Source organism: Eleginops maclovinus, chromosome 13, assembly GCF_036324505.1.
Source record: "Eleginops maclovinus isolate JMC-PN-2008 ecotype Puerto Natales chromosome 13, JC_Emac_rtc_rv5, whole genome shotgun sequence".
In the NCBI taxonomy this organism is placed as follows: Eukaryota; Metazoa; Chordata; class Actinopteri; order Perciformes; family Eleginopidae; genus Eleginops; species Eleginops maclovinus.
The window spans coordinates 13,904,352-14,112,341 of record NC_086361.1 but is presented as its reverse complement, the minus strand read 5'-3'; the positions used below and the strand labels follow the sequence as shown (position 1 = coordinate 14,112,341).

At 41.2% G+C, this 207,990-nt stretch overlaps 7 protein-coding genes across 15 annotated transcripts; 4 read left to right on the top strand and 3 right to left on the bottom strand.

Moving 5' to 3' along the window:
- Positions 1 to 4,859: 4,859 nt before the first annotated feature.
- On the bottom strand, positions 4,860 to 24,762 carry zbtb10 (zinc finger and BTB domain containing 10). 2 transcript variants are annotated; one of them, XM_063899379.1, is made up of 5 exons: positions 23,816 to 24,762; positions 16,379 to 17,405; positions 11,062 to 11,127; positions 9,080 to 9,255; positions 4,860 to 7,949 (listed from the first exon to the last, which is right to left on the bottom strand). In XM_063899379.1, exons 1-5 carry the CDS (start codon positions 24,491 to 24,493, stop codon positions 7,659 to 7,661), a joined length of 2,238 nt encoding a protein of 745 aa, XP_063755449.1. In that variant the 5' UTR covers positions 24,494 to 24,762; the 3' UTR covers positions 4,860 to 7,658. The 2 variants fall into 2 exon arrangements, with proteins under 2 accessions (XP_063755449.1, XP_063755450.1); XM_063899380.1 differs by lacking the exon at positions 11,062 to 11,127.
- A 1,688-nt stretch (positions 24,763 to 26,450) lies between these two features.
- tpd52 (tumor protein D52) lies at positions 26,451 to 40,866 on the top strand. 3 transcript variants are annotated; one of them, XM_063899443.1, is made up of 7 exons: positions 26,451 to 26,592; positions 36,013 to 36,134; positions 36,786 to 36,934; positions 37,448 to 37,549; positions 38,446 to 38,487; positions 39,648 to 39,696; positions 39,994 to 40,866. In XM_063899443.1, the coding sequence occupies exons 1-7, from the start codon at positions 26,574 to 26,576 to the stop codon at positions 40,108 to 40,110; spliced, it is 600 nt and encodes a 199-aa protein (XP_063755513.1). In that variant the 5' UTR covers positions 26,451 to 26,573; the 3' UTR covers positions 40,111 to 40,866. The 3 variants fall into 3 exon arrangements, with proteins under 3 accessions (XP_063755513.1, XP_063755511.1, XP_063755512.1); XM_063899441.1 differs by lacking the exon at positions 26,451 to 26,592 and adding an exon at positions 33,044 to 33,767; XM_063899442.1 differs by lacking the exons at positions 26,451 to 26,592; positions 38,446 to 38,487 and adding an exon at positions 33,048 to 33,767.
- A 9,022-nt stretch (positions 40,867 to 49,888) lies between these two features.
- On the bottom strand, positions 49,889 to 106,214 carry znf704 (zinc finger protein 704). Of its 3 annotated transcripts, XM_063899316.1 has the most exons (10): positions 106,057 to 106,214; positions 105,633 to 105,909; positions 100,759 to 100,946; positions 74,578 to 74,681; positions 71,836 to 72,113; positions 58,655 to 58,755; positions 57,729 to 58,023; positions 56,693 to 56,827; positions 56,497 to 56,588; positions 49,889 to 55,834 (listed from the first exon to the last, which is right to left on the bottom strand). In XM_063899316.1, exons 2-10 carry the CDS (start codon positions 105,891 to 105,893, stop codon positions 55,720 to 55,722), a joined length of 1,569 nt encoding a protein of 522 aa, XP_063755386.1. In that variant the 5' UTR covers positions 105,894 to 105,909; positions 106,057 to 106,214; the 3' UTR covers positions 49,889 to 55,719. The 3 variants fall into 3 exon arrangements, with proteins under 3 accessions (XP_063755386.1, XP_063755385.1, XP_063755387.1); XM_063899315.1 differs by having other exon boundaries at positions 105,633 to 106,214; XM_063899317.1 differs by having other exon boundaries at positions 71,836 to 72,110; positions 105,633 to 106,214.
- Positions 106,215 to 110,626: 4,412 nt separating this feature from the next.
- pag1 (phosphoprotein membrane anchor with glycosphingolipid microdomains 1) lies at positions 110,627 to 157,379 on the bottom strand. 4 transcript variants are annotated; one of them, XM_063898700.1, is made up of 9 exons: positions 157,121 to 157,379; positions 125,887 to 125,922; positions 124,243 to 124,474; positions 123,185 to 123,242; positions 120,321 to 120,417; positions 119,713 to 119,882; positions 118,701 to 119,132; positions 113,864 to 113,923; positions 110,627 to 113,556 (listed from the first exon to the last, which is right to left on the bottom strand). In XM_063898700.1, the coding sequence occupies exons 3-9, from the start codon at positions 124,428 to 124,430 to the stop codon at positions 113,206 to 113,208; spliced, it is 1,356 nt and encodes a 451-aa protein (XP_063754770.1). In that variant the 5' UTR covers positions 124,431 to 124,474; positions 125,887 to 125,922; positions 157,121 to 157,379; the 3' UTR covers positions 110,627 to 113,205. The 4 variants fall into 4 exon arrangements, with proteins under 4 accessions (XP_063754770.1, XP_063754773.1, XP_063754772.1 ...); XM_063898703.1 differs by having other exon boundaries at positions 120,327 to 120,417; XM_063898702.1 differs by lacking the exon at positions 157,121 to 157,379 and adding an exon at positions 152,214 to 154,673.
- mrpl53 (mitochondrial ribosomal protein L53) lies at positions 157,222 to 163,474 on the top strand. Its single transcript, XM_063898705.1, has 4 exons — positions 157,222 to 157,431; positions 160,694 to 160,845; positions 161,917 to 162,029; positions 163,245 to 163,474. Exons 1-4 carry the CDS (start codon positions 157,237 to 157,239, stop codon positions 163,364 to 163,366), a joined length of 582 nt encoding a protein of 193 aa, XP_063754775.1. The 5' UTR covers positions 157,222 to 157,236; the 3' UTR covers positions 163,367 to 163,474.
- Positions 163,475 to 164,638: 1,164 nt separating this feature from the next.
- On the top strand, positions 164,639 to 166,299 carry fabp4a (fatty acid binding protein 4a). The gene is made up of 4 exons (XM_063898706.1): positions 164,639 to 164,893; positions 165,087 to 165,262; positions 165,357 to 165,458; positions 166,029 to 166,299. The coding sequence occupies exons 1-4, from the start codon at positions 164,821 to 164,823 to the stop codon at positions 166,080 to 166,082; spliced, it is 405 nt and encodes a 134-aa protein (XP_063754776.1). The 5' UTR covers positions 164,639 to 164,820; the 3' UTR covers positions 166,083 to 166,299.
- Positions 166,300 to 178,044: 11,745 nt separating this feature from the next.
- Positions 178,045 to 181,624, top strand: fam8a1a (family with sequence similarity 8 member A1a). The gene is made up of 5 exons (XM_063898417.1): positions 178,045 to 178,691; positions 178,941 to 179,061; positions 179,221 to 179,344; positions 180,136 to 180,275; positions 180,369 to 181,624. The coding sequence occupies exons 1-5, from the start codon at positions 178,283 to 178,285 to the stop codon at positions 180,508 to 180,510; spliced, it is 936 nt and encodes a 311-aa protein (XP_063754487.1). The 5' UTR covers positions 178,045 to 178,282; the 3' UTR covers positions 180,511 to 181,624.
- Positions 181,625 to 207,990: the final 26,366 nt, after the last annotated feature.

Below are 207,990 nucleotides of genomic sequence, written 5' to 3'. Positions count from 1 at the left end.
GCGCTGGGACACACGCTGAGATGATGCAGTATGTGTATACATTCTCACACACACACACACTTCTTATAAACAAACAAACGGTCATGAACAGATGCAGGAAAATGCTCAGAAAGACACACACACACAATTATGACATCAAAGAAAAAAATCCCACAATTAAAAAGCAAGTTTGAACACGGCATAATAGAGTGTGTTTGTGTGTGTGGCTGGATTAACAGACATACTCATAAACACCGATACTCTTGTGTAAACAGAACACACACACTCACATTTGTGTCACCCGTTGACACCAGAGTGAGGGAAGCCTGAGGCCTCAAGTTAATATCTGGCACAAACATGTGTGTGTGTGTGTGTGTGTGTGTGTGTGTGTGTGTGTGTGTGTGTGTGTGTGTGTGTGTGTGTGTGTGTGTGTGTGTGTGTGTGTGTGTGTGTGTGTGTGTATTGAACGTGTTGGCCTTGACTTGGGGATGGTGGCCCTAAATAACGCGAGACTGAAAAGAAAAACGACAGAAGAGAGGCCACCACACCGAAAGCCAGTAAACTCTCCACATCTTAATTGCCCTTCCGTTTTCACATGGTAATGCCTTTTCCTTATATGTGTGAGTGTGTGTCTGTGTGTGTGTCTGTGTCTGTGTGTGAGTGTGTTTATCTGTGTGCCCCTGCCAGGTTCACACAGCGAAGCCCGCCAGTGTGCCATAAACACACACTCTGTGCCCCTGGCTCCATTGTACACACAGCCGGATGGAGGGATGGATGGAGCGTTTCCACCCCCACAAACACCCGTTTTGTTTCATCAACCGACGTTTCCCATCACCCCCTTCCTGATCTGCCACTGCTCTGTAGAGTGCTCTGACATTTTAGACCTCTCCGAATCACTCATTTCTCTTGCTTCACATGCAGCCGTTCCTAAGAACTTACAAACAGTCTGAGTATGTGATGTTTTAACAACCTGAAAGGAATGAGAGCGAAGCTTGGACTTTCCCTTTTGTGCTTTTGCTGGGTCAGGTTAGTGTCAAGACATTTATATTCACACTAAGCATACAGTACACAGAACAGCCAGAACACCGTCAGAGAAATCCATGCAGTATACAACGTAATTAAAACTAGCTGTGCCTTTTCCAGCTTTGATAAACACATTAATACATCAGTAATTATAATCATAAGATACTGTATGTATTATTCTGAAATGGGCCAATCTGCTAATACGTTTGTACTTTCACTTGATTAACATTTTGTTTGCAGGACTTTTACTTGGTGGTACTTACTTCTTCCACCTCTACAGAAATCTTTACCTTTTATCTTTTATTTTTATAATGGAAAAAATGTTTGGGATACACTGGTCCATTACTCAACTTTGTGTTTTATTACCCCCAACAAGTGTTTCTGTATTCCAAGTATGCATGTATAGAAGAAAGAATAAATGCACACACTCTTATAATTCCAGTTTACAGTGCAGGTTTTCTGATGAACAGGAGACATTATGCAACAGTTTTTGATCACCATTACAAAAAATGTAACCTTTACAACATGTGTAAAAATCAATGTAGTGCCCCTTCAAAGGCGGAACACTGATGAAAGATAACTCCATCCATAGCTGTGTCACATCAAAGTGAACTGTCACTGAAGCTGCCGCGTAAATGCAGGCCATGTCAGGAGTAGTATCAAGCCGCCTCGCGAGAACACTTTGCGGTTGGGATCTAGATTTGTCTTAACACACCAGTGCAGGTCACAGCAGGTCCCAGAGGAGATAATCATGATCAGAGAATAATCTTCTCCATTAATGTGTGCTCTCCCTTTGACCTCTGACCTCTGAGGGTGCTTGCTGCGAAGCACTGATATGATGTGAAGGTCAAAATCACACACACACACACACACACACACACACACACACACACACACACACACACACACACACACACACACACACACAATGGAGCACAATTGGGTTCCCCTGTAGACAAATGCAGCTGTGACCACATGATTACCTGTTTTTCCAGCTTAGGTTTTTTAATGTCTAACACACTCACACTCACTGACTCGCACGGGTGCGGGCCCACACACATAAATTACCCCCCCAGAACTTCCCCTTACAACCACCTACACACACACTTGCACTGTGCCGCCATCCGTTTAGCCCCGTCCCCGTGGGCGAGAGCTCCAGGAGCACCAGGGGAGTGAAAGGGGATTGCAAACAAACTCTCCCCAGGTCCGGGGCTCCGGTTTCAGCCTTCCGTCCGCCGTGGTTGGGGGGCCATGGGAACACGAAGCGCCAGGGGCCCTGTGTCAATAAGGAGCAGTGGTTCAACACAATGGGGGCCTGCCTGCAGACAACACCGCTGACAGACACCCACACAAAATGGCCTGTGAATGGGAAGGAGGCTCATGCACACACAGACATGCACGTGAACACACACACACACAAACACAAGAAAGAATACAGCAGTGTGTGGTTGCCCACAAGGCCAGTGTTTGATGACTGGTTCTGTGTGTATATACACTCCAACACACATGCCCACGCAGACATAAACACTCTGTGATAAACCTGCAGGCCTCGAGTCTGTACAAGGGTTAGGCTTACAGCACAGTGTGTACCATAGAGAAACGGTGTGACAAACAAACATCAGAAGATCTTACTTTTACTGCATTCTTGGCATTGGTTCTATGGAATTTGTTGCGTTCAGTCGCTCTGATAACATTAGATAAATTGCCAAAGAAAAATGTACCATCAGATATCGGACTGTGTAAAGCAGTGTTTGCTCCTGACTGGAGTTTTTATTCTGCTCCTTGTGCATGCTTTGAAACACGAATACCTTATCTGATATCATGCCATAAATGTGTTTGCATGACTACTTTGCACAAAGGCCTCTAATGCCTAACCAAAATGGGATGACAAAAAAAAAAACTGAAATCATTTCAGAGAAACGAAAACACAAGTTGTATTGCCTTATGATTTGTGTTATATGTGCTGTCTTGTTCTTCTAGCTTATTGTACTCCACCATGCACCAACCAGAACCATTTTAATTTGTAATCTAAGCAAGGATCAAATCACTTCTTGCAATTGATGATTAACACGTTTAAAACAAATCACAAAAGAATTGCTACAAAATATGTGCAGAGGAATCATTTAAACCGTGCAACCCCAGTGATAGCAGGCCTGTACTTCATCATTGCATCGATCAGTTCTTCCATCATTCAATAACTGAGGCAGTGCAGGAGCTGTGTGGACTGTGAAGGATGCAAAGAGAAGTGCTGCCCCCTGCTGTTGGCCCAGACATAAAGTGAAAAGGTGTTTTAATGCTGAGTCGGAACAGCAGGTGGCAGCAAATGTAATCCAGAAGTAAACAGATTTCACATTCCTTGCAAGGAGGAACAAGAAAAACTCAGAATGCATGTGAATCAGTAAGGATAGGATACTAAAACATATTTTTAGTTGCATGTAAATGAAACAGTGCAGCTGTCAGTAAATCTCTGAAAACGCCTCATCGTCAGCAGAGACTCCCTCTGGCTGTGTGCTGTGTGTCACCCTGTTGTTATCCTTTAACCACAGGTGTGTCAGAAAGAACTGTGCAAACCGTCAGTTTACAGTACAGGCAGTGAGGGACACAGTTACAATTAACTTTGTTAAAGGGGGGTTTTTCTAAATCTGGCAGAGATTGTGTTACAGCTGCAGAATTTGGCACCCCCTCTGTAACTTTGGAACAAAATGGACATAATCTCACCTAAATCATATTGGTTAGAGCTATTCCATTTTACTTAAGGCAAACAAAAGGATTTTAGTATGGGTTCATGGTGTATAAAATGCCAGGGGGTCTCCTAAATCTTGCAGAGCTGGTGTTTATGGCTTCAGGATTAGGCATCCCCCCTGTAACGTAATTTACTCTCGGCCTATCAGGTGAAATAATGTTGCTAGCCCAACCTCCCATCATAAAGTACATTTGAAAAAGTCTCTATAGCAGTGCACTTACACAGCAAATCCATGATATTTTGAGATTCTTACATTATTTAGTCCATCTCATGTCTGGTATTTGCTATAACTGGGACCAAAATCCCATAGATGTCCATGCTGGGATACATAAGATAATTGTTATTTGGTTTTGCCTGTCCAGGGACTGCTAATGATATGTTTGTAGCTCACTCTGAGACAGTGAATGACAAATAAAAGTACAATTTTCTTCTGCACAAGCAGCTGCTGTGCCTCTCTGATGTTTATCCTTTCGTATATTCACTAGCTTTAAAACTAAATGGTTAGTATGCAAGATTGTTGAGTGTGTGCAGTTGTTTTTAACATTTAGATTTAAAGGAAGTGGAATATTTTTCTGACCAAATTATATCACTGAAACGTTTTTTTGAAAGGCTTTGACACTTAAGTCACAACTTTATGAGCATGAGGTCATTGATGCAAAACCACTATGATACATGACATCGGCTTCACACCGGATACAAATCAACTGAAAATAGATCAACTTGGTGATCAGTCCATGTGAATCACCAAGATTATCACAATAAGATATTAGGCAACCTGTAGATTGTGTCTGAGCAAATAAAAACACTGGTTCATTGACATTAAAGAATAGTCTCCTGAGCATGGTCAGACATCCACAGGGCTATTATAGCAATAACAAAATAATTATTTTGGATGACGTGAAATACTGGCATGTTTTAGGCTTCCTGGTTCCACCTTGAACTGGTTTGGTGAGTAAGGGTCTAAATATGAATAATGTAATGTTATCAAACTGGTTCATAGTCTGAAATGCATCTCTTTGGTAGTTTTTGGAAAGAGAATGTGTGCTGCTCTGGGTCTTACATGGAGAAAGAGGTGTGTTCAGACCATCATGGTAAAATAATTGCACAAAAAAAGTTAAAGCAATATCAAAGTTTTATTCTTAAAATGTAGTATAGAGAGGAACAGTAGTACAATTCAGACAGAAAAAAGGAGAATGTAGTTCCATCTTTGAAAACCTTTGATAAAAACGTAAAAAGAGTAACCTGAATTTGCCGTGTTCGGAGGGCACTGAGGCGCGGCCCGAGTTTTGCATCACTGTTAAAGTTCGAGAGAAATTGAAAAATACAACCTTTTGCAACTGCGTAAAAAAATACAGCTGGGGAAAAAAAACCTCTGCTTTACATCTGTAGTGTTTTTGCTTTGTTTTCATGTCTTCTTTTTTTTTTTTTGTCCATATAACAAATACAGCATAAAATCTAAGATGATTCATCATGAGTTTCATTCGTTACAGTAAAATCAGTAGAATGGTAAATAGTATCAAAAGAACAAACAAGACAACAGGTTGGTGTGATGAGCAAGCACACAGCGTGAACAGAGAGAGAGCGAGCGACGGAGAAAAGGTTCACGGAAATAAACCGCCACGCCGGGAGGTTTGGAGCTGACCATGTGTTCCATTAAGTAAATCCACTAGTTAAATAATATATTCTTCATATATATATATATTTATTTATCTCATATAATCTCCACATATAGATATATATATATATCCGCAATATAACCCAACCCACAGTGATTTGAAGGTAAAAGTGACACAAAGAGGATGGATATCTCTAGGACTTAAAATATATCTTCTTGCACTGAGTAAAGGGAAGTTACACATCTTCTGTATCATTAGCACATCAGTACATGTTGTAAAATCCACTGCATATGAACAGATACTGCTGTTCCAAGGTTTTAACCCGCAAACAATCCATGATTCTTTAGAAAATATGTGCTTAATGAAACAACAAAAGAGGAAAGGAAACATCTGTGGAAAATTAAACAAAATATGCATCTAGGGTAAAGTGAATGATTCTGTAGCATAAACACATTTAAAAAATCTCAACAATTACAGACACAAGCAAGGAGTTTCTACACTAAGCAAGTTTTCACCTGGCTTTTCTCATACATTATAGAATTCAACAATAATTAAAAACAATTTTGGTTGGACAAATAGAAATTAACAGTCTTGATTGCATTTTGGAGTCAATATATATATAATATTAAATAACAAAAAAGAAAAAAAATATCGAATAAAAAAAAACGTTGCTCATTGGAAGAAAGACACAACCGTTTATATAGTTCCATTCAGACCCGCTTTTTGGGAAGCGAAGAAACATAAAAAGAAAATTATATTCATGAACACAAAATAAGTGCATGTCTATGAGGCGCCATAGAGCGTCACTTTTTGTGGAACAAAGTGTTTTTCTACCTGGCAGACCTAAAGAAATAAAAACAAACTAACATCAAATTAAACCCATGACAAATTTGTATACCTTTAACACATGGAAAATGGAGTTCTTTCAGACATCACACATCATGATTTTCTACACACGTCTTTCCGCTCACAACCAACGTTCAAGTGATTCATTTATATATATATATAAACTGTATTTACTTTATAACTCAGTACCAAATATAAACAAACGTATACAGGTATTGATGTTGACTTAGGTCCTCGATTACAAGTTCTGCCGGTAGTTCTACAAAATGGTATGTGTGTGTCTCTTTGTGTGTGCATTAAATAAAAGCTTAAAAACATGGCAAAGCATACCTGATAGTCGCCGTAGCACAACAGTGTTCTATAGATTAAGCTGATTACATATATGTATAACTGAGTCAGTTTAAGCTTTATGATTATAAACATCATATATAGCCAGTAGGTCCAGTATTCTGCGACAAGCATTACAGCACCAAACGTTTCATCATTTGGCAAAATTCAAGCTTTAAGTGAAAGTCAAATGCTTTTGTTTAGTAATAAAGTGTTACTGTGACGCTGTGATTTGTATAAAGCTAGCAATAACATTTCCCCTTGTACTTTCACTATTCATCTTTCCCCCCCGCTTACCAAAAAACCTCACGTTGTCTTTTCTCTTTCTTTTAAATTTTTTTTTTAAGCGTATTCAGTAGTTTTTGCGTCCTGCTTAATCTTGGTGTGCGGTCTGTTTGGCACAATATCACAGCCCTCTTAAATTAATTATAAATATGGCTGTAATACATTAGAGTCACAAAACAGATTTTTTGGTTCCAAGATTTTTGCAGGGAAAGAAAATAAAGATTTAAAAGAATAATATAATAATATTTAGCGCTTCTAAACAAGATCTACAGAGCAAGTTAAAAATCTTCCTGTGGACAATAATGCTCTTCTTCTGTCTACAAGCACCGAGAAACATACTTTCAGATTGTGCAGAAAGCAGCAGCCATTACTGCGCCTCTGCTCGCAGACAAAAACAGAAATAAAAAATTATTGATAAGACCATAATATCCTCTCTTCATAAATTAAATAATTAACATTTCGCTTTTTTAAATGATTGGCCTATCCCAACTCAAAACTACATCATCACCCTGCCCAAGTCCCCCCCTACCCAAAACAGGAAATAAAAATACATCACCAAAAACCTGATTTATCATATTATTCGTCGATAGAATCTTTCTCTTGTGGGCTCTGGGCCCAGAGTTGGACACAATTTAACAATAATAAAATCTGTACATCTTGGAGTTCCGAGTCTACGAAAGCTTTTTTCTTTTTTTTAAATCCATCTCTTTGTCGTATACTTGCACAATTAAGTTACCTCAAGGTTTGATAGCACTTTGGAGTTGATTGTTTACCAGCTAGTTTACATATATATTATAAACATCAACTTTATTTTAGTTTTGTTTCTCAAGCTTAAATTCTTAGTCCTCATCCGGGGCAGCAGCAGCGTTGCCCTCACCCCAATTTGATTGGTCATTGTCGGTGGGTTCCTCCCCATCCAGGTCCTCTCCTTCCTCGCCTTCGAAGTCTTCATCGCGAGGAAACTCCATGCCCTCCATGGCCTCCAGCCCCTCCTGCGTGGCCTGGTGCGAGTCAGCGCAGTCGGCACAGACGCCGTAGCGGCGCGAGCCGTGGCGGATACCGACGCTGGCAGCAAGCATGAAGATCTTCTTGCACACCATGCACTTGTACTTTTTGTCCTTCTTGTGCACCTGTAGGAGAGATGGGGGTGAGAGGGTTGAGCAAAGGAGGTGAATAATTTAAGAACTTTTTAAGCACTTTAAAGAAAGGTACCTAAATAAAAAAAGCTTACATAATTCCTTTTGACCCACAACAATAACAGTATTAATATATCAGTTTAGAGATCTATTCACAATAACATTGCTAGTATTTCTGGATCATAATTACTTGATGTTTAATTACCTCCACTTCGCTTTAGTTTTAGACAAATATGACAACAGGATGGTTCCATTTAAAATACTAAAATATGTTTGGTTTACGGACACTTTTCGGAAAGAAAGCCAATAAAAACTTTACCGAAACGGTAATAAATGTGGAGCATGATGACAGTTGCAAGTTTGATATTTTTCTACACAGAGAAAGCGTTTTGAATTGAAGTTTTTTTAACATTAAACAAATGACGTTATTATTTTACACAGGCACCTGCTGCCAGATTGATAACTGGCCTCCTGATTTATAAACACGTAATGTCATACAGGGTTTTAAATATAGTACGAGGGCGCAGACATCACTTCTGGTCAAAATATTGGCCCCGGCCACTTTCCTGCAAACATAATGCATAAGAGCGAAGCGCAAAATAATGTTTCTTCAAGTCGTAAAGCTGATCAGAGTTACGGATCCTTTACTTCCTCTATAGAAAAAAAAGGACAGTAAATGAAATGATCCAATTCAGAAATCAGTGCCACCTGCCACCCTGCTGTTTATGCCGTCTGACCGTCTATGTGACACGATTTTCATATTCTTGGAGTAATTATACCGTTTTGGACGAACAGAAATATGGTTTTCTGGCATCACTTCAACTGTTCACGTGGAAAATCGGCATATTGGTATGAGGGCGCACCCCTTTTACCCTGTAGACAAAACCCTGTCAAATGCTCTCACATATCCATTTGTTGGAAAACATTTTGTGAGAGGCTCTAAGATACTCCCTGCTTCAGAAAAATGATATCATTGAATTAAATGTCTCACTCCCTGGAGCGAAAAGCTGCCCGACACAAAGATGCGAGGGTGGCCAAAGCGCTGTAGCGTTTGGCAGAAGATGGTGGCTGCGCCTCACATGGTGCTGTAAAAGAGAGGGGTCTTTTTGCATATGTGGACTCACCAGGGAATGTCTCTTTACGTGCTCACGGCGGGTGAACAGCTTGCCACAGATGTCACAGCTGAAGGAGCGCACGCCCGAATGGATGATCAGGTGCCTCTTGAGCGTGCGCCGGTGCTTGGCGATGTAGCTACAGTGGGGGCACTTGAGCTTATTGAGGGCTAGGTGTGAGGACTCGCCTGCGTAGAGAGAGAAACACAAACATTCAGACAAAGTGATTCAGAGACATAACTTTGAAGGATTTTTGATTTACTGTACATCTTAAAAACGCACAATATCTCCCCACTTTGCTCCTCACAGTAGACCATCGTATCGATACCACCATGTCTACTCTCGACTCACACGTCTTTCTTTACTAAACATACGTAAATATAAGAAACTCGGTGAGTGTTTGCTCTTTGAGTTGGTCTAATCTGACCGGCAGAACAAACCGGAGATGGAAGAAGACAATTACCACAAAAGCTACATCTGCATCTATAGATCTTCTAATGAGGGAGGGGTGTGTCAGGAACCAATATCCTGTTTATCAAATCAGGGAGTTCGGATGCGGTAACCATTACGGAGAATAGGACACCACAAACTGATGCAACACAAAAAGCGTCTTTAGGGAAAGTTTGCTAAACTGCAGATTAAATGTAATATGGAGGCAGCCATGTAAGCTCTGTCACTGTTGCTAAGCAACTGTATATAGCGATGATGGAGGTGTCACTATGGCAGTCAGAAAAGATGCAGACACAGATTAGCAGCGAATGTAAAGCAGGTCTGTCACTCTACATGGATGTAATAATGCAGTTTACAAGATATTAAAGAAATCCTCATCACAAAGCAGTGGTTTTGATGGCAACGGTTTTAAAAACAGGTACAACTCATAAGGTATTGCCTCGTTATATTAGGAAACTGTCTGTTGGTGGCTATTTAATATTATCCATAATGATTATGTGGTGCACAACTATGGAAGTTCAGCAATATGGAGAAGCAACCATCATTTCAACCACAGTAAAATACAACAGCTTTATGGATCAACCATCAAGATCAGCTTCATTAAGGTTTAGAGACGAGAGAAAAAAGGTTTCACGAGTTTATTTTTTCCCCCGTGCAAACGAGAGACATCGATTTGTCCTCCCATACACACAAATGTTTATGCTAAACAAACTACTGAGGACAGCTGGGCTCACAAATAAATAAGCAACCTATTGATTTTGAAGAGCCTCCTAAAACAGTGCTAGTGCTTCAGTGTTGAGAGAGAGAGTTGGGGGGGGGGGGGGGGGGGGGAGCTTTGTTTAAGCCAGGGTGAACACAACAGAGACGTTGTCAGGGGAGGTTGCTAGGGAGAGGAAGGCGGAGGAGGGTTGATGAGAAGCAGGTCACCTGAGTATTTTCCGTGCATGTGTGTTTGTTGTGACCTTCTGGATAGAGCTATATACAATACAAATAATAATAACGCACCGTGGCTTACAGTTTTGGTATTTCAAAGTACATTTGATTTTTTTGGGGCTGTTTTTATATTTAAAAATCTCTTGGGTTTTTTAACATCATTTTTAGATACATCTTGTTGCCTGAATGTGTTATGTATTAATAAAACTGCCTCACCTTACGTAACCTTAAGAGGTGAAGAAAAATTGAATTTCCATAATTGTATTTTCATTTTTACCCTCATTCTTAACACACTGCATACACACTTAGGACTAGGCTGCATAGCTTTGTGAACTTTAGACAACGGCCGGATACTCTACCACCAGTTTGAGAGTAAATAGTATTTTGTGACCTAAATGAATGAAATTGAATTGACCCAGTACAGTTTGTAACGAGACTGACATGAGGATAGCATGCCAACACAAATCATTAAATAAAATGAGGGTGTGAATGCTTTCGTACTGATGGGAGTCATGGTGAATGGACTGCCCACACTCACTAAGGAAGATGAGTTCAAGTTGCGTTTTATTTCTTATTTTTTTAGTGGTAGTCTAGCGAGTGCGGCGTCTTACCATTCTCCCAGGACTCCCCTTGCTGTAAGTCCTGGATGATGCTATACTGGATCTGATTGGCCAGCTCTGGGAAAGGAGGAGGGGGGGGGAGGGGACAAGAGAAGTGAGGGAGAAAGAGAGATGAGAGGAGGTTGAGAGCCTGGATGGGGGTTGCACACCTCACACAGCCTTGTGTACACAACTAACCACCCCCCCCCCCCCCACCCCACGTGAACAAAGGTGGTTTCACTTAACAAAGGCACACACACACACACACACACACACACACACACACACACACACACACACACACACACACACACACACACACACACACACACACACACACACACACACACACACACACACACACACACACACACACACACACACACACACACACACACACACACACACACACACACACACACACACACACACACACACACACACACACACACACACACACACACACACACACACACACACACACACACACACACACACACACACACACACACACACACACACACACACACACACACACACACACACACACACACACACACACACACACACACACACACACACACACACACACACACACACACACACACACACACACACACAAAACAGGGTGCTCCCCAGGCCAGAAAACAAACTGATGGTGTAAGCAGGGCTTCAGCAGGGAGGGGGTTAATGAGAGTCGGGCCCTCATACAGGCTCAACTTACACCCAGCTTTTGCGAGCACCTGTGTGTGTCCGGTTCCTCCAGCTTCAGCGCTTAGAGCCTATTAAAGACACGCCCCTGTGTGTGTGAGAGGGAGTGTGTGTGTGTGTGTGTGTGTGTGTGTGTGTGTGTGTGTCCATTCTCCCCGGGTCAATATTTGGAATAGTGAGGACAGCCCCAGCGCATTAGAGTGGATTAGGGAGGGTGGGGACTGCCCCTGGTAGCTTTGCACCTCGTAGGGATTTCGGAAGTATTGTGCGTTTGTGTGTGCGCGCTTCTACAGCAACTAGTGTGTATGCAAATGTATTTCACCTGCTCTGTGTGCCGCACGCACACTTTAAACAATCCAACAGTGTTGTTTGGAGAAGACCCAATAATTTATTGGCCATGAGCTGCGAGGCTCAGCGTAGAGCAGACAGCGATGGCAAAGCACTTATATCCTTAAAACCAGCCTTCACTTTCAGCTGCTATTTTCCACACAGCTCTGGCCTTCCTGTCAGTCTGTGAACGATCTACCTCACATCGTTTCACGCAGTTTTCCAGCCAAAAGCTATGCATTTCATGGTTAAAGTCTCTTAAACGTGATGTATTTCTGCTTTTCTCCATCTTCTATAGCTCTTACCTGAATATGTTTGGGGCTATGACAGCAGTTGGGTTAGCCCACACTTGGACTGTAGAGGATTTAACAATTGAATGTATTTTTGCCATTTGCCAAGACTATATCCAAATAAGAAAGAGCCACTTTATAAAAGATAAAAAGAAGAAATTATTTAAAGGGAAGATACGCAACAGCAGAAAGATTACCACCATTTGGCCGACTGCGTTTCCATTCTTGGCGCATGACCACACAGATCAAACTGAGGCAAAATGAAACCCAAATGGGTTACATCACTGAGGCAAACTGGGACAGCTAATATTGGTGGATGACTGCTCATAGGCTCAAACAAATATATTCAAGCCAGCCAGCCAAAACTAAACGCACTAGAGGGCTGTCTGGTTTTAGATCGAGCAGTTCCCAACCAGAAAGTGATGTTTTGGTATTTAATCATGTCCGCACGCAAAACAGTAAACCCTCGAGTCACTTCTGCATCCCTGCGTTAGGGAATAATCCAATACCCCGCAGCAGATAAGGCTAATAGTTGGACACGTACTCATTTTTTACTTTGTAAGGCAATATTTCAGTAAAGCGTCCATAATATCTTAGACATCATGTGACATAAATATCTAGAGCGAGTCACATCTAATGAGCGCTGTACAAAACACAAGAACAATCAAGCCTGGACAGCACAGCGAGGCTGTGGGAACAGAATGAGAGATTTAGCAAATTCATTTCTCTCCAAAAAATGGTACTTCTTGTGTGCGTTCCAGGAGATGTGGAGTCAAAAATTGCATTACTATAGTTGGCTGCCCTGACGCTACACACGACGTTTACTCCACGATATAGCAGCTTTTCCAGAAGTACTACAAAACAAATGGAGAATTTATTTCACACAACTGGATCCCTCTTATTCTTACAAAATCACAGAAGCTGGAAGGCTTTTAAAAATACAACTACATTATTGAAATATTCATGAATAATTAGTTGAATAAGCAGCTTCCACGTCACACATGGTCACTTAACCTCTAAATAAAAAACGGTCAACTTAAAAGCTTGACTAAATGGTGTTATGAGTCCTAAAACTTAGATAGAAAAAGAAATGAAATAGGTCAGCATTTAAGATTGAGTCAATAAGATCTCATCCTTTTCTTACATTTCATTTCTGATTGTTCCCTCCGTCTCACCTTTCTTAACAAAAAGTGTTAAAGAATTATCTTTAAAAAAGCCAGTCAGTCAAAACTTTGGACAAAAAATGGCAAAAAAAACTGAAAAGAAACTTTTGCAAACACTCCTTTAAACCCTCTATATATAATAGTAGAGGTTACTGAAATAATGTACTTCTTCGTTCTAGTGGCTTCAACAAAATGGGGCTCCTCTCCCCCTGACACTAAACTGCATCAGCATAATGTGTTTCTGCCTCAAATCCTGGATTTTAAGCCCTTATAGAGACTAAATATGCGCAGATCTATTTATAAACTCTTAACATACTGAATGAATGAATGGATTGCTGAGCACAAAACTATCATTTAAGGGTAAACAGTTTCCTTGAAACCTTTTACTGTGACTAACAGAGCCTACTTGAAGTCCCAACCATATCTTTATTTGGAAACATAGTATACATTAAGTAGAGACGGGGAGCTAAACAGCGAAGACACACGAGGAGGAGAAGGTACGCAGTCTTTAAGTGAGCGTCTCTTAAGGCTATTACGACACCCCGGCTCACTCTGCGCACACATTAAAAACAACCATAGGAGGAGTTGGAGGCACTAACAGCCTTCAAGTGCATTTAGGGAGGCCTGGTGGGGGGAGAAATGTTTCCCCAGCTTTCTTTATTTCCCTGCATTAGGGAGGGCTTCTCTCTCTCTATCAAACACACAAAATGTAGATCTCTCTCACGCTTTCTACACACACTCTGCTCCTCACACATCCCCCTCTCCTCTCCCCGATGCATACCACTTCACTTAATATGTGATATCATTATGGTTACGTCGAGCGCCATGCTTAATGGAGCCAACAGAAGGCAGCAGCTATGAGAAGAGATTACTCGGGGCGCTACGCTGCATGTGGACAGCGATGCGTAGATTAAGGGGAAAAACGAGGGTCAACGGAGAGGGGGGGGGATGAACGGGTGCAAAAGTTTTATCAACAAAGGTATTGGGTTTAATGTTATTCCCAACCACATCGTCTAGGGTGGTATTTTGAGGATATCCATCTCCTAATCACGTTAAATATTTTATAGAGAAACACTTCTGAAACAATACTTTGCTTCACTGAATTGAACTTAATCTTATAAAGTCTCATCTTTGGCTTCTCAGCAGCGATGTGCCAACACACCTCTGTGCTGAGACAAAGCACTCCAGGTGGGCGTGACGTTGCTAAGCCCCCTGCTCTGGGCTGATTAAAGGATCATGGTGGGAGTTACTCAAGTCTTGGCTCGGCACAGCAGGTTAAAAGCTAGAGAAGCACCTATCCTGTGGGCTGTCACAGCAGGGAATTGATGGAAGGGTGAAAATCTATACCTCTGGTGTTGTGATCAATGGTTTGATCATGAAAACGAGTGATCAGGCCTGTGTTACCGACTGTGGGGGGCCACAGATTAGCTTTGAGCAAAAAGACAAAACCCATCTGCCTCAATGACTACTGCCCTGTTGCACTCACCTCCATCATCATGAAGTGCTTTGAGCAAGTTAGTCAAACCTTTTATCAACTCCTCCATCCCTGACTCACTGGACCCCCTGCAGTTTGCCTACAGGGCAAACAGGTCCACGGATGATGCCATCTCCCTCACTTTCCCTCACACATCAAACCAGGGTCATATCCAAGACGGCTCGACAGCGGCTCTTCTTCCTTCAACATGACTCCAGGATACTCTGCAACTTCTACAGGTGCACCATCGAGTGTATCCTAACTGGCTGCATCACGGCCTGGTATGGCAGTTGCACCGCCCTCAACCGTAAGACTCTTCAGAGGGAGGTGAAAACTGCTCAGCACATCACCTGGACGGAGCTGCCATCCATGGAGGACCTCTACACCCAGTGGTGTAGGAAGAAGGCCGGTAGGATATTAAAGGAAGACGGTACCGCAGCATCCGGACCAAGACCACCCGACTCAGGGACAGTTTTATACCACAGGCTTTAAGGCTGCTGAACTCCTGAGCTCTGTGAATGTCTACTCACATCTGTATATAGTACACATATCTATATATTATACATTTGATTCTTGTCTAATTTTTGCATTATTTTATTTATCTTATTTGCACCGTGTATGGTTGAGTTGTTGGAGGAGCATGGGATATAAGATTTTCATTGCCAACATATACGCTCCATCTGCTGTGCATATGACCAATAAAACCTCTGAACCTTTGAAATCGGTCAACATCGTGTGGGACATGTGCACATACGTCACTAAATGGTGATAGATCTTTCATATTAGTGAGGCAATGCAGACACAAAGATATAAAAAGGTGTGATGTTTAAGAGCTGTATTAATGCTAAGTTTTCCAGGCTTGCAAATAGCAAAAAGAGGATCAAATACTAAAGACATATGAACTTCAGGGTTTCCCCTTTGGCCCTACTCCAACCAGCTTATTTTGGTTAATTCCTGCTTTTTAGCCATAGTGTTAGCGGAGTATTTATATCATTTATCGCTCACAACTTTGTTTTATTTGTTTAGTGTTCCCATAGCAATTGTCATAAATTGAATTATTGTAGACCCTCTAAACAATGTCCAAACACAATGAATAGCAAATAAAACAGAAAGGGAAGCATTACGTATGAAACTTTGAAGTTCTTAGTACAGCCGAACAAATGATAATGTCCCATTCCGCATGCTCCCCGCCCCTACCTATAAAGGGAGGGTGTTCCTCTACCCTACAGTGAGTATAGAGAGTGACTGACAGAAATAAGAAATTCATGAGATAATGGTGAAAGCTAATTATAGATCATAGGGGAAAGGACTGGGCGTTGTGAGGATATGAAGTGTGTGCTTTGAGGTACAAATGTGTGTCATACCAGCATTTTCGGAGAGGGAGGAGAAGTCCTCTCTCGGGAAGGAGGCCGAAGGCTGGACGAACATCCCCTCATCAAATCCCTCTTCAGGCTCTGGAGGAAAGTTGTACACAAAACGGCGTGTGGTGGTCTGTTTTTTCCTCCGCCCGCTTCCTGCCGCTGCATCCGCTGCTTCTCGTTTTATTGAAGCGGGGGCTCCTGCAGCACCACCGGTGGCCGGCTCGTTCCAGATGAATACCGGGCCTCTGGCCGACCGCGTGTCATTGGTCTCTGCTGAATCACACGAGTTGTCGTTGTGGTGGCTCCAGTTACCGGAGGCCCCGGGGGTCACCAGGGCACAGCCCTCACTCCCCACCACTGTCACCTCTATGTCACTGGACTCCTCCTTTACCCTGCCACCTGCGTCTTCTTCCTCCATCGAATCCTTTCCTTGATTGTTGCTGGCTTTGATCGACAGCTTTGACAGGATGCTTGTGGCCCAGAAGTTGGTTGGCTTCCGGTCCAGGCCTCTCTGTCCGTCTTTGGACACCGTCTGCCTCTTGTTATAGTCCACCACCACTGAATCAGGAGCCTCCTGTTTGATGCTGATATTCAGGGCGTCCTTTATGAAAGCCCTGCATGAATGTACGACCTCTGTCATCTGGAGGTAACTGGCGACAGACATCACCTCGATGGCATTTTGGCTTGTGAGAAGCAGATTCCCCGAGTATAGAAAGTCGAGGATGACGGAGAAGCCCTGCACAGCAGCAACATCCAGGTGCGTGACCGTGGCCTGGTCCTGGGCCTCGCTCTTGGTCAGACAGAAGAGGGTTTTGAAGTATCGGCTGCCCGCAACCAGGATGTTCTTATGTGCGCGGAACACCTGGCCTGAAACCATTATGTTTACGTCGCAGAGGATGCCACTTTTGCGTTGCTTGTCCAGCTCCTGGAGCAGCTGGTAACAGTAGGAGTTCTCGTTGGTCTTGCTGCGGTAGTCTTCCTCTGAGCAGTTATTGGAGGGGCTGCCGTTGTCTGAGGGCCTCATTGTCTCCTATTAACATGAAAGAGAAGGAAAAAAAGGAGAGAAACATATTGAATATGTGTTCCCACAAATGAGCAAAAGCATGCACAAACAACTTGCAAAAAATATTTGCCCTTCCTGTAATTCTGTCTGTACTATAAACAAGCACAGACAAACACCCTCGAGGCTCGTGGTGTGGCACCTGCGCAGTGGGAGAAACAGGTTTGACAGGCTCTTGTCACGGGGGAGGTGGGAAAGAGGCAATGAAAGGTGTGTTGCCTTTTGGCTGGGTAGTATTACCCAGCCCTATAAGCTATTTAATCTCAAGTCCTAACCAAAACAATTATGCAATGCCTGATAATATATTAATAAACACTGAAAGGGAAAATTAGTTTCCTTTTGTAGAAAAACAGGAGAAATCAAATGCAAATTTTTATAGAATGACATTTTATTATACTGCAACGTTGAGTACCATAACTGTCCAACAAGGTGGTTCATCTATTTACCTTTTCACTAATGATTTCCTATGTTTCCAAAAAGCATATCGACAGCCCAATATGTTCAAAAAGCAGAGAGATGGTAAAAATATAGAGTAAAACCAATGTTTCAAACAACAGTGAAAACTACTCAAAGACAACATATTTCCTGGTTGAAGTTTTAGGAAATTGGATTTTTTTTCCATTAAATTCCATGTATGCTTTAATAAAAACACTTCAACAGATAGCACTTTTGCACCTGCTTTTGTATAGCAGTCCAAGGCAAAACTAAAATGACATCACCAAGCAAAGTGGAGACATCATCGTTCATACATCGTGAAGATAACTATCCAGTAGAATTCCCCTCTTAAGAGTTGAAAATCGACTTTTGATTACAGTGAGGAGTTTTACCATTTATCTTTTACATTTGTAGTAACACAAGACTAAAAACAGATGTTTGTTTTGTCACGATAAATGAACACTTATCCACTCCAGTAGATGTGTAAGAAGACTTTACACACATTTACTTTCTGTATCTTTCTCTTCAATTGGGAAGATGGAAAACAGGCCATTATTAGGAAGGGCCGCCGAGTGTGTAAAGCAGAACACGACGTGGCTGTAGGATGGGTGGGGAACTGGCACAAGCATAGAACTACCCTGTAACAGCCCCCCTCCCCCCTCCTTAACAGGGCAAAGGGCCAGACTGGTACGGAGCAGAGAAGAGGGGAGTATTTACATGTGCATGCATACTCGTACATATGCAGATAGAAATAATAAACAGCCAAAATATATGCAAACAAAAATCCATACACACCATCATGTGTAAACTCTACATTACAGTTTCACACTTAAAAACACACACGCAGCAGCATACATCTACGACTCATTTTAGAATTGCACAGCAGATGTCCTAATCCAGAATAATTCACATCGCTCGAGCCTTGCATTTTTACCCCCGCCTACCACCATCTCTGCTGCGCACACATGCATGTACACCCACACACACACACACACACACAACTACACAGAAACCAAGCTGCCTACACATACACACAGCTGGGGTTTCAGCTCGAGTAATTCAGATTAAATCCATTTCTCTGAGGTCCCCACCCAGCCCCCACCCCTACTCCCTCCACACTGCAGTGCTTGTCCAGGGCAGCCTGGGCACACAGGATAGTATAGGGGGGCTTATCATCCTCTGCCACAGCTGGAGGGGAGAGATGAAGAGATAGGATGGAATAAAATCAGAGGCAGAATGAGGGAGGGATTGGGGGGGGGGGGGGGGGGGGGTACTTTGCAGGATGGAAGAAATGAAAAGGACAGAAATAATAAAAAGGGACAAGAGAGGAGAATTGTAGGATTCTGGCAATCAGAGTTGATAGAAGTGTGAAAAGAAAATGAGAAATGGTTGAAACATAAAAGAAAAAGAGCCTGATAAGACGCACAAAGCCAGTGAGAGCATGAGGCCGAGATTGAGAGAGCAAGACCTTGAGCCTCGAGAAAAAAGGGCGGAGGAGAAAATGTGGAGCAGAGGGGGACGGAAAAACCAGCGCGCTAGAGAGAAGGAGTTGGGTCACCCCATTTTAGCCTTCACAATAGCCCGTGTTCTCCCCGAGGCTCATTGTCCACTCACTGTAGGCCTTTGTGAAAGGTTTCGGCACTCACTCTCTTATTACACAGCAGCTCCCACTCGCAGGCATAGAAAGGAGCCAGAGTGCGTGTGGGTGAGGCGAAGAGGATGGGGAGAGAGGAGAAAAATTATTCCATGATATACACATCAAAGCCTCCGGAGAGACATGGTCATCATGCTGAGTACTGTGGTAGAATAGATTGGTGTGGGGAGTGCTATCACAACAAGAGGTGTTGGATGAGCTTCCAATTTAGAATTCATTTCGTTGTTCCTGCTTGGTTTTCATCCATTGCTTTTTACTTTTCATTCGTTCAAACCAAAAGAGTTTTCAACTTGCTGAGCTAACCGGCAAAGGAATTCAGGAGATGGGGAGGGTTGAATAGAAAAAAAAGAGACTATACGTTAGATGCAGTAAATAAAAAAGCACTTCTCAGACTCAAGAGTACCTAGGAATTTACAGAAGTGTTTTATCTTTTCGACTTACTGGCCATCCCATCCCCGAACCCCATGATTCCCCACAGCTTTTATCCATTACACATAACAAGGCATTGGGCCAGAGAGGTAAGACTCTGCCTGGCAGTTCTGATAGGAGTTGTATGTGTGTGTTGGAGTTAGGCTAGGACAGCCTGGTACTGGATAAGTTGCTCCATACTGGCCTCATCAGCAGCAGCAGCATCATCATCCTTTCTCCAGATGTGCCACGTGTGAGCGGGGAGCTTAGAGAACCAGCAGACCGACCCTGCACAGCAGATGCTGGAGGCAAAACCCTCCTGAGCCAAGAGAGAATGTGGGGGCAATATCAACCTCCCCCCGTTGTGACGTGGCTTTTATTTGAGCCAGAATTGGTAGCAGTGGAACAATGAGAGTGCAAAAAGAATCCAAGGGGGCTCTGGGAAAGAAAAATCCTTTGATCTAGATACATGAACGCTTTCAAATCTACCGTGAACGGCCAATAATAACTGATTTACAGGTGGATTAAACATACCAAGATGGTCAAAAAGTCAAGGTTATTGAGGGGCTTGCCTCAGCCAGACACACGATAAACAGATCATGTGATACAGCACTGTGCTCATTCAATATAATGAACCTCTGGAGCCAGTTTTTGTTTACCTTACATGTTTTCCTCCATCCCCTGGTTTGTCCACCCCCAATCACCATCAATCCAGTCCCATGACCAGCCCAGCCCTGAGGCCATCTCCATCGGTCCTTCCCTAACTCCCCTACTGTATCCTTCCCTAACCCCAAAACCAACCCCTCCTCACCAAAACCCGTCTGTCCCAAGATGGTAGAACAATACCACAGTGTGTGTTTGGCCCAAGGTGTGGGAGGGCTGCTCTGCGTGTCTCCCGGCCTGCTAACAATGCTCTGACAGAAGAGGCAGAGATAGGGGGGGGAGAAAACGAGGGGAGGGTAGAGTCACTGACGGTTTCAACATGAAGAATTCTCCCTCTGGCTCCACCCCACCCCATTCCCCTGACCTGTGGCCCCCAATAAACATCCCATCTATCTGGCAAACCAAAGACTGCAAAGGGTGGGTCCCCTTTCCCATTGGGGGTGACTCACTCTTAACAATGAGTCTGGTGTTATCTCAGCTAAAGTGAGAGGGTGAAATGACTTGTGTAGACCCTTTAGAATTTCAGCCCCGGGGGATCAACAGTTACCTTATCTTACACCTCATTTAGACCAACACAGTGATGCAGGTAAATCATTTGTTTGGCCGTCAAACTGAATGAGGCTACGCTGACCCATTGAAATGGCTTAGGGGCCTCATCCAGGTCTGGGTTGACTGTAAGGGTATAGATGACAAACGTCTTAAAAGTTGGAAATTGAAGTTGTTATCGACCTTCAAAGAAAGAGCGATAAAGGGAGACAAGAAAGCAAGATTTGATTAAGCAACAAAGAGGGGGTTTATAGAAAGGCTGTGTGTGGAGAGAACTCCACGAGAAAATATGATTGTAGATTATGGTCTGTGTGGTGGCGACAGGGGATTACACTGTGACAACCAATGACGGTTTAACACACGCACACACACCCTTTCACGAATTTTTTAATAAAAAGAACATACAGTTATGAGAGATTAAATGTAACTCGTTAAAAAGGTCCCAGATCTGTGATCTCATGTTTGATTTAGGGGGGAAATGCATTACTATTGGCTAGTCTTAACCTTTCACCAGTGAGCATAGGGAACAATCTGAGCACAAGACAGTCTAGAGAATTAAGGACAACAGACCCCTTTTACAAGGACACCCACATTTACCACAGCTGCCCTGGTGTGCTAGGGTAATCGAGTTAGGTTTAACGAATGCAGCAGAGGCCTGACTAACGTCAGGAATGGGTGAATAGAACAAAACGTTGCCTTATAACACCATAATTCCTCTTTAATGTACTGCCTCACAATGCTACCATATTAAACATACACAGCTGGTAATTTTGTCAACAGTACTGTATATGAAGAGGAGTATGGTTTTACTCAAAAGTCAGTCATAAGAAGAAAAAATCAAATCTGAGGAACCCTAAAATATAATTCAATAAAAATCAGAATCAAATTATCTCCAATAATGTGGCCTGGGGACTGCATCATCCCAGCTCTATTCTACTTGAATAAATGACCTGGATAACCTCTCAGTGCAGTGTCAGGGGTCCTTGTTGCTAGGGAAACGCCACACCAAGCCCCTAATCCACACGTACTGCCCTCCTTACCAATTAGAGATTTGTACAAGTTAGTGGATCACTTTAAGTCATTCTGATTAGTGATTGCGTGTGCAAAGCAAGGAACTAAATGTAGTAACGCAATCCTCTCCGCTCACAAATCAGAGTCAAACAGCACCCCGCTCTAAATTCCCCTGACAGCACAAACCATAGTCAGGACAGGCAATCGTATGTGGAAATATAGAAGCAACTGAAAGTGATAGTATGTTAGGTTTTTTTGATTTCAGAATAAGGATTGATGGGAGAAATGCCCTTTGACACCGCATTGTTCGGGCAAATACGCACTCCCAGTTTTTATGAGGTCTCTTAAGGAGTACCATAGAAATGTTGCCTACACTGCAATAAAAATAATTAACCAATACAAAGACGTCATGCACCTCAATAAAGACAGTTCACCAAAACAGTGCAGTTGATTTTGATTATAAGAAAACAAATACTGTCACAAAATGTATACCTCCCTGAAGCTTAGGGTAACCATGTGGTCTTTATATGCCAATTAAATAAAGAGGGGCAATTTTCAAATAAAGTCTTACGCATATGTGATGTTGTCTCAATCATAAAATATGCCCCAAAGGTATAACACTAGTGCCCATTAACTCACAAATACTGGATGACAGGGTCAGGTGATGCCATGTCATTCTATTTACTGACATCTATTTTACCCATTCATGTCTATTCATAAAGGGCCAGGCAAGCTGTCAGGCTCCAGGCTACATGATTTACTCCCCTGCTCTTGTCCAGCCCAGCAAGTGACACCATCTATGGATTTTGGGGGGTCATTCTAGCACAATGCCTCTAATTTAGCTCCCCAAAGGGAGGAGGAGGAGGAGGAGGAGGAGGTGGAGGAGGAAGAAGAAATGCGCCAGAGGTCACCCGGGACTGCGAGCCAGCACAACTGCTTGATGAGAGGAGAAGAGGAGGGGGGTTGGGTAGGGGTGCGGTTCCCCAAAGGCTGCTAGGGTCGAGCCCTTGCCATTGTGTGACCTTTAGCAAGCTAGCAATCAAGGCAGCTGCTGATGAAACAAAAGGGTTTGCTGTACAGTGTGTATAACAAAGATATAAGAGTATAATACAAATAACACTCTCCAATAGCTGTTGGTTATTCTTTACCTGATTTCGAAATGACTTAAAGTTGTTGTTGTTGTTGTTGTTGTTGTTGTTGTTGTATGACATGTTATTAATTCTCCATTCTAAAGAAACAGCCTCCAGTGGAGCAGGTGTCACTGGAGCAGGTTTGTGCGTGTCACTTGACTGATGAGTGGGCAGACACCGACATCCGTGTCACGCTAAAATGTGTTTGTGTGTTTCGCTATTCATTAGTGTTTGATATCAACTTGTCCAGGGGCTTTCCACTGCCGTCTCTGCCCACCTACCTACGGCTGCAGAGCAAAGCTTCAAGCGGCTAACCGGCTAGGCTAGTGGTTAGCTTTGGTTAGCAGACTGACGCTAGCTAATCAGCCGGGAGAAGGGATTGTGAAGCTTAAGTATTTTTCCCCTTCGTTTTGTTTAAGAAGTTGTGGAAACTCACGCTACTACTGACAAACAATACTTTAAATTACAAATGTTATGAACAATGTGTGACAGGTAGTTATTATCACGCTAAATCGTCACGGAGCTAACGTTACCTGTTTGGTGGGGTCATTCCTGCCGTGCTCAGAAGACAGGTGATGTCTCAGCAGCAAGGCCCGCTTGTAGTTGCGACTGCCTTTCACAAGCTCGTCGCTGTTTTTAGTGGCAATGTTGTGACACCAAGAACAAGACATGACTCCTGTCTCCTGACAAAATTTTAGCCATGGAAATTCTTGCAACCACGAAGCATGGAATAGCGAGTGTTTCTGAAGCAACGTCTGCGGTCTCATCTCTACTCCTGATTTCCTGGAGCCCGGTTCGCCCCCCTTCGCACCGTTTCCCGACTCCTTGCCTTCGTCGGTGTCGTTGTTAACGGGACCGTTTGCCTCTGTCGAGCTGTTCCCCCCCCTGGACCCGTCCTCCGCTTCCACGGAGCCGACACGATCGTCCCCGGCTGCCCAGCTGCCCTCTTCCGGGTCCTCTTCTTCCTCCGCCTCGGGTTCCGTGCTATCGCTGACAGACCCAGCGCCCTCCACTGTCTTCTGCGATGATCCTTTAGCCCCGAGATCCCTGTCCTCCTCTTGATCCGGCCTATTCCCGTTAAAATGTCGGTCTTGACAGGCCGGGGCCTCCCAGCTGTTACAGTTCCCCCCACCGATACCGCTGGAAGCCGTTAACCCAGCTAATCCACCTCCTCGGAAAGCCAGCGACCTGCGGTTTCTCTCACCGGACATTTTTCTTAATTTATATTACAATCTTCCCTTTCTCAACAGTATCCCCCTTACGCAAAATAATGTACTTGTAAACGATGTATTTCCCGAAAGAGATGGACCGTCGTCGTTTATTTTCCCCGCTTTGGCCCTCCCGGTGAGAGTATGTAGGTTATGCGGAAATAAATAAAGGTTTTAAACGCATAATGAATTTCAGGGTTCTCGCTGCGTCCGCGCAGGCCCCGCAGAGGTCGAATGGCAACGACTTTCCTCCCCACAATGCACCTCGACCAGGGAAAGGGGGGCTGGCAGAGGAAGGGGGCGGCTTTTAAAGGAAGATGGGGATCTGTTGATCAGCAAGGGGTCTTTGTGTTTAAAGGCTGCACCCATTTCCCGCATGCTTTTAATCTTTTGACTTTGCTTGTCTTCTCAGCCCATGAATGCTGACTTGTGCTCCACTTTACTGCTATGCTTAACGGGGTTACCATGATATTCCTATGGGAATACTACAAGAACTTGTGGTGTGTCTATTTCTACTTTGTTGATTTTTTACTGCAATTATAAAATCAAGTTTAAAATAAATATATATCAATAAAGTAGTCATTGCATATGTGCGAATTTATTGTGATATTTAGTTATTACTAATAAAAATGCTTATTAATGTCACATTACATGTAACAATACAACTGTCAAGAACACTACTAAGTGTATGTCACCATGATATCATAATTTAAAAAACTGATTAAACTATGATAAGTTTGTTAAGTAATTAATAAATAGACAGTCATAAATATATATTGAAAACATATGACTGTAATAAAGTCATGTGATGTGTGAGAATAGATGATGAGGAGAAACCTCCAAAGAGCAGTTAGAGTACATTTTGTCATATCAACATGTATCTCAAGTTTCTGTTCCCTGTCATCGGGATCAGGTCCAGCAGGTGGCACTCTTTCATGTGAACACCTCTGTGTGTGTGTGTGTGTGTGTGTGTGTGTGTGTGTGTGTGTGTGTGTGTGTGTGTGTGTGTGTGTGTGTGTGTGTGTGTGTGTGTGTGTGTGTGTGTGTGTGTGCAATTCTTGACATAGTTGAGTGTCTAGTTTCAATGCTGTCCAATTAAGGGCTTTACACACAGTGTGTGAACAAGAGTTGGATTTAACCAGGGTTTTGATTACAAAAAGGTGGGGGTTGCAGCCCACTGTAATGGGTAAATTCCCAAGAGTGTGATAAGGCATGTCATGTACAATTAGTATATTTATTTCTTGCTCCAGCTCATACAAGTATTAGCCATTAACTTGACGTAAGCACAGGGATGAATTTGACAAATTGAACTTCCATCCTCTGAATGCAACATTGTGTCAAACTATTCTCATTTGAAACAAACGAGTAAGCCTTCGATGAATCTGTGATTGAGATTATATTATAGTTTGCTTAATCATGGTGATGTGCTCAATTTTAGGAACAAACCTAATCGTCCAGTTCCGTGTAATCGCACGGAAGACACTTTTAAAAATAAATGTTGGATTGACATAGTCAAGTTTCACATCTACCCAGTGTCATGTTCTGTCATAAAAATAATTATTAATACATTTGGATTTTAAGGATGGAAAAGTGGCCTTAACAAAAATATATCCAATAATAGTAACAAAACAAAAAAAGAATATATGAATATGCAAAAAAAAACCCTTTAATTTATAATGTAAATATGTAAGCACGGTATTGTGACATGCATTTTGTATCTTAGATTGTTTTGCATGATAAATTGTAATTCGAAAACTATAACCATTCTATATTTAACATCATTTAACTTCGGTATGACAGGAATGCACGTTTAAATTTGAGTAATTCTGTAAAGTCAATATTTATAAAACGAAATAATGACGTGTTGCTGTCATACAGCTCTGCCTTGTTGATGGTGTAAAACTTGATCCACGTGCTCGCCTCTGTTTACACTGCTGCGTGATGACGTCACACGGAACCCCACCCCGCTCACGGAGAGCTGCCTGGCAACATGAGAGAGAGAGCAGGAAGGTTTGCAGCCGACAAGTGAACAACCTGCACACTCTGGACTCAAAAACTACCAGAAAGCACTCCCAGCCGTACAATGGAGGATGCAGAGAAAGGTAATACCTTTTCTAAAATATGTCTCATGTTGTCACCGGAACATTATATTAGTAAACCTTTGTCTGATGAAAGTTAGCAAACTAGCAAACTTTGTGCAGTGACAGTTTGTGCGCTGAGAACATATGTTAGTTTTCAAACTCAAGTAAAAATGCATTTTCGTGACAATGTTTGGACTTATTTAAGAAAATGAATATTTTGGATATATCAATAGAATGACAACGCTAACCAGGAAATCACGGAAGTAGAATATTACACAGCATTTCTGTAGGTTTCTTCAGTGAAATACACGAGGAAGTTGTTATTGCCATTAAGGTAAACCCTTTTTGGGCCTACTTTCCATGCACTAAAAGGTGATACCATAAAAAGTGTTTCTATGAGAATTGTTCTTAGAGTTGATCAAAATTAAAGAACTTAAACGTAGCTTACACCCATTTGACATCTTATTGAATGTTTTCTAAATCTCCCCAACATGGTTATACCAGTTCTAGTAATCAAGCCACACTGCATTTTCGATCTCTTTTGAAAATAGCAATGAGGACATGTAGTTATTTGAAGGTAGCATATTCCAGTCAGTCAATGTTGGAAGACTGTGAGGTTTGATAGTGAGGTCAACCAGGCCTAAGCACACGTGTTGGACTGCCAAGCATTTTTTAATAAAAAATAAAAAGTTGAAGGGAGTGCATGATTCAGAGATATGCTGTGATTGCATTGGATCATTCCTACTCCCCTTCCTCTCCAACACCTACTGGGACATTTCCAACCCTGCTAGGCAGCCATCTGCTCAGTCATACCTCGGCCAAACACTTACCCATCCTCCAGGTTTGTCTACTTGCATATGATACACTGTAGTTCAAGAAAATTGGCCATTATTATCAAATAGAGCTTGGATAGGATTCAGTTAATATGATTAAAATCCATCTTCTTCTGTATTTAATTTGCTCATACTTTGACCTTGTTGTTATTGTGGAAAGAAGGGAGTGACGGCGGTCTATTTGTTCATCTCAAGGGGATGCCAGGTAAACAAGGCATAGCCTTGACCTCATTTCCCTTCAGCAGAAACATTCTTTAACCCCCTGGAGATATCTAATTTCCTGATGTCTGCATGCTGTATTTGTGTTGTTCTTTTTTACCTCAAAGGGAAGAATATTGTATGCTTGAAGGAAAGGCTCAGCATATTTGAGATATTGACAGATGTTATCCACTGCTGGTGGATGATGAAGTGCTTTTTAAGATCAGACTGATGAGATTTATGTTAGTCTGTGAATGAGCTAGTTATGAAGATGGTAATAGAAATACTTTGCATTACCATTTCCCTGAAGCAGCTCATAATGTTTGCTTTGTTTTATTTGGTTTAAAGGTGTTTCCATCCATGTATTTTGAAGAAAAATTGTTTGTGATTCACCTCAGGATAAGAGGTTCTTGTTTGGCAACTTGTCTTGTGACCACGGTTCCTCTTTTGTTAGTGTGTGTTTCCTCTGCTCTTCATATGCATACAAGGTTTTCCCTCAACACATTACACTATTTTCCATGGTGTGTGTGCATCTTTTCTTTTTGTTTCTCTTAAAGTTGGCATATGTGGCAGTTTTGGCTGTCTGTCATGTAGCAGAAGTACATTTTCCTCCTTCCTTTTTGTCATTGTATTCCTTTTAAAATATAATCATAGGAACTGATTAAGTTCTGCTTTTTATAGTCAGACTCTCATGGCAACAGGAGGTGAAGTTCACTTTATTGTGACACAGTATGCGGGTCTCTATGCTAGCTGGCACCATCTGCACCTGCGTCCTTATAAATGTTTTTCCCTGTCACTGTGACCGGATAGAAATTCAACCTGCTCAGCTACCAGTAGGAAAACGGCACCTCAATGCAGTGTATTCAATCAGTGTATTGCACTCGGTGTTAAGGGGTTCTTGTCACAAGCATTTGTCAATATTTCAAACGATAACAACAGATGATAAGGATGAAAAGCAGCTAGGTCAGCAAGTTTTAGAAGAAAGGAGGTCAGTGCGGGTACTGAGTTTGTCTGACTCGTTCTGTCAGGGTAGTCTGCTCTCTTCTGACGGTGTCACCTCTTTCTTTTCCCTGCAATTGAATGGATTTTTGTAGTCATAACTTTAGATCATATAGGTACATTTTTTGAGCTTGAGTTGGAATTTCTCTGCTTAAAGTTGTAGCTGTATAGCACAGTTGAATTTTAGGTTGTCTTTGGAGCAGGTAGGGTGTCTATAATACTTTATTCCTCATATAGTGTAATCAACTATGTTAATTCTGAGGACTTCATGCCAGTGTTTTTGAAATTCTAGTTAAGTTTTGAACTCCTTCAATTTCACTGGAATACCTCACGCTATACTATTGTCAAGAAAGTCATATGTGATCTGTTCGATGTTGGCTGTAGCCTGTGTCTGGTATTTCCTGCGTGGCTCCTTGGTAGAAGCATTTGCTCTTTGCTGAAATTGGATGTCCAAAATGCAGACAGTCAGGCTTACCAATCTGTCTTGTTTTGCAAAATTTGTAGTCTAATGAGATTGATCCTGAGCAGTGGCCAACATTTTTGCCTTATTAGATTTCAGTGAGGCACGAATGGATGCTTTCAGTTGTGAGGAAGTCTGTCATGGATAATATTCCTCCAGCCATGTAGGAACAGCTGACTCATTTGTGTTAAAAATGAGTTTCGCTTGAAGAAAATCATATTTTCCTAAATGTCTTGAGTATTTAGTCACAAAACTGATCCTAAAAATCATGTTAAATGGATGTTTATCCTCTATCTTGTTTTAGGCCTAATTTGAAAATTCTAAAAAGTGCTTTTACACGATAGAACATGTCGAAACATAATATCTGTAGTAATGAAATAATATTCATAAAATAAATACTGTTCATGTCAACATTATAGATCAAATAGAACTCAGCAGCTATCTTCCTATTAAATGTTCCGTTGTGGCCCATCTTTGAACGGAAACACTCAGCTCTCGGCCTAACCAGAAAACCTACAAGTTGTGTCAGCAGATTTTCACATTTCATGTCAAAGATAAAAGTGAAATCCCCTTAAAACTCTGATCTTTTGGGTGATTGTTCCATGAATGAGAGTTGAGTTGAACATGGTATATAATTAAATGTTCTCTAAAATGAGATATTTATATCCCCCTTTAAAACTTCTGTGCTATGATCAGCTTAGTACTGAGAGAGAGGCTACATGTCATATTAGTGTTAATTGTTTCATGCAATACCATCAAACAGCTTGAAGAAAAAGCTATAGAAATGGTTAACTCCTATAAAGCAGTAGCCATTACATTCCTTTTATTTAACTTCTTTTTATGGGGAATGTTTCATTAACATGTGAGGTTTGGCCGGACAGAGGTCTCGCCTGTCTGGTAGCTCTGGAATCAGACGCAGTATCTTCCAACATGACCCTGTACGGAGCGTAGTGGGTGTAGATTATACATTAACAACTACAAATACTTTAACAGAACATTTTATTGTAATTTGGTCCCTTTTTTTAAACACTATTTCTTTACAGGGAGGAACTTGATATTTTTAAACAAGACTTTCAAATAAAAATCCCTGTAATGTTGTCTGTAAACCACCACAGTTTCCAGGGATTCTCTTTCTTCTATTTTCTTAATAACTCTGTTTTTTAAGGGAATATTTTTTAAACAAAGCATAGCATTTATTTCCTCTTTTGATTGTATTAATAGCTTGAGAAAGTGTCAGGATGAGACAAATAATTCTCTATTATAAATTCCATCTAATCCCTCCAATGTTCGTGTAGCTATGGTTGGACTAAGCACATATTATATGAATAGGCCTAACGCTTTTTACTAAGGTGTTTCTTTCAATATGTTAGATGTCTATATAAAGATCCTGACTTATTCATTTCTGATGACCTTGTTTTCAGCAAAACGTTATCCTTTTTAGAGATAAACTTGCTAACTTTCTAGCCAAGATTTAGAAGAGGAGAGTCGATATGAAGTTACAGCTAGCAGCCGGCTAGCTTAGTTTAGCTTGTTGACGTAGTGTCAGTGTTAAACCGTCTTCTTTGGCAGTACAGCTGTGTAGTGTGTGTGTATGTTCCCTCTGTGGTGTAGATACTCTTTTCCCCTCCTAATGTTTTCCCATGATGCACATGTCATGTGAACTTTGTGGGCTCTCTCCCCGTATCCTCAGTGAGCCACGTCTCATGATTCTTGTTTTAGGCGAATCATGTGACAGTGTATGCCATGAATAGTGAGGTAATAGATCTCATGCTGTGCTTCATTAACCAATTGCTGTTTGTGCCTGCTTACAGTCCGGGTGGGTGGATACCAATGTGTTGTTTTTGATGCTATTTACTTGTTTGGTTTCTTAATCAAATATATTAAACAATCCGTTCTAAGAACTAGCTTGAGTTGGATTTTACGTCAAAGATTATTTTGAATTTGTGCTTGAGAAAGTATTTTTATTGATATGTTTTCATAAATGCAATTCAAGCATACCAGAAATGTTTCTTTTTAACAATGTCACATGAGTCCAGTGAAGAACAAGTGTAAGCACTGTTTAGGAGGGCTAAAGTTTGGAATTAATGTTAAGTGTTGATTAAGTATTTAACTTGATATAAAACATGTATTTTAACATTAATAAAAACATGGTTTAAAAAAATAAATAACTAGCACCAATCCTGATTGATGTTACCTTGAGTGTATACAGATAATAATTATAATAAAACCTGTCAACACTATCAAAGTAAAAATGATAGATATTCCACACAAAGAAAACAAATGTTGAAGCTGTAATATGTTCTATCTGAATAACGCAAATTTAAGATGTGGAAAAAAAAATTTTGTGAAAAGAGGGCCTATGGATGATGTAGGAGGGAAAGACTCGATGGTATGTAAATGCTCTCCTGGTTGTGCTGTACATGTCCGTGTGAGACCATCTGAGAAACAATGAGAGGGAAGATGCTGGGAATATTCATCGTCCTTGGTGCGTTTGAGTGCGTGCGTGCATGTTGATACTTGATCGCTTGCTGTGAGCGACTATGTGTGTCACTTCCTGGGCTGACCTTGCTGAATGGACGCAATGAAGCCTGACTCTGCAGATCACGGCTCAGCACAGTTACAGTACATTAGTTAGCCTTGCATGACCCACATGATCTGGAATATACACGAAGAACATATATTTTTTTGATTCATTCATGCCTTCTAGAAACTTCACTATCACCTTCAGGGTATGCTCAGAACGAGTCCCTATCTCCCTCCTAACCTCAAGCTGTAATACAGTCTTGATAACATTTACATAGTCATAAAGTTGGTGCTGGAATGTCACCAGGCTGCTTTTCCACTTCTCTGCAGCCTTTAGGGTACCAGCAGGTGCATGCTGGCTTTGGACACTCCCTGAATGTCTTTGAGTGAAACGAAGCATGACCTATTTGTGCATATTTCCTATCTTCGTGCAGAATGGATTCCTCCCACAGTTCTCTCTCCTTTTGACACATATAAGTATGACATGGCACGTTCAGCTGGGCAAAAATGTGATTTAATGTATTATGTAGTTTGCTGGTATAACCTGTGTTGTTTAGGTAAGAAATAAGGATGCTAAACTTCGTTTGAAGAGGTGAAGAGCGTTGGTTTATAAGATAAGAATTACTTTATTAATCCCAGAATGGAACATTTTTCTGTTGCAGCAGCATAATACAATACAAGTCATTGCAAATAGCAAAATAAGAAATAAACAATTCTAAAGTATGAACATAAAAGAAGAAATAAAAATAAACCAGTATTTTATATATATATATATACTGTTGGACTATGAACATAAATATTCAGTTAACTGTCTAACAAGTAAACACTATTGGAGTTAACAAAATCTAAAGCAGGATATTATATACATAGTAGTGCAGTGAATGGAATATTAAATAAAATAAATAAATGTAAAGTGTCAAGTGAGAATGTTATGTTCCAGTTAAACAATTAGTGAAATAATTATGAGCAACAGTATTTTGATAATCCAAAAACTGGTTTCAGCTTCTCAAATGTTCAAGATGTTATTCCATGTTATTTTTTTATTGGCCAAAAGATAGTTTGAAAATATCCCCATGTTGATTTACAAATTGTGATGGAAAAATATTTGAAGTGTTCATGACAATAATCAGAAAGATAATCAGCTTGATAATGTAAATAATCGTAGTTGCTGACCTAATATCTCCACACATATAAAGCCACATATACATGTTCTCTTTAGTCCACATAGAACACTCTTTCCCAAGGAGCGTACACACAATAGCGAGTGCAGCCTCTGGCAGGCTCTCCCCTCCATTAGCGCTGACTAGCATTACTGCTGCTCCAAGCCGGGCCGGCCACCCTGGATTAGCGCGTTGCCTGTAATCTGGGACACTGCAGATTATGCTTTTCATCTAATGCCCACCGCACATCATGTGACCAGCCCACACAAATGGGACCTCTGTTATTCCCTCCTTGGATGACAGGCTGAAAGGGAGAGAGGGAGGGAATCGTCAGAGAGACCTGAGAATATTGAAACCCCAGAGTGACAATATCTCCGCCGCTCCACTAACAGTGGCTATCATCTGAAAACCATGCTGATTGTGCAAATGGATGTTTGAAGGATGGATTGAGAATCGACCTTTGGGATTACGGTGCAGAGGGTGTGTGTGGAGAGAGAGAAAGAGAGAGAGAGCGAGAGAGAGTGTGTAACAGCTGCTTGAAGACACAGGTAACTTATTAACAGCACGAAAGGAGCAGAGAGTTCACACCGCCTTGGCCTGCTGCAGAAACTGAAAATGGAAACCCAGCTTCACTGTGCTCCCACCACCTGAAAGCCAATAAAAAACCTCACACACCTGGATATTGCGTCCCTGTGTCACACTCACCACAAGAGTGCAGAAGGCTGTGAACAGGGAGAGCGAGCACGCGCTGGGATCACATGCAGGCAATCAGCGCTCTGCTGGCTCTGCTGTGGTAGAGGTGGCGGTGGCGGTCAGGAGGTGCGACTCACTCCGACCAACAAACACACTACAGGCTGTAGATGGAGCCCCTGGAGGAGTACCACTCGCCGTTTGACTTTGAACAAGGAGTCAACGCCAGCTACCTCTACCTCTCCCCGGCCTACAGCGACACGCCGCCCAGCTCGCCAGCTGTCCAAACCAGAGATAACCGCAAGGAGATGGAGAGGCCGGCGGGCAGAGGATGTGAGGACTGTGTTTGTGTGTGTGTGTGTGTGTGTGTGTGTGTGTGTGTGTGTGTGTGTGTGTGTGTGTGTGTGTGTGTGTGTGTGTGTGTGTGTGTGTGTGTGTGTGTGTGTGTGTGTGTGTGTGTGTGTGTGTGTGTGTGTGTGCTGGACAAATAGACAAAACATTGGTTTGGAAAAACTTTGGGGAACAGAAAGCTGTGTGTGTGACTTATTACATGTTTGTGAAAGCTAGAATCAAGGATCCTTTAATGTCATTAGAGTTTATCTGTAACATCTTTATAACAGGATGTGCCATTTAGTTTGAAGTGTCCTTGCCACAATACATCAGGAAAACATGAATATATATATATTTTCGTATTGACTATAAAGATGAAATGTAGGAGATCTGATCATGGACTTGTTTATATTTTTGATTTTACTAACATTTCATCCTTAATTTGAAAATTAAGACTGTATTAGACTACTTTCATTTCACAGAAAAACAGCATGTAAGCAAGGGTAAATAATTCTACATTTCTTTTAGCTTCTTATTAGTGTCAAAAGTCACTTAATCACAATTACAAACTATGAATTATGATTAGACCCAAGAGTTTGCTTTTGTGTTTTTTTCAGACATGTTTCAGCTTTATAGCTTTACAGTTTTAGTTGTTATGCATCTGATATCTCCAGAGAATTAGATGGTCAGAGCATGTTAGAGTAAGAGGAAATGAGCGAAAGCTGAGGGGGAGGGCAGCATGTGTTTGGGTCTGCAGTTTGTTAAAGAGAGCCAAACCTCTGCCTTCACCCACATACAAACTCCTCTCTCATTGTGTGTCTGTTTTCAGTCTGTCGGCACTCACTGATGGAAACACACCTACCAGGCTACTTCTACACTTGCACATGCAGATCTGAGAAAAGTGTCAGCCTATAAAACCGGTTCTTTTTGAGTAAAATAGGACTGAGGGAAAGGGCAAAACATAACTCAGTCACTGTGAGCATCTGTACATTAGCTGTGTTAAGGCTCTGCTGTATCACAGTAATGGGGAGAGAGGGCAAATGTAAGACGTGAGAAAGAGATACGAGGGCTTGAGGGCAGATGATGTGTAACGCTTCAGAGGAACAGTGGGGGAGGGCGGGGTTCAGGGCTGAAACTGAAAATACATTTCCCCTCTGTTAATTAAACAGCAATGCCATCTCTATTTCCTATGTCCGGTCCCAGCATGTTTTAATGTGTAGATGTTTTCACTTGAGACATATTCAATCATCACCTCCCATTCCCACGCTATTAATTAACGTCAGAGCGAGTAATGGCACAGACCAGTCCTAAACTCATGTCACTGTATTCTTTGTGGGAATATAGTTTAGCTTCTGGTATTTCTGTCTCAGTTATAATATTAAGTAATTGGGTGTTTTGTTGAGTGATATAAAACAGAGAAAGCGTGTATCCAATGAGGAGTGAGATGGAGGGAGATTATATTGGGTTATGTGGGGGGGGGGGGGTGATGAATAAAAAGTCAACTGTTACTCGACTCTTTAAATGACATTAACAAGGTCATGGGTTTAATGAAATGTACTTTAAGTCTATTTTCATAGCATAATCCCAGTTATTTTCTCTAGCAGTTCCTTGTTTCTAATTCGCCCCCACAATGATTTATTCAACTCTAGGGTTTCCCCTTTATTTATACACCTTACCATTTCTGTCTTAGTTTCTGTATTTTTACTTGAAAAGTGAATATTGAAACAGGAAGAAAGAGCAGACAATAAGAAAACATAAAATCTCTGATCCATTATATCCTCCCCTGCCTTTAGACGGACAGATCTGTACCGTCTCTGTTCTCTCACGCTGTCTGATCCCTGGAGGTCTCCATCTAAATTCTTTGTATTATTAATGCAAAGCGGCTCCTACTGGGCATCAAAATGTGGAGTGATCTTATGACAGTGTGAGAGGAAGGAGGGGTAGCAGTACAGTACAAATGAAATCGGTTCCCTCTTGGCTACCCATCGTCAAACAGCATCTTTAGCATCCTTTATTTCCTACTCTGATAGCTTCTCTTATTTCCTCCTCGTCCTCCAGGGGAACAGCATGTCGGCTGAGCAGGGTTTGACACCCAACATCAGCCTCCCCTCCCCCTCACGCCCCCCACCACCTGTTCACTGTCATGCTGCGAACATGTCAACATGTCTTTTTAAATAAAGACAAGCCTCTGAAAAGGCTCTATCGCAAGGTAGGGAAGGATCTAATATGTTCTTATTTCTCCTCCCAGGTTCCCAGCTGCATCCGGCCCCTGAGGTGGGAGAAGATGCCGTGACGTCTGTCGGCCCCTCTTCCCCTCCCCCCACCATGACAGAGGAGGAGCAGCAGGAGCTACAAGAAGAGTTGGTCAAGGTCAGAAGGGATCAGGGATTAAAGAAGTCTTGGTTCAGGGAGTCAAGATCAGGTGTTGGACCCGATCCATAGAGTGGAGAGGAGTTTTAAAAGCAGGCTCCATTATTTCCACCACAGCCTCCCATAGCAACAAGTACTCAAACCACTTAGCTTGCCTTAGATGATGGATGTGTAATTCCCATGACAGCCGATATTTCCAGCAGCTCTTTTGTAATGGGGGCATGTTGTTGTTGAGGATGTTAAATTCACTTCAATTAAAGAGCCAGAGCTGCCAGGTGAAGTGAGTTTTCTAAAACCTGCCACAATTTGAGCAGCTTTACTTTACTAGGAAACTAGGTTATTCCTGACCAATCGATCAATTATTTAATCAATGACATCTTAACCGATAACCAAATGACATCTTACAATCTCCAAATCCAAAGAATGTACAACAATAAACAAAAGAAAGCAGAACAAATACAAATTGAGGAAGCTGGACTCAGAATAAGTTGTATCCAAATAGCTTGATTTGGAAATCAATATTTCACCTTTTACTCTCCTTATTTTGGTTCTTTTCAGTTAAATAAATATAGACAACATACTGTATACATTTAAACCTACATACAGTATACTTTTGTGTGTGTGTGTGTGTGTGTGTGTGTGTGAGAGCAGGTTGAGGATGAGATCCAGACTCTGTCTCAGGTGCTGGCAGCCAAGGAGAAGCAGCTGGCGGACATAAAGAGGCAGCTGGGCCTCACACCTCTCAATGAGCTGAAACAGAACTTCACCAAAACCTGGCAGGAAGTCACCACCTCCACCGCGTGAGTGCTCACCTCCCGCAGTGTGCCACCGTCTGACCTCAGAGCTCACTTTATTTCACTAGATACATTTCACAAGCGTGTGTAGCAAGCTTTCCCTTTATATTACACGCTCTCATGAGAGAGCTCTGCTAGTAGTTTGTCGTCTGACCTGGTGACACAGCTCTGTTATAGAGCAGCATATACATCTGCTGCAGCTTTGATGACGTTTTCTTCATTTCTGCTCTGAATGCCTTGAATACAGCACTGTCAGCACTGTTGAGAGGACGCTCCTTCTCCTCTGAACAATAATGAAAACCATGTCAGTGCTTTAGACAAGCTGTCTGTAGCACATGAAACCGTTTGACGGGTTTCAAAGGACATGAAACGGGCAGCCATTGTGATGCTTTCAGCCTTTTTAAATGAAGAAGACGTTGAAGTGTAGTTCATATTTTTTATGCTTTTTTTCAGCCTTTGATCTCGGTGTCTCTTCTAATCACTTGCATATCTTCTCCTCTCGTCTCCTCTCTCGCTCAGCTATAGGAGGACCTCTGAAACCCTCTCTCAGGCGGGTCTGAAGGCCACGGCGGCGTTCTCCAATGTGGGCTCAGCCATCACCCGGAAGCTTGAGGATGTCAGGTGAGTCAGACAGGACACTTCAGTGGGATTATATCTTGTAAAGCACCATACTCACGGACAGCAGTATCCATAATGAGTTATTTCCCATGGATCTCAGAATGCTGGTTAGATGGACTGGGATAATCAGCCTGAATATTAGCAATGTCTTCTTTACTTACTTTCCTTTAGTCCAATTCATTTTGCATGAACACAGTCTTTTTCAGCATGTCATTTACCAAACTCTACTGCCTAACCTGAAATATCTACGCATACATGTAGGGGTTATTAGTTGTCTTCGTAGCCAATGTTTGCGGATAGATAATAAAGATCCATTTTCTGTCCTTAAACTGCCTTCTCCAATATCTACCAATATTTTCTGGTGAAACAAGGCCTAAAGAACAGCAACAGATTGTTCCCTTGGAGATACAGCTCCAGATATAGCCCTCACCCCCCGATCCTAATCCGTCTTCTCCCCTGTCATCCTCCTTCTCTGGGGATTACTGGGCTGCAAATGAGATTATTACCCCCTCAGAGCAGCAGCGTGCGGAGAAATGCAGCCTCACGGATCAGCCTCCACACAGAGACCGTTTTGGGGGGTGGGGTAGTGAGGATCGACCTGACAGGGGTCAAAGAGGCGGGATGTGTGCAAGCGAGAGAGTGTGTGTGGGTTTTTCATCAAGATATCCCCCCATAATACACAGGATTAGCACACACCCACTGTGTTAATACACAATCAATCTTAATGGGATAAAGCCAGATTTCAAGGATTAATGCACTTAGAATACTCTCTGATTGAACATATAGAAGATGAGTGTTCTGTGTGTTGGGTTTGAACATGAGTGCTTGTCTTTCATTCTTTGTGCTATTCTAAAATGACCACTAACGCCCCCTTTCTTCTCCATTATGCTGTCGGATAGCATGCGCTCATTACAACACTCGGCTAGCATGCCTGTCATGAGGTAAGAAGAAGTGTGTGTTGGTGTGACAGGCACACAGTGGAGCCCTCTGAACTGTACATACTGAATAAAATATGATCGGGGGAAAGGCGGCACTGTGTGTTTGTGCAGGACTACAGGAAAGAGACACTTGTTTGGCTTTGGAACAGTGTTTCCATTTTATAAAAAAAGGTCCTAAGTTGAGTCAAAGACGACCAACGCTAATATCTACCTGGAGCTATCTGCAGCTGCAGCTTTTCTAATCACGACCAGACAGACCTCTCTTTGGGCCAGTTGACAGTGACCTAGCGAAAATGTTATCAAAATATGGAGATAAAAGGTATCTTTGAAACCCAAGGCAGCATCCATTAGCTGCGTGTTTAGATGTACGCATTCAGGAAGACCAGTGTACTATATTTCCTTTCTAACTACATTTTGAACTCCATATTCTAGATCTTAGTGAATTTCATGAAGTGAAAGTCTAGATGTGTCAGATAAGAGAGTCAATCTTTGATGGATTAGTACCAGAACAATTGATTAAATAATGAACTGTTAAGTCTATAAAATGTATTTACAACACTTTTCTTCAAACTGTTTGTTTTGTCTGATCAACAATCCAACAAATACATTTGGTTTTCTGTCAAAGACTAAACATGTTAATATTGGAGAGGTTATAAACCCTGAATCTACTCAGATATCTATAGAGTAGCTTGTTGTCTATCAATAGGCTAATGTAAATTTCATTTCAGCACTATGCAAGAGTTAAAAAAAGTAATGCATCATGCAAACAATTCTGACCACTATGAAACAAAATGTCACACAACATTAGCATCCGTCATGTTTCTGCAGCTCTCTGAGGTTGTATACTACAAATTGATATTTATGTTGACTGTTAGCTAACATCCTGTTGATTCTTTACTCTCGTGCATGGAAATCAACACCTCTTAAAATCCCTCTGTAGAACAGAATGAAGCAGAATTTGGTCTCTTTAAAAACCCCACATTGTCTGTGTGGAGTATCAGATGACATGATCTCTAAAGGTGTGTTATCTTGCTCCTTCCTTCTGAAGAGGCTACTTGTTCATATTTTCCCCAAATTGTATTGTTTGAGTGTAGCTTGTCAGATGTATTCAAATACTGTAGGTTGGTCAGTGATTTTGTGGTTTTATGTCTTTTATTTTACAGGAATGCACCAACCTTCAAGTCATTTGAGGAGAAAGTGGAGACTTTGAAGGTAACATTGGCAGAATTCCTCATCTATTACATGTCACAATCGTAATTTCTAAGTGGCCGAGATCTCACTTTAAATTGTTTAATTTATAGGCTAAGACAAGTTTTTTAATATGATGCTTTATTGTTATTTTTCAAATTTAAATTGATGAATTTTTAATTTTAGGCCCTGGATAAGTGACCCTATTTTTTTGAAGAATTTTAAATAGTTTTTATGTGTGTATAGATCAAATTTCTTTGAGTTACTGGCATCAGTAACACAGTAAGATTCTTCCTCGTCTTTTCTCCCCCCCTTCTTCAGACTAAGATCAGTCCACCACCCTCCACCAGTTCCCCAGGCGAGCAGGACGGCCCCTCCAACGAGTCTTTGCTCACTGTGCCTGAAGACTCGCCCACCCAGGAGACGCCAATGAACTGAGACCCGCCTGACCACCCGGCCAACCCTCCTCACTTGACCCCCTAACCCCTGGACCGTCAACACTCGCCCCCTAAACTCTTTGTGTGCCAGTCTCCCTTTATTGGAAACAAGTGACTTACCACAGCCTGTGATCTAATTGTCTGGTCTTTTTGTTTGACACGTGCGCTCTCTGGTTATCTTGTGTGGAAACTGAAAGCATGGGATGGGTGCAGGCATGGGGTCTCGTGTCGACCGTACATATGTGAGTGTAATCTGGCTAGCTGTGGGAGGCTTAATCCCTGCTGTAGGACTTCTCCTTGTCTCCTGCATTCCCTGCCTTTATCTAATCAGCAACACTCCGATGCCAAACATGCTCCTAGTTTATTTTTCTTTATCAAATTCACCATGTTTAACATGTTTTGAGTGTAAAAAAAAAAGACAAATATTACAAAATTGACAAGAGAAGATTTATACCAGAACAATAATTATTATAAGCACTTGTTTTGTCTAACTCCATTTTGGGGCTGTTTTTGGTTTACCATGGGTTACCATTTTGGGGCCTAGCTCATTTCTGTTTTCTTTGTTGTATTAAATTTAGCATAATCATAAATAAGTCTAACACTGTTCAGATTATGAATGTATGTCTTTTGTGTCATATAGGTACACTTTGTTTAACGCACAGTACTGAGCCAATGATACTGTGTGTCACGACTGCAGCCACCAACTACAAAGCTGGTATTTTCAAAACACTTCTGAATAAAAACCTTTCCTTTTTTCCATTGTTCCAAGAGTCCATCAGAAAATGGTCTCCACGCTCAGATAGTTACAGGAAAACAGCCAAGATCAGCAAAACAGCAGCAGAGCAAACACAGTCAAGGTTCAGCCATGACCCGAGGTGAGAGTGAAATAAATGTCTCTTCCAGGGCCAGAGTCAATATTTAAACACTAGTCCATTGTTTCTGCCTGGGAGGCAACACCTAGTCTCTCCCCTTTCTGTCATACTGATAAGCAAGGCAAGAGACTCCACTGGCTGTTTTATTATTTACTTTTGTAGAATTATTGAACTAAATGTACCTTAGTGTTCAAGTTTGACATTGTTTTTATGGCCATGGTAGCAGCATGGCTCTATAAATGGTAATGCAAGTTGTTTGGTTGCTCCAACATTCTGGTCCGGACTGAAATATCTTAACGATTCGAGGAATTGTCATAAAAACGTTTACTAACATTCTTGCCCTTTCGGGGATCCTTTAACTTTTAATACTTGCATCATCACTATGTCTTCATTTCTCCAATTCATGACAATAATGGAACAGTCCCATTAGCCTTATCTTCACTCGTTTTGTGCTATTTAGCATATTTTAGCATGCAAACAAGCCAAAGTCATTGTATGCAAGTCAGCAAGCTAATGTTACTATTTAGCAGGGTTTTCTTTTTTTAATTTGCACAACATTCTCAAAATCTGCTTCTTCTTTCAGAGTCTGGGAAAACCATAAAGGATAAAACAGTATTCTTTGAAAATACTGCTTTCAAACAGACCAGAAAAGCCTTTTCTAATTGTTTAAATATGGTCACATCAGCAGTATCCTTAATCACACAACTGTTTTCTTGAGTTGGCTTTAAATCTCATGCTGCTTTACATGATGAAATATAATCTCTTTCACTAAATAGTTTCTCTCAACATAGTTCTCTAATATGTACAAGGCTTTTGATGAAGGTAAAATAACACTTGAAAGGCTAACAGAGCCGCTCTGAACACAGCCAAGGTTTCCTCTGATATACAGATGGAGGACACAAACACATTTCTAACAGTTCTCCCGTTACAGTCGCGCAGGACCAGCCTGGTACAAGTCTTCCCCTGCTGGTGTTCAATCACAAAACATGAATGTGAATCAACACCCATTTAATCATTGGTGAAGCAGGTGGCATTAGAAATCAGTGTCCCAAATATGGCAAATACATGCAGAGGGATTTCTGCTGTTAAGATCTTGTTTTCACCAACCACCACACAACTGTGTTTGCTACTCTTAGTTGACAGGAATGGATTTTTAACAGTACAGTATCCCATGTCCTCATGTAACATCACTTTCTATCCATGACCTGGTTCACTGAGAGATTTTGTTACAGCCTTTTATCTCAGGTGTGAGGGTATTATTTGCATTTAGTCATACAAACAGTGACACACTTGTTTGTTCTTTAATTGGAACCATGGAGTAAAAACACAAACTCTAATTAAAAATACCTTTTGAAGTAACCTTGTTCTGAGTCTTTGTAACAGTAAGGGTGAAAATGAGGATGTATTTACATGCAAGGTAAGTGCCACAACTACATTTTTTAACAAATCAATTTGTCTCATATCGGGAAACAGATCTGAGTTAATCCACAGAAGGTCCAAACATGTGACTATATGCCTTTGAGGTCAAAACAAGACCTCTACAGCTGCAGCGCCTCATTTGAACACAAGAGGGCAGCCGAAAACAAAGGCAACACCAGATGGCTTTATTTTTCTCCTTCCAAAACCACAGCAGATTGAATCCCTGCTGCTGAACTGACTCATGTATTTATAATAACTGGTCAATATTATATTTAGTAGATATTTGATCAACTTTACCTTTGGTTGTTGCTTATTTAGTCGTTAATCTAGGGTGACCAGATTTGAGGTAGCGAAAAAGAGGGCACTTGCGATTGTTGGGGGGGAAGTCTAACTACAGTAGACTTCTGTGCAAAGCGCCATTCAATTTAAGTACACGCTTAATGGTCCCATGAAAAACTGTGAAAACCGGACGTTTTCATGAATTTATAAAACCCCCTCGGACGCTCCGGACAGGACATAAAAAGAGGACATGTCCGGGCAAAAGAGGACGTCTGGTCACCCTAGTTAATCAACATATTTCAGTGGCTTCTTATATTAGGGGATTTTAAAGAAAAGTGAGCAAAGTCTGCAGGGAAATGCTAAGGTCCTCTTCAAAGTGGATTATGTTTGGCAGAGAATAGTCAATTACTGGTTGTCCAGTAGGTTGCTGAAGTATGTCCTTCTTCAACAATTAATGTTGAAAAAAATATTCATCCGTCAAGTAAACAATTATAAAAGACCCCATATCCAGGTTATAGGGGGCAGGTGGACCCAAACGCATAATCAACAGGAAGTGAGGAAAATTATAATTGATGTACTACACTCAGATAAAGGCAGAATATTTACGGCTAAACATGAAGAAGAACACTTTGACCATGAAATGAAACAGAGGAAACACACCTGCTAAATATAGTGGGACAGGAGGGTGATAAAGAGGGGCAGGTGACAGCTGGGCTGATGAGGACCAGGTGAAACTCATCAGGCAGGGGCACCCAATCACATAGGTGGGAGAAAGGTAAAAAGGCAGGAGGTAAAACAAGCCCTGACATATAAGAAGAGAAAAAAATAAAACATGAACCAATTTGCACAAAACAATTTACCCTTTATCATTTTCTTTTTAATTTACCTCAAGTTTCAATATTATGAAATGTCTCCCTTTTCATCAAGGACTACATTTAGACATTACTTACATGTTTCTATTATTTTAAAAGCACAGACAAAGGGTAAATCACAAGGAATCAGATATTCTATTTTAAAAGTAATATTGCAGAAGTAGTTTTTACTTTTGAGAGCATTTTTCACATTTATGTTAAGGAGCAAAGCGCTCTTTGAACCCAGCAGAGAAAAGACACTGTGACACTGGCTAACAAACAGCTGCCAAAAAATCTTTATTCAGTTACAACCAGATCCCTCCAGAGCCTTCCAGTCACACAGAGGTAACTCTGGAGAAGGTCTTAACTGTACACAGAGTCAAAAACAACAACAGCACCAACGCAATTAGTCATAAAACACGATTAATAACAAGAGCAATGGCAGTTTCTATACACACACACAGATCGGATAAGAAAAAAATAACTGGTACGGGAGGTAACAGTCAGTGTTCCGAGAAAAAAAATCTCATAGAATCCATTTCAATATATTGTGGAAAAGAATATAAGAAAACATCAGTGGTGCAATAGAGTATATTTGTGATATAACAGAAATATTGCAAGTGCTTGTGTGGTGAGTAAACAATACAGAGTCCCATGAATGTGTGACAACTGTCTGTGTGTGTAGTATGATGGAGCAGGCCTTGTTTTGAATGTGCAGAGAGAGAACATTCAGTTCAAACATGGCTAAGTTGGTGTTTGAATTTAGAAGGCAAAACAACTTCAGAAAATGATCCTGAAAGACTTCCCAACATCCCTGGCATTGAGGGTGTATCACTCTTAAGTCTGCTTGTTTAATATGAAGCTACAACTAGTGCACAGCTAGCTTAGCTTAGCACAAATACTTGACTCAAGGGAAACAGCTAACCTAGCCTTTTCTAACCAGACCCTACAGAGCTCACAAATGAATACATTATATCTCACTAAATGTGAGTGTTGGGTTAAGTGTCTGACTTTCGCATGCCTAGGAATGTTTAACTTCCAGTGGTAGCGTCATATTCAGAACAATAGACAAGAAACACACTTCAGCTTAAATGATCAGATTTTTTACAGACAAAGCCAGACTAGCTGTTACAATTTCAAATCTTAATGCTAACCAGAATGTAGCTTCATATTTTACACAGCAATATAAATAGACTTAAACTATAAAGTTTTAGAAGTGCTGGCAAGCCATTTTTTGTTACCTTCAGACAAAGCCAGGCTAGCTGTGTTCCCCGGTTTCCATTCTGTATGCTAGGCTTAGCTCATAAAGCTATAGCCTACGTACACATGAGAGCAGAATAAAGGTTTTAGTTTTAACTCTCTGCAAGAAAGCAAGTAACCATGATATCTCCTAAATTAAACAATACTTCTGAAGTTCAAGCGCCGCCTGTATTATCACTACATAAATCTCTCTTTATCTTGTTTTTCCAGATCAAAAACACTATATTACTTGATTAAAACAGGCCCATAAGGGACTGTTTTTATCTCTGTACCCTCCACCTTTCTTTGAACCCCCTGCGCCCTCAAAGCAAAGGGAAGCTATTCATTTCATGGACAGTAACGATTCTTATCAACTGAGGTCTGAGGTCACAGATGGAGCATTCGTACATGTGCTGTTTTTCATCGCCCTCATCAATTATTCAATGTCTTGGACACAGACGGACACATAAACAGCTCCCTGCGCCCCACTGAACGTCCTCTATGAGCTTGACTCACAGATGCCTTGGCTCTTCTGCACCTCAACCTGCTGCTTGAATGCCTCAACAGAGCAGACAGACAAAGTTACTAATGCCTGGACACACATCTCTACAATAACTGCATCACGTGAAATGTCAGTGAACTCAAACCAGATGCAATTTGAATCCATGTTTCGCATCATAAACTCCTTACATTTAATTTTGATCATCTGATGGAGGGCAAAGCTCTGCAGACGCCAGCGTTTATGATAATGAAGCACACACACTTTGACTGGTCTGAAAAAAGCAGCATGGGGAGGTTTTATTATGTCAATGAACTAGTTGATAATGCATGAGGTATGACATCTTGCACATTGAAACAAGCATTTATGGCCGCAGGAATGGCTTGATCTCAGAGTAAAGGTGAACACACACATGCATAGTGAGCTTCTATTCCCACGCGCGCGCGCGCGCACACACGCACACACACGCACACACACACACACACACACACACACACACACACACACACACACACACACACACACACACACACACACACACACACACACACACACACACAAACGCACAAACAGGGGAGGTGTGAATGCTACATTGAGCAGATGGGACATTCCTCGGGCGGTCATGTGAAACACACACTTCATCATCTCTTGCTGTACACACACACACACACACACACACACATTTGATGGCGTGAGTTTGACCCAGCAGCCTCTCACCAGTGAGTTCTTCACATCATCACAGGATTAGACCTAAAGCTACAGGGACATATGTTGAGCAACAGGAGCACATATTGCCCGAATGACATGATCTAACACAGTTGGCTTTCACACCACTTTCACTCATATTGTGTATCTGTATGTGTGTGCGTGTGTGTGTGTGTGTGTGTGTGCGTGTGGGGAGGTGCCTTGGTTGTGTGATTTTAGCTTACGCATGAGTGCAGCAACAGAAGTTCTGCCCAAAAGGTATTTATGAAAAATAAAAACGTAGGCAACAAATGTTTGAAGCTGACATATTTAGTTTAGCTTGCTTTATAAATTCCACCTGAAGAAATGATGCAGAGTGACATTAATGTTGCAGTTTCTTGGAAGGTGGATTAGAAAGGAAAGATATTTTATAAAAACATCCGGCATCTTCAACCTTTTTTAGTGCAGAATGATACATGTTGTCTCATTCATCCTGCAGCCACGAAGCCAAACTGTTACTCCTCATGGCCCAGAGGAAATACACTTTTGTAGCTCACCTCGTAGTTTTACATTTTCTCCACATAAATATAAAACAAGCACAGTGGTGAGGAAGGGCTTTGAGAGACAAGTAATTCCCTTTTAGACACCGTTTGAAGTATCAGAGCACTGTAGTGTCATTAATAATTCTGCAGTCTTCAACTAAATGCAATTTTGCAACAGGCTTTTTTTTTTAAGGATGAGATGTTCGAGGTAATTGATACTAATCGGAGAAGACAAATTCAGGGAGATCAGGCTAGAAAATGTTGCCTTTGTTGTGTATGAAAGAGTAGGCTGTCACATCTGCAAACAGTTTAAAATACTTTCTGTTCTTGTCCTTCACTGACGGTCCAACCGGGCCCCACAAAATTGCTAACCATTATAAGAATCATCAACATTTTGCGAAACATGTTATTTTGCTATCTTGCTGAGAGTTTGGCTATTGTTTGGCTCAGACCATTGACACCATCCCCGAGCTAAGAATTATTCTGCACAAATCCCTGAACATAAAAGAAAATGTAGTTTTTACAGTTGCTTTTTTGTATGGATTACCTAAACAAGATAGTTTGTGTGAATAACTGACATATATTATGTGGAGTTTCCCTATTTCCCTAGTCTTTATGCTAAGCTACCCGGCTGATGGCTGTGGTTTTCCATCTTCTCATCTATCTCTCAGCAAGTCGCGTGCTACAAATTAGCCTATAAGCATATATTGAAATATTCCTTGACATTCCCTCAATGCTTTGAATGCACCAAAAGCTGATACTGCCTATGAAAGGACATCCTGAGCTTCACCTCAGCACAGAAATAGTAGGCTACCCATCAAACAACCCTACATCTTCCCAGTTTATGTCTGATAATGTAGTGTGAACATTTGACAACCAACTGTGACCAAATGTGCTGTCCATGAACAGATCTGGAGAATGTGTTGCATCTACAATTTGTGTGTACAGTCTGGAAACATATATAAAACATTTACATTTAGAGGCTTCAAGAGGATATAAAATGCAACATATTGTGCCGGCCACATCAGGGAGGAGAGCAGCCTCAAGTCTTGAACAAGCCTTTGGTTACCTCAAGGCGGGGATAGGCCACAACAAGGTTAACATATTATACGACATGTGGTATAAGAAATACACTTCTTATGTATTACTGTATAAATACCACATGGATTTGGCCTCATCGGATTAGACACAGATGGAAAATATGATCTTTTTAAAGCCCCCTGTGTGTTTTCACCAGAGGGTTTGGGATGCAGCTGGAGGAAGAACCACTGAGACTTCACACTTCAGACCTCTTCATAAATCCAGCTGGCTCTGTTCCCCTCACTGCGAGGCTTTAGAGCACAGCCTCCTCTAGTGATCCGTTTTCCACAAGCATCCGCTTCTACTCTCCCGGGGCCGGCTAACTGTTAATACACACACACAAGGATGAAGAGACCTTGACGGTGACAGTAGTAAACTGGTCCGTGCCAGCAGCGAGTCACAGGTACTTCCGAACCCTCTTGTATAAATGACAAAAACTTGAGACGTTTCTCTCTGTATACTATACGTTTGTAAAAGCTAAATCTAGTGTGCCGTTGAAATGAAATAAAAGAACATTGAGGCAACCCCGGCTGCTCCCAACCCGCCATGTACGCCAAAGCACAACTAGAGCACATTTATATAAAGTCATGTATATATAGTCATAATTTCCTCATTTGCATGCACATGCAGTATTAAAAATACAGTTAGACCAGAGCATGTAGTATATATCCTGTGTAAAAAAAGAGCGTAAAAATCCAGTGCGACAGTCATTGAGTTCTTGAGGTCTACATGATTGTAAAGTCAAAAACAGCCAATGAGATGATGCAGTTTAAAGAGGGTCTCTGTGTTGCATATTTAAGTTAAAACTGAAAGAGCTGTAACATATTTTTAAATGTTGAAAGCAGGTTACTTTGGGAATCCCTTAAAATGGATCTTCTCACTGACTGTTTCACAAGCTGTTTGCTAAGCGAGGCGTCCTGGATTTCCCAAACATTTCTACATTGCACCAAGACAGCATCACATCGACATACATTAACCTACAAGCCCTTGTCAGTAAGGGAGAGAGAAGGTCATGTTTCGGGAAAACAGAGAGAAGTAACAACAAGTGAAAAAAACACACATTGAAACAGCATCATCATACATTTGGATCAAAAAATACAAGTAACAGCAAAGAGTAGAAAACTTACTTTCTAGATCTGAGGCCAAAGGGGCCTCTAAACGCAACTCACAGGACACTTCTTTGTATCACAAATCTTTGAATTATAGGTATAGAAAGCAGAACTCAAATCAGCCAGCACCAGAAACATCCATCACCGTCGCTGTGGCCTTAGACACTTCAAAATCACCCCTCCACACAGTTTCTAAACACCTGGAGGATCCACTCTAGAAACTCTACGCTCATCAAGGCACATTCAGGACTCCTATATTCCTCCACAGATGACCGTAACGGGGTCAAAGCAGCTCCTGGAAACACAACCCAAGGACTTATTATTCATGTTTGAGGGGAAGCCCCAAAAAACTGCCCCAGAGTGTTTGCAGAAGCATCCGCTGTTCAACCCTCCTCCTTGTTCACATTCCTGAATGAAGGAAGGAGGGTCCCTCCTCTTTTTATTCACAACACTACCACCCTGCACGTTAGCATGGGTCCCATGGAAACTAACAGTTGCTGGGATCTGTGATTTCACACTGCTACTTCATCCATACTCAGGGTCATGCAAGGCAACGCTTTGACTACTCACGTAAACTCCACTGTGCACATTTCTCTTTTAAAAAAGAACAATTAAAACAAATCCAGTCATTTCCACATTTTGTCTGACTCCACAGAGTGCCACCTGCTGCAGACTACTGTTGAGATTCTGCAGAACACAGGAGGGTCTGTGTGCAGGCGCTGCAGGCCAACAGGGCAGATAACAACTCTGTGGGAATCTACTGTCGTGTTTTATCGGCGGCTACAAGTGCATGGCCGTCTAATCTGCAACCGCAGAGCTGAGGGGGAATGAAGGGAAACCTGTCACTCTAATTTCAACGTCCGGAGCAAATCAAAATAGAAATGAGAAGATGTTTTAGTATTAAATGTAGAGCTGTCACATCAATATACTGATACACACTGATACTATAGCTTGGATATACTTATTAATCTGTATATATTGTAGCTTATATTGAGCTATACTTGGATGATATAAGGTGTAATAAGTGTCAGCCTCCTGTCACAAACAAGTCTTGTCATGTATGAAATATTGATCTCAGTAAGGATCAGGTGCATAAATCATGAACGCTTATAAAGCTGTCAACATATGAACTGCTGTTAAAGCCATCACTGCTCAGAAGCTACGCTGGACAATAACATGGACATATTGTGTGTGTGTGTGTGTGTGTGTGTGTGTGTGTGTGTGTGTGTGTGTGTGTGTGTGTGTGTGTGTGTGTGTGTGTGTGTGTGTGTGTGTGAGGACATAAACATTGAGGGTCCCTCGTAACTCACAAGAGTTGATTTTTATATCGTCCGTAAGCAGAATAATGCTATCTTGTTTTATTCAGTCTATAAATCATGAACGCTCAGCCCTGTATTAGGCGTCAGAGGAGGGGGGTAAACACAGCAGAGAACAAAAGCCAGAGCAGCGGCTCGATATGAAGGGAGACACAAAAGAAGGCCTCATAAGTATTCATATCACTCGCACTAGAGCAACAAGACCGCCTATTGTGGCTCTTTGATGCCACAGTTTTAATTCTGCTGTGCGAACACATGTTTATATAATGTTTGTGTTTGGATGCTCACTCCCCCAGGTTCCTACTGTAAAGTGAATAAGTTAGCTGATCAGACCAGGAGCATGACGCCATATGGCCTGTTTGGCATACTTAGGGTAAAATATAAGAGTCATTATCCTACTTCGTTTAACACAATAGGAAGTAAATGATCCAATACCCAAAACATCTCACAACATGTTCATCTGTCTGGTACAAATGGACTCTGTGATGTCAGTTATAGTGATCATTTCCTGCTTTTCTGAGCAACGACGGGTGAGTTTGTGTTGCTTGCTATATTGCCATGTTTAATGTCTGTGGGAAGTTGAGTTTGTATATCAGCTGATGAAAATATTTCAAATTTGGGCCTATCAACACTATTTCTGAAGCCTACGAGTGTCAGATGGTCTTCAACACTAGATTGTATGCTTAGTTCTTATAAAATCAAATAATAATGTAAAATGTAAAGAATTCATTGACAAATGATGCCACGAATGAGGACTGTGTAATATGGGTGAAACCTAGGTTGACCTTAGGCTGATGTTTGTTCTTTGGGGAATAGTAATGTAATACAATAAATTCCCATTTTCATGTTCTATAAAATCCATGTTTTGCTCTTACCTACATGACTGAGGTCAACAAGTGGGGAAAGATCAATGAGCACTGGTCACCAAATAAAAGCATAAACACTAATGAGGAAGCAGGTGAGAAAGAACAGAGGGTTCGGGGCGACCCCCTCACTGACTGGTGTCGGGACACTTTGTACGCTTGAGGCATGGTGTTTTTATTTTCATGTTGTACAGCATAACATCGTGTACAAAAAAAATGGAGTTAAAATGACCAGAGAACAACATGGGAGAAACAGAATGAAATATAGCACCTCAATTTCTCCACGTCCGTGTCCACAGCACCAAAATGCTAAAAGTATGCAAAGACAGACCTGGGCTGAGAGTCTCTGAAAGCCCCTCAACGTGGAGGCCATCTTTGAGCCATTGGTGATGAATGGACCCAAAGATGTTCTCAGAACAATAACGCAGGCCAGGTCACAGTCCACAAACAGATCCCAGAGTTTCAACAGAGATGGTAAGCTTTGAGAACTATGGCAGTAACTCTTTGTTGGAGCATTTGGATTGGCTCCAAACGAGGGTGAGATTAGCTTATTTTGGCCCAATTTTACTACAAGCCATAGATGGTCACAGTGGCTCAGAGCCTCTTTTAAAGTGAGCTGCCTAGAGATGCTGCCATTCAAAATATCCAACCTCTGAATTACTGCTGTAAGGACTTGTTCCTGGACAGAATCTGATTGGCTGCCAGATTTTTCCACACATCAATGGAGGAGCCGGTCCTAACACAAACATGAGGCACCCCCATGATGGAGAAAGGGCAGTGGGAAGTGTGCATGGAGGTAAACAAAAAATAACATCAGAACCATCCAGCTAGCGACGTCCGAACCAACCAAATACACTGTTAACTCATAAGTGTTGGTTTGTCAGCTGACAGGGAAACGCCACAGGCCGTTTGACAAAGGTGTGGAGCTCCTTGGGAGAAGCGAGAGTAACGCTGTAAGGGGGGTGGGGGGGAGGCAGAGCACCGTGCTCCAGTGGCAGCTACTTTGCCTGGGGCTCCTTCACATCCATACACAGAAGTGTTTGACTGCACACTTGAGTGCAAACACACACGACATGTCAATCAAACTAATTGCAAGTGGGCCTGCATGGCAGCCAGAGAGGAGAATTGGAAATAAGATAAAGGTTTTAATCAACTGTGGATTTCGACCGTTTAGCAGCAGCGGCGGGGAGCGTGACGTGAAGGAGCAGCAGGCGGGGGCACGCTAGAGATGCGCGGATAGGCTATTACTTTATCCAAAACCGCATCACACAAATCATCATCATTCCGCCATCCATCCGAACCAACGTTTTTTGACCAATTTTCAAAACGGCACCCGCTGGTTGTTTTGAGGTCTATGCATTTATTTTTGGCAAAAAGAAAAAAAGACCGAATATAATAACAAGTCGTTCACACTATAGGCGAATTAACTCTGCGCACTAAATAACTGTCATGTCAGGGTAACATCCAGGACGAGCCTGTTCTGAAGACGTTAATTTTGACTACATGGGAAGAGAGCGCATCTTTTTTTCAGGCAGACAGTGCAATTCATTTTATACCAGCAGGCCTAACAATCATACAAGAAACAAACTATGGAGCCACGATATTAAAGAATACTCTGTTCATTCCGCAATTTGCTTAAAGTCCACCGCACAACAGTGCATGTTCACATTTTTAATTGTCCATATCAACCCCAAAACTTGCTTGTCTTGCCTGCGCTGGTGTCATCCTGATTCACCACTTCATAAAAGTTATTCCAGGCAGCACTTTTCCGACCTTCTTTTCCCTTGGTTTTTAGTTCTCCCTTTTTGAGTTTGTCGTGTACCACCTCCGCCGCCGTTGCCATCTCTGATAATAAACAAAGCAGCATGCATAGACGCAACTAGGCCAAATTACTGCCTGATGAAAATTTGACTATTTCAAACTGTGCTAGTTTTTTTCGGATGTAGGTAACAATATTTAACAATGTTTTTTTTTCTTCATTTGATTGGTTGAAAATATTATTTTTCGTCACGTCTTCCGCCCGATCCGCCAACCGCGTATCTCTAGGCACGCATGTCACCCTGCCTGGAAAGAGCATAACAGGCTTTGCTTGTAGGGAGAATTGTGGGCTCCTCCTCACCAGAAAAACTTTAGCAGAACATGAAAACAAAATTCAACAGTATATGTAATCATTTATATATATATATATATATATGGGCAAAAATATAAAACAAACAGCCAAATCAAAGTCGTTTTTTGCTTTTGAATTTAAAGGTCAACATGTTTTTCTTTATGTATATATATATAGATTTGTCTTTTCTTAAACAATAATACGTTCACATAATACAATGGAAAACCAGTTTGGACATAATCTAAATATTTCTTACTGAAACATCAATGTAATAACATAGAAGAAGCACAATGATTTTTTCAAGAGTGACTTAAGGCTATCCCTATATTCAAAACAACAGTAGTCCGACGGGTCGAACGGTACATTATCTCCTCTCACAATGTCTTATCTGAACCTGTCTTCTGTTCATAAGGTGGCAAATGTAATGACCGCGGTAACGGGTCATAAACATGGAGCCTAGAGAAAATACAAGAATGACACACCTACAAAAAGAAATAGAAACAGCTGAGCAAACATAACAGAGATACCACTTTACATCAGGTTGGGGGGGCTGCACTGTGAAATGGGCAAGTGAGCGAGTTTATAGCTGGTGTTGGTTTCTAATAATCCTGGGGTAAAATAATTCTGTGTGACAGGAATTCCAATAAAGATTTGAGCACGGGCCCCGGCCGTGGCGCAACTGGCTGGGGCACCTGCACCGTACGCCGGCGACCCGGGTTCGATTCCCGACCCGTGGTCCTTTCCGGATCCCACCCCGACTCTCTCTCCCACTTTCCTGTCACTCTCCACTGTCCTATCCGAATGTCTAAAAAAAACCAAAAAACATTTGAGCATGCATTTGAGAAAATATTCAATAATAAAGAGAGTAAATGCAGAATCGGTATCACATTGTGTCTGTTGGTAGAAACATTTTGAAAGAACTTTCAATACATTTCAGTACAGTAATAAAGTAGAGAGCAGCCCCAGGAGAAAAAGAGTTGGTCCATTATCACTACAGAGTGAACATCTGTAAACTTTTTGGCTTTTGTTTCCTGCCTTTGAGCCAACAAGGAGGCGGGAATTGAAATGAACACATTCAAATGACAAATCAGATATTTTTACCTTTCCCACTCTCCTCTTCTCAGTAACCATGTTACGTGGCGAAGGACTCTAACGGCTCGAGTCAAAGCTTTGCTTGCATGTTGCCAAGTGAATAAAGTGTGCGGTGCACATTGAACAACAAGGAGTGACCCAATCAAGTGCTTATAAACAATTTGTCCAAAACTCTTAGAGCAAATAATGGTTCAAAATGGGAGTAACCATATTCTGTGTGATCAAATGTTTGCTTTTTTTTGCTCGTATTTTCTTTTAGACTCCGTAAAGTTGTAAATGAAAAGGCCTAGTGGAAGATAGCAACATTTTCACCTCAATAGCACCAAGTGCCCCCACACACATACAGTGCAAGTGCCTCGCGTTTGGTTTTCGGCCCTCCCCTGTTGGTTAACAGATGACCAAGATGCACCTCTGCGGCGTCCGTAAACACAAAGATATTTTGTTTCCTTTAGGAAGGTGTAAAGGTTGGCTAAGGAGGAGGGCAATCTGTCTCTCTGTGTGTGGTGAAAGGTGTTTATCTGTTCATGGCCTCGCACGCCGCTGACTCCACGCTTCCAGTGCTGTCAGGAAGCTTCTCTAACACACTTTCTTTAGCATGTGGTAGGTAAACAGTCTTGGTTTTCGCCAAAACAGATAAAAAAAAAATACATCAACAACAGTAAACATGGTGAACACCTCAACAAAAACAAAGAATAGAGATTAAGATAAAGGAGTTTTTGGTTGCAAAGTGAAAGAGAAGCTATTGAGAGTGTGTTCTGTATGACTCCATGTGTCAGCTGCTGGTTGTTGCTTTCTTTAGAATCACATCCCTGATAAAGCAAAGGAAATGAATCAACTGGATAAAAAGTGACATAGAAAACTGATTATGTGTGAATACCTGTGTTTGTTTGTGTGTGTGAACGCATGGTCCATCTGCTTTCCCTGACTGTAAATCGTATCTTTTTTTTGCATTGCTCATTCACCACGTGTGTCTCTCTTCCTCACCTCCCCTCCACATGTCCTGCCCTTTTCGGCTCAGCCGTACATTCCTAGCGGCTGTCAGGAGTGAAGAGCAGGTGAGGAACTGGTAAAGAGGCTGGGATGTCGCTGATAAAAGATCACCCGAAAGGTCCAGAAATAAAACAAGACACGAACAAGTCGAAAGAAGAACAAAAACTGCGACCTTTACCTGCCATGCTTTCACGTTCTTCAAAAATGGCAGCAAAGAGTCCCAATCTTCTTTTGGATAAAAAAGTGAGGATTTGTTTTCTTTTAACAAATCACACTCCTTCTTCGACTAGACTTTAAAAACCAGAGCTTTACAAAACATAGAAAGATGCAACACTGAACCCAACATAAAAAACAGGAAAAATCTTTAGATCTATATTTTCTTTCACTGTTTAGCTGCACTGGGGTTTCCCAAAACTGGGAATGGTGGGAATGGCGAGGACGGCAATGTGAAAGGTGACCCCGCTTTGGTCCCTCCCACAGCTGGAGTTCAGTGTAGCTGAGGGGGGGGGGGGGGTCACAGGGGCAGATCCAGAGCTTGACGGACAGTTGCGATTTGAAGAGCTGTAGAAAACCAAATGCATGCAAAACGAGGCCCCTCCCCCTTTTTCTCTGGCCAAAGGCAGCCGTGCACGTTGGCATGGCGCTGTGAAGTTGGTGAGGAACGTTCAGTCGGTGAATCTCTGGCAGGCCTTTTTCCAGCGGCAGGCGGTGCACCACATGTCGCGGTTCTCCATCCCGTACACCTTGCGGCACTTCTTCCCCTCACCGCGCACCTTCCGACTGATAGGGAGAAGTGGATACATTATAAATCATCATCTGTTTTAACGATCAAGAGCACTATCAATCAAAAACATGTGGTTAGACATGGTATACCAAAGCAGAGGTAAAAAAACATCATACTGAATAAACAAATACAATTGTTTCCCATTAGATAGACACCGTGAATAAACTGTGCTTTCTTGTTTGGAGCTACATGAGATGATTGTACAGAGCCATGCTAACTGTTTCCCTCTGTTTTAAGTCTTTATGCTAAGCTAAGCTAACCAACTGCTTGCTGTATGAGAGTTGTGATCAGACTTCTCATGAACTTCTCAAAATGTCAAACTACTCTCCTATGTATTGCCTTTTCTAATTGCAGCTAACAAGGTTGTGTTGCGTGAAAATAGGAAACAACAAATATATCATACAATCTCAAGTGGATTTGGCAGATCAGAGGCTGTACCGAGCTGATTTATCAAGACTCCTTTTAATTAAGAGTTACTGAGCTGGTTTTAGGGTAAATGTGTTATTTTTCACTCAGTAAGGTTCAATTAAAAAGAAAATTGGCTTAGGTATGCGTTTCCATGGTAATATTTATTATGAGCTTTCAGATCGTTTGGCTTTAATTAAAGCTGAAAAGGGAAATGTCAGGTGAGACTTAGCGAGCGGGGAGGATCGGGTACCTGAGGGCGGTGGTGGCTCTGGGTGGGGACGAGAGGACGGCGATGGTTTGGGAGCGCTGTTCACCGAAGCCCTGGCTTTTACTGGGGGACACCTGAAGGGGGCAGTAAAAGTGAGGTATTATAAGAGACACAATGTAACCATGTACGTGGCTGAAAAGAAATGTTAAATCTTGTATGGGCATTTAAGATTCCTCACTGTGGCGCCGGTGAAAGTGACGGGCGGTGACTGCCAGGAGATGCTGAAGTTGGAGCTGTTGCTGGGGGTGAAGCTGGTGCAGGCCGACCCGCTGGAGTTACTGCTGCTGGATGGGATGGACACTGGAGCTGTGGCCTGAGGGGGGAGGACAAAGATGGAAATGGTGAGATATTCTACCCAAAAGGAATCATTTACATTAAATAGCAGTATTTTCTATGGCCTTTGTCATTCTCAAAAACCCTGTCATGATCAATGGTCCAGCAGTGGCTCAGTCAGTAGGGGCTTGGACTTGGAATCGTAGGGTCGCCGGTTCAAGTCCTCGAACAGACTTGAAATATGGAAAGTGGACTGCTACTTGGAGAGGTCCCAGTTCACCTCCTAGGCCCTGCTGTGGTGGCCTTGAGCAAGGCACCGGACACCTCCAATCCCCCCTCCCCATTGCTCCCCGGGCGCTGCACGATAGCTGCCCACTGCTCCTAGTACTAGGATGGGTTAAATGCAGAGGACTAATTTCACTGTGTGTGCTCTGCTGTGTGCATGTATGTGACTAATAAAGAGGGTTTCATCCTCCGACTCTAACTTCATCTCTTTTATTTTGAAAAGTCTTCACTCCCTGTGTTATGTCGGTTTTTACTTCCTGTCTCTGTGTTTTCCCTCCTGTTTGATTACCTGATTCTGTTCACCTGGTGCCCCTGCGTGTTTCCCACCCTGCCCAGCTGTGTCTGCATGTAAGTGATGTTTTTCTGTCAGTATCAGATCCTTGTTTGTTGTGCGGCTTTTGTGGAGAGTTGTGTTCTGTTTTTGACTATTGAAGGGATTAGTTACTTTTAGTTTGCCTAACCCTTCGCTGTTCTGCCAGATTGATTTATATCAAGCTCTTGGGTCCCCCCTGCTCTGCTCTCAACCATGATAAACCCTAAATTCTAAATCTTGTTGTGCCCTTTCATGTTCATCTAATTGTGAGTCTTTTAAGCAGGATCCTAAATCCTATATCGTCACATCCCTTGGTGTGATACTCTCTCTGCCCTCCGCTCACCTGGTAGGCGTGGTCCGTGTGGATGAGGTAGAGCGCGCTGGGCGCCGAGCGGCTGAGCGGGGTGGTGCCTCCGGCGTGAGGCTCCTTGACGTCAGAGGACTGCGGAGGTCTGTGGGAATCCGACAGCTGGTTGAATGACGGGAGAGGAGAGGGGGGAGGAGGGCCAGGAGAGAGGATGGATGGGGACACCGGGGACAGGCTGCTCAGCCCATCGGCCACCAAGTCTGTGTGGAGCTTGATCTCCGAGTAGTAGAAGTCCTCCTCGCCGTCACTGCAGTCCGAGTCACAGTTACGCCTGCAAACAGAGAGAGTGAGGGGGGGTGGAGAGAGGAAATTAAATATAATGATAGAAATAAAAAGGCAAAAACTATTTTATTTTATTTGATAAGCATGTTAAATTCAGGGTGCACCAACTAATCAAATACAAAAAGAAAAACTAAGTAAATGAAACAGATAGATCTATATTATATAGAACAAAATAAGACTAATTTAAAGCTTTTGAAAACAATGAGCTTTCCAAAATAAAATTAAAGCAATAATATCCTCGGAATGCTAATAACTGCTAATGTACAACAACTTGTCAAAGCAACACACGATCTCTGCGTCCTCTTCAACTTTAATTTCAGTTTTCAAAAAACACCATCATCTGTAGTTAATGAGTGTAGGTGCTCAGTGTAATTGAATGTCAGTGTAGATGTGTGAATCACCCGATATCTTTGTTCTCCACCTCCACCCTCACTCCCAGAGCTCAAAGTGTTACCGTGGTGATAATCCATCAGCCATTAATCTGCTGTTTTGACAATGAAGCTGGCTGGAGTAGTTGATTGTAGTTTAGTTTAGTGTGTGTGTGTGTGTGTGTGTGTGTGTGTGTGTGTGTGTGTGTGTGTGTGTGTGCGTGCGTGCGTGCGTGCGTGCGTGTGGCTTACCCCAGGTGGATGGTGCGGATGTGTCTCTGGATGCCTGCGGCGGTACTCAGCACTTTGCCACAGTTCTTCCACAGGCACTTGAACATCACCTTCATTGAGTTCTGCAGGAAACAGGAAACAGTGACAATGAGAAACACAGCAGCTCATAAAGAAACATGTGGTGTGTAGAGCAACGTTTGCTGTCGTCTCGTTGTAACTTACACAGTATAACATCTGGGTTTATATGTCGCTCTATTATTGACTTTATAACAACATTCCTAACCAGGAATCAAACGTGTGCATATTGACTCCTTGAGGATATTTTCTCCTCCTGATATATGCATAAAACTCACTCAATCATTTAATTAAATCTATGTCACAGGAAGTGTGATAGAGCTGGTATTTTCCGCCAGGGTTGGTCGACCACCCATAAGTACATTTACATACGTTTTATTTCCTCATTATCGGGCAGATAGGAGAATGTCAAAAGCTTCTCAAGTGACTGCATAACAGCTCATTGATACATTTTTTCACCTACTGGAGGTTATTAGCAGTCAGTTCAGGACTTTTATTTATTTCTATCTTTATTATTTAAAATCTTTAGAAGCAGCCCGACTGGTCTTCCACCTCCCCGAGTTATACTTCACTACATCTCCTTCGCTCCCCTCACTGGCTGCCAGAGACACTTGTACTGGCCTACCATGCTGTAAGGGGATCTGCTCCACCCTACATCCAAGACATCGTCAAACCATACACTCCGACATGTGCACTTTGCTCTGCATATGCCTATCAGCTTACTACACACCTTTTAGCTATCCTGGTTCCAAATTGGTGGAACGAGTTTCCCACTGATATCAGGACAGTGGAGAATCTACATATAGATCATATACAGTGGGGCAAAAAAGTATTTAGTCAGCCACCAATTGTGCAAGTTCTCCCATTTAAAAAGATGAGGGGCCTGTAATTTTTATCATAGGTATACCTCAACTATGAGAGACAGAATGAGAAAAAAAAATCCAGGAAATCACATTGTAGGATTTTTAAAGAATTTATTTCAAATGATTGTGGAAAATAAGTATTTGGTCAATAACAAAAGTTCATCTCAATACTTTGTTATATACCCTTTGTTGGCAATGACAGAGGTCAAACGTTTTCTGTAAGTCTTCACAAGGTTTTCACACACTGTTGCTGGTATTTTGGCCCATTCCTCCATGCAGATCTCCTCTAAAGCAGTGATGTTTTGGGGCTGTCGCTGGGCAACATGGACTTTCAACTCCCTCCAAAGATTTTCTATGGGGTTGAGATCTGGAGACTGGCTAGGCCACTCCAGGACCTTGAAATGCTTCTTACGAAGCCACTCCTTCGTTGCCCTGGCGGTGTGTTTGGGATCATTGTCATGCTGAAAGACCCAGCCACACTTCATCTTCAGTGCCCTTGCTGATGGAAGGAGGTTTTCACTCAAAATCTCACGATACATGGCCCCATTCATTCTTTCCTTTACACGGATCAGTCGTCCTGGTCCCTTTGCAGAAAAACAGCCCCAAAGCATGATGTTTCCACCCCCATGCTTCACAGTAGGTATGGTGTTCTTTGGAAGCAACTCTGCATTCTTTCTCCTCCAAACACGACGAGTTGAGTTTTTACCAAAAAGTTCTATTTTGGTTTCATCTGACCATATGACATTCTCCCAATCCTCTTCTGGATCATCCAAATGCCCTCTAGCAAACTTCAGACGGGCCTGGACATGTACTGGCTTAAGCAGGGGGACACGTCTGGAACTGCAGGATTTAAGTCCCTGGCGGCGTAGTGTGTTACTGATGGTAGCCTCTGTTACTTTGGTCCCAGCTCTCTGCAGATCATTCACTAGGTCCCCCCGTGTGGTTCTGGGATTTTTGCTCACCGTTCTTGTGATCATTTTGACCCCACGGGGTGAGATCTTGCGTTGAGCCCCAGGTGGAGGGAGATTAGCAGTGGTCTTGTATGTCTTCCATTTTCTAATAATTGCTCCCACAGTTGATTTCTTCACACCAAGCTGCTTACCTATTGCAGATTTGGTTTTCCCAGCCTGGTGCAGGTCTACAATTTTGTCTCTGCTCCAAGAGACATTATCAATATAAACACAACAAATATTCCTCAAACCACAATGTGAAATGCTTTTGCAATAGGTTTCTGTAGGAGCAGGAGTTTGTTATTGTTTTCTCCAAACATGTTTCCTTATATTGGTGGGGAAAGGTTTTATTTAATCTCTGACGTGTTACACAGCATACAGTGTCTGTAGAGCAGAAGCTATGTTAGTGGTTAGGCCATCAGAGTCCAAGGTGACATCATCAAATGTCTTAAACCCCAAACAAATTCAGTTTATTATCATAGAAATAATATAACTATAAAGTATTCACATTGAGAAGCTGGAACCAGAGATTTTTTGGTAGCTTTGGTTACGAAATAACTCAAACAATTCATCTATTATCAGGTGCTGATTAATTTTCTGTCAGTCGACTGATTAAATGACAAGTAATTTCTGCTCTACATTCAGGAATAACTGTCTAATATTAAGCCAACTACCTTTTCGGTACAGAAACTTTCAGTTCAAGTAACTTAATTGTATTGCGATGAACTGAAACTAGTGGCTCCCAGGAAGGTGGGAAAAGGCCGGTTGTCTGATTTGTTTTAGCAGTACACTAATACCTTATGATTTTTCCTCTCAAATATGTAATTACACTGTTCAATTGCATAATATTCACCGGCTGTAGCAAGTTAAAGGGGTTTCTGTCTAGAAAATGTTTTGCCTCTTCGCCCAGCTCTGTTATGCACTTTTTAATACTGGTGTTATAAAGCTGTAGCTATGTGTTGAGACTGTTATGCATATTTGCATAATAATTTGTTGCACTACTATATGCACTTTGTTGAAAACTTGTTCAAGGGTTACGTTGTATTTTTTGAAGTGGTGTCATATACTTATCCATAGTCAGTGTATTACCTACAGTAATGGAGTTTGGAAAAGTAGACAGGAATACCAGCACAGGAGTAAAGCAATGTACTGCTGTGGACGGGGGCAGCAGCATAACCTATTTTACCTTGCAGAACAGGTGAGTTGCTGGTCTGACAGTTCACATCCGAACTAACCCTTTAGTCACACAATAACACTAACTAACCGATCGAGGCAGCGGTAGAACAGCGACTTCCGTGTTCTGCAAGGTAAAATTACTGTCTGTAGCAGGAGTCTGGTGGCTTTGAAGAGAGCATAGATAACAGCTTCAGTTCCCCGCCAGAAAGGGAAGGTGAGGTGGCGTGGTTATGACACCGACCTAAGCACACGTGTTTTTGTGAGCTCCTGGCGATATTCTTGTAAAATCCTGTAAATGTTCCTTTAACTGCATGAACAGTGATAACTATCATTTGCGGCGACTTATTTTTGTACACCCGCGACAATATGCCGACAAAGAAAGCACAAAACAAACTTAGAGCACACTTTTCTCCGAGTGAAGAAGAGGAGGTCTCAGATGCTAACAGCCTAGCTAACTCAACAGGTGAAGCTAGCCACTTGTGTCACGGAGACGTGGATGCTGGAGGGGCCCACAACATGGACATTATTCAGATACTCGATGGGATTAGAAATGACTTTTCCACAAAGACTGATATGGTCCTGAAAGCAATCCAAGACGTTAAGAGGGACGTGCAGGACTTCTCGGCTCGCATGGATGAAGCAGAAGTGCGCATCAGCAGCGTAGAGGACACAGTTAACTCAGAGAAAGGCAAGACTGATGCGCTGGTTAAACAATTTACTTTCCTTACGAACAAACTCGACGAGCTTGAAAACCGCTCTCGCCTATCCAACCTGCGACTAGTTAACGTACCGGAGAAGATGGAAGGAAATGATGCGGTGGCTTACCTTGAGAAGTGGCACCCCGAAGCGCTGGGACCAGAGGCATTCCCAATGTAACATTAGTATTGTTATGTAGTGTTTGTTTCAACACGGACTTGTTAGAGTGTGACACCTATAAACGGTAGCTGGACAGAGTTTGTTATACTAGGTTGTGAACCAGTGACGGATTTAAATAAACAGTGTAAGCAAACTGGAACATGCTTTAATCGTACATTCTGTGTCGGGTAGAGACGGGGCAGAATGAAACACCCAAGACAACCTCTCATCGAAAGAGCACACAGGTTGCCCGGCCGGACGCAACCTAATCGATCGACCAGACCGAGAGTCCTCATCGTGAAGTTCTTAAACTTCCAGGATAAAGTTCGGGTGATGAGAGCAGCCAGGGCCAAAGGCAAAGTCATCTGCGGCGGTCAGGAGATCATGTTCTTCCCGGATCTTTCTACGGAGCTCCACCGACGTAGGAGGGGTTTCGACCGGGTAAAACAACAACTGTTATCAATGAACATACGGTGCGGAATAATTTACCCAGCTAAGCTACGAGTGACATCTGATGGTCAATCACGTGAGTTTGAAACCCCTGCAGATGCTGAAAGATTCATCCAAGGTTTACAAAACACAAAGGACTCGTAGAGTAATTAGAATGATCTGCTGTATCCTTCAGGATCCGCTTATCTATAGTTTGATGGTGCGGGCTTTAAGAGCCAGTAACACACGTGTGAAATGGTAATGCCTATTTTTGTCTCTGTTGTTTTGAGAGAACTTCTGTTTTGTGTATATCATTTGTATATCATCTATATCATTCTTCAGTCCCCTCAGACATAATGGGTTCTTCATTTACTTTATCTAGAGACTGCCATGCGCCCTGTTTAAGCAGGCTTTCATTTGTTTATTAGAGGAGTGTGTATTCACTATACTGTCGGCTTGATGAGAGCTAAACTGCAAGAAGATCTATGATGAACAATCTGTTTGTGTAGATTATATACTTTTGCCAGGAACACAAATGTCTTGTTAGTTTTGTTTAATTCTGTCATGAACGTTAGGTTTGGATTAGCTGCTCCCTTGGTTACACTGGAACAGTGTGTGCCCTTAACTGCACCCCAAGGTCAGGGGGAGGGTGGGGAGGGCGAGGGGCTGTTCTGTTCAGGTTGACAGCTAAGGGGATTGTTGTAAGGCAGATTTTGAGTTTTATGTTGTTTTTTTTTGTGTTTTTTTTGTGTATTGTTTACAACATGTTGCACTTTGCTGGCACACTCCCAATACAACACAGAGATATCCAACAGGTTTGCCAACAACTAAAAGATGATGCTATGCTGCACAAACTAGTGTATTATTAAGATTAGATGACTTCGAATAAGAACTTTAAATTTACTTCTTGGGACGTTAGAGGGATGGTAAAATTGACCAAATTAAAACAGGTTATTACCAGACTTAAACAACTTAAGTCTTCAATAGTGTTTATTCAGGAGACTCATGTACTCAAAGAGGACTTGGTGAAAATACGTAGGAGATGGCCAGGCAAAGTGCTAGCATCCTGTTTCCCTTCTCATTCGAGAGGGGTTATGGTGTTAATTCATAACTCAGTGCGTTTCCAGGTAAACAACACTATTTATGATAAAGCTGGTAGATTTTTGGTGGTTCAAGGAACTCTCCTGAGAGAAAATATAAATTTGATTAATGTTTATGGCCCCAATGATGATAACCCATCATTTTTTGAAAATGTATTTCTGTTGATGGCCACCCTCCCTGGTAAAATAATATTGGCTGGTGACTTAAATTGTGCTCTAGAACCGGAGCTGGATCGCTCGTCAGGGATGGATACATCCCGTTCACGATCTAGAAAAAAAATTCAACAATATATGAAAGACCTGAATCTCTGATCCGTGGAGGATTCAAAACCCCAACAAAAGGGAATTCTCATGCTACTCAGCAGTATATAAAACCCACTCCCGAATAGATTATTTTTAATTTCCTCTTCCCTGCTACCCAGTATAACTAATTGTACATATGATAGTATTGTTTTGTCAGATCATGCCCCAACCTCACTATTTTACAACGATGAACACCCTAAATGGCTACACCACCCTGACTTTATAAAATTTGTAGGAGAACACATTGATCTCTACTTCTCAATAAATACGAATCAAACAACTGCAACCATTAGGTGGGAAGCTTTTAAAGCATATATTAGAGGGCAAATGATAAGCTTCACCAGCTCTAAACTTAACAAATTCAAACAGACAATGAATGAATTAGATTCTAAAATTAAAGAATTAGAGAATGAGGCTATCATAGATGATTCGACAAAAAAAAAAACAGGAATTACTGACCCTCAAAGCAGAATACGAGGAGCTCTCTCTGCTTAAGGCTGAAGATGGTCTAATAAGACTGAAACAAACTTTTTATGATCAGGGTGAAAAGCCGGGGAAATTGCTAGCTTGGCAGATAAAGAAACTTGAGTCCGACAGAGCCATCAATAATTAGGAACGAACGAGGAGAATTATCTACAGATCCCACAGAAATGAATAACACCTTTGTTTCATATTATAAAACCCTTTATAAGTCTGAATGCCCACTAGACCTGGTAAACCAAAACAGTTTCCTGGATGGATTAGCCATTCCCTGTATTTCTGAGAGTACAAAAATTGATTTGGAGAGGGAATTAAATTTGAATGATGTCTCTAACGCCATTACAAACATGAGAGGTGGTAAGGCTTCGGGTCCAGACGGGCTTCCGATAGATATAAATTATTTACAGCCCCATTATTAGATGTTTATTTGGAATCCTTTAAAACAGGTGGCCTCCCCGCTTCATTACGTAGCGCTTTGATCACTCTTATTTTAAAACCAGGCAAAGCGGCAACAGAAAGCGGTACTTACAGGCCCATATCACTTTTAAATTCTGATGCAAAGATTCTAGCTAAGGCTTTAGCTATGAGACTAGAGAGGGTTCTACCAGCCATTATACACGGAGACCAGAATGGGTTTGTACAAAATCGTCAGGGGTTCCACAATGTGAGGAGAGTTCCTAATATAATCCACGAGTGTGAAGAGTCTCCTGACACCGCAGTACTATCACTCGACGCGGAAAAGGCGTTCGACCGAGTCGAATAGGCCCTATCTCCTCGAGGTGCTTAGGCGTTTTGGATTTGGTGATTACTTTCGTAGATGGGTCGAAATTGTATTTGTTGATTCTTCTGCAATGGTATCTACTAATAATCTCACCTCTCAACCTTTTGAGCTATTCCGAGGCACAAGGCAAGGGTCACCACTTTCGCCTCTACTTTTTGTAATGGCCATGGAACCATTAGCTATTGCGATTAGATCTCACCCCTCAATCCATGGTATTAAGATTGGGGACATGGAACACTAAACAGCAATGTACGCTGATGATACCATTGTATTTTTGTCACATCTTACAGAATCGATACCATCTCTCTTGGAGTTGTTTATTCAGTTTGGTACTATTTCTGGATTCAAAGTGAACAAAGAAAAGTCATCTATTATGTTCTTAAATGTAAGGGAAAGGAAGAAACCTGTAGTATCCCACCCATTTGTGAACGCCACAGAGGGATTTAAATACTTGGGCATCAGAATAACCCCAAAGATAAGTAATCTTAGTTCAGTCAATTATGAGCCCATGGTAGCAGAGGTGTCGGAAGAGATCACTAGGTGGACAACACTACCGCTTTCTTTACTGGGAAGAATAAACATTGTAAAGATGACTATACTACCTACATTTGTATATGTTTTTCAGTCAATCCCGCTTGCCCCGCCTCCTTCTTTCTTTCCTAGGACCAGAAAGCTCCTTTCTAATTTCATCTGGAATAATAGGAAGCCAAGACTCAGACTCTCTCTATTATATTTACCGTATGATAGGGGAGGGCTACAGTTGCCAATTCTGAATGGTATTATTGGGCTGCGCAGTTGAGAGCCACAATGTTTCGGTTTTCTAATGATGTTTTCATGCCCTGGATAGAAATTGAAAAACTATCTTCAAAAGGTTTGTCATTGAATAGCTATCTATACTCAGCATCCTATAAAACATTAAAGAAGAGTACTACTAATCCTTTTGTAAAAAACACTATTGTTGTTTGGCATGTAGTTCAAAAACTGTTAGGGGACACCCCAGGGTTGTCCTGTTTCTCCCCAATATATAAAAAGAACGACATGGGTTTTAAAGCATGGCTGAACAAGGGCATAGTAAAACTACAGGATGTATATGAGGACAATACTCTAATGTCATTCAGTGAGATAAAGGCAAAGTTTGATGTACCGCAAAAAACACTTCTTTAAGTATCTACAACTTAGAAGTTTTATTCTGGCACACTTAAACAATTCAGTGCAACGACCTCCATTCTCCATCTTAGAAACACATGTTACAGAAAACTGTTTGGGTAAAAGATTGGTATCCCGGTTTTATAAGATGTTGGTTGAAAACCATAAGGAAAACTCTGATAGTAAGAGACAGCAATGGATACGAGACCTACAAGAAGATATTACTCTCATTGAATGGAGTGAAATATGTTTAAAAATACACACTCAAACCATCAACACTCGATTGAGAATGATACAATTTAATACATTTGATCCTAATATACTTGATCTTTGTTATAAGTGCATCAATCACCAGGGTACATTATATCACTGTTTATGGAAATGTGAAGAGATTCAAACATTTTGGAGCTCAGTGTTAAAGTATATCTCTCGGATCACGACTTCCCCTACACCTTTATGCCCTAAGCCTTAGGGCCTAAGGTATGTATTTTAGGTATTTATCCAGATGACTGTTCTTTATCTTGCAAGGAAAGAAAAATGGTTGACCTTTGTTTATTGCAGGCCAAACGCTGTATTGCATTATGTTGGAAGAATGCTGGTCGCCCCTCTTTTATCCACTGGTTAGGTAACTTAACATCGAGTTTGGCTCTTGAGAAACTGACCTATATTGTTAGAAAGAGGGCTTCTGAATTTGACGATATTTGGAGGATGTTTCTGGAGCTGTTGAGGGAGGGGGATATGGAGGAGGCAATGGGGGAGTGAGATAATGAAAATTATTTAATGTGTTGTTGGGAGTGCAAGCTGTAACCTACATTTTGAAGACTTTTTTATTTATTATTATTTTTATTGTATTCATCATTTAATTACTATTTTCTTTACTGCCACATATTTTGGATGTTCAAATTGTTGGATGTTGTTGTATTAACATGAAAAAAACAATACATATATGTTTAAAAAAGAAAGGTGAGGCGGGTGTCTACCAAGCAAAAGGCAAGATACACAAGAACTTAAACTGAAAACAATACATTTCTATGGAGGGCAGAACAATCAATGTTAACAAAACCGAGGCAATGGACATTAATAGGCTTATTCCAAAACAAATTAAGGACAATTGTGAATTTCGTTGGCCAGTTGAGGGTATTAAATACCTTGGCATTGTAATAACACCAACACAAGATAAGCTGTACAATGCAAACTATGATCAAATCATTCATCAAATCAAGCAAGACCTAGCCCGATGGTCATCTCTTCCCCTATCCTTGCTGGGCCGAATAGAATCCATTCGCATGAATGTTCTTCCGCGATTACTGTACCCATTTGAGATGCTTCCTATCCCTGTACCGATGTCGATTTTTAATATGTTGGATTGTCTGATATCCGGATTTCTATGGCAAGGTCGGACGCCCAGAGTACGACTCAAAACTCTACAGCTTCCTAAATCCAAAGGAGGGCTTGCTTTGCCATGCTTAAAATGATACTTTTGGGCTGCACAACTAAAGCCCATGGTTGCGTGGATTACAAATGATGCTTCTACCAGGTGGTTAGATATAGAAATATCACATTGTGAATATACAATACAACAGATAGTATTCTCAAACTTATCTCTGAAATCCTTTAGGGTAAACATATGGACAAAAAACACAGCTCAAATTTGGAGAGAAGTACAGAAAAAACACAAGTTGGCAAACTCCATATCATGCTTAGCTATGATTAAATTTACTCCTGATTTTAAACCATTACAATTAGATACAGGTTTCAAAAACTGGGCGAGATACGGCCTTACCTATCTCCACCAGTTAATTCAGCCAAATGGTGTGAAGCCATTTTCTCAGATCAAAGAAGAGTTTGGACTTCCAAGTACAGATTTTTTTAGATTTCTACAAATTAGACAGTTTCTTAATAAACATGAAAACACCGAGAGGGTTCTTTCACCATCTGCAATAGAACATTATTTTATTGGGGTTCAGCTTGGTGTGTTTGGAAGAAGGACTATTTCTTGTCTCTATAATAGCCTCCAGGGTATGGAATCATTTGATACTTTGTATATCAAATCAAAATGGGAAATAGAGCTTAAACAAGATATTTCTCCAGAAACCTGGGTAGAAATCTGTACTGAAGCACATAGGTGACTTCTTCCAATAGTTGGAGGGAATTCAGATGGAAAATGATAGTTAGATATTTTAGGACTCCACACATAACAGGAAAGTATGGAACATCAACCACCAGCAGTTGCTGGAGGGAGTGTGGGGAGACCGATTCAAACTTTGTTCACACCTTTTGGTCTTGCAAGAAGCTTAAGAAATACTGGGATGACATCTACTCAGTGCTGGTTGTTAACTTAAGAATAGATATCCCTAAAGAGCCCTTGTTTACTCTGTTAGGAGTTGCCCCTCAGGGCTTTGAGCATAGAGACAGTATGTACCTTCTACAAATCCTTCTAGCAGCAGCTATGAAGGGCATCACGGTTAACTGGTTGACACCAACTGTCCCATCATTTCAGGCTTGGAAGGATAGGGTATGGGAACTCTATAGGATGGAACAGATAACTCACAACCTAAGGCTCCAGAGGGAGAAACTCCTGAGGAGATGGACCCCTGTGTTGCTCTTGATGTTTTGATTACGGAGCGGATTTCATTTGGACAAGATGTTTTTTTTTCTTTTCTTTAATTTTCCTCCTCTTTTCAGAAACACACGCATAACAACCATCATCTGTCCCCCCCCACCCTGTGCATTAATTTGTCTCTGGGTAACAAAAGCTTGTTATTGTGTGGTGGTGAGTGTTAAAGAAGCATTTCACAGTTAATTAAATAGTGAGCTCCAAATGTGTTGTCTTGCCAAGAGAGAAGCGCGAGCACAAGAGGAGCGTGTTGATAGTTTAATGTGAAACCTTGGCATCGCACACAGAGCATGTGTGTGTGTGTGTGTGTTTATGTAAGTCACTGACATGTTATCCAATTATTAAAAAATCAGTTTTTTGTCTATTTCTCATTCCTGTTATTCCCCCTTTACTTCTTCATGTACAACCTTTCTTTGGTTCTGATTTTCTCTCCTTTCCACTTTTAAATGTCTCTCTTTCTCCCTCCCATTGGTCATCTTTGTGATAAGTCCCCAATTAATATAATACGATGTTGAGCTCCCCCCCGGGGTCTACATTGATTATGAGACAAGACGTGAGGACAGCAGGATCTTTATGTTTGCTGTGGCGGGTATTAAAATCATTACTGCAGTTGCGGAGCGGCTGCACATGAAGGCTAAGAAGTAATTATGAAGGGCAAATGTCCAGGGAGGACACACACTGACAGAACGAGGGGAGAGGGGGGTCGAAAACATAGACGAGAGCAGGAGAGGATTGGGGAAGAGAGATGGAATGAGGGAGAGATGGAATGAGGGATAGATGGATGATACTGAGAGCGAACGACCAACCGGCAAGTAGGAGTGCTGATAAGCAGAGAGAGCAGAGCAATATACATCTGAAAAAATAATAAGTGACACTGAGCTGTCAGTTGTGGGTAAAATGAGAGGAGGCAATATGATGAGTGAGGAAAAAAACAACTTGTGTGTGTGTGTGTGTGTGTGTTGTGTTTATAACATCAGGGCAACAAAGATGAAACCACCACTGGAGCACAAGGGCTGCGTGTCCTTTCCTGTCCCATTTTCATCTCTGCCAATCAGTCAGAGAGTGTAACCTCGGAGGTTATTATCAGTGTGAAGAAGGAGGGAATCAAGCAGCTTGTGTACATCTGACAGCTTCTTATTTAGAGATCTGCCTGTTATCAGGAGGGCTGCTGCCTTAAACCTCTTAATATGTGACTGTGACAGCTCCGCTCTGAAAGAAAAAGAAATTCTTGCAGAGCTGTTGGGACTTTCTTTTAAGCCTTCTAGGGCGCATAAGGTCATGATCACAGAGCAATTTTGTATTTCCTAGAAACTATGAGGGCTAAGGAATTTACTGGGCAATTTAATTGGAGCTTGCAGCCTGGGAGAAAATGGCTTTTCAAAATAACTCTTTGAAAAGCCTCTTAGACCTTATCCATAACAAGATGGCTTTATCTTAAAATGCATCTTCTCTCCACTTTGGCCTCTCTTCCACAATAAGCTATTTCTCACACTGAACTTTTCAAACCCCAGAATAAATAATAAAGAAATACTAGTTTTGGTGTGAACAGGGGAACAGAGCTTATATGCTTGACATAGGATGGGGCTGTTATGAAGTTATGAAGACAAATGTTGTTGCATTTAACTCACTCAGATCCTTTGCTACATCAACAAAGCTGATCAATCTGTGACTGTTTGTTTGTTTAGTGAATACTTGTTCAATTGTAAGCTTGAAATAGTTTTACAACTCACTGCTTCCTTGCCTGATGTGCAATAACACTGTCTGAAAATATAACATTTTGTGCAATAGTGTATACATTCAAGTGTAACATACCCTCCTCTTGCTGCTTTTTTTTGGTACCATGGCGTACATATCTGCTATTTTGTTTGAGTATTTGTACTTATTGTTGTATTACTTATTGTCTTATTGTTATTAATAACGCTTACATACTTTTAATTATTTATTCTGCTGAATTTCCCCATTGCGGGACAAATAAAGAATTTTACAGGATTAATAGGTGTCCTTTCAACTGATTTCAGTAATTATTTTCTTCAGACTAAAGTATCACACACCGGAAACTAAAACAAAATGTAAATAAGCTAAACTAAATCCAGAGTTTGTTTTAAAATATATTACAAACGACGAGAGGGAGCAGTAGGGGACAAAGAGTTTTAACCAGCTGAGTTTTGGGGGAGAAAGCTGTTCCACCTTATACCAGACATATAAGCCATCATGAACACTTCTGACATTTGTCAAAGAAAAGCAGAATTGTACATGTTTTTTTGATGTCTGGTATTTCCAATGTTCTTAAATTTGAACAATAAATGAATTTCTTCTGTTTTTCCCTATTTGTTTTTTTAAAGTAAACATGCCATCAACTATTTGTCGACTGAGATTGTTGGCCTTTTCCTTCCAGCCTTTAACTTAGATGTTGTCTTCAGTATTCACCTTGCGTTTGCGAGGGATGGGCTCATCAAATAGCAGGCTGCTACCGTCCTGCTCATCCAGGCTGGGGTCTTCAGGCCCTGAGGGGCCGTTCCCCACACCACCCATGCTGGGAACACGGAAAGGCTTGAAGCTGTCGGCGGAGAGTGGTGGTGAAGGAGTAGAGGGGTTGGACTGGTCACTGGGGGCAGACCAGCTCCAGTAGCCCCCGGAGGAGCTGTTACTGGAGGGAGTGAAGGGGCCAGCGGAGCCGTTGTCTTTCCACGAACCACTCAGACCTTCTAACGAGAGGGAGGGGGAAAGGAAGAAAGGTAAACCATGCAACCCATTCTCACACATACACGTGTAATAGCTACATTGGTCCACAGGGCAAGACATAGTCATTTAACAAATAACCCTCCCAAGACGTGACATGGATACTTAGTTTTTTCCTATAGATTTCTAATGGCCAGTTCCTATGTCACGTGATCGTCAATAATATAATAATACAATATATCAGTCATAAACTAAACCGGAAACAGCAGTGTATTTTTTGTCATTGAACCTATTTATAACTTACAATACCATACAAAAAGCTTGACAAATAACGTCAAGTTATCATCATCATATGTGCAAAAATAACTATGAATTCACATCAAAGACAAGAAACATAATTTACACATCCAAAAAGCTCCAGGAGGATCCAAAAAAAAGACACAAAATAATTAAAGAGGCATTAAGGAGCGTACTGGCTACTGCCATATTTGCAAAATGTCTCTCTGAACCTTGATATGTGCATGTTTCAAGCTTATCAATTGACAACAGGAGGGGTCAGAGGCATAGGACCAGCCATGTGGGTATATGAATAGTGTCCAATATTGACACAAGCAATTTTCACCCATTTATCAATTATATATTTTTTATTTGATAACACCAATCCTATTGTATTAAATGGCCTATGTTGAACCTTCAATATCTGATTTGGTTCATTTAATAATTATTTTTAGGAAATGCCATATACACTGCTGGTAATGGAGAGGCAGCAAGCCATCCTTTCCTTGTTTTATTAATGAATTCAAATCTTTTTTTTCTGTCTCTTGAAAAAATAGTCCTGGAAAATTGCAAAAAAGTTTCATAGTGATATTTCTAAACTTCTATTATTTTAAGTACGCTCCTTAATGCCTCTTTAATTATTTTGTGTCTTTTTTTTAATCCCCCTGGAGCTTTTTGGATGTGTAATTTATGTTTCTTGTGTTTGATGTGAATTCATAGTTATTTTTGCACATATGATGATGATAACTTGACTTTATTTGTATCCTCATCAAGCTTTTTGTATTGTATTGTAAGTTCTAAATAGGTTCAATTACAAAAAGATACACTGCTGTTTCCGGTTTAGTTTATGACTGATATAGTTTATTACAACATGACCACGTTGTCTAGTTAATAAACAAAAATAATAACGAACACAATATAAATTGCACCGCTACCAACGTAGCTATTACACGTTCATGTGTTGAAACCATGAGATGAAATCAAAAAGAAATCCTACTGCTTTATTCATGTTTTAGAAGATGCATTCACAGAACGTGTGTCAGACAGACTGGCAGTGATGGGAGATCAAGAAATTCAATTAAGTTCAGACAGCTTTATTTGCACTTCACACAAAAGAGCCTCCCAGCACTCCTGTTGTGAGCGACACAAAGAAAACATAAAAGTTACTTTCTTGTTCTTCGGTTCCGCTAAGACACTTCCAAGGTCTTGTTTTTTCAGATCAAAGAAACGTTTGTTTTGAATCAGCAGCAAAAGACATTTCACTTTGTAAAGGTTGAGGCTGGGGGAAAATTTAAAGTGTGTACTTTAGTGTGTATGAGAAAGTATGTGTGTGTTTAGAGGGATGTTAGTCAGAGAACATAAGAGTAAGAGTATACAGTATAGTTTGATAGGCTTGGTGAAGTTGCTTCTTATTCCAAGACAAAAATGCTTCTCCGATCTGCTCTTTTTAAAATGTTCTTATTTTTAAATAAGAAAAACCTCTTTTAAATGAGAGTTAAAAGGCAATTGAACATTCATACTGTATGGCGGATTATGGGTGAACGATACATGAGTGCTAACTGTGTGTACCGATGTTAATGCACATTGTATGATCTCCAGTGCACATTGGTGTGACGTGTATAAAACTGTTCAGTTGGTATTTAAAATCCCCTTTGTGCATGTGCGCATGATGTATGTGATGTGCATTTCACATCTGACCGTGTGTATGTACAGTATGTGTGTGTGACTGTGATAACATGTGCATGGTGGTTGGAGGGTTGGCTGCATGGTTGAATGTTCGGTGGTTGCACAGACTAACTGAGCGGTTGCATGTGATTGCAGTCAAGGGGCGCTTTGGATTCCCGCCACCGTGTAGGGTGGCAGAGATCCAGATTCTTTGTGCTTTTTTCGTACATTTGTACAACTCATTGATGAGAGAATCCAAAGGCACAGCAGGTGGCAGTCATTTATCAATCTGAGCGTCCACATGCATTCACAAGATCCCAGCTGCGAGGGAATGAGAAGTCAGCATCGGCAGAACAAGTAAAAGACTTTAGCGGCGCTTCTTTTTCATGGGGTCATTATTCATATAAATCCGGTTCGAAGGAAATGACACATCAAAGCCAAAGACTAATTTGAATCTGCGAAGTTTAAAGCATATTCTATTTGTCAAACCCCAGAGTGTCAAAAGGATGTCTCCCACTTATTGGCCGGTCTGATAGCTGAGAAACTCACCGTTGACTTTGACAGGCGGACTCCTGACCAGCGGGCTGGTGGAGAGACTGGTCAACACCATGGCAGCCGTCACCTTGTCCATGTCCGCCTCCTCCTCCGACCGCCTGTGAACACAAGAGAAAAAGAGTCATGAGCATCTCCTGCCCCCAATTACTACATGATCATATCATGACCAATTCTTTCTGTTGCAGGCAAACCGACCTGAGAGGAGTGTGTAGAGGTGCCCTTGTGAAGTCAGCTGAAGCAAGTTGGCTTCGTATTACTGCCCGATAACTAGCAGCTATTTTTTCATTATCGCACCAATACATAACAACCATAACCCATTTTATTGTGCATGCCTGATATAAATTATGTAGCTAAAGAACACAGTGTGTGTCTTCATTTCCCTCCAGATGTTTTCAGACAAAATCAGGCCACTTCGTTTTGCAGTTGGCTGTGATTACTGTCTAAGCTGCGAATTACATTTACCTTTTTTTTGTTCTTTTAAGTTCTTTGAGGGAGACTGATGCAATTGGCCAGACACTATTGGTAAAATCTACCGCCCACATCCGAAGCGCTGCTGTATAAAAACAAAATGTTTAAACTAATCTGGACTGATTTGGGTCTTACTTTCAAACCCTAAAGCCTGTGCATTTAACACAAGTGCAATGCTGTACAGTACACACACCAGTCAATCCATACGACAGGCTAATCACACACTGCACACGTATTTGACTAATTGGCAAGAGGCAAAGCTGCAGTAGGAGCAGGTGTCTTTATCCTCCCGCATGTATTCCTCAGAGAATACCTTTGGTACATGTTCACCATTAACAGAATAAGCACTGTGTGTGTGTGTGTGTGTGTGTGTGTGTGTGTGTGTGTGTGTGTGTGTGTGTGTGTGTGTGTGTGTGTGTGTGTGTGTGTGTGTGTGTGTGTGTGTGTGTTTTCCTGAGTAAGTAAGACTTTGATAGTGTGTGAAGCCAAATGATCAAACTCAAGTATGTTACGATGATGAAATCTCCTGCTACCTTGGAAAAACATGACATCAGCCATCACTAAGTTATCAGAGTTATTCTGCATCTGAATAGGTATAAAATATATATATATATATAAATATTGAAATAAACAACACCTGCCAAACCAAAATAAAAGCACATTAAGGAGTGATGGATTAAAGGATTTTACAAGTTACGTGAAATATGTGCGATGATGCAACAGTTACTCTCCTCCATCAGCACTTGTGTCTGTACAGTACAGGGCACACCGTTCATATTAAAGCACTTTCTCTCCTTTACACTTGTATGTAAAAACAAATAATAATAATAATCCTTGCATCCTTGAAGTTCAGTCGAAAAATCTAAATGACATATGTTCTCTTTTACATGTAGGGCTTTTTATCAGTCTAGATTGTTTTGGTGTTAGTTACTAACTGCGGTAAATATAGCCTAGCTTCTCTCTATATATTGGCATTACATGGATATTGACGGATGAATAGCATTATAGGTAAAAGATAAAACCTGTATTTTCTTTTTGAAGTTAACTCTCCCTTGAAATGTTACTAAATTAAAAGTTATACAATTATATAAAAACTATAGGGGCCAGAAAAGTAACCACGGTGATAAGGACCACAGGGTTTGTCCCAACAGGGTGATCACTATACTCACTGCATCGGTATTGTAATGCAGAAAAAACTACATATGACATCATGCTAAAGACTTCATAGTCATGTTGCAGTTTAATTTCTCTTCAAACATCACATGGTCAACATTTCACACCCTCACAGGATGTGACCAAAAGCATACGGTACAACCGAAAGCTAGGGGAGAGGTTGAACAACGACAAGAGTGTTAAACATGCTGAGAGGCCCAGGCGAGAGCCCCCATGTTTATTTTTAGAACGGCTTTAAGGCGCAGATGCTCCCCGTCCAAGATGACCGAGGTTAAGCAAATCTAAGGAGAGGGAAAGAAAATCCCCAAATCCAAACATGTGACGCTAAAATAACACAGATGTGTTTAAGATGGCTTTAGATGAGTCAAAGCTGACAAGCGTTATTACACAAACCAGTGACTGATGAGGCCTTCCTGACTCTAAGAGGACACGTGATTACATGTTCTGTGGAGATGCAGATAAAACTTACTGAAAATATACTGGAGTATTTTTTATTAAACATGTGTTGTCTAAAAGAAACTGAATTTAGCTTCACGCCTGAGAGAAACGAAAAAAAGCTAAAGGACAGATTTTGTTAACATTGTGAACAGATGTTTTTTTTCTCCTTCTTTTAACCGCTTCTTGGCACAAGCTGACACCCCTTTAATATTCTGATATACTTAGTTGTTATTTCCACCCCATTTTTTCTTATTGTGAAAATGCTCATTATTTGTTTTTTAATGAGTATCTTGCTGAGCTGAAATGTTGAAAGTAACTGCCAAACAGCCAGTCGCCTTCAATTAAATGGAGAGACTGTTTGTGAGAGGAGACAATATTTATTACGAATTGGTTGGACATTTGAACTAACCCAGTTACTGTGCAGCTCAATAAAGCAGTTAGTTTAGTGGTGCAGAGGAGCACTGTAACTTTGAAGTGTAACGACGGACTCATAGTTAGCATTAGTAAATAATGTGAAAGCTTTTAAAAGTGTATTAACTTAGCAGGATGGAGAGGAATGTTTTCCCCATGGTTTTGAGAAGAGAGCTAACAAAGAAAGACCCCCCCCCCCCCCCCCCCGCCCCCCGTTAGCTGATGTGTTATTTATTACCCTTTCCTCTCTTGAATATGATGTCATTACGGCCCCGACATAAATCAAGAAACGAAGCTGCGCACAAAACTGCCACTTTCACACATAACCCCCCACCATACGTCGCCGTAAGAAAAACACTTCCTGGTCACCTTGGAAGGCCTTCATGTGACTGTAGATATGATCTCCATGGTAACAGTGACTGACAATAATAACTGGGTGCTTTGTCTGTCTGGAAATATGATATAGTAAATCTTAGAAGAACACAATAGGAGGAATAGTAATTAAGGTGTGATGTATGAGAGGGAGAGAGAGAGAGAGAGTGGGAGGGGGGATTTCCCCAAATCACATTTCCCATTACTGGTCTTCTTATCAAAGTTAGTTTGGGCCAAGTGCTTATTAGAGCTAATTACCACACACCAAAAGCAGGTGTGTGTATGTGTGTGTGTGTGTGTGTGTGTGTGTGTGTGTGTGTGTGTGTGTGTGTGTGTGTGTGTGTGTGTGTGTGTGTGTGTGTGTGTGTGTGTGTAAAAGAGACACATGATAAGAGGCATGATGCACAGGGGAAGTAGTGGGACTAATGGATGGGTAAGTGAATTCTGATAAATGAGTTTCATATGCTGGCTTGTTTGTGTGTCGCTGTGTGTGTTTTAATATTCTTACTTCACTAACTTGCAATAAAACATCTTCCAATATCTGACCCCCCGAGGCTTGGTAAATGCAGCATGATCATGTTTGTATACTGTAGCTCCTTCAGGAGAAAGCCAGCGAGCAAAGGAAAGAGCTTGTTTGCTAATGTGCATTGCCTGAAAAAGATCCATGCCGTTTTATCTTGCTGCTGGCTATTCATAAATGGATAATTAGTTTACCTTCAAAGGCCAAACTAAAATGTTATTGCAGATGCTGTTTATGGTGGTGCTGTGAAATATTGACATTTTGAAATCACGTGAAAAGGTCAAGGACTTTTCTTATTTTTTTGTCACGTATTTTGTTCAATCATCAACAATTTTCTCATGGCATTCAAAGAGCATTTAAATGATATCAACGTTTTCATTAAATATAGCAGTAATGTATCATATACACTTTTATGGAGGTACATGGTGGAAAATAGGTTTTTAATTACAAACGTTACAAATATTAAAAGGTAAGGCAATTATAGCTGCAATTGATATAACTTTCCCTGTTGTTTAATCAGCAGATTATTTCTTCCTTTAATTGATTAATTGTTTAGACTTAGATATGAAACTAATGCAAGCAAAGGAGGGACTGAGCAAGTAGACAAGGGCTTTTCTTACATAGTAGCTACTGCTTAGACCTTGTACTGATGAACACATGTTGAACACAGAAATAAAAGAAACTACCGGAGTTAAAATTAGATTCATGAATAGGGATTCATTCATGAGGGGGAATATGAGGATACAAGTAAAACAACAGCTCCCTCTTCAGGGGTTCTGATGAGCTTAGTGGGAGATACGGATGTTTGCCAACCTGCCAACAAGAGTGTGAGTGTGCGTGTGTGCGTGTGTGCGTGTGTGTGTGTGTGTGTGTGTGTGTGTGTGTGTGTGTGTGTGTGTGTGTGTGTGTGTGTGTTGAGAGGGGGAGGCAGATGTGCTCCTTATTTAGGTGCCACAAGTGAATTTAACAAAAAAAAGAGCCTGCATTGGATCGAGAAAGACGGATGGACGGCAGGGTGTGTATGTGTGTGTGTGTGTGTGTGTGTGTGTGTGTGTGTGTGTGTGTGTGTGTGTGTGTGTGTGTGGTAAAGTCTTCACCACCATTATAGAGGACAGCCAGTGTCCAGTTTCAAACTAAACACTGGGCAGGCAGTGAGACAATAACAGGGGTTCAAGTTACTGTGGCCATGTTGGTTTGACAGGTAGATGTGAGCCAATGAAATGTAAGACTGCTTTTTATTTTTCTTTACATTTTAACTTCAGTTAGAAAAATAAACAACGTGAAATTATAACTTCTGTAAAGAAAGAAAATGGAAACCTTGGATGGTATGTACATGCATAAGTTCCGTCTCTGTTTCCAAGACATGAGAGGCACCAACTCATAAGCATAACCTTAACACACCCAGGAATACAACACTTAAAGTCCCCCGTTGACTATATTTCCAATTTAAAATGCTTAAAAAAAGAATTTAAAGATTCCCTCGACTAAAGTGAAGTGAAACCACAGCACGTATCTTGCCAGTACAATAACTTGAAACTACTTTCCTGGAAAAACCTTTGGCTGGAGACACCTTTCATCATACCTCCGCTTAAAGCAAACAAGCTAAAACTCCCAAGTTTAGATACAGTTGATGTTTCACTTGGAGCCAGACACAATGCAATAAACTGTTTTAATTGTGTACTCTTTCTAGCAAACTCCTGCTCAAAAATTGGATGGGCCAAGGTTAAACTTCATGCACACACACATATACACAACACCCTTGCAGCAATAGTTTGTCACCCAAAAAAGTATCAATGAGTTTTAATGAAGGCAGCAGAAAGGTGTGGGGCAGGACATTTTCCTGAAACCAATATCCAGCGCCGCCCAGCACGCCTCTCTCTCCCACACTCTTCAGTCTGTACTCCGTCCTATTGCTCCTGTTCCTCCCTTCAGGCCTGCTGGACTGACTTTAAACTTTCTCTGACTCTCTCCCCCTTGCTCACTTGCCCTCCCACACTTTGAGCTTCTTCCACTTTAGCTGCAGCAGAATCACAGTGTGAGCAAAGTGAGCATGAACGACAGAAACAGGGAGTATTTTCGTGTGTGCGTGTGTGTGTGTGTGCGTGCGTGCGTTTGTTTGGACTGGCCTGTCTCTTTGACGCTGAGCGGTGCAGGGAGGGCTACTCATTTATTACAGCCACTGGACTATGATGCGTATTTCGTCCTCAGTAAGCTTCTATAAATCAGAAATCTCCTCCTGTACCAAGTGCTTATCTGATCTCTTCCTCTCTCCCATATACTCAAACACACTGAAACACACACACACGCCACGAAAGGCATCTGCATATGACACGGGGCGAACATGCATGAAGGGCACAGCTTTTGATTGGCAGATGTGGAAGAGGGGACACAGGAATATTCTCTGACATGCTTGTGTGCATCACTCCGGCTCCAGAGATGTTACAGATAACAGCCCCTTTGTTGGAAACATACGTCTTAAAAAACAGCCTTTCTATAAAACTGGAGAAATACACAAAAGGCATATTAAAGCTTTTTAATTTCCTGTGAATTGTGAATGTGTGAAGTCCAGGCCTACACCTATGACCGATTGAGAATGTGTAAGGTTTGCACAGGTGCTGATGACAGCTTCAGGCTTTGAGTTTGAATCATTGTAAAGTCAGGCTCATGGGTTATAAGAAAGATACATTTTATCTTAACATTAGAAGACTATATATTTAAAATACATAATCCTGCTTTGGTGCGCTGGTGCCGATAGCCAAATCCTTATGTTCAAACTAAAAATGAAAGCACAAACTGGCGGCTGTTGGTACAAACTGGAAATATAGCAGGGAACACCGCTGGGAAATGCAGTGCCTTTATCTGTGGTGCAAGTTTTAGCCACAATAGCACCAGAATCAGTAGCACAACTGTTTATAAAATGCTAAAAGGTGTTGTATTGCCTAGAGGTAATAAAAAAAAAAAAGGTGATCCCCTGACTTTTCTCCTAGCGACACCAAGAGGACGCTATAAGCTCCACTAAGATGGGGAACATGGTTAACCTTATACCTGCTAAACAGCAGATAGCAAGCCGCTAGCATGTAGGTCAACGCACCTCTTTGAAGTAGGGCTGAACATTTTGGAAAAAATCTAACTGAGGACATTTTAGTCATTGCAATTTGATTTCTATCATTCTATTAAAATGACGACGGTGTCATATTTGGTGAGGAATATACCAGCTGTTAAATGTGAAACATCCCTGTAGCACCATAACACTTACTTCAGAAAGTAATCCTCCCTTTTGCTTTCAACTAATATGGCTCCTCCTGTAATTTTGTTATCTTACTTGTCCATGTTGCGATAGAACATTTCCGGTTAATTGTTAAGCCCCACTGCTGGCATGGCTGTTCCTCAACTGCACATCTGCTCTAGAAGCCACACACACAGACACACACATGCAGAGACGTAATCAAAGGACCAAGTCTTCTTCCTAGCCATAACAACATACAGTATGCACTGGCCCTGCAGCCAGTTCTGTAAAAAAAAATGAGCCTAAGTGCCAAACCTCTATCTGATTCACTGCAACTTGAGCTTTACAATGAACTACAGCCTGGATTAGTTTCCCCAACAGCTGACAAATCACCCCCTTTTCCAAGAAATGTCCCTCATTTACCAAACACACACACAACACAAAGTCAAACAAGATAACAAAGATATTCCCTGCATGGAGAATCTGTTTGACAATGCTGGGTGTTTGTCGGACATCATTGGAGCAGGATCAGATCTTTTAGTGTGAAATCTCACTTTTATAAACCTCATTCATTATTTACTAAAAGTTTTCTCATGTTGGACACATAGATGGTCATGGTTGTTGCGGACACTGATACAGACATGAAGCAGTTGACTGTTGGAGAAAAGTATCTGACATATTTCCAAAACAGTTTGAAATACAGTAACTATCAAGATGGAAGATCATTTGCTTTCTTGATTTGCCTACATTTCTTCACCCTTTAAAATGATGGCAAATGCAAAGGTTTAACAGATTATCATCTCAATGTAAACAATTGGGGTTCACACAATATTAACTACTGAAACAAGATGAAACAAGCTGCCTTCTACTCTTTTTAGAAATTACAAAAAAGAAGAAGGAAAATCCACAGATTTCACTTGTGAAGTAAGGGCAATGAAGACATCATCATTAGTGGTTGCATAATCTTAAAGCTTCAACATCAAAGGACTAAACACGACGGTTCTTTGTTCAATTAATATGAATCAGACCCAGAGAACACAGACCACTGTGCCGACAGTATAAGAAACAAGGCATTGGTAAAATGTTTTTAATGAACTGACAAGAGGAAGAGCAAAGGGTGTTTTGTTTTCATTTTAGGGATCATGAAATATCTAAAGTTATTTTCCCATCCTGCTATTGTTCTTCTAAAGTATAAAATAAGTTGCCAACAAACCAACATGTGAACCACTCACAAATTAAAATAACCAAGAACATCCTGTGCATGATCCACTTTTGTTAGCAGTACAGAGATTATGTATAAATTCATACAGTATAGAATAGAGAAGATGATGAAGACAGCAATAACTGCTGAGAGCCTAACTGTGTCGAATCATCGGCATTTGCTCCAAGCTAATTAGCCGATTACCCATTAGCATGTTTTAGCTGTCTGTCTACAAACACACACCAACACACAGTCACAAACAGCTATTTACAGTATAAGTGACAGTACGTGCAGAGGGAAACAGACACAGTGTCCTCTAGTTCCCTTTTTTAAAGCGGTAAACAGACTCTCAGACAGGCACCCCATTCTTAGAGAACGCCCTCTGGTAAGAGAACAGCAGGGCGTGGCGTACATTTGCCAGGCATGGAGCCAGGGACCCTATGTGTGGCGCATGTGTGTTTTACTTCTTGTGTCTGCAGACGGACAGACACAGCTGTACAGTCGACACACTGAATTATTAGCAGCCTGGCAGTATCTGCACATATATCCACGTTTCTCCCATCCTTTGTCCTGATCTGAATCTGATGAGTGGAGGAGATACGCTGTCGACTCTTGACCTTCTGACACACGAAGACTCTCTCTCACTTACGATTTTCTCAGCTCTCATTCATCTACCATGTGTGTTTTTCAGTCTCTCTCTCTTTTTTTCTTTCTTAGAGTAACATAGATCTCCAATATCAGTCTCCCTTAGTGTTGCTCTTTAGCCTAGTTTCCCTGTACACACCAAACAGCTGACACACACACACACACACACACACACACACACACACACACACACACACACACACACACACAGAAAGCGCTACTCACGCAACATTGGAAATTGGCTCGTACATGTAAACAGAGACACATGCACAGGGGAGAAACAAATACTTCCTCTTAGATTAACAATTAGCTAAACCAATGCCCATATACAGCCTGTAGGTTAAGTTCCCTCCCCCATTTGAGATTCAAATGTAATGTGTTAACCATCATATGAACCATAAAATCTGTAAACTGCACTGAAATACTCACAGGCAAAGTCACCAAGTCCTTGGGGATACTGAATGGTATTTATTTTTTTTAAAACCTTAGGGGTTCTGCATAAACATGTATGTTGTTGATCGCAAAATTCTTTCATAAAGGATGCTACACAAGAACCTATATTCATTATTTATTTTAATTGATACAAATGATAAACATCAGCGAGGGTCTGTTTGACAGAATGGACTCCTAGCTTACTAACCTTCCACAAAATGTAAATATTGCATCAGTTTCTACCTTTTCTCTCAAAAAACACCATGAAAAGATGCGTAACTGATTTGTTTATGACACTGTGTCCACGTAAGAATGCATATCCTTTGATGTAGGTCATAAACAAATGTGAGCCAGGCTGCGTAGTGACATGTCTATTGTCTGGATGCAGGGCTGGTTAAGTGAATGAGAGATCATGTATGTGTTTGTATGGAGAAAGAGCTGCGGGGTGAGGAAGCAGGTCCTCAGTGAGTGTGTGTGGGTGTCTGTCAGGTTGATGTCTATAAGCCCTGATGCCTTCTCATTTTACACCCGTACAGACAGTTAACCCCTAGAGCGCCAGAGATGAAGGAAAATGATCATCCGCTCTTTCCGCTGCACTTTACCTTTTAATGTGGCTTCTGATTGACACACACATCGGCACGCTTCATCGGGGTGCCCTGGTTTTGCAATATAGGTTGGGGGTCCTATATACAGTCTTTGGGCTTGGGGGTGCACACGCACGCGCACACACACACACTTGGTGGTTATGCCCTAGATTGGTGCTATAGGTTGGAGATCCCGTTTATGTAGCCACAAGGCCACACACACACTCGTACAGTAAGTTCACACAGCACTGACAGGGTTTCCCTTCCTCCAACAGGTGAGGTGAGTGAACAAATTCAAATTGCACATTCGTCAACTTCAGTCCCAAACCGACACATGTAATTGTTCGGGTGCACGATACTTGGTCTTGTATTTCAACAAAATGTAGTTTTATGCCTCTTGTGTATTATTGCTGCGTTATATTTGAACAACGCCTTACAAATCCCTTTTTAGTTAAGATACATGCCTATTGTTTGAGCACTGTGATGTTTTGATGTCATTATTTACCTTTTGTTTCTGTACTGAACTAGTCCCCTGTGACTATCGCTGCATCTCTGAATCCCATGAATCAAATAAGTTTTCAACAAACCAGTTTTAAGATAACAAAAACCTGAATAACAAATACAATGTTGTCTTCTCTTTAGAGGCAAAGCTGCATTCAATAAGTGTACGTCAGCAGCTTTAAAAAGCAGCAATTTTGATGTTTACTACTTGAACTTTTGCACTCTGCCTCTGTGCAGGACAATATAAAACAACTCTATGGGATGTCCTGATAGCTCCGGGGATTTAGGAGGATAATTTTCAGGCTTTTTGCTGCAAAATCCATTCTCATAAAGTAGAAAAGTCCACAACAAAACCAGCACAAATGTGTCAACAATGTCACAAAAATGAGATGATACTGTTTACGCCCTGAGGCAGCGCCCCGAAGATAAACGTTCTAAAGATCCAACAATAGGAGTAATAGGTGTAATGATGGAGACACATTTAAAATGCAAAGCGTGATGATGAGGGAGATGGAAAAAAGAAGAGGAGTAGAAGGTTGGTGCAGGGAGAAACACACACACACACTGATGGGCTTTCCCTGAATTGATGTTGCTGTATGCCGTAATGAGCAGAGGGAATACACAGGAGCTCATTGCTCCAAGCTACTCATTTGGCCTCATGTGTGCATTTGTGTGTGTGTGTGTGTGTGTGTGTGTGTGTGTGTGTGTGTGTGTGTGTGTGTGTGTGTGTCACGTTCTGGGAGATGTTTATGGTTCTGCATGCAAGTACCTGCGTGTAGAGATGCCTGAATGTCTGCAAACGGCTGTATGTGAATGTGAGATAGAGCGAGTCAGCATGGGCGGGGGGGGGGGGGGTCGCCCTCCGATGCGTACAAAGGCAGCAACTACGAGAGTCATGGCGACCTTTAGAGCGTCCCACTGTTAAAGCTTCCCCCCCGACCTCCTTTGCATCCCTCTTTCCTCCGTCTCTTTTGCTCCCCTGTCCCTCTGCCGCCTCCTCTCTTTGACCTGTTTTCACCCCTACCTCCATTCCTCTCTCCATCAACAATGTTCATCAATATGATATAGTGGAGAAGGAAACAAAAGGAAGTGGACAGGAATGAAGAATCAGAGCTCTGTGTCAGAAATGGAGTGAATTGAGTGCCCAAAAGAACGTCTCTTATGCTCTTTTTCCTGGAACTTATTGAAATCACTTAAATAAATCCTGAGAGCTGTGATGGGTTTTAAATGCCGTATGAAAAACAAAAGGAATAAATAATTTATAAAAACAAGTCTCATACATGCCACAAAATACTTGTTGAACCATTTAAGGAGAATACATAACCAGATAACACAACTTGTATTAGCTATATACACAGGTTGGATGGTGATATCCCGCCTACAGCCTACGCCGACAGCACTCAGGTCCCAATACATAATAACTACAAAAATGACATTCATGAAACAAAAGAAAATAGACGTAGGCTTCAGGTTGCAGTTACTTGCAGTTTAAAATATCGGCTTTGTGCAGCCGGTGAATTTTCAAAATAAAAGCGTATCGGCCCCTTCTAATGCTCGAGAAAATAGCAGCATCAGTGTTTTTGATTCTCTCAACAGATAATCATAGCTATTTCACATTATGATTCTTCATGTATGCTTGTATGTGTCACTGAATATACTAAGTTAAAACAGATTAACAGAAGGAAATGATGATGATGCAACTCAATGCAGGTTCATGAAATGCCCACTGGGCCTGAGTTCGAGCGATGTTTTCTTTCAGAGATCTCCTAAACCCATCTCCACTTTTCCCCACCATCCTTTCAGGATTGGGGGAAGCTGCTCCTCCAGCTACCTCTCACCTCATCAGCGTGTGTGTGTTTGTGTGTTCATTAGTGTTTAGTAGCAAGTGTAGAGGTGATAATGGGGGTCGTAAGAGCAGCACGAGTTAGCTCTTTCTCTCCACCTGCCCTCTGGACACACACACACACACACACACACACACACACACACACACACACACACACACACACACACACACACACACACACACACACACACACACACACACACACACACACACACACACACACACACACACACACACACACACACACACACACACACACACACACACACACAACCTGCCATAAAGCACAAAGACATAAACACAAGCAACCTTTTATCACTGCTTGATTATAAACACCGTGGCTGTGACCACAGACCGACACACACCCGCACTTCCATACATACCTCCAGCCGCCCAGCTCCCAAGAGAGGGATACACAGTGGAGGAAGGGGCCTCTTTTCCAATTACACCTCGAAGGGGGTGGGGAAGGGGTAAATGTGTGTCAGTGTGCATGTGTGTGTGTGTGTGTGTGTGTTTGCTGAAGGTGCTCATAAAAGCCCCGGAGATTGAGCTGATGGAGGGCATTATAAAAGGCCTATCAGCTGGTCCAATCGCCCCACACAGCCGCAGGCAGGACAAAGGATCTGCTCGCCACTTCAACATTTACCTAAAGGCCTTTTACTCACTCACCCCTCCCCCTTCACTCTTACCCCTTCTCCTTCTTCCTTTATCCTCTTCCTCCCATTTGTGCGACTGTTAACCTCAACTTGACCAGGGAAAGTTAACTGAGATGTCGTTTGACAGCGATGCTCTTCTTCCCAGGTGAGAGTTAGACATATTCACACCCTCTGTACATCTGCACTTATCAAAGATTGTAGCCACACTGCAGAAGCACCCTTTAATCCCACTGGAACCTTCATATTTTTTTGATAAAAAGGACAGCGAATTACTCATGAGTGGTCTGAAAATCAATACAAGTCACACATGTGTTTTGGTTGACCTTTATGTTGAGTCTTTCTTAGGTGATGGAAATTGTTTTGGAGAAAAAATAATGAATAACAGAGAGAGAAAAGGTGGAGTGACAGAGAGAGAGGGAGGAAGGGAGAGAAAGGGTGTTTGGGGGAAGGTCTCCATCAGGCGGGTTTAATCTCTGATTAATTTACTGCGGTGTGGTATGAGGATGTGACACCAAGCATGAAGACACAACCATGATAAAAAAAATATCTAGAGAGGAAACAGCCCCATCCTTACTCCCCCTCCACCATGTCAACAAGTCACACAAAGAGTCCTCCGCTCCGATATCCTACATCATACCGAGGCATCCATACAAGCCAAATAGTCAAATGATTTTGTTTTTTTAAATCACTATGTTGTATTAAGAGCACTGTCTAAGCTTTTGCTTATGCAAATCTGGCATCAGTTTTGAGACTCTTTTGAAGAGAGTGTGTGAAATGGATAGTTAAGGCTGCAGCCTGACAATAAGTACTTCATTTAATGAGGGAAGGAAAAATGCTTTAGCTGCTGCAAGTGCACAGTAACAGCCAAAGGAAGCTTAGAGTGCGTTACCGTGCACTTACGGTAGGTAGGTTACTCAGAGAACCAAGGTTACGCTGGTAATGGGAGACCGTGTTAGGTTGCACTTTGGTAACCTGCTTACTGTAAATCCACGTAAATATGCAGCAGGTTAGAAGCCAGACCCTCCCACCCCCTCACCCTGAGCTTATTGTGGAAGCCTGCTTGCTAATTTTAACTTTATTAGAGATAGGTGTTTGTGAGTGTCAGTGTGTGTGTAAAGAGGCAGGATTAACAAATGTGTATCGATCAACAAGGACCTATTTTAGACTTTCGGAGGCTACTTTGTGTTAGTTTCAGTCTTATAAAGTATTTGAAATATGAGTCTGCAGAGCTTTATGTAGTATCGCCAGTCAGCCAAATTGTATTGAACAGTAATAACAAAATAACACAACACAAACATGTGCAAAACAAAACCTGTGTATGTGTCAGCTGCACATGTGCTAACGCTTCACGCTTACACAGGTGAGACGAGGGATTGGTGTACGGTTTCAGCCAGCTTTCACTTGGGATTTAGACAATGCTGCATTCAAAAACAAAACAAACTTGGACTGTAATAAATATGAAACACAAGTGAATCGAGGGTGCATCTTTGCTGTTTGCGTGAGATATCATAATCATTCGTAAATGTGTGATTGCCCATCCACCATTAATCATTAACCCTTCCTGTGGGGTTAACGGCTAATGATTGGCATATTTGCAAACGTAATTGGAAATGCCAACGCTTGGGTGTCTTATGTGGGTAAACTATAGATTGTGTATGCATGTTCAGTAAACTGCATGTCAATTTCAGTTTGTATTATTAATTACAGCTCATTTCTAAACAGCTGGATTTCCCGTGTGAAAACAGCCAACTGTAAGCAATTAGAGAGAAGTGAAATCTGTGGCGTGTGAAGGTAGATTTCAGATATTTTGTGGATGCTTTAGAACCAAGATTGGACACAGTGTTTGTCAGAGAAAGCTCGGATAAACATCTTGTACTCGCCTCACTGTGGATGTAGCTACTGATTTCATATGCTAGTGTAAATTAACTACACTGCCTATTCTACAGCGCCAGATCAGCAGCGGGCAAACATCTCTCTCCTGTCAGTCAGAGGAAAAAACACAGCCACACACACACACACACACACACACACACACACACACACACACACACACACACACACACACACACACACACACACACACACACACACACACACACACACACACACACACACACACACACACACACACACACACACACACACACACACACACACACACACACACACACACAGAAGAGAGAGGAGACAAAGGAAGAGAGGGAGGGCTCGACTCGAGTGTGGGAGGGTGGAAGAGACACATCATGGGGGAATGAAGGGGGGAAATGAGCGGGAATGCAGAGATGGAGAGAGCAAGAGAGAATACAGCCAGCCAGGGGAGGTGAGCGAAAGAGGGAGAGAAAGAGAGAAAAAGGAGCGCAAATCAAAATGCAACATTGGGAAAAGATCTGACATCTGGGGAAATGGGGCGATGGGAAGAATAAAAGAGAAAGAAAAGACGGCGGGCAGGGAGAGAGAATAATGTTCTGTATGTGAGGGAGACAAAAATAAAAGGTGGAGGAAAAAAAATGGGAGAAAAGGAGAAAAAGGAGGCGGTTTTGGGGTTTGTTAACCCTGAAGATCAGTGAGACATGATCTACCAAAGATACACTCTAAAATGGGGCTTTAACTAGCATGCAACATGTCACAAGTCAGCAGAGGATTTAAAAACAATGCCTTCCTTGAATAGGTCATTACTGAATGAAAGTGTGTGGATGGAGTGGAGTAAAGGAGTATTTTACTCAACCAACCCTTCCAGAAAAAAACCTACTACAGAGTAGCTGAGGGAAGCCAATGTTTACATAGATGTCAATGTGAGGTCATGAATTATGCATGCGGTATGGAGCGGTACGGCTGTGTAACATGGTTAATGTGTGTGTGAGTGTCTGGGCATTTAATGTTTGCAGGCCTAAACTCCAGAAAATGCTTTTCGGTGAGTGTGTGTGTAATGGGGGTGTTATGTTTCCCCTCCATCAAAGCTGTGAGCCTGCAAGAGAGAAAATAAGGGGGAGAGAGAGAGAGAGAGAGGGGGAGAGAAGCCCCTGGTAAAAACATCTATTCACTGCTAATAGTGAGGTTATGCTGCCAATGCTACCTCAGTAAACACATGTGTAAAACAAAGTACACACAAAGTTCTGCAGGCCTTGTGTTTGGCAGAACATCTGAGTCTCACTCGACCCAAACCCCTGAAATTATCCCATGCGCGCATGCACACGCACACGGACACGGACACACAGACACAGGAGTCAATTTCAGTGCATGGAACCAAAATCAAAACAATAACAACCTCAGCGTCTGCAGATTCTGCGGGCTCACGTGACCAAAGCCACCGGCTCCCATTGTTTAGAGTGAGGAAGGGGAGAGAGAAGGGGGGGGGGGCGCTGTAGGTGACAAATCTGTAGTTCAGGCAAACTGCTGCCTTGTTGATATTAAGGTTCTCTGATGGTGGGGGTTGTGTGTGTGTGTGTGTGTGTGTGTGTGTGTGTGTGTGTGTGTGTGTGTGTGTGTGTGTGTGTGTGTGTGTGAAAACAGGAGATGGCCTGAACAACCTCTCCAAAATGGGGGTTGAGGGGGTCCAACTGTACCAGCTGTCTTCTGAATTCCCGTGTGTACACACACACACACACACACACACACACACACACACACACACACACACACACAGACACACATACACACACACACACAAAGTTCCACTGCAGACTGTTTTCATCCCCTCACAAGCTGTTCTGTTCAGCAACAAGGGACAACCTGATAAGATGATAAGACGACAACTGAAAACAAACATTTACAGTTAGACCTTTGTGTGTGTGTATGTGTGTAGTAAGTGACCATGCCACTGGTAGCCAGTTTGCAGGTAAAGCTAGCTGATGACAAATGTCTTTGAAGAACAAAGGACAGCAGAGAGAGAGAGAGAGAGAGAGAGAAAGAGAGAAAGAGAGAGAGAGAGAGAGAGAGAGAGACAAAGAAAAAGGGAAAAAGAGTATTACACAAACCCCCTACAGAGAAGAGATGCAACAACCAAAGCTTTATCTCGTATAAAAGGTTGGGCAGTGCGTGGCAAGAGAGAGTGTTATGATTTGGTACATTTATGAAGCAGCTCGCGTCGGACCATTTTAAGTTTAAGCACAAAAAAGGGAGGTTTATGCAGCCCAAGGATTTTAAATGTCATAATGATGATGAAGGGAAGTTACAAGAGCAAGAGCAGCAATAATGATAAACAGAAAGGCAGAGAACAGCCAACATCAGGGATCACATGATTGGCTAAGATTGAGAGTGAGTATGTGGTTCACTTCAATTCAGCTGAAGCCAAGCCATGTGCAGCAAACTTTGGAGAAGAAGTCAAGATGGGAGAGGCTATCTCTGTTTTTTAACTGTATTGGTGTGTGTGTGTGTGTGTGTTATCTGGAAACTCAACAGATGATGGATACACTTTTTATTGTGCCTCTTATGTACATTTCTAGTCTCCGGTCTAGCTTCAGCTTTAGATCTTATGGGAGACACCAAAGACCGCAGAGCCCCTTATTGGATTAGGAAGTAAAAGGATATTTTACTGTTGTCCTATTCAGTAACAATTTATGCAGATCGGTTCCAGCAGATGGGTTTTAGATGTCAGGCTTACAAATGGCTAACTTTCAATTAACTTTATCGCTCCCTCCTCACAACATAAGGCCTTTTTGTTGGGGAAGACATCTGTGAGATAGTTTTCAGTAATTGTCAGGCTTTGTACATCGGATTCAACAGTGTGCAGCAGAACTCAGAGGACGCCAACTGTTGAGATGCCGCGGATCAAATAGCTCTCTTGTAAGCTAGATGTTATTCGGGTCATTAAACGAGTTTCTGGCCAACAAAAATGAAGAGTGGAGTAAGCAGATCTGTGCCGAGAGGACCTTTGATCATCACTTTAAGTTTGTATGATTGCCGCTAGTGGGAAAATGATCTTCTCTCTTGGAGGTGAAATTACATGCCTCCGCGGTAAACACATTATAGCTTCTCCCGCCGTGTAAATGTCTTTTATACATCTGTTAGTCCAGAAGGTGGATGCATACCCAATCTGGGAATTAGCAGTAGTGCCGGGCCTGTGATTTATGCAAGTCAGGATCATATGAAGACCCAGTTTACTCTTTAAATTTCTGAGGTTAAGACTGCATGTACATCAATATGCTTTTATAGAATACCTGTAATGCTTCCAATAAACACCAGACAGCAATTTCTTCCAAGGTGTTCTTTGAAAACGTTGAAGGGCGGATTCAAGATCCATGGTCAGCTCTCCAGCAGGGTGACATTTTCCGCACTGATAATTGGCAGGTAATTGGTGTCCTTTAAGTATTAATGACTCGACTGTCATTACACCAGTAGACACTATTGACAGGCGGTCAAAACATTTCTTGAGGGAAGACGTAAGATACTTCTGGGACACCTGGGATCTAACCTGAAAGGACTCATGCAGGCTCTCAGCATGTGAGACGGATTTAATGCCACACTGGTAGAGCTGAAGTATGAGATCACAACTGTAATAACCTGTGTATGTTCATGTCACTGCAAATACATATAGGGGAAAAATATGCATACAAAAACTCTGGTAAGCAGGTGTACTGAACGAGCCACGCTAGACTATTTGACAGTCCCAGAGCTTTATAGCATTTTTCCATTTTTCGTTCCAAGTCCTTCACTCACATCTGGAGCATCCTTTGGGAGGAATCACATTGTTTTTCTTTTAAAATGTTATGAGACAAGCTACTGAAGCACACAAAACTGGCTTTTTAGAGCACCTCTTTGGATCCAGCGTTTTGATTAAACGTACATTAAGTGGCCCCACATCGCTTATACTGTATGAGGCATGAAGATTAAGAGAGGAACTGGTATGTTCTGTTGTTGGATGGCCTGTCTTTAAATTTAATTTCCCATTTATCTTCTAGGATTATCACAAAGAATAATTAATGTTCTCATGCAAATGGTCATGAACAGAGAAAGCAAGTCATTAAAACATCTGGTCTTTAAAGCAAGCGGTGCCGACAATCTTGAAATGGCATGGTTGGAGTGGTTTAAAATGATGGCTAGCACATATGTATTCAAACATACATACAAACGTGCACGCATATCACAGGAGGGCACCTTTCCGTACCTTCGCCCCCCTCCCTCCGGTGACGTGGAGCTCACTCTGCTAAACCGCGATTAAATTGATGAGGGACACTCAAATTAAAACGGGCCTACAATTATGACACCCTCATGCCGTGCTCTTAATTAGTACATCTCCATTTTAATTAATAAAGCCTGTCAGCCTGACAGATATCAATAATTCAAAGCAGACAGGTCAATGGAGCTTTACAATTGATGGGCGTAATTAGAAATAATGTGGGGAGGAGGTAGTTCGGCAGGGCTGGGTTTGTTTTTTAATAGGTTACACTTGAGAAGCGTGTCACAACGTCTTTGCCCCAAACTAAAACTTTGCTATGTTGTTCGAGGTAAAATGAACACTGAATTATGGCAGGAGCAGGCTGACTATTAATCAATTTGCTATCGTTATGCTGTACGTTCTGTACTCAAGATTTATGCTTTTAATGTTCATTTTTGTGTTTTTCTACTTTGCTGTTAGAACAAGCACAACAATGTTATTTTCCTTTGGCTATAGGTATAAAACATGAAAAAATAGCTTGAAAACAAAGGGCCAATTAGCCAGTGCTTTATATAGTAACAAGTGAATTGACTTTATTTATATAGAGAAGCACCCCAGTCACTAATCTATATTAAATATGTAACATATTATCTATATTACAGGAGTGTAAGCGTTTTTAAAGCACTGTATTGCATATTTAAATGTGATAATACATTGCCTCATTATTTCAAGAGCTGAATCCAACCCAGTATCTGCTGATTAAGCTGCCTGGTTCAGGTTTAACTCTCGTTGTATACTGAGGAGAATGGATGTTCGCTTCACTAATTCCCTTCCTAATTAGTGTTTCTGGTCGGACACGATGTGTGACACTTGACACTGCCGCCAATTAGCACCAACTTGTATATACTGTGGATGACCATAATGCACATTGGTCGATAGAATCAATTAGAGCTTTTTTGTTTTCCTGCAGCACTCTGTGCCATCAGTCCATTAAAGCAGGGGACTATGGATTAGTCCGCAGCAGCAGAGGGCCACAGAGCCCACTACCACATAAACAATGACTTTGAGGCCTTCAAAGAAGCATTATAGGTAGCAGGCGGGAAATGAGTGAAAACACAACAACTACAGATAGTACAAAGAACATATCTGCGTATTAGTGTCATTTTCTGTGAGGATTAAGATTGACTCTTCAGTTAATGTATGCCATCGGTCCCGTCAGGCTGACACATTTTGTCACACTCCCTTGACAGCAATAAAGAGTGTTCAAACTCCTGAGAAGCAGCGTTATGTTTATTTACGACATCGATAACTGCAAATAGATTTTGGCTGATGGCTTCAAATTAGTGTTACACATGATACTGATGAGTCAATTTCCCTGCTAGTTTAAAAAATATCAGCATACAACTTCTAGGGTGTACATTACGTCATTTGGATAAACTTTAAACTGCAAGCTTTTTCTTTCTTTCACTTCTTGATGCTGTAATTAGCATGCCGCATGTACACCAATGAGTAGCTCCGGAGTCTTTTGCTGTTAAATTGAAAGTAAATCCTGGATTGAGATCACAACAATGCCCACACTGCTCGTCCCGGTCCAGTGATTTGGCAAAAGATTGCAGTGCATTGAGGCTGACCGTGTACTAATCCATAGTTAAGCATTCCCCCACACACACACTCACTAATAATCAACACGCTTAATTAAAGAACCAATTTGCATATAAATGTAAACACACAATTCCACCCCTGCAGCATCACAGGTGGTCGTTTTCTCAGGAGCCAGAACCCGTCTGATGAACAGGGGCAGAACTCGATGTGGCTCTCAGCAGTGTGCAGGGGATATTGACTAAAAAAGAGGGCTTTGTCTTTGATTAGTGTATGTGCAATACATCTGAAAGCTGAGTTAGCAGCAGGGTGGGTTGGGTTCATGAATAATCAACACTTTAGATTAGAAGTTCAGTACAATCAACCAAGTTTTTAAGCCGTGAACAAAGCAAACACCAGTGAATCCTGGTAAACAGTGCTAGAAGAGATAGAGAGAGCCAATAAAACTGAGAGGATTTTAAAATAATTCACAGAGGTTTCTGTTTAATAAGATGCTCCATCAAAAATATCATTCATGTTAAGAGTCGAGATGACAATCCAAGGTGCTTTTTATCTCATTTGCTTTACTCCTGTGCATCTCAAGATCTCATTTTGTCACATTATACTGGAACACTAAAGATGGGAAGTGGGGGGGTTAGAGAATGGATCTGATATTAAAATGGTGCTTATGATAACCCTTGCTACAGCGAGATCATATAACTCTAATTTTAGCATGTTTTCACAATTGATTTTAAGATTTAGCCGATCCCTTATAAAAACACGAACGCACCTGGTACCAAGATACGATCACAGACACTTAAAGCTCCGATGAGCCAGGCTCACGACTCCAGGCCGGTCCCCACTGGCTGTGTTTAAGCCGAGATTAAAAACAACATCAGGCTTTTCCCATCACGGCTCGCAGACAATGAAACAACCTGTTGTGATGTGCGTGTGCTGGCTAAATCTGTACATTCATTTAAATCCCTTCCAATTTCATCTTGATCCAGGTTGAGGGTTTCTCTGTTGACCTTATCGACCACTTTGCAAAGTGCTTTGAATAGATTGTTTACGAGGAAACTGAACAAAGAAAACCGTGTTGGAGGGACCGATGACACATGTCAACGAGGCACCCTGGTAACACACACTGAAACCACTTGTGGTGTTTCTATTTGTCTCAAAACCACTTGTTTGGAATTCTTCTTGATTGAATGCATCATAATCAAAGTTGTGACAAATCCCACTAGGTTTGGATTTTTTGGTAACCCGTAGTGGCTAGAAAAACAAGAACCCTCTATTACACGTGTTGAGCAATATCCTCTGTATATAAATACAAGCACATTTCGGGTTGATATTTTTAACTGTGTGGAGTTAGGCCAAACTCAGTCTTAGAGGATATTGGACGGAACACATTTGGTTTGGTCAAGTAAATTATAGCAGGAAAAACCTCAATGTTCAATCAGATAATCGTACATAAGAGTTTGGGAGAGCGAGACAGTGAATGAGAGGGAGAAAGTGAGATCAAGAGAGCCGTCTTTTCAGATGGAAATCGCATGGTTTCTGAACTCCCCTGGCATCCAAACAAGAAAACTGTTTTCTTTGGCAAAGGCTCGGCATCTCTCTCACTCTGTCTCTCCCTCTCTGCAGAACCCACACTCCTCTCATGCACACGCCCCATGCTCCCCTCCCTTCTCTAATTTCAAAACTCCTTCCTTTAACCACAAACACAAACACACTGTGCAAAAGGAGTAATATCCGTAAGTGTTCCCTTAATGTAAGAATGACCACAACATACACTGAGCAGAAGAAAAACCGGACGGATGATGAAGCCATGTTGCTTTATCCAAAGAAAAACAATAATTTGAGAGTGGCTTCGGGCCTCTTTTTGCTCAGGATGGGAAGTCTTTGGGACTGTTCCATGTCTGAGTTGGCTGAAGCACGCGGCACCGAGTGTGGAGCACATGGTTGGCTCTGTGAACTGCATGCTCTGCAAACACACTGATAAACAATAAAACTGAACACCAATAACAACCAGTTATGTTTTGGCAGCAAATTAGGTCTTGAAGTCAGCCACAGGCTTTAATTTCCTGATTTTTTAAAATAGTAACCATAAATTAGAATAAAATTATTCATGGTAAAGGTTTCAGACATGTGAGTAACATAGCTTCTTGCTAGAAAGGGATGGCTCACTGCTGGCGGTCTGAAGAGGAGATTTGAATCCTCAGATCTGTAGTTTTGAGGTTTATAAGCAGAGCACTCTCTTGATTTCCCCTTCAACTTCGGTCGTACTTCACTTCCCCTGCTAGCAATTAGTCTCCAGAATGCTATTTGTCAAAAGCCAAGTCATTCGTTACAACTGGTCTGCCCCCTCCAGCTCTAGTTACAATTGACTGTTTCCTGTAGAGAGAAGGAGCAGGGCCAGCAGCTGGATACAACCAGGCAATGAGTATAGAGGTCCAAAAAGAAAGAATAAGGCAATAACTATGGCCTAAACAAATCATAAATCTGTCACGGGATCAATTCCTGCCTCATTATCTCACGACACAGCACATTTTGAAACATTGCAGAAAGGAAACCATTTGTTTTGGACGATTGGGAGTTGGGGCAATGCAGAAAATCGGTCAATCATAGAACGACAGCTATTGATTTTCAGAGAAAGATCTGACGAAATGTGGGTGAAGTAAAAGTGCTGTAAACAAATACAATGGAGGGGGTTACTCGATAAAGTAATGGGAGGCTGTCAGAACCATAAAATGTAGCTTCACAAAATCCGCCCGAGGTTTAACATCTATATGGAACATTGTCATTATTCCTGTATTTTCCCAATTATTGCAGACGAGACACCGGGTACTTCAGTGACTCCCAGTGAGGTAGGGACCTTTTGTATCTGGGTTGCAAGGGACCTGGAGAGCCGTCAAACAGCCAGACGTTTTCTTGGTAAATCACCAGCGGAGAGGGAACTTCTGAGAGTGCAATTAACAACCTCAAGGTCAGACCTCTCTGGAGAGCTGGAAACAAATCATCAGGTTCTTTCTCTTTCTTCCCTCTCTTGGTGTTATCCTCAGCGCTATACACTCATACACATGTTGTCTCCATCTTTACCCTTTTTACCTCCTCTCTTTTCGCCGTTACTCCTTCGACCAGCCCTCCAAGCCTCCTCCCTCTCCCTTTCACCCTCCTTTACGGATAAACGTTACTCTGTGGTTCGGGGGCAACACCATTTCTTCCCCCGTGCCAGAGATGGGATGAAAACCGGGTGCAGGTGTGCAGAGGATGAGAGCTATGGATCTCAATCTGAAGGCCGTAATGGCAGTGAGAAGGTCACTGTAGGGATATTTGAGAAAGGAGCTCGGGTCTTGCTCTTAAAACGTAGCGAGAATGAACTTTTCTAACTTTACAACTTGGGCTGAAATAGTTTTTTTTTTGAGGAAGTCTTGTTTTGCAAGGGGTTTGATTTAGTACTTGACAAAGCTCAAAAGATCATTGGATTTTGAGTACCAGGCTTTGAAGTGCTACACAAAATAATTAGATGTCAAGCCCAGGCTGTTCGCTAGAAATAGGACTTTTTATTTAAAAAAAAAGGCTAGGACTTTAAGAAGAGATGAAGTGGCTGAACTTTTACTAGATATGAATATATTTGAAAGAATGTCACATGTAATAGAGTTATGTTGAGCTCTTAATGTCTAGAGACACCTGAAGACATTTTTTATTCTTACACTGAAACTAAAAAAGGGGCACGCTTACAAACTCTGTATTTTGATCATAAAACAGATAGTGCCATCCAAGAGGTTTTTATTTCAAATGTAATGTTACACAACATATGTACCTAATCTTTCTTACCTGTCAAGAGATGACTCAATGCCTCAGGTAGACCAACAAAGGAGAAGGTGTGCGTCAGCAGAGCAACAGAAAAATGAAACACACTGCTTCTCAGCTCGTATGCCACCCTATTAACAAAAAAGCCTTGGCTGTTTTCTCATAATGCTGTTAGTTCAGGTACAGGATAACAATCCAAAATGGAATTAATTAAACCTTTTTTCCTTTTCCTTGTGTTGGGGGTTTGGTTGGCAATCCTCACACTAATGACACTTAATAAAAGTATAACAACAACAATTAAACTGGCACTCTGCTGTTCGGATTTAAGCAAGGGGGAACAGTTAGGTGTTTCTGGAATTTTGTTTGTGTGCATACATTAATAAGTGGAAATATGTGAAGCGTTTTAAAGGTTGTTTGTCCTATGCTGCATTCAATCGGATTCAGGCAGATGGTAGACACCGGACGCTGTTCTAGTGAGATGGAAAATTATGAGAGACCCAGCAGAGAATACCGTCACCTTTGACAGTAAAATAGAAATGTTTAACTTTGTGCCTCGACAGATTTTACAACCAGGCGTTACGTCGCTCCCTCACACAATGAGAACATTTGGGAGCAGCAACATCCTTATGATATGATCAGCGCTTAAAATCCAACCGAGCTATTACAAGTAGCTACACGCACTGCTCCAAACATTACATTACAAAGAAACATGAAATTAAATCCTTTTATTGAATATATTTTATTCCATTCTTTAAAACAAATATTTTATCACCATAGCAACATGTCGTTAGGCATGTTGCATCTTCTGACGTGATTTGTAAGACTTTCCCCGTGGCTTCCTTGGTGTCAGGTGGTCTCATTAGGAGGATAAATAGGAACATGGTTTATAAAGTGATCGGCCCTGAGCCGAGGCAACGGGCTGAACTCGTGCAAGGGCAGAGAAATGATCAATAAGCCATTCTACAATAACCATATCAATATCAATATCATGGCAATCCCCATGCAAGGATCTAATTAGAATGGGACTGGTGTAAAACTTCTGTCGAATCCATGTGATGGATTCAATTTAAAAAGAGATTCTTTACTCTTACTGGGCACCAAGAGTGGACCAAATCAATGATTCATAAGCAAATAACTATTAGATCTGGAGCAGGGCTCAGGGTGCGGTGATAAAGCTGCTCAAATGGGTGAATTTTACTGTACTTTTCAGCAAGCAGACATCGATTAGACTCCTCCAGCCGCTTCGGGATAAGTAATAGGGAGTGATGTTCGATAACAGCACAGAGCTTTACAAGGTATCAGTGTTCCTCATTTAATAGGGAAACATGTTGTGTCTTTATGAGATGGCTCTTTGCTGCCTTGGACTGCTTCCTATTAATGTTTAATTGCCCCATGTGGACGAGCTTCAGTGGTGTATTATGCTGACCAGTTTATAATAATATTTGTGTGTGCCTTTGTGTCTGTGTGAGTGTGTGTGTGTGTGTTGCTTATCATGTGAGAATATACTGTAGCTCATGCATCACAACATAATAACTGTTTGTTTTGGGCCCTGTCTTACATGAAAGCGATAGCTGTTCTCCCACACACATATCAAGCATAATTCTTTGTGTGTCTTTTTTGGCTACAGGGCTATAGTTTGTCTCACTGTTTTTGTTACAGAGCAGGAAAGACATGCTAGGGGCTAGCAAGGCAATTTGCTATGTTGGTTGATTCTCATGGCCTTGAGTTTACAAATTAAGAAACCACCAGAGGCATGCCATTTAAATAACCATAACCATAATTGCCTCAGCAAGCAAAGGAAACAGCAAATGATTCCTCCAGAAATGTACAATATCTTCAATATTTAGGACAGGGAAACGATTTTAGACCTACTACATTTTGGAATAACCATATATCCATTCCAACATACAGCCATCACTGATGTGCAAATGTACAATGGCATATGATTAAATATGTATAGTATGGAATAAAAGTGGCCTCCTGTCAAGTTACATTGCATTCGGTGGTCTGATAAAAATGGCTTTGAGATCACACAAAAAGATGGGATGTCAGACCACATAAACTCTGTTCTATTTACAAGACACATCTATGTCGTAAACCTTCAGTGAACTTTACATGTGTGATCCCCAGCCAAACTCCCTCAAAGACAGACTCTCCCTGTCAAAGGACTGGCATGCTTGTTAATGCACACACACAAAAGCACACACACACACACACCTGGCATGAGGGACATCGATGCTGGAGGACACGACTTTGCGTTTCTGCTCCAGCAGGGACACTGATCGGGTGTCGGGGTCCCGGCCAATGCGCTTTCCGTCCGCCATCCGCTGCTCATCCACCGCCTCTGGGCTGAGGGAGCCACCTTCACCCTTGTGACTCTCTGGAGCTCCGTTACTGAAGCAGTGCTGGAGAGGGATGCAAAGAGTACAGAGTCAGTACATGGGCAGAGACGTATATTCGGTAGTTATGATGAAATTGATATCATTTTCAACACAGTAGCAGTTTGGGGTTTGTGCTCTAAGTGTTACGAGCCAGACTTGAAAGATTTTATTATTTACATTTCAAATGAAGGAGCACACCGTCCATCATGGTTTAAAACATTCTTTTCTAACCTCTTGGGCTTAAAAAAGCTTTCCAAAACAGATCGGATATAATCGAAAAAGCAGTGGTCAGCCATAAAACAAGGATTTTTTCATAGTTCCTAGACGTCTTGGATATGGAAAGATACTGTTGACAATTCTCCTACAACTGCCTTCTCATAAAAAAAAACAATAAGATACAGAGCTTACAGTACATCTGGTTTGTAAATTACAGATTGATTGAATCTAGCAGTTTTTCTTTTTTTTACAAAAATAAAAATGTAATAAAGTTCAAGGCAATGATGTTAAAATGGGGGAGCAAGAACTTTTTATTTAATAATATAAACACAAACATACTTACACACAAAATATTTCTGCTCGACACACTGAGCAACATTAACTACTCAATGACACACACACACACACACACACACGCGAAATATAAGCGTTTCTCCCATCTGAAACCGCCCACCTGTAGCAATGTAAAAAAAAAAAACAGCCCAAAATCATCTCTTGTTCTTACACAACAGCAGCAAATGGCATGCTTTGGCACATGAATACCTGCATGCACCTACGCACACACCAACACACACATTATTGTAGGTAACTAAAGCCATCACGCTCTTAGAAGCACACTGAGTAAACAGCCAGAGTGACACACACTGATGCCCATGCCACTAGAGCGTTGAGGAGTATGACTTGCAGGCCAGTGTGTGTGTGTGTGTGTGTGGTTTTATGTGTGTGTCCGTGGGTTTGTGTCTGATCTAGATCATTATCTCGTAGCACTGTAACACGATTAGGGTTGAAGGTGGAAAAGGCAGCAGAACCCCTTTCAATCACTCGCACACATATGCACAGGCCAACAATTTGCTTAGATTAATGACGTAAAAAAGCAGGGGAAGAATCACTCATAGAGTCCGGTCCCACGAACACGCAGTGGTGCTATACGCTCCGTGAAAACACAGACTTGAGTAAAACAACAAGATGGATTACAGCAGCTCGGGGAAGATTAGGCGTTGTGTGTATGCCGAGTCTACTTCTCGGATAGAACCAACAGCAATTTCTTCCTTTCACCAGGCTCATGAATGATGGCATTTCACGGATCCAGGAAATTGTGAGGCATGCCAAATCGGTTGTGAAATGTGAGGCGCATGTGTCAGGCTTCTGGTGTGTGTGTGTGTGTATGTGTATGTGTGTGTGTGTGTGTGTGTGTGTGTGTGCGCACAGAGAAAAATACCCCGAGTGTCCTTCATATCTGACCTCTTTATCTCTAATTCATCTTCTTTCTTCCAATCACAACAAAACACACACACTCACAGACACACAATCTCATAACCTACTTCCTTTAGGCAGTTTCGGACAGTTTGTCAAGCGTAAAGAGTATTGAGCCTTTGTGGGTCAAAGGTCATAATGAAGCAAGCTGACACAGATCATAAATTGAATCCCATGTGGCTACTGTGTCTTTGAGTTCGTATGGTTCTTTGTTGCTACGAAGAACTTCTATACGCTATTTTTTTGCACAGTACCAGGATCAGGAATGATTCATCAAGTCGCACTGCATCGACATTAATGAAGATTATATGTTCAAACATTACACGAGTTAGTTTAGGGCTGATCAGCAAATCATCAAGAGTTGCAATTTCAATTTAAACTTATGTAACAACTGTTGGTGCCAAATCGACTCAGCTCAGCCGTAGCTCATATGCTAATGAAAATTGATTCCACGAGTTCCCCAAAGGAAAGTACCAAAAAATGATTATCTAATGTTATGGAGCAATATTAACTATTCTACTTATGTATTATCGTTAGGGCTGCAACAATTGGTCATTAGCGATTAATCTGCCGGTTATTTCACACCTTATCAACGTATTATTTGGCCTATAAAATGTAAACAAATTGTGAAAAATGTCAATCACAGTTTGTCATTGTCCAAGGTGTCTTAAGATACTTGTTTTGCCAGTCCGAAATATAAAACAAATTGAGTTTAATATTGTGAAAAACCATGAAATATGGGATGGTGAAAACTGCATTTTTTTCCAGGAAAAATTACCAAGAAGTAATTGTTTATCCAAACACTGGACTTATTTATTAGTCACTGACTGTGTCCGCTGTGCACACATATTAATAATATTGCAGGACACTGACAACAAGCAGCCGCATTATTCCATCTGTGCTTTAATGTTAAACTAAAAAACATTTGTGATGAATTGAAACTGCAATACCAGACAGAAAAAAAAACCTCTTGGTGTTATAAAGCAAGTTATTCTGCGTGCACTAAATACATGACTATTTTATTATTTCCAATGAGGGGTTATATTACATATGATAGAAGCAATTGAGAAAGGGGGAAAAAATTGTGTGTAAACCTTTGTGTGTGTGTGTTGATAGCACTCTCACACATACATAAACACAAACACCTCCTTTACCCTTAGATTACTCATACAGCAGCACAGGCCACTTGCAGACTTGACCCTGTGGCCGCTGCGCTTCATGCTGATGATGCTCAGCCAACCAATAAGCTCAGCCGACGCCGGTCTGCCCGTCTAGGCTCACCGCTTTAGAACAAAGAGTCACTCAGCTCCTGTCAAAAAGCCTGCTTCATTGACTTCCCACGTTGCCGTACGATTAACGTAAACAACAGCAAGGACAACAAAAGCGTCCAGCAAAACAAAAACAAGTTTCATCTCTTTGTTAGCAGTGAGGCATCTGTGTAGCATTTCTCACACAACACACACTTGCACAAACCAACAAGTCAACAAGTGGCATCTTGTGCCTCCTAGAACGGGGGGGGGCATTCGTTTGCCATACCGGGCAATGTGCCAAGCATCCAGATTCTTTGGAGCATGCCACCCGTTGCCAACCTGGGGGTGCCTGCTTTATTGTCCGTACAGCTGCTGCTCAAACAGGGCTGCATGCCTGCAAAAACAACCCCCACTCCAAAATCTAAAGTAGTCAGCTCTAACTGATTAAACATTCAAATACATATGGGGGGAAGCACATCAATGAACATAAAAAGCAACACAGATGCACATGTGAATACACACCCACCCCTCCTCCTCATTTTATGGCTTGTTTTCGACCTCAGTGGGAATTAAGTGCTGAAGAGACGTGACCATTGTGCTGGCTTCACTCTCTGCCTCAGCTGCACTCCTCCAGCCTGCACCGCGACTTTATTGATGGTATTGTGAAACAGCTTTTGTGAGTGCAGCACAGAATACACAAAAATGTGCAAATGACAAAACAATAGAACCCAAATTTACGATGTAAATCCCATCACTCAAAGCTATGACAGTTCTCCATAAGGACAGAGCTGTTGCATTCCTCTTTGTTTTGGTATTACCATGGAGATTTTAAAGATTCACTACAATCTAATTAAAGAACAACAAGCATTTCACAGTGTTGCTGCTGTAGCTGTAGATGCACAGCCTCCCTATAGCTCACATAAATGAAGTGTGAGCAGTCCAGCATGTGTGGTAACAAACAGCAGCCTGTAAGTTCATCAATACCACATCAAAACACATCACACACATGAATGCAAGGAGGTACAAAACCACACTAATCAAAATAAATCAAAACGCGTCCGTAAACAAGCCATGATTTGGTCAGATGCATTCCTCAGTAGCTGCCTCACTATAAAAAACAAAACAAAGAACACACACACACACACACACACACACACACACACACACACACACACACAGACACACACACACACACACACACACACACACACACACACACACACACACACACACACACACACACATACACCAGAAACTGTGTTTTCATCCAAGAGCTGGATTACCTTACACATTCTTTTCCTGGGAGAGCATGTGACACCAAAGCAGACAAGTTGGAAATGAAGGCAATTAAGTCACTGCTAATTAAGATCCCATCTCAGGAATACAAATGTGGACATTATCAAAACTTTAAATTCTGTCTCTAATTTCAAAGCCAATTCCATCTATTTTAACAGTTGTTTTACCATAACAGCTCTGTTGTACATAAAGCCCTATAGTGCATTGTACAACTGGACGATAAGCTGCATCATCTTTGAATGAAAATGTAAAAATATTATAAATAATCGAGTGCATACGTGCAATTAAATGCATGATCTACCAAATGGTCATATATTAAATCATAAGCCTCTGTGTAAAAGCTTCGGACATCAGCCCAAAACGCTGCAGTCAGAGCGTGTTTGTTTGCCTCGGTTTACCCACCCACTAGCCCACATAAACATTGCGCAGGCCCTATCAAGGCCTTTGTCCCATATCTCTGGTGTCGCCAAATGTCATGACAGTCTGTTATTTGATGCAATATGCAACTGAATTTGCATAATTTATTTTCTGAATCATGCTGTTTTTGTCCAAACCGGTTATCTTTGACATCAGCGAAAGCAGCGGCGGTGACACCGTTATCCGCTCCGTGCAGGAAGCGGTTAATGCTGCAAAAAACCTGCACAACAAAAACAGTCGTGGCGCTTTTTTGCCGGCCGGGGCGCTACTCACACACCTTCAAGCTGGACTTTAGCGGTCCTTTGGCTGCAGTGTTGTTGAAGCCAGCGGCTATCTCTTCCTCGGAGAACTCCTTGAGGCTCCCGTCCTGCAGGAGCACGGTGTAGACGCTGCGCCGGGCTCCTGCGGTCGACACGTCTCTGTTTTCCTGCTTGACAGCCTGGACCACTCCTGTCACCGGGGCACCGTCCCCCGTCGGACTCGGCGCATAAACGCGGCTGCCGAGAATCGACCTCTTCACCAAACGCCTCGTATGCATGTTTAAAAGCGACCCACTGAATACAGAGCCGGCGAACCGGTGAAATTAAATCAATAAACGTCGAATTATAACAGGTAAACAAGGTCGAGAAAAACACAAACCCGCAGCGGGTATACTACGCGCTCCGAAAGCCCTGGTAAAATGTTAGAAAGCGGCCACATACTCGGAGAGCGAAGACTCCCCACAGCGTCTTAAATTTTCCGTACTCAAAAGCACCGAAAACTGGAAGAGAACTTTGAATTAGCACCCGACAAAAGCCGACAACACAGCACGATTCATTCGCCGCTACACAACCGCCACAACCAACCGGCTACCAACCTCCCTCTCTTCGACCTGTTTGTTTTCCCCACTGCTCCCTGCGAGCTCATGGGACGGCGAGAAGATACGGACTCCCCGCTCCACGCAGGACCCGAAATTACGTTAGTACACGATTTAACAAATGTGCGGTTTGTCCGTGAGTTTACGACATAGACATCGATGAAGCGAAGCAAAAACGTCGAATTATGTCACTGCTCCGTGGGTTTATACAATGACTTTCCTCCTTAGGTGCTATAACCGGTCGAAAACACGGCAGTTACGTGACTCCGGATCCAGCTAGTGAGAGCTCCAGTCCGGGCGTTGCTCCAACAGTGCAGAGCCTCTACCGGCGGAATGCTGCCTGTAAACATGTGCGGTCCGGCGGCCAAGGCGGGCTGCAATTGGTCCGTACAGCACACGCCTCCACAGACCCCCACCGCTCCCCCTTATCCGCCAACTGAAGGTAATGTAAGCCGGGAGGATGCTCCATTCAAAACAATGACTCAAGGATGGAGAGGAAACGAGAGGGGAGGTGGTAAGGCAGAAGGAAAGAAAGGGAAAAAAAGGGGGAATTCAGGCTTTCGGAATGGAAATCTTTGACCAGACAGACATGCTTTATGCTGTAACCTAGTTGTGAAACGCATGTAGCCTACTTTCCGAGTGTCATGGGATTTCAGATAATAGTAATGACCTGCAGTGGGATTTTTTGGGGGGGGAAGTTGAAACACAACAGGTTACTTTATTTCTCATGAGGTAGTCATTACTTAACAAGCACGTTTTATTCTACCAAAGGCCCTTGGGTAAACATTTGCCAAAATTATAGCACTATTTTACAGGCAAGAGCCAACCAAATCTTTGCCAGCCCCATCAGATAATTTAGAGAAACAATGCTAAAATTTTGAAAGAAGTAGATTCAATTTCCCGCATTCTGGTGCATTTTACATTCAAAATGATCTCCCTCTTTCATTGTTTTTCCTTGGAGCCGACATGGTCTGCAATTACTGACTACTATTATGTTTTGGTGTAATACACAGAGGACTGACACTGACAACTTTTTTGGCACTTTATTTTCCTTTAATGAGAGCAAAATATGAGGATTTAAAAAATCAAAGAGTGAATTAGAAAAGAATGAGGTAAATTTGAGGTAACATATAGCCCTATTTTAATGTCATGCAACAAAAAATCTCTTGAAAAAAAAGTTATGAGGAAACATAAAATGCGTACCTAGGCTACTCAGAGCCTATTACAATCAAACTTAGCCCTCTTCAGTGCCCTGCAGAACATAAAACTATAACTCAATACAACCTTACAACCTGTTAAAGACTTGCTTTTACTATCTCCATCCTTTCCCCAAAATTGTTGATTTCCCTTTTTTTTGTCCTTTCATTAAATGTTCTATATCTTCTCCTATAATCATATTTCTCCCCTATTATCTGTATCATGCCTACAGCAGGATTTTTACAGTTAGAACAAAAGTAAGAGATCATACAAAGGCTCCAAAAGTGTGACCTCTTTTGTCATTTGCAGACACAAATGACTGGCAAATCTCCCCTAAGTCAAGTTTGTCAAGATGCTCCTGGTGGATGTGGCAAACAGCCACATTGTTCAAGCGTTTTTGAGACATTGAAGAGCGTAGCCACGTCTTAAGCCTTCTCAAGGCACTAAAACTTCTCTCAGCTTCTGCTGAGGAGTATGGCACAACAAGAAGAAGCCTGACCAACACTTCTACTTGAGTGAACAAACCTCGAACCTCTGGCAGCATAGCTCTCAGGGTATCCACCACTTCACTGACCGTGCTGCAGGGATACTGACGTTTGAACATTGCCAGCTGTACCTCCAAAGAATGCTGGTGTAGTTCTGGGTAAGAACTGACCACATCCACATCCTCCACCTTTCCAGTTATTAACACCCTTTCCAGTATGTTGAGTGTTTGGAAGCTGCTCTGGTCAAAGCGCTTTGTCAACTGGACCTCAACTACATCCAACATTTTAAAGAATTCTCCCTGAGACACTCACTGTCTTGCTCTGAAGGGAGCGGTTGAGACATTCAAGTTCTTTTAGAGCTTCAAGGGCCATAATCAGGCTGAGCAAAATTTGCCCCTTCTGAAACCTCTCCAGAAGCCCCCTTGCAGTTATGCAAGTGTCAGAGGAACCAGATGCCATTTCCTCAAGACTGACCAAAATCTTTTCATGTTGATCTACAACTGCCTGGATAGCTACCACCCTCATGAGCCATCGTGTGGGGCAGAGGGGCCTCAGAGTTCTGAAACTCCCTTCTTCCGACTGGGCAACCTCCTTAAATATTGTCTTATATTGCCCAGATAGATGGTACAGGTTGCCAAGTTTGTGGACTAAATCCAGCGCATCAGACACAATAGTGCTTGTGCTACAGGCTGTCTGAGTCACCAGATTAATGCAATGAGGACCACAATGAACGTAGAGAGCAAGAGGCTGTGTTTCCTTTATGACTGCCTGAACGCCTTTAGCTCCACCTGCCATATTGGCAGCCCCATCATAGCTCTGCCCGCGAAGGCAGGATAAGGGCAGGTTCAATCGAAGGAGGACATCAGTTGCCATCCGAGCCAACTCTTTCCCTGTTGTTGAGGAGACTTGATAGAGGCCTACAAAGTCCTCATGAGGTAGCAAATCACTATCTACATAGCGTAGGCATATGGCCTCTTGTTCATTCCCAGACAAATCGTGTACTCCATCAATTATGATGGAGTACATGAGTGTGGACACCTCATGTATTTCCTTTGATATTTTTCGCACAACGGAGTTGCCCATAATATTTAGCATCTCATTCTGCACTTCTGGACTTGTGTAATGGTTACAGGGCTTACTGAGCCAACGCTTTAGCTGCGCTGAAGGATCTTTGTGACTGACTAGCTAGTATGCTAATTATATTGCTAATATTGCTAGCTAGTATGCTAATTATATTGCTAATATTGCTAGCTAATATGCTAATTATATTGCTAATATAGACAGAGAATGTCTCATAATGGTGCTAACATTCTTATTAGAAAAGCTGGCTGTGTTTGACCATGGAAGAATGCAATTTAGCTGTCTGGCCACTCAAGGGAAAACTCAGACTTACTTTCCTCTTCTTCGAAAAAAAAATCCGTATGTCCATCTCGTGATCCGATTCTCAACAGTGAATGTTTTGAATATGCGCATCACGCAGCGTGCCGCGCGCGATGCTGCTGCTGTGTGTTAAAAAAACAAACGCGGAGTGGATTTCTGTTGATATGGGTAATCCCCTACTGATAAAGTGGAACGGATTTGTTTGTGAAGCAATAGAAAGAACGCTGGACTAGTAGAGCAGTCATGCACTCATATTTTTGATGGCAAATGTGGGGGGTTCCAAACGACTTTTTTTCAAGGGTGGGGGGGACGTGTTGTGGCCAATACTATTGTGGCGACGCGCATGTATACATGTATTCAATGCTACTGCGTAATGCTAAATAAGACTAGGGCTGTCACGATTTTCTCTCCACGGTTGTCGTGGCCAAAATAATTCCCGATAACGATATCATCGCGATATCTATAGAAAATCTTAACAAAATAATAATAATAATAATAATAATAATGATATCAGTCAAATTCATTAGTTTATTGTGCATGTTGTGTCTAGCGTACAAAAATAACAACAAAAGTTGCTTGGCACTTTTTGCAGGCTGGGGTCTCTATCTCTAACACCCCGTTTACGAAATCCAAAAAACTCCCACACTGGCGAGGCAACTCTTTTTGGGGGGTGCGTGAGTGTCTGGCGCTCCTCTGTAATCTCCTCCGACATGGTTTTGTGCAAAAGTAGAGGCCACACACAGCACAGCATACACTGTGGTAGTAGCTGCTAGCTTGCTAGTTACTGCGTCTTCTTTTTTCTGTTTTATGACGGGGTGTCGCAACCAGTGTTAAGGAGCGTTATCGCCACCTACTGGTTGGAGTTTGAACCATATAGTTGCTGGCGTTAGATTATGTATGATATTATCATGTGTATTATTTACATATCGTCAATATTTCATTTTTTAAACATCACGGTTACGGTAAATACCGGTATACTGGTATACGCCCCTAAATAAGACAGCAGTCATATTGGTCTTTGAGCTGAGCTTTTAAGCTACACCCTGGACACAGTAAGGAATAGTGCGATTTCACAATGTCACCTATTTTTTTGCTATCTGAAAACGAAATGTATATGTTATGGAAATGTTGCTTTAGATTTGAAAGTTCGGTGTTACTAAGTGATGAATCAAGTTTAGTAGATTATTTAAATGCGATCATTTCCCAGTGTGGCAGAGAGAATATACCAACCATGTTACATCAGTTACAAATGGCCTCATTAATGTCAACTGTAATGTTTTTTAAAACAATCAAATGCAGTTTACAATCTCTCTACATGACAGCGCCCCCATTGAACAAAGGACACAATGAGACTTTTTATTATATATATATATTTTAATAGAACAATTCATGTCGTAAAATATGTACATGCAGAGAATGGAAAACGGACAGAAGGGAGTGACAGATATGAACATAATTCCAAAACAGACTGTGCCATGTGATCAAAGGCAGGTGTAACTATACAGTTGTCTGCTGGTTGTAGGGAACAAATGATCTCATTAAGGGAGTAGTAGAGAGGGAGGGAGAGGCATCAGGGGAGCGTCTCCGAACCTCCACCACACTCCAATTCCCTGTAGGGAGTGTCTGTGTTTGTATGACCAAGATAGACAGCTAGAGAAAATGAGTGATTTTAGTTAATTGTCTATTAAGCCTGAGTGCGTATGTGTGTGTGTTGCCATGGTATGATTTGGCTCTAAAACCCCCCTTTGACAGATCATTTCCTTTGAGGTCATTCATAGCATTTTGTGAATTCCATTATATCTCACACTCAGACACAGCAAAATCATTTGGTATGAAGATCATCCTCCTTTTTGGGAGTGTTAATGGCATGATAATTATCTATGTTTTATGGGCTTCATTCACTCATTTTCATGTGGATTGCATTTTAAATCACTTTAACTGTATCATTGCCGGGGGATGTTAAAGCATTTCCAATTTCTTATCTAATTTATGAATCCAATATCAGTCTGGGTGGGCTTGCGGTCTGTCCAAACCACAAACACGCTTTTACATGTATAGTAAAACATGAGCTAAGGCTGGAGATGCTGTAATGTTTTAATATTTCCATGTGGGTGGAAACAGACGACACCAGTTATTTTCTGCAAAGACAGGAGAAACTGTAGGAGTAAAATAGATATTTACAACAACAAACACAATTGGCCTTGTTAAATTTGAAAACAAACACCAAACAACAGTTATGACACATTAATTCATTTTTTTAAATAAAGTACCACACTCACTGTTTCTCATAAATGCATGTACCAAAACATTGTACCATATTTCTCATATTCAATTGGTTACTACTTCTCAATACTCAGAAGCTATTTGGCAACTTTGAGTTACTATAAGATAAAAAAAGAAGCCTTTGTTTTCCTCAAAACAAGGCAGACATCGACCAGTGCTCTTAACAGACTTATTTCAAAATAATACCACTCTGGACATTGTACAAATAAGTAAAAGCTCACATAAAACAGCGAATAACAGTTGGTTAAAATAGTGCTCTAAATATATACAAGCCTCGGTTGGCATGTCGTCAGTACAAGCTACAAACAGAAAGATATGGGTTTTTTTTTACCATAGTGCTACTTAGTTAAAAAGCTTTAGATATTCAAATTGTGCAGAGAAGTAGCGAGATTGTGATGATGCTATTGATAAATGCAGTACCATGATATTAAACCTTGTGCTTAAAATCAACAGGAATGCCAACTGAAGGCTGTATACAGTACCATGAGCAGGCTCAAAAGATTACCAAAAAAATACAGTTGATCAATATATTTGCATCAATAATGCACGTTTTTGTTTCATTTCAAAACTCTTTTGAATTAGTTTTAAACCCTGTGCAAAATGACAAAAAAAGAAATGTACTCATCCTTCAAAACAAAGTAGTCAGGGTCAAATGTACCTTTACAACTGTTGTGACTTTACAACCTCCTTTCATTTAGTATCTCATAAGAAATTCTAGAAACTTCCAGAAAACCCTTTTTACTTTTCGCTCAGACATACTCTGAAACATTTCACAATTACACAACAATATTCATCTTCAAATAAATATGAAACTCACAAAAAAAGGTTGACATTGGCTGTGATGTGCTTTCAAAATGTACTGTGAAACCTCATGTGAGATCACTTTCCTTTCCTCATCAAAAGGTCTTCATTTCTATTGAGTGCCTTAATCTATAGACTTGTTTAACTAACCATGTGGTCACAAATACTTCTGACTTTTGCTTTGAATGCCTAAAAGATGAATTTTAAGCAGAAAAGGCAAAGTGGAGGTGAGCCTGACAAAGAATAGAAACACATCTGACACCTCAATATAACATGACACTGAATCACCTAGAAGAAAGCTGCTAGCAGCTATAGAGGAGAAACCATGTAGCCTTCATATGTACAGTAAGTGCATGACTTTTCATGATTATATGGCACTGAATTATTGGATTTCTTTTGTTATATCACAGGCACTGATAGTGTCCTCTGCCTTGAATTAACTGCATGTGTGATGTGATTTGATATTTATTTGATGTTTCTCCACAATCAAATGTGCTTAAATGTGCCCATGATATGTCACAAAGACAAAAGATGAATTAAATGATCCAAAGTGCACTCATTCACATGATTAAACAACCAATGACTGAGGCACTACAGTTAACTTCCTAGGAGGCCTACCAGTACCAATGACCATCACCCTGGTTGATAAATTAAAAGTTCAGTTGCGATAGTCCGTACCCGAGCTGTAAAGAGGACGCTGATGTATTGTTGATGGATGCTGTGGTGCGCCATTTCCCCCAGGGCATGCACCAGGAGCATGCTTCGTAGCAGGGTTCAAAGCACTGCAGTGACGTCTGTGAGAGCGAGGAAGTTTCTCCCAGACCGTCACAGATGATGAGGGGGAAAACTCAGAGGCGGGACGTTTCCCGGCTTAGCCCCAGCTCTCCGACACTCTCGTAGTCAGGCTCTGGCTTGGCAGCGTCTGAACCCTCCGCCCTGTAGTCATCATCCAAGCTACTATTCTTTGGGATGCGGATGGTTTCGTAGCCAGGATCTGTTCTGTCCATGCCGGGGTCTTCATCCTGCTCGGGCTCATCGGGCTGGGCGTAGATATCTCGGACCGTGGCATAGAGGTCACTGGAGGAAGAGGAGGGGACGAGGCCTTTGAGTTCTGCGATGCTGCTGTAGTCGTGCTCCTTGTCTTCCTCGCTCACAGCTTCGTGATGGTTTGGTTTGTCGACTGTGGAGTACACTGCTGCCTGAAAGACAAGGAATATACACATGTGAGCTGCAATACTTTGTATAAAATTGTCATACCTAATTTACTGAGATAACTGGAATGTGAACACAAAAAGAAACGGATGCTTTTATACCAAAACCATCCCCGCTAGGTTTTCCCCTCGTAGCGTATTGTCTGATGTTGCATGACTCTTTTACCAGTTTTAACTTTTTTTTGTTCTTTCATCTTCTGGGTGCTTGGAGCATTGGCATTCACAGCGTAAAGTGCTGCTGTCTCGGGAGAGGAGACGGCAGGTTTGAGAATAAGGGAGTTTAACACACACTTACCTCATTGTCTGACAGGTTGTGGTTGCTGAACCCCGGCGTAGGAGATGGAGGGGAGTGTAACTGGAGGAGAAAAGAACAAAAAGACAGATTTAGATACTGTTCAAAGCGCTCAAAGACTGAGTGCAAAATCAGATGTTTACAACTAAAAAGTGGGTGCTTTCTTCTCCTAAAGGTTGCTGTTGGGGACATTTGAGGGGTTGTCCCACATTTTTTTTAGGAGTTTGGTGGCATCTTCATGTTGTTAAAATGTCTACTGTTAAAGTTATGTAGTTTTTATTTATAATGAAAAGCTTCAAGCTTTAATACGAGTTGTAGAAATAGAGTTCTTTAAAAGAAGGTGCAATTGCTATGTGGTTGGACTTCTTATTGATCTGCATTACTAAACATGCTGGCAAACTAGTTTTTTAAAACAAACAAACAAACAAACACAAAATCTCTTAGAATGAGCTTAAGAAAGCGAATGCTAACAGATCAATAAAGTGAACTTCTAAACAAACCCTAGCAGAAACAAGCTCTGCATTTGCTGTTTCTGCTTGATTCATATGAAGCTAATGTTGAATATAAACACCCATTCATTAAGAAAATGATTGAGTATAAGTCAATATTCAGTGACTGAGAGTGTGATGTTTCTGTGCACAGCCTTCGTCTGCTTCGCCTTATGATCGATGAGGGAGCCATTAATCAACAAAACACATCTGACAACCGCTGCAAACACCTTGGGAGTCTAACGAGAACCTCAATATTGCGGCTACCGCTGACTAAATAGCTCATATACCGAGAATGTTCAAAACATCTCAGAGTGGAAAACATTGATCTTGGTGTTCTTCTGCTTCTTTTCAAGGAATACATTCAGATTAATGAAGGCCTTAGCTGTATGTATCAAGGTTCATACTAATGCATTTTATAAAAAGGTAAAACTGTTCACTTGTTGAGGCACAATGTAATAGTTGTCAAAGGCACATCTCCACAAAAGCATTGCTAAGTGAAAAACAGTGCACAGAGATCCTCCATCAAAGCGTAAAAGTAACATCATGCAGATACATGTTTCTCTATCATTTTCTCTAAAAACCTAAATCAATAAGATTACTTTATGCATGATTGGAGAAATGATTACTTTTATAGATTAAAGACTCGCCAGCTGATGCCTTTTTCATATTTTCAATTAGCCGGCCAATTAGGCAGAGAGCCCTGAAGGAGTCTGTGTGTGAAACATGGACGCAGGTGACTTGACCCAACCACTGGGGCTCTGATAGCGTCTAACAGTATTTGTTCATCAAATTTACAGCGCACTGGCTTTTCATTGCAAATAGCTGACAAATGTGTGAAAAAACTTCATTTCAAACATATTAAACTAATATAAAGACCTATAACAGTGTGTGGTTGTGTGTTACATTGAGACACTGCATATGACACACTGGGCATAGGCGCCGATTTATGTTTCTGCCGGTGGGTGCTCTAAAAAGTTTAAAGCCCGACCCTCGACAATCTCCGTGTGTGCGGTTAAATCTCCGTGGGTGCTCGGCAATCTCCGTGGGTGCTCGGGCCCCGAAGCACCCACGGTATCGGCGCCTATGACACTGGGACTGTGTGAGACAGGATTATGACAATGTGTCTATGTGTGCATCGGAGACACAATGACATACAAGTATGACAGTAAGCCAATTACAGCGGCCTCTGAAGATGGACGACTCAGGTCTCAATATATATATTGCGCTGACACACGCACGAACAAATCCTTGTGAATAAATCAACTCAGATTATCTGCATTTCCCCTTCTTGCTCATTCAGGTTCATAAACAGGTCCAAGCAAACTGTAGATATAAACCATATTACCTCATATATGATCTTTATCTCATATATGAAATACTCCTCTATCCAACAATAGTGATTCCCTTTAGTGAACAGCAGCCTGACAGTGCTGACTATTGCAGTTTAACTGGGCCGTGCCCCAGCGTAAATCCCAGCAACTCACTGGCTGGGTCAAATTCATTTCCTGCACCTCACATGAGAAAAGCCCACCGGCGACACACAGGAAAATTAGTGCAAACAAGTGTTACTGCAGTTCAATATCTGTACAACTGCACAGGGTCAGAGAGACTGTGAATGAAATGTCACACATTGTGAGGGGGAGTGTGTGTTTTTGTTCAAGTAGAAACCAGGTGTGTATGGAAAGGTGTGTGTATGAGAAAGACTACTTCTGTGTTTATACAGAGCTGCTACCTGAGGGCATTCCACTCAGGCATAACACATGCAGGCACCCAAGCATTTATACAGATGTGTGTGTGTGTGTGTGGGGGGGGGGGGGGCTATTGTGTGTGTGTGTGTGTGTGTGTGTGTGTGTGTGTGTGTGTGTGTGTGTGTGTGTGTGTGTGTGTGACAGAGATGGAGAGAGTTTCTTAAGCCCATATCATCCATCATGAAGCGAGACTAACTGTCATAGTGATAATGTCCAGCTGGCGCCCACTAGGCTCACACACACACACACACACACACACACACACACACACACACACACACACACACACACACACACACACACACACACACACACACACACACACAATTGACAAGACAAATCACCGATAGCTGCTGGTCATACATGAGCATAAACCACGGGGAGCCGGGAACATTCAGGGTTAACCTTAAATCAGCCCCAGGGAGTCTAGGTGTAGCAGAATTATGTAAACACACACATGTCGTGTGTGTGTGTGTATATGTGTGTGTGTGTGTGTGTGTGTGTGTGTGTGTGTGTGTGTGTGTGTGTGTCTGGCTTGCTTTGGGGATGTATGGCAATTGTATGGCAGCTAAGTAGATCTCACTTTCATGATAGATTCGGGGGTCAGAACGGACGGGTCTCACCTGCTGTCCAATTAAGAAGTAATGATTAAAAAATTGGCAAAAGCAGAGACAAAGGAGAGAGAACAGAGATACTGAATATAAAAAATGAGAAGAGAAATAAAGTGAAGGGGAGGAGAGAAAGGATAAAAAAAATCAGAGAGAATAGTTTATGTTAAGAAAGTCTAAAGTAGTGATTATTGAAGTTGGGTCCGGGCCCTCCACCAGGGGGCTCTTTAAGAGGTTTCGATGTTTGTTTATGTAAACTATTATGGTTTACTTTTACCCGAGGCCTCATACTTCAGCAAATAATATTGAGTATTTAAATCCTTCATAGTTCTTCAATAGAATATACAAGAATATAAATAATTAGGCTTTGTTAAATTATTCCAAGAGACATAAATGAGGGGGGCCTCGACTCCCAGGTCTATTGTAAGTGCTCCTTGGCTGAATAATTTTTAGAACCTCTGATCAAAACCACTTTATTTGAAGGTAAAAACAAAAGTGACGTGGACACCTGTGTTGCTGGTTAAAATACCTTATTGCACAAGTACGGCACGCACAATAGGTCAAAGATGAACCAGGAAGCGAGTCAGTTTACTGTGGTGCTAATAATTCTATGAGGCTGCATTAAATGCTAACCACAGCATGCTAACATTCCTACAATGACATTAGTAACATGCTAATGTAAATTACAGTGTGACATGGATGTGTGTGTGTGTGTGTGTGTGTGTGTGTGTGTGTGTGTGTGTGTGTGTGTGTGTGTGTGTGTGTGTGTGTGTGTGTGTGTGTGTGTGTGTGTGTGTGTACTGCCTTCCTATACAAAATGATTACCCTTTAAACTAGGAGAAGTGAAAGTAATGTAGAGCGAGCAGGAAACAGACCCTAAAAAAGGAAGAGCGAGTAGAGAGTATCTACTACGTGCTGCTTTTTGGCAGATTGACTTATCAGCTTCGAACAGTCTGATGCAATTCTTCCTGAGCTGCGAGAGACTGTGTTAGTGTGTTTGTTTCTTTGTCTGTGTGCTTCTCTGATGGATCTCCGCATGTGGAAGGCAGCATGCTGAGAGCAGCAGCAGCTCTGCTCTGTTTGGTGCATGACACTCAACCATTTTTCCTCTCTTCTTTGACCTCCCAACTCCCCACTCGCGTTTCTTCTATTCTTTCCTCCCTTTACATCTCCATCTCCCCCTCCCTCCAATACTGTTACTTCTTCATCATCTCTCTTCCCTGCTATCATCTACAGATGGCTTCATTCGAATGCCGCGGTGGGAATCTTTTTTTATTTCTCTGTATCTCGCTGCCTCTCACTCTTGACGCTCTTTCTCTCTCACCCTTTATGCCTCCAGGACCTCTCAGCCCTTTCTGAGTCTATCTCCCATCATCTTTATGTCACTATCTCTATTTCATCTATTACCCTCTCCTGCTTTTCCCACTCCAGTTTCCATTTTCATTCTTCTCTTCTCCCATCACTGCTACACCATTTCCTCTTCATCTCCCAAATCTACCCTCAGTCTGTCACTCGCCTGAAGCAGCTCTGAGAAGGCAGTTTAGCAGATGATAATTGCCGTCGTGATACATCTCATCATTTTCTTTATTGCTCATGGTCTTTTTCTCAAGCCAATTACTTTGATCTTTTACACAGGGTTTCCAAGGAAATGACCCACCGCCGGTTTAAATGGGGTTTCATTGTGTTACTAGGGTGGGGATAACTTGGGATGTCCGATAATGAGAGAAGGGACACCTAGGTACATTCAGAGCTGAGACACTGAGGGATGTACAGTGTCTACATTCAAAACTCAGTACATAAAGGGTGCCTGTTATTTTGCAGAAAGAAACTCATGTTATGTCTGATAATAATTCATTCAAATTTAAGATCTTTTTGTCATTTAAAAAGGTTTTTCCTGTTGCATTTTTAATCAGTGTTATTGTTCTTCTTTGCTTATTTAAATGAGGATTTCTCTGTTCAATTAAATTAGCATTTAACCTGCACATTTTCTCACCTCTCCATTGTGCAGCCCAGAGTCGGTCAGCCCATTCATCACCACCGGCTGGTTGTCATTTTCATCCAGAACCTTCGCTGGTACCGGCGGGGGTAAGTCCTCCTCTGGTTCCTCTACAGTCTTGCGGGGGGGAAGGCTGGCGTTATCAGAGCGCCGTTTGGCCTCCATGTCTGCGCTGTGACGGCTCTTCTTATTCAGGTCCACCGAGGCGTACTCCACCCCAGCGCACAGGGGTCCCCGCTCAGGTGTGCAGGGGCTGAGGTGACCGTTGAGAATTGCGGGGGGGTGATTGGGAGGTTCGTCTGAGCTCAGCTGGATGGTACCATTGGGGAGGCCCAGCTGTGGGGGGGGCTCTTTGAGTTCTTTCACCGTCTCGTACAGGGAGTCTTCGACGCTGACGTCACGTGACGACACCGCCATCTCCTTCACCACCTGGATGTCACAAACAAATAGAGCAACGATTGTTAATGTAAGACATACTTTTATTGATCCCAGTTTGGGAGATTCTTTCTTAATTATTATTTATTAATCTTTTTAGTCAACTAATCATTGAGTCAAACGGCCCAGAAATAATTGCCATTTAATTGTTCTGTTTTATAATAATGAAGTCAGTCTGTCAAATATGGAGAGTCCTTTCTGTTCTGTAAATTTGTTAAAATTCACTAATTATAATTATGTTTTGGACTGACTGAAAAAAACCTCTGATAAGATTTTTCATTATTCTCAAACATCTGATAGACCAAACAGTTTATCGATTAATCTAGAAAATAATTGGCAGTTAGATCAATAATTGTGTTTCAGTCCTAGATACATAAATTGATTTCGATCCAAATAATTTCATCAACCTTGTGAGAACATTTTTTAATAAAATTGTCTCTGTATTTTGCCCCCGAGCTCAATCAATCAAACGATCAATCATCAGCCAATCAAAGCTTTGATCTCCTGAAAATAGCCACACTCAAGATCAGTGACAGCACGATTCAGCTCTAGTGAGGTGACTTTAAACATTGACCTCATAGGTGCTGTCTCCTGAGGCTGGGGGTCCCTCCCCAATAAGGCCGTTATTGGGAGGAATGCTGGGAAGCTCACGGTCCTGAGGACACTTAGAGGACCTGAGCTCTGATTGGCTGGAGAGCATCTCTTCTGACGGCTGGGGACTGGTGTCCTGTGTGTCTGTTAGGACTGGTGGGTCAGAGAAAAAAGAGAGAGACAGAGTGAATAAAAAGCCTCTTGTTTGGTGACTTTCAATGTGTTTTCTGTTACAGATATTTAGTAAACACACAGGAGAAAATGGCTAAGGAAATGACATAGAAATAGTCATACATACAACAACTGAGGTTAAAAATGAACCAAAGCTGAGAGTCATCAAAGAGGTTAGATAAAACCAGCTGCTAAGCAACAGTAAATATAAGGCAGCTTAATGAATAAATATGATTTATATATTTCTATTTAAGTATAAATGTCTTAATTGACAAAGCTTTGGTAAAAGTGTATGTCATTATGATCATGCCAATAAAGCTATTTCATGTATTGGATATCTTTATCATAGAGTGAAAAAAGTTCTATACATAAACAATGGAGACATGGCATGCTAACCGAAAGCTAACTGTCTGGACTTACTCGTACCGCTGGTTAAAGGACCATTGTGAGAGCTGCTGATAGCCAAGTCCATTGCAGGACTGTCTGCTGATTGGCTGATCGTGTCTTTCTCTGACACCTGCACAAAATGAAGAAGATGTTTGGCAGAATTTAGAGGGGGGGTTTCAACTCTGTGCTGACAAATCCGACAAAATAACGAGACAGTTTTTTTCAATTTCACGTCACACCAAAAAACGTTATGCTGAGAAAAAGTCCAGTCATAGAAGTTATTTCAATTACAGGGTTAGACCAGGAGTAATGTTCAAAAAGTTCATTTTCTAAAAGGGATCGAAAATCAATATGCACTTTTCAGTTCTTCAGGGAGGATGACTGTCACACCTTTGTGCAACACAAAGGCCACTGTGAGCAGACGGTAATGTGAAAATTACTTTTTCAGTATCTTCACAATCTTGGGGAACTTTCATCCTTGTAGCTCTGATTACAATTTTTTCTTGCTTCCTTTTTTGATTATCTCTGCTTTCTTAAGCGCCCCCTCACATGACTTGTTACTTTAAGCACATTATTAGAATGGTACACATGCTTCATTAAAAGTGGAGTATTTCTACTCGCCTACAAAGGACATCTAGAGAAAGCTAACCATTTTTGCACATAGAATACTGATGTATGCCTTACGAATATGTATTCCTATGTCATTTGATAATTGTAATTGGACTTATTCAAAACAACAGTCTCTAAACCTTCTATAGACATATCTAGCTTCCTGTTTTTATTGTCACTTTTGTTCAATAATAGGAGACATTGAAACCAGAGTCAGAATGACAGGACAGTATGGTGGAGGAGGGTAAACTGACAGGCATTAGCATGAGTAAAAACCCAAAGCAAAAAGGAAGATACTTTGAGGAAATTGAGAGAAATTTGTTTCTGAATATTCCCTTCCCTCCCTCTATGCAGTTGGCAGGGATTCAGTTTTGCTCAAGGACACTTCAGCAGAGCAGTTTACATTGAGCTGTAAACCATGTCCTCCAGTTGAAGGCAGTTTCTCTATGTGTGTGATCACAAGGCAAAATCAGCAAACTGAGCTGCAAATAAGCTACACCAATCAACACTGCATGTGCTGAGCACTTGCCACTTTGAGGGATGATTTATCAGCATGCACTTTAAAAATAAACTGCCACAGGGAAAGGTATTGCTTCATCACTCAACAGGTAGAGCTGAGGAAAAACTGTGAAAATAAATTAACAGCAGCAAGTCACGATTCCCTTTGTTAAGGTCTGTTTTCCTCCTGTGTGAGCAGGATGCTGTGTACTAGAAGCTCTATAACCCCACCTAGTGGTCGATTACTCTCATAACCACTGGGGTCCATGATGTAATCTTTTAACTATTTTATGACCTAATAGTTTTTTTCATGACAAAGGTTTGGAAATAGTTAAAAGATGATGTCATAGTCTCAGGCTCTTTTAGGTATTATTTTCTCATTGTATTCCACATCTAAATCCTAATCAGGGTTATTATGACTGATCATTTAAGGTGTCTCAAGCTACATTTTTGGAGAACCTAATGACAGTCTATATACAACAATGAGTTGTGCTAAAGACATATTCAAATGTCATAAGAATGCAATGGTATTGTGAGGGCACAGCAATCCAGTAATTTGTCAATTTTTTCTCTAAAATGTTGTGTGTATGGAATATTTCTGTAATTATCTTGAGATGAGGAGAAAAGGGTTTTTTCGCGGTGTTCGGATGCAGCCGCTGGGACAGCAGGACTGGTTGTCTCTGAGCAAGAAAAAATCCCTTCCGCTCATTTGCAAAGACAAAGACCCCCATTTAAGCTATGAGGCTATGACAAGGTCCGTCATTTGAATGGGCCCCTCCTGAAGCAATCTGACCAGCCAGCAATTGCGTTTTAGAGAGAAGATATCCATCAAACGCAAAGCCCCAGAGGGAGTGACAGGATAAGCGAGTAAGTGGATGTCACTTAGTCTGTGAATGCTGGACCTTTGTCACACTTAAATGTTACTGAAGCATGAGTATTATGGGAGTTGGTAATAACTATCTGTGACATGATGTTCAAGAGGACATTCTCAATCTCATTATGAGTAGTGTGATCATAGAAAGGGCAAAGGTCAACTGTATACAGAATATTCAGTTTGCTAAATTGTTTTATTGGATTTAAATTCAATATTTATTTTTATTTACCTAAGAAAAATACATCCATACTTCAATAGTATAACTAAAATATTTCAATGACACAATATAAAGGTAGCTTTAAAAACATGAATGGTTACAAATAACAATGATTGTTATGCATACAGTATGTGAGAGAATGTGTAAAGGTGTATGTGTGTGAATACGAGTGTTAATGTTCACACACATGTAATTATCAATCTGCCTTACACACTGTGGCAGTCTGGCTCTAAACACACAGCTGTTCCCCCCCGCGTCTCACGCCACATATAACAACACCATCGCAGAAAAATTGATAAAATCATATAATAGCGATCTTGAAGAGCATTAAAAAAATAATAATAATAATCTACCTTCGAAGATACATTAACCTTGCCTTTAAAATTTTTGTTAAAGGAATAGTTTGACATTTTGGGATATTTCATAGTCGTTGGTGGTTTCCCAGGACTAAACAGGTGAGTTTTCGAGATGTAAATTGGCTGATTTTGTTACATTTTACATAGCCAGGCTAGCTGTTTTCCTGTGTCTCCAGTATTAGTGCTAAGCTAAGCTAACCGTCTGTTGGCTCAGGCTATAGCTGCTAATATAGTTTGTCAAGAAAGCAAATAGGCGTATTCATTAAAAGGTCAAAATATATTTCTTTAACATCTGCAGTTCATGCATGCACTACTTTTGCAAGACTGAACCTGTCCAACTCACTCCATTCATGAGGTTCTCGTGGTCTCCTGCTGAATGTCCGTTGACCGCCTTCTTCTGCCTAGAAACAGAAAATAAGGAAAAGATGAGAGTATTTCAAATGGAGGGACAGTATTTGAGTGATGGCAGAACACAGAGGACACCAGGCAGCCCTGATAGTGTTATTTGTAATGTTGGCCTCATGGTTTGCATGAATCTAAAGGAACATTTAAATGAAGCTATTACATTTCCTCGGATCAGTTGCAGGTCTGGGTGTTGTTCACTGTTCTGACTCATGGCTTGACTTGTGAACAAAATGTAAATTGTCCTTGGTAACATTTCTTATTTTCTTTCCTTGGACCCTCAATGAAATACTCTTATCCCCTTCCATAGCACTACACATGACATTATCGTCTTCACACCCTTGTATATATATTACCATCTCAGGGACTATATATCTATCAGACCTTGTACTGGTGATCTTGGAAAATTCCTTGGATTTAAAAACATTTTTTTTACATAAAACACTTTTAAAACATCAGAGCACTTTTTAAATACTTTTTTAAATTTAACTTTACTATGCTTATGTTATGCGCACACACACACACACACACACACACACACACACACACACACACACACACACACACACACACACACACACACACACACACACACACACACACACACACACACACACACACACACACACACACACACACACACACACAGGTTAATCCTTCTTTGCAATAAACCAGATTCTGATTCTAAATGTGAGCCTTTACTGAGTCATTATTGGTGCATTAAAGCCATATTCCCCTCTGAGGACTTTCAGGAATGTAACTCAGCAACACTGCTCCTAATTGTTGCTGCAGCACCTATAATTACTGTAGCCAGGAAAACCCTCTAGGGTATTTGTGCTATTTTCAACATGACAATGCACAGCCTCAATTTTCCACCAAGAGAGGATTCTGCCTATAGTTGACTGCATGTGAAACCAGTTGGCCATTCGTAATGTTTTCTAACACCACAACAATCATATAGAGGAATGCTGTTCATGTGTATGTGTGAGACTTGCTCACCCCTGGCAGCTAGCACACAGCAGCAGCATCACAGAGACCAGCAGCAGGGTGGCGAGGGTGCTGAGGGTGACGACCAGGACCAGCTGCCCGCTGCCCAGCCACGACGCCACCCCAGTAGCAGCTGCGGCCCCCGACCCAACGACCCCCGCCTCCGGCCCCCACCACACTCCACTCAGCACCGGAGCCATGACGCATCACACTGTGGGGGGAGAGGACATCGGACAGGTACCGGCTGGGGAAACAGAAAAAGACAAACATGTTGCAGATTGAACACCCAAAAACGTTTTACTAGCTCACCGGAACATTTTATTTAAGAGAAACTGTGACAGCTTTGAGCAGATGGATCTTGCTCAAACCCCACATTCCATTTTCTAACGTGGGATTAAAAAGGCAGCAAAAAATATGTGTGTTTAACTGCGTCAGCACATCCTGAATGACTTTGTGTTGGTTGAGGATAAAAACAATTTACTGAAAGTTGCAATCTGTCCAACTTTGAAAAATGTGTATTATTTGTCAAGCAAACAAACTGGATCGATTTGATTTTGGTGCATTGTGCATCCAGAGCCAGTAAAACCCTGTCCCTGCTATTGTGATCAAATTACTCCTTAACATTCACTGAAACAAAACAAAATGTTTAATTATATTTCCATATCTTCTTATAACCAGCAGCTCACTGCTTATGTGCAGCCGTTGCCAGCAGGTGGCAGCACAGAGCAGAGTGAGACTGCAGTGCAGGCTGGGATCTGCCTCAGTCTGCTGCAGTGGCCATCACAACCGAGCCTCCACAACTTGTATCTGTGCTCTGCGCACTGCATAAGCAACCTCATCACGTCCCTCTCTGACAACCTAAGTTGGGTCTCTGTGAGCTGATGTTATCCCGGCTGATTTATGGGGCTGGGAGGTGTTGCGGTTGCACACGTTGAGAGGATGCAGTGGTGGCAGGGATGAGCTTTTTTGTCTTATAAAAACTCTTGAGGTGGTTGATGTGTGTGCATGTGAGTACATCCGGCACTAAAGTGTTTTCTAGAGATGGGGGATAAGACATTGAGGAGCAGGAGTGAAAAGATGACTAAGAGATAAGGTGACATGCAGGATGATTTGACTGGGAAAAACAGGGAATATTATTTCTGGCTGCTGTTATTTGCATGCAGGCAGCTACAGACAGTGACACAAATATGTCAATCTATTGTTTCCATGTGGCATTTCTTAGTTTTAATTGACAATTTAGAAATAGGGAAGAGAGGATGGGAGGGGTGTGACATACATGAAACCTTGGTGGGTACATGGCATGAACAGTTTTGCCTCCAGTGCGCTCCCTCGTCTCATGTTTTCCTGCCGTGTGCATGAGCCAAACGTGTGTGTGAGAGCAGTGTATTTAGTGTCAGTGGTGAAAAACTCCATTGTGTCTCTGTGTTCATGCTAATGTGACCGGGGAGTGTGGGGGCTTTTGCTCTCCTCGGATTCTAGCAGTGAGGAAGTTTTTGAAGCCAATCAGACGGAGCTGCAGAAAAAGCCAATTTTAACTTCTTCAGAGGGACACGGAGGAATTCCTGTTTCGGTTGAAATACTGATTTGTTTTTCTCCAGAATGAATACACACCGCGGCTCATGTTGCAACGAGTGAGAGAGGCAAACACAACCTTACCTTGACACCTGGGATGATTAGTCAGGTCGGCCTCGCCTGGAAGAGAGGAGATAAAAATGAAAAGGGAGGGATTAATGTTTGGTGGAAGCTGAATATTATCCTTGGAGGAGGAGGGGGGGGGGGTTGTTGTGTGTGTAAGTGTGTGTGCACATGCATGAAAGTACACTGGGCAAGTGTGTGGGAGAGCAGCCAGGGACTTGTGAGTATATTTGTGTTTTTTAATACCCATATCAAATAAATATTGGACAACAGGCTGCCTGCAAGCTTTCAGAATACCTCACACACAACCACACCTTCAGCCATGTACTGCAATATTCTCTCTCTCTCTCACACACACACACACACACACACACACACACCCACAATGTCCACTTTATTGACCGCTCTGCCCATGTAACTGAGAGGATAATAACCAGGTGACATCATCTCTAAATGGTATCATATAACACACGATATCGACTGTGTTCACCATCTCTGTTAGACATCATGAACACACATACACACGTGTACACTCCCTGAGCTGCTGTCCATAAGCGCATTGTAAAACCTCTGGATCTGCACTGTTTGTACATTCAAATACTTTCTAAAACCATCATAACCTTCATCTCACTATTGTAGTCTACTTGTGTACATGTCATCAGGTCTTCCAGCTTTAACGCGACTGACACGCGATCGCTCCTCCCTCTCATCTGTGGGGCTCGTGTCCAGGTGTCACTATCTGCCACTTTGTGCCAGCTTGTGTGCGTCTCTGCTGGCACTTTAACCAGAATAATTACCGGCTGCCACGGCACTGTGTCTCCATGGCAACATTCCTTCTTCCCATCAGCGCTATTTATGGTGGTCGAGAGAAAATCTAAATCCACAGAGATGTTTTGAATGCAACCCATACTGAGGTGGTGTGGTCTTGGTTTGAGGGTACACTTGTTTTTGAAGAACGAGTTCAGGTTATAGATTGCGAAACTTCAATAATCTCGAGGAAATAATAACAACTCACGGTACAACATGTTGCTATAGTCTTTCAGTTGTCATGTTGATGGTTTTGTTGTTATCATGTGAGCAAAGCATGGAAATTAATTAATTTGATAACAGGTGGTGGTATATAGGGGAGATATCTTAAACCCTGGTTGCTCACCATTATGCTAACTTATGCTTCCTCAAGTCTTTTTTCCCTGTATGACCGTGAAAGTGTTCCCCTCAGCATTCAAGGGTGTTCTTCGAATCCCCAAAACAAGAAAGGGGGCTTCTGAAGGAGGTAAAAAAAAAAAAAGAGGAAAATCCAGTGCATCTAACGGGAAGGTTGGAGGTCTTTGATCAAGTAGCTTAACATCAACACAGAACGTCGTAAGTCATTGATGTCACTTAAGACCGACATTATGAAACCAAGTGTTCATCATTTAGCAGCTCTGGGTCCTCCGTCCTCCCTTGATGGGAGTAGATAAGATCGGAGGAACAGACACGAGAGAGGGAAGTGAGGAGACACCTTAGCATAATGAAGAGCACACTCATTTGGTCACTAGTGTCAGAAACAGCTTTGGAAACTAAAAGTGACCTTGTGCTGAGACTCTTTTTTGCCAGGACCCTTACAACAGTTAGGTTATTTATTATTTCATTACATTGCAAAAAATAGAAAAGGGGGCATCTCTTGGCACACGTGAAGATGCAACCAGTAGTAATGATATCCAATTTGATATGAACTACTACGCCACATGAAAAAAACTCAACCCTCTTCACTTCAGTGGAATGAAGAACCTGTTAAGTAGAAACCCAGATCTAGCTCTGGATAGCATTGCCCACATATTTCCCAGCTGAGTAGAAAATATGTGTGGCGTGAGCTACAAATACTCTCCTCTGAGGACACATTTCATTCCTAAAAAAAAAGTTCATAAACACCACATAAAACAAGTTCTGAGTATCTTTTTCACTGTGGAAACATGTGATACGAGACACCCAGCCAAGGACTACAACAGCTCTCTCTTATGCTGTCATTCTCTTTCTCCCGGCGCTTTCAGGCTCTGATGAAAGAAAACAGGAGCTCTGGAAGAGGGACAATCGGTGTGGCTGTCTTGTGTTTCATGCCATAGAAAACCACCGCCAGGAAAAGCCATTTGAGAAGGAATGTGTTTTGGGAAAATCCAAATTCTACCCTCATCCAGCTGTACACACACAAACACAGACAAACCACCAGCCCCACCAGGGCATAACCTTCCATGTAAGAAAACTAGAGCCAAGGACTCAAGGAATCCAATGTGATCCCTGCAGCTCTTTTAGAAACCCTACCTGGGATGCAGTAAAGAGAACCAGTCAGGCAGAGCCGCTCGTGTCTGTGTTTTTCATCTGTTGGACAACCGTGAAAGGAAGAAAGAGAGTCTTAACATCCACAGGCAGAACAGAGCACCACTTTCTGTGGATGCTTGTGGCTGTGTGACACCTCCCTCTGCAGGGTCCTCTGGGTGCACACAGACAGGGAAGGTTTACAGCTGGATGGCTGCGGAGAAATGAGCCCCAGGAAGATTCTCAGAGGAGAGCCAGAGGCATTTCCACAATAATAAATAATCCAGTTTTTCGGGGAGAAACTTTTCTAGTATGGAGCACTGCAGGAAGATCTGAGGAACATTTCTGAGACTATTATTAATGAGGGATGACTTCAAGATTCAAGAGCACATTTACTTCTATGGACAGATCTTTTGTATAACCAAGATTTATTTTTACATTGTATGCTAATAAAACTCTTTGGCTAATGTAGGTGATCTCTCAGGGCTGTAATGCATACACACAATGCATATTAAAATGATACCCCTTGTATACAATATTTAGCACAAAAACCAGAAGCCGTATGCACACAAACAACAACACAGAAACCTGCAAGGTCTCATTAAATCTGAAAAGTAACTTCTCGGTATGAAATCCCTATGAATAAAGACGATTCAAATTCAAATGCATAAATAATCCTTGAAAAATGGCTTGTGGGGGTTTCGCCTTGGCCATTATAAAAACAATCTACATGGATGCATCACATAATAGACACACCACTGACCATCTTGTGTCCTGACCGGAGGGCTATTTGGATGATGGGGGTGGGAGGAATGGGGGAGGGGAGCAAGAAGGATAGGGGACTGCTGCCAAGGGAGAGGAGGGAACGGGAGATAAAGAGAGAAAGGGGGGGGGGGGGGGGGTCATGAAGATGCTAAGAAATCATAATGCAACCAAATAAAACTAGAAGAAATTAGAGGACACATTTGAAATAAGGAGGTTAACTATAGAAAGGAAGAAGCGAGAGGGAAATTAGAAAGCATGCAAAAGCCCACATAGTCATAGTGAGACACACACACACACACACACACCCACCCACCCATCCCCAGGGAGGATTGATGAAATATGGCTTCCCACAGGCTGCAGTGCAAGAGGAACCCTGCCCTGACTGAGACAATGCAATCACACACACACATCCGACCACACGAAAACATCTAGGCATGGTGTATGTTCATTTGAGTGCCTCGTTACAAATAGAGAAACCCACAAGTGTCAGTTCTTAAATGTGTGTGTGTGTGTGTGTGTGTGTGTGTGTGTGTGTGTGTGTGTGTGTGTGAAGCCAGAGGCCGAGTATTGTACGTCTAATTCACTAATCCCTGTCTGTGTCTGCTGTACTTGCGTGTCTGGGAGCTTGTTTTGCGAACAGGAAAACAGGTGCCTCTGATCAAGGGACATCATTTGTGTTGCCGTGGCAACGCTGCCCATCCTAAGGGGTTAATGGTTTTAGCATGAGAAATTGATCCATCCTCCCTAAATGGGGAAATTGAAACTGCATAATTCAGCAAGGCGCTTAGTCCCCCCCCCTCCCTCTCTTGTGTCACGGATGGGTGTATCTTCATCCACATGCAGGACGGGCTCCTTTCTGTTGCAACAGACAGCAGCTATATGTGTTAGCAGCTGCAAGCGTTTATATTGATCTCCTTCTGGGGACCTGTTATAAAGAAATATGAAGCATTGTCCCGCAGAGCAGATTCCGTTTTTGAAGTTTTTCATAATGAAAAAAGATTCAAAGAGATCCAACAGCCGTGTCTTATCTTCCGCTCTTTATAGATCATGTGAACATGTGGTTGTTTTTTCCATTTCCTTTTCTTGCACGCATATATCAAAGAGCGGTGAACTATATCCTCCAGCCGTTGTCTACCTCTTGATAAGTCATTCATAAATGTTCAAAGGACGGCAGGGTGGTCTCGTGGTTCACCGGAGAATTCAACCTCACCTTGTCTTACCCTGAATCCTTTCCCAGCTGCAAAGCCTCAGAAACAGCAACATGTGTCTTTACCATTTAAGCCAAACCAAACATTTTCTCTGTCCTGTGCTGACCTCATAGAGCAATTACCGTACACTGAGGGTCTGTGTGTTTGTGCAGGGTTTGTCTAAACACGTGTGTGTGTGTGTGTGTGTGTGTGTGTGTGTGTGTGTGTGTGTGTGTGTGTGTGTGTGTGTGTGTGTGTGTGTGTGTGTGTGTGTGTGCGTGTGCATGTGTCCGTCCTCATGTGAAATTTGCCTCCAGTTAATGTCACACGGTCCCACGGGAAAGAAACATTTCCTGTCTTCCGTTCCCCGGATTTTGAGGACGCTGATGACCGTGAAGTCTTCGGTTGCCTGCAGATGTTTTTCCGCACAGAAGCGCTACTGAACCAGAAACTACTGTATGCAAATTGGATGCACACAAGGCTGCAACTCAGCTGAGGCTCTATCGCCTCCGGCAAATGCTTCTCTAACAACGGTTTGTAATGTACGAAGCTCTGGATATCAAGCTTTTTCGTGACAAATAGAGAACGGAAACTTCACTTCTAAAAATGTATATATTTGTGTTATAAATGACCCTTTCCTCGCACTTTTTCCAGCTTTATCTACCCTATTATAGTACTTTTTTGTACATGCCCAAGGCTGTTGCTCTGCATTTAAATCATTTGGATCTGATTCTGTGAGCGTTTGTTCAACCAACCTCAACAGTATGTGACTGTGTGAGGCGACACTCTACAGGGAGAATACTCGCTCTTTCAGCCACAAACACTTAAAGCCTTTCGATTTCAGTTCCTCCTTCCCTCTTCTTTCTTTATTTTGTGAAAAATGACTTTCTGTTGCTGGCTTAGCTGCATCTTCCTTACACATGACAAATCTTTCAATTTCACACGCTCCATCCCCTCCTCAAGAACAGGAAGTGGGTGTTATGAGCTTCAGTAAAAACACAAGTCTGCAACTCTCAAAACCGTGACTGCCCTCTCAATGTGACCAGCAAACATCAGCTAAATTGAAATGTAATAAACTCTAATAACACACAAGGCATTTATTTACCAAATCCTGGCATAGCACTTTTCTGCACCTCACTCCAGCACAAAAATGTCACTGTCCTCAAATTGATTAGCTTTGTGACAGCGGTTGCCGCTCGGCTAATAAAACGCAGAAACATAACAGACCACAGTAATTGTGCGCTGGAGCAATTTTCTGTGATTAAACAAACCAGCCAGGCGTATCATCCGAATATGTAAATAGAAGCGCGGGGAGTGAAAAAAAAAAGATGGATTGTGTTAATGATTTCAGGGTTTGTCACTTGCATTGTAAGTGACCTTCTCTGCTAACACTCATGTGGAGTTTGGAGGGGGGGGTTTGAACTGTTGAACTCTGGGAATTTGAGGATTAAGAGCATGGATAGGGGCTGCAAAGTGACCGGGTTAACAAAGGGTGTGGGTGTGTGTGTGTGTGTGTGTGTGTGTGTGTGTGTGTGTGTGTGTGTGTGTGTGTGTGTGTGAGCATGTGAGCTTGTTCATCAGTGTGTCATTTTGACTTCTGCTCTCCAGCTAAATTGATACTGAACTTAAAACGAAACAGACCTTTTTCTCCTAAAAAAAAGTATTAACAAATGCACTCAGACTGAGACAAACCACACACACACACATCCAGCGCTGAGCGATCACGGACATAACATTTCTCTATCATTGTCACCTTGAGATGAAGATTAGCATGAGAGTGAAAGAGGAGTAGATACAACCACATCCTTATTCAGTGGGTTGGCCACCATGTGTTGAATATCCGCCAAGATAAGATGTGAGGTAATTCATACTAAAAGGTACTAATGAGATGCAACAGATGCCCGGAGACGCTTGATCTTGTTCTTGCAAACATGCACCAATAAAACATACACGCGCTTTCCCTATCAAAGATGCATTAACACACACCAATCTAATTATTTTTTTGCAGACACACCCCTGAGCTGTGGAGGCTTCACACCGTCACCGCTGCTCTGGAAATTGCTGCGCAGCACTTCATTTATCTCGTCCTGTGACACCAGCCTTTTGGACAAAAGGCAAAGGGCAACCGGGGGAATTAATAGAGGTGTGTGTGTGTGTGTGTGTGTGTGTGTGTGTGTGTGTGTGTGTGTGTGTGTGTGTGTGTGTGTGTGTGTGTGTGTGTGTGTGTGAGCAGATGAGCAATCCAAATGGAAATGGGATCCGTCTTTACACCGCTCTCACCACAGCAGGGGAGGGTTTATTAGACGACCCAGACGGGGCGAGTGGTGGGGGGTCTGAAAAGCTTTGTACCCTCTTTTAAAGTCGCACTATATCTCATCGTGGCCATGCTGGAGAAGGAACAGTAGTCTGGTTTTCTCCTGTGGGTGTGTTTGGAGAGAGGATGGAGAGGAACAGGGAATCAAAAAGCGCAGGAGTCGACGGAGGCTGATGAGGCGGCTGACCTTTCAGCGAGAGACATTTTCAGACAAACACTCCTACTGGCTGGGATAGTTTGATATCACACCTTAAGTCACACACATAAACACACACACTGCGCATCTTCCTCACGATGTTACTTGGTTGATACTTCTTCCCCTCACATTTCACTACCAGTTTCCTCTAGTTTTCTCATCTATTTTGTCTTTTTCCTCAAATTGTATATTTGATCTTGTCCTTTTTCTCTTCTTAGCCATCTCATCTGTCACCGTGTTCTCTCTCTTTCTCCCCCATGCGCTAAAACCAGCTCTCTGGTTCTTCAGAGCCTTGTGCCTCTCCGTGTTGTAGCATATTCAACATGTCTGCCACCTCATAAAGATATGGTAAAATATGGAGGCCTGCAGGGGCTCAAGACCCCATCCATAAGCAGGGGGTGGGGTGGACGTTTGGAGTGGCCGCGGGGGGGGGGGGGGGGTTTGCAGCCAAACATACATGGCAACCTCTCTTAGAGCAAGAAGGAGGGGGGAGGTTTTTGCAAAACATGGCAACCTTCAGATGGCAATCTTCAGATTTCTGGACGTTTAATCCGTCCAGCACACGCCTGAGCGACTCTAGTAGATTGCGAGAGGCTCTGCCTCCACCTTTCTCACGATTCAATTTGATTTCTCATTTCACAATCCGGAGGTTATTCTATGGCAGTAAGTAGAAAAGGGTGTTCAGTGGAGAAGAGGCACTCCAGGGTCAGAGTGGAGGAATAAAAACAGCAGTGTATTATATGCACAAGTTGTTGTTTTTGTTTTAAAATTTAAATTTTAAAAGGAACAGTTCAATGTATTGGGATTTACTCAGCATGGCATAATAGCACTTCTAGTTCAGTCATCAACACATTATATCAATTATATCTTACATGGGTTTTGTGGCAGTGACTTCCTGGATGATTGTTGGTACGATGAGGCTGCCGGATTAAGACTTGATAGAGTCACTATACCAAGAACAGTCAAGCGCAGACACTTATAAAAACACAACATGTGATTTTACCCTTTATATAAATGATATAACATGATATGTAGTGAGCTCTAAACATGCTGGAAGGTTGACTTTGTTACTTTAAGACACATTACAGGCTAGCTGTCCCTTTGTTTTAGTGCTAAGCTAAGCTAAATGACAGCTAGTGGTAGATTCATAATTAGATCATGGACGGGAAAGTGGTATCATTCTTCTCATGTAATTCTCAGCAAGAATGCAAGCATGTGAGTCATTTTAAATTCCATCTCACTCAGAGAAGGCTCCACTATCAACCACACCTCTCACCTGTTGTCAGTGCAACAAACACGCAATGCAGATGTCTCTATAAATCACTACTAGAGACAAAAAACTGCATAATCTCTTCCCCTTTCTAAAACCAGCTTGCTATATTCAACAGTGACATGAGGGGCTGAATAATGTATAATAGATACATAACACTGTACAATATTTATTTACAAAGCGCGGTGGCTGCCACAGCCCTTCTTACATCAGTTAATGGGGGCGGCTCAGCGTGTCCCACGGGAGCGCTGAAAACCAAATGAACCAACTGAATGTGCAACAGAGCAGCAAACAGAACGCCTGCTGGTGGCGGAAAATCTGCTGTCAGTCACACACACATGTACGCTATTATTTACGCACGCACAATCTGGAGTTTTAGGCACACAAATGCGGTGAGAAACGGCACAGTCATCCGAATAGAAATGAACCAATTAGCAGGCATCAGACAATCAACACGAGAGAGAGATGGAGGGAGAACGAAGAGCCGAGTGAAAGAAGGCATTAAAGCACTCAGTGTTAAGGCGGCAGCAGAGAGGAAAACGCTACTGAGACACCTTCACACTCTGACACCTTTAAGGAAGCTCACGTGGCCAGAGGCAAATCCATTATGACACAGTGAGTGGGTAATGTGGCGAGATGTGTGGGGAGACACTGATATTATTCACAGTGAAACAGAGGAGGAAAAGGTAAAAGGAGTACAGACACAAAGAGAAGAGGTATGCATGGGTAAATGAAACATCTTTGACACAGGAGAGCGCTGATGACCAGGAGGAACTTCTTCTAACCTTCAACAAGAGGTATTATTTTGACCATGAAAAGTACATTCCCCAAGGCCTTTATTCATAAATTACCTGAAATTATATTGTTTTTGTTACTGAAAACAACCATTAAGATACCCTTGTCCATAGTGGGACTGGCCACAGGGTCACCAGTGGCTCTGTGGGCCATTTGAGCAGCCATGATACAAAAATAGAGAGTTACAGTTGTGTAATTGGTCCATTTTGACCATGTGGCATCCTAACCTCGAATCCCACACGTGCAACTTTTCATAAAGTCAATGTGCTCATCAATATCACTATGTCAACTAATCAATCACAGCCTGGTTGGTTCGGGTGATAGAAAAGCATTGTCAACAGCAAACTCTCATAATGTTGGACTCGTTGTTTTGTATGGTTGGTTGATAATTCACAACTTTTTTTTGCGGAAGGATATAATAAAGGATCAAAACATAGAACACGGGTGGAGATCAAAAAGTCAATGTGTTGTTTTATCTATAAGGGTTTATCCATATACTTTGCCTTTAAATCATTTTCCCTTTACCCATTTTCATAGACACCATCATTCAGCACATACACACGTCTGAACTCTAACCTAACACACTCTTCCACAGTGCCCATCGAAAATCAAGAGCCATTATGTTCCAACATTGGTAAATTACCTCTCAATGTGCCTGACCACAAACTCATATCAGGCCATTAGCAAAGCCCTGGATACTTAACACAAACTGCACAACACACACACTCCAGCACACTCTGACCTCCCCAGTACTGCTGATGGGGATTTTCCCTGTTGAAATCACCATGGGTCAAATGTTTAATGCAATATGTGACATCATGTCGTAGTGATAATGACTTGTCTTTATGGCTCCGTTACTTAAGGACTTCCTGAAAGTCTATCAGCGCGATATAAATTATCAGGGTTATCGGAGCAAACAGGATGTTGCTAAGAGCATAGGCAAATATTTCTCAAAGGGAAACGGACATGGTGTCTTTAAATAGATGCTGAGTGTACAATACAAGCTCCTGATTTTGTATAATGTCCCCCTCTCTTTCAACTTTCTCTGCTGTTAACTATCCAACAAAACATAATGAGGATAATCTTTCAAATAGAGCACAACCCCCAGCTCGACTTTGTGTGATTGTTGCTTCTGAAGATTAAGAGGGGGATAAGCAACAAGTTTACCACCAGCGGGCAGAGCAAGAAGCATGACATCATCTCTTGAGGAGGAATTAACAGTGTGAACAGAGCCAGAGCAAAGATTGCTGACTTTGTCACTAAGCTGCTTGGGCAGACAAATGACATGTGCAATCCCCTCATTTCCTCCAACAAAATTTGTTTCCTAGAAATCGCCATTGGAGGGCTTAGTTTTTGAAAATGCACACAGTGGACACTTACGTACTGTTTAGGTAATCAGGAAGCAGTGCTAGGGGCCCACAGGATGATGAATTTGGGTGCATTCCACTCCCACTTTCAATTCCAACAGGAGTACACTCAAGGTTAAAGAGTCCATCAGGATGTGTTTGTTTGTTTGTTAGGGAGTGAAGTTCTTCCGGGGGTAAGCTCTGATGTTAGGACAGTTGCCAATTGTATTCCAGTGAGAAGTCTAAAAATATCCCACACACACACACACACACAGACAGACAGAGGCATATAAGCTAGCGAACAGAGGATAGAGAGCGGGATTCCCTTGAGGAATCAGTGGAATGTAAACAGGCCACACACACACACACACACACACACACACACACACACACACACACACACACACACACACACACACACACACACACACACACACACACACACACACACACACACACACACACACACACACACACACACACACACACACACACACACACACACACACACACACACACACACACACACACACACACACACACACACACACACACACACACACACACACACACACACCTTAATCAGAGGCCATGAGATGACAACCTCATCTGGAAAAAGATGCCCTAGAGAACAGCGCAGTTTGTTGGGAATGTCCTCTTGGTTGACCTTCTCTGTCCTCACACTGTCCTCAAAAACAGCCCCATGAGAGGCTACAGTAATGCCGCTGCATTCTGGACAATCTGTCAACTTTCAGCCTTTTGTTTTGTACTAAACGTCCTGTTTACGAAATTTAACAAAAGTCTGAGTAAAGTGATAAACATGCACTCAACAGTGCTGGTGACATAAGCGCCTAAAGGTAAACCAGGGTTAGTAACATTTAATGAAAAAGTCAGACAGTATTGTTCTTATTATCTGTGAGAGTGCATGAACAGACACGCATACACAATACTATCCTAATCCTATGCATGGCTCGGATAAATGATATCAGTCCTTCTCCATTTGATAAAACCCTCGGGTCACACAGACCCTAATTTCTACAATACTTAATGTGAGTGTACATGTCTGCGTCACGTACCTGATGATGCATTGCAGCTGCTTTAAACAACTTAAATCACTTGTAGCAGAGCTAAGCTTTGGGGTAGTGGCGGATGGGGGTTTTAATAATGTACATTAAGTTGCCAAACCCCTGCTGTCTTTAACACTTTCTCAGCGTATACAACGCCATTGTGTTGTTACTAGGCCTCTGGCCCACATAACCAGCTGCTCTGGAAATGACTTTCTGGGTCGCTGGGGGATTACTGTATGGCTAACACCGCAGCGTTCTGTCCTGGGGGCCACAAATGGGTCAAACTCTGCCTCATTTGAGAAGCAGCAAAACACCCAGTGGTAACCTTGTAGGCTGGTTCCTTGGATCTGAAATCCACAAGGGTCTCTTTGCACTTAATTAGTAGGAGCAAGTCTAGACAAGTGAAAGTAAACAGAAGCTAATTTCATGTGTTTTGGCTTCTGCTGGTCTTGTCTTGAGGTTAGTCTTGCTGCTTAGCTTTTTAGAGTTAGCCTTCCTCCAGCGTTTGGCTAGCTAGCACGCTATTGTTCTGCTGACAGGCCACTAATAAACAGCCACCATGTTCCTGTGGCGAAAGTAGCCACAACTTCCCCAAATGAAGCCCCCAAGGAGTTTCAAATCGTCTGCCTTTGAAAGGGTTGATTCTTATTGTTGGAAGTTGGAGGTTATTTTTTTAGAAGGGAGAAAAAAAATGGAGTTTGGCTTTCAAGTCAACGTTTACAGGGTGTTTTGTTTGCAAAGATTGGCCAAAAAGATGCTGACACATTTGTTTTGAAAACCTCAAGGGTGAAGGGAACAACTTGTCTAATAGAACATAAAAGCCACACAGTATTACTTGATGGCTTGCAGTAAAACTAGAAAGTAATTTTACCCTCTAATAGTGGATTTAAGATGGAAATACAAGTGGAAAATAAGTATATGTGAAGATATATCAGAACTGGAACTTCTAGAAGGTTCATTTCATAATTTATAACAACCTTTCCTGTCTATAAAATACCACTTGACTTCAAAAAGCACCTTCCCCATTAATTGTCTATGTTAATTAAAAGGAGAGGACAGTTGATGTGATAAAATAATTCATCTTATGGATGTTATAATGGCTTTATGTTTTCTTGTATGGTTATGAGGGCCCATTAAATCTGCCAGACTGCAACAGTGAAAGAGCCGAGCTGAGAGCCCTTTCATATGAAGACACGTTAGGGTAAATAAAGTTGTACCGGATGTTGGGAGCGAGTCCAAAAGTCCCCCACCTTATCCTATAAGTTTTCTTGAGGAAATGAGGGAGAAGACGTGATTTGACTGCTGAAGCTAATGGGAGACTCGATCAAGACACCTGAGGAAAATATATGCACCTTTGGGAGACAAAAAAAAATGTGACATACAAATGATTGACCTTAAATAATTGGTGTTGGATTAACACACAGTTCTTACTGAACCAAGAGGTGCTTATTATTCAACTCAGTGACTCAAGTTTATCAACGTCTCGAGCTGATGAACCATATGATGATTCAATAATGAGGTTGAGTGGAGCATCACATAGATCTTTGAAAATGAGTCGCAACAGCAAGGACAGGATGCGTGTTAAAGGTGTGATATGGGACATATGTTACAACCTGGACTCAGACCCGCTACACACATGGTGTTCATTAGTGAGCTGACCCATAAAGAGGAACTGCTGACGGTGCTGCCAGGAATACAGTCGTACAGTACTTGGATGCAGCTTCACGGTACTAAAACACACGGAGATCCATTACCATCTACATGCTCTTAATTTGTTTGTGAACAAAACAGTGCCACATGTTTGGACTATGACGTTTATTTTATAACGGCCATTGGTGTTGAAATGACCCGCAGGACAGGCTCAACACTGCAATCTACAGCATTTATTACAAACAGCTCCTCAAATGTGACGATTTGCTTTCTTAATATGATTCATTATTAACAACCATTTAGCTGTCAGACAAAATGTTATTTTAAAGCATGACTTAAGACTTTGATGACTTATGGTGAACATATGTTAGACTGTCCGAGACCTCAATTATTAATCCAAAAAGTAAATTAATAATTAATCAAGTTAGTTGTAGCCCTTCAAACATTGATTGCTTTGTCCCTCCTTTACAGATTTATGCAATTGTGTGAGAGGGTAAACAAAAACGGTGCCAGAGTGTGTGTTGTATGACCGACACCTGATGATAAAGAAATGCTTGTTAACATCCCTCCCTCCTGATGTTCCGGCGGTCGGACACCCTCCCCAGGTCTTGTTATCGTTCGGCGGGCCGCGTTGCATTAAAGCAGCGTGTCCTAATAATAGGCTGTAAAAATGCCAAAGCATAACGGTGCCCTCAGAAACACTCAGGGACGCCTCGTTGGATTTAAAACAACCTTCAAGTGTTTTGTAAGAGTGCATGCCAGTTGACACATTCACACTGAAAAATCACAGACGCATTACAGGTCGATTATCCACGGATGACTGGTTGGCTTTGTACTTCAATGGAGTGTGTCTGGGGTGTGTGTTTGGCCTTGTGTCAACAACTAATATGCCGCAATCATGTTGCCAAAGAGCAGAGAGGATTGTTTTGACGGTTAGAAGTCACCGTTAATATCTACTACTAATTTAATAATGATTGTATACATCAGGTACAGTAACCCTAAAGTCCTTGTAGGCTTGAACTTGTTAACCCTTCAGAAACTTGTCACTAACATTGGCTTTTGAAGAGAACATCCTCTATGAATCCCTGTTGTCGGCCTAATCTGCAAAGCTGAGCTGAGAAATGTCTCCCATCCTTTTCATAAAGAGAAAATAAAATGATTTAGAGTTTACTGAAAAACTTTTTCTGCATACATTTGGTGTGATATGACTTCATGTTAGCAGGAAGTCGCAGGTAGAGCGGTACGGGCTGCTTTGAATCACACAGAAACAAGTCACTGGCAGGCACTGAGCGATTTCCATACAGTACACAGAGTCGCACTCACTCTCTAACACACTAACACGCACACAATGTAGAGGGAGAGTTGTGTGTGTGTGTGTGCGGGTCCTCCCGCGCATTTGTCGTAATTCTCCCATAATCCTTTACTCTGCGAAATGACACAGCTGCCAGACACATCCTCTTTGTTGGCGCCTCTACTCCTTTCCTCTCTCTCTCTCTCTGACACACACCACACACACACACACACACACACACACACACACACACACACACACACACACACACACACACACACACACACACACACACACACACACACACACACACACACACACACACACACACACACACACACACACACACAGTGATTATTTATGCAATAGTCATAATACATGAAATTCTATTAAAAGGATTTAATCGACATTAGAGCACAAACATGCATTCATCACCATGACGACTTGATAATTGAAAACAAACAACGCCGTTCATAATGTACTATCTATTAATTGTGACGGAATAAAAATCACTGTGTTTGTGTGAGGAGGAAGATGAGAGAGGGTGCTTCCTGTTTGCGAGAGCAGAACACACCCTGCTTATGCAGCAGTTTTACTAACATACAAATAACAGACACATTTTCACAAACACACGCCATGCTTCCTGATTCCTAAATCGTTTGGTTTTAGACTTGCTTGTATAAACCTCCTGACTCCCACAAAAAAAAACCTCTGCCTATATATTCATAAAGGTACAAAGAATCAGCCGGCCTTTAATGGTACAACATGAAAGGGGGGATGCTGAAGAATAAAAGAGCAGGGAATCAGGATACAGAGCGCCCACATACTGAGCTGGCACTTTGGTGATGCCAGTCGGTCCGTCCTTGCTCTAGCAACCCTGTAACCCAGGGCGACGGGGACTTGACGATACACAGACAGAACGGAACTCAGTGGATCTCCATTTGCTTGTTCCCAGGAGGCTGATAATGCAGAGCTCTTAGTTACAGTGGGGCAAAAAAGTATTTAGTCAGCCACCAATTGTGCAAGTTCTCCCATTTAAAAAGATGAGAGAGGCCTGTAATTTTTATCATAGGCACACTTCAACTATGAGAGACAGAATGAGAAAAAAAAATCCAGGAAATCACATTGTAGGATTTTTAATGAATTAATTGGTAAATTCCTCGGTAAAATAAGTATTTGGTCACCTACAAACAAGCAAGATTTCTGGCTCTCACAGACCTGTAACTTCTTCTTAAAGAGGCTCCTCTGTCCTCCACTCGTTACCTGTATTAATGGCACCTTTTTGAACTCGTTATCAGTATAAAAGACACCTGACCACAACCTCAAACAGTCATACTCCAAACTCCACTATGGCCAAGACCAAAGAGCTGTCAAAGGAGACCAGAGACAAAATTGTAGACCTGCACCAGGCTGGGAAAACTGAATCTGCAATAGGTAAGCAGCTTGGTGTGAAGAAATCAACTGTGGGAGCAATTATTAGAAAATGGAAGACATACAAGACCACTGCTAATCTCCCTCCATCTGGGGCTCCACGCAAGATCTCACCCCGTGGGGTCAAAATGATCACAAGAACGGTGAGCAAAAATGCCAGAACCACACGGGGGGACCTAGTGAATGACCTGCAGAGAGCTGGGACCAAAGTAACAGAGGCTACCATCAGTAACACACTACGCCGCCAGGGACTTAAATCCTGCAGTTCCAGACGTGTCCCCCTGCTTAAGCCAGTACATGTCCAGGCCCGTCTGAAGTTTGCTAGAGGGCATTTGGATGATCCAGAAGAGGATTGGGAGAATGTCATATGGTCAGATGAAACCAAAATAGAACTTTTTGGTAAAAACTCAACTCGTCGTGTTTGGAGGAGAAAGAATGCAGAGTTGCCTCCAAAGAACACCATACCTACTGTGAAGCATGGGGGTGGAAACATCATGCTTTGGGGCTGTTTTTCTGCAAAGGGACCAGGACGACTGATCCGTGTAAAGGAAAGAATGAATGGTGCCATGTATCGTGAGATTTTGAGTGAAAACCTCCTTCCATCAGCAAGGGCACTGAAGATGAAGCGCGGCTGGGTCTTTCAGCATGACAATGATCCCAAACACACCGCCAGGGCAACGAAGGAGTGGCTTCGTAAGAAGCATTTCAAGGTCCTGGAGTGGCCTAGCCAGTCTCCAGATCTCAACCCCATAGAAAATCTTTGGAGGGAGTTGAAAGTCTGTGTTGCCCAGTGACAGCCCCAAAACATCACTGCTTTAGAGGAGATCTGCATGGAGGAATGGGCCAAAATACCAGCAACAGTGTGTGAAAACCTTGTGAAGACTTACAGAAAACGTTTGACCTCTGTCATTGCCAACAAAGGGTATATAACAAAGTATTGAGATGAACTTTTGTTATTGACCAAATACTTATTTTCCACAACAATTTGAAAATAAATTCTTTAAAAATCCTACAATGTGATTTCCTGGATTTTTTTTCTCATTCTGTCTTTCATAGTTGAGGTATACCTATGATAAAAATTACAGGCCTCTCTCATCTTTTTAAATGGGAGAACTTGCACAATTGGTGGCTGACTAAATACTTTTTTGCCCCACTGTATGTGCACACAAAGACATGCACACACTTGCTTAAATACATAACACATGGACGAATACATATATTTATGAGGTACAATCATGCTACCCTACCTTCACTATAGCCTCATGATATATTGTTCCAGCTTTGAAATCACCATGTGCACATAAACAACAGTCACAATGCAGGGGGTGCAATGTCAAGTGGAGCAAATTAAATCTAACATGTCATTATACAACTTTTTTTGAAGCTCGATACAAAAGATTCCCTGTATTTCTGACATTGCAATATACAGTATATCCCATAAAACAGAAATCTTGCAATGTCATGCTTTGTACATTTCATGCAGTTCTTGCACACAAAATAAATAAATGAAAGAATGATGGGCAACGTTTAGCACAACCCTGTAAACACTTGTTTTCAAAGACAAACACTCGTATCCTCTGTGCTATTATCCGAGTGATTGAGTTACTGGAAAGTCAATATGCAACCTCGCATTGAGAAAAGGAAATCGATGCTGTTACACTGTCCATGCAATTCATCACCAGCTAACAATTCAGAAAGATATTGAGAGCCATTCGACAATTACAAGCCAAAAGACAGAGCATCAAGTGCAACAAAGTAGGAGTACACTTCTGCGGACATGTTGAGGTGTGTGACGCCCGAAACCAATTGAACCGCACACCAATACTCGTGGAGAACTCCACAAAAGGAGTAGTGTTTCAGGCGGCACACACAAACTGACTTGGATTCAACACACCCGTGATCTACTTCCCTGCAAATTCTTGTTGACTGAATCTGTGCATGCTCGGCTGACAATGTCAAGTTGGTGAAGCACGAGCGGGATATCTCTGCTAGAATAGATGAGCGCGCTATATGCTAACTTACAGCCATCAATGGATGCAAGATGACAGGGCATTAAAAGAAGTGCGAAAAAAGCTCAGAGTGAACCGGCAGCGCAGACATCAGAGCAAACGGGATGTGAAGTTTCTGGAACAGTTATGATTTTGCTGGGAGAGCACCACAGGGGGGCCTTAGGTTGCAATCTCTGCAGAGCTTCTGTTAACTGATAGACTCGCACAAATCTGCATGCATTAACTCACAGCTTTGTGTTGGAAATCTCCAGAAGTTTCCATCCACATCTCTGCAAGGGAAAATCTACCACGCAGGAGTGTCATCCGTCTGTCTGTAGAGTTTATGTAGCTTAAGCTAGCTATTGTAGCGTTAATTCTGTGACTATTGTGTGTGTACGGGGCAATGCAGAGTCATTAGGGGTGTTTCTTTCAGCGTACAGCATGCTTAATGAGAGGGCACGGCCACACTGTCTGAGTGATTACTGCAAAGGCTGAGGGCCAACACCGATTCCTGTGTGTGTACGTGCAAAAAGGCACGGGGTTCTTTGCATTTTGAGGGCAATAGGGGATGGTCTATTAGTGTGTGTAAAGCTGAGACAGACAGGCCAACACAAAAACAGGGATTTACTTTAAATAATCAGTTTTGAGTATGTGTATACGTCCCTTTTACCCTTTTTCATGTAAACTCCTAAAAAACAACACTTACTCGAAGTCAAAGTAAATAAGAGATTAAAACTAACCCGCAGGCACAGAGCCACAGATCTGTATTCAAAAGCCAAACCCTACAAGCTTTGTTTTTGATTTTCACAAGGCATTGTGTGGCTGAGAGGAGCCTAAAAATAACCTTCATAACATGGTTGAAAAGAAGCTAATCCCCCAGCCTCATCTGATACTCTGAGTCACGCTTTTAATTTAATGCTTTACGGCCTGCGCTTGTTTATTGCCACGGGTCTGTGTATGTGTGTGTGCATTATAACAAGGAGAGGAGAGAGTGCTTATGAGGGATGGGTAGAAGAGAAAACGGATACGACACAGCAAGGTGCTGCTGTGGAATTCCCCGAGCCTGCGCCTCTCCTGCTTCAGCACTGCAGCAAACACACGCAAGAGGAATGAATAGGGTTGTGTTTTTTTGAGATAAAAACAGGCTTCATCAGACCATGTTTTATTGCTCCTGACAACTTGAGAGAAAACTCTGAACACTGAACATTTATTCCAACCAGAGCAATAATGCAGCATCAAAGCACAGTCGGAAAAAAAGAAGAAGCTAGAAACAGCTACACATTTATCCAGCTTATTTTGTAAACCTTTTTGGTCAAAGCCAATGATACTGTACCATGATAATCTTCAGTATACATTCTAATGCAAGTAAAAGATTTGAATAAGTTAATTAATGAAGAAGTTGACTGACAGAAGATGAATAACTACTTCTGCTTCTCAAAGATAAGATTTGATATAAAATATATGTGGGTTTTCGACAAATTCAGTAAAAACATTACATGAAGAAAATAAACAGCAAATGAATCTATGAACATAATAAGACGGTAGCAGCATTAGCATTGTGACAGCTAACAGAGCAATGCTTCTTGCTAAATGCTGTTAAGTCTGCCCCAAAAACTGCTTACATGATCAAGTTTAGCAGCTGTTATATTTACCATGTTTACCATCTTAGTTTGGCAATTTAGCATGATAACATTTTCTTCATGGATGACAAACAAGGAACGGCTAATTAGTTTAGAAGTATTCAGTGATAAACAAAAGCTTTGGAGAAGTTGACATGATGAAGTACTTTTTAAACATCCATGGAAAAGAGTTTTTACGGTTCATCCTCAGGGGAACTTGACTGTTATAAAACAATGTTGGGTCAATTTAGCACTTTAAACCATTTCACTGAAAGGATGACATAACATGGGAAAATATTGGACCCGAGTGCTAAGAATGTTTTGTCTAGTGCTTCAGCATTGAGTAGGTCTGATTACAACTTGGATTTCCTGCTGTCACTTCCTCTGTCTGAGATAGATTTGCTATGGGCTCATTTTCACCAAATTCCTATCCTCCACTCCATCCTTACATTCCTTCATTCCTCTGGATTCATGTATGTGTAAACCTCCACCTAGAGCAGTATGGAGCTAAATCAGAGTCATAAGTTTTGATCATTCAAAAAAATACAATTTATTTGAAAGTTCAGGTTTTTATCCTGAACTTTGAAAAATACAATGATGTATTCAAACAAAAAATAAGCATTTAAAATATTTTTTCAGGCTGAATATTATTTTGATTTAGTTCAGCAATTTTTTGTAATAAAATATTTATTTTCAGAATTCACTTTTATACATATTTTGATATTTGAATCCTTATTTTTTTCAGTTGCAGGTTTTACGTTTTCAGATTTAAACGATTATTTTTTCAGTTACAAATCTCGCTTTTTCAGGTTTCACTATTTTTTTCGCCTTCAGATCGTTTTTCATTCACGATAAAAACTTGGAACTTTCAAATAAATTGTATTTTTTGGAATGATCAAAACTTATGACCCTGACTTAGCTCCATAGAGAAGCGCCCTTAATAAAGTGCAACTGTTATCCCCCACACATTCAAGGAGGATTACTTCATGTTTGAGTTTCTGCTTCACGTCTGCCCTGAGCACAAGGAATAGTTGATTGTTGATGCAGCGGATTATGAAAGAAAATGTCCCGGAGAGTTAAAGCCCTGCATCAAAGATTAGTCATCGCTCCTTGCTTCATGCTAAACTGTCAACGTGAAAGAAAAGTTCACTAAACAGGGTTCCACTTTTACTCATCTTGCTTGTCTTTTACTTTCATATTTTCCAATTCCCTTGGTGCTTTCTTGTTCCTCTTTTCATCTTCTCCACTCCCTTTTATTCTTCTATTTTCTTTAACCTTTTACGCGTCCCATCATTTCCTCTCCCCAGTTTTCGTAGAAAGCTCAGGGGCCTGGCTCCAGTTCAAAACCTTTTTATGTCGCTGTTCACTGTGGCACCCTGCTGTGGTGGGTCGCTTCGTTTTTCAAGCTCACAACTCTCTCCAAAAAAACTCTCCCCCTCTCTCTGGCCTCACTTCCTTTACCAGAAGCTTGAAGGTGAACCACTTTCATCTTTCCCTCCCTTTTTTCTTTCTTGTGTCAAAACTCCCACTCCTGCTTTTCTAAAGCAGAGGTGCTGCTTCCGCAACTCAATTGGTTTAAACTTTGTAGGCATTTTTCAAACGTACTAATCCCCGAGCCAAGTGTGCACTCCTCTCAACCTCACTGAGCTGTGTAATGGAAAGATTCTAAAAGTCAAAGATAAACATTTGAGAAAGCTCAGTGTGGTTTAACAGCACAACACCACCTCCTAATGATATTTAATTTGTCTTCATTTAAAAAAAGAAATGACTTAAATGATGATCAAAATGATTGACTGAGGGGTTTAACTCTGCTGTATTTAAGGCTGGTTATTGGTTGAGCATTTGCTACACTAGTGCTTAAACATTAACTTGAGTTCCGATAACAAAACACATTTGCATTCTTAGTTGAGGAATATAAACATAGGTTACCTGCTTCCCTGTATGAGCATATTATCTTCCCTGTATGAGCATATTATCTTCCCTGTATGAGCATATTATCTTCCCTTTATAAACATGTTTTCTTCCCTTTATAAACATGTTTTCTTCCCTTTATAAACATGTTTTCTTCCCTTTATATATACACAATTGTTTCGCTTTATTCTTTAAAACAATGTCACTGTTCTAAAATGTCAAATGCTATCTGAACACAGCCCCCCCAGCACTAACTTCCCCTATGGACCCATTTTTTTGCATTCTTTGAAAGTATGTATTTATTCCAACGTCTGCCTTTACCAACATCCCTCTACAATAACTTGTTGCACCATGAATAAAATGGTTGTATTGAATTGGGTCCTCCAATAAGTAAAAATGTACATAGCACCATTTTGTCGATGGGCAGCATAGAGAGACACTGTTTAGTTTAGGGAACGTGCCCAATCCCATACATTTTCATGAGGGAATCTAAGGAAAACATCAGGGACCAACTGTCCAGGAACTAAAAGGCCTCTAACTCGCCTCGACAATCGACTCTTTGTTCCTCCACTTGGCTCCAACATCTTTCCCCAATTCTATTTACTCACTCATTCAAAACTCTGTCTGACTAATTCTCTGTCTGTCACTCTCTCTGCATATCTCTCCCTTTTATTCCTTCCTTTATTTAGGTTTTGCCATTGTCTGCTCCTTGATACTGAAGCATATTTACCAGCAGCCAGCCGAGGCAAACAACCGGCCTATTCAAAGAGCTCAGCGACTGCGACAGGGATGGAGAAACGAAGGAGGAGGGAGGGAGGGAAAGAGAAGGAGACGGAGAGTAAATTCCCTGAATGACTTGGGGAAATTAGTAAGCAATCCCGTCATTTCAGAGAACACACAACATTTGTAAACAACCCTAATGGCTATAATTGCATCCTTCTCAAGCTTTCCAACAATTCTCAAGTTGCAAATTGTTGCATTAGGTCTCACACACACGCTGTCTGTCTTGATCCCTCTCATCCTCCCACACACACACACATTACACTCTCTGGTGACCAATGCCCTATAGTCCATTACCAAATACTGTCCCTTCTGTAAACAGTAATTTGCAATTAGGCTAAAGGCTACTCTCTGGAGAAAAATGGATAAAACTGGATGCTCACTTCCTGTGCAGCAGCCAGATAAGAGCTTCAAAACAATCAAAACTGATCACTTCCATCTTCTCCCGCTTATCCGTCAGGGTCGCGGAGGTAACAGCTCCAGCAGAGAGCCCCAAACTTCTCTTTACCAGCTCTGACTGGGGGACTCCAAGGTGTCCCAGGCCAGCGAAGAGATATAATCCCTCCACCTGGTCCTAGGTCTACCCCTCGGTCTCTTCCCAGCTGGACGTGCCTGGAACACCTCCCTAGCGAGGCGCCCAGTTGGCATCCTTACTAGATGCCCGAACCACCTCAACTGGCTACTTTCAATGCTAAGGAGCAGCGGTTCTACTCCGAGTCCCTCCCGGATGATTGAACTTCTCACCTTATCCTTAAGGGAGATGCCAGCCACCCTGCGGAGAAATCCTATTTCGGCCGCTTGTATCCGCGATCTCGTTCTTTCAGTCATGAAACTGATCACTTCCTTCATGTTAAAGTCTGGGTAAAGAGATCACTGAGGCAAAACAAACAATAAGGGTTAAAATGATCTTTCATTGTCGCTGGCAGTTAAGCTGTTTCCTTGTTGAGAGAAAGTTCAACAAAATGACAAAGCATTTTGTGATTGCTAGCCTAAAAAAATCCTTTCCTCATGTGTTTCATATATGAGGTATATATTGTGGTGACAATTTCACATTTTTTGGACAACAATTTTAATTTCTTACCCTGCAATTAGTCCCTATATCAGATCTTAAAAACCACATAATTAGCTGTACCACTTCTTGGTGTCACCATGCCTCTTTTACTGAACCAATTAGTCAATTAACAGATTAATAGTGAAGATAATCCAGAAACATTTTAATTTAATATCCCCCATTTGATCTATATATCAAGCAAAATAGACACATTTTAGTTTCTTTCAGCATCATAAATGATTAGTCACACAGTTTTTTCTGTTTTGCCATTTTTTAATGAATATATTTGACTTAAATTTTGCATATTGGTCACCAAAAAAGGTGTTTGAAGATTTTACCTCAGTCTCTAGAAAATAATGTAACAATGCGAGTATGATTCTGGCCCCTGTCTTTTACGGTGCCCTCCTCTTTCCACTTCATACACACTTATCTAAACTCTACTCATCCAAAAACAGATCAAAACTAACTTAACGTTAACAACAACCTGACTGTGTACTTTCTGGCTTTACTTTTTGCATTTCAGAGCATGCACCCACACCTTGTTTGTCTAACAGCTTATATTAATACGCCGGAGCCTGTAAAGATAACAGGGGCATTTCCTATTATGAGCCAGCTTGGGAAAGAGAAGAGGGAGGTATGCTTTAATTGTAAGCAGGACAGGCTGTCTCTGCGTGAATATGCGTGTGTGTGTTTGTGTGTCCCCGGGTGCCTCTGCTCAAGATCAATGCCACTGGCAAGGATGCAGGAGACAGAAAGAAATAGAGAAGCTGGCAGGAGAGTGCGAGGGGAAATTGTGCAGGAGAGACGGCTGATAAATATAGAAAGAGGAATGGAAAGGAGACAAATAAGAGGGGAAATGTGAATAAGCGAGACACGGTGACAGTTAGAGGAGGGGGATGAGGCAAGATGAAGAGGAGTGACAAGTAGAGGAATAAGTAAAGCCGGTGGGAGGAGGGCGATGAAAAATAAGTATAAACCAAGGAATAGGGTCCAAGAATGTTGGGGAAAAATGGGGGAAATAACACAGATAGGTAGAGAGATGATGGTGTCACCCAGCCTGAGGTCCTTGGTGATGGATGGAAGCCAATCCATGGTCGTACCATTCATCATCTGAAGAGAAATGGCAAACAACCGCCCTGTGGAGCATGTCCCTGGCCGCCAAATCCAATTTATATTAAATGACACTAACACGTGAACATGGTACACATACACTTGAGTGCATGTCTGTTTAACAAATGCTCAACACAGACACACGCATGCAGAAAACCAAGCAACAATTGTGTCTTTGTCTTTTCTTTGCGCCCCCAATGACCCTCATTCAGCTCCAGTGATAAACTCTCCATGAACAGATATTCTATTTCTCTCCAGACACATGATGTCAAACACCTGACCCCATAAACACATGATGACCTTATTAACATTAACAGAACACTGAGTCACTGTTTTGTGCAGTTTTCACTCAAAAATGTGCAAAAACAAATAATTCCTTCCCCCCCTTTTGTAGATGCCCCGAGAGAAAAAACACAGATAGAGGTTCAGACAAGGACAAATGCTTGCTTGTATGCATCAGGCCACGCAGTCCAACCAAATGTAGACAGAAAAAGAAAAGCAGATCTTACACAAAGAGACAGATATTATGTTCAAAAAACAAAAAGGCTGCACAGAATACAAATAAGGCTCACTGTGTGTGTGGTGTGCATGCAGACATTGGTGTGTACTGTATGCAGGTGTGAATAATATTCATGTACGCGTGTGTGTGCAACCTCCATGCAGTGCTTTAGCCAGCAGAGTGTGGGATGAGGATCCTCCCCTTGGGCGACATTATAGCATACCACCCCTGCAGTGTGTGTGACTGTGTGTGTGTGTGTGTGTGACTGTGTGTGTGTGTGTGTGTGTGTGTGTGTGTGTACAGGTCTGCTGCCTCAGCATCACTTTACACCAAGGAGAAGGGACAGTCTATACACACTCTGTTCCCTCACCCGTGTGTACTGTCCATCACCTCTTATCACCCCGGCACACACCCAGTATGCTGCTGATCATTTGGCTGTTCGTTTCTAAATGACAAATGCACATTTCAGGCACTTTCACACGTTTGCGTGTGTGACCTTTATTTAAAAATAAAACCCCACCTCCCAAATAGCTTCTGTTAGAGAGGATGTTGCTACTTTTCCCCTCCCAGTCCTTGGCATCACTCCATTTGACTTGAAAAAGAAACAGGCGACAATAACAGCAGCTAGCCTGAGAAGGATCTAACTTAGACTTGGACTCAAAATCTGTATGGATTGACGTTCAACAAAGATGTGTGGCAAATGTTAAATGTTTTTTTCTGTATTATATGATTATTATCAATACCACCCTGTATAGCAAATATGAAGCTACAGCCTGGAGCTGGTTAGCCTAGCTTAGCATATAGACGGGACACTTTGGTAAACAGCAAGTCTAGCTCTTATAGCCTTCTTTAGACATGCTGGTAGACACGCTCTGACAGAGCCAGGCTAGCTGTTTCCAGTCCCTATGCTAAGCTACGTTTGTTATGGCTGTTTCCAGTCTCTATGCTAAGGTTCGTATTTAGCATACAGTCATGAGAACAATCTTAACTCTAGAGGTTCTAACTGCTTTTGAGATCCTTCTTAATGATAACCGAACAATCTCAAGAGTAGAGCTGTAATCTTTGTCTACTATACATCACAAGGCACTCGACTTGTCCCTCGTTGTAGATTTTACCATCAGGGGGTGATAACAACTAATGTTGGCTACATTTTCCTTTGGAAGAGGAACTCTGATTTCCCATTAGAGTTTGTACCTGAGGCAATCTCAGTTTATCACATTCAAGCGATGTTTACTCGAACATGCACCACTCTCCCTCTCTCTCCCTCTCATAGCAGCATAGAGGTGAGGTCTGTTTCTGCGCTGTAGCGGAGTCTGTACACAACACAAAATGCAGAACAGTCGAACACAAGAAATAAAGCTAGAACACCCTGTTGTCCTTTGGCCATTTGAGGTGATGACAATGTCTGTGTGTGGGTGTGTATTTTATGTATTGAAGAGGTACACAATAGTGTAGTTTTTGTGTAAGTGGAATTTGATTTGTGTAAGCGAATGTGTTTGAAGTTTTGGTTTGAGTCCAAGTTGTGGTGTCCGTATAGTAGGAGTGCTGTTTTCTATGTCTAAATAACAAGTAGGTGCTGCTGTGTGTGTGTGTGTGTGTGTGTGTGTGTGTGTGTGTGTGTGTGTGTGTGTGTGTGTGTGTTTCCGGGCAGGATCAGGCAGAAAAAACTGTATGTCAAGACAAACAAGTCTGGCGTTCAATGTGTGACGTGTTGCGCCCAGACACACACACACACACACACACACACACACACACACTTTGACATTCCTGAGCTTACTTCGCTTACCTAATGGAGTCAGCTGTTTCTCGTCTCAAAGGTGTTGCCTCTCAGAGTGAGACATGTATAAACACACACATACAAGGTTAAAAAAAACATTTGCAGTCCATAAAACTTTCTTTCGTTCTCTAAAGAAGAGATCCATCATGGTTTAAAGATTATTTTATCTATCATTTATTACCCAGTGTAATTTTTAACAGTCGAGCTCATCAGAACATTAGGCAGCTCCCCTTCTTCAAATTAGCATCTCCTGATAGTGAGGTGTGATAACAAATATTATTTGTATCATATCATCACTCTTTCTCAGCCTGTAATGGTTCTACTGTGGGAATTTGTATTTCAGAGCCAAATGCAGCTCTAAACATGTTGAAGATCCATAAATGCTGTCAAGTGCACCCTATGAAGATAGTGTGTCCTTCCAGACGAAGAGACACTCCGGTGCTTTAATACTACAAATGGGATTTCAAAACGCGTAACAAGTGCCCTTTACGCTGTACAGAACAAATAAAAAATCAATTCTCCGAGGTTCGAGGAAGCCGAGAGGAGCACCAGTGATAACCCGTCTCATGCACTGGAGATCAATAGCCCCCTTTTTGATATTAGAATTGCCGTCTCATGTTTTATTCTTTTCATCTGTCAAAATTTCAGCTAATAGCTTTTCTCCATACTTCACAGACTGACTGAGCCCTCTAATCTTTACAAGCAGATGACACAAGACAATCTCCGCAACCGCTCTTAATTTGGCTGGAGAGAATAAGCTCAGAGTTAATGGCCATGTCTCAAACCAGCAGTTAGTTATCTTGCTTTACAAAATGAAAGACCTCATAGAAAAACTGCAGATGAATGATAGTGGCTAAACAAGCAACATTGCATGTCAGCACTGTTTCGAAAAGATTGAAATGTACTTGTGAGGATTACATTTAAACCACTTTGAATATACATTATAGGTGTGAATGCACAGGGCTGGGAATGGAGACTTTAAATGTGTCAGTTCAGCCCATGACGCTGCACATGTCTAATGTTTGCAACATTGGTAACACGTATCAGCCCTCAAGAGGCCTCCCCCCAACCGCAGCTTGCTGGCTACTAAATGGTCTGTCCACATTAAACACTTCCTGTTTTTTAGCCAAACCAGGCAAGGTGATAACCCACACCCTGCAAAAGTTAGGACCAACCGAGTCAGGTCGAAACCAAGTAATAAATGTCAATATCTCAGTCAACTATTCAGTCGTTTTGGTCTTAGTCAAAAAGAGTTGTTGTTCGTTATATTATTTTTTTCAAGGGTTTTCTCACTCTGAATGACTTCTTTCAAAGAAACTTATTAGCACAGTTCTGGTAAACACAAGTGGTGCTTATTAAATAAGTGTAAATGTAAATGCCACTTTTTGTATGAATGCTTTAGTCAATGATTGCCCCTATAGGTATTACATTACATTTCATTAAGCTGATATCTTTATCCAAAGTGACTTAAAATAAGTGAAATAAACCATAAAGATACAAACTCAGAACAACAAGAAACAACAGGGGCACTTCCAAATAGGCCAAACCTTTGTAAGTGCTGGTGCCTTAGTTCCAAATTGGCTAAACCCTTTAAGTGCTACCATTCATTTAGTGCGAGTTAGGTTTAAGTAGAGGCCAACTTGTCCCTGAAAGAGTTTACAAATTAATATGTAATATCCAGAGCATTTCAAGGGGTGTTTCAGTGCCACAGAGGGTACCATAAAACATAGAAATTCAATTCTCTCCAAATCCCATCCTGCCCAGCACAGCACGAAGTCCATCTGAAAGGAAAAATAATTACACTCGGCCCTTCTATTTTTCTCCTTTCCAGATCAATGAAAGAGAAATTGCTCTTTCTAAAAACAGCAGATAACAGTATTTTTATTGAATCCGGCTCAATCTGCAGCAAGCTTGACATTTGACAAACACTCTTTGGTAGTCAAAGCAACATGCAGACTCAATCCTCCACCTAATTCCCGAGGTGTGTGTCTCAGATGGACAGGGGTGTCAAACAGGGCGTGCGGGGTAATTGCAAAACCTGGGATGCAGTGCTAAACGCTCCACTGTTTGCCTACCAATGACGGGGATGGGGTGGGTTGCTTGTTGAAGCCTAAGTGAGTGTGAAATGTGGGTAGTCTGCCTAACGACATCTTGACAGCCTATGATGGAACTCGGCTACTCACAGCAGCCAGACAGAGTGCGATTATACTTCATCCTTTCAGCAGCAGGACCTTCAGGCCTGGCATAGCAGCATCTCTGTGTTCTCTATCAGTCCAGACACATTATGACAGTTTTAATGAGCGCAGAATTACAAGCAGTTGTTTAGCACCCCCTGAATAGGGAAAAGTTCGGCTCATGCAAATTACATTCTGCTAAGTCATTTGATCACACGGTACTGTGACTCAAATTATTAGAAACTGAACACACCTGCTGCGAGAAGCTCTAAAATACTTTGGGAAATACCCTTATTTTCCCAAATGATTTTCATGAACATGTATGCTAGGTAGGACCAGAAAAGTTGTTTAAGCTTCTTCTTGTCCCTTTTGAACATGAAGGAAACTACTTGAGTATTTATTTTTAAACCTTGTAAAGTCTTTTGTTATTTGGCTTCTTTTTATTATTATTAGGGTTTTATTTTTTTTATTTTCTTTAACATGTTCAATAAAGTGACTGAAAAGGAGGATATATAAGCTTAGCAAAGAAACTGGTACTCGATTAAATGGTGCAAAATATGTGTACCAGTGCCTCTAAAACTAGCCAATTATTGCTTTTTACCTCTGAGGTAATGTGTTGGACTGGTGGCCAGGAGCCTTTGAGTTCCTGGAGTCTCCACAGGATTGCTTTATGACCGCAAGGTGAAGACAAAAACACAACTGTCTTCTGGCTGTTGCTTCCCAATGAACAGAAAGATACAACAGTGTGTTTCATAGGAATACATTTCCCCTATGGAAGTAAAAAGAAGACGTTTCTAAAAATGATTTATTTGTAGGTTCAGCAAGAAAGAGTTAGCATTTCCTCAAAATGTTGTGTCTGTGCATAATCCTTGATAATGATGAAGAGGCAGACACCTGGTCTACCTTTCAGCAGGTAACATTTTTGAACAAAACACCATATAAGCACATAAGCAGCATTTTCAGATCCAGCTGGCTCAGTGTGGATCTCTGAGGCTAAACCTTGCTATCCAAGCTGGAAGGGAAACTGTTTGGACAGCTTGAGAGTGATGATCCTTTCAATTGTGTGAACAAAAGGCTCCCAAAACAAACTCTCACTCTTGGACCTGAACTGGAGCAGTTTGGTAAACTCATCATTGAATGCTCTTGGTCCCTTTTGCTCCTCACTCATCTCCATCCTTTACGTGCAACAGCTGCACATACCCAGCCCTGTCTGCATCCAAATACCAGCATTAGAAGCAGGCTATGAATACTCCCAAGTTCAAACTGTCACAAAGCATTTGCCATGCTGCTGTCCTCTTACATTTGCCACTAGATAGTCAATCTTGAACAGGGTGACAGAGATTTAGTCATACAGACGAGCAGCTCTGTCTCTTTGACATGTGTGTTGGAGGCTGCAAATGTCTGCCAGCTTCCAGATCACTTTGCTTCCGTGTTGGACCTTAACACAAGGGTGCATTTGAAAACTCTACACTCATTTTAGGCATGGTTAATACATTTACGATTCATTACACCTTCTGTTAGTTTTGGAAGAACAATGGATATTTATTAACCATGGTTCTTTCAAAAGATGTAAGGGGAAAACCGATTTCATTAATGTTTAGTGTAGAATACAAGGAAGTGCAGCAAAAGCACAGGGATGCTTAAACAAAGTGCAAATGTGTTTGCTGAGGCAAATGTCAACTTCTGCAAAAAACCAGTCTGCTGCAGGGTGGATGGCCTGCCAACAGCGATCTATTCAACAACAGACACCAACACAGACTGGGGTGGGGGTAAAACCAAAAACCGAGAACTGACAGAGGTGTTTATTTATTCTGAGGTGAGCAGAGGATTCTGATTTATAATTATAGAGAGATGGTTGCATCCGCTGCACCATGCATATACAGTGTGTGTGTGTGTGTGTGTGTGTGTGTGTGTGTGTGTGTGTGTGTGTGTGTGTGTGTGTGTGTGTGTGTGTGTGTGTGTGTGTGTGTGTGTGTGTGTGTGTGTGTGTGTATGTGTCTGTGTGTGTGTGTGTGTCTGTGTGTGTGTGTGTCAATCAGTCATCGGGGAAGTTGATTTGCATCTCCTAAACAAGTACAGGCATATCGGACACGATTGAATAGTTTCGAACACACACCATATGTTCTGGTTAGGCTTTAAAAAATTGAAGACAAATGAAAACCATAGCTGACTTCCTTTAAGATTAAAAACATACTGTGAGAAAGGAAGTAAATAATAAGGAAATACCAGACATTTGACCTCGCACTTCGCCAACTATTATCATGAATCAAGACTTCGGTTTATAGATGTGTGAAGGTAGCACCAAGGTTATATATACAATTTTAAAAAAGCATTATTTGAAATCAAAACTAGACATAGGAGGGTAAGGAAAAGGAGGAGGCTACAAAGTACAACAGTTATAACCAATACCAAATGACCACATTTTCAAGAACGTACTGCACTTCTTTGATAGAAATTGGAAATCTCAGCAGCATCGTCAGCACTGTTTATTATAAGGAGATACTCATGTTATGGTTGAAGGCAACAAGTCTCTGTTCCTGCTTTTCTGTCACCGCTACTCACATTTGATTTCAGTGCGAGCAGTGAGGCTGCCGCAGTCACAACTACACTACTCTCTGTCACTCAAGTTTCACTCCACACACACTAACAGAACAGCTGCAGCAGTGATATGAAAAATAAACAAGTACAATAACACAAATCAACTTTTACACAGAGATGTGAAGATATAAAACGAGCGCTTACCAGAGAAACAGGGCTATCCCAAAATCTGCATTCAGCGGCTGGTTAGTAGAAAGTGGTTGGATTTGTTTGGTGCGTGTGTATCCTTCGTCTGCAGCTTCCGGTGCTACATTAAGGACATGAGAGTGGTGTTTTCTGAAGAGGTTCACACAGGCAAGCGATGTGACTCGTTGTTCAGCCTGCGCACATTTCTGGACGTGAGAGACTCGGAGCTGTTCATTTCAGTCTGCTCCGCTCTGAGCTCTGCCAGGCAGCAGCAGGACGCTGCTGGGAGGAGGGGTGCTAGAGAGCCGCTGCTGTGCGAAGCTTCATGGGTAATGTAGTTCACTAAAGACGTTCAACTGACTCTTGGAAGATGTGCTGCAATGCCACTTTTTGTATGAAATTACCTTTATGCACCCTAATATTAATTGCTCATAGAACAATATACAAAATAAAACAAAGCTGAACGTAAGCTGTCTATTCATAAATATATTTAATGCATTAGTAGATCATAAAATATAGAATAAAGAAAATATTGTGCGAGCAGGACACAACATATGGACCAGTAAATAGGCAAATGCTTGTAAGATATGCAAATGTAAAATAAAAGTGCTAAACTTATGAATACATCAGGATTTAACAATATACAAAGAGATGAAATTCGCCTTATCAGCCAACAATTATAAACTAATAGAACACAGAATAAGGTAAAAAGGGTCAATAATAAGAAGAAATATAATAAGACATTTTAAAAGGGAAAAATAACATTTTTTTTATCATCAAAGCAGTAATTTGCTAAAAGTTAACACTTTAAGGTTCTGAAGGTTTGTAAGTGTTAGTACACTGAAAAAGCATTGAGGCTGATTTAAGTCGACAGTTTGTAAATATAAACTGATTTCACCTGTTCTTTCCAATGTTTTTCACTTTTCCAGTTTTTTATACTTATCACCAAAATATTTCATAAAACATTCTCAAAATTAAATGAAAAAACATTGTTGATGCTTGTTTTTGAAGCAGACACTATGTTTTACACCTGCAGCTTTAAACAACACAGATTGCAGAAAGGAAGATATTTTTTTCCACTTTTAACGATTCCATGATAACGTGTTTAAAAACATCTCAAATGCAGATTAAAGTAGAACAGCATATGTTACGTATCTATCAGTCTTTGTCAGTGACACTGTCAATGTGTATTAATCAAATTCCTCTGGACACCCTAAGGACTTCTGGGAGTCCCCTAGGGAGACATGACTTGTATTGTGATTGCTGTAATGAATAGAGAAATACCAAGCCTACTTGATCACTATTAGTCTCGAGGGGGAAATATCTTTTCTCCAACAGTAAATACATTGCTATTTCCCCAGAAACCCCCTGAGTGTTCACACATTGTTACAACCTTTCCCCATTAATTCTCTTTAGGAGCAACTCTATGATTAACAATAATAGCTGCTGTACTATAATCACATCTTAACTGGATGTCAAAGTGTGTAAAGCAGATGGCATATTTAAACTTACTGTATTGTGAGACATAATAACATCATGTTATCTGACACTTAATTATAATAGTCCTACACCAAATAGTAGAAGTAACAATGAGACAGCATTAAACAGGACACAGTTAAAAAAAACACCAGTGCCTCATTGTCGGATGATTGAAATGAAAAGGAGATTTTGTGAGTTATTTTTGTGCTCAGGCAGAGAACTTGATAAATGAAATCCTGCACCAGGACAATACCTCTATTTTCTTTGAGGTCAAACATCCCCTTGAGCATTCATTGTTCCTGAGCGTTTTTTCCCCTACTTTCTGACTGCTGTACATACAGTACAACTACATCATAAGAGTGACTGTGTATCTTGTGTTGGGTGTGGGGAGTGTATAGGAAATGCTTTTGCCTCTCAGAAGCCTTATGTCTAAATTTAGAGGGCCGCGCCTCCACTGTCTAACTGTCAGAGGCTGCGTCGGACTGTCGGTCGCTCAGGAAAGGGACTTGAGGCGTGTTGAAGTTAGGATAAATTGAACTAACTGGGGTGGGCTGATCTGAGAATAACACTTTTGTTCTGCACACGCCCTGAAAACAGAGTGGCTATAAGTACCCAGCTATACGGAAAAGAGAGGAAGGAAGCATAAATCTAGTGTAAACATTTTTTTTGTACAAAATGGGCAGATGAGGTGAGAAGTGTGCAGTGTATTTAATCTTTTTTGGAGTATTTTCAAAACAAAACTTGACCACTCAAACTACATTGTCAGTTTATTCAGAAAATATACTACACTTACTTTTTGTATCTATTTATTTATGCTGACATGAAAAACACACACAGTTGTAGTCTTCACTGTGAAAAATCTGATTCGACAACCTTCCCTTGAGAAAATGTGAAATTGTTGTTTTGATGTCATGCAGCAGAATCCCACATTACAAACAAACTCATTAATTTTTTTAGAAACAATTCATGCCATGATTAAATGGGACATAAGTGCCAACACATTCAGAATTGAAATGCATTACCATTTCCGACATGTTTTTTATACCCGTCAGGCTTTTGACCTTTTTTCATCTGCGGAGTGCAGAAAGCAGCAGTAGCAGAAAAGCGTTTCCCGTCTTGCTTGTCTATTTGATTATGAAAAGTGTCTGTTTGATTGTCTATTTGGAGAGTAGCACCTCCTTAATTGACTTAATTGAGTCCAGTGACAGATCCCCACTTGTTTGCTCTTAACATAATTCTTCTATGTGACATCGTTTGTCAGATGTACCAAGAAGATGCCAAAGTCAGTTTCCTTGTGAGTTAGTTAATGAGCTTTGTCATGTGGTTGTGAACAAGATGGAGTTGTCTATACACTGTTAGGCTGTACACACAAAGGCTGTTAATCTACAAGTGGGTTATTAAACTATTACTAAAGTACTAAGTACTTTGGTGGTAAAATAAGTAGGCTACTCAGATCTTGTATGTAAAAGAGGAGGCTACAAACTTCAACAAGTGAACTTACCCTGGGAATCAAAACAATCAAAACAATCTTATTGATGTAATATTGTAATTGATTTGTTGATAATACTGTATGTTGTACCACTAATCTGAAACAGGAATGTGACCTAAATGATCAGATAAATGCAGTGAAGTAATAAGTTAAATATCATATACTATATATATATATATTGTATTACATTTGAAGCATGAAGTAGCATAACAGTAAATAAGTACCGATGAGATTAGAAGTTAATCTCCCCCTTTGCTAAATAGAAACCTGACATTTGAGAGAACAGGAATGTGGTTGTAGATCATTGACACCTGCAGAATTCCAATACCAATCTTATATTCAAAGAACAAAACATCAAGCCCCAGACTTAACGACACTTTTTTTTAGGCCCCTTTGTCGGAAATGCATTCATAATTTATGGGTTGCAGGATTATAATCCATACATTTCCCACTTACCTTCCCATACGACAACATTCAAAGAGCAAACAAGATGCATATTATAGTACAGTATATTAGCTGTACAGCTAAATTATGTCGATAAGAGTCTACAGATGACATTTGTGTACCTTTTTGTATCAATTCTGAGTAAACTAGTGAGTTGTTTATCCTCTTCCGCCCTCTAGTGTCCAACGTCAGCAGCACAAATCCCTGCCGAGGTCACAGGTCACAAAACAGAAAACATGGCGGCTTCCACTAAAATGACCGTGGTCCTGAAAGCTGTGAAGAAAATAACAGTCCAGTTCTGTCCATTTGAATCAAATGTCGGGTCAACACGGTAAGAGTTATGTGTTTAATGTCTCGTTGTGTTGCAGGTTCGTTTTGTGTGACTGTGGTTTAAAGACGTCATTTGACAGTGAGGCGATCGTCAGTCCAGGCAGCAGTCATCACTGGTTTAGTTTAAAACGTGTTTCTGTCAAACTAGGATGCTTGAATGGGAGTGTGTGGGTGCAAAGTTAAATACGAACGACATAAGGATTTCCTTTACCTTGTGTTCCTATTTTAAAATTCCCTAGCTAAAATATCCCTAGCTTATTTACTTATATTTCAGTTTAGCTAAAACTGTTTTATACTTATCTGCCAAACTGAATTACACAGTATGCAATCTGGTTGAACTAGACCCTTTTTTAGGACTGTTTGCCTGTACAGACCATTCAATCTACGGTATAGATTAATTGATTAATTGATTGCTATCTTCCTGAATTTCCTGAACTTTGTTTTTCCTTTGAGGGCGGGACTAATTACGCCTTTATCATTTGTATTGGTAAATGTATAATTTAGACCAATCAAAGCTCTGTTTTACATTCACTCTGAGCAGAGGTGTACCTGTGCATGTGTTTAGAGGCTGTGCACTTTCACATTTGTGTGTTTTCAACTTATTCTAACTGATCAGGCTTCCCATGTTGACCTTGGGCTAAGCAATGTTTGAATATTAGGAGATTACCAATCTTCACCAACCAATGCAAATAATAAATGTGCAACCCAGCCACACAAATAGTGCAGATCAATAGGAGGGTCAGGTCTGCACACTCCCACACAGGAAATCAACACCAGCCAAATGGAGGATAAAAACTATGCAACTGGCAACTAGAATTGCTTTACTCAACACCCCTAAAATATTGGGTAATATTTTTCATTCTGCTCCAACAGGGTCCTGAGATGGGGCCTAGTTAAGCTAAATAAGTGACATCACCTATGATGGTTAAGGCATTTAGTATTGAAGTGCAAAGAAGAATAAAATGGAAAAGTTCAAGATGCATAGAACTTCAAAGTTGTACATTATGTTTTCAGTACTTTCAATCTATACTGTTTTGTAATTAATCTGAAATATGCTGTTGTTGTCCTGCAGGATGTTTCTGTCCGTGATGAGCTCACATAAGGTCCGATCTACCAACTTGAATTGTGAGGTGATATCCACAGTGAAGCATGACAAGTCTGAACCCATAGTGGAAATTACTTACTGTAAGTATTACCTGCCTGCCTTCATGTGTGGGAGAATATATTTAATGATGTGATTCTATGAAGCAGTGTTATTGTGGCTATTGAGTTTGTCGTTTGCAGTACATATTCCAGGCATTGTTTAAGGCAAAGATGTGTAGAGTCATAAAGTCAGATGTTTTACATGCATTTCGGATATTATGGAGAAAAATGTAATTTAATTATTTGGAATCATGTTATTCTCTGATTTGTTTTTGTAGAAAAGCTGCATTCTTTTGTATCTTGATTTCTCTGGATCAGAAAATCCAGTATTTATCCCAACAGGGAAATAAGATTTCCTAACATTTGCTGTAATTTAGAATTAAATAAGATACAATAAAATATATATATAGAAACATAAAGAAGGTATAGTAAAAACGTTCTCATATTACTACAGTATTAAACAACAAAAAACATGTGTTTATTAAATTATTTACAGTTTTATAATATTGACGACAATATTAAGGAATAAAAAATGGAAATGACTGGGAATGTACAGTGTGATAAAGTAATAATGTGATATACGTATTGCACAGTTGAATTAGTCATCTGCTTTACTACTTAAAGTAATAAGAAGACACTACAGCAACTTTAGGATTAGTCTACATAAGAAGTCGTCTTGAGATAGTGCTTGAAGACAACAATTGGACTGGATCTTAAGTGACAGTCGGTTGGTGGGTTCTTAAAAAATATTTGAGCTTTGTTTTTGTTGAGAAGTGAAAGTAAAAACACTGCATTTTTTTATAATGTATTTAACTTTTATTAAATTAGGTCCCCATTGAGCTTAAGAATCTCTTTTTCAAAGTAAATCTGAACTTTATAAGAGACATATTGGTTGTGGTCTCTTGGTAGATGTTAGTTTGAAAAGTCAGGGTGTATTGTCAGTTTAACATTGCTTGCAGCTCTGTACATACAGCACAACGCCTACAACTTAGGAGTGTGTAATTTAGTCTTGGAATTTCCTGCTGATGTTGTTACTACATGATATTAGTCACACACAATGAGTCAAGTACTTATCAAAAGTAAAAATGTCTACCATAGGTCAGCAGAACTGTGTGCGGATGTTGCCTATTGTGTGTTACTCGACTTCTGCTCAGTTAACTTTTCACCTTTTTGCATTTTGTAATCCTTTATACAGAGATATTTGTAAATGAGTCTTTGAGGGTAATTTAATTGTGTCCATGTCTTTCCTTACTACAGTGGACGGAGATAAGCTGAGGTTGAAGGGAGCGAAGTTGAACAGCAGCGAGATGCTGAGTGCGTTTCAGTCGATGTGCGCAGCAAAGGAACAACAGGCCAAACTTGCAGCAGCAAAGAAATAATAATTATCGTCATGTTAAATATATGTGTTGAATATATCTGTATGTGAGCTTTGTATATTCCTGGATGTGTATTATTGAAGTATTTCATATAAATGTGGTTGTTTGTTATGGTTTGACCTTTGGTTTACTGACACTACACTGCTTGCATGATACTGAGTCAGTTACTCCTCCTCTTGTGAATCCAAGCTCCTCCAACATCTAAGCATCACATTCTACTTGATCTTCTATGCTTTCATAATCAACTTCACTGCTATGAAATTAAAAAAGTACTGCACTCTCTTAGATAATATTTGACATTAGCCCCATCAGCTATGGTTATTTTCCGTATTAAAGACATCAATTGAAATGCTTTAACTGCTAGAAAATGTGCTGTGATCAGTACCGAGTCATGGTGTGCGTTGCAAATGTGCCATTTTCCTGATAAAAGAGATCATTCCAGCGTTTGAGAGTACATTATGCAAGCTCCAACCTTTGACACAGCAGGCTTAAATGTAATTTGGCACAGATTTAAACGCAACCCCAGTGAAAACGAAAAAACCTTTCACCCTGGCACAGATAACTGAAAAGCTGCCCCTATGCGTGTCACCCTCTGTACCATAAGCATATGTAACCTACTGGGTTTTCCTTATGGGTTAATTATTATTGCATTCACATATTTCACATGGAACCTTTATTTTATCAGTTCCTCTGAAAAACTTCAAAATGGTCTTAATAGGGGTTTGATGTGTGCTACCACACTGCCATCTAAAATGTGTGCCCCCTACTAATGAGTTGTCCTCCATAAAATGTCTTGAATAGTAAATGATGTACTAATGCATTGTAGATCAGTCATGGGTTAGGGGTTATGAATGAATGCCACTTGATAGAATTTAGTACAGTTAAATGCAAATAATCCATTAATAAATGCTAGTCGGGTAAAGCAATTTAATCCACAATATTTATTTTAATGTATTATGAAATGAAGAGTTTTAACCTTCAAGTCTGCAGCTGCAAATATTGAGTTTTTAATGTATAGATTTTGGTGTAGCCAACTCTTGGAAATCTATTTAAAGACTTAACATTTATTTGTAAAGCTTTTGGAAATGATTAAGGCGCATGGGATAGGCCTATGTTGTTGCATTTCGTTTAAAATGACACTATATTTAGATTTGAGTAGTGACAGGTGCCCATTAAGATCAGAATATAAAGTAAAAAAACGTGCATAAATTTCAGCTTTTTGGATATAATCTATTTGTACACCGTTTTATGAGAAAACCCAGGAAGCTAGACAAGCTAGTAGCAAGAAGGGCTGGAAACACTCTATTAAGTGACGTAGCAAGATGTGATTGGTTCATTCTGTGTCATTTGATGTCGGTCTGGCCCTTTAAAAAGGAGTCTATTCCCACACTGGAAGAGTTGAACCCAGAGTCACTTCACCGGTTATTGTCGAGGATATCTCATCAGAAGCTGCAAACATGGTTGAGAAATTTGTCGGGACGTGGAAGATGATTTCCAGCGAGAATTTTGATGACTACATGAAAGCAATCGGTAGGAGTACATTTAAGAATGATAGAAAAACACTTTCAGGGTGTCAGCTGTTCAATTAACTGTAACATGTAACGTATATGTCGGATATACCAATATACTTCTATTGGCTTGTATTATTTGCTTTTCAAACCATTAATCCTTCAGTGTGTTATATTTAATGCATTTTTTCTGACCTTGCCCTCCCGCTGTGCAGGTGTGGGATTTACGACCCGGCAGGTGGGGAATCGCACCAAGCCCAACTTGATTGTGACTATGGACGATCAAGGGAATGTATGCATGAAGTCTCAGAGCACTTTCAAAACCACTGAGATCAAGTTCAAGCTAAACGAGCCATTTGATGAGATGACCGCAGACGATAGGAAGACAAGGGTTAGTGTGGTCTGAGGGCAGGAGAAAAACAAAATCCCAGCCCGAGTCGTGTCTGTGCTGGAGGTAACGGCTTGTCTCTGTTTGTGTCCTGCAGACCGTGGTGAATCTGGAGAACGGGAAACTTGTGCAGAAACAGAGCTGGGATGGCAAGGAGACAAATATCGAGAGGGAGATCAGTGATGGGAAATTGATAGCGGTAAGGATCTTTTTTTTCCTCCTAACTTTTTATGGGAAATTTAACCTGATAATCTGGTATACATTTAGCAACCAAATGCCTTATATACATCCATGCAATAGTCTATAAAAGCACCTCATCAATCATTTAACAGTTTTTAAATGTTATTTATTTTCTATTCAAAAACTTTTGATTCGTTGATCAAGTTTTAATAAGTTGCTATATCAGAATATGTTCATATCCACTTGAGATGCAAACATGTATTTTAAATAAATAATTAAAATGTTATTGTACTACAGGGAATCCTGTAACGGAGAGAGGGGCAATTCAATTGAATACTATACAATGTATATATTAATATTGACAAGAAATAGTGCAGTTAGACTCTATTACATGGGAATAAGAAAATATTTCAAAGGATAAAGTTTCACTTCAAATAGGCCTACCACAGACACACTCTGGGAATATACTGTTAAATTAACTATGTGGAGACAGATTTTATAGAGTTAGATAGCAGCAGCATACATCTTCCTACAAACTTAAAACATATTGAGTTCCTCACCTTACCTGATCTCCCTTTTTCCCCCACAGAAATGCATTATGGGAGACGTTATCGCAGTGAGGACATACGTGAAGGAGGCATGATTGGCTCCCTTCAGCCCACTTGTTGGATCCATTGCTGGATGACAGGCTCAGTTCAATGAGCGTAATACCAAACTAAAGACGTGTTTGCTCTTCCTACTCTTTATCTTCACTGTGTTGCCAAAATAAATTCCTGTGCCTCTGTTCTCCAACATGACACATTTGGTTTCATTTGGAATTGTTGTGATGATTTGAATAAAAATTAATGAACATTTCTCAAGATTGCGTCTCCGTGAGTTTGTTGTACATTTCTGATGGTTTTGTGTAAATAAGGTTCAATGCTGTTTATTGAAATGGCGTATCGTCCAAATTCAATTATGAGATTCTTGAAAGCAGTCCAATCATCGGGGCATGCTGAGGAATGCTGCACAAAAAAGTGCTCTAATGGGAGCTTAATCTGTCAAGCTGATTTCCTGACTTTAATGGTTTATTCCTGTGACCGGGAATATTACTGTGATTATTCCACATCACTTTTTCCTCTTTGGCTTGTACAATCCTATCATGCTTCCTTATTTTGGTTATTCAAACAGATCCAAAACATATTCCATATTTGAAGGTCAAGAGGTTAAATTCAGTCATCCTCATGCTATATGATGCATGTTGGCAGGGGCTCCTTGAGGAATGTGAACCTTTTTTAGAAGTATCGAGAGCATCATGCAGAGAGGTCAGTGAGGAAATGTATCCCCTCTTCCTTTTTAGGAGGTTGAACATTTCCCATTGCACATATGCTGGCAGCTGTGCGCATGGAGAAACTAAAAAACATTATGGGTCGTCCCCACAGACGTCCCCGCCCTTTGGCCATGGCTCAAGTCTTTCTATGGGTTACGGGGGGGAGTTGTTCCAGAACCGACAGACACTTTCCCATGACAGGAAAAGGGAGTCGATAGCACTGATTGGGTCTAATGGCAAACACAGCTGAAACAGGTGCTATTGTGAGCCAACACTCTTGTTCCCTTGAGTGTGGACAATGGCACCAGGAGTAGAGGACGTACAGTGTTTGAACTTTTGGAGGGGTTCCAAGTGAATGAAAATACCCCATGGGGACAACTAACAGAGGTCAACAGAGCAAAGATGTAATTTGTGTGTCATTGGCCATGTTTTAGTATCTTGAAGACAGATCACTTCAACATCTTAAGTGCCAGTTGTTAACTCATTTCTGAACCTTCACGTCTCTAGTGCAATTTTCTTTAATACTTAACTCAGCTCATAGTGGCCCAAAAACCCCCAGGTTCAATGTGTTTTTTTACCTTTTCTTGAAAATAAACTGGTAAAATCAAAACGACTTATATTAACGTATGCTGTAAAGATACCTCGTGAATAATGAGCATCCTCGTATTTTTACAAGCGTATTTATTTAATGTTTGATTAGTTGATCAAGTTTAATCGGCTGTAAGACAATATCACGTTCAAGTGCAATTTCCTTTAACACTTAACTCAGCTCCATAGTGGCCCCAAAAAGCCCCAGATTCACTGTGTTCATTGGCTTCTATGTAATTTGATTACTCTCAATTTAATTTGGGAAATGTTTACCACAACAAGTACAATATCTCATAATTTCCAGCTGTTTCATGTAGAGAGGCAATATGACAAAATCCTTTGATAAGATATTGTGCTTGCATGATGTATATCCCTAAATTATATATTGTTTTGTAAAATAACTACTGACATGCAGAACATAGGCTCAGGTAGTTTTTTAGTAAAGGAGTTTTGATTGGTTCCAAGGTCTTTCAAACATAGTGAAGCTGCCATCTCCCATGTAATTGTGTGCGCATAACCTGGGAAATGTATGAACATGCCACAAACTCTCAAAACATCGTAAAATGGGAATCTCTTTTGTTTTAGTGGGATGTCGAATATCTTTAGGAACCAGGCCAGGATTGCTGGGAAGTGACATTGACGTTGAGTTTATCAAATGTATTTTGGTTGCGCTTTGAGAACCACAAGCATAGTGCCATATATTCCCATCATATTTTCCATATGTTTTAGACTTTTAGGTAAACTGATTTGAAAAAAACATTGATAAATAGCACTGATTACTTGAATATGTAAGGTAAACCTTGCTACTTTCAAACATAATGTCTCTGGAATCCATGATTTCATCTTGTTTACATTCATTTGACAGTGCTTCTTCTTTAACCCAATTTTGGTCCGCACATTGCACATTATAAAAGACTCTGAAATCATGATCGTTTTCCCACAGCCAAAGAGAAAAGATCACATCTGCTACGGATTGACTTACAGGTGCAGTGCTTGTGATCCGCAGGCATCTCCCTCACTCTGTTTGGATAACTGCGGGGAATCCGACAGATCTCCTCCTCCTTGCTTTATCTCTGACATCTTGATTTGATACTCGATGTTGTTTCTTAATTGATGGAGTTTGAGACTTCTAGACAACTGGTGGAAATATCAGTAACATTCTGCAGGTTGGTCTAAGTTTTTCCACAAGATTCAATATTTCAATAAGTAGGGGTCAGTATAAAAAGCATCGAACTGTAGACATTTACAGAGATTTGCTCCGAACATGTGAATAATACTCGCCTAGCCTCAGGTCAAATAGGATAGAAGGGGAGGTATTCCTCTGGAGAGGAAAGGTCTTGATCTTCCTCCGCTGTCCTAAATTGGCGAAGGTTAACTTGACATCAGCAGAGTGGTTGCAGAGAGCAAATTAGGAAACAGCTCAGGAAGGAGCGCGATAGTGAGAAGCCTGCTGAGAGTTAGCTGGAACAGAAAGACAACTGAAAGTCAATGGAGCATAGAATATGAACTTCCTCAAGTTAGGACATTTCTTGTAAAGTTATATACAGTACAAGAGAACAGGTTTATGAATTGACTCTCGCCGAAAGTAACTCACACTCCTCATACAATGTCAACTACTGCATTCCCCCACAGAGCATGCTTTTTGTCTGCATACGTTAGAGTGTTTCTGTGTGTTCTCATGCCTGATAGACAAAGGTATCTTGTTGACACTGGGGTTGTTTTGTGTGTGGAAAGATTGTCTTGGACTTTAGAATCAACTCACATCCTTTGCAAAACATCTGGAAAGCTCCACTTGAGCTGCAGCGTTGACACCCTTCCTCTGCTTGTCTTCTGGTTGTTCATAACTTAAACTCTGTCACAACACAAATACCTTTCATGTTTAAGTGGATCAACAGGGATGAAGACACATGATGAATGAACACTTTTTCAATGGTAACATCACAACTTCATTTAACTTTCTTTAAAAAATGCATACCACTGATACAATTTGAGTAAAATGTATTTGATATTTTAGTCAAGAGTGATTAACATTGTTTATTTATTTGTTTAGCTCTCTTTCGCCCTTTCTTTAAGTCAGGGATGATTATTATCATCATTATGTTCAAAGTCTTGGGCTGTATATATGTTTTCAATCACAATCATTTCTATAACAAACATAAATACAAAATTAGAAGAGAAGTTAGAGAAAAATAGGTTATTCAGTGATGAAGTTAGCAAGGTGGGGAGTTTTGAAATTAATCGGGGAAAAATCACAATACAGGCAATCTAGAATTTATATTGTTCTAATATGCCATTAACAGGTTTCATGCTTGTTCTCAGCCATTTTACTTGTCAAAAAAGATGACAACAGCCAAAGCTAAAAGCAGTTGGATTTGTGCATTATGGTTTGTAATCATAGCATTAACACTTGGCAACCCCTCCCTGATTCAACAAGGGTGGTGGAGCTCGAAAAAGCCAATCAAGACCCTGGGCACTACGATTTCTCTGCAGATACAGACATGGCCCGCCACATGTTTCCAGTGGGTCATAAATGATGATTGAGAGAGATGTCTTTCGTTTTGGTTCGTTTTTTTAGTTAATATTATGTCAGCAAACAGTGATGGCACACAACAAAGGTTTGGACTTTAACTTCGCAACAACTTGATGTCAGCTTAATGTTGAGTTTGAAGCACTGTAAGGGAAATTCCAAAACAACATGGCAAAAAACTCCCACTATGTGTTTTTCCACTTAGAGGGTGGAGACAACCTTGGGATCAACCCCCACCTTGGGATTCATCCCCCACCCAGAAACATCTCACTGACTTTGGGAGTGTTCTCATACCTCCCCATTCACTCAAAAACATAGAGCACACATCACTTTCACCTCAATCCTCTCCACAGGATCAATGCTGACCTGAGATCAGTCTCCAAGGGCAACCAAACAGCTGGTCAGAACTATGTCAGTTGAGGCCCCATGGAACTATAGGGGAGCCTGGTTGCCAAGCAACAAGCTTTCTTTCCCCTTTACCTCACAATCCAGTTTTACTTAAGAGCTAACTCTGATTTCATCAACACGTCTCTGGATGTTTTGAAAGCTGTGCTCTGTCTGGTCGCAACAGACCCAGGCTGTTTTACTATCTCCCCAAAACACCATGAGAGACATATCTGGGATTCCAGGAGGGGGACTCTGTTTTGGATCAGAGATAGCAGTATATAGCTTCAATCAGATCAAAACTTTTAAATGAGCAATTAGTTGTTTTTGTACACTTCTCAGCACTCATTTGTGCTAGGTTCTGCATCTGATCCGCACAATTAGTATTTTTCCATTACATTTGAATCAAAGCAGAGTGTAACAGACAAGGAAAAACGGTCACTTCTCTTTTCTCTTTGGCCCTGACAAAGAGAGGTCAGAGGTCATAGGCTGAGATAAAGCCAACCATCATGAGACATGTTCCTGTTTTTTGGAATTGCTTTCATGAAACCTTTGCCTCCACTCAATGGATCTCAAGATTAAGATGGTTGTCCTAAGCGTTGAAATATTCTGAAGGGAATAACCTTAAATGTTATTCTAATGAAGCTCGCAAACTATTGGCTAGTAGAAGGGGTGTGGAGCAAGATCAAAAGACAACTTCAAAATACCACTGTAGTGCATATACATTGCATTGCCTTTGAGGACAGCACAAATAATCAGTGTTTAAGCCTTCCCAGCAAGAGTTCCTGTCAGAGCTAAGCTTAGACCGTACAAGTGATTGTATAGCTCAGAGGAAGGATGGTGGGAATCTTTAAAGTAAGGTTATACAAACAAGAGCAAAAAACAATTCCCAAGAGAGTACTGCAGCTAAACCTCTGCACTAATCATGTTAAAGCACGTTTACCTGGCTGCTTTTTAGTCCATGTGCCTTTCTGTTCAAAAGCAGATAAATGTCATAGAAAATAAAAGTTGTTCTGCTCTGAAAGGCCACAAGTGTTGGGCTTATCCACTCTTTCCAATGACTACAGTGTGACAGGACATGTGATCTTTAATCTGCACGGGTTGATGGTGATTGGGTGAGTGAGGCTGAAATCAGTGTGTGTGTGTGTTCTCAAGAGTCTCTGTTTGAATATATGTGTGTCGGTTTTAAACCAGATGGGCAGTAACATACGGTAGTGTTTTTTCACCTCAAGCATTCTTTGTGTTCAACCCTCAGGAAGAACTCTGCGACTCAGTACCATGCAGAGCCGTTTATTTTATGGACACAGCATGGAGATCGTGAACGGAACTTCTGTGAGAGAAACAAACTTCAATCAACTTCAATCACTACAGAGTCAAATCATTCCTGGTGATTTACAGGAATTAAATATCTTATAATTACAACCAAAACATGAAAAGCAAAGGAAATGACCCATACAATTGAGTATGGTCTTGGGGTGTTTAAAAAAATGTTATGTGACCAAGTGAAAAGCTCCGCTGGGAATTTCAGACATAACAGTTCGAAAGCTATACTGTTCCACCTGAAGAACCATTCACCCCATATGGCCGACAACACAGCAGACTGCCTGATAGCACACAGAGCATAATTTCAAATAATCTAAAAGGATAAAAGACACACACACACACACACACACACACACACACACACACACACACACACACACACACACACACACACACACACACACACACACACACACACACACACACACACACACACACACACACACACACACACACACACACACTGACCTTCTGTTGTAGGTGGAAAGGCTAAATGGAGTTGATATTTTAAAGGCCAGACTATGTTGTTTGTCCACCAAGGGTCCAATGGTTTATCAAGCAATGTACCTGCAGACAGAGGCAGAGAAAGAGAAACATGAGAAATTGAAAATCGGACATTATAACTCTGACCTGGGGGTGTCGCGATATACAAGTATTGGTGATAACTGTGATAATTACTTTTTTATGTCACGTTGTACTATAATAATATCATTTAAACAATCCAGCAGCAGAGACAAAATGCACAATAAACACAGTTGAATATGGGTTAGGGTTTGTAGTCATTATGATATTTTTTAGCATTATTTATTTTTTTATAAATTTGCAATACTGTACATACAGTATTTATATATTTATAGTCAACTTTATTGACCAGGAAATCTATGTAGTGAAATTCTGATATCCTGGCAGCTCCTTTTTGGACTTTAGATCCAACCCAAGTGTTCAGTTTATCTTGTGAGGATGTATTCAAGTTACAAATACTCCTTACAATTTTTGAAAGGGTCAAACAAGCCCAGGCAAAGGGTCTGTAATTTGTTTTTAGAAGCCTCTGTTTTAAATCTAAATATCTCTTTTTGCTTTAGAGTGTTAAGGGAATGGTTTATTGAAGCTATAAAAAAGTGCTAAGGCCTCATAAATAAAAACACGTCACTACTGCTTGTATACATTACATTAATAAATTAAAAACTGAATCTTGACATCCAATACGTGCAGACAGGCCTTGGCTCAGGAAACTTTTCTTAAAAAAGACAATAGGCCGTCAGGAAAGTTGGCCTGATGGACGCTTTGAGACGTGCTCTAGGCAACAGGCACTTCCCCACAATGCACCGGGGAGATAAACGAAGCCTCAGATAGGGGCAAGCAGAACGGAAGCCATTAGTCACAGGCTGACCTTTTTACAAGTGGCTGTCAACAGCCCTTCAGAAGAATAAACCCAAACAGCAAACCTTTTCAAGCCCTTCGTGTGGGATTTATACAATTTAAACTATCTGATTCCAAGGAGCATATGGATAAGCATATGTTTGTTATTTTACAGTAACAACACTGCCATAAAAACTATGAAGCAGACATGGCTAGACGTATTTATAGGACAGAAGCGATTTTCTTGGTTAAACTGTATTAGCATGAGTCTGAGGTCTATGGGTTTAAAGCTGTTTGAGTGAACGTCCGTGTGAACCTCACAGAGGAAGAACTCAGCGGCCTTGCCTGCAACGCACAGCTGCATGTTACACAAACACGTACCCTCTGTGGATCAACTTCTTTGTTAGCTCTTTGTCTTGTCAGGCATTTTTGATTGAGAAAAAGCAGAAGAGAAATTCGAGCATGTGACTATTAAAAGACAAGATCCTGACACCAGTGTGTAGTGAAATAAGAGATGGTGCTGGGGGAGATTGATTGCACTGCTTTAACTGCTATAACTCATTTTTGGGCAGCCGTAGGGAAAGGTTTTCGAACCAGCTTTGTTGCTCCAAATTCAGCAGAAAAAACGTCATTGAAGAAACCCTTAAACTACACTTACTCTGCCAATATACTACACAAATCAACATTCAAGATCATCCTTATATTTTGAATTAGTATCATAAATAGCGCTGTGGTAAAAGGGCAATATCTCCATTCAATATTTTAATCAAGTAAAATATTTGTTAAAAGATACATGGGTATAATATAGTAAAAAGTCTAAAATGTAAGCTCTTATGTTGTTTGTGGCTTAAACTAACACAATATTTTATCATTTCATAGTTCACATGTGTCCCTACGTATGTAAGCGAATATGGAGCAACATTAGCATTGATTTGGAGTAGTATTTGAGTCCTTTTAACAGTTATAAGTCCAATATACACTGCTGTCCTTTCAGCATTGTGTGGGTTAAATCATGCTATTTAGCTTTGTCTCTCTGCAACTTGGTGCTGGGCATAATTGGTTTATATTTCTTTTTGTTGCTAACTGCTACATGCGGCTGGATCAACATTCATGACTGGTGATGAATAGTAAAAATGTGGGTCAAAAAACCCAAACAACGAGCTGAAAGACTCTAAAATGCAATGTGAGTGTAACTGCAGAGTGGATAGATCCTTCTCTGTGGAATGGCTAGAAAAATTAGAGGCGACTTACATTTTAGAAATAAAGCGGAAGGACAGAAGCGCAGATTTTAAGGAAGAGCAGGTTTGGTACTGTTTCATGATCAAACCTCTCACCACAGTGTGCCAGCAGGGGAAAGTTTAACATTTGCTGTGACGTGAAGTAGCTGGAAATAAAGAGAATTAGGTGAAGGATAAGGAGACGAGGAGGGGGATGAGAGGAATTTGGTGGAAGCAGGAGCCGGTGGGAGAGCAGTTGTATTCTCAGTCTCCCCTTGGGTGTTCCTGTCAGGGCTCCAGGGAAGCAGACATAATTCACTTAATTAGTTCTCAATGTTACTCATAGAAGAAAAAGTTACAAAGTCTCAGGGAAGTTTTTTCTCCTCTCTGGGCCAAAGGTAGCATGGACTTCCCTCTGCTGTCTCAGCAAATGAAATATTTTTTCCTCTTAGTACTTTGTTCCTGTCACATATTTTCAAGTACAAGCTTAAATCGCAGTAAAGTGATAGCTGTGTAAACATCACAGACTCTTTGATCCCTCAATGAAATCAATGACTTTATGTGATGAATCCTATTTGAGACTGTAAAACTACTTGATTATAAATCACACATTCTTGACTATGGCATGTTGCTCTCATTAAAGCTTGTCCTGCATCATTACCCAAACAGTCTGAGTAATGTATAGATAAATCACATGACAGCTCTCCTCACTACTCCCTCAAAACAGGACACGAGTGGCCCCTCTCCTCACATTCTCTGGGTGACTGATGAATGCTTTGTTCATTTCTTTAACCTGCGACCCACTACACTCATTCTGACTGGGCTAAACCACTGTGCTTTAACCTTTATGTGTGCACTGAGAGCTTAAGCCAGTGCGTGGTTGTACAAGGCGACATGCCAGTACAAAAAATGCATGAGCATAAAATGAAGCCAAATCTGCAAAAACATAAATCTTGAGTTCCCACATGAACAAGAGAGGAATATTTCCCACTCAGCTTTTTGAAAAAATAATCTTAGTGATTAATTTAAGATCATGCTTTTTGTAGAGAGTAAAACTCAGTGTTGGCCAAGACCTGTGATATGAAGTTATCTTTGAGAGCTTTATGTAAACTGGCTAAATTCCACATTTTACTGTAAACAGTCAGCACTGATAGGAAGCCTGCTAAAAGGAAAATACCACTTAATTTAGGATTTCACAAGAGCGTGTTATAAGAGGCAGGTCAAGACAGCTTAATCAAATGTGAGAATCAACAACAACCTTATTTTTGTTTAATTGTCTTTCTGTAATGTTCTCAGAGTGTTGACAGGCAGGGCTTTTGTTTTCTACAAAATCCTTTTTTGTATTTGTACTTCCGTTACCAAGGGTGGACTTTATTGAATTCCCTTCTCAAGTTTATGTCCAAGGCCAACAGATACCTGTGCTCATCTACTGCAACCCGTATTAAAAGCAATATGTTTTTCCATACAAAGACACAACTATGTCAGAAGAGAGCATAACTACTACAATTTGGAAAAGAGACAAACATTTCAGCAAACATAGATTATTACGTGACCTTGTTCCATAGGAACGTGGCACACATCTTGTACAAACACAGCAACGTTTTTCACAAGAACTGTATAAACTGTGTGAACCATGTCAGTCTCTCCGCTCAGCATTGTGCACAGAGTTTGTAAGGGGTAAAGATAAAATAAATGGAAAGACGGGGCCTGTCTTGCACGGATACTGTACTAGCGTGCATCAGCAAAGCAATTACAGTGCAACCATGGTAGAAAGAAACATTTTCATTTTGACATCAAAGAAAAAATTAGGCATCCAGAAGTTCCATCACAAGCTACTACAGATGAGAAAAAGGATGTAGTGTGACTCTACAGTAAACTTAAACTCACTAGAAAAACATGTGCGTTGTGCCAAACTGATGCAAATGGTACAAGTGCTTCAAACAGGGCACTTAGGAGCAGGCTACACTGTACTTACTGTTCTATTACCTGTGTTGACTCAGAAGAGTAAAGGGAGATAAGTTAACATGACAGCCAATAAGGTACACACTGTGACTTTATCTCATGGGGATTCTGCAAGTAAGATTTGGCATGTTATAGTTCGCTTACTGTATATTTATTGCAAACTTGTATGCTTTTGTAAGTAGTTTAAGAGTAACACCTGAGATGAAAGTTAACAAATCACATTAAACATGTTTTGTTTAACCGCTGTCATTGTTTGTGATTAGACAGAAACATTATTTTAAAGCGATCCGGAAATGCCATATTTATGAGTCCATCATATGTTTCACACATATAACTTATTCGAGAAAGTTCCTACAGCCATCAGATGTGAATTCATGGTGGAAATAAAGGAGAGTAAAAACTCAAATGAAATTAATCTCACAAATAATGACAGTTACTTTAAAACTGTGCAGCAGTAGTTTAATCTACTCAGTTACTTTTCACATCTGGGTGAAACATTGCCACAAGCATCGATTCAACCAAGCTCCCTTCAGCCTTCTCGCAGTGTACACACTAACTCTCACCGACAAACACACACAACTCCACAGCAGTAATCCCACCAGGTTGTTGGGTTCTCTGGGGGTCAGCGTTTGCCGGACGCAGCTTTTATTTGGGCCTGATTACTTTTGGGCACAGTCATCGTATGGCCTCTGTCGACAGGGATCACGTTCATTGGGGTCGGATTGGTGTCCGCATCACTGGCTCCATTCACAGGGCCAGGCACGATCATTTAGGACTGGCAGAACTAATACCTAGCCCACAGAGCCGGACCAGCCCAGTCAGCAAATACATTCCTCCCACCCCTAACCCTTTTTAGGTATTAGAGAGGAGGGGTAGTAAAAGGAGAAAAAAGAGAAGAAAAAAAATGAGATAGATAGAAGTATGAGAATGGAAGATGTGAATGAGCAGCACGTGCATTTTAGAATTTTATATTCAAAGGGAAGTGTGTGTGTGTGTGTGTGTGTGTGTGTGTGTGTGTGTGTGTGTGTGTGTGTGTGTGTGTGTGTGTGTGTGTGTGTGTGTGTGTGTGTGTGTGTGTGTGTGTGTGTGTGTGTGTGTGTGTGTGCCTGAATTCCTCAGTAACTTTTACAGAGAGTCATGAGTGGCAGACGGGTGGATGACCCTAATGGCCCCCGTGGCAGACTGCTGACTTGACATTGTACTCAGGTGTTTGGGATCTCCAAATGTCTGACTGCAGACTGAAACTCAACCGTCCTACTCCTGGGGGGGACTATCGAAATGGTCAAAAATTAACTTTAATTAATGTAATTAACTTAAGGATAGCAAGAGAAAAACTTCATTTATTCTGAGATGTGTACCATTGACTCAAATACATAACGTCTTTATGTTTATTATAGAAAAGGTTGGAGTATTCTGTTGGTGTATTTGTTTTGTTATAATGTTATATCAGCCGGCCTCTGCTGCTCTCTTGTGGTGAAACTTGAAAGTTGTGTTTTTTGAGTACTATGAGGAACAACATCTATATTTTATCCTGCAGTATATTTGTCTTTTGACACCTGTTAGTCAAAGAGTTGTGAGACTGATTGCAGAACCATTCACAGCAATAAATAAAGAACACATTGGAACATTAAACAGTTTTTGCCGTTAGTATACATATCTAACAAACACAACACTCTTGCCATAATTGCTCTATATGATCAGCGTCTGGTAAGTAATATGTATACATGTTCTAACAATTCGTGTAATAAAAATTAGTTTACAGTTACTGCCAGCTAAAAAGTAAATGATTGGCCCAGTGAAATATACAGGAGGCCCCTTTAAATGGAGTATACCATTTTTGACAGAGGGGGGTTGTTATTGCAAAAAAAACCCAAAATGATGGTATTCCGCTGATATCTGCTGCCCAGATAAGATAGATATTCTCACTTAAAATGATTCGTTGTTGTTTATTTCAAGTGACTGAAATGTAAAAAATGACACAAACCTGAAGAGTAAAATGCATCGTTGAGCGGTCCCGGATATCCCTGTATTTACAAACACACTAAGCTAGCGCTGCTGTATTTTTATCCAGCAGGGAGCTAATGCGCGGTGCTAAGGAGATACTACCTGACGGCGTAAAGACGCTCTAACAGATTTCCCTGATAAGTAAGGCGAGGCTGTGAAGTGGGTCAGTCATGCTTGAGACTACTACGGCGGGTGAAAACCGCCTTGACGGCCCTGAAAGTGACGCGAAGCAGCCTCCGAGCACCGCAACAACGGAATACTGCGCAAAGTTGCAGCAGTGGATGTGGCAGTATTACTGGGGGTATTCCAATTGGCAGAACTGGGTGTCTCTTTCCGCCTTCCCCTTCCCTCCTCCGTGCTGTTTTCCTCCGCCGGGGACATGCTCTCAGATACCGGGTACAACTGCATCGACATCCGCCGGTGCGCAGCTAGGTTTTGACACGCTAAACCGTTACAGTTACCCCTATCCCCTCACTTTCCCCGCATCCTACCCCCACCCAGCTGGTGCCCACACAGAGCAGAACTCAGCTACTGATGCCCGGACAGCCCAGCAGCAGAATGGGAGTCCACCTCAGACAGGTATGGATCATGTTCGTCCGTGAGTTCTCTGTGGTAGTGAAAGGCTACAAGCGAAAGCTGTTGTGTGTGGGCTTTATTTTGTATAAGCTAGGTCATGAGTCGGTGGGAAGCAGGCTTAAGTTAATTACTAAGCAAACAAGCTTAAAGTCTCCCAAGTATTTTAAATTTAACCTCTGGTTATTGAGATCTAGTCATATTAATGTGTCTGTATATAAGATTTGCTAATGTTTTTGTATGTACTTCGTACAGGACGGGAGTACATTATCCCCTCTCCCCTCCAGAGGTTCCTGGCTGAGACAGTTGACTTCTTCATCCTGTTTTGTGTGAAGGCCACCATTGTGCTGTGGATCATGCATCTGAGTGGGATGAAGTGAGTGAAACTGATATGCTCTGTTAATGGTAAACAAACCTTTTCATCTAAAAGGTTAAACAAATGAACAACAACCTAAAGCAGGCTCTGGTATGTCAAGGTTTTTCAACATTCCCCAGATCCAACCTAACTCGGGCATACTTTATCTTCTGTTTAAAGGGACATTACCAAGTTCATTACCCACTTCATCGTGGAGGAGATAGATGAGAACACGTCTATGGAAGACCTGCAGAAGATGATGGCTGTAGCTCTGGTCTACAGGGTGCTGGTGTGCGTCTATGAGGTGAGTTATATGTAGCAATGCCTTGACGATGAAGTTTTGTTCTGATAGAAGATGTAGTATCACCATTATTGATGAGTGTCGATTAGTGTGTCTCGGATCAGGGGGGCACAGATTGGCCACAGTATTGAGTGTATGTCAGTCGCTTTGGCTAAAAGCGTCTAACAAGTGACATGTAAGTTACTGCCCCAAATTAAACACACATAAGTCTTTTTGTACATTTGGTAACATCTTTCAATTTTACAGGGAGGGAGAGTGAATGTTAACATATCTGTTGGTGTTCTTTATTGATACTTTTACTTAAGTATTTAAAACCAATGTTCCCAAACTACCAATTCCCATTCAGTATGAGCTGCCTCTAAGCTCACACATGCTCTTGTTTAATGAGAAGAGTCAGCCACAGTCTTCCACAACACAACATTACCTCCCACAGAGCTCAGTGATGCAACATTGTGCATATCGTTGCCTGAGATGAAGTAATGTCTCACCTCTCTTGTTCGACTCGGCATCAGTGGCTTGTTTTCCCAGGTGGGAGCCAGCCTTGGGACATTAAGACACCTCAGCTCAGAGTAATGCCATCAGGCAGGGTTCCTTCCTTTTAAGCCTTTCCTTTGTTTGTGTAAACCTCTGCAGCATTATGTCATTAATACCTTCCACATTTTTCGGCTGTACAGTCTATTGTATTAGCATGGTCAAGCGCATTTGTGGTTTTAAACAATGTGTATCTCACAGAAAGATAAACGAAACTGAATTCTGTTATAAATGTATTAATGGTGTCCCACTTTTCCAATCAGACTATCTGCATTTGGGGTGCTGGTGGTGCCACGCCAGGGAAGTTCCTGCTGGGCCTGCGCGTGGTGACGTGTGACACATCCACTTTGGTCCGACCAAACCGAGTCCTTGTAGTCCCGGCATCTAATGTCTCCCTCTCTGCGTGAGTGGCCAAAGTTTTAATCCACTGTGGTGTCTAAAATCACCAACGAATGTCTCCGTGGGGATTCTGAATCTCTGTCTTGTCTCTTCACAGCTCGGCAGTGCGGGCACTAAATAAGAACTTCTCCATTGCCTTCCTCTTTCCCGTCTTCATCACTCTCCTCTTCTTCCAGCACAACAGGACTGTGTATGACATTGTGGCAGGGACCATTGTGGTCCAGCGCAGAGGCAGATAGCCCCTCCTCAGGCAGCAGACTCTCTTATCCTGACAGGGTGCGGAGTGTCTTACATTTAAACCAGATACAAATGAACCTACTTTGACAAAAGCAATGCATTAGCCCATTTCTTCACTGGATCAATCAAGGACTGAAACGGCACTTTAATATTGGATGCATGCAGGTTTCCACCTGGTTCTTGAATTCACAAGAATCATTTTTTAAAAACAGTTTAACAACTAATAAGATGTCAGGAACACTTTAACGTATTGTAATGTTTGTGTTTCAAACAAGTTAATACTGATATTTATGTTTGTGTTTGATTTAGTTATTAATCTTCAACAACAAGTGATGAATGACCGTCAGAATCATTTCATACTCAGAAAAGAGTTCTTCACACAGGGCTGTAAAGCTGGATTAAGCATTATTGGGTGTTTGTTATTTTCTTTAAGGTGATAATGTTGAATTTAAATGTTTGGTTTGCTAAAGATTTCTTCTGTTACATTCTGAATATTCTTGAGCACTCTGTGAAGAAAAACAAATACCAGGCTTATTTATATCCATTTTTTGTGCCTATGGATATTTTGATGAAGAAGTATTGTTTTGTTGTTCAAAATAGCTTTTCAGTCCCCGGTGTATGAGGTTCAAACACGAGAAAGTGTGTTTGTGTATTCCCTGCTCATATTTCTCTCTTCTGACTTGTGACTCAGGGCAACTGTTTAGCATCAGATCGAATGCCACGGCACATGTCAGATTTCTACTTATGCATAATGTAAAAACTCTTATGTTATCAAAGATTATTATCAATTTATTCACATGTCATAATGGTGGCTAAACTGACCAGTTTAGAGTTTACTTAAACCCACAGTATAGCGACTTATTTACATGATTAATGCAAAGTGTTAAGGCTGCTACCATTTTTGATTTATGTTCTGAAATACCAATGCCGTCACTTTTGAAAGACTGAAATATATTGATAAAAGTAAACATTTTGCAGATAATATCTGAATAAACCAGGCACATTTTGATGAAAAATCATAAACACAACCATATGCTGATCTCGAATTTACGAAATAACACTGTTTACCACTAAGGAGGAAGACGTGGAAGAATAAATAAAATATTTGTAAGCTTCTTTAAGATTTGTCATTGAAGGAGTTTTGTCCCCTTGCATTAGTGATTATTTATTAGGTGTTCTTGATTGGTCCAAAGGATGTGCTGCATAAGCAAAAGGGGGGCATGTTTCTGAACAGATGTGATTGAGTGATCATACTGCGTCTTGTGCATACTGAATATGTTTAAAGCGCAAAAGCAGGTATGAGGGAAGTTCACGACAAAGTTTGAGAAGTCATACTGTAAAAAAAAAAGGGCTGATTAAGCAAAAAATTGCCTGGATTTTTAGAATACATTAAGAAATCTTTTGTCTCACTCCTGACATTGTGGGCGATAGAGCTACTGTGCTATATAATTACAGGATTTAAGGGATTAGCTTTTACTTAAAGCCCTGTAAAGAACATTACACGCTCTGGTACAACAGGCACTTGGTGTGCACTTTAATGTCAACATTTCACTTTCAACCCAGAGGCCTCTTTAAACTGAAGAACAGACCAACTTAGAATAAAAAACTAAACGTAAATCCACTATAAAGATGTAATTTTATCTGATGTAGGAATGATGTTATCTTTTTGGAATGGTTTCACTTTTTGAGTGTGTTTTTTTTATGTTGAAAAGAGAATTTCCTATAGAATTTTAAACGCAGACGTCTTGCATTTTTAGGAATGACTTGTCTACAGATCTATGCTGTAGCGCTTGTAGCCACATGAGGGCGACATTAGACAACACAGATCTGATCATGTGGCCCAGATAGTCTGTGGAAAGTGCCTGCAGTTAGTAGGTGTTGGCATTATTTAAGATGATAAGATAGCATAAGATGTTTTTGCACATAATCTTAAGGGTAAAAAGCACAGCCTGTGTTTCATTACTGATAAACTTTTATTATAACTGCGGGTACACCCACATGCTGACTTGTAATAATGTGTTTTCGCAGTACCTGCCTTCCTGTCTGTTTGTCACTTCACTGTTACATCAGCCGCTGCTAATGATATCAACATGTTGTATTCACACATTGCTGACAGAGCTCCCTTTTTAATCCTGAAAAAACAGCATATGCTTTTCTCTGTGACACCTCCAACCATTTTCGAGTTGCTGACATCTGCAAACCATAGACTGTATAAAAAGACCCGTTCTTTATACTTTGTCTCTGTTCTAAACTCATTACTGGAGCACAAATGTCAGTCTATGAGATATAAGCTAGGCTATAGGTCATGCAAGGTGGTCAACTTGGATAAAGAATGATGCAACTAGTTGACAAAACCCATAAATACATTGCTTTATCATCCTCATGTTACACTGAACTGTGGTTTAGACTGTTACAGGGTTGCAGTAAAGTCAAGTCTACAAAAGGAGCGACTAAGGATTGCGTATTAGCTTTTTTTATACGTGGAATGGATCTTATGTTCTAGTATCTAGTGCTTTTATAGCTTTTATAGCATCGCATCCATTGATTTAGCACCTTTAGATATGCCATGGTATTGGTAGTTAGTTGCCCACATGTTATGGTGTTACTACTGAACTGACTTCTCTCCCGTGTTGTGTTGTATTTGATTAAAGTTAAAAGAGAATTTATAAGGTTACTCATGTTCCAAGTTGTCATTGAGAGACTATTTAGGAAACATGAACTAATGCATTACTGCAGTTTCACATTTTTTATGAGCAAAGCAAAGTGCTGTGGAGTTGAATTTTTATGAGCGGGGTTCTTTTAAGATTAGCCAGGGGCACATTTTGTCTTTAGGTCCCAGTAGGAAGACACAGCGTTTCGTTTCGGCTCTCTTCAGAATGGTAGGTTTTTAAATAGCAACCATTAATCCTTATGAATTAGTAATTAGCACCAGTCTCATCCCAACTTTCACACTTTTACGTGCAAAAGAATGATACAAATGAGAGCCACCATTTGAGACTTTCTCACAGTTTTACTCTTTTGATTTAAGTTTCTTGAGCTGCAGAATATCATCACTTCATGTTTTCTCCCTTTTTCAAATGTTTCCAAAACTCTGACCTTCAGTATCAGTAAATCCTCTTTGAGCTCTCACCTTCAGTCACATGTGTGGTCTGGTGCAAACGATGAGTGTTATGCAGTGTCTGAATTATAAATGTGTTGCATGTTGAATACATTCCTAGCTTCGATATGAGTATTAAAGTCCTTAAATGGTTTTGGGGGAAGGAAAAACTATGCAAACATTTTGTCATCTATTGTGCATGATTTTAAAAGTTCATCACAGCATTTTGTCCTTCAGTAGCAAGATTTTGTGCTGAGAGTCAGAAGAACTCTGTGCCAGGGAACTGAGAGAGGCTTAGCAATAATTACGCCTCGAGTGGCTCTAATACAAATTTCACAGGGAGACAGAGAGAAGAGAGAAAGCAACACAAGTGTGAGATGCCGAAAAGGGATTAAGAGAGAGACAAGAGCCCAAGAGGAAAGAAAGGACTGGAAAAGGAAGTTTGAAATGAGAAGAGAGGGAGAGTGGAAAGTGGGGAGGAAAAAGGGAGGAAGCGAGAAAGGATGAGAGGGAGCGAGTGTGAGAGGCTGAGGGACACCATGCTTGAAAATTCTCTCTGATCTTTGAGCTGTGGGACCAGAGGCGATGGAATACCCTGCAGAACTCTATTAAAATTCATCCAGCTTCACTAAAGCTCTCAGTTATTATACAAGAGATGCCCTGCGCAGCGCAGCTTTCTCTGTTTGCTCTCTGTCGCAAACACACACAGAACATGAGCAGGCAGAAAACAAACAAGGCGGCAATCCAAACACACATTAAACCAACGATGTGTTCAGTCGTAGACACAAATAAAGACACTTGAGGAAAGGTGACAGTTCTTTTAAACTTTATTTAATGCAGTTTGGATATAAATGTGCAACTTTTGGAACTTTTATGTTATCAGAGCTGCGGCCCATTTGTTTATAGAAGGACCATTTTTACCAACTCTGTAAAACCAGCATTTCTTTTAGAATACTATTGTGTTGTTTGAAAATAAAAACTGCATTGACATATTATTTTACCAAAGCAGAAACGAAATACAAACACACCATTGACACATTTTAACATTCAAGTGGATGCTGTGAACATTTTAGCAAAAAGGTTGTACATTAGCTTTCAATTGGATCTTTGTCACCGGCCTTTCCTTTTAGCTTTTTTTTTGGTGCCTACCAACTTGTGTCCTGCTTTGTTCAACAGCTATCTGCTAATGTGTGTCTGCTGTTTTGTGCTGGGTAAGTGCAGTGGGTTAATCACAGCTATTTTGCTAAAAATAGATGCCTTTGTATCGCTATGATTACAGTGCTAAGAGTAGACCATGAAGCTCACTACTTTACAACAGATTCTTCTACGTCAGGCTTGTTTCCATGTTTCCGGCATAGCAGCCAAGGTTCTCCCCTTATCTAAAGATGTCTTTAGAATGTATTCTTTCGCTAAACTCTGGCCTCTAGGGATCAGTGGGTCAGTTTGGCTAGCAACTACACCCACATGGGCCACAGTGAAATTAGTTTTAGGTTGAATCTGGATTGAGTCTGCATGTTATGGTGTCTTCTTACTACACAATAATAGTAAATGACCCACTTGAATGACACTAAACCAGTGTTATTTTCAATACCTACATGTGTCCTTGCTGATATAAGTGAAAATGGTGCCAAACAATCGTCAAATTTGAAGTCATTGGGTCACATAATGAGAAACTCAAATCTGATAGCGGGGTTTGTCTTATTTGTCGTAGTACTAATAACATCTGGTTTGGATTAGGAATCACCTGGTCACCTGAAATAGGTATAAGCTATTTTAACATGTTTTTGTAAAAATCAAGACGTGAGTGATCAAAAAGAGTGTGCTGCATAAGAGGCATAATAATAAATATAGGTGTCATTTTTACAATTATGGGAGAGTTATCACTGCGAAATTGAATTTCTGTCAAATATCCAACATACAACTGATTCACTGCGGTCACATAAGGTCTGATGCCGAGAAGGAGGTGTAAAGCATATTTAAATCCGGTGTGTGAATAATAAATGTTCCATAAATTTCAAGCTTTCAAAACTTATATACAAGTAAAAAAGTATTACGCTCATTAAAACGCTTTGAGGTAGAAAGGGTAAAGAGAACTATACAAACAGTTTGTCCTCCTTGAGCATGAATTTAGAATTCTCATCACAGCATTTCCTGCTTCAGTAGCAAGTTTTCTGTGCAAAACCAGGGAGAAAAATGTGATGTTACCATGTCACAACCTTCCATTTGACTCTGTTTGATGTTTAACGGTGATTTCTATAGAGGGCCGCTCCCCCCTAAAAGAATTTCATTGAGGCCTTGGGATGCTCTCCAAGACAGCACAGGGTTAAATAGCCAACAAGAGACCTTTGTACTTGAACCAGTTGTTTGTGCATGTCTGTGTGTAAATATGTCACTCAGTATTCTTGTGTCTTCTCAGGCAGCAGACCCAGTTGTTTAGGGTGCTCTCTGATTTACAGAAATAGAGAGAATGAGAACATGAGGAAGGGCTGGAGTGTGTGTGGGAAAATTAGAAATATTTCATGAGCATATATTTTGTAAGGGAGGAATAGCAAAGTGTCACAGTACTAAGAGAGGAAAGATAACTGGATCTGAGGGAAGCTTAGCAGCAAATATAACAGATATGTATGTAGCCTTAGCACATGTTATTGCCACAGTCTATGGTTATGACACCTCTCTTCCCTAGTGAATATTACCTCCATTAACACACAGTTGTGTCTGTGTTAAGATAAAACCCTGACATTCTCTGTATTGCCCAGCAGAGGGAGTTCCCTTTGAGTGTATTGCCTGTCTCTTCACTCCCCTGAGCAGGCTCTTCATTGGCTCCCAATAGCTGAATCACCTCAGCCAATCGGCTCGCTTCTGGGCCACAAACATCTGAAGTAGTAATAATGTGGAATGTGCTGGCTCGGCATGAGCTGTCAACTGGAGCATGTAGTACTATACTATATGGGGAGAGGGGGTGGAGACGAGCAGAGAGGAGGAGGAAGTGGTAAGCACCCGATGACAGCGCACTAGTTTTATTGTGCTGTGTGTGTGTGTGTGTGTGTGTGTGTGTGTGTCTGTGTGTGTGTGTGTGTGTGTGTGTGTGTGTGTGTGTGTGTGTGTGTGTGTGTGTGTGTGTGTGTGTGTGTGTGTGTGTGTGTGTGTGTGTGTGTGTGTGTGTGTGTGTGAGTGTGTGTGTGTGAGAGAGTGTGTGTGTGTGTGTGTGTGTGTGTGTGTGTGTGTGTGTGTGTGTGTGTGTGTTAGAGTGTATGAAAAGCCTAACATCCACAAATGCGCTCCTCCCTCAGTGCCTCTCCCTTGTGAACACACACACACACTCACACACACACACACACACACACACACACACACACACACACACACACACACACACACACACACACACACACACACACACACACACACACACACACACACACACACTTAATGTTCTCACATGTTCACTGTTGCACAACTTGTAATCAGACTTGTGAATGATTACACACAACTTTGATATCTCTCTATACAGACGTGTTGAGTGCTGTGTGTGATTAATACCAACAAACTGTACATACTGTACTGAACCATGCATTTAATCCCTCAGTAGACTGACTCTACAAAACATGTGACCATTGTGAGGCTGTGTTGATACACAGCAGAATGAGAAGTTTAGGACTCCAGGCCGTGACAGCCAGCAGTAACCCAGGATAAGTACTTTTTCAGTAGGGCTGCAGCAGATCCCCCACCTCGTTCCCTTTGATGGAGGTACTGTATGCTCTCACAGACTTACAGATCTAAAATAACCCTCTACAGACTACTGGTGTCAGCAAATTGTACTACTGTAGATGTATAAGGCAGCAACCAGGAGTGCCAGGGTTTTCAGTTCATTATGTTTTTTTACATTAACTGCTACATTTTGGTTGCCTAAAAATGTTTTTTCGTGTACTTAGTTTGACCCTCTTGCCGCGCAAACAAAAAAAAGATTAGGTCAGCTATAATGCAAGACTTAAGACTTGAAAACCTTAGCACACAAACAGGTTAAGAGAAAAAAAGTCACAGTTCCTACTTTTAGCTGCAGACGTTTGTACAAAGTTGCTGTTTTGTTCTTCAAACTATCTGAATTTGATCAGGATGAAAACAAGTATTTGATCCAACATTTTCCCCCTCAATGATAGCACCAGTTACAGCAGGAAAAATGTGGGAGTAGCTGGGCTGATAGTTTTCATATCTTAACTGTTCCCTTTCCCCCTTACATATTTTATAATGGTAATGTACAGTATGTACTGTCAAGTGTGTTCTGGAGTAACCATCTGGAGGGTAATAATCTGGCCCGGTGACTGACAACATGTGTTAATGGGTCAGCTACTGGAGGGCTGCTATTAATAGAATGAAAAGCAAGCACACTTTAAAACACAGGCACGCACACACATATATACATACCACATACATGCATGCAACGCAAGATAGCTGTTGTGTAATTCAGGTGTTAAATATTAATTATTAATATAATCCCAAGTATTCTGATTGAGATCAAAATTAAAATAACATACAGTACTGAAAGGCAATGAAGAGAGAGTTTGATAATTATCAAAACAGAAAGCTGGCAAAGTAGCAGTAACATCAAGGATATCAGCTTCCAATAAAGCAATACAATATGAAATACTAATGGTGTAAAATAGAATGTTAGCACATATATTTTCAAGGTTCTTCATTGTCCTTGATGGATAGGTCTCAGAAGAGCTATTGAAGGCATTCTGTGTCTGATCTTTTTCACCTAAATTAATACTGCTATTTCCTATTTGCTCTTTAAACGGTAGTATTTCCTTCACTACACGTAACAGTTATCCCCTTCAGTTTGACACATAACGATTCATATTCTGTCCGCCATCAACCAAAGTTTGGGCTCTTTTTCGCTCTATAGCTTCTTGTCACACATTCATTTCAGCGCACATCTTTTAAACACGGAAATTCACAATCCATATCTTGGTACGGCATTTCATAATCAGCTGGCGTAAGGGGGTGTATATTGAGAAAACTGGCATGTGAAGTAATGTGTCTTATATGGCACCTTTCAAAACCTAGGGTACAAAGTGCAAAGCCCAATAAATACAAACAATAAGTTGCATCATAACTCAAATTTAGCCAAGTTTTACAAATACATTTTTAGTGTGTTGGAAACCCCTCCATCTTCACAGTTATGAGTCATCCCTCAGCACACTCAAATACACACAGCCATACATGTACACACCAAAGGAGACTATCAACTTCAATACATGCTACATGAAAAGTCAGTGAGTTTAAGCTTGTGTCAAGTTGCTGGGGCATTTGTAGGACAAAGTATTCTCTGTATTTTGTACTTTAAGCTTTATATCAAATAAAGCCTGCAGTGGATGCTGAAAGCAGCTAATGATCCATGGTCAGGCCAGCTAGTATACTTAAAAGAGTTTGCATAATTGAAAATCCTGAGAACTAAGGAAATGAAAGAGGGAGTGATCTATAAATAGAAGTTGTTTGAATAGAAGAGAGCAGACAGAAAACACTGCCAATATAGCAGCAATTTGAATCCTTTAGAATTTTCTGAAACAGCTCATTCTTCATGTGCATCAATATTAATCCACAGCGCTCTGTGTGTCTTATAATTGACTTAGTATACTGTTGTGAGGACATCATCCATATTTTATTATTCCTTTCATCCAGGTTAAAAAAATGTTCATAGTGCGTTCTCTGTTAACAACACACATTGGAGGCGGGCCATCAGCTGATGCACATCAGGAGGTCGGAGGGAAGGCTCCCAGTGGAATACCAGTCTCACTTAATATCCACTGAAATGATAAACTGACTGGAATGTTATGCTGTGATATAGCAGACATACAGGCAAGGACCAGGTAATGCTTGTAATCTACAACCAAGCACATTATGTCATTTTAAATGTGGAAAGATCTCAAATATAAAATGCACTTCTTGGACATAGTTCCTTTGTGAAGAAATACATCTGCTTAGTTTTTATGTGTGAAACTTTGGTCTTGAATGTCTGCAGATGTAAGTTTACTGTGGTGCGGTGTTGCACATATCTCAATTTATAAAAGAACCTGACACAAATGTATGTTGTATGAAAAATATTAACCATGCAACAGGTTTTAGGGGAGAGTGTCACATTGCACCCCAGTGAACGTCTGCATTTTCTACAATAGGAAATTATTACCATGCCAAAAGTTACTTGTAACATTTTCCCACATTTTACTGTTATATATTAATCCTCACAGATAAGTGCACACAATCAACTTCAAACATGAAGGTTCACTGTCATCCAGAGTAAGCAAATAGTGAACAAACATACTCAGGAACTTCCAACAGGTATTTTCTTCGCTTATATTTCTAAAACCAGCACTATAAATGCAGAGAAGAGAGACACACAAGAATGGTGATTAATTGATGGTGAGATTGTTCAAGCTCCATTTTATTGGGCCTCTTGTGGACAGGCATTAGGGGAAGCTGTGTGTTGATGAGAAAGCAATTTTATTGATTCAAGTTTTAAAAGGCTTTTGAAATCGAGCGTCTAGACGATCTGGCCTTGCGGAGGTTTACGTCCAATTGAACTTGAAGGGTACAGCAGACTGATTACTGTAGTGGCAGAATGAAAGAGAGAAGCACATTAAATAGCAGATGTGTTTTTTTCTTTATAAGATTGCATCACATCCGGGCATTTCATTTCACTTTACCAACCTTATTAATAAATGCGATGAAAAGACCCTACTGCAAGGTTCCTAATGTATGGAACTGAATACTCATAAAGCTGTGGATCTGAAAGCCTTTAAAAGCTACACTGACTGCAGTGAAATTACAGTGGTCCATGAGAGACAACATAACCTGAACAAATTGATAAAGGATAGTTAGAGAAAATTAAAGAAATAACAACAATAATCCAGAAAGACACGGCCTGGCAAACATTCTTGGACAAGAACAAATAGATAAAGAATAGTGCATTTAAGTTTTTATACTTTTTATGGATAAACAATTAAGATATAATGGGTTGATGAGTAATGTTTTTTAGTGCTAGAGGGTAGATGTTGTAACCTATAAACAGAGCCAGGCTTGTTTGTTTACCCCTGTTTGCAGTATTTATGCTAAGCTAAGCTAACAGCTAATCGAGCTACATATTTACTTTAATGTACAATGCTGACTATTGATCTTCTCATCTATCTCTTGTTGTTTAAGTTGTCTATTTTCCCATTGATGTGTCACCTGAATTCAAGGATCTTCACTTTCTTTACATCAAAGCGATGATAGGTCCCAAACTTTTTTATATTCTCAAAATAGTCTCAACCTTTTTTTTCAGATTTGTGGATGAATGTGATTGTATTTTATTCCTCTCATAATGCTCAGTACACTTAATTAAACAATAAATGTGATCTTTAATTGAACAGCTGTTCCTTAAGTACCCCTCTAGGGAAAGGCCTGCACTGAAGCCTATACATACATTTCTGAGAGGTGAGAAGAAGCGTACTTAACCTCATTGGATGACAATGTGGAATACATTCTTGAGATAAATCGGGGAGAAAGGCAATGCTAGAGACAGGTGGCAGGAGGACATTGTGGACACAGAGGTGGGACACAGTAGAAGGTGCTAATGATGGCGGTCACAGGGTGAAGCCACAGAAGCACCATTGATCGATGACTACGACGCATTGTAATCGATGCATGTGGTAAGACAGGCCATTTGCACCGGTCTGCTTTCCTCCTGCTCCACTTCTCCTCTAAAAGCATGTTCAATAAGTGGGGCTCCAACTTCATTGTTGCTGAATCTGTTGTTTATTTGTTTTTCACCAATATCTAGCCCCTTGAAAATGTCACAATACAGTGAAAATAACCATCCTATCTCTTGAATTTTGTTCAAGTTCATCCTGATATACTGTGTAACCAGAGTGCTAGATTTCCTTGTGTGTCATGCCTAGCTTTCCAGGAAATTCCCATTCTGTCTGCCTCTGACTAACTGACAACTTCTTGCTTTCATCTGCCTGTCTGGTTTTAACTCCTGAAATTCTCCATAAGAGCATGTTGCAACCAGATTTGAAACTCCTCTAGTCTGAGCCCAGCTTTCCCAAACTGCCTCTGATATCATGCTTTAGCTTTAAATCCAATCAATGTTTTTTGGAACATTTCCGAGTTAGTTTTTTTCTGACCAAAAGCCAAAATCCAATGTTTTATTTACATTAATATAAAATGAATAAAACCCAACACATTTTGGCTTTTTAGGCAAGTTAATGAAAGGAATATTTTAAGAACAGGTTTTTAGTGTTCTTACTTTATATATAAAGTCTATTTTTCGACCAAGAGTTGGATAGATACAAATGTCTCTCAAGTCATAGATCATATCATACAACCACAACAATTACAAAATGTGATACCTACTGAGCTTTACAGGTACTAGTATTTTATTGTATTACCTTCAAAAGAGCCACACTAGTTGTGTCCCCTTTGTATATAGTATTAATTCTAAGCTAAGCTAATCAGTTGCTTTACATTTACTGTACATATTTATAAAATAGTGTTATCAGTTTTTTGTTTTTTTTTCTCACTGATCAGGTAAGAAAATATCCTAAAATGTCAACATAACCCCTTAAGCAATTCATTGAAGAGCAACATTAATGTTATCTCAACTTTCAAACTGAAAAATAGGTTTCTAGAAAAATATTTTAGTATGGTTATTATGTTTGGAGACAAGTGGGACAAACCCAGTTGAACATACGCTCAGGTGAAATGAACAGATGGATCAAAGAGACACTCTGCTCTACTTCTTGTCTTCACTCTAATACATCTGTCATTTTCTCCCTCCTCCTTCCACACAGTCACATTGTCATAGCCAAACAAATTCAAATCAGGCACCCGGGTGTAAATCGAGTGCTACAGATTTGTCGACTGCATCTCTAAAGCTCATCTATTATCCAGCTGACTCCTCTCTGACCCCGCAATCGTGAGTGTGTACGATGAGGCCTGTCCTTATATCACTCACCAATGTCGTGTGTGTTTGTGTACACTTGTGTACACTAGGGTGTTTGTGCTTTTATTAAAGTGTGTTGGACAGCCTCCCTTGCCTGGTCAATAATTAAAGTTGCTGCTTTGTAGGAGGAGAGTGGCGTGGGCATAACCCACATTTCATCTAGCCCTATTAGGCGGAAAGGAAGGCAGAGGAGCCATCCTCATTCATGATACATGAGAGACCGGGGTGGTTTTATTTGTGGGGATGCAGGGTTGAACACAGACATAACATTTCAAAAACACAGACACTGCATCAGAGAGAAATACAACACAGGTGAAAGGGGAATTAAGTATTTCTATCGAAATGATTTGCAGTTTACCAGGAAGTGGAAAGGGTAACACAACAATTCAGATTCTAAGTATAAAAACAGTCTTTGTCCCGGTAATACTGCAGTATCATCTACAAAGGCAGCAGTCTAATAATAAGTTCTTGGAGCCAATTATTTTTCCATACAGAGGAGACAACACTATTCTTTGCTTTGTGCCTGTCTTTCCACCCCTTTTAATGTTTTATCAAAAGCAAAAATGTACTGCTGTTTCTGATCTCCTTCAATAGCAACATTCACATGTCAGATTTCTTTGTATGCATGCATGTGCAGGAGCAGAAAAACACTGCCTGCATGCATGGTGCGTGTGTAATCGGTCTTGACTTTGAAGTATGTGTTTCTCCATTCCAATTAGGTCTGGACTTTTTACACAGATCACATTAAGACACTCCAGATTACTTCCCAAAATCTGCCTACCCAAGAAAGCGTGATTGAATTGGGTTCTGTTAATACACAGATTAGGAAACTCTCTTTGCATCCTAATCCTCCCTGCTCGTTTTCCCTTGTCGTGGAATGGGGAAGGTGTGTGAGAACAGGTTAGCCGATAGCAGGCATTCACTGTAGGATTAAACTTGCAAGGGCAACTTTAAGCCTGTGTAATTTGATTGTTAGAGAGGTGGTGTGAAAGTGGTGGTATATTAGGCAGCTTGTGATCGTTATATACTGAATATAATGTTGCACGAGCTGGATTTGAGTTATTTTAATGTTTAGGTTTACAACGTGTGGCTCAGACGCATCAACAACATTGCAACAACATACACAAAGGTTGAAGGATATTGGAAATCAAATCAAATTGGGAAGCAATTGGCTGCAAGTAGGGAAAGAGTCAATATAATTGGTGTAGAAAGAACAATTGATCAGTTCACAATTATATACATGTAATCTAGTGATTTCCCACTACTTTGGCATAACAATTTGAATATCAGAAGATCTGCATATCATGTCAGCTCACATCATCTCAACGCGTTGTGAGTGTGAATGACAACTACCAAAATTAGCAAAAGATGTTAGTTAAAAGTATTGGGTAATTGTTAATATAGCTCAAACTGTTGTACAAATAGTTATATATCAAGCTAAAACTAATGCTAAACATAAAACATTAAGTCGAGCAGCTAAAATAAATACCCACCATGTACATCATTTTAAATGACAGGGGTGTATGGGCATATCTGATTAAAAAAAAAAAAAAAAAGTAAAAGAAACAGCATTTGAAACATGAATACCCTGTAGAGTAGAACTGTGGATGTCTTAAGTCGATATTACTTGTATCATGCAGTCTAGCCCTGGAACTTGTTAACACTTCCACAGTTGAACAAAAGAGGGAGCAGTGAGGAAACATACTGTCCCCTGAACTTCAGCAGACACTGAAGCCTTCAAATCTGAAGTTACAGCTTCTTTCAAAGCATGAGTGTTCCTCTTCATCTATGAAATACTTTTTTTTGCAGAACATTTGAAGAGATGCTAATTCCATGCCTTTGCCTCAACAGGTTAATCAGAAAATTCACATACAAATGAATACAAATGCAATAAAAACGCCTGAAGAACTGGGCTGCTCAATTGCTGAGTGAACTGTATGAAGTGGCATGTACTTCAGACACTTAGCTACTTTGTCTCTCTGCTGACAAATAAAGAGCATATGTGCATGACCATTTAAAATCTCTGAAATATCCCTGAAGAGTTGCTTCCAAAGGAGAGTGATAGTTAATTATTTATAAAGCTTAGTGCATGTTTTAGGTTCAGTGTGTTATTTATTAATATCCCAGGTGAGGTGTCAAATCCCTTGTTTGTGTATACTTGTCAGTTAAGTGGATATCTCCTCCTATGTAGTTGTAAGTATGTGGCTTTGTACAGTTCTGTCTTTGTTTTCTGGTCAGAAAGGTTGAAAACTGACACAAACAGCGATGAGTATCTTGTGAAATCTGTTTCATACTCCTGTTATACTTGAAACACTTCCCCCCCAAAAGAAAGCTTTAAATCACTGAGGTTTAAAAAATGCATTTATATTTCAGATCTGAGTGATTTGATTTCACAAAGCCATACAGGTATGCAGCTCTAAACAGCCAGTCTCCATATCTCAGGGCTCTACCCAGTCATGCCACACCTGGTACACTTTGTTGTCCCACACAGTATACTGCTCACATCTCCTACAAATAACACAGATAAATCTCTAGGGAGTAACCCAACCCTCAAAGAATCTGCTCCTCTTTTGAAAGCAGTTCTTTTTTATTACTCAAGCACGCCTACAAACTACGCACACTCACGCACAACTATGCGTTATCAAACCTGAATGTTACAAGTCATACAAATGAATGCTTTGCCAAACAGGAAATTACCTAATTTACTCGTCCTACTGTACATTTACAGTACCTCTGTAGGTCATTTGCAAAAAAGTCTCACCTAGAGCTTTCCATGCGATTCATCCACCCACTCTGTAGTGAGTTGGTGTACACCTGTGGGTACATGCACAGAGGAAAGGGAGAGCGAGCCAAGACCGCAACAAGTATATGCTTGTGTGTATGCAAATGAGTGTATGTATGTACTTCTGTGAGCTAACAAGACTTGAAGCAGTATGACTAGATCCTAAATTGACATGACATTTCGTGCATGTTCTCTTTCCTCTTTAATTCTGACTTGATACATATGCGGTCGGGGTAACTCATGCTGTGTACAATGTGAAGTTGACACTGCAGGAAGCACTAAAGACACTTTAGTATCAAACAACATGTACACAGACTGCATAATAAATGGTTGTTGCTAACTGAAACTATTCATTCTTGTGGGCATTCAAATATCAAGGTCTCACTATACACCAGCAGACGGTGTCTCTTCATTTCTATGCATCCAGGCCATGAATGTAATAGTAGCCTCCTGGCACATAGGGCAGCCTACCTCTCTGTCTCTTTGTTTGGCGTACATGTGACAAGGGCACAATAGAGAGCCGGACAATAGGCCACTTATTGACTGACTGGCTGCGAGTGGGATACATCCCAGATCGTCTGTCACTCTGCAGCCTCGTGCACACTACAGCTTATTTAGTGTCAGGTTGCACTCTCCTGTGTCCAAGAGGCGAAGGCTGCCATATTGGAAATCTGGGAGAGGTCACAGGGGTCAAGATTAAATACCCTGAACATAGAAGGGAAGGGTTAACTCAGTATTTAAGTTCTTCTTTAATGTGTGTTGATTTAGTTTCTTTTAGTATTTGAAAATAAAAGGATAAACCAATTGTCAAATGTCTGAGCCACAAAAAGCTGAATTAATTCAGCAGCTTAATGTAATTTAGCAACACCTAAATAATGTTATGAGTCAAATTATTTTGTCAACATGTTTTTGTAATATATCTAGATGGTGTGTGCTGGTTGTGTGTTTGTGTCTGCGTGTATGTGTGTTGTTGGGTGTGTGTGTAAAAGCAGTCACTATCAGCTGCTGAGATTTTTCCACCTTGTCACTGTCAGCTGACCATTAGTCATTGCTCTCAGCTAAACTGATTCTCACTGAGATCTCAAGCTTTCTACCTCCAATGACTGCCTGGACCTGCAGGCCTGTTGACAGTTTTTATATTTATATATATATTTTGAATACTCACTTTATCAATTGTAGCCACCTGAAATATACAGTGCCTCACATGTTGGGGTTTAGGTCTAAAGCAGAAGTTCATGCCGCTTATTTTTCGTTTACAGATGTTGGGTTAAGAAAACAACAACTAAATCAATGTTTGACACTTTTAGAATAAAAAAAAAAAATGCAGTCTCTGGAATTTGCTATGATGCTATAAATATATCCAAATACACTTACTACACTTACTTACTTACACAACAAATTGCATATGTAGCCTACTGTGCATTCTCACGCCCTAGTACTGTCAGTGAACTTGTAATTCAGTCTCTGTTTGCAGAGCTCCGAGCCCTCTCATATTTTTGCATGAGTAGCTTACAAACTGCCCCCCACCCCTCCTCTCTCTATCTCCTTCTCTCCCTCTCTCTGAAGGTGGGGGCAGAGAGCTATTAGCTATGCGCTGCAAACATCATTAAGAGGGGAGACGCTTTCCACCGCCAGCGCCGGAGCAGAGCAGGGGAGCCCTGGCAACAAGGAGAGACACAAACTCAGCAGCCCGTTACACCCTACAGTAAGTCACTCAAAACTCTTCATTCACTACTCCTTTGACCAAGCTGTCATTGCTTTCGCCATGCCACTTTTTCCCCTCTTTGGAGCTGTGAAGAGAAAATGGCTGGAAAAACTGGGCAGGGTGGCGCTGACGCTTTGGTTTACTTCAAAGCCTCGGAAAATGTTTACTTCGCCCTCTGACCTATTTTTAAGTGACCAAACAGCACGGGGGCATGCGGGCTTTGGGTGTATGTACTTGTCATTTCGGGACGTACATGCAAAGTTGTGTTTAAGTGGGGTGAAAGAGAGCGGGGGTTTGGCTGGATTATGACCGAGCGAGAAGCGCGTTCGCCGGCAGAGCTGGTGTCGGGCAGCCGCTGTACTTTCAGTAACTGCGCCACTCGACCTCGGCTCAAACATTTTGCTCTTTGCAGGATGTTTTATAACGCTTAACATTGACATACACTTCTAAATAAGGTTGCTTCGTGTCGTATAGGTGTTATTTTTAACTATTTTCTTACTGACCATGACTGTCAAAGACAAGCAGTACATTTTTATCTACGTTTCACCATCGCGGAAGTGTTTTCTCTACACGAAAAGAAACGGAGAACAACTAACCGCACTCGCATAATTTGTCCAGTGTTTGCGGAAATGTAGTAACATATTTTAGTTTCATGTTTCGACCGTTTATAAGGATTGTTGCGTATGTTATATCTACTACTCAGTGTTTTACATGGCCAGCTGGTTGTAAAGGACATAGGGTTTGTGATTGCTGGACTACCCGTGATGTCATTCATCCTAGCTTGGACCATTATATAACGGGACTGTAGGGAAGCCTGTGATAGCAGGCTATTTTTACTCTGTTTACACCTCGGAGTTGCACTCAGGGTAGGCTATGATTCCCAAGTGGTAGCCTAGGTTTTCACTCGCATTATGAATTCAATATGAAATCCAAATGAGACCAAGTGACAAAAGCTGCTAAAGATGAAAATGTGCAGTTATACTGCCAGCTCCATTTACACTTTGAAGTGTTCTCCGTTACTGGTGTAAATGCAACTTTTTGCTATGTGAACTGTTCATTTTTCACAGTTTTAATTTGTGCTTATTTCTTTCACATTTGAAGCATGTCCTATAGCCTATTGAGTTGTCTTCCCTTAAGCAATGAATGAACCAATCAACCTAGGGTGCTTAATGCACATTTCTCTAATAGCTATACAACACATCCATTAATACATGTGTAACCTGAGCTACATGTGAACCCAATATATTAAGGATGTCATCTCACTATTTGGTACAATAAACTATTTGTATGGAAGAGTTTAACAGGCTAAGTTAAGTTCATAGACTAAAAGAAGATTTCAACCAAAGTTTAAATATTCTGCATCAGCTCCTTGTCCCTATTCTACTGTTGCTATACTTAACTGAAGTTTAAAAATATATATAATTGCAGTATATATCTCAGTCTAAGCTGTTTACTGTATGAACAGTACACCAATTAGATATGTATTTATTTCATTAAAAACGTGTAATCCATACAGCTTCTGCATAGTAGTAATCGTATTAGTTTATTCTGAAAAGATATTGCTAAAAATACATAACAAACCCTTTTTGTTTTGAGACGTTGGTTTGTTGTGCTGTAGAAGATCAAGTTAGGGAAGGAAGAAGGCTAGTAACTAGGTGGTTTGATGGAAATATATAGCAAAGCATCAATTTTGTAACAGGTGAATCCTGGTTTTCTAACGGCTAGGGGTGCAAGAAAAAATCACTCCCAAAATGTGTTTTGTGATACTGTATTTAATCTTTAATCTGTATTTAAAGTGTGTTGATGTTTACATGCAAGATTTGTGGCAGAAAATGGCTAAAAATGCACAAAAAGTAAAAAAACAAATATGGCTGTGTGTTCTATATCCTATATAATATTTATCCTGAAAATTGCACCAAACGGTCTTGCTGGCAATACCCGAATATATAGCACTGAATAATATATTGTATTGCAAGTTTCTTTCCAATACAAACTCTGATGACCAGAAAGTCAAAGACTTATTTCAGAGGATGTAGCCTATTATTCCCTGGGGATTACTATTTGGAGGTATTTGAGATATAGTTAATCAATATTCTTGTGAGCCGTTCTGCTTGAGATTAACCAAATGTGTTTAGAATTGTTCATGCCAAAAGGGCACCGTTGTCTTAGGATGAATGATATGTGTTTAAGACTGAAGTGGAAAGGGCTTTGATTAGGTCTATAACAGAAGCATGATCAGTATTATTATTTTTTGGTTTGTTAATGCTGGGATTTGCTTTAAATATGATGGTGAACCTAAAGGCCACCCACTCACACACGCACACGCACACGCACACACACACACACACACACACACACACACACACACACACACACACACACACACACACACACACACACACACACACACACACACACACTTTAGCACTGCCACCATCCTTTGATTCCAGCCGCCACTCACTTTCAAATGGTAATGAGAGGCAATTAAAACCCAATGTGTCCTAATCACAAGCCATTTAACTGAGCTCGGTTCATTTGTCTGAACCATATGTGCACACAGACCCAAACCCTCTAACACACGCGAATACACACATCTTGGCCTTTTTCTTGTCTGTGGAATTTGCTCCCTATGTTAGTGAAAAGAGGAACGTTGTTGGTTAATGTGTTTGTGTTTGAGACACAGAGAGCGATTTCCAGGGAATGATTGGGCGGAGATTTCATGGGTGAACGCACTGTGAGTGACAGAAATGCATCAATGCTTCAACCTGCAGAGTGAACGATGGGTAGGTGAGGCAATGCATCAACCAATAGCTGCCACAGGTGTTTGTGTGTGTCCATATTGGTAGACACATTCATTAGAATTACAGTATTGACCTTCAACTTTAATTTGGAGATGGCAGAGGTGTCATAGTGAACATTTACCTATTTTCCTAGGAGATATTTGGATTTGCATGTGTGAGTAAACATTCTCACTGTTCTTGTAGATTTTGGCTAGCTTTGAACCTCTCCCAGATCACGGTGTGTTCATGTGAGTACAGGTAAAACGACCACTGAAGTGTGCAAAAGCTTCTGGTGGTGTGAGGTCAGTCTGAACAGACAATAGCAACTAGGGGAAATATTTTTTTATTGAATCACCACATTATAAGAAGTCCTTCCGCGTAGCTAAACTTCCACCACAGTCTGACACAGTGTAGGAACTTGTTTAAATCACTTCTTGTATTTAAGTTAAAACATAGAAAAGTATGTCAGTTTTTGATCTCTGTCTTCAATCAACACAAGACAAAAACATTTACACCAAAGAAACTTGATGTGTGATAATTAAAATGATGTCACACAAACCTGCAGTCACAGGGGAATCCCTTTCCGCCAGTCTGCTTTTACCTGAGCTGAAAAGAGGAACAGTAGGCATGTGTAGGTGTGAGAAAAAATGATTTTTGAAATAGTAAAGAGGGTGGGTTGGGGGTGGGGGGAGCAGATCAAGAGATTGAGCTGTCTGGTTGAACCACGCAGTGCGCTCAGACCTTTTCAGCTTTTCCTTTCATCCTCCTCTATTCATGAGCGCACTGAGTACACATGCATGCACACAGGAGAAAGGACACCCTCACACACACAGAATACTGCTTTTAAAGCGGATCAATGAGAGTTTTTTGTATTTCGTGTGAAAGAACATTCCACCATGTGGGATGCTGTTTGCCTTTATCGCTTAGTGCACAGTCTTGTGTTTCTTAGAGTGATTTCTGTACCGAACAGCAATAACAATTCAACTGAGGTGGCAGGCACTTGAATCTGCAATTTATCTGTGAAGAGTGAAAACACGTCGTTGGTGATGTAAGGGTCAATGACTATCACTGAACTTCACTAATGCGCTAGTTCAAGTCCCCCAAATATCTCATAATTGGATCAAAACGTTCATTATGACATTCAAAGGGAATCACTTTTCTGTTTATCCCTTCACAGGACTTGTAGAGCTATACCTTGTGTGTGCACATTAGCGTGAATGTGTACATTTGCAGGCTTTGTGACCCTGTTTCCATGCTTACAGTCATTATTTTGAAGTGGCAGAATAATCAATACCAATCTTCTGAATGACCAAGGCGAACCCCAGGGTCTGAATGAGAGAGAGAGAGGGGACTAATGCCATTCTACAAACTTGTGTTACATTGTCGGGTCGATAAGCCTCTGCATGGCTCAATAACCATGTGAAAAAGGGAAGCTGGCTTTGGGACTTAGTTCAGCCGTGTGTTGGCTTTGGCTCTGTAATGGCTGCCAGTGTAGCTGACATGATATACAGTTGTCTATTTGCCAGGAAGGTTGCTGTGAAAAACTGGACTGAACTTTTAGTGTCTAAATGATGATAATTAGTGGGCAGATAACAAGCTTATAGGCTACACATTCAAATTGAATCAGAGCAACTCATCAAATGGGTTAAAATCCTCTGAGTTGCTTCGTAAACCGTCCCTAGAAAGAATATTCTTATGCCGGCATGGGCTTTACATCAAATGTGATACCTGATGTAAGCCATCATGCAATAGTTAATTCAGTGTGGTGCACCTGTGATCGCTCTGCCTTGATTCATATTTGATTACATTCCAACTGCAGCCCGACTGAGAGGAAAGGTTTTTAAGCATCGGCCTTCTGAGGGCCAAGTTAAATGAGGGAGAACCTAACTGATAACAGCTGTTTAATCATGTTATATAGTGCATAATAGAGCAGTGGCTCGTAGCTCTCTCAACTGTGACTCAGTAAATGATAACATGTCGTGGGGGGTATGGAATCTTGTTTGGTTTGTAAATGATTATTCTCCCACTTCAAAAAAGTTGTGTGTCTTTTATTTTAGCCTTTTTCCTCCCTGTGTCAATGACTTCTCTAAAGTTTTTTAGTCTCTTTCCTCTTCTGCTGGCCTGGTCTTCGCTGCCTTATCGTTATTGGAGGCTGTAGGGGATTACAGTGGGGAGTTGACGCTGACTGGCAGTCAGACAGCTCCTGCAGACTCTTCTCTTCCCCGTAGAGCCACAGGCCCGGGACAAGGATAAGCTGACAACCTGGAACCCAGCCAGATAGATACTGATGAGAATGGGAGATGAAAGGGGAATGCTAGGAATCAGGGTCCTGTTTCTATACTGGAGCATGTTAAGATTAGCATCTCATTCACAGGTATGTCTGTGTAAAGTTTTACAGCGACTCAACATTTTTTATGCTGATTCAAAACTTATTTAGTTGGGCACTAACCTGAATTTGACTGCTGATTTTTAGAGGACAATGTTGATGTACAAATTAGATGAGGTAATTCTGTATTTTTACCCAATTGACACAACAGAAAGTACAACTAACTTTATGCATGTGAAGAGGACCCTCACTGTGCTTTAAAGTTTGAACTTTGTTCCTTCTTTATGTCTATTTTTTACCAGTGCCACTTCAATTGTTAACTGTGAAGCCCCCAGACCCTCAGCAGCGACATGGCTGTGTGGGTATCAACAATGACTTAAGTGTGAGCCAGGAGGTTATACATTGAGAAGGAGAGGAATTCAATAACAGGAAAATGACCAGTGATAGAAACAATCCCTGGAATACCAAAACCCACCCTTCACTAATGTTTCTCTTGGCACCAGCCTGCTTTTCATCACTACTGTTTACTCCTTAGGATGTCAAGACACAGCTCATGGTTGTACAATGCATCCTCAAACATTTAATGTAATTGAATCTTCCCAATAAAGTCCCGATGTCCAGCCTGTCCCTCTCTTTCTGACAATGCATTGGTTTGTCATTAGATTTGAGTCACCACATAGTCATGGGCTTGCATGGGTTTGCACTAAAGGAGTAGGATTAAAGGTCTCCTATTCAATATAACAGTATATTGTAGGGCAATATCTATACAAAACATTTCTGTGAAGTGTTTTGCTCAAAATACCAAACAGATCACCCACTGTAGCATGCCTCATACTCCTCTATTTCAGCCCTGTTCCTGAAGTGCTGATTCTGTGACTGTCGCTTTAAATTTGAGCTTACCTGAAGCTGGCCACGCCCCTTTGGAGCATCATGATCTAGAAGAGAGAAGTTTCTAACGGAGAAACTCAGCTAAATGCTGCCGTGATTAAACCCCATATTCTGTTCCAAACCCCATCAAGCATTTTTTCTGAAACTCTTCTCAGTGTTTACCACTAGAACAGTGACATTATATGTATTATATATACAACAACTCTAAGTTCCTCTTGCAGACATCCTGCTGAATACACAGACACAGAGGTACTGTGGAGGGGATTCAGCTCGCGACTGTATATTGCGGACGATAGGTTGGGATGTGTCACTTGGGCGGGACGTTGCCAGGAGTTCAATGTAAAGACAGCCCACATTTCCAATATGACGTCAAATCGACAGCAAATCTGGATCAGCTCGTGGGTATGTGGGTAAGGAGGAAAAGAGAGAGGGTTGTATTATTTGACACTATGCGAGTCTCCTTACACACCGGGGACACATATTTATGCATAAATGATATCGAAAGTGCATTTTGCATAATAGGGGACCTTTTTTAAGCAGCGTCTTTAAGGCTGAAAATATTTCCTCTTTGACATATCTTTGCTGTGGTTAGCATAGAGCACATTTTTTAATGTCTGTCTGTCTGGCTCTCTGTCTAGCTGTCTAGTAGCTGTGGCTTGGCCTGTTCATATTTTTTTTACTGGAAGGCCATAGATCAGCCTCATCTGTTTGGACATGCGGCTGACTGACTCGCGGGCTGCTTGTGTGGCTATTATTCGCGTCCCTTCTTTTAGCATTGCAGTGTGCTAAGCTCCTGACATAGGAACAGTGTCATTAGGCTATGCCTGTCAGGGAGGTGTGCAGAGACACTGAGAGAGGGAACACCTGGTGAGTAAGGATGTTCCCTGCCTATCCATGGGCCCATCAGCAATTACAGTATCAGGACCTCTTTAGAAAGCGTCTCTTTTTTCTTTCCCCACCCTTCACTAGAATCTTTGATATGTGTCCTACTTCTGCTGCTTGGTGAGCACCTCCTGTCCACTTGAAAGTAACAGGATTGTGTACATTGTTGGCTGAGGAGAGGCAACTTAATTGGCGCTATAAATTACACAGGCAAGTCCTCAGACGGTGGCATTACTCCTGCTTTGACAAGAGTTACGAAAGCGAGTGCAAGAGGACACATATAGAAACACATACTGTATCTGAAGGACTAGTGTTATGCATGGCACTGCACCGATAGAATAAGGAACAGTCTATATCTTCCTACTTACTCTTTACACTTCAAGTTCAAAATGGTCATGGCTTATTTCAAAAGCACATGGATCTTAAACACCTCTGACATTACTGTACTGTTTGAGTTCAGTTTCAATTATTATTTGTTAAATTTGAGTCATTGCTTTAGGAGGCAGACCATTATTTTACCAAAAAATCGCCCCAAGAAACAAAACAATCAGAAACAGAATACCTGTATTCTTCCCACAGAGAGGAAATTTGCATTTGTTACAGCAAGAAAAGACGCAAAGACAGCTTCATATTACCCAAGAATGTTGCATTAAAAACAATAAAGATAAAAAAGATAAAAATTAAAAGAAAAAATTACACAATTTACAAAATACACATCTTGTAACCGTTCTGAGATATAGCAGCCAGATATATATTGCACGGTTACTAACGGCATATGTGGACCACAATGCATTCAGCCAATAGCAGAGAGCCGTTTTATCGGCCAAACCCAGGACAGCATTTGTTTGCATTTGGCTGTATCCATAGTGAATTTAGATCTCCCAGCCCAGAGGGATATTTGTAGTATGTTGCTGTGTGCATGTGGCATTAAGTTAGATATTTCAGTGTGTGTGTGCATGTGTTTGTCTGCCGCAGCACAGACTTGTGTTTTTGCCAGAGTGTGTTCATCATCCGCGATGTGTGTGTAGCAGGGGTCGGGTGATAAGCTACAACACAGATAAATGAGGTTAATGTGAGGTTTCACTGAGGCCTGGCCAGCGCTGCTTCCCTGACACTGTCATGTACTATCAAATGCCACAGAGGGGAGGTACCTTGGCTGCACAATGGCTCAGTGTCATACCAGCTCTGCATGTGCACATTGTTCAGAACATATTATAAGGAGCATCGTACACTCAGTCACAATGTAAAACCCTCTTACAGACAGAATGCTTGGTGACAGGCATACTCACTTTACTGATATTCATTTGCATCGGCATACAACACAAAAAACACACTCTTGGTGCAGATGTGTGTATGCTAGTATACACACATATTGCAGGGGCTTGCCCAGGGAAAATACCTGTGGTAGGAGAAGAAGGTTGACCTAATGGGAAATTACAAGGCATCCTCATCAGACCAAAAATAACCCTGTCTTCTTCATGCATTCCATAACCTTAATGGCTCTGACGGGAACTTATAAACTTCCCAGATGTCAGATTTGAATAAGCCATAGTGAGAGTATCAGGGGTTGTTGAAGTCATCAGAACTAATAGGTATCTTTTTAACACATATCTTTCTTCAGGAGAAACTACAGGGCTTATTTGCTCACCCGTCCAGAAAGAAAACGTAATTTGAAAAACCGATATTCCCAAATACGCATTGACCAAATATGGATTAAGTGTGTGCAGATCTAGCGTTGATGTGGAAGTTTAACCCTGTATTTAAAGTATTTATTAATCCAAACCATGATTGTAAAAGTGAATTAAGATTTATTTTTCATATTTATTTGTAATTAAAATTGTCACTTGTTAGTTGAATGGCTAATGTTTCAGATGGTGTTTCTGTTTGGTGAACACTGTGGGTATTGAGAGGACCATAGTTGAATGAGAGCAGTGTGGATTAAGTTACTGGACTTTTATCGTCGGTTGTTGATGTTCTTTTCTCGCTGTTTGTTTCCTCTGATAGCGTGCCCCATTAATGTCACAATAGTGCAACTCAGAATAAAGCAATGTGTGTTTCCCCTGCCACATTTACTCCATTGTTTGGTCTATTAAGGGTTCTATAAGTTTTAGTGTACAATATATCCCACAGCACTTAAAGATAACATCCTGCTTCAATACAGCTCCAGGATGAGCTCCTATTATGCCTGCCTGTCACATGTGTAGTGTTAACCACTATTGTGAGAAAAAAGAACTCAACGCAACGATTCAAACATCCCACCGCCAATTAGCTTCAAAACTCAACCGCAGACAATCTTTTTGCAAGAAAATATGCTTTTCTTTCACCTTTTCTTTCACCCCAGTGCTTTGTTTTGTGAGGCGAGTGCCCAGTCAGCTCGGTTTAGTGCTACATAACGTGCCATTAGCTTTGCTAGCAAGGTGCCCCCACACTAACTCTTGTGAGCCGGCCTGAGAGGGATAGCTGAGTGCATTTGCAACCTGACAGGACACGCTACCTCCTACCCTTATAGGAGGCAGTTGATGGCTACCATTTATACTTACCTAAAGCAAGAGCGCTCGTGTGCTGGAAGGGGAAAGAGAATGTGTGTGTGCATGTGGGGACATTCTGAGTTTGAGTATGCAATATTCATAATGTTTCGGGACATTAAATATGAACAAAATACAGCTGTCATAACTGCCATTGCTAATTCAACACACGTGGACTTACTGTACAGTGTACTGAACTAAAAGTCAAACTACTCCCTTCAGATACTACACCAACAGCGTGGTGTGTGATTCTGCCGTCGGTCAACTGTACTGTAGCTCAGCTTCTGGATCTGGTGACTCCTTTACTTGCATCATCCGATTTGAAGGTGATAGTGTGTACATGTGGTCTGTTCTGCCAGAGTTGCAACGATACGATTGATACCAAATGATTACAGAAAAGTCCTTAGCATACTATTGTTTACATCTCATAATATACCTTTCCTTCTGTAACCTAAAACTTGGCATCCTCAACAATCCTGAGCTCAGGTTTTGTCTGGGCGTGATTGATTGTTCATTTCTACCCCACTGTTGATGAAAGTAGAGGCTATTTAGTAGATTGAGTTGTGTGAAATCCTCCGATGTCCATCCACCTTGATAAATTCCAAGTGAGGTAAATGAAAAAGTGGTTTGCTTTGTTTGTAAGGTCTCTGGATTAAACGCAAATCGTGTGAGATATTATTTTACATTTATTTCATGGTTTAGTTGAATACTCGATTCTGATAGGTCAATTCAGAACATGTGACACGTTAATCCAGTAGTACAGACCGCTGTCAAGGACTTTATTGACCGTTGTTAAGGAGGATCAAGAAAGAGAAAGGAAAAGAGGTTAAAATACGGAGCACTGGACGTCAGATAAATCCCCAGAAGAAGACAGACAGGAAGTAAACACCAACAGCAACACAGTCTGGGCTCTCCAGGGTTTAAGGTATTGTTAATGGATCAGAAACTGTGAAGAGACTTGAACAGTTACAGAAAACCTCCTTCAGTGCTGCCGTAAAGTTGTTGTTGTCGCAGTTCCAGCTGTTAGTGCGCTGTGGAATCACATCAAACAGGAGGGAGGGTGCATAATGCGCAGCTGATCCACAAGGCCGTCCTATTTGTGGAAGAATGATGATAAAACCTTCAGGCCGCTCTTTTCTTGGACATCAGACAGTTTGATGTGTCTCTGTAGAGGGCCAGAAAGGCTTTCTGGGCCGCTGAAGAAAACCCAGTGGCAGCATAAACACACACACACACACACACACACACACACACACACACTGGTGGATTTAGGTTTTGTCCAAATGACCTGAACTCATGACCTTTTTCCTCATACCAGATTGACACTGAACCATGCGATTCACTGTGACACTGAGCATCAGCAAACATCTGCTTCTACCTCCTAGTTGATTAACAGTGAACTAGTTTGACTCACTGCTACGTATCAATCCGTTTCTTATGCAATATTACCAACTATGCTGTCAATTAGAATTTATTTCTTACAGCTTTAGCCAGATTACACATCCTCCCCGTGATTT

What these genes read in the sequence shown, in the direction of transcription:
- zbtb10 (XM_063899379.1), bottom strand. Translation starts at nt 24,493, where the DNA reads ATGTCCGGTGAGAGAAACCGCAGGTCGCTGGCTTTCCGAGGAGGTGGA. An exon ending in GGAATGACCCCACCAAACAG is followed by an intron (nt 17,406 to 23,815) that starts GTAACGTTAGCT and finishes TCATGTTAATAG; the next exon opens with GAGACAATGAGGCCCTCAGA. An exon ending in ACGTAAAGAGACATTCCCTG is followed by an intron (nt 7,950 to 9,079) that starts GTGAGTCCACAT and finishes TCTCTCCTACAG; the next exon opens with GTGCACAAGAAGGACAAAAA.
- tpd52 (XM_063899441.1), top strand. Translation starts at nt 33,605, where the DNA reads ATGGAGCCCCTGGAGGAGTACCACTCGCCGTTTGACTTTGAACAAGGA. An exon ending in GAGGCCGGCGGGCAGAGGAT is followed by an intron (nt 33,768 to 36,012) that starts GTGAGGACTGTG and finishes TTCTCCTCCCAG; the next exon opens with GTTCCCAGCTGCATCCGGCC. An exon ending in CGGAAGCTTGAGGATGTCAG is followed by an intron (nt 37,550 to 38,445) that starts GTGAGTCAGACA and finishes GCTGTCGGATAG; the next exon opens with CATGCGCTCATTACAACACT.
- znf704 (XM_063899315.1), bottom strand. Translation starts at nt 105,893, where the DNA reads ATGCATACGAGGCGTTTGGTGAAGAGGTCGATTCTCGGCAGCCGCGTT. An exon ending in CCATCCCTCGCAAACGCAAG is followed by an intron (nt 58,756 to 71,835) that starts GTGAATACTGAA and finishes TGTTTCCTGCAG; the next exon opens with AACTCAATGAAGGTGATGTT. An exon ending in TCACTTTCACCGGCGCCACA is followed by an intron (nt 56,589 to 56,692) that starts GTGAGGAATCTT and finishes TGCCCCCTTCAG; the next exon opens with GTGTCCCCCAGTAAAAGCCA.
- pag1 (XM_063898700.1), bottom strand. Translation starts at nt 124,430, where the DNA reads ATGGCTCCGGTGCTGAGTGGAGTGTGGTGGGGGCCGGAGGCGGGGGTC. An exon ending in CTGTGTGCTAGCTGCCAGGG is followed by an intron (nt 123,243 to 124,242) that starts GTGAGCAAGTCT and finishes TTCTGTTTCTAG; the next exon opens with GCAGAAGAAGGCGGTCAACG. An exon ending in CTGGGCTGCACAATGGAGAG is followed by an intron (nt 113,924 to 118,700) that starts GTGAGAAAATGT and finishes TTTCTCCTCCAG; the next exon opens with TTACACTCCCCTCCATCTCC.
- mrpl53 (XM_063898705.1), top strand. Translation starts at nt 157,237, where the DNA reads ATGAGAGTGGTGTTTTCTGAAGAGGTTCACACAGGCAAGCGATGTGAC. An exon ending in TGCTGTGCGAAGCTTCATGG is followed by an intron (nt 157,432 to 160,693) that starts GTAATGTAGTTC and finishes TCCGCCCTCTAG; the next exon opens with TGTCCAACGTCAGCAGCACA. An exon ending in TCAAATGTCGGGTCAACACG is followed by an intron (nt 160,846 to 161,916) that starts GTAAGAGTTATG and finishes GTTGTCCTGCAG; the next exon opens with GATGTTTCTGTCCGTGATGA.
- fabp4a (XM_063898706.1), top strand. Translation starts at nt 164,821, where the DNA reads ATGGTTGAGAAATTTGTCGGGACGTGGAAGATGATTTCCAGCGAGAAT. An exon ending in CAGACGATAGGAAGACAAGG is followed by an intron (nt 165,263 to 165,356) that starts GTTAGTGTGGTC and finishes TGTGTCCTGCAG; the next exon opens with ACCGTGGTGAATCTGGAGAA. An exon ending in GTGATGGGAAATTGATAGCG is followed by an intron (nt 165,459 to 166,028) that starts GTAAGGATCTTT and finishes TTTCCCCCACAG; the next exon opens with AAATGCATTATGGGAGACGT.
- fam8a1a (XM_063898417.1), top strand. Translation starts at nt 178,283, where the DNA reads ATGCTTGAGACTACTACGGCGGGTGAAAACCGCCTTGACGGCCCTGAA. An exon ending in ATGCATCTGAGTGGGATGAA is followed by an intron (nt 179,062 to 179,220) that starts GTGAGTGAAACT and finishes TTCTGTTTAAAG; the next exon opens with GGACATTACCAAGTTCATTA. An exon ending in TCTAATGTCTCCCTCTCTGC is followed by an intron (nt 180,276 to 180,368) that starts GTGAGTGGCCAA and finishes GTCTCTTCACAG; the next exon opens with CTCGGCAGTGCGGGCACTAA.